The 264,088-nt window shown below is 32.7% G+C and overlaps 4 protein-coding genes across 15 annotated transcripts; 2 read left to right on the top strand and 2 right to left on the bottom strand.

Moving 5' to 3' along the window:
- The first annotated feature begins 109,449 nt into the window (after window positions 1-109,449).
- Window positions 109,450-111,100, top strand: LOC127722392 (GTPase IMAP family member 4-like). Its single transcript, XM_052229266.1, has one exon. The coding sequence runs from the start codon at window positions 109,470-109,472 to the stop codon at window positions 110,757-110,759; it is 1,290 nt and encodes a 429-aa protein (XP_052085226.1). The 5' UTR covers window positions 109,450-109,469; the 3' UTR covers window positions 110,760-111,100.
- A 2,779-nt stretch (window positions 111,101-113,879) lies between these two features.
- Window positions 113,880-235,378, bottom strand: LOC127721436 (aminopeptidase N-like). 12 transcript variants are annotated; one of them, XM_052228158.1, is made up of 21 exons: window positions 235,058-235,378; window positions 228,154-228,598; window positions 226,150-226,305; window positions 224,852-224,969; window positions 223,746-223,866; window positions 222,028-222,182; window positions 220,675-220,788; window positions 218,659-218,793; window positions 216,981-217,046; window positions 210,999-211,064; window positions 210,138-210,325; window positions 205,964-206,064; window positions 205,103-205,242; window positions 204,014-204,069; window positions 202,679-202,826; window positions 200,235-200,311; window positions 197,113-197,223; window positions 195,363-195,530; window positions 192,860-193,000; window positions 190,853-190,934; window positions 113,880-114,202 (listed from the first exon to the last, which is right to left on the bottom strand). In XM_052228158.1, exons 1-21 carry the CDS (start codon window positions 235,206-235,208, stop codon window positions 114,062-114,064), a joined length of 2,880 nt encoding a protein of 959 aa, XP_052084118.1. In that variant the 5' UTR covers window positions 235,209-235,378; the 3' UTR covers window positions 113,880-114,061. The 12 variants fall into 12 exon arrangements, with proteins under 12 accessions (XP_052084118.1, XP_052084119.1, XP_052084120.1 ...); XM_052228159.1 differs by lacking the exons at window positions 190,853-190,934; window positions 192,860-193,000 and adding exons at window positions 122,971-123,052; window positions 126,331-126,471; XM_052228160.1 differs by lacking the exons at window positions 190,853-190,934; window positions 192,860-193,000; window positions 195,363-195,530 and adding exons at window positions 122,971-123,052; window positions 126,331-126,471; window positions 128,874-129,041.
- Window positions 168,648-177,809, bottom strand: LOC127721438 (aminopeptidase N-like). Its single transcript, XM_052228169.1, has 5 exons — window positions 177,341-177,809; window positions 173,381-173,825; window positions 171,619-171,774; window positions 169,802-169,919; window positions 168,648-168,863 (listed from the first exon to the last, which is right to left on the bottom strand). The coding sequence occupies exons 1-5, from the start codon at window positions 177,489-177,491 to the stop codon at window positions 168,738-168,740; spliced, it is 996 nt and encodes a 331-aa protein (XP_052084129.1). The 5' UTR covers window positions 177,492-177,809; the 3' UTR covers window positions 168,648-168,737.
- A 2,547-nt stretch (window positions 235,379-237,925) lies between the features above and the next one.
- LOC127722300 (acetylcholinesterase collagenic tail peptide-like) lies at window positions 237,926-247,686 on the top strand. The gene is made up of 8 exons (XM_052229189.1): window positions 237,926-238,096; window positions 238,922-238,993; window positions 241,710-241,761; window positions 242,027-242,062; window positions 242,943-243,157; window positions 243,936-244,122; window positions 245,474-245,683; window positions 247,415-247,686. Exons 1-8 carry the CDS (start codon window positions 237,926-237,928, stop codon window positions 247,684-247,686), a joined length of 1,215 nt encoding a protein of 404 aa, XP_052085149.1.
- The last annotated feature ends 16,402 nt before the right edge of the window (window positions 247,687-264,088 follow it).

Genomic DNA, 264,088 nt, shown 5'->3' with positions numbered 1-264,088 from the left:
ACTACTCCACAAAAGACCAAAATTAACAACTATAGGTAACCGTACAGCCTTCAACAATGAGCAAAGCCCATATTGCATAGTCAGCTCTAAAAGGCCCCGAAATGACAATGTAAAACAATTGATACAAGAAAACTAACATCCTAATTTATGTACAAAAAGTGAACAAAAAAAAAAAAAAATGTATTACAGTAACACATGAACAAACGACAACCACTGAATTACAGGCTCCTGACTAAGGACAGGCACAAACATACAGAGTGTAGCGGGGTTATATATTCATTTTAATTTAAAATAATGAGTGTAGATAATATCATTTAAATAAACAAGACTATTTAAACATTTTAATTGGCCTGAAAAACCTGTAAAGTTACATACATAATACTTTTACTTGTTTAGGTAAATTTTTTTTTACTCAAATCTTATTCTTAAATAAGAAAGACAGTATTGTAATTTTTCCTTCATATGACTTGCCTATTTAAATTAGCCTGATCAAAGACATGCAATGTCAGAAAAATGATATATTTTAATTTTAATTTGAAATAATGAGTGTAGATAATATCATTTAAATGCACAAGACTATTTAAACATTTAAATTGACCAGAAAAACTTGTAAAGTTACATGCATTATATTTTTAAAGATTTTTTTTACTCAAAACTTATTCTTATATAAGAACGACAGAATTGTCATTTTCCCTTCATACATGTTATATGACCAGAATTGTCTATTTCAGTTAGCCTGATCAAAGATATGCAATTTCAGAAAAATGACATATTTTCATTTTAATATGAAATAATGAGTGTAGACAATACCACTTAAATGCACAAGACTATTTAAACATTTTAATTGACCTGAAAAACCTGTAAAGTTACATACATAATATTTTTACTTGATTAAGTAAATTTTTTTTACTCAAACTTATTCTTAAATAAGAAAGACAGTCATGACAGTATTGTAATTTTGCCTTCATATGACTTGTCTGTCATGTCTATTTCAATTAGCCTGATCAAAGATATGCAATTTCAGAAAAATGATATATTTTCATTTTACTATGAAATAATGAGTGTAGACAATACCCCTTAAATGCACAAGACTATTTAAACATTATAATTGACCTGAAAAACTTGTAAAGTTACGTACATTATATTTTTACTTGTTTAAGTAATTATTTTTTACTCAAACTTATTCTTAAATAAGAAAGACAGTATTGCATTTTTCCCTTCATACATGTAATATGACTTGTCTATTTAAATTACCCTGATCATAGACATGCAATTTCAGAAAAATGATATATTTTAATTTTTAATTGAAATAATGAGTGTAGATAATATCATTTAAATGCACAAGACTATTTAAACATTTTAATTAATTATTAGATAAATTTGGCAGGGGTGTGCCATTTTTGCCTGAAAAAAGGTTCCCATATAAAAAAAAAGATATTGCGTGATTGCCAATGAGAAAACTCTTCACAAGAAACCAAATAACACAGAAATTAACAACTATCGTTCACCGTAAGTCCTTCAACAATGAGCGAAGCCCATAACGCATAGTCATCTATAAAGGGCCCTGACATGACAAATGTAAAACAATTCAAACGTACCGCCTAATTAATGTACAAAAAAATTTAACGTAACACAGCAACATACGACAACCACTGAATTACAAACTCCTGTCTTCGGACAGGCACATTACATAATCGTTAATACTAGAATGATCTTGACTTTCATGTGGAGACGAAAAATCAACTATTAGTCTCTTTTTCCCTAAATATTTGCCTTCCACTATACCTATTGGGCTCACACGATACCTATCAAAAGGGAGCTTTTTAAATGGCCCTATTAGATAACATTTATCATCCTCTTGTTTAATTATAATATCAACGCTGTCTGGATTTCGGAAATGTGTTGTAGATTTTTACATTCAACTGTAGGTAATTCTGTTTTCGACACCATGGTATCAAAACCGTTTTTTATACCTTCTAATAAATATTTTACAAAATTCCTATCTAGATGCTTTGTTAATTCTTTTTCAAGGTTATTTACGTTGATGTGAGATGATGGAAAATCATCATTCACTATGCTACATATTAAAAGAGGTAAATTCATAACACTTTCTATTATAAAAATTACTTTATCTGAGTTATCTCCCCTACTAACTGAGTATAGCTCCCCTTATGTGGCAAAGTTGGAAAAAAAAATCAAGCAAACAAAAATATAGTGTTTTTTTAGAAAATACAGCCGTAAATATGATAAAACACACAATTTTCTATATTAACAGGAAAAGTCTTACACATGAATTACATACTACTCTCAAAATATGCACATTACATTAAAGATCTAGACCAATTGTCACCTGCTACTTCAAAATCCAAGATGGAGGAAGACACCCAAGTCACCTCAAATAACGTCCAAATTGTGTTGCGTCGTATTGAATGTATATATTCATCGTATCGGTCAACAATTTAGTGATGTTGACCGTAACACTTATTCAGCTATCTCTGTTGAGGGGTCAAATATCCAATTAAAATGTTTTGGTTTTCATTTGGACAAATTTTAGAAAATAGATTATTATAAAACATATCATTTGTATCGGAAATATCTTCAATTTTAATCACGTATATGAACACAAACACGTGTTCACTGCATAAATAATAATAATAAATAAAAAACACCATGAAAAAAAACAAAAACAAATGATAACCAAAACTGATTCGTACTGAATGAGACAGCCATTGCATTCCATTTTGGATTAAGAGATGGAGAGTTGTCTAATTAGCACTCATATCACATATTCTTATTTATATGATGTATTGTTGCTAATGAGACCCCTATCCACTCAAGACCAAAGGACAATGGACAATGATGTTAACAATTATAGTTCACCGTATATATACGGCCTTCACAAATGACCAAACCTATACTGTAAACAATTACAGTTAACCGTATATATACGGTCTTCACAAATGACCAAACCCATACTGTAAACAATTACAGTTCACCGTATATATACGGTCTTCACAATGACCAAACCCATACTGTAAACAATTACAGTTCCCCGTATATATACGGTCATCTCAAATGACCAAACCCATACTGTAAACAGTTACAGTTCACCGTATATATACGGCCTTCACAAATGACCAAATCTATACTGTAAACAATTACAGTTCACCATATTTATACGGTCTTCACAAATGACCAAACCCATACTGTAAACAATTACAGTTCACCGTATAAATACGGTCTTCACAAATGACCAAACCCATACTGTAAACAGTTACAGTTCAACGTATATATACGGTCATCACAAATGAACAAACCCATACTGTAAACAATTACAGTTCACCGTATAAATACGGTCTTCACAAATGACCAAACCCATACTGTAAACAGTTACAGTTCAACGTATATATACGGTCATCACAAATGACCTAACCCATACTGTAAACAGTTACAGTTCAACGTATATATACGGCCATCACAAATGAACAAACCCATACTGTAAATTCATATAAAGGACTGGGATAAAAGAACATGTGTTTCAATATAACAAGGACACCTTACATCCGTATCTAAGGTAATAACATTGAAGTGGAAACGGCAAATGGACAACAACTGTAAACTTGTTCGCGATACTACAATACATGTTTAAATAGAAATTAGACGTCAAAGACAACATTCAATGAATAGTACAATTTCATTTGTTCTATACTTAAATTTTAAGTAATTTAAAGACAATACTATTGTAGTATATGCTTTCAATATGTATTCGTGTAAACAGAATCGTAAATTATTAGGAAAACAAAATGAAAAAATTCAAATCTAGCAAAATGGAGTTATATGGTATCGATTTTTCCATCAAACAATTTTGCAATATAGTGTGAAAAAGCTTTCCATATTCTCGGCATCCTGTAAAATAGTTCCTAAAAAGTAAGAATATGTCTACGCTTCAACAATACAAAATTGCGTTCGTACTATAATCTTTTCTTGTCAGACAAATTTGTTTGGGTGAATAATACTATTTTTGTAATAAAGGATTTCGTTTGGTTTTGATTAGAAAGAGGGTTTAATTTAAGTAATAAAAGTATGGTGTGCGAGGACATTACTAATTAGCTACATTACACAAACAACTACATTACATATTTGCATGGATGAAGAATGAGTCTTTATCATGGGTTTTTCCTGATAACAAACACAAATTTTGCAAAACTTTGAAAAAAGCCGTGTTATTATACCTTTTTAAAGAAATAATTTTTACATTTAAGTTTGTGTTGCAACATTTGTTAAATAACCGCAGACTAGTTTAACACAGTCTAGATCTGTTGGGAACTTAACCCTTGTCGGGATTGAGTGAAACCCGTACGTACGTTGAAGCGACGGACGGGATTAAATCTTAGATGCAACTCTTGCCATATTTCTCCTAGTAATGCTGTAAGATAAGAGGGGGTGGTTTGAGACATAAAAAAAACCAACACTTTACTTAAATCCCATTTCATTTTCATTGAGTGTCGTACGTCTGGCACGTGGTCGTTAGTGGACGTATGTCATATCGTAATATTTCCCCCCTTTTTTTAGGGAATTGAGTGTTAACACCAGATCTTTGACTGTTTCTTTTGTATTCATTTATAGTACATGGAATCGAGACAATTAAGAGCGAGACATATTGACAATGTTTGGTCACCTGTCTATGTATGTATGCATCACGATGTTTTAGGGTTATTTCTGTCGTTGGGTTGCTGTTTCAATGACGTATAACCCACATCCGTGTACACTGCTGGCTAAAAACAATATATAAATATATAAATCTGAAAGCACTTGTATAACATATTTTTCAGACACCTGTCTATTGTTGAAGACTATAAACCTTACCTCTAGATGTCTTTCGGTTATTTCTGTAGTTAGGTTGCTGTCTCATTGACGTATACCTCACATCTCCTTTTACTAATGCTGCACTTCATTTTCCGTGTGCACAGATGGCTGAAAAATATATTATCTGATTCATATAAATCTGATAGCACTGTCAATTTTGTTTGTCTCAAATATAGCGAATTGATTTGATTGTTTTTTGCTTAACGTCCAGTGGCAAATACTTCATGCATATTAAAACCATTGTGTCAGAAAATCTAAGTGTAAAGATATTACACATGTGACTATTTTGACACTTGCTTTTTTGGGATATTTTCTGAGTGAAGAAAGAACTAATTTTCCAGAAACGTACACACGCACTTACTTCAAAGGTGTTTTTGGGATGTCAAGCGAAAAATTAAATAATAAACTCACACACAATGTTAGGAAATTTGCGCAAACGTCCTTACACGCTCTACGTAAGTTTCACTAATTTTCGGGAGACCGATAAAAACAAGCGCAAACTAAAAGAAGAGGAAAATGACAACAACAACAAAAAATAACTATGATTTTTATGTCAACAATAGTCAGACTCTTTTTGAAATGATTTTTTGGCTCTAAAAAGAACCGCTTTTAATATGCGATTTTCTTTGTTCTGTTATATTCTGTCTGGGTGTAATCACTTTAACTGCTTCTTCAGCAGTGTTAACATTTGATTCTTCCTTTTACACTGCAGTTTACACCGATTTCTCAGATCCTCTCTCTGTTTTTTCATCAGACGATTGATTAAATTGACGTCCTCTCTGCATAGTCAACTAAGTGGATTGTTTCTCCACAATAGCGTTAAATCTGGTACCCTACTGACATCAACTTCGACTTACGACTTTCCCTACTCACGGAATGCTAGTGGGATTGTGGCTATGACTGAAAACAGACTTTATCCGTTTTAATCGTTTACGAGGAAATTATGCTGTTTCCTCGTCTGTTGCCGATACCACACTGTGATATAAAAATGTAATGTACATCTACTCAGATTGACGGCATTGCACAATGCTGTTACTCGCCTATTTTACGTAAACCTGCGCAGGAGAATGTCTAAGTTTTTTGCTAATATACTTCATTATAATGTTGTCATAATTAAAACTCTACAATTTGCATGTGGAAAGTGGTGCATAATTGAACCGACAATCTAATAAAAAAAAAAATAGCGAATGTCATGCTGTTCAGTTGTGTGTTGTTGGGTTTCTATTTTATTGATGTATACTTTGCATCTTCTTTTATCATATTTTATGTTTTGTTTGTCAAAAAGTTGTTACCTATTTACTAAACTTTGAAATATTATCCATTTTATAGCTGCTGTTTATCATTTAAAAAAAATCTATTTCACGGCTCCATCCCCCCTCTTTTCTAAAAAAAAAATCAAAACACAAAACAATGCAAAAAGCAAAAGTAAAAGTAAAAAAATGTTCTCCATGCATAGTACGAAACAAAAGAAGCTACTTCTATCAGAGGTTAGCATATGATGTATAGGGCTCGAAACCCTTATATAGTACACAATTTGCAAAATTTCCTCAGAGAAGGTATTGGCAAAAATTTGGATCGTGTATATACGTATTATATACGTTTGTAGGGTTTTTGGCATTTTTCGTATTTTTTGAAGTTGTCAGGTGCGCAGATTAAAATTAAAAAGTCCCAAAAAATTTTAAACAACGATTAAATCATAAAATGAGTCTTTATCATGGGTTTTTCCTGATAACAAACACAAATTTTGCAAAACTTTGAAAAAAGCCGTGTTATTATACCTTTTTAAAGAAATAATTTTTACATTTAAGTTTGTGTTGCAACATTTGTTAAATAACCGCAGACTAGTTTAACACAGTCTAGATCTGTTGGGAACTTAACCCTTGTCGGGATTGAGTGAAACCCGTACGTACGTTGAAGCGACGGACGGGATTAAATCTTAGATGCAACTCTTGCCATATTTCTCCTAGTAATGCTGTAAGATAAGAGGGGGTGGTTTGAGACATAAAAAAAACCAACACTTTACTTAAATCCCATTTCATTTTCATTGAGTGTCGTACGTCTGGCACGTGGTCGTTAGTGGACGTATGTCATATCGTAATATTTCCCCCCTTTTTTTAGGGAATTGAGTGTTAACACCAGATCTTTGACTGTTTCTTTTGTATTCATTTATAGTACATGGAATCGAGACAATTAAGAGCGAGACATATTGACAATGTTTGGTCACCTGTCTATGTATGTATGCATCACGATGTTTTAGGGTTATTTCTGTCGTTGGGTTGCTGTTTCAATGACGTATAACCCACATCCGTGTACACTGCTGGCTAAAAACAATATATAAATATATAAATCTGAAAGCACTTGTATAACATATTTTTCAGACACCTGTCTATTGTTGAAGACTATAAACCTTACCTCTAGATGTCTTTCGGTTATTTCTGTAGTTAGGTTGCTGTCTCATTGACGTATACCTCACATCTCCTTTTACTAATGCTGCACTTCATTTTCCGTGTGCACAGATGGCTGAAAAATATATTATCTGATTCATATAAATCTGATAGCACTGTCAATTTTGTTTGTCTCAAATATAGCGAATTGATTTGATTGTTTTTTGCTTAACGTCCAGTGGCAAATACTTCATGCATATTAAAACCATTGTGTCAGAAAATCTAAGTGTAAAGATATTACACATGTGACTATTTTGACACTTGCTTTTTTGGGATATTTTCTGAGTGAAGAAAGAACTAATTTTCCAGAAACGTACACACGCACTTACTTCAAAGGTGTTTTTGGGATGTCAAGCGAAAAATTAAATAATAAACTCACACACAATGTTAGGAAATTTGCGCAAACGTCCTTACACGCTCTACGTAAGTTTCACTAATTTTCGGGAGACCGATAAAAACAAGCGCAAACTAAAAGAAGAGGAAAATGACAACAACAACAAAAAATAACTATGATTTTTATGTCAACAATAGTCAGACTCTTTTTGAAATGATTTTTTGGCTCTAAAAAGAACCGCTTTTAATATGCGATTTTCTTTGTTCTGTTATATTCTGTCTGGGTGTAATCACTTTAACTGCTTCTTCAGCAGTGTTAACATTTGATTCTTCCTTTTACACTGCAGTTTACACCGATTTCTCAGATCCTCTCTCTGTTTTTTCATCAGACGATTGATTAAATTGACGTCCTCTCTGCATAGTCAACTAAGTGGATTGTTTCTCCACAATAGCGTTAAATCTGGTACCCTACTGACATCAACTTCGACTTACGACTTTCCCTACTCACGGAATGCTAGTGGGATTGTGGCTATGACTGAAAACAGACTTTATCCGTTTTAATCGTTTACGAGGAAATTATGCTGTTTCCTCGTCTGTTGCCGATACCACACTGTGATATAAAAATGTAATGTACATCTACTCAGATTGACGGCATTGCACAATGCTGTTACTCGCCTATTTTACGTAAACCTGCGCAGGAGAATGTCTAAGTTTTTTGCTAATATACTTCATTATAATGTTGTCATAATTAAAACTCTACAATTTGCATGTGGAAAGTGGTGCATAATTGAACCGACAATCTAATAAAAAAAAAAATAGCGAATGTCATGCTGTTCAGTTGTGTGTTGTTGGGTTTCTATTTTATTGATGTATACTTTGCATCTTCTTTTATCATATTTTATGTTTTGTTTGTCAAAAAGTTGTTACCTATTTACTAAACTTTGAAATATTATCCATTTTATAGCTGCTGTTTATCATTTAAAAAAAATCTATTTCACGGCTCCATCCCCCCTCTTTTCTAAAAAAAAAATCAAAACACAAAACAATGCAAAAAGCAAAAGTAAAAGTAAAAAAATGTTCTCCATGCATAGTACGAAACAAAAGAAGCTACTTCTATCAGAGGTTAGCATATGATGTATAGGGCTCGAAACCCTTATATAGTACACAATTTGCAAAATTTCCTCAGAGAAGGTATTGGCAAAAATTTGGATCGTGTATATACGTATTATATACGTTTGTAGGGTTTTTGGCATTTTTCGTATTTTTTGAAGTTGTCAGGTGCGCAGATTAAAATTAAAAAGTCCCAAAAAATTTTAAACAACGATTAAATCATAAAATGAGTCTTTATCATGGGTTTTTCCTGATAACAAACACAAATTTTGCAAAACTTTGAAAAAAGCCGTGTTATTATACCTTTTTAAAGAAATAATTTTTACATTTAAGTTTGTGTTGCAACATTTGTTAAATAACCGCAGACTAGTTTAACACAGTCTAGATCTGTTGGGAACTTAACCCTTGTCGGGATTGAGTGAAACCCGTACGTACGTTGAAGCGACGGACGGGATTAAATCTTAGATGCAACTCTTGCCATATTTCTCCTAGTAATGCTGTAAGATAAGAGGGGGTGGTTTGAGACATAAAAAAAACCAACACTTTACTTAAATCCCATTTCATTTTCATTGAGTGTCGTACGTCTGGCACGTGGTCGTTAGTGGACGTATGTCATATCGTAATATTTCCCCCCTTTTTTTAGGGAATTGAGTGTTAACACCAGATCTTTGACTGTTTCTTTTGTATTCATTTATAGTACATGGAATCGAGACAATTAAGAGCGAGACATATTGACAATGTTTGGTCACCTGTCTATGTATGTATGCATCACGATGTTTTAGGGTTATTTCTGTCGTTGGGTTGCTGTTTCAATGACGTATAACCCACATCCGTGTACACTGCTGGCTAAAAACAATATATAAATATATAAATCTGAAAGCACTTGTATAACATATTTTTCAGACACCTGTCTATTGTTGAAGACTATAAACCTTACCTCTAGATGTCTTTCGGTTATTTCTGTAGTTAGGTTGCTGTCTCATTGACGTATACCTCACATCTCCTTTTACTAATGCTGCACTTCATTTTCCGTGTGCACAGATGGCTGAAAAATATATTATCTGATTCATATAAATCTGATAGCACTGTCAATTTTGTTTGTCTCAAATATAGCGAATTGATTTGATTGTTTTTTGCTTAACGTCCAGTGGCAAATACTTCATGCATATTAAAACCATTGTGTCAGAAAATCTAAGTGTAAAGATATTACACATGTGACTATTTTGACACTTGCTTTTTTGGGATATTTTCTGAGTGAAGAAAGAACTAATTTTCCAGAAACGTACACACGCACTTACTTCAAAGGTGTTTTTGGGATGTCAAGCGAAAAATTAAATAATAAACTCACACACAATGTTAGGAAATTTGCGCAAACGTCCTTACACGCTCTACGTAAGTTTCACTAATTTTCGGGAGACCGATAAAAACAAGCGCAAACTAAAAGAAGAGGAAAATGACAACAACAACAAAAAATAACTATGATTTTTATGTCAACAATAGTCAGACTCTTTTTGAAATGATTTTTTGGCTCTAAAAAGAACCGCTTTTAATATGCGATTTTCTTTGTTCTGTTATATTCTGTCTGGGTGTAATCACTTTAACTGCTTCTTCAGCAGTGTTAACATTTGATTCTTCCTTTTACACTGCAGTTTACACCGATTTCTCAGATCCTCTCTCTGTTTTTTCATCAGACGATTGATTAAATTGACGTCCTCTCTGCATAGTCAACTAAGTGGATTGTTTCTCCACAATAGCGTTAAATCTGGTACCCTACTGACATCAACTTCGACTTACGACTTTCCCTACTCACGGAATGCTAGTGGGATTGTGGCTATGACTGAAAACAGACTTTATCCGTTTTAATCGTTTACGAGGAAATTATGCTGTTTCCTCGTCTGTTGCCGATACCACACTGTGATATAAAAATGTAATGTACATCTACTCAGATTGACGGCATTGCACAATGCTGTTACTCGCCTATTTTACGTAAACCTGCGCAGGAGAATGTCTAAGTTTTTTGCTAATATACTTCATTATAATGTTGTCATAATTAAAACTCTACAATTTGCATGTGGAAAGTGGTGCATAATTGAACCGACAATCTAATAAAAAAAAAAATAGCGAATGTCATGCTGTTCAGTTGTGTGTTGTTGGGTTTCTATTTTATTGATGTATACTTTGCATCTTCTTTTATCATATTTTATGTTTTGTTTGTCAAAAAGTTGTTACCTATTTACTAAACTTTGAAATATTATCCATTTTATAGCTGCTGTTTATCATTTAAAAAAAATCTATTTCACGGCTCCATCCCCCCTCTTTTCTAAAAAAAAAATCAAAACACAAAACAATGCAAAAAGCAAAAGTAAAAGTAAAAAAATGTTCTCCATGCATAGTACGAAACAAAAGAAGCTACTTCTATCAGAGGTTAGCATATGATGTATAGGGCTCGAAACCCTTATATAGTACACAATTTGCAAAATTTCCTCAGAGAAGGTATTGGCAAAAATTTGGATCGTGTATATACGTATTATATACGTTTGTAGGGTTTTTGGCATTTTTCGTATTTTTTGAAGTTGTCAGGTGCGCAGATTAAAATTAAAAAGTCCCAAAAAATTTTAAACAACGATTAAATCATAAAATGAGTCTTTATCATGGGTTTTTCCTGATAACAAACACAAATTTTGCAAAACTTTGAAAAAAGCCGTGTTATTATACCTTTTTAAAGAAATAATTTTTACATTTAAGTTTGTGTTGCAACATTTGTTAAATAACCGCAGACTAGTTTAACACAGTCTAGATCTGTTGGGAACTTAACCCTTGTCGGGATTGAGTGAAACCCGTACGTACGTTGAAGCGACGGACGGGATTAAATCTTAGATGCAACTCTTGCCATATTTCTCCTAGTAATGCTGTAAGATAAGAGGGGGTGGTTTGAGACATAAAAAAAACCAACACTTTACTTAAATCCCATTTCATTTTCATTGAGTGTCGTACGTCTGGCACGTGGTCGTTAGTGGACGTATGTCATATCGTAATATTTCCCCCCTTTTTTTAGGGAATTGAGTGTTAACACCAGATCTTTGACTGTTTCTTTTGTATTCATTTATAGTACATGGAATCGAGACAATTAAGAGCGAGACATATTGACAATGTTTGGTCACCTGTCTATGTATGTATGCATCACGATGTTTTAGGGTTATTTCTGTCGTTGGGTTGCTGTTTCAATGACGTATAACCCACATCCGTGTACACTGCTGGCTAAAAACAATATATAAATATATAAATCTGAAAGCACTTGTATAACATATTTTTCAGACACCTGTCTATTGTTGAAGACTATAAACCTTACCTCTAGATGTCTTTCGGTTATTTCTGTAGTTAGGTTGCTGTCTCATTGACGTATACCTCACATCTCCTTTTACTAATGCTGCACTTCATTTTCCGTGTGCACAGATGGCTGAAAAATATATTATCTGATTCATATAAATCTGATAGCACTGTCAATTTTGTTTGTCTCAAATATAGCGAATTGATTTGATTGTTTTTTGCTTAACGTCCAGTGGCAAATACTTCATGCATATTAAAACCATTGTGTCAGAAAATCTAAGTGTAAAGATATTACACATGTGACTATTTTGACACTTGCTTTTTTGGGATATTTTCTGAGTGAAGAAAGAACTAATTTTCCAGAAACGTACACACGCACTTACTTCAAAGGTGTTTTTGGGATGTCAAGCGAAAAATTAAATAATAAACTCACACACAATGTTAGGAAATTTGCGCAAACGTCCTTACACGCTCTACGTAAGTTTCACTAATTTTCGGGAGACCGATAAAAACAAGCGCAAACTAAAAGAAGAGGAAAATGACAACAACAACAAAAAATAACTATGATTTTTATGTCAACAATAGTCAGACTCTTTTTGAAATGATTTTTTGGCTCTAAAAAGAACCGCTTTTAATATGCGATTTTCTTTGTTCTGTTATATTCTGTCTGGGTGTAATCACTTTAACTGCTTCTTCAGCAGTGTTAACATTTGATTCTTCCTTTTACACTGCAGTTTACACCGATTTCTCAGATCCTCTCTCTGTTTTTTCATCAGACGATTGATTAAATTGACGTCCTCTCTGCATAGTCAACTAAGTGGATTGTTTCTCCACAATAGCGTTAAATCTGGTACCCTACTGACATCAACTTCGACTTACGACTTTCCCTACTCACGGAATGCTAGTGGGATTGTGGCTATGACTGAAAACAGACTTTATCCGTTTTAATCGTTTACGAGGAAATTATGCTGTTTCCTCGTCTGTTGCCGATACCACACTGTGATATAAAAATGTAATGTACATCTACTCAGATTGACGGCATTGCACAATGCTGTTACTCGCCTATTTTACGTAAACCTGCGCAGGAGAATGTCTAAGTTTTTTGCTAATATACTTCATTATAATGTTGTCATAATTAAAACTCTACAATTTGCATGTGGAAAGTGGTGCATAATTGAACCGACAATCTAATAAAAAAAAAAATAGCGAATGTCATGCTGTTCAGTTGTGTGTTGTTGGGTTTCTATTTTATTGATGTATACTTTGCATCTTCTTTTATCATATTTTATGTTTTGTTTGTCAAAAAGTTGTTACCTATTTACTAAACTTTGAAATATTATCCATTTTATAGCTGCTGTTTATCATTTAAAAAAAATCTATTTCACGGCTCCATCCCCCCTCTTTTCTAAAAAAAAAATCAAAACACAAAACAATGCAAAAAGCAAAAGTAAAAGTAAAAAAATGTTCTCCATGCATAGTACGAAACAAAAGAAGCTACTTCTATCAGAGGTTAGCATATGATGTATAGGGCTCGAAACCCTTATATAGTACACAATTTGCAAAATTTCCTCAGAGAAGGTATTGGCAAAAATTTGGATCGTGTATATACGTATTATATACGTTTGTAGGGTTTTTGGCATTTTTCGTATTTTTTGAAGTTGTCAGGTGCGCAGATTAAAATTAAAAAGTCCCAAAAAATTTTAAACAACGATTAAATCATAAAATGAGTCTTTATCATGGGTTTTTCCTGATAACAAACACAAATTTTGCAAAACTTTGAAAAAAGCCGTGTTATTATACCTTTTTAAAGAAATAATTTTTACATTTAAGTTTGTGTTGCAACATTTGTTAAATAACCGCAGACTAGTTTAACACAGTCTAGATCTGTTGGGAACTTAACCCTTGTCGGGATTGAGTGAAACCCGTACGTACGTTGAAGCGACGGACGGGATTAAATCTTAGATGCAACTCTTGCCATATTTCTCCTAGTAATGCTGTAAGATAAGAGGGGGTGGTTTGAGACATAAAAAAAACCAACACTTTACTTAAATCCCATTTCATTTTCATTGAGTGTCGTACGTCTGGCACGTGGTCGTTAGTGGACGTATGTCATATCGTAATATTTCCCCCCTTTTTTTAGGGAATTGAGTGTTAACACCAGATCTTTGACTGTTTCTTTTGTATTCATTTATAGTACATGGAATCGAGACAATTAAGAGCGAGACATATTGACAATGTTTGGTCACCTGTCTATGTATGTATGCATCACGATGTTTTAGGGTTATTTCTGTCGTTGGGTTGCTGTTTCAATGACGTATAACCCACATCCGTGTACACTGCTGGCTAAAAACAATATATAAATATATAAATCTGAAAGCACTTGTATAACATATTTTTCAGACACCTGTCTATTGTTGAAGACTATAAACCTTACCTCTAGATGTCTTTCGGTTATTTCTGTAGTTAGGTTGCTGTCTCATTGACGTATACCTCACATCTCCTTTTACTAATGCTGCACTTCATTTTCCGTGTGCACAGATGGCTGAAAAATATATTATCTGATTCATATAAATCTGATAGCACTGTCAATTTTGTTTGTCTCAAATATAGCGAATTGATTTGATTGTTTTTTGCTTAACGTCCAGTGGCAAATACTTCATGCATATTAAAACCATTGTGTCAGAAAATCTAAGTGTAAAGATATTACACATGTGACTATTTTGACACTTGCTTTTTTGGGATATTTTCTGAGTGAAGAAAGAACTAATTTTCCAGAAACGTACACACGCACTTACTTCAAAGGTGTTTTTGGGATGTCAAGCGAAAAATTAAATAATAAACTCACACACAATGTTAGGAAATTTGCGCAAACGTCCTTACACGCTCTACGTAAGTTTCACTAATTTTCGGGAGACCGATAAAAACAAGCGCAAACTAAAAGAAGAGGAAAATGACAACAACAACAAAAAATAACTATGATTTTTATGTCAACAATAGTCAGACTCTTTTTGAAATGATTTTTTGGCTCTAAAAAGAACCGCTTTTAATATGCGATTTTCTTTGTTCTGTTATATTCTGTCTGGGTGTAATCACTTTAACTGCTTCTTCAGCAGTGTTAACATTTGATTCTTCCTTTTACACTGCAGTTTACACCGATTTCTCAGATCCTCTCTCTGTTTTTTCATCAGACGATTGATTAAATTGACGTCCTCTCTGCATAGTCAACTAAGTGGATTGTTTCTCCACAATAGCGTTAAATCTGGTACCCTACTGACATCAACTTCGACTTACGACTTTCCCTACTCACGGAATGCTAGTGGGATTGTGGCTATGACTGAAAACAGACTTTATCCGTTTTAATCGTTTACGAGGAAATTATGCTGTTTCCTCGTCTGTTGCCGATACCACACTGTGATATAAAAATGTAATGTACATCTACTCAGATTGACGGCATTGCACAATGCTGTTACTCGCCTATTTTACGTAAACCTGCGCAGGAGAATGTCTAAGTTTTTTGCTAATATACTTCATTATAATGTTGTCATAATTAAAACTCTACAATTTGCATGTGGAAAGTGGTGCATAATTGAACCGACAATCTAATAAAAAAAAAAATAGCGAATGTCATGCTGTTCAGTTGTGTGTTGTTGGGTTTCTATTTTATTGATGTATACTTTGCATCTTCTTTTATCATATTTTATGTTTTGTTTGTCAAAAAGTTGTTACCTATTTACTAAACTTTGAAATATTATCCATTTTATAGCTGCTGTTTATCATTTAAAAAAAATCTATTTCACGGCTCCATCCCCCCTCTTTTCTAAAAAAAAAATCAAAACACAAAACAATGCAAAAAGCAAAAGTAAAAGTAAAAAAATGTTCTCCATGCATAGTACGAAACAAAAGAAGCTACTTCTATCAGAGGTTAGCATATGATGTATAGGGCTCGAAACCCTTATATAGTACACAATTTGCAAAATTTCCTCAGAGAAGGTATTGGCAAAAATTTGGATCGTGTATATACGTATTATATACGTTTGTAGGGTTTTTGGCATTTTTCGTATTTTTTGAAGTTGTCAGGTGCGCAGATTAAAATTAAAAAGTCCCAAAAAATTTTAAACAACGATTAAATCATAAAATGAGTCTTTATCATGGGTTTTTCCTGATAACAAACACAAATTTTGCAAAACTTTGAAAAAAGCCGTGTTATTATACCTTTTTAAAGAAATAATTTTTACATTTAAGTTTGTGTTGCAACATTTGTTAAATAACCGCAGATTAGTTTAACACAGTCTAGATCTGTTGGGAACTTAACCCTTGTCGGGATTGAGTGAAACCCGTACGTACGTTGAAGCGACGGACGGGATTAAATCTTAGATGCAACTCTTGCCATATTTCTCCTAGTAATGCTGTAAGATAAGAGGGGGTGGTTTGAGACATAAAAAAACCAACACTTTACTTAAATCCCATTTCATTTTCATTGAGTGTCGTACGTCTGGCATGTGGTCGTTAGTGGACGTATGTCATATCGTAATATTTCCCCCCTTTTTTTAGGGAATTGAGTGTTAACACCAGATCTTTGACTGTTTCTTTTGTATTCATTTATAGTACATGGAATCGAGACAATTAAGAGCGAGACATATTGACAATGTTTGGTCACCTGTCTATGTATGTATGCATCACGATGTTTTAGGGTTATTTCTGTCGTTGGGTTGCTGTTTCAATGACGTATAACCCACATCCGTGTACACTGCTGGCTAAAAACAATATATAAATATATAAATCTGAAAGCACTTGTATAACATATTTTTCAGACACCTGTCTATTGTTGAAGACTATAAACCTTACCTCTAGATGTCTTTCGGTTATTTCTGTAGTTAGGTTGCTGTCTCATTGACGTATACCTCACATCTCCTTTTACTAATGCTGCACTTCATTTTCCGTGTGCACAGATGGCTGAAAAATATATTATCTGATTCATATAAATCTGATAGCACTGTCAATTTTGTTTGTCTCAAATATAGCGAATTGATTTGATTGTTTTTTGCTTAACGTCCAGTGGCAAATACTTCATGCATATTAAAACCATTGTGTCAGAAAATCTAAGTGTAAAGATATTACACATGTGACTATTTTGACACTTGCTTTTTTGGGATATTTTCTGAGTGAAGAAAGAACTAATTTTCCAGAAACGTACACACGCACTTACTTCAAAGGTGTTTTTGGGATGTCAAGCGAAAAATTAAATAATAAACTCACACACAATGTTAGGAAATTTGCGCAAACGTCCTTACACGCTCTACGTAAGTTTCACTAATTTTCGGGAGACCGATAAAAACAAGCGCAAACTAAAAGAAGAGGAAAATGACAACAACAACAAAAAATAACTATGATTTTTATGTCAACAATAGTCAGACTCTTTTTGAAATGATTTTTTGGCTCTAAAAAGAACCGCTTTTAATATGCGATTTTCTTTGTTCTGTTATATTCTGTCTGGGTGTAATCACTTTAACTGCTTCTTCAGCAGTGTTAACATTTGATTCTTCCTTTTACACTGCAGTTTACACCGATTTCTCAGATCCTCTCTCTGTTTTTTCATCAGACGATTGATTAAATTGACGTCCTCTCTGCATAGTCAACTAAGTGGATTGTTTCTCCACAATAGCGTTAAATCTGGTACCCTACTGACATCAACTTCGACTTACGACTTTCCCTACTCACGGAATGCTAGTGGGATTGTGGCTATGACTGAAAACAGACTTTATCCGTTTTAATCGTTTACGAGGAAATTATGCTGTTTCCTCGTCTGTTGCCGATACCACACTGTGATATAAAAATGTAATGTACATCTACTCAGATTGACGGCATTGCACAATGCTGTTACTCGCCTATTTTACGTAAACCTGCGCAGGAGAATGTCTAAGTTTTTTGCTAATATACTTCATTATAATGTTGTCATAATTAAAACTCTACAATTTGCATGTGGAAAGTGGTGCATAATTGAACCGACAATCTAATAAAAAAAAAAATAGCGAATGTCATGCTGTTCAGTTGTGTGTTGTTGGGTTTCTATTTTATTGATGTATACTTTGCATCTTCTTTTATCATATTTTATGTTTTGTTTGTCAAAAAGTTGTTACCTATTTACTAAACTTTGAAATATTATCCATTTTATAGCTGCTGTTTATCATTTAAAAAAAATCTATTTCACGGCTCCATCCCCCCTCTTTTCTAAAAAAAAAATCAAAACACAAAACAATGCAAAAAGCAAAAGTAAAAGTAAAAAAATGTTCTCCATGCATAGTACGAAACAAAAGAAGCTACTTCTATCAGAGGTTAGCATATGATGTATAGGGCTCGAAACCCTTATATAGTACACAATTTGCAAAATTTCCTCAGAGAAGGTATTGGCAAAAATTTGGATCGTGTATATACGTATTATATACGTTTGTAGGGTTTTTGGCATTTTTCGTATTTTTTGAAGTTGTCAGGTGCGCAGATTAAAATTAAAAAGTCCCAAAAAATTTTAAACAACGATTAAATCATAAAATGAGTCTTTATCATGGGTTTTTCCTGATAACAAACACAAATTTTGCAAAACTTTGAAAAAAGCCGTGTTATTATACCTTTTTAAAGAAATAATTTTTACATTTAAGTTTGTGTTGCAACATTTGTTAAATAACCGCAGACTAGTTTAACACAGTCTAGATCTGTTGGGAACTTAACCCTTGTCGGGATTGAGTGAAACCCGTACGTACGTTGAAGCGACGGACGGGATTAAATCTTAGATGCAACTCTTGCCATATTTCTCCTAGTAATGCTGTAAGATAAGAGGGGGTGGTTTGAGACATAAAAAAAACCAACACTTTACTTAAATCCCATTTCATTTTCATTGAGTGTCGTACGTCTGGCACGTGGTCGTTAGTGGACGTATGTCATATCGTAATATTTCCCCCCTTTTTTTAGGGAATTGAGTGTTAACACCAGATCTTTGACTGTTTCTTTTGTATTCATTTATAGTACATGGAATCGAGACAATTAAGAGCGAGACATATTGACAATGTTTGGTCACCTGTCTATGTATGTATGCATCACGATGTTTTAGGGTTATTTCTGTCGTTGGGTTGCTGTTTCAATGACGTATAACCCACATCCGTGTACACTGCTGGCTAAAAACAATATATAAATATATAAATCTGAAAGCACTTGTATAACATATTTTTCAGACACCTGTCTATTGTTGAAGACTATAAACCTTACCTCTAGATGTCTTTCGGTTATTTCTGTAGTTAGGTTGCTGTCTCATTGACGTATACCTCACATCTCCTTTTACTAATGCTGCACTTCATTTTCCGTGTGCACAGATGGCTGAAAAATATATTATCTGATTCATATAAATCTGATAGCACTGTCAATTTTGTTTGTCTCAAATATAGCGAATTGATTTGATTGTTTTTTGCTTAACGTCCAGTGGCAAATACTTCATGCATATTAAAACCATTGTGTCAGAAAATCTAAGTGTAAAGATATTACACATGTGACTATTTTGACACTTGCTTTTTTGGGATATTTTCTGAGTGAATAAAGAACTAATTTTCCAGAAACGTACACACGCACTTACTTCAAAGGTGTTTTTGGGATGTCAAGCGAAAAATTAAATAATAAACTCACACACAATGTTAGGAAATTTGCGCAAACGTCCTTACACGCTCTACGTAAGTTTCACTAATTTTCGGGAGACCGATAAAAACAAGCGCAAACTAAAAGAAGAGGAAAATGACAACAACAACAAAAAATAACTATGATTTTTATGTCAACAATAGTCAGACTCTTTTTGAAATGATTTTTTGGCTCTAAAAAGAACCGCTTTTAATATGCGATTTTCTTTGTTCTGTTATATTCTGTCTGGGTGTAATCACTTTAACTGCTTCTTCAGCAGTGTTAACATTTGATTCTTCCTTTTACACTGCAGTTTACACCGATTTCTCAGATCCTCTCTCTGTTTTTTCATCAGACGATTGATTAAATTGACGTCCTCTCTGCATAGTCAACTAAGTGGATTGTTTCTCCACAATAGCGTTAAATCTGGTACCCTACTGACATCAACTTCGACTTACGACTTTCCCTACTCACGGAATGCTAGTGGGATTGTGGCTATGACTGAAAACAGACTTTATCCGTTTTAATCGTTTACGAGGAAATTATGCTGTTTCCTCGTCTGTTGCCGATACCACACTGTGATATAAAAATGTAATGTACATCTACTCAGATTGACGGCATTGCACAATGCTGTTACTCGCCTATTTTACGTAAACCTGCGCAGGAGAATGTCTAAGTTTTTTGCTAATATACTTCATTATAATGTTGTCATAATTAAAACTCTACAATTTGCATGTGGAAAGTGGTGCATAATTGAACCGACAATCTAATAAAAAAAAAAATAGCGAATGTCATGCTGTTCAGTTGTGTGTTGTTGGGTTTCTATTTTATTGATGTATACTTTGCATCTTCTTTTATCATATTTTATGTTTTGTTTGTCAAAAAGTTGTTACCTATTTACTAAACTTTGAAATATTATCCATTTTATAGCTGCTGTTTATCATTTAAAAAAAATCTATTTCACGGCTCCATCCCCCCTCTTTTCTAAAAAAAAAATCAAAACACAAAACAATGCAAAAAGCAAAAGTAAAAGTAAAAAAATGTTCTCCATGCATAGTACGAAACAAAAGAAGCTACTTCTATCAGAGGTTAGCATATGATGTATAGGGCTCGAAACCCTTATATAGTACACAATTTGCAAAATTTCCTCAGAGAAGGTATTGGCAAAAATTTGGATCGTGTATATACGTATTATATACGTTTGTAGGGTTTTTGGCATTTTTCGTATTTTTTGAAGTTGTCAGGTGCGCAGATTAAAATTAAAAAGTCCCAAAAAATTTTAAACAACGATTAAATCATAAAATGAGTCTTTATCATGGGTTTTTCCTGATAACAAACACAAATTTTGCAAAACTTTGAAAAAAGCCGTGTTATTATACCTTTTTAAAGAAATAATTTTTACATTTAAGTTTGTGTTGCAACATTTGTTAAATAACCGCAGACTAGTTTAACACAGTCTAGATCTGTTGGGAACTTAACCCTTGTCGGGATTGAGTGAAACCCGTACGTACGTTGAAGCGACGGACGGGATTAAATCTTAGATGCAACTCTTGCCATATTTCTCCTAGTAATGCTGTAAGATAAGAGGGGGTGGTTTGAGACATAAAAAAAACCAACACTTTACTTAAATCCCATTTCATTTTCATTGAGTGTCGTACGTCTGGCACGTGGTCGTTAGTGGACGTATGTCATATCGTAATATTTCCCCCCTTTTTTTAGGGAATTGAGTGTTAACACCAGATCTTTGACTGTTTCTTTTGTATTCATTTATAGTACATGGAATCGAGACAATTAAGAGCGAGACATATTGACAATGTTTGGTCACCTGTCTATGTATGTATGCATCACGATGTTTTAGGGTTATTTCTGTCGTTGGGTTGCTGTTTCAATGACGTATAACCCACATCCGTGTACACTGCTGGCTAAAAACAATATATAAATATATAAATCTGAAAGCACTTGTATAACATATTTTTCAGACACCTGTCTATTGTTGAAGACTATAAACCTTACCTCTAGATGTCTTTCGGTTATTTCTGTAGTTAGGTTGCTGTCTCATTGACGTATACCTCACATCTCCTTTTACTAATGCTGCACTTCATTTTCCGTGTGCACAGATGGCTGAAAAATATATTATCTGATTCATATAAATCTGATAGCACTGTCAATTTTGTTTGTCTCAAATATAGCGAATTGATTTGATTGTTTTTTGCTTAACGTCCAGTGGCAAATACTTCATGCATATTAAAACCATTGTGTCAGAAAATCTAAGTGTAAAGATATTACACATGTGACTATTTTGACACTTGCTTTTTTGGGATATTTTCTGAGTGAAGAAAGAACTAATTTTCCAGAAACGTACACACGCACTTACTTCAAAGGTGTTTTTGGGATGTCAAGCGAAAAATTAAATAATAAACTCACACACAATGTTAGGAAATTTGCGCAAACGTCCTTACACGCTCTACGTAAGTTTCACTAATTTTCGGGAGACCGATAAAAACAAGCGCAAACTAAAAGAAGAGGAAAATGACAACAACAACAAAAAATAACTATGATTTTTATGTCAACAATAGTCAGACTCTTTTTGAAATGATTTTTTGGCTCTAAAAAGAACCGCTTTTAATATGCGATTTTCTTTGTTCTGTTATATTCTGTCTGGGTGTAATCACTTTAACTGCTTCTTCAGCAGTGTTAACATTTGATTCTTCCTTTTACACTGCAGTTTACACCGATTTCTCAGATCCTCTCTCTGTTTTTTCATCAGACGATTGATTAAATTGACGTCCTCTCTGCATAGTCAACTAAGTGGATTGTTTCTCCACAATAGCGTTAAATCTGGTACCCTACTGACATCAACTTCGACTTACGACTTTCCCTACTCACGGAATGCTATTGGGATTGTGGCTATGACTGAAAACAGACTTTATCCGTTTTAATCGTTTACGAGGAAATTATGCTGTTTCCTCGTCTGTTGCCGATACCACACTGTGATATAAAAATGTAATGTACATCTACTCAGATTGACGGCATTGCACAATGCTGTTACTCGCCTATTTTACGTAAACCTGCGCAGGAGAATGTCTAAGTTTTTTGCTAATATACTTCATTATAATGTTGTCATAATTAAAACTCTACAATTTGCATGTGGAAAGTGGTGCATAATTGAACCGACAATCTAATAAAAAAAAAAATAGCGAATGTCATGCTGTTCAGTTGTGTGTTGTTGGGTTTCTATTTTATTGATGTATACTTTGCATCTTCTTTTATCATATTTTATGTTTTGTTTGTCAAAAAGTTGTTACCTATTTACTAAACTTTGAAATATTATCCATTTTATAGCTGCTGTTTATCATTTAAAAAAAATCTATTTCACGGCTCCATCCCCCCTCTTTTCTAAAAAAAAAATCAAAACACAAAACAATGCAAAAAGCAAAAGTAAAAGTAAAAAAATGTTCTCCATGCATAGTACGAAACAAAAGAAGCTACTTCTATCAGAGGTTAGCATATGATGTATAGGGCTCGAAACCCTTATATAGTACACAATTTGCAAAATTTCCTCAGAGAAGGTATTGGCAAAAATTTGGATCGTGTATATACGTATTATATACGTTTGTAGGGTTTTTGGCATTTTTCGTATTTTTTGAAGTTGTCAGGTGCGCAGATTAAAATTAAAAAGTCCCAAAAAATTTTAAACAACGATTAAATCATAAAATGAGTCTTTATCATGGGTTTTTCCTGATAACAAACACAAATTTTGCAAAACTTTGAAAAAAGCCGTGTTATTATACCTTTTTAAAGAAATAATTTTTACATTTAAGTTTGTGTTGCAACATTTGTTAAATAACCGCAGACTAGTTTAACACAGTCTAGATCTGTTGGGAACTTAACCCTTGTCGGGATTGAGTGAAACCCGTACGTACGTTGAAGCGACGGACGGGATTAAATCTTAGATGCAACTCTTGCCATATTTCTCCTAGTAATGCTGTAAGATAAGAGGGGGTGGTTTGAGACATAAAAAAAACCAACACTTTACTTAAATCCCATTTCATTTTCATTGAGTGTCGTACGTCTGGCACGTGGTCGTTAGTGGACGTATGTCATATCGTAATATTTCCCCCCTTTTTTTAGGGAATTGAGTGTTAACACCAGATCTTTGACTGTTTCTTTTGTATTCATTTATAGTACATGGAATCGAGACAATTAAGAGCGAGACATATTGACAATGTTTGGTCACCTGTCTATGTATGTATGCATCACGATGTTTTAGGGTTATTTCTGTCGTTGGGTTGCTGTTTCAATGACGTATAACCCACATCCGTGTACACTGCTGGCTAAAAACAATATATAAATATATAAATCTGAAAGCACTTGTATAACATATTTTTCAGACACCTGTCTATTGTTGAAGACTATAAACCTTACCTCTAGATGTCTTTCGGTTATTTCTGTAGTTAGGTTGCTGTCTCATTGACGTATACCTCACATCTCCTTTTACTAATGCTGCACTTCATTTTCCGTGTGCACAGATGGCTGAAAAATATATTATCTGATTCATATAAATCTGATAGCACTGTCAATTTTGTTTGTCTCAAATATAGCGAATTGATTTGATTGTTTTTTGCTTAACGTCCAGTGGCAAATACTTCATGCATATTAAAACCATTGTGTCAGAAAATCTAAGTGTAAAGATATTACACATGTGACTATTTTGACACTTGCTTTTTTGGGATATTTTCTGAGTGAAGAAAGAACTAATTTTCCAGAAACGTACATACGCACTTACTTCAAAGGTGTTTTTGGGATGTCAAGCGAAAAATTAAATAATAAACTCACACACAATGTTAGGAAATTTGCGCAAACGTCCTTACACGCTCTACGTAAGTTTCACTAATTTTCGGGAGACCGATAAAAACAAGCGCAAACTAAAAGAAGAGGAAAATGACAACAACAACAAAAAATAACTATGATTTTTATGTCAACAATAGTCAGACTCTTTTTGAAATGATTTTTTGGCTCTAAAAAGAACCGCTTTTAATATGCGATTTTCTTTGTTCTGTTATATTCTGTCTGGGTGTAATCACTTTAACTGCTTCTTCAGCAGTGTTAACATTTGATTCTTCCTTTTACACTGCAGTTTACACCGATTTCTCAGATCCTCTCTCTGTTTTTTCATCAGACGATTGATTAAATTGACGTCCTCTCTGCATAGTCAACTAAGTGGATTGTTTCTCCACAATAGCGTTAAATCTGGTACCCTACTGACATCAACTTCGACTTACGACTTTCCCTACTCACGGAATGCTAGTGGGATTGTGGCTATGACTGAAAACAGACTTTATCCGTTTTAATCGTTTACGAGGAAATTATGCTGTTTCCTCGTCTGTTGCCGATACCACACTGTGATATAAAAATGTAATGTACATCTACTCAGATTGACGGCATTGCACAATGCTGTTACTCGCCTATTTTACGTAAACCTGCGCAGGAGAATGTCTAAGTTTTTTGCTAATATACTTCATTATAATGTTGTCATAATTAAAACTCTACAATTTGCATGTGGAAAGTGGTGCATAATTGAACCGACAATCTAATAAAAAAAAAAATAGCGAATGTCATGCTGTTCAGTTGTGTGTTGTTGGGTTTCTATTTTATTGATGTATACTTTGCATCTTCTTTTATCATATTTTATGTTTTGTTTGTCAAAAAGTTGTTACCTATTTACTAAACTTTGAAATATTATCCATTTTATAGCTGCTGTTTATCATTTAAAAAAAATCTATTTCACGGCTCCATCCCCCCTCTTTTCTAAAAAAAAAATCAAAACACAAAACAATGCAAAAAGCAAAAGTAAAAGTAAAAAAATGTTCTCCATGCATAGTACGAAACAAAAGAAGCTACTTCTATCAGAGGTTAGCATATGATGTATAGGGCTCGAAACCCTTATATAGTACACAATTTGCAAAATTTCCTCAGAGAAGGTATTGGCAAAAATTTGGATCGTGTATATACGTATTATATACGTTTGTAGGGTTTTTGGCATTTTTCGTATTTTTTGAAGTTGTCAGGTGCGCAGATTAAAATTAAAAAGTCCCAAAAAATTTTAAACAACGATTAAATCATAAAATGAGTCTTTATCATGGGTTTTTCCTGATAACAAACACAAATTTTGCAAAACTTTGAAAAAAGCCGTGTTATTATACCTTTTTAAAGAAATAATTTTTACATTTAAGTTTGTGTTGCAACATTTGTTAAATAACCGCAGACTAGTTTAACACAGTCTAGATCTGTTGGGAACTTAACCCTTGTCGGGATTGAGTGAAACCCGTACGTACGTTGAAGCGACGGACGGGATTAAATCTTAGATGCAACTCTTGCCATATTTCTCCTAGTAATGCTGTAAGATAAGAGGGGGTGGTTTGAGACATAAAAAAAACCAACACTTTACTTAAATCCCATTTCATTTTCATTGAGTGTCGTACGTCTGGCACGTGGTCGTTAGTGGACGTATGTCATATCGTAATATTTCCCCCCTTTTTTTAGGGAATTGAGTGTTAACACCAGATCTTTGACTGTTTCTTTTGTATTCATTTATAGTACATGGAATCGAGACAATTAAGAGCGAGACATATTGACAATGTTTGGTCACCTGTCTATGTATGTATGCATCACGATGTTTTAGGGTTATTTCTGTCGTTGGGTTGCTGTTTCAATGACGTATAACCCACATCCGTGTACACTGCTGGCTAAAAACAATATATAAATATATAAATCTGAAAGCACTTGTATAACATATTTTTCAGACACCTGTCTATTGTTGAAGACTATAAACCTTACCTCTAGATGTCTTTCGGTTATTTCTGTAGTTAGGTTGCTGTCTCATTGACGTATACCTCACATCTCCTTTTACTAATGCTGCACTTCATTTTCCGTGTGCACAGATGGCTGAAAAATATATTATCTGATTCATATAAATCTGATAGCACTGTCAATTTTGTTTGTCTCAAATATAGCGAATTGATTTGATTGTTTTTTGCTTAACGTCCAGTGGCAAATACTTCATGCATATTAAAACCATTGTGTCAGAAAATCTAAGTGTAAAGATATTACACATGTGACTATTTTGACACTTGCTTTTTTGGGATATTTTCTGAGTGAATAAAGAACTAATTTTCCAGAAACGTACACACGCACTTACTTCAAAGGTGTTTTTGGGATGTCAAGCGAAAAATTAAATAATAAACTCACACACAATGTTAGGAAATTTGCGCAAACGTCCTTACACGCTCTACGTAAGTTTCACTAATTTTCGGGAGACCGATAAAAACAAGCGCAAACTAAAAGAAGAGGAAAATGACAACAACAACAAAAAATAACTATGATTTTTATGTCAACAATAGTCAGACTCTTTTTGAAATGATTTTTTGGCTCTAAAAAGAACCGCTTTTAATATGCGATTTTCTTTGTTCTGTTATATTCTGTCTGGGTGTAATCACTTTAACTGCTTCTTCAGCAGTGTTAACATTTGATTCTTCCTTTTACACTGCAGTTTACACCGATTTCTCAGATCCTCTCTCTGTTTTTTCATCAGACGATTGATTAAATTGACGTCCTCTCTGCATAGTCAACTAAGTGGATTGTTTCTCCACAATAGCGTTAAATCTGGTACCCTACTGACATCAACTTCGACTTACGACTTTCCCTACTCACGGAATGCTAGTGGGATTGTGGCTATGACTGAAAACAGACTTTATCCGTTTTAATCGTTTACGAGGAAATTATGCTGTTTCCTCGTCTGTTGCCGATACCACACTGTGATATAAAAATGTAATGTACATCTACTCAGATTGACGGCATTGCACAATGCTGTTACTCGCCTATTTTACGTAAACCTGCGCAGGAGAATGTCTAAGTTTTTTGCTAATATACTTCATTATAATGTTGTCATAATTAAAACTCTACAATTTGCATGTGGAAAGTGGTGCATAATTGAACCGACAATCTAATAAAAAAAAAAATAGCGAATGTCATGCTGTTCAGTTGTGTGTTGTTGGGTTTCTATTTTATTGATGTATACTTTGCATCTTCTTTTATCATATTTTATGTTTTGTTTGTCAAAAAGTTGTTACCTATTTACTAAACTTTGAAATATTATCCATTTTATAGCTGCTGTTTATCATTTAAAAAAAATCTATTTCACGGCTCCATCCCCCCTCTTTTCTAAAAAAAAAATCAAAACACAAAACAATGCAAAAAGCAAAAGTAAAAGTAAAAAAATGTTCTCCATGCATAGTACGAAACAAAAGAAGCTACTTCTATCAGAGGTTAGCATATGATGTATAGGGCTCGAAACCCTTATATAGTACACAATTTGCAAAATTTCCTCAGAGAAGGTATTGGCAAAAATTTGGATCGTGTATATACGTATTATATACGTTTGTAGGGTTTTTGGCATTTTTCGTATTTTTTGAAGTTGTCAGGTGCGCAGATTAAAATTAAAAAGTCCCAAAAAATTTTAAACAACGATTAAATCATAAAATGAGTCTTTATCATGGGTTTTTCCTGATAACAAACACAAATTTTGCAAAACTTTGAAAAAAGCCGTGTTATTATACCTTTTTAAAGAAATAATTTTTACATTTAAGTTTGTGTTGCAACATTTGTTAAATAACCGCAGACTAGTTTAACACAGTCTAGATCTGTTGGGAACTTAACCCTTGTCGGGATTGAGTGAAACCCGTACGTACGTTGAAGCGACGGACGGGATTAAATCTTAGATGCAACTCTTGCCATATTTCTCCTAGTAATGCTGTAAGATAAGAGGGGGTGGTTTGAGACATAAAAAAAACCAACACTTTACTTAAATCCCATTTCATTTTCATTGAGTGTCGTACGTCTGGCACGTGGTCGTTAGTGGACGTATGTCATATCGTAATATTTCCCCCCTTTTTTTAGGGAATTGAGTGTTAACACCAGATCTTTGACTGTTTCTTTTGTATTCATTTATAGTACATGGAATCGAGACAATTAAGAGCGAGACATATTGACAATGTTTGGTCACCTGTCTATGTATGTATGCATCACGATGTTTTAGGGTTATTTCTGTCGTTGGGTTGCTGTTTCAATGACGTATAACCCACATCCGTGTACACTGCTGGCTAAAAACAATATATAAATATATAAATCTGAAAGCACTTGTATAACATATTTTTCAGACACCTGTCTATTGTTGAAGACTATAAACCTTACCTCTAGATGTCTTTCGGTTATTTCTGTAGTTAGGTTGCTGTCTCATTGACGTATACCTCACATCTCCTTTTACTAATGCTGCACTTCATTTTCCGTGTGCACAGATGGCTGAAAAATATATTATCTGATTCATATAAATCTGATAGCACTGTCAATTTTGTTTGTCTCAAATATAGCGAATTGATTTGATTGTTTTTTGCTTAACGTCCAGTGGCAAATACTTCATGCATATTAAAACCATTGTGTCAGAAAATCTAAGTGTAAAGATATTACACATGTGACTATTTTGACACTTGCTTTTTTGGGATATTTTCTGAGTGAATAAAGAACTAATTTTCCAGAAACGTACACACGCACTTACTTCAAAGGTGTTTTTGGGATGTCAAGCGAAAAATTAAATAATAAACTCACACACAATGTTAGGAAATTTGCGCAAACGTCCTTACACGCTCTACGTAAGTTTCACTAATTTTCGGGAGACCGATAAAAACAAGCGCAAACTAAAAGAAGAGGAAAATGACAACAACAACAAAAAATAACTATGATTTTTATGTCAACAATAGTCAGACTCTTTTTGAAATGATTTTTTGGCTCTAAAAAGAACCGCTTTTAATATGCGATTTTCTTTGTTCTGTTATATTCTGTCTGGGTGTAATCACTTTAACTGCTTCTTCAGCAGTGTTAACATTTGATTCTTCCTTTTACACTGCAGTTTACACCGATTTCTCAGATCCTCTCTCTGTTTTTTCATCAGACGATTGATTAAATTGACGTCCTCTCTGCATAGTCAACTAAGTGGATTGTTTCTCCACAATAGCGTTAAATCTGGTACCCTACTGACATCAACTTCGACTTACGACTTTCCCTACTCACGGAATGCTAGTGGGATTGTGGCTATGACTGAAAACAGACTTTATCCGTTTTAATCGTTTACGAGGAAATTATGCTGTTTCCTCGTCTGTTGCCGATACCACACTGTGATATAAAAATGTAATGTACATCTACTCAGATTGACGGCATTGCACAATGCTGTTACTCGCCTATTTTACGTAAACCTGCGCAGGAGAATGTCTAAGTTTTTTGCTAATATACTTCATTATAATGTTGTCATAATTAAAACTCTACAATTTGCATGTGGAAAGTGGTGCATAATTGAACCGACAATCTAATAAAAAAAAAAATAGCGAATGTCATGCTGTTCAGTTGTGTGTTGTTGGGTTTCTATTTTATTGATGTATACTTTGCATCTTCTTTTATCATATTTTATGTTTTGTTTGTCAAAAAGTTGTTACCTATTTACTAAACTTTGAAATATTATCCATTTTATAGCTGCTGTTTATCATTTAAAAAAAATCTATTTCACGGCTCCATCCCCCCTCTTTTCTAAAAAAAAAATCAAAACACAAAACAATGCAAAAAGCAAAAGTAAAAGTAAAAAAATGTTCTCCATGCATAGTACGAAACAAAAGAAGCTACTTCTATCAGAGGTTAGCATATGATGTATAGGGCTCGAAACCCTTATATAGTACACAATTTGCAAAATTTCCTCAGAGAAGGTATTGGCAAAAATTTGGATCGTGTATATACGTATTATATACGTTTGTAGGGTTTTTGGCATTTTTCGTATTTTTTGAAGTTGTCAGGTGCGCAGATTAAAATTAAAAAGTCCCAAAAAATTTTAAACAACGATTAAATCATAAAATGAGTCTTTATCATGGGTTTTTCCTGATAACAAACACAAATTTTGCAAAACTTTGAAAAAAGCCGTGTTATTATACCTTTTTAAAGAAATAATTTTTACATTTAAGTTTGTGTTGCAACATTTGTTAAATAACCGCAGACTAGTTTAACACAGTCTAGATCTGTTGGGAACTTAACCCTTGTCGGGATTGAGTGAAACCCGTACGTACGTTGAAGCGACGGACGGGATTAAATCTTAGATGCAACTCTTGCCATATTTCTCCTAGTAATGCTGTAAGATAAGAGGGGGTGGTTTGAGACATAAAAAAAACCAACACTTTACTTAAATCCCATTTCATTTTCATTGAGTGTCGTACGTCTGGCACGTGGTCGTTAGTGGACGTATGTCATATCGTAATATTTCCCCCCTTTTTTTAGGGAATTGAGTGTTAACACCAGATCTTTGACTGTTTCTTTTGTATTCATTTATAGTACATGGAATCGAGACAATTAAGAGCGAGACATATTGACAATGTTTGGTCACCTGTCTATGTATGTATGCATCACGATGTTTTAGGGTTATTTCTGTCGTTGGGTTGCTGTTTCAATGACGTATAACCCACATCCGTGTACACTGCTGGCTAAAAACAATATATAAATATATAAATCTGAAAGCACTTGTATAACATATTTTTCAGACACCTGTCTATTGTTGAAGACTATAAACCTTACCTCTAGATGTCTTTCGGTTATTTCTGTAGTTAGGTTGCTGTCTCATTGACGTATACCTCACATCTCCTTTTACTAATGCTGCACTTCATTTTCCGTGTGCACAGATGGCTGAAAAATATATTATCTGATTCATATAAATCTGATAGCACTGTCAATTTTGTTTGTCTCAAATATAGCGAATTGATTTGATTGTTTTTTGCTTAACGTCCAGTGGCAAATACTTCATGCATATTAAAACCATTGTGTCAGAAAATCTAAGTGTAAAGATATTACACATGTGACTATTTTGACACTTGCTTTTTTGGGATATTTTCTGAGTGAAGAAAGAACTAATTTTCCAGAAACGTACACACGCACTTACTTCAAAGGTGTTTTTGGGATGTCAAGCGAAAAATTAAATAATAAACTCACACACAATGTTAGGAAATTTGCGCAAACGTCCTTACACGCTCTACGTAAGTTTCACTAATTTTCGGGAGACCGATAAAAACAAGCGCAAACTAAAAGAAGAGGAAAATGACAACAACAACAAAAAATAACTATGATTTTTATGTCAACAATAGTCAGACTCTTTTTGAAATGATTTTTTGGCTCTAAAAAGAACCGCTTTTAATATGCGATTTTCTTTGTTCTGTTATATTCTGTCTGGGTGTAATCACTTTAACTGCTTCTTCAGCAGTGTTAACATTTGATTCTTCCTTTTACACTGCAGTTTACACCGATTTCTCAGATCCTCTCTCTGTTTTTTCATCAGACGATTGATTAAATTGACGTCCTCTCTGCATAGTCAACTAAGTGGATTGTTTCTCCACAATAGCGTTAAATCTGGTACCCTACTGACATCAACTTCGACTTACGACTTTCCCTACTCACGGAATGCTAGTGGGATTGTGGCTATGACTGAAAACAGACTTTATCCGTTTTAATCGTTTACGAGGAAATTATGCTGTTTCCTCGTCTGTTGCCGATACCACACTGTGATATAAAAATGTAATGTACATCTACTCAGATTGACGGCATTGCACAATGCTGTTACTCGCCTATTTTACGTAAACCTGCGCAGGAGAATGTCTAAGTTTTTTGCTAATATACTTCATTATAATGTTGTCATAATTAAAACTCTACAATTTGCATGTGGAAAGTGGTGCATAATTGAACCGACAATCTAATAAAAAAAATAATAGCGAATGTCATGCTGTTCAGTTGTGTGTTGTTGGGTTTCTATTTTATTGATGTATACTTTGCATCTTCTTTTATCATATTTTATGTTTTGTTTGTCAAAAAGTTGTTACCTATTTACTAAACTTTGAAATATTATCCATTTTATAGCTGCTGTTTATCATTTTAAAAAAATCTATTTCACGGCTCCATCCCCCCTCTTTTCTAAAAAAAAAATCAAAACACAAAACAATGCAAAAAGCAAAAGTAAAAGTAAAAAAATGTTCTCCATGCATAGTACGAAACAAAAGAAGCTACTTCTATCAGAGGTTAGCATATGATGTATAGGGCTCGAAACCCTTATATAGTACACAATTTGCAAAATTTCCTCAGAGAAGGTATTGGCAAAAATTTGGATCGTGTATATACGTATTATATACGTTTGTAGGGTTTTTGGCATTTTTCGTATTTTTTGAAGTTGTCAGGTGCGCAGATTAAAATTAAAAAGTCCCAAAAAATTTTAAACAACGATTAAATCATAAAATGAGTCTTTATCATGGGTTTTTCCTGATAACAAACACAAATTTTGCAAAACTTTGAAAAAAGCCGTGTTATTATACCTTTTTAAAGAAATAATTTTTACATTTAAGTTTGTGTTGCAACATTTGTTAAATAACCGCAGACTAGTTTAACACAGTCTAGATCTGTTGGGAACTTAACCCTTGTCGGGATTGAGTGAAACCCGTACGTACGTTGAAGCGACGGACGGGATTAAATCTTAGATGCAACTCTTGCCATATTTCTCCTAGTAATGCTGTAAGATAAGAGGGGGTGGTTTGAGACATAAAAAAAACCAACACTTTACTTAAATCCCATTTCATTTTCATTGAGTGTCGTACGTCTGGCACGTGGTCGTTAGTGGACGTATGTCATATCGTAATATTTCCCCCCTTTTTTTAGGGAATTGAGTGTTAACACCAGATCTTTGACTGTTTCTTTTGTATTCATTTATAGTACATGGAATCGAGACAATTAAGAGCGAGACATATTGACAATGTTTGGTCACCTGTCTATGTATGTATGCATCACGATGTTTTAGGGTTATTTCTGTCGTTGGGTTGCTGTTTCAATGACGTATAACCCACATCCGTGTACACTGCTGGCTAAAAACAATATATAAATATATAAATCTGAAAGCACTTGTATAACATATTTTTCAGACACCTGTCTATTGTTGAAGACTATAAACCTTACCTCTAGATGTCTTTCGGTTATTTCTGTAGTTAGGTTGCTGTCTCATTGACGTATACCTCACATCTCCTTTTACTAATGCTGCACTTCATTTTCCGTGTGCACAGATGGCTGAAAAATATATTATCTGATTCATATAAATCTGATAGCACTGTCAATTTTGTTTGTCTCAAATATAGCGAATTGATTTGATTGTTTTTTGCTTAACGTCCAGTGGCAAATACTTCATGCATATTAAAACCATTGTGTCAGAAAATCTAAGTGTAAAGATATTACACATGTGACTATTTTGACACTTGCTTTTTTGGGATATTTTCTGAGTGAAGAAAGAACTAATTTTCCAGAAACGTACACACGCACTTACTTCAAAGGTGTTTTTGGGATGTCAAGCGAAAAATTAAATAATAAACTCACACACAATGTTAGGAAATTTGCGCAAACGTCCTTACACGCTCTACGTAAGTTTCACTAATTTTCGGGAGACCGATAAAAACAAGCGCAAACTAAAAGAAGAGGAAAATGACAACAACAACAAAAAATAACTATGATTTTTATGTCAACAATAGTCAGACTCTTTTTGAAATGATTTTTTGGCTCTAAAAAGAACCGCTTTTAATATGCGATTTTCTTTGTTCTGTTATATTCTGTCTGGGTGTAATCACTTTAACTGCTTCTTCAGCAGTGTTAACATTTGATTCTTCCTTTTACACTGCAGTTTACACCGATTTCTCAGATCCTCTCTCTGTTTTTTCATCAGACGATTGATTAAATTGACGTCCTCTCTGCATAGTCAACTAAGTGGATTGTTTCTCCACAATAGCGTTAAATCTGGTACCCTACTGACATCAACTTCGACTTACGACTTTCCCTACTCACGGAATGCTAGTGGGATTGTGGCTATGACTGAAAACAGACTTTATCCGTTTTAATCGTTTACGAGGAAATTATGCTGTTTCCTCGTCTGTTGCCGATACCACACTGTGATATAAAAATGTAATGTACATCTACTCAGATTGACGGCATTGCACAATGCTGTTACTCGCCTATTTTACGTAAACCTGCGCAGGAGAATGTCTAAGTTTTTTGCTAATATACTTCATTATAATGTTGTCATAATTAAAACTCTACAATTTGCATGTGGAAAGTGGTGCATAATTGAACCGACAATCTAATAAAAAAAATAATAGCGAATGTCATGCTGTTCAGTTGTGTGTTGTTGGGTTTCTATTTTATTGATGTATACTTTGCATCTTCTTTTATCATATTTTATGTTTTGTTTGTCAAAAAGTTGTTACCTATTTACTAAACTTTGAAATATTATCCATTTTATAGCTGCTGTTTATCATTTTAAAAAAATCTATTTCACGGCTCCATCCCCCCTCTTTTCTAAAAAAAAAATCAAAACACAAAACAATGCAAAAAGCAAAAGTAAAAGTAAAAAAATGTTCTCCATGCATAGTACGAAACAAAAGAAGCTACTTCTATCAGAGGTTAGCATATGATGTATAGGGCTCGAAACCCTTATATAGTACACAATTTGCAAAATTTCCTCAGAGAAGGTATTGGCAAAAATTTGGATCGTGTATATACGTATTATATACGTTTGTAGGGTTTTTGGCATTTTTCGTATTTTTTGAAGTTGTCAGGTGCGCAGATTAAAATTAAAAAGTCCCAAAAAATTTTAAACAACGATTAAATCATAAAATGAGTCTTTATCATGGGTTTTTCCTGATAACAAACACAAATTTTGCAAAACTTTGAAAAAAGCCGTGTTATTATACCTTTTTAAAGAAATAATTTTTACATTTAAGTTTGTGTTGCAACATTTGTTAAATAACCGCAGACTAGTTTAACACAGTCTAGATCTGTTGGGAACTTAACCCTTGTCGGGATTGAGTGAAACCCGTACGTACGTTGAAGCGACGGACGGGATTAAATCTTAGATGCAACTCTTGCCATATTTCTCCTAGTAATGCTGTAAGATAAGAGGGGGTGGTTTGAGACATAAAAAAAACCAACACTTTACTTAAATCCCATTTCATTTTCATTGAGTGTCGTACGTCTGGCACGTGGTCGTTAGTGGACGTATGTCATATCGTAATATTTCCCCCCTTTTTTTAGGGAATTGAGTGTTAACACCAGATCTTTGACTGTTTCTTTTGTATTCATTTATAGTACATGGAATCGAGACAATTAAGAGCGAGACATATTGACAATGTTTGGTCACCTGTCTATGTATGTATGCATCACGATGTTTTAGGGTTATTTCTGTCGTTGGGTTGCTGTTTCAATGACGTATAACCCACATCCGTGTACACTGCTGGCTAAAAACAATATATAAATATATAAATCTGAAAGCACTTGTATAACATATTTTTCAGACACCTGTCTATTGTTGAAGACTATAAACCTTACCTCTAGATGTCTTTCGGTTATTTCTGTAGTTAGGTTGCTGTCTCATTGACGTATACCTCACATCTCCTTTTACTAATGCTGCACTTCATTTTCCGTGTGCACAGATGGCTGAAAAATATATTATCTGATTCATATAAATCTGATAGCACTGTCAATTTTGTTTGTCTCAAATATAGCGAATTGATTTGATTGTTTTTTGCTTAACGTCCAGTGGCAAATACTTCATGCATATTAAAACCATTGTGTCAGAAAATCTAAGTGTAAAGATATTACACATGTGACTATTTTGACACTTGCTTTTTTGGGATATTTTCTGAGTGAAGAAAGAACTAATTTTCCAGAAACGTACACACGCACTTACTTCAAAGGTGTTTTTGGGATGTCAAGCGAAAAATTAAATAATAAACTCACACACAATGTTAGGAAATTTGCGCAAACGTCCTTACACGCTCTACGTAAGTTTCACTAATTTTCGGGAGACCGATAAAAACAAGCGCAAACTAAAAGAAGAGGAAAATGACAACAACAACAAAAAATAACTATGATTTTTATGTCAACAATAGTCAGACTCTTTTTGAAATGATTTTTTGGCTCTAAAAAGAACCGCTTTTAATATGCGATTTTCTTTGTTCTGTTATATTCTGTCTGGGTGTAATCACTTTAACTGCTTCTTCAGCAGTGTTAACATTTGATTCTTCCTTTTACACTGCAGTTTACACCGATTTCTCAGATCCTCTCTCTGTTTTTTCATCAGACGATTGATTAAATTGACGTCCTCTCTGCATAGTCAACTAAGTGGATTGTTTCTCCACAATAGCGTTAAATCTGGTACCCTACTGACATCAACTTCGACTTACGACTTTCCCTACTCACGGAATGCTAGTGGGATTGTGGCTATGACTGAAAACAGACTTTATCCGTTTTAATCGTTTACGAGGAAATTATGCTGTTTCCTCGTCTGTTGCCGATACCACACTGTGATATAAAAATGTAATGTACATCTACTCAGATTGACGGCATTGCACAATGCTGTTACTCGCCTATTTTACGTAAACCTGCGCAGGAGAATGTCTAAGTTTTTTGCTAATATACTTCATTATAATGTTGTCATAATTAAAACTCTACAATTTGCATGTGGAAAGTGGTGCATAATTGAACCGACAATCTAATAAAAAAAAAAATAGCGAATGTCATGCTGTTCAGTTGTGTGTTGTTGGGTTTCTATTTTATTGATGTATACTTTGCATCTTCTTTTATCATATTTTATGTTTTGTTTGTCAAAAAGTTGTTACCTATTTACTAAACTTTGAAATATTATCCATTTTATAGCTGCTGTTTATCATTTAAAAAAAATCTATTTCACGGCTCCATCCCCCCTCTTTTCTAAAAAAAAAATCAAAACACAAAACAATGCAAAAAGCAAAAGTAAAAGTAAAAAAATGTTCTCCATGCATAGTACGAAACAAAAGAAGCTACTTCTATCAGAGGTTAGCATATGATGTATAGGGCTCGAAACCCTTATATAGTACACAATTTGCAAAATTTCCTCAGAGAAGGTATTGGCAAAAATTTGGATCGTGTATATACGTATTATATACGTTTGTAGGGTTTTTGGCATTTTTCGTATTTTTTGAAGTTGTCAGGTGCGCAGATTAAAATTAAAAAGTCCCAAAAAATTTTAAACAACGATTAAATCATAAAATGAGTCTTTATCATGGGTTTTTCCTGATAACAAACACAAATTTTGCAAAACTTTGAAAAAAGCCGTGTTATTATACCTTTTTAAAGAAATAATTTTTACATTTAAGTTTGTGTTGCAACATTTGTTAAATAACCGCAGACTAGTTTAACACAGTCTAGATCTGTTGGGAACTTAACCCTTGTCGGGATTGAGTGAAACCCGTACGTACGTTGAAGCGACGGACGGGATTAAATCTTAGATGCAACTCTTGCCATATTTCTCCTAGTAATGCTGTAAGATAAGAGGGGGTGGTTTGAGACATAAAAAAAACCAACACTTTACTTAAATCCCATTTCATTTTCATTGAGTGTCGTACGTCTGGCACGTGGTCGTTAGTGAACGTATGTCATATCGTAATATTTCCCCCCTTTTTTTAGGGAATTGAGTGTTAACACCAGATCTTTGACTGTTTCTTTTGTATTCATTTATAGTACATGGAATCGAGACAATTAAGAGCGAGACATATTGACAATGTTTGGTCACCTGTCTATGTATGTATGCATCACGATGTTTTAGGGTTATTTCTGTCGTTGGGTTGCTGTTTCAATGACGTATAACCCACATCCGTGTACACTGCTGGCTAAAAACAATATATAAATATATAAATCTGAAAGCACTTGTATAACATATTTTTCAGACACCTGTCTATTGTTGAAGACTATAAACCTTACCTCTAGATGTCTTTCGGTTATTTCTGTAGTTAGGTTGCTGTCTCATTGACGTATACCTCACATCTCCTTTTACTAATGCTGCACTTCATTTTCCGTGTGCACAGATGGCTGAAAAATATATTATCTGATTCATATAAATCTGATAGCACTGTCAATTTTGTTTGTCTCAAATATAGCGAATTGATTTGATTGTTTTTTGCTTAACGTCCAGTGGCAAATACTTCATGCATATTAAAACCATTGTGTCAGAAAATCTAAGTGTAAAGATATTACACATGTGACTATTTTGACACTTGCTTTTTTGGGATATTTTCTGAGTGAAGAAAGAACTAATTTTCCAGAAACGTACACACGCACTTACTTCAAAGGTGTTTTTGGGATGTCAAGCGAAAAATTAAATAATAAACTCACACACAATGTTAGGAAATTTGCGCAAACGTCCTTACACGCTCTACGTAAGTTTCACTAATTTTCGGGAGACCGATAAAAACAAGCGCAAACTAAAAGAAGAGGAAAATGACAACAACAACAAAAAATAACTATGATTTTTATGTCAACAATAGTCAGACTCTTTTTGAAATGATTTTTTGGCTCTAAAAAGAACCGCTTTTAATATGCGATTTTCTTTGTTCTGTTATATTCTGTCTGGGTGTAATCACTTTAACTGCTTCTTCAGCAGTGTTAACATTTGATTCTTCCTTTTACACTGCAGTTTACACCGATTTCTCAGATCCTCTCTCTGTTTTTTCATCAGACGATTGATTAAATTGACGTCCTCTCTGCATAGTCAACTAAGTGGATTGTTTCTCCACAATAGCGTTAAATCTGGTACCCTACTGACATCAACTTCGACTTACGACTTTCCCTACTCACGGAATGCTAGTGGGATTGTGGCTATGACTGAAAACAGACTTTATCCGTTTTAATCGTTTACGAGGAAATTATGCTGTTTCCTCGTCTGTTGCCGATACCACACTGTGATATAAAAATGTAATGTACATCTACTCAGATTGACGGCATTGCACAATGCTGTTACTCGCCTATTTTACGTAAACCTGCGCAGGAGAATGTCTAAGTTTTTTGCTAATATACTTCATTATAATGTTGTCATAATTAAAACTCTACAATTTGCATGTGGAAAGTGGTGCATAATTGAACCGACAATCTAATAAAAAAAATAATAGCGAATGTCATGCTGTTCAGTTGTGTGTTGTTGGGTTTCTATTTTATTGATGTATACTTTGCATCTTCTTTTATCATATTTTATGTTTTGTTTGTCAAAAAGTTGTTACCTATTTACTAAACTTTGAAATATTATCCATTTTATAGCTGCTGTTTATCATTTTAAAAAAATCTATTTCACGGCTCCATCCCCCCTCTTTTCTAAAAAAAAAATCAAAACACAAAACAATGCAAAAAGCAAAAGTAAAAGTAAAAAAATGTTCTCCATGCATAGTACGAAACAAAAGAAGCTACTTCTATCAGAGGTTAGCATATGATGTATAGGGCTCGAAACCCTTATATAGTACACAATTTGCAAAATTTCCTCAGAGAAGGTATTGGCAAAAATTTGGATCGTGTATATACGTATTATATACGTTTGTAGGGTTTTTGGCATTTTTCGTATTTTTTGAAGTTGTCAGGTGCGCAGATTAAAATTAAAAAGTCCCAAAAAATTTTAAACAACGATTAAATCATAAAATGAGTCTTTATCATGGGTTTTTCCTGATAACAAACACAAATTTTGCAAAACTTTGAAAAAAGCCGTGTTATTATACCTTTTTAAAGAAATAATTTTTACATTTAAGTTTGTGTTGCAACATTTGTTAAATAACCGCAGACTAGTTTAACACAGTCTAGATCTGTTGGGAACTTAACCCTTGTCGGGATTGAGTGAAACCCGTACGTACGTTGAAGCGACGGACGGGATTAAATCTTAGATGCAACTCTTGCCATATTTCTCCTAGTAATGCTGTAAGATAAGAGGGGGTGGTTTGAGACATAAAAAAAACCAACACTTTACTTAAATCCCATTTCATTTTCATTGAGTGTCGTACGTCTGGCACGTGGTCGTTAGTGGACGTATGTCATATCGTAATATTTCCCCCCTTTTTTTAGGGAATTGAGTGTTAACACCAGATCTTTGACTGTTTCTTTTGTATTCATTTATAGTACATGGAATCGAGACAATTAAGAGCGAGACATATTGACAATGTTTGGTCACCTGTCTATGTATGTATGCATCACGATGTTTTAGGGTTATTTCTGTCGTTGGGTTGCTGTTTCAATGACGTATAACCCACATCCGTGTACACTGCTGGCTAAAAACAATATATAAATATATAAATCTGAAAGCACTTGTATAACATATTTTTCAGACACCTGTCTATTGTTGAAGACTATAAACCTTACCTCTAGATGTCTTTCGGTTATTTCTGTAGTTAGGTTGCTGTCTCATTGACGTATACCTCACATCTCCTTTTACTAATGCTGCACTTCATTTTCCGTGTGCACAGATGGCTGAAAAATATATTATCTGATTCATATAAATCTGATAGCACTGTCAATTTTGTTTGTCTCAAATATAGCGAATTGATTTGATTGTTTTTTGCTTAACGTCCAGTGGCAAATACTTCATGCATATTAAAACCATTGTGTCAGAAAATCTAAGTGTAAAGATATTACACATGTGACTATTTTGACACTTGCTTTTTTGGGATATTTTCTGAGTGAAGAAAGAACTAATTTTCCAGAAACGTACACACGCACTTACTTCAAAGGTGTTTTTGGGATGTCAAGCGAAAAATTAAATAATAAACTCACACACAATGTTAGGAAATTTGCGCAAACGTCCTTACACGCTCTACGTAAGTTTCACTAATTTTCGGGAGACCGATAAAAACAAGCGCAAACTAAAAGAAGAGGAAAATGACAACAACAACAAAAAATAACTATGATTTTTATGTCAACAATAGTCAGACTCTTTTTGAAATGATTTTTTGGCTCTAAAAAGAACCGCTTTTAATATGCGATTTTCTTTGTTCTGTTATATTCTGTCTGGGTGTAATCACTTTAACTGCTTCTTCAGCAGTGTTAACATTTGATTCTTCCTTTTACACTGCAGTTTACACCGATTTCTCAGATCCTCTCTCTGTTTTTTCATCAGACGATTGATTAAATTGACGTCCTCTCTGCATAGTCAACTAAGTGGATTGTTTCTCCACAATAGCGTTAAATCTGGTACCCTACTGACATCAACTTCGACTTACGACTTTCCCTACTCACGGAATGCTAGTGGGATTGTGGCTATGACTGAAAACAGACTTTATCCGTTTTAATCGTTTACGAGGAAATTATGCTGTTTCCTCGTCTGTTGCCGATACCACACTGTGATATAAAAATGTAATGTACATCTACTCAGATTGACGGCATTGCACAATGCTGTTACTCGCCTATTTTACGTAAACCTGCGCAGGAGAATGTCTAAGTTTTTTGCTAATATACTTCATTATAATGTTGTCATAATTAAAACTCTACAATTTGCATGTGGAAAGTGGTGCATAATTGAACCGACAATCTAATAAAAAAAAAAATAGCGAATGTCATGCTGTTCAGTTGTGTGTTGTTGGGTTTCTATTTTATTGATGTATACTTTGCATCTTCTTTTATCATATTTTATGTTTTGTTTGTCAAAAAGTTGTTACCTATTTACTAAACTTTGAAATATTATCCATTTTATAGCTGCTGTTTATCATTTAAAAAAAATCTATTTCACGGCTCCATCCCCCCTCTTTTCTAAAAAAAAAATCAAAACACAAAACAATGCAAAAAGCAAAAGTAAAAGTAAAAAAATGTTCTCCATGCATAGTACGAAACAAAAGAAGCTACTTCTATCAGAGGTTAGCATATGATGTATAGGGCTCGAAACCCTTATATAGTACACAATTTGCAAAATTTCCTCAGAGAAGGTATTGGCAAAAATTTGGATCGTGTATATACGTATTATATACGTTTGTAGGGTTTTTGGCATTTTTCGTATTTTTTGAAGTTGTCAGGTGCGCAGATTAAAATTAAAAAGTCCCAAAAAATTTTAAACAACGATTAAATCATAAAATGAGTCTTTATCATGGGTTTTTCCTGATAACAAACACAAATTTTGCAAAACTTTGAAAAAAGCCGTGTTATTATACCTTTTTAAAGAAATAATTTTTACATTTAAGTTTGTGTTGCAACATTTGTTAAATAACCGCAGACTAGTTTAACACAGTCTAGATCTGTTGGGAACTTAACCCTTGTCGGGATTGAGTGAAACCCGTACGTACGTTGAAGCGACGGACGGGATTAAATCTTAGATGCAACTCTTGCCATATTTCTCCTAGTAATGCTGTAAGATAAGAGGGGGTGGTTTGAGACATAAAAAAAACCAACACTTTACTTAAATCCCATTTCATTTTCATTGAGTGTCGTACGTCTGGCACGTGGTCGTTAGTGGACGTATGTCATATCGTAATATTTCCCCCCTTTTTTTAGGGAATTGAGTGTTAACACCAGATCTTTGACTGTTTCTTTTGTATTCATTTATAGTACATGGAATCGAGACAATTAAGAGCGAGACATATTGACAATGTTTGGTCACCTGTCTATGTATGTATGCATCACGATGTTTTAGGGTTATTTCTGTCGTTGGGTTGCTGTTTCAATGACGTATAACCCACATCCGTGTACACTGCTGGCTAAAAACAATATATAAATATATAAATCTGAAAGCACTTGTATAACATATTTTTCAGACACCTGTCTATTGTTGAAGACTATAAACCTTACCTCTAGATGTCTTTCGGTTATTTCTGTAGTTAGGTTGCTGTCTCATTGACGTATACCTCACATCTCCTTTTACTAATGCTGCACTTCATTTTCCGTGTGCACAGATGGCTGAAAAATATATTATCTGATTCATATAAATCTGATAGCACTGTCAATTTTGTTTGTCTCAAATATAGCGAATTGATTTGATTGTTTTTTGCTTAACGTCCAGTGGCAAATACTTCATGCATATTAAAACCATTGTGTCAGAAAATCTAAGTGTAAAGATATTACACATGTGACTATTTTGACACTTGCTTTTTTGGGATATTTTCTGAGTGAAGAAAGAACTAATTTTCCAGAAACGTACACACGCACTTACTTCAAAGGTGTTTTTGGGATGTCAAGCGAAAAATTAAATAATAAACTCACACACAATGTTAGGAAATTTGCGCAAACGTCCTTACACGCTCTACGTAAGTTTCACTAATTTTCGGGAGACCGATAAAAACAAGCGCAAACTAAAAGAAGAGGAAAATGACAACAACAACAAAAAATAACTATGATTTTTATGTCAACAATAGTCAGACTCTTTTTGAAATGATTTTTTGGCTCTAAAAAGAACCGCTTTTAATATGCGATTTTCTTTGTTCTGTTATATTCTGTCTGGGTGTAATCACTTTAACTGCTTCTTCAGCAGTGTTAACATTTGATTCTTCCTTTTACACTGCAGTTTACACCGATTTCTCAGATCCTCTCTCTGTTTTTTCATCAGACGATTGATTAAATTGACGTCCTCTCTGCATAGTCAACTAAGTGGATTGTTTCTCCACAATAGCGTTAAATCTGGTACCCTACTGACATCAACTTCGACTTACGACTTTCCCTACTCACGGAATGCTAGTGGGATTGTGGCTATGACTGAAAACAGACTTTATCCGTTTTAATCGTTTACGAGGAAATTATGCTGTTTCCTCGTCTGTTGCCGATACCACACTGTGATATAAAAATGTAATGTACATCTACTCAGATTGACGGCATTGCACAATGCTGTTACTCGCCTATTTTACGTAAACCTGCGCAGGAGAATGTCTAAGTTTTTTGCTAATATACTTCATTATAATGTTGTCATAATTAAAACTCTACAATTTGCATGTGGAAAGTGGTGCATAATTGAACCGACAATCTAATAAAAAAAAAATAGCGAATGTCATGCTGTTCAGTTGTGTGTTGTTGGGTTTCTATTTTATTGATGTATACTTTGCATCTTCTTTTATCATATTTTATGTTTTGTTTGTCAAAAAGTTGTTACCTATTTACTAAACTTTGAAATATTATCCATTTTATAGCTGCTGTTTATCATTTAAAAAAAATCTATTTCACGGCTCCATCCCCCCTCTTTTCTAAAAAAAAAATCAAAACACAAAACAATGCAAAAAGCAAAAGTAAAAGTAAAAAAATGTTCTCCATGCATAGTACGAAACAAAAGAAGCTACTTCTATCAGAGGTTAGCATATGATGTATAGGGCTCGAAACCCTTATATAGTACACAATTTGCAAAATTTCCTCAGAGAAGGTATTGGCAAAAATTTGGATCGTGTATATACGTATTATATACGTTTGTAGGGTTTTTGGCATTTTTCGTATTTTTTGAAGTTGTCAGGTGCGCAGATTAAAATTAAAAAGTCCCAAAAAATTTTAAACAACGATTAAATCATAAAATGAGTCTTTATCATGGGTTTTTCCTGATAACAAACACAAATTTTGCAAAACTTTGAAAAAAGCCGTGTTATTATACCTTTTTAAAGAAATAATTTTTACATTTAAGTTTGTGTTGCAACATTTGTTAAATAACCGCAGACTAGTTTAACACAGTCTAGATCTGTTGGGAACTTAACCCTTGTCGGGATTGAGTGAAACCCGTACGTACGTTGAAGCGACGGACGGGATTAAATCTTAGATGCAACTCTTGCCATATTTCTCCTAGTAATGCTGTAAGATAAGAGGGGGTGGTTTGAGACATAAAAAAAACCAACACTTTACTTAAATCCCATTTCATTTTCATTGAGTGTCGTACGTCTGGCACGTGGTCGTTAGTGGACGTATGTCATATCGTAATATTTCCCCCCTTTTTTTAGGGAATTGAGTGTTAACACCAGATCTTTGACTGTTTCTTTTGTATTCATTTATAGTACATGGAATCGAGACAATTAAGAGCGAGACATATTGACAATGTTTGGTCACCTGTCTATGTATGTATGCATCACGATGTTTTAGGGTTATTTCTGTCGTTGGGTTGCTGTTTCAATGACGTATAACCCACATCCGTGTACACTGCTGGCTAAAAACAATATATAAATATATAAATCTGAAAGCACTTGTATAACATATTTTTCAGACACCTGTCTATTGTTGAAGACTATAAACCTTACCTCTAGATGTCTTTCGGTTATTTCTGTAGTTAGGTTGCTGTCTCATTGACGTATACCTCACATCTCCTTTTACTAATGCTGCACTTCATTTTCCGTGTGCACAGATGGCTGAAAAATATATTATCTGATTCATATAAATCTGATAGCACTGTCAATTTTGTTTGTCTCAAATATAGCGAATTGATTTGATTGTTTTTTGCTTAACGTCCAGTGGCAAATACTTCATGCATATTAAAACCATTGTGTCAGAAAATCTAAGTGTAAAGATATTACACATGTGACTATTTTGACACTTGCTTTTTTGGGATATTTTCTGAGTGAAGAAAGAACTAATTTTCCAGAAACGTACACACGCACTTACTTCAAAGGTGTTTTTGGGATGTCAAGCGAAAAATTAAATAATAAACTCACACACAATGTTAGGAAATTTGCGCAAACGTCCTTACACGCTCTACGTAAGTTTCACTAATTTTCGGGAGACCGATAAAAACAAGCGCAAACTAAAAGAAGAGGAAAATGACAACAACAACAAAAAATAACTATGATTTTTATGTCAACAATAGTCAGACTCTTTTTGAAATGATTTTTTGGCTCTAAAAAGAACCGCTTTTAATATGCGATTTTCTTTGTTCTGTTATATTCTGTCTGGGTGTAATCACTTTAACTGCTTCTTCAGCAGTGTTAACATTTGATTCTTCCTTTTACACTGCAGTTTACACCGATTTCTCAGATCCTCTCTCTGTTTTTTCATCAGACGATTGATTAAATTGACGTCCTCTCTGCATAGTCAACTAAGTGGATTGTTTCTCCACAATAGCGTTAAATCTGGTACCCTACTGACATCAACTTCGACTTACGACTTTCCCTACTCACGGAATGCTAGTGGGATTGTGGCTATGACTGAAAACAGACTTTATCCGTTTTAATCGTTTACGAGGAAATTATGCTGTTTCCTCGTCTGTTGCCGATACCACACTGTGATATAAAAATGTAATGTACATCTACTCAGATTGACGGCATTGCACAATGCTGTTACTCGCCTATTTTACGTAAACCTGCGCAGGAGAATGTCTAAGTTTTTTGCTAATATACTTCATTATAATGTTGTCATAATTAAAACTCTACAATTTGCATGTGGAAAGTGGTGCATAATTGAACCGACAATCTAATAAAAAAAAAAATAGCGAATGTCATGCTGTTCAGTTGTGTGTTGTTGGGTTTCTATTTTATTGATGTATACTTTGCATCTTCTTTTATCATATTTTATGTTTTGTTTGTCAAAAAGTTGTTACCTATTTACTAAACTTTGAAATATTATCCATTTTATAGCTGCTGTTTATCATTTAAAAAAAATCTATTTCACGGCTCCATCCCCCCTCTTTTCTAAAAAAAAATCAAAACACAAAACAATGCAAAAAGCAAAAGTAAAAGTAAAAAAATGTTCTCCATGCATAGTACGAAACAAAAGAAGCTACTTCTATCAGAGGTTAGCATATGATGTATAGGGCTCGAAACCCTTATATAGTACACAATTTGCAAAATTTCCTCAGAGAAGGTATTGGCAAAAATTTGGATCGTGTATATACGTATTATATACGTTTGTAGGGTTTTTGGCATTTTTCGTATTTTTTGAAGTTGTCAGGTGCGCAGATTAAAATTAAAAAGTCCCAAAAAATTTTAAACAACGATTAAATCATAAAATGAGTCTTTATCATGGGTTTTTCCTGATAACAAACACAAATTTTGCATAACTTTGAAAAAAGCCGTGTTATTATACCTTTTTAAAGAAATAATTTTTACATTTAAGTTTGTGTTGCAACATTTGTTAAATAACCGCAGACTAGTTTAACACAGTCTAGATCTGTTGGGAACTTAACCCTTGTCGGGATTGAGTGAAACCCGTACGTACGTTGAAGCGACGGACGGGATTAAATCTTAGATGCAACTCTTGCCATATTTCTCCTAGTAATGCTGTAAGATAAGAGGGGGTGGTTTGAGACATAAAAAAAACCAACACTTTACTTAAATCCCATTTCATTTTCATTGAGTGTCGTACGTCTGGCACGTGGTCGTTAGTGGACGTATGTCATATCGTAATATTTCCCCCCTTTTTTTAGGGAATTGAGTGTTAACACCAGATCTTTGACTGTTTCTTTTGTATTCATTTATAGTACATGGAATCGAGACAATTAAGAGCGAGACATATTGACAATGTTTGGTCACCTGTCTATGTATGTATGCATCACGATGTTTTAGGGTTATTTCTGTCGTTGGGTTGCTGTTTCAATGACGTATAACCCACATCCGTGTACACTGCTGGCTAAAAACAATATATAAATATATAAATCTGAAAGCACTTGTATAACATATTTTTCAGACACCTGTCTATTGTTGAAGACTATAAACCTTACCTCTAGATGTCTTTCGGTTATTTCTGTAGTTAGGTTGCTGTCTCATTGACGTATACCTCACATCTCCTTTTACTAATGCTGCACTTCATTTTCCGTGTGCACAGATGGCTGAAAAATATATTATCTGATTCATATAAATCTGATAGCACTGTCAATTTTGTTTGTCTCAAATATAGCGAATTGATTTGATTGTTTTTTGCTTAACGTCCAGTGGCAAATACTTCATGCATATTAAAACCATTGTGTCAGAAAATCTAAGTGTAAAGATATTACACATGTGACTATTTTGACACTTGCTTTTTTGGGATATTTTCTGAGTGAAGAAAGAACTAATTTTCCAGAAACGTACACACGCACTTACTTCAAAGGTGTTTTTGGGATGTCAAGCGAAAAATTAAATAATAAACTCACACACAATGTTAGGAAATTTGCGCAAACGTCCTTACACGCTCTACGTAAGTTTCACTAATTTTCGGGAGACCGATAAAAACAAGCGCAAACTAAAAGAAGAGGAAAATGACAACAACAACAAAAAATAACTATGATTTTTATGTCAACAATAGTCAGACTCTTTTTGAAATGATTTTTTGGCTCTAAAAAGAACCGCTTTTAATATGCGATTTTCTTTGTTCTGTTATATTCTGTCTGGGTGTAATCACTTTAACTGCTTCTTCAGCAGTGTTAACATTTGATTCTTCCTTTTACACTGCAGTTTACACCGATTTCTCAGATCCTCTCTCTGTTTTTTCATCAGACGATTGATTAAATTGACGTCCTCTCTGCATAGTCAACTAAGTGGATTGTTTCTCCACAATAGCGTTAAATCTGGTACCCTACTGACATCAACTTCGACTTACGACTTTCCCTACTCACGGAATGCTAGTGGGATTGTGGCTATGACTGAAAACAGACTTTATCCGTTTTAATCGTTTACGAGGAAATTATGCTGTTTCCTCGTCTGTTGCCGATACCACACTGTGATATAAAAATGTAATGTACATCTACTCAGATTGACGGCATTGCACAATGCTGTTACTCGCCTATTTTACGTAAACCTGCGCAGGAGAATGTCTAAGTTTTTTGCTAATATACTTCATTATAATGTTGTCATAATTAAAACTCTACAATTTGCATGTGGAAAGTGGTGCATAATTGAACCGACAATCTAATAAAAAAAAAATAGCGAATGTCATGCTGTTCAGTTGTGTGTTGTTGGGTTTCTATTTTATTGATGTATACTTTGCATCTTCTTTTATCATATTTTATGTTTTGTTTGTCAAAAAGTTGTTACCTATTTACTAAACTTTGAAATATTATCCATTTTATAGCTGCTGTTTATCATTTAAAAAAAATCTATTTCACGGCTCCATCCCCCCTCTTTTCTAAAAAAAAAATCAAAACACAAAACAATGCAAAAAGCAAAAGTAAAAGTAAAAAAATGTTCTCCATGCATAGTACGAAACAAAAGAAGCTACTTCTATCAGAGGTTAGCATATGATGTATAGGGCTTGAAACCCTTATATAGTACACAATTTGCAAAATTTCCTCAGAGAAGGTATTGGCAAAAATTTGGATCGTGTATATACGTATTATATACGTTTGTAGGGTTTTTGGCATTTTTCGTATTTTTTGAAGTTGTCAGGTGCGCAGATTAAAATTAAAAAGTCCCAAAAAATTTTAAACAACGATTAAATCATAAAATGAGTCTTTATCATGGGTTTTTCCTGATAACAAACACAAATTTTGCAAAACTTTGAAAAAAGCCGTGTTATTATACCTTTTTAAAGAAATAATTTTTACATTTAAGTTTGTGTTGCAACATTTGTTAAATAACCGCAGACTAGTTTAACACAGTCTAGATCTGTTGGGAACTTAACCCTTGTCGGGATTGAGTGAAACCCGTACGTACGTTGAAGCGACGGACGGGATTAAATCTTAGATGCAACTCTTGCCATATTTCTCCTAGTAATGCTGTAAGATAAGAGGGGGTGGTTTGAGACATAAAAAAAACCAACACTTTACTTAAATCCCATTTCATTTTCATTGAGTGTCGTACGTCTGGCACGTGGTCGTTAGTGGACGTATGTCATATCGTAATATTTCCCCCCTTTTTTTAGGGAATTGAGTGTTAACACCAGATCTTTGACTGTTTCTTTTGTATTCATTTATAGTACATGGAATCGAGACAATTAAGAGCGAGACATATTGACAATGTTTGGTCACCTGTCTATGTATGTATGCATCACGATGTTTTAGGGTTATTTCTGTCGTTGGGTTGCTGTTTCAATGACGTATAACCCACATCCGTGTACACTGCTGGCTAAAAACAATATATAAATATATAAATCTGAAAGCACTTGTATAACATATTTTTCAGACACCTGTCTATTGTTGAAGACTATAAACCTTACCTCTAGATGTCTTTCGGTTATTTCTGTAGTTAGGTTGCTGTCTCATTGACGTATACCTCACATCTCCTTTTACTAATGCTGCACTTCATTTTCCGTGTGCACAGATGGCTGAAAAATATATTATCTGATTCATATAAATCTGATAGCACTGTCAATTTTGTTTGTCTCAAATATAGCGAATTGATTTGATTGTTTTTTGCTTAACGTCCAGTGGCAAATACTTCATGCATATTAAAACCATTGTGTCAGAAAATCTAAGTGTAAAGATATTACACATGTGACTATTTTGACACTTGCTTTTTTGGGATATTTTCTGAGTGAAGAAAGAACTAATTTTCCAGAAACGTACACACGCACTTACTTCAAAGGTGTTTTTGGGATGTCAAGCGAAAAATTAAATAATAAACTCACACACAATGTTAGGAAATTTGCGCAAACGTCCTTACACGCTCTACGTAAGTTTCACTAATTTTCGGGAGACCGATAAAAACAAGCGCAAACTAAAAGAAGAGGAAAATGACAACAACAACAAAAAATAACTATGATTTTTATGTCAACAATAGTCGGACTCTTTTTGAAATGATTTTTTGGCTCTAAAAAGAACCGCTTTTAATATGCGATTTTCTTTGTTCTGTTATATTCTGTCTGGGTGTAATCACTTTAACTGCTTCTTCAGCAGTGTTAACATTTGATTCTTCCTTTTACACTGCAGTTTACACCGATTTCTCAGATCCTCTCTCTGTTTTTTCATCAGACGATTGATTAAATTGACGTCCTCTCTGCATAGTCAACTAAGTGGATTGTTTCTCCACAATAGCGTTAAATCTGGTACCCTACTGACATCAACTTCGACTTACGACTTTCCCTACTCACGGAATGCTAGTGGGATTGTGGCTATGACTGAAAACAGACTTTATCCGTTTTAATCGTTTACGAGGAAATTATGCTGTTTCCTCGTCTGTTGCCGATACCACACTGTGATATAAAAATTCGTAAGGGTTCCGCGGAACCCAGTGTCTCGCCTACTTTTGCTGTTAATCACAGGCTTAAAAAAAAATGAGAAAAAAATTAATAAAAATATTCCTCTCTATACTATCTTTTGATTGTAAGTAGCTTCTGTCCAAGTTTGGAAAAAATCCAGGATAGTTTATGAATCTAATAAATGTTTTAAAAACTTAAACTGCAGACTGTATGTAATGTTAACTGGAAGAAAAACTAAGTCCATTTATAAGTAAAATACGGAAAAAATGGAACAAAATTTTAACAAAATTTCCTTCTAGATACTAGCTTTTAATCATAAACAAGCTTCTGTCCAAGTTTGGTACAAATCCAGGATAGTTTAAGAAAGTTGTTAAAATTTTAAAAACTTTAACCACAGAGTGAATGTAATGTTAACTGGCAGAAAAACTAAGTCCATTTATAAGTAAAATACGGAAAAAATGGAATTTTTTTTTTACAAAATTTACTTCTGGATACTATCTTATGATCATAAACAAGCTTCTTTCCAAGTTTGGTAGAAATCCAGGATAGTTTAAGAAAGTTATTAAAATTTCAAAAACTTTAACCACAGAGTGAATGTAATGTTTCCTGGCAGAAAAACTAAGTCCATTTATAAGTAAAATACGGAAAAAATGGAATTTTTTTTTTACAAAATTTACTTTTGAATATTATCTTATGATCATAAACAAGCTTCTGTCCAAGTTTGGTAGACATCCAGGATAGTTTAAGAAAGTTCTTATAATTTCAAAAACTTTAACCACAGAGGGAATATTTGTGGACGCCGCCGACGACAACGACGACGACGACGACGACGACGCCGACGGAATGTAGGATCGCTATGTCTCGCTTTTTCGACAAAAGTCGAAGGCTCGACAAAAATGTAATGTACATCTACTCAGATTGACGGCATTGCACAATGCTGTTACTCGCCTATTTTACGTAAACCTGCGCAGGAGAATGTCTAAGTTTTTTGCTAATATACTTCATTATAATGTTGTCATAATTAAAACTCTACAATTTGCATGTGGAAAGTGGTGCATAATTGAACCGACAATCTAATAAAAAAAAATAGCGAATGTCATGCTGTTCAGTTGTGTGTTGTTGGGTTTCTGTTTTATTGATGTATACTTTGCATCTTCTTTTATCATATTTTATGTTTTGTTTGTCAAAAAGTTGTTACCTATTTACTAAACTTTGAAATATTATCCATTTTATAGCTGCTGTTTATCATTTAAAAAAAATCTATTTCACGGCTCCATCCCCCCTCTTTTCTAAAAAAAAAATCAAAACACAAAACAATGCAAAAAGCAAAAGTAAAAGTAAAAAAATGTTCTCCATGCATAGTACGAAACAAAAGAAGCTACTTCTATCAGAGGTTAGCATATGATGTATAGGGCTTGAAACCCTTATATAGTACACAATTTGCAAAATTTCCTCAGAGAAGGTATTGGCAAAAATTTGGATCGTGTATATACGTATTATATACGTTTGTAGGGTTTTTGGCATTTTTCGTATTTTTTGAAGTTGTCAGGTGCGCAGATTAAAATTAAAAAGTCCCAAAAAATTTTAAACAACGATTAAATCATAAAATGAGACTTTATCATGGGTTTTTCCTGATAACAAACACAAATTTTGCAAAACTTTGAAAAAAGCCGTGTTATTATACCTTTTTAAAGAAATAATTTTTACATTTAAGTTTGTGTTGCAACATTTGTTAAATAACCGCAGACTAGTTTAACACAGTCTAGATCTGTTGGGAACTTAACCCTTGTCGGGATTGAGTGAAACCCGTACGTACGTTGAAGCGACGGACGGGATTAAATCTTAGATGCAACTCTTGCCATATTTCTCCTAGTAATGCTGTAAGATAAGAGGGGGTGGTTTGAGACATAAAAAAAACCAACACTTTACTTAAATCCCATTTCATTTTCATTGAGTGTCGTACGTCTGGCACGTGGTCGTTAGTGGACGTATGTCATATCGTAATATTTCCCCCCTTTTTTTAGGGAATTGAGTGTTAACACCAGATCTTTGACTGTTTCTTTTGTATTCATTTATAGTACATGGAATCGAGACAATTAAGAGCGAGACATATTGACAATGTTTGGTCACCTGTCTATGTATGTATGCATCACGATGTTTTAGGGTTATTTCTGTCGTTGGGTTGCTGTTTCAATGACGTATAACCCACATCCGTGTACACTGCTGGCTAAAAACAATATATAAATCTGAAAGCACTTGTATAACATATTTTTCAGACACCTGTATATTGTTGAAGACTATAAACCTTACCTCTAGATGTCTTTCGGTTATTTCTGTAGTTAGGTTGCTGTCTCATTGACGTATACCTCACATCTCCTTTTACTAATGCTGCACTTCATTTTCCGTGTGCACAGATGGCTGAAAAATATATTATCTGATTCATATAAATCTGATAGCACTGTCAATTTTGTTTGTCTCAAATATAGCGAATTGATTTGATTGTTTTTTGCTTAACGTCCAGTGGCAAATACTTCATGCATATTAAAACCATTGTGTCAGAAAATCTAAGTGTAAAGATATTACACATGTGACTATTTTGACACTTGCTTTTTTGGGATATTTTCTGAGTGAAGAAAGAACTAATTTTCCAGAAACGTACACACGCATTTACTTCAAAGGTGTTTTTGGGATGTCAAGCGAAAAATTAAATAATAAACTCACACACAATGTTAGGAAATTTGCGCAAACGTCCTTACACGCTCTACGTAAGTTTCACTAATTTTCGGGAGACCGATAAAAACGAGCGCAAACTAAAAGAAGAGGAAAATGACAACAACAACAAAAAATAACTATGATTTTTATGTCAACAATAGTCAGACTCTTTTTGAAATGATTTTTTGGCTCTAAAAAGAACCGCTTTTAATATGCGATTTTCTTTGTTCTGTTATATTCTGTCTGGGTGTAATCACTTTAACTGCTTCTTCAGCAGTGTTAACATTTGATTCTTCCTTTTACACTGCAGTTTACACCGATTTCTCAGATCCTCTCTCTGTTTTTTCATCAGACGATTGATTAAATTGACGTCCTCTCTGCATAGTCAACTAAGTGGATTGTTTCTCCACAATAGCGTTAAATCTGGTACCCTACTGACATCAACTTCGACTTACGACTTTCCCTACTCACGGAATGCTAGTGGGATTGTGGCTATGACTGAAAACAGACTTTATCCGTTTTAATCGTTTACGAGGAAATTATGCTGTTTCCTCGTCTGTTGCCGATACCACACTGTGATATAAAAATGTAATGTACATCTACTCAGATTGACGGCATTGCACAATGCTGTTACTCGCCTATTTTACGTAAACCTGCGCAGGAGAATGTCTAAGTTTTTTGCTAATATACTTCATTATAATGTTGTCATAATTAAAACTCTACAATTTGCATGTGGAAAGTGGTGCATAATTGAACCGACAATCTAATAAAAAAAAAATAGCGAATGTCATGCTGTTCAGTTGTGTGTTGTTGGGTTTCTATTTTATTGATGTATACTTTGCATCTTCTTTTATCATATTTTATGTTTTGTTTGTCAAAATGGTTGTTACCTATTTACTAAACTTTGAAATATTATCCATTTTATAGCTGCTGTTTATCATTTAAAAAAAATCTATTTCACGGCTCCATCCCCCCTCTTTTCTAAAAAAAAAATCAAAACACAAAACAATGCAAAAAGCAAAAGTAAAAGTAAAAAAATGTTCTCCATGCATAGTACGAAACAAAAGAAGCTACTTCTATCAGAGGTTAGCATATGATGTATAGGGCTTGAAACCCTTATATAGTACACAATTTGCAAAATTTCCTCAGAGAAGGTATTGGCAAAAATTTGGATCGTGTATATACGTATTATATACGTTTGTAGGGTTTTTGGCATTTTTCGTATTTTTTTAAGTTGTCAGGTGCGCAGATTAAAATTAAAAAGTCCCAAAAAATTTTAAACAACGATTAAATCATAAAATGAGTCTTTATCATAGGTTTTTCCTGATAACAAACACAAATTTTGCAAAACTTTGAAAAAAGCCGTGTTATTATACCTTTTTAAAGAAATAATTTTTACATTTAAGTTTGTGTTGCAACATTTGTTAAATAACCGCAGACTAGTTTAACACAGTCTAGATCTGTTGGGAACTTAACCCTTGTCGGGATTGAGTGAAACCCGTACGTACGTTGAAGCGACGGACGGGATTAAATCTTAGATGCAACTCTTGCCATATTTCTCCTAGTAATGCTGTAAGATAAGAGGGGTGGTTTGAGACATAAAAAAAACCAACACTTTACTTAAATCCCATTTCATTTTCATTGAGTGTCGTACGTCTGGCACGTGGTCGTTAGTGGACGTATGTCATATCGTAATATTTCCCCCCTTTTTTTAGGGAATTGAGTGTTAACACCAGATCTTTGACTGTTTCTTTTGTATTCATTTATAGTACATGGAATCGAGACAATTAAGAGCGAGACATATTGACAATGTTTGGTCACCTGTCTATGTATGTATGCATCACGATGTTTTAGGGTTATTTCTGTCGTTGGGTTGCTGTTTCAATGACGTATAACCCACATCCGTGTACACTGCTGGCTAAAAAACAATATATAAATATATAAATCTGAAAGCACTTGTATAACATATTTTTCAGACACCTGTTTATTGTTGAAGACTATAAACCTTACCTCTAGATGTCTTTCGGTTATTTCTGTAGTTAGGTTGCTGTCTCATTGACGTATACCTCACATCTCCTTTTACTAATGCTGCACTTCATTTTCCGTGTGCACAGATGGCTGAAAAATATATTATCTGATTCATATAAATCTGATAGCACTGTCAATTTTGTTTGTCTCAAATATAGCGAATTGATTTGATTGTTTTTTGCTTAACGTCCAGTGGCAAATACTTCATGCATATTAAAACCATTGTGTCAGAAAATCTAAGTGTAAAGATATTACACATGTGACTATTTTGACACTTGCTTTTTTGGGATATTTTCTGAGTGAAGAAAGAACTAATTTTCCAGAAACGTACACACGCACTTACTTCAAAGGTGTTTTTGGGATGTCAAGCGAAAAATTAAATAATAAACTCACACACAATGTTGGGAAATTTGCGCAAATGTCCTTACACGCTCTACGTAAGTTTCACTAATTTTCGGGAGACCGATAAAAACAAGCGCAAACTAAAAGAAGAGGAAAATGACAACAACAACAAAAAATAACTATGATTTTTATGTCAACAATAGTCAGACTCTTTTTGAAATGATTTTTTGGCTCTAAAAAGAACCGCTTTTAATATGCGATTTTCTTTGTTCTGTTATATTCTGTCTGGGTGTAATCACTTTAACTGCTTCTTCAGCAGTGTTAACATTTGATTCTTCCTTTTACACTGCAGTGTACACCGATTTCTCAGATCCTCTCTCTGTTTTTTCATCAGACGATTGATTAAATTGACGTCCTCTCTGCATAGTCAACTAAGTGGATTGTTTCTCCACAATAGCGTTAAATCTGGTACCCTACTGACATCAACTTCGACTTACGACTTTCCCTACTCACGGAATGCTATTGGGATTGTGGCTATGACTGAAAACAGACTTTATCCGTTTTAATCGTTTACGAGGAAATTATGCTGTTTCCTCGTCTGTTGCCGATACCACACTGTGATATAAAAATGTAATGTACATCTACTCAGATTGACGGCATTGCACAATGCTGTTACTCGCCTATTTTACGTAAACCTGCGCAGGAGAAAGTCTAAGTTTTTTGCTAATATACTTCATTATAATGTTGTCATAATTAAAACTCTACAATTTGCATGTGGAAAGTGGTGCATAATTGAACCGACAATCTAATAAAAAAAAAATAGCGAATGGCATGCTGTTCAGTTGTGTGTTGTTGGGTTTCTATTTTATTGATGTATACTTTGCATCTTCTTTTATCATATTTTATGTTTTGTTTGTCAAAAAGTTGTTACCTATTTACTAAACTTTGAAATATTATCCATTTTATAGCTGCTGTTTATCATTTAAAAAATATCTATTTCACGGCTCCATCCCCCCTCTTTTCTATAAAAAATATCAAAACACAAAACAATGCAAAAAGCAAAAGTAAAAGTAAAAAAATGTTCTCCATGCATAGTACGAAACAAAAGAAGCTACTTCTATCAGAGGTTAGCATATGATGTAGAGGGCTTGAAACCCTTATATAGTACACAATTTGCAAAATTTCCTCAGAGAAGGTATTGGCAAAAATTTGGATCGTGTATATACGTATTATATACGTTTGTAGGGTTTTTGGCATTTTTCGCATTTTTTGAAGTTGTGAGGTGCGCAGATTAAAATTAAAAAGTCCCAAAAAATTTTAAACAACGATTAAATCATAAAATGAGTCTTTATCATGGGTTTTTCCTGATAACAAACACAAATTTTGCAAAACTTTGAAAAAAGCCGTGTTATTATACCTTTTTAAAGAAATAATTTTTACATTTAAGTTTGTGTTGCAACATTTGTTAAATAACTGCAGACTAGTTTAACACAGTCTAGATCTGTTGGGAACTTAACCCTTGTCGGGATTGAGTGAAACCTGTACGTACGTTGAAGCGACGGACGGGATTAAATCTTAGATGCAACTCTTGCCATATTTCTCCTAGTAATGCTGTAAGATAAGAGGGGGGTGGTTTGAGACAAAAAAAAAAAAACACTTTACTTAAATCCCATTTCATTTTCATTGAGTGTCGTACGTCTGGCACGTGGTCGTTAGTGGACGTTTTGTCATATCGTAATATTTCCCCCCTTTATTTAGGGAATTGAGTGTTAACACCAGATCTTTGACTGTTTCTTTTGTATTCATTTATAGTACATGGAATCGAGACAATTAAGAGCGAGACATATTGACAATGTTTGGTCACCTGTCTATGTATGTATGCATCACGATGTTTTGGGGTTATTTCTGTCGTTGGGTTGCTGTTTCAATGACGTATAACCCACATCCGTGTACACTGCTGGCTAAAAAACAATATATAAATATATAAATCTGATAGCACTTGTATAACATATTTTTCGGACACCTGTCTATTGTTGAAGACTATAAATCTTACCTCTAGATGTCTTTCGGTTATTTCTGTAGTTAGGTTGCTGTCTCATTGACGTATACCTCACATCTCCTTTTACTAATGCTGCACTTCATTTTCCGTGTGCACAGATGGCTGAAAAATATATTATCTGATTCATATAAATCTGATAGCACTTTCAATTTTGTTTGTCTCAAATATAGCGAATTGATTTGATTGTTTTTTGCTTAACGTCCAGTGGCAAATACTTCATGCATATTAAAACCATTGTGTCAGAAAATCTAAGTGTAAAGATATTACACATGTGACTATTTTGACACTTGCTTTTTTGGGATATTTTCTGAGTGAAGAAAGAACTAATTTTCCAGAAACGTACACACGCACTTACTTCAAAGGTGTTTTTGGGATGTCAAGCGAAAAATTAAATAATAAACTCACACACAATGTTAGGAAATTTGCGCAAACGTCCTTACACGCTCTACGTAAGTTTCACTAATTTTCGGGAGACCGATAAAAACAAGCGCAAACTAAAAGAAGAGGAAAATGACAACAACAACAAAAAATAACTATGATTTTTATGTCAACAATAGTCAGACTCTTTTTGAAATGATTTTTTGGCTCTAAAAAGAACCGCTTTTAATATGCGATTTTCTTTGTTCTGTTATATTCTGTCTGGGTGTAATCACTTTAACTGCTTCTTCAGCAGTGTTAACATTTGATTCTTCCTTTTACACTGCAGTTTACACCGATTTTTCAGATCCTCTCTCTGTTTTTTCATCAGACGATTGATTAAATTGACGTCCTCTCTGCATAGTCAACTAAGTGGATTGTTTCTCCACAATAGCGTTAAATCTTGTACCCTACTGACATCAACTTCGACTTACGACTTTCCCTACTCACGGAATGGTTATGCTAGTGGGATTGTGACTATGACTGAAAACAGACTTTATCCGTTTTAATCGTTTACTAGGATATTATGCTGTTTCCTCGTCTGTTGCCGATACCACACTGTGATATAAAAATTTAATGTACATCTACTCAGATTGACGGCATTGCACAATGCTGTTACTCGCCTATTTTACGTAAACCTGCGCAGGAGAAAGTCTATGGTTTTTGCTAATATACTTCATTATAATGTTGTCATAATTAAAACTCTACAATTTGCATGTGGAAAGTGGTGCATAATTGAACCGACAATCTAATAAAAAAAAAATAGCGAATGTCATGCTGTTCAGTTGTGTGTTGTTGGGTTTCTATTTTATTGATGTATACTTTGCATCTTCTTTTATCATATTTTATGTTTTGTTTGTCAAAAAGTTGTTACCTATTTACTAAACTTTGAAATATTATCCATTTTATAGCCGCTGTTTATCATTTAAAAAAAATCTATTTCACGGCTCCATCCCCCCTCTTTTCTAACAAAAAATCAAAAACACAAAACAATGCAAAAAGCAAAAGTAAAAGTAAAAAAATGTTCTCCATGCATAGTACGAAACAAAAGAAGCTAATTCTATCAGAGGTTAGCATATGATGTATAGGGCTTGAAACCCTTATATAGTACACAATTTGCAAAATTTCCTCAGAGAAGGTATTGGCAAAAATTTGGATCGTGTATATACGTATTATATACGTTTGTAGGGTTTTTGGCATTTTTCGTATTTTTTGAAGTTGTGAGGTGCGCAGATTAAAATTAAAAAGTCCAAAAAAATTTTAAACAACGATTAAATCATAAAACGAGTCTTTATCATGGGTTTTTCCTGACAACAAACACAACTTTTGCAAAACTTTGAAAAAAGCCGTGTTATTATACCTTTTTAAAGAAATAATTTTTACATTTAAGTTTGTGTTGCAACATTTGTTAAATAACCGCAGACTAGTTTAACACAGTCTAGATCTGTTGGGAACTTAACCCTTGTCGGGATTGAGTGAAACCCGTACGTACGTTGAAGCGACGGACGGGATTAAATCTTAGATGCAACTCTTGCCATATTTCTCCTAGTAATGCTGTAAGATAAGAGGGGGGGGGGGTTTGAGACATAAAAAAACCAACACTTTACTTTAATCCCATTTCATTTTCATTGAGTGTCGTACGTCTGGCACGTGGTCGTTTGTGGACGTATCTGGCACGTGGTCGTTTGTGGACGTATGTCATAACGTAATATTTCCCCCCTTTATTTAGGGAATTGAGTGTTAACACCAGATCTTTGACTGTTTCTTTTGTATTCATTTATGGTACATGGAATCGAGACAATTAAGAGCGAGACATATTGACAATGTTTGATCACCTGTCTATGTATGTATGCATCATGATGTTTTGGGGTTATTTCTGTCGTTGGGTTGCTGTTTCAATGACGTATAACCCACATCCGTGTACACTGCTGGCTAAAAAACAATATATAAATATATAAATCTGATAGCACTTGTATAACATATTTTTCGGACACCTGTCTTGTTGAAGACTATAAACCTTACCTCTAGATGTCTTTCGGTTATTTCTGTAGTTAGGTTGCTGTCTCATTGACGTATACCTCACATCTCCTTTTACTAATGCTGCACTTCATTTTCCGTGTGCACAGATGGCTGAAAAATATATTATCTGATTCATATCTGATAGCACTGCCAATTTTGTTTGTCTCAATTATAGCGAATTGATTTTTGATTGTTTTTTGCTTAACGTCCAGTGGCAAATACTTCATGCATATTAAAACCATTGTGTCAGAAAATCTAAGTGTAAAGATATTACACATGTGACTATTTTGACACGTGCTTTTTTGGGATATTTTCTGAGTGAAGAAAGAACTAATTTTCCAGAAACGTACACACGCACTTACTTCAAAGGTGTTTTTTGGGATGTCAAGCGAAAAATAAAATAATAAACTCACACACAAAGTTAGGAAATTTGCGCAAACGTCCTTACACGCTCTACGTAAGTTTCACTTATTTTCGGGAGACCGATAAAAACAAGCGCAAACTAAAAGAAGAGGAAAATGACAACAACAACAAAAAATAACTATGATTTTTATGTAAACAATAGTCAGACTCTTTTTGAAATGATTTTTTGGCTCTAAAAAGAACCGCTTTTAATATGCGATTTTCTTTGTTCTGTTATATTCTGTCTGGGTGTAATCACTTTAACTGCTTCTTCAGCAGTGTTAACATTTGATTCTTCCTTTTACACTGCAGTGTACGCCGATTTCTCAAATCCTCTCTTTTTTTTTTCATCAGACGATTGATTAAATTGACGTCCTCTCTGCATAGTCAACTAAGTGGATTGTTTCTCCACAATAGCGTTAAATCTGGTACCCTACTGACATCAACTTCGACTTACGACTTTCCCTACTCACGGAATGGTTATGCTAGTGTGATTCTGACTATGACTGAAAACAGACCTTAGCAGTTTTAATCGTTTACGATGAAATTATGCTGTTTCCTCGTCTGTTGCCGATACCACACTATAGTCGCATTATTCGCATTAATAAAAACCTAGCAGTAGTTTTTGAATTTACAGTTACCATCTTCATTTGGGTTCAGTTGTATGCTTTAATTACCAGTCATCAACTGTATTAAATTTGGGCATATTTTTGTTATTATTAACTCAATTTCCCCAAATTTGATGCAGAGTTATTGATGTATAAGTTGCTTGTCACAGTTAATGGGACTTATAGCAGTAGTTTGGTTAAAATTTGAATAGACCAGCCACATGCTAGAAGTTTCCGGACACTAACAACCAACAGATCCCTGTTCTAAGTCAGTCCTGACGACAGTCCATGGATGGACTTCTATTACTGACGTTTTTGATCTACATGCTAGTAGTCATAAACAAGAACAGGTCCAGCAGTAAGTTCAAGCATGAACTTAAAGTTAGTGTCCTATCCTTATTCAGAAGTTCAAGCATGAACTCAGATCTTCCGATTGATATGATTCCCAGGCTTAGGAATTAATCAATCACGACTTATCAATAACTGTGACAACAACCGAGGCGGCTAAACGCCAAATGATGTTTATTTTATTGTGTGTATATCATGTAGTATGTATCTTAGTTTAATTATATCTTAATAAATATATATTCTATGTTTTGTTGTGTATAAATTATATTTTGGAAAAAAGCATGATAAAAACTACATTTTGACAAATTATTAAAAAAATCTATGGATCAAATGAGACAAATTTCCACAGATAACCAACTGGCGTAGAAGTAAGCAATTAAAGGTCACCATACGACTTTCAACAATTAGTCAAACCCATACCACGAGCACATAGCAATCTGTAAAAGGCCCCGAATTGAAAAACTGTAAAACAATTAAAACCAGAAAACTAACGGCTTCAATTATGTACAAAACAATAAATGAAAAATGAAAATGATATACAACAAACGACGACCACTGAATTACTGGGTCCTGCCTTCAGTCAGGCACACACAGAATGTATCGGGAATAAACAAGTTGCGTGAACCAACCTTCCCTTAATATGTGACAGTAGTGTAACAGCACATTATCAGAACACACTTTCAATTGAGAAAGGCTAAACTCATCAGATCGATACACAGCACAAAGACGAGAAACACTGTACACACAAAGTGAATACTCGCAGCTACTGACAGCGAGTTCAAAGCCAATAACAATAACAAAAATCATGTAGCTAAGACGAAAATATCTATCATTTCACATCCAACTTCAAGTGTGAAAACGTCATTTAAAGCCAGACAAAAAAATTCTCCATTTTGAAAACAAAAGTTAAAAAAAAAGAAATATATGTATGAACTGCTGATGACGATTAAAAACTTGCATGGTGTTCGTTTACCAGAACATGGACATTTGTTACTCAATCTTTGGGATGTGGTCAATTATTGCTTACTGGATATATCATCGGGATGAAATTGCATCCAATTGCTATATCATATTTCAAAACAAAAACTAAACATACCCATTCTAGCGTTCGTGTGTCCATTAATGTAAATTTTGTAGGAGAAGTTCCCATACCCATGTATAAATATCTGGTTTAAATGTTCACTCAACTACATGCCAATGCGTTTTTCTATTTCCTTCATTGGGTCGGGTGACCTTTCCGTCATTGCACCTTTCCGTATATTCTTGCTATGAACTCACAAATATTAACTTCACCGTCACTTTATTCAAATTTTGAATTTTGGCACTTTTTATTATTTTGTCCTTTTCTTTATTCGAGTATTTAAACTTCTGATTAAAATTTTCATGTTGAGGTTTAAGGGAGTGTGACCTCGACAATTGGGTCGAGCGGAGGAAGTCAAAATATTTTTTTCCGGATTTTTTAGGGGTTTGTAGGGAGAGCTCCTGCTTGAATTGATTTCTTCTGATCATAAAGGAAAATCATTCACATTAAGAGAGACGATACGAATTCTGGAGCTTTAGGTAGAGATGTAGCATTATCTAACAAACAAAATTGGTAAACAAAACTAGACATAATAGAGTTAAAGGTTTTCTTTCATTCCGGGTCACAGATCCACAAATTCTTTATAATCCTCAGACATAACAGAATGTAAGATGATTGATTGACTGTTGGTTGCTTAACGTCCAGTAGCAAATATTTCATATGTATTTAGGACGAGAACAAATTAACAATAAATACAATAGGTAGTTCCTGTTATAGAGGGCATCCGGGATAAAGGTCGGCGAAATTTAGATTGCCACCGGAAAATGAGGGTATATTGGATAGGGACAGCAATTTTGCCTTGTAACAAGGCCCCCTACGGACCCTCATTGTTTTCTAAAAAAAGTTTTTCAATAGATGTATTAATACATTGACCGGCGGAGCATTGACTTTGAAGTTTGATTTGTCGATATTGTCATAGGCTCGTTCAACGGCACTTTATAAAGCAAGAAGATCAGTAAGCATCTGTGTTGTATCATACGAACCAAAAGGCTATTCGCCATAGGTTTTAATTTCCCAATGGTATTAATGAAAGATGTAGTATTTTTTATAATTTTAGACTGATTTTGAAATATGTATAATAAAATAATCTACATAATGGCCGATAAGTTCAGTTACTGAACCAAACTATGATATAATTGATCTGCTCAGTTGAATTACATCTAATTTATCTTATCCAGTATGTTGTATTTGTTTGAACGTATCCATTTCAAAACGGTGAATTTTTTGAAGAATAGCAATTCTCCCTAAACGCGCATCTCTTAATTTTTACCCTTTGTTAAAAATTTAAATGATATGTTGTCAATAATGCCTTGGGTGTATAATGATTTAACATACTCAATGAACTAGGTTTTCATTCTGCTATGTCTAGGTTAGTCTATAGAAAGGTATATACTATGAAATTTAGAGCGAGGGGCTTGCCCCGAGCACTTAATTTCATAGTATATACCTTTCTATAGACTATCCAATTTAGCACATATTTACAACTCGAGTAATCTTTTAATTGGTCTATTGACAGCTGACTTCTTGGATCACTGGTGTTTGTAAACCTGAGCTCATTAACAAAGTTTTGTTTTGTAAATCTTCTCACTAGTATCATTGTCAAATATGTGATTTCAAAAATCCCTTGACTCCAGAGTGAAAAGATGGTAGCTGCTGGTGTAAGTATGTATATCGATATAAAGCAGTGTAATACTATACATGTACTTCTTTACATTGTAAGATAATAAAATAAATTGACCAAAAACAGGCAACAATTAAATTGCAGTGAAAGCTTTACATGTTTTGAAAGCATTTTTTTTTAATTTTACAGTAAAACTTAAGCTATGATAAATTTGAAACATATAGAGAGTTTGTCCCGATAGATAGTCTAGCGGATAGATGCTAAAAAGTAACTACCAGCTAAGTTCAAAGATTAGAGGTTTAGTTTTTTTTTTTTCAAAGTAAAAACTAAAAAAATTTATCAGAATATGTATATTTTATAATATATAGATGGCACATTCTCTTCAATTAGTTTTTAATCCAAGACATCGTTCTGAACATGCATGAAATATTTGCCACTGGACATTAAGCAACCAATAATCAATCATTCAATCAATTCATGACGAAATAGATCAACTTCCTGCAGAGATTTTAAAAAATCATCACCAAGTTGCCGTAATTTACCTTCACAAAATTCCATAGTAAACACTTTTTTGTTACAAAGTAATTGCATTGATGATAAATTATCACAATTTTAAGATAGTGTTGTTGTACTCTAATCAAGGTATAAAGAACCATATGTGTTACTCTTAATTTAAATGAAAGAAACTTGCAATTGTCAAAACCATTTTTAGATCCAAAGATTTAAATAGCAGGATATTCAAAAATCATTGTCAATCTTAATAACACACTATTTATTTGATTTGGAACACAGCTTTTTATTTCAAAATAGCCAGTGGCAAATGTTTGTTTTAATATCTTGATTACGATACAATGAAATTTTAACCTTGTGGTCATTCATGCGAAGTTACTTAGTTCACGGAAAAGTATGTACATGTACTATGAAAATTGGAAGGCAAATTCAAGCAATTTGATTGGACTAGAAGTTGTAAGTTTGTGCTAAGTTAAATTAATCTCATTGGCAGTACTGTTGAGTATTTAGTTGTCTTGTGACTTCTGTTATGTAGTCTAGCCTGTCTAAAATAACACAATTTGAATTTTATCTGCTTTTTTAAATAAAATAATTTCAAATTGGGTAATGCTATTCTTTCGCCCTTAGTAAGATTGTTTTTTAAAGTTTTTTCTATTGGGAGAAAAGATAATTCAAGCTTTGTTAAATTTATATAATTTTCCAACGTATGGCACGTAGAAGCATGTTTATATCCTGTTTTGCTACGAAATGGATGAAGGTCAGATTTCTCTTGACTGAACATATATCGACATCGTGATTTTCTAGCAAATTCATTGTAGTCTTTTAGTATAGACATTTTTGCATTTTTGCTTGATGGCGTTGGTATCAATTTCAAGCCTTTCGCCAACCGTATATGTTCCTCAGATTTGATAATTTGTGTTTCGATAGATTAACTTCATGCATTTTTGCATGTGCAGCTCTTTGCTGTATATTATATTAATTCCGTTCTTTTTTATTGTAGAATCGGAATTTTTGCTTTGCTTTTAGCATTTCTATTCAAGCGACGTGCCTTTATTGAGCTCAAAATTTGGTGGCTGAAGATAAAAAGATCCACCCACATTCACGTGGGTTGATAGGCGGGGATAAGATAGCAGTGCGAAATTGTCCGTGTTGATTTATTAATGAATAACATTGTTTTGTTGAAATTTTCATAGTAGATCAGGCCATACAGTATTTTTAACTCCAAGCTAAAAGCTTTGTCCAAGGGAACAAAAAATTAGCACTGCTATCCAATCATAAAGGAAATGCGGATCGTTCTCAATGCAGAAAACGAATCTCGATAAGGTGCGGTAAGACACCCGTCCTTGTATACATTTTGTTATTATAAAACACCCATGCAACTACGCATCCTATATTGCCTGATAGGACCCGACACTATTTGATTGTTTCGGCAGTTAAAGCTTTGTTTGTTAAAAATACACCATGAAAAAAAAACAAAAACAAATGATAACCAAAACTGATTCGTACTGAATGAGACAGCCATTGCATTCCATTTTGGATTAAGAGATGGAGAGTTGTCTAATTAGCACTCATATCACATATTCTTATTTATATGATGTATTGTTGCTAATGAGACCCCTATCCACTCAAGACCAAAGGACAATGGACAATGATGTTAACAATTATAGTTCACCGTATATATACGGCCTTCACAAATGACCAAACCTATACTGTAAACAATTACAGTTCCCCGTATATATACGGTCTTCACAAATGACCAAACCCATACTGTAAACAATTACAGTTCTCCGTATATATACGGCCTTCACAAATGACCAAACCCATACTGTAAACAATTACAGTTCACCGTATACTAATATATACGGTCATCACAAATGACCAAACCCATACTGTAAACAATTACAGTTCTCCGTATATATACGGCCTTCACAAATGACCAAACCCATACTGTAAACAATTACAGTTCACCGTATACTAATATATACGGTCATCACAAATGACCAAACCCATACTGTAAACAATTACAGTTCCCCGTATATATACGGCCTTCACAAATGACCAAACCTATACTGTAAACAATTACAGGTCACCGTATATATACGGTCTTCACAAATGACCAAACCCATACTGTAAACAATTACAGTTCCCCGTATATATATACGGCCTTCACAAATGACCAAACCCATACTGTAAACAGTTACAGTTCCCCGTATATATTATACGGCCTTCACAAATGACCAAACCTATACTACAATACATGTTTAAATAGAAATTAGACGTCAAAGACACTATTTCATGAATAGCACAATTTCATTTGTTCAATACTTAAATTTTACTATTGTAGTAAAAGTTTTCAATATGTATTCGTGTAAACAGAATCGTAAATTATTAGGAAAACAAAATGAAATAATTCAAATCTAGCAAAATGGAGTTATATGGTATCGATTTTTCCATCAAATAATTTTGCGATATAGTGTGAAAAAGCTTTCCATATTCTCGGCATCCTGTAAAATAGTTCCTAAAAAGTAAGAATATGTCTGAGCTTCAAGAATACAAAGTTGCATTCGTACTATAATCCTTTCTTGTAAGACAAATTTGTTTGGGTGAATAATACTATTTTTGTAATAATGGATTTCGCTTGGTTTTGATTAGACAAAGGGTTTAATTTAAGTAATAAAAGTATGGTGTGCAAGGACATTACTAATAAGCTATATTACCTAAACAACTACATGACATATTTTTGCATGGATGAAGAATGAGTCTTTATCATGGGTTTTTCCTGATAACAAACATAAATTTTGCAACACTTTGAAAAAAGCTGTGTTATTATACCTTTTTAAAGAAATAATTTTTACATTTAAGTTTGTGTTGCAACATTTGTTAAATAACTGCAGACTAGTTTAACACAGTCTTGATCTGTTGGGAACTTAAATCTTGTCGGGATTGAGTAAAAACCGTACGTACGTTGAAGCGACGGAATTAAATCTTAGATGCAACTCTTGCCATATTTCTTCTTGTAATGCTGTAAGATAAGATGGGGTGGTATGAGACCTAAAAAAAACCAACACTTTACTTTAATCCCATTTCATTTTCATTGAGTGTCGTACGTCTGGCACGTGGTCGTTAGTGGACGTATGTCATATCGTAATATTTAACCCCCCCCCTTTTTTTTTTAGGAAATTGAGTGTTAACACCAGATCTTTGACTGTTTCTTTTGTATTCATTTATGGTACATGGAATCGAGACAATTAAGAGCGAGACATATTGACAATGTTTGGTCACCTGTCTATGTATGTATGCATCACGATGTTTTGGGGTTATTTCTGTCATTGGGTTGCTGTTTCAATGACGTATAACCCACATCTAAATCTCCTTCTATTTCACACTAAATTTTCCGTGTACACTGCTGCCTTAAAAAAAACAATATAAAAATATATAAATCTGATAGCACTTGTATAACATATTTTAGGACACCTGTCTATTGTTGAAGACAATAAACGTTACCTCTAGATGTCTTTCGGTTATTTCTGTAGTTAGGTTGCTGTCTCATTGACGTATACCTCACAACTTCTTTTATTAATGCTGCACTTCATTTTCCGTGTGCACAGATGGCTGAAAAAATATATTATCTCATTAATATAAATCTGATAGCACTGCCAATTTTGTTTGTCTCAAATATAGCGGAATGATTTGATTGTTTTTTGCTTAACGTCCAGTGGCAAATACTTCATGCATATTAAAACCATTGTGTCAGAAAATCTAAGTGTAAAGATATTACACATGTGACTATTTTGACACTTGCTTTTTTTTGGATATTTTCTGAGTGAAGAAAGAACTAATTTTCCAGAAACAAAACGTACACACGCACTTGTTTCAAAGGTGTGTTTTTGGATGCTAAGCGAAAAATAGAATAATAAACTCACACACAATGTTGGGAAATTTGCGCAAACGTCCTTACACTCTCTACGTAAGTTTCACTTATTTTCGGGAGACCGATAAAAACAAGCGCAAACACAAAGGAGAGGAAAATGACAACAACAACAAAAAAAATAACTATAATTTTTATATCAACAATAGTCAGACTCTTTTTTAAATGATTTTTTGACTCTAAAAAGAACCGCTTTTAATATGCGATTTTCTTTGTTCTGTTATATTCTGTCTGGGTGTAATCACTTCAACGACTTCTTCAGCAGTGTTAACATTTGATTCTTCCTTTTACACTGCAGTGTACACAGATTTCTCAGATCCTCTCTCTGTTTTTTCATCAGACGATTGATTAAATTGACGTCCTCTCTGCATAGTCAACTAAGTGGATTGTTTCTCCACAATTCCGTTTAATCTGGTACCATACTGACATCAGCTTCGACTTACGACTTTTCCCCCTCACGGAATGGTTATGCTTGTGTGATTCTGACTATGACTGAAAACAGACTTTATCCGTTTTAATCGTTTACGAGGAAATTATGCTGTTTCCTCGTCTGTTGCCGATACCACACTGTGATATAAAAAATTAAAGTACATCTACTCAGATTGACGGCATTGCACAATGCTGTTACTCGCCTTTCTACGTAGGCCTGCGCTGGAAAAGTCTAAGTTTTTTGCTAATACACTTCATTATAATTTTGTCATGATTAAAACTCTACAATTTGCATGTGAAAAGTGGTGCATAATTGAACTGACAATCTAATAAAGAAAAAAAAGCGAATGTCATGCTGTTCAGTTGTGTTTTGTTGGTTTGCTATTTTATTGATGTATACTTTGCATCTTCTTTTATTCATATTTTTATGTTTTATGTGTCAAAAAGTTGTTACCTATTTACTAAACATTGAAATATTATCTCATTGTATAGCTGCTGTTTCACGGCTCCCTCCCCCTCTTTTCTAAAAAAAAATCAAAACACAAAACAATGCAAAAAGCAAAAGTAAAAGTAAAAAAAAATGTTCTCCATGCATAATACGAAACAAAAGAAGCTACTTCTATCAGAGGTTAGCATATGATGTATAGGACTTGAAACCCTTATATAGTACACAATTTGCAAAATTTCCTCAGAGAAGGTATTGGCAAAAATCTGGATCGTGTATATACGTATTATATCCGTTTGTAGGGTTTTTGGCATTTTTCGTATTTTTTGAAGTTGTGATGTGCGCAGATTAAAATTAAAAAGTCCCAAAAAATTTTAAACAACGAATAAATCATAAAATGAGACTTTATCATGGATTTTTCCTGATAACAAACACAAATTTTGCAAAACTTTGAAAAAAGTCGTGTTATTATACCTTTTTAAAGAAATAATTTTCACATTTAAGTTTGTGTTGCAACATTTGTTAAATAACCGACCGTGCAAGGGCTGTATAGCCAGTCAAGGTCGTTAAAAACTTCCATTTGTTGTTAAATAACCGCAGACTAGTTTAACACAGTCTAGATCTGTTGGGAACTTAACCCTTGTCGGGATTGAGAGAAACCCGTACGTACGTTGAAGCGACGGAATTAAATCTTAGATGCAACTTCTTGTAATGCTGTAAGAAAAGAGGGGGTGATATGAGACATTAAAAAAAAACCAACACTTTACTTTAATCCCATTTCATTTTCATTGAGTGTCGTACGTCTGGCACGTGGTCGTTAGTGTACGTATGTCATATCGTAATATTTACACCCCCCCCCCCCCCCCTTTATTTAGGAAATTGAGTGTTAACACCAGATCTTTGACTGTTTCTTTTGTATTCATTTATGGTACATGGAATCGAGACAATTAAGAGCGAGGCATATTGACAATGTTTGGTCACCTGTCTATGTATGTATGCTTTGGGGTTATTTCTGTCGTTGGGTTGCTGTTTCAATGACGTATAACCAACATCTAAATTTCCTTCTATTTCACACTAAATTTTCCGTGTACACTGCTGCCTAAAAAAAAAATATAAAATTATATAAATCTGATAGCACTTGTATAACATATTTTTAGGACACCTGTCTATTGTTGAAGACTATAAACGTTACCTCTAGATGTCTTTCGGTTATTTCTGTAGTTAGGTTGCTGTCTCATTGACGTATACCTCACATCTTCTTTTATTAATGCTGCACTTCATTTTCCGTGTGCACAGATGGCTGAAAAAATATATTATCTCATTAATATAAATCTGATAGCACTGCCAATTTTGTTTGTCTCAAATATAGCAGATTGATTTGATTGTTTTTTGCCTAACGTTCAGTGGCAAATACTTCATGCATATTAAAACCATTGTGTCAGAAAATCTAAGTGTAAATATATTACACATTTGACTATTTTGACACTTGCTTTTTTGGAGATATTTTCTGAGTGAAGAAAGAACTAGTTTTCCAGAAACAAAACGTACACACGCACTTGCTTCATAGGTGTTTTTTTTTGGATGTCAAGCGAAAAATAGAACAATAAACTCACACACAATGTTGGGAAATTTGCGCAAACGTCCTTACACTCTCTACGTAAGTTTCACTTATTTTCGGGAGACCGATAAAAACAAGCGCAAACACAAAGGAGAGGAAAATGACAACAACAAAAAAAATAACTATAATTTTTATATCAACAATAGTCAGATTCTTTTTGAAATGATTTTTTTACTCTAAAAAGAACCGCGTTTAATATGCGATTTTCTTTGTTCTGCTATATTCTGTCTGGGTGTAATCACTTTAACGACTTCTTCAGCAGTGTTAAAATTTGATTCTTCCTTTTACACTGCAGTGTACACAGATTTATCAGATCCTCTCTCTGTTTTTTCATCAGACGATTGATTAAATTGACGTCCTCTCTGCATGATCAACTAATTGGATTGTTTCTCCACAATTCCGTTAAATCTGGTACCATACTGACATTAGCTTCGACTTACGACTTTTCCCCCTCACGGAATGGTTATGCTTGTGTGATTCTGACTATGACTGAAAACAGACTTTAGCTGTTTTAATCGTTTACGATGAAATTATGCTGTTTCCTCGTCTGTTGTCGATACCACACTGTGATATAAAAAATTAAAGTACATCTACTCAGATTGACGGCATTGCACAATGCTGTTACTCGCATTTTCTACGTAGGCCTGCGCTGGAAAAGTCTAAGTTTTTTGCTAATACACTTTATTATTATGTTGTCATGATTAAAACTCTACAATTTTCATGTGAAAAGTGGTGCATAATTGAACTGACAATCTAATAAAGAAAAAAAAGCGAATGTCATGCTGTTCAGTTGTGTTTTGTTGGTTTGCTATTTTATTGATGTATACTTTGCATCTTCTTTTATTCATATTTTTATGTTTTATGTGTCAAAAAGTTGTTACCTATTTACTAAACATTGAAATATTATCTCATTGTATAGCTGCTATTTCACGGCTCCCTCCCCCTCTTTTCTAAAAAAAAAATCAAAACACAAAACAATGCAAAAAGCAAAAGTAAAAGTAAAAAAAAATGTTCTCCATTCATAATACGAAACAAAAGAAGCTACTTCTATCAGAGGTTAGCATATGGTGTATAGGACTTGAAACCCTTATATAGTACACAATTTGCAAAATTTCCTCAGAGAAAGTATTGGCAAAAATCTGGATCGTGTATATACGTATTATATCCGTTTGTAGGGTTTTTGGCATTTTTCGTATTTTTTGAAGTTGTGATGTGCGCAGATTAAAATTAAAAAGTCCCAAAAAATTTTAAACAACGATTAAATCATAAAATGAGTCTTTATCATGGGTTTTACCTGATAACAAACACAAATTTTGCAAAACTTTGAAAAAAGTCGTGTTATTATACCTTTTTAAAGAAATAATTTTCACATTTAAGTTTGTGTTGCAACATTTGTTAAATAACCGACCGTGCAAGGGCTGTATAGCCAGTCAAGGTCGTTAAAAACTTCCATTTGTTGTTAAATAACCGCAGACTAGTTTAACACAGTCTAGATCTGTTGGGAACTTAACCCTTGTCGGGATTGAGTGAAACCAGTACGTACGTTGAAGCGACGGAATTAAATCTTAGATCCAACTTCTTGTAATGCTGTAAGATAAGAGGGGGTGATATGAGACATAAAAAAAAACCAACACTTTACTTTAATCCCATTTCATTTTCATTGAGTGTCGTACGTCTGGCACGTGGTCGTTAGTGTACGTATGTCATATCGTAATATTTACCCCCCCCCCCCCCCTTTTATTTAGGAAATTGAGTGTTAACACCAGATCTTTGACTGTTTCTTTTGTATTCATTTATGGTACATGGAATCGAGACAATTAAGAGCGAGGCATATTGACAATGTTTGGTCACCTGTCTATGTATGTATGCTTTGGGGTTATTTCTGTCGTTGGGTTGCTGTTTCAATGACGTATAACCAACATCTAAATTTCCTTCTATTTCACACTAAATTTTCCGTGTACACTGCTGCCTAAAAAAAAACAAAATAAAAATATATAAATCTGATAGCACTTGTATAACATATTTTTAGGACACCTGTCTATTGTTGAAGACTATAAACGTTACCTCTAGATGTCTTTCGGTTATTTCTGTAGTTAGGTTGCTGTCTCATTGACGTATACCTCACATCATCTTTTATTAATGCTGTACTCCATTTTCCGTGTGCACAGATGGCTGAAAAAATATATTATCTCATTCATATAAATCTGATAGCACTGCCAATTTTGTTTGTCTCAAATATAGCAGATTGATTTGATTGTTTTTTGCTTAACGTTCAGTGGCAAATACTTCATGCATATTAAAACCATTGTGTCAGAAAATCTAAGTGTAAATATATTACACATGTGACTATTTTGACACTTGCTTTTTTGGAGATATTTTCTGAGTGAAGAAAGAACTAGTTTTCCAGAAACAAAACGTACACACGCACTTGCTTCAAAGGTGTTTTTTTTTGGATGTCAAGCGAAAAATAGAACAATAAACTCACACACAATGTTGGGAAATTTGCGCAAACGTCCTTACACTCTCTACGTAAGTTTCACTTATTTTCGGGAGACCGATAAAAACAAGCGCAAACACAAAGGAGAGGAAAATGACAACAACAACAAAAAAAATAACTATAATTTTTATATCAACAATAGTCAGACTCTTTTTGAAATGATTTTTTTTAGTCTAAAAATAACCGCGTTTAATATGCGATTTTCTTTGTTCTGTTATATTCTGTCTGGGTGTAATCACTTTAACGACTTCTTCAGCAGTGTTAAAATTTGATTCTTCCTTTTACACTGCAGTGTACACAGATTTCTCAGATCCTCTCTCTGTTTTTTCATCAGACGATTGATTAAATTGACGTCCTCTCTGCATGATCAACTAAGTGGATTGTTTCTCCACAATTCCGTTAAATCTGGTACCATACTGACATTAGCTTCGACTTACGACTTTTCCCCCTCACGGAATGGTTATGCTTGTGTGATTCTGACTATGACTGAAAACAGACTTTAGCTGTTTTAATCGTTTACGATGAAATTATGCTGTTTCCTCGTCTGTTGTCGATACCACACTGTGATATAAAAAATTAAAGTACATCTACTCAGATTGACGGCATTGAACAATGCTGTTACTCGCCTTTTCTACGTAGGCCTGCGCTGGAAAAGTCTAAGTTTTTTGCTAATACACTTCATTATTATGTTGTCATGATTAAAACTCTACAATTTGCATGTGAAAAGTGGTGCATAATTAAACTGACAAACTAATAAAGAAAAAAAAGCGAATGTCATGCTGTTCAGTTGTGTTTTGTTGGTTTGCTATTTTATTGATGTATACTTTGCATCTTCTTTTATTCATATTTTTATGTTTTATGTGTCAAAAAGTTGTTACCTATTTACTAAACATTGAAATATTATCTCATTGTATAGCTGCTGTTTCACGGCTCCCTCCCCCCTCTTTTCTAAAAAAAAAATCAAAACACAAAACAATGCAAAAAGCAAAAGTAAAAGTAAAAAAAAATGTTCTCCATTCATAATACGAAACAAAAGAAGCTACTTCTATCAGAGGTTAGCATATGATGTATAGGACTTGAAACCCTTATATAGTACACAATTTGCAAAATTTCCTCAGAGAAGGTATTGGCAAAAATCTGGATCGTGTATATACGTATTATATCCGTTTGTAGGGTTTTTGGCATTTTTCGTATTTTTTGAAGTTGTGATGTGCGCAGATTAAAATTAAAAAGTCCCAAAAAATTTTAAACAACGATTAAATCATAAAATGAGTCTTTATCATGGGTTTTTCTTGATAACAAACACAAATTTTGCAAAACTTTGAAAAAAGCCGTGTTATTATACCTTTTTAAAGAAATATTTTTTACATTTAAGTTTGTGTTGCAACATTTGTTAAATAACCGCAGACTAGTTTAACATAGTCTAGATCTGTTGGGAACTTAACCCTTGTCGGGATTGTGTGAAACCCGTACGTACGTTGAAGCGACGGAATTAAATCTTAGATGCAACTCTTGCCATATTTCTTCTTGTAATGCTGTAAGATAAGAGGGGGTGGTATGAGACATAAAAAAAAAACAACACTTTACTTAAATCCCATTTCATTTTCATTGAGTGTCGTACGTCTGGCGCGTGGTCGTTAGTGGAGAATGTCATATCGTAATGTTTACCCCCCCCCCCCCCCCCCCCCTTTATTTAGGAAATTGAGTGTTAACACCAGATCTTTGACTGTTTCTTTTGTATTCATTTATGGTACATGGAATCGAGACAATTTAGAGCGAGACATATTGACAATGTTTGGTCACCTGTCTATGTATGTATGCATCACGATGTTTTGGGGTTATTTCTGTCGTTTGGTTGCTGTTTCAATGACGTATAACCCATATCTAAATCTCCTTCTATTTCACACTAAATTTTCCGTGTACACTGCTGCCTAAAAAAACAATATAAAAATATATAAATCTGATAGCACTTGTATAACATATTTTTAGGACACCTGTCTATTGTTGAAGACTATAAACGTTACCTCTAGATGTCTTTCGGTTATTTCTGTTGTTAGGTAGCTGTCTCATTGACGTACACCTCACATCTTCTTTTATTAATGCTGCACTTCATTTTCCGTGTGCACAGATGGCTGAAAAATATATCATCTCATTTATATAAATCTGATAGCACTGCCAATTTTGTTTGTCTCAAATATAGCGAATTGATTTGATTGTTTTTTGCTTAACGTCCAGTAGCAAATACTTCATGCATATTAAAACCATTGCGTCAGAAATTCTAAGTGTAAAGATATTACACATGTGACTATTTTGACACTTGCTTTTTTGGGATATTTTCTGAGTGAAGAAAGAACTAGTTTTCCAGAAACGTACACTCGCACTTAATTCAAAGGTGTTTTTTTTTATGTCAAGCGAAAAATAAAAAATAAACTGACACACAATGTTGGGAAATTTGCGAATCGTCCTTTCACGCTCTACGTAAGTTTCACTAATTTTCGGGAGACAAATAAAAACAAGCGCAAACTAAAAGAAGAGGAAAATGACAACAACAAAAAAATAACTATAATTTTTATATCAACAAAAGTCAGACTCTTTTTGAAATGATTTTTTGACTCTAAAAAGAACCGCTTTCAATATGCGATTTCCTTTGTTCTGTTATATTCTGTCTGGGTGTAATCACTTTAACTGCTTATTCAGCAGTGTTAACATTTGATTCTTCCTTTTACACTGCAGTGTACACCGATTTCTCAGATTTTATTTTATAATAATCCTTTTATTTAGTTGTTTGTTTTTATGTTAATGTGTTGTACGCATAAACTTTCATACGAGTATCTTGACATGTTATTTTTGTGCTTTAACGTCTGCATAATTATTGTAAAATTTCGTCGAGATATAAATTTTTGCGATTGACACCTCTGTGTTCACCATAATACATATAAATAGTTCAAACCCGATATTGAAATCGAAGTTATAAAGAAACTACAGTCTGATTCTATTGAAATGTAAATCTCAAATTATCTTATTCCACCACGATCACAATGCTCATTGCAGGATGTATTTCTGACTGGGCTTTCTAATCCGCTGATTATGTAGTCTGTCAAATAGGATATCTAATAATTTTATTCTTCTTGCACGTTGTGCATCTTTATGTAGCGCAATCTATCAGATCACGTGGTTTACATCTTCTTTGGCTGTATCTGCAGATTTGAATGTCATCGACTCCTGGCGACCATCTCCGCATCTTTAAAATTCCCTCTCTAGTAAGTGTAAATCTAGCTTTGGTTCTATTTTTCAAATTTTGGCGTTTGTCTGTGGTTTTTTGTCATTTAATTAAGTTTGATAGATTGATGCAAAATCGAAAGATATTCTATAGCAGTGACCAAATTATTAAAGTTTCTTGAATTGTGAATAATGCCGAACGTTAATCGTTTCCATTTAAATTGGTTGCCTTTGGACGCCTCAACTCAGCGAAAGGAATGTTGACAACTTTGATTAATATGGTTGCTGTTTTTAAGCTTTTTCTGGTAATCTTAGTTTGGATGATAATCAAAGTGGGTCATAATTTTTAGTTTTATGCTGACATACATAGTTTTTCATTTTTCTTTTTAAATGACTGTTTATATTGATAACACACACGCCCATTTTGATTTATTATTAATCCAGGTAAAACATTAATATCGAGGTTTGCAGGTAAGTCTAAAAACATTTATACATTTTGCAGCATTGTTTTTTACAAAATGTTTGTCGTTAGATATTGTATGAAACGCACACAACGTAACTTATTTTATATTTTTCTCGTTTTATTGTTGATGTCGTTTACTCCCCCATATGATGCTATTCATTACTATACATTATGCATGAAATTTATCAGAATCTGTGCCATGTATTTTTTTTTTCAATATGAAGAAAGTAAGATGTAAGGTATGAGCGAGACAGATATTATACCAAACAATTATAAAAGACACCTTACAGAACTTGGTGTATTTTATAATTATCTGTTTGTTTAGTTGTATGATTTAATACTACTGTATTGTGCGCATAAAATTTATACACGTGTTCATACACGTGTATCTTGTGCCTTAACGTCTGCATATTTATTATAAGATTTCGCCGAGATATAGGTAGTTTGCAACTGACACCTCGGTTGTCATAAATATACATTTCGATAGCTAAAACCACATACAGAAATCAAGGATATCAAGAAACTGCGACCTAATAGTTTCGAAATTTAAAATTTGGAATTGTCTTGTATTCAGTTAAGCAAAATAGTTAACATTTTTGCCCATGGACGTTTTAGATATATACATGCACCTTCAAAATGTCAAACTTTGAGTTTCAATATATGTTATATAATTGTATTAATATATACAAGATTTATGCATGACCCTTGCATCGATCATTTGTAATATGTGTATTTCTATGTGTTAAATATTAAGTTGTTTTTTCATACAAACTTATAAGTGTTATCAGCAAAATTTATTATCTTATAACACAAGTTTGTAGTAGGATATTTGTCATTTGACGTTAAGCAAACACAAAAAAAAACAATGTTCATAGTTGTTTTGGAAACAATCCGATTTTGCTGTATTGATTTTCGAAGTATATTGTTTTATCCAGATCACTTATCACTCTTAATCTATGAAGTAATTTCAACATATTTACGCATACGCGATCAAATGTTACTTTTGTCGTATAACTGGGTTTGATAGGGTTTTATCTCACACGCAAATATATCATTCCATAGATGTAACGACTTTAATCAATATGATTAAACAAAACCAAATCTTAGTGAGGCCATATCATAAACTGTGTAAGTATATCAGAAATATAACCAAGAAACTGCGTGTGTAAAGTTGGGGGTGCAGTGGACTAAAAGTAACTAATTTGAATAGATACATTTGTTATAGTGTATTTATGAAATCCATAATGAGCTGTTTTAAATATAAAAATATCTAGAGTGTATATGAAATTTATTGTTTTTTCTAATATAGTATTACATGTACGAAATATCTTGATAACAAACATTACTCATTGGTGAAGGACGTGCTGTTGCCTATAATTGCTTACATCCACTTTATTTGAAATCTGGTGGATAGTTGTCTCGTTGGCAATCATACCACATCTGCTTATTTCTATATTACCGGTTACAACTAAATGTTAATTACAGTGATGCTAAATAAGAGTCATGTTAACAGAAATAAACATATTTAACTTTGATTAACCTGTGGTAAGCCAAGGTCTATTTTGTTTCTATTTTTAAGTTGTTCCGTTGTTTTCCTCTTATAGCTATATATAGGTGACGTGTTTCCTTTGGTTTTGGTTTATGACCCGGATTTGTTTCAGTTAAATCCATTAATGACTATTGAACAGCGATATACTACTGTTGCCTGTATTTATGTTCATCCCAAATGACAGTTATGCTGTTAACTGCTTTACAAAAAAATATGAACCATACAAAACAACCTTACCCTAGAATTTTGCGATTATTTCATGCATGTTAAGGACGAGAACAAACCAACAACACTTTCAATAGCTAGGTCCTGTAAAATGGGTCAACCCGGATGAAGGGCGGGAATTTCAGCATATTGATCTATCTTTTCTCCATTATTTCGTATCATTGTTTGTACCAAGTCTGGAATATGACAGTTGTTTCCCATTTATTTGATGTGTTTGAGCTTATGATTTTGCAATTTGATAAAGGACTTTCCGTTTTGAATTTTCATTGGAGTTCAGTATTTTGTTATTTTACTTTTTATTATCCTTTTATTTGTATGGGTATAAATAACTTTATCTACGCATTTCAAGACTAACTAGAGAGGTGATCACAGATATCTCAGCAAATGATGGATCATGGTTTATTTTAGTGGTCCAACACATTCGATTTTAACCAATTTAAAAAAAAGGGTTTTCTATTAATCAGGAGGAAACTTCCAAACAATCAATTTGTCCAATAATCGATCACCATTACCTTAGAACGGTACAATTGATTACAACAAAAATCGAACTTAACTTGTCGTTAATAATCCAAAAACATTCCGTAAAATTTCAATTCATTTCAACAATCAGTTTTCTATTTATAATATATTAATATGAAAAAAAAAACAAAAACAAAAACAAAAAAAACAAAAAAAATAAATCGCATTTTTCTAATGACCAAGCACTTTAATTACGAAACGGTAATGGAAAATCGACAAAAATCGAACTTAATGTCTTAATAAGCTTAGGCCAAAAAACATTCCATTACAATTTCATTTATTTCTTGAATCTGTTCTGTATTTATCATCTGGAAACCAACATGTGAAGAACGGACAGACGAACTTGCCATAAGTATAGACGGGTAGGTCTTAACCTGATCTAAAGTTTAATTTGAGCAGACATTTTGACTGCTTTCCAAGTTAATAAAGAAATGTTGAACATTCAAGAAAATTTACACGGTAAACCAGATATAGATCTTTGTTTTATTACTCCTTCAGACCTATTGATATATCTGCTCCAGACCAGACCTTTGGACAAGTCTGCTTTTGACCAGTTCTGCGGATAGGTAAGTTTTTAACCATGTTTATGGACTGCTTTTCATATTTTTGACAGATCGTATAGTGTCGCACTTTTTATATCAGATCTGACCTTTCAAATATATAAACGATATTCGTGTTATTCTTTTTTCCAGTACAGCATAGTATACCCAAAAAGTCTTATCAAAATTTCGTTGTTCATTGATAGACATTATTTCATGAATTAAATTATCGATTGACATCCTAGATAAGGTATTTCAGCTTTACACGTGAAACTCTACATAAAAAGTTACAACAAAAGGGACGATTTTTCTTTAACTTTTGCTATTTTTGGACTACAAACCAGCGCGGTATTTTAAATAAAAAAAAGAAATGTTAGCACTCGTATTTAAACCGCACACATATCATAAGTTTTATATACGGAAAAAATATTGTTGTCATTCGTATTATACAATCAAGTCAGGATTATTACAGACGTTTTCTACATGTTCCATTTGTTCATAACTTTGATTTTGTCATCTTTTATGGGCTACCCCTTTTTAAATTTACCGTGGAGTTCTGATTTGTTTATAAACTTTTCTACCCTGTGTTTTCCAATTGATATTCAATATATCATGACCTGGTAAATTAACTGATTTATGATACAGGCATAGATTTACCAATATAAAGTACGCATTCGCCCTGTGTTGATGCGAACAAACATTTTATTATGTAAAAAATCATGAAATCACAAAAATACTAATTTAATGGTTACTTATTTTTAGTAAAAAAAATATACAAAATGATATGTCAAGTATTTCACCATAAATATGCAGTATTAATAAAATAAATCTACATTGACAGATATTTCTGTATTAGTATGTTGCATGGTTCCATATAGTACAATTTTTAAAACCTCCCTCGACGGAAAAAACAAATGTAAAAAAAAAACACCCTTTGAATATAAATCTGGCATGTAATTTTGTATACGATTTTTTTTCGTGCTTTAATTGATATCTAGAAAATTATGTATATATATCATATGTTTTATTTTTTTTCTAAATAATATCAATTTTACATAAATAAATTCTTCATAGATACCAGGCTTTATATTTTGTAAACCAGACGCGCGTCTCACCTGAAAAAGACCCATCAGTGACGCTCAAATGAAAAAAAGTAAAATACAATAGATTTTTGAAGACTAAATTTTAGAAAGGTTTTGTCAAACACAGCTAATGTAATCTATTCCTGGGATAAACCATCCTTAGTATACATGGTATAACCTGAAAACAAATTATAGTTCTGTTAACATTTAATTAAGAAATATTTCATGGCAGCGTAGATTTGTTTTCAGTAAACCATGGGTTGGGTGTTTATATTCGATTATTTATCCCGAGCAATATGAATTATTTCGATTCTAATAGGACAAATACGGATATGTTGTCAATTCTGAAAGCCCTATACACATGATACTATTTTGGCTCTTCTGTTTTAATCCCATATTTAAAAACATTATTTCCCTTATGTTCTTAGATTTACGAAACTTTATGAGCCATGGGTTTGTCTGAAAATATTATTTTCTAGAAGATTTTTCATAGAAATAAATTGATCAATTTAAACATGTGTGTGGCATCGTGCAGACATAACAGCTATCATGCATTCTCAAAGTGTTATATTTGAATTTAACAAAGAAGTTGATAGTTTTTGAAGTGAATTATACTTATATCCGTAAAATGCAAATGGTTATTATAAACTCAAAATGTACAAGCTTTTGGTGTAAACAAGATAACAGGCTTTTCTTGTAAATAAAAAAAAAACAAAAACAAACAAAACAATCAAACAAAGCAAAATTTGTTGAAATCACAAATGCAACAAGCAATTCTGTAACCAATCTTTATTCAAGAATATGAGGTCGATGGCGTGGCTAATTTTCCGGTCAGTTTTCAATTATAAAAATAGCACAGGAAGTTCGAACATTATGTTAGACGCTAAAAACAATCACGTAAAACATTCTCCGGATCGCAAAAAGAAAATACAGCTTGTAAAATCTCGAAACTTATAATGACATACCTTCATTGTAAACTACATTGATAAAAAAAAAATTGTAAAAACAGGTATGATAGGTTGATTAACATCCAGTTGGTAACCTGATTTGGAATGGACAAAAGGACGATCGGACTTAAGAACGGACAGACACATAGAACGACAAAAAATGCCAAACTGCTATCAAGTTTGAAGCTCACAATTAATTGGCTACGGTGGTAGTAGGGTAACAAACAGTCTTCAACATTTATTCAAGACCAAAATCCTACCCTTTGGATGTTTACAGTTATATCCGGAAAAGTAGCAGCGATGAATTTTGATTGTAGATGAATATTTTATTTGAACAATAATGTTGTTCTACAACCATGGGACACAATTTCGTGCTTGAAACTGTCCATATAATTGTTGTCTACTTAATCTGGACCCAAATATTTTGTACTAATTTATAAATGTATATACAAATTTTTATTCCTGCAGTATTTATATGTTTTAAATTTGTATATTTTTATAGAATAGCGATGTGGGTGTGTACAGTTTGTTATTGCCGAAATGAGAAGAAAGATCACGAGTGTACAGAATGCAAAAACGACAGAGATTGTGAAAAGATTGAAGGTGAATGCATGCTTCTTTGCAGACCTATAGCTAATCCAAGACTGATTTATTAATATAGTAGATTTTTATTCTTTTTTTTTTTTGCTTTCTTATTTTCACAGATATTCCTTAATGCTTAAAAGAAAATGCATCCTTATTAAAATGCTTATCAAATTTGAAAATGAATTTTAGTTTGTGCTTTTAAAGGTTTTTATTGGATAATTTTTACAAGGATCTTTAGAAACCAAAAATTGAAAGCAAATGATTTATAAATACCAAAAGAGTTTTATGATACAATTAGATCTTAATTGGGACTACTTAGTATTTAAAAAAACACTGTTTGCTGATGATTAAGCATTTTGTTTTATTGTTAAAGGATGGAAAGTTGTTAAAGCTTTTGACGTTTTTTGTGATAACGGACCTACAAAACAGCTTTTTTTAAAACATGGAGAAGTTATACGTGCAGCTAAAAAAAATAACAGTGATTGGTGGTGTGGTTTCAGAAATAGCGAATGGGGTTGGTTTCCGAAATTGCATGTCGTAAGAGCACGAAAATCTCGAGGTATGTTTCCAATTGTCATCTTTTCATTTATCAGCATTGATATACCATATGCTCACACTTTAATACTGATTCAGCTGAAGTTATGAGGTAGAACGACTGAAATCGACATCATAAATTGGGAGATGGATAGAATATGTCAGTGTTTCATCTCATCATATACCTGTGTAGGGGAGTGTTTCATCTCATCATATACCTGTGTAGGGGAGTGTTTCATCTCATCATATACCTGTGTAGGGGAGTGTTTAGTTTTACCGATTGTGTCCTATTCTCGATTATGTTATTTTCACTTGGTGCCGATTTGCATGGCGGGTGATGCATTCATAGAAGGAGATGTTTAAATACTAAGGATTTTCTTATCCCAGACATATAACCTTAGCCGTATTTGGCACATCTTTTTTGAACTTTTGGTCCTCAATGCTCTACAACTTTGTACTTGTTTTGGCTTTCGAACTTTTTTGATCTGAGCGTCACTGGTTAGTCTTGTGTGGACGAAACGCGCGTCTTGCATTTTAAATTTTAAACCTGGTACCTTTTGTTAGCTATTATTCGTATGTTTTTCTGTCCTATAATATGTTCTCCCATTTATTTGTATTGTAGTCCTGTCATGTAATGTTGTCATTTTAATGTTATATTTAACATTGCCATAAAAGCGGGAGGTTTGGCTAGCCACACAACCATGTTCAACCCACCATTTTTTTCTTAAAATGTCCTGTACTAAGTCAGGAAAATGGCCATTGTTATATTATAGTTCGTTTCTGTGTGTGTTACATTTTAATGTTGTGTTTCTGTTGTGCCGTAGTTCTCCTCTTATATTTGATGTGTTTCCCTCAGTTTTAGTTTGTAACCCGGATTTGTTTTTTTTCTCAATGGATTTATGAATTTCAAACAGCGTTATATATGTTGCCTTTATTTACCACGCGGAAGAACTAGGCATATTTGTAGACTGTATTTTTCTCTTTTTAATTGAAAATGGAGATCGGTAAACTACGTCTGCCGTAAAATGTACACAATTTTAATCCTGTTAACTTAGATTGCAATGTTAAACAACCGATCAGGGACATGTTAATGCTTTTCAAAAGTCATAATAATTAATAAATTATATATGCGTCCGACGCGCTTTTATGTATTTTCTTCACCAGGAAAATTTAAATATGTCAATGCTAAATATTTGAAAGACAATGATGTATAAGACCTGACAAATCTATCTAAACTAAAACTTACATGTAGGGGTTAGACACTTAGTTTCTGAATAATTTATAAACAATTTATTTCAGAAAGGTATGTTGAAAAATTAACTCACTACCGGATCACTAAGTATTGAGCTGGATATATACTTGCATAAAGTCCACTAATAGCGATATTTACCTAGTGCTGTATAACAACTCTAAATAACACTTGTTATACTTCTGAAGCGCGTTTCGGTAATAACCTTTATCAGGACTGATGAGAGACAAAATTTGAAAGCCGAGGATGTAGAAGTACTGAAACATGTTATTCATAGGTTATCGTTCATTGCTGTCTAACATATTCATATTTGTTTTTGTTTTTGTTTTTTTTTATTGTGTAACCATATAAAGCTTAAGTTGATTGAACTTAAAGGTAACGGTACTTTATGTTTTTCTCATTCCATTTGTTGATACTGAGTGTGTCTGCCAGTGTCTGCCAGGAAATGGTAACAAATTGTTCAAATTCATGATGGGACAATTGTAAGCGCAGGACTGTATCATGGAATGTTTAATAATGTTATTCACAGTTTAATGCAGCTGTATAGTTGTATTTTAAACAGTACTCTCTGTTGTTCCTCTATCATTATAGAGTCATGGTAAATGGTCAAATTGCACCTTTCAATTTCAAGTCTAACCGTCTCATTTTTAAACCTGTCCATTCCTTTATTGTATTATTGCAAAAGCTATGGAACTTGAACAGTTAAAAAACATAATAATGATTAAACTATAGCACTTCGATTATTATTACAGAAAGAACATCCATAGCTAAATAAAGCAGGATTTCAAAGGCCATACAAACATAAACAGACAAGAAATTTGGCAAAAAATTAAAAAAGAACAACAAATTGACAATAAGCAATGACCAAACATTACACACCAAAGTGAAGATTAAGCAACATCCCCCCTTTTAAGAAAAAAAACGGGGTTGAACAGTTCTTTTTCCACATGTTTCATCTGCCATGTTGCTAACGGATGCAAACATCCACTAACAATTCGCATTTGGTAATGCCACAATCGACGAGAAATGACAGGATTATATTCTGACAAGTAAAACGTAGCCATGGTCATGTATGACACAGATATTCCATAACAAGTTTGAGATGACGAACGTTAAATGTTGTAAGCATTAAATGAATACAAGTTATACTATATTACACTATAGCATTAGATACTAATAGACTCTTCGTCAGACGGTATTTTATCATGAGAGGCGGAGATATGAAGACAAAATTCGCATAGTATAAGAGTATCGATGAATTTTTATAATAAGGTTGTAAAGCTATGAGTGCGGTTATAACTTGTAAATCAAGTTAACTCCAAAAACACACATTAAGACCGATTTGAATTAACATGCGTGATACTCATGCCTTCAAAGAGAGTTTCTAACACTGAAGTTTTCATTTAAAGCAGGTATTGTCCTAACGTGGAACCAGGACTGTTTGCATCGATTGATGACATTTCTTAAAATTATCTGTTTCTAGATATTTAATTCACTGTATAGAAATATATACATTCTTATTTAGCTTATAAACAATAAAATAAAGATGTTGTTTGTTTCACTGAATAAGGCAAACGAACTTTTAAGCAAACGCATATCTCCCCGCAGGATGACCCATCATGTTAAATAAAGAAGGAAAACGTTGACCTATCATTTTATTTATGTTTTCAAACTTGATACAAAATAAATACAATGTACATTGTTCATGTAAAATTTTGTAACCTCAAATATGCAAATCAACTAACATCTCTCTATGAACAACTTTTTCTGAGGTCATAATGGTCCTTTTTTGATACATTTACTTACACCAGCTAGGAATATACAATAGCAATATATCTTCTTAAACATACTAGTTTTGTTCATCGAAGCGATCGCTACTGGGTGAAATTTGTAATCCCGAACTATTGCTTGATCAACAATATTTGTTCAAAGTATAATTTAAACATAATAAAAAATGATGAAGCTAAAACTTAATTATCAACGTCCTTTTTCAGAGGTATCCATTGAATCTAGTGTAAACCAAAGTGCAAAACCAGAAGCAAAGAGCCTGTTACCTGGTAATCAATTGTCTTGAATTCTTTTTTCTTGTAAGGCTTGTACTGTACATTCGATGGCAGCCAATGATATAGCACAAACAACTTTTCTTGGATAAAAACAAAAGATGTTTGTCGTAGTTTTGCAGCAAAAATAGTTGTTATCATTTTGTAGCAATAACAATTGTTACAATTCTGTAGAAATAACAGTTGTTACCATTCTGTAGCAATAACAATTGTTACCACTCTGTAGAAATAACAATTGTTACCATTCTGTAGAAATAACAGTTGTTACTAATCTGTAGCAATAATAGTTGTTACCATTCTGTAGCAATAACAATTGTTACCATTCTGTAGAAATAACAGTTGTTACCATTCTGTAGAAATAACAGTTGTTACCATTCTGTAGAAATAACAGTTGTTACCATTCTGTAGAAATAACAGTTGTTACCATTCTGTAAAAATAACAGTTGTTACTATTCTGTAGCAATAACAGTTGTTACCATTCTGTAGCAATAACAATTGTTACCATTCTGTAGCAATAACAGTTGTTACTAATCTGTAGCAATAATAGTTGTTACCATTCTGTAGCAATAACAATTGTTACCATTCTGTAGAAATAACAGTTGTTACCATTCTGTAGAAATAACAGTTGTTACCATTCTGTAGAAATAACAGTTGTTACCATTCTGTAGAAATAACAGTTGTTACCATTCTGTAAAAATAACAGTTGTTACTATTCTGTAGCAATAACAGTTGTTACCATTCTGTAGCAATAACAATTGTTACCATTCTGTAGCAATAACAGTTGTTACCATTCTGTAGCAATAACAATTGTTACCATTCTGTAGAAATAACAGTTGATACCATTCTGTAGAAATAACAGTTGTTACTATTCTGTAGAAATAACAGTTGTTACTATTCTGTAGCAATAACAGTTGTTACTATTCTGTAGCAATAACAGTTGTTACCATTTTGTAAAAAGAAATAGTTGTTACCATTAGTAGCATTGTATGGTAGGATCATCCTTACTCAGTTGTTGATTATGTTAAGAACTTTCGGTTAACGTAATGTATTAGTCAAACACAATAACTGACGTCATGCGTCAACATAAACACCAACTTTGACTAGTTGCTTATGGCGAATCAAGTCTTACAGATCTAATTTACTTTATCAAATTAAAAAAAAAATTACTGAACAAAACTATGGTTTTGCAATGTACTTGATATGTCAGATACGTTTTAAATTGGGCACTCAGTCAGCACACACAACAAAACGACATACAGGAAGTTATCAACACAATGTACCAGTAAACACTTCCTGCTGAAAACCATTGTTCTAATTTGGGTTTTTTTTCTGGACATACTATTCAAAATCGTTTCTGTACATGGTTCTGTTGCCCTACATTTATGATTTCGAAATAATATAATGAACAATTTTATATCTTGCAGGAACATTATTTAAGGTTTTATGTGATTTTATAAGTAAATCCGATTACGACACAGATAATCTGAATGTTCAAAAAGGAGATGTTGTCAGACTAATAGACAGTCGAGAAGGTTGGCACTGGGTAGAGCATGGTAATACTGAAGGATGGATTCGGGATAACTTTGTTCAACCAACAGAAGTCGTCCCACTAAAAAGTATTACAATATTGTAAATAATTTCACAAGCACAGAAGAAACAAAATATCAATGGCATTTTTATTGTTGGATTATTTTTATACTATACGAACCCCTATTTATGAATGGAGTTTCAACGTGATAATCTGACTACGATTTTTCTGCACATACTATTAAAAATTGTTTCTGCACATGGTTATGTTGCCCTGCTTTTATCAATACCTATGTATCGGTGTATCCACCGAACACTAGAAGACTTTTGTAATTGAATGTTGTGTATAATGAGTGCTTTGAGTCTAAATTCCGGTTAATAAGGCTCTTAATAAGTACTTTCGCGTGTTTAAAAAACGGCTTATATATTTTGAGTTTTGTACAGATAAATTGGTTTACGACTCAATTGATAATAGTATTGATTGTTTTTTCAAATTCAATAAATGCTTCTTTCGATTAACGCTTTAACTATGCAAGTCCTGTAGATATTAGAGATATTTTTCCTTTATCTGAATAAGGAATTTTTTGTTACAGTTTGCATTTTGATTCAAATGACTTATTTGTCACGTCGGTACGACCTTTAAACGTTGAAATCTCACATATATGCAATTATCATGCCGTTTTGTCCTGATACTTATAGATAGTATGGTAATTTATTAACAATAAGTGTACATGTAGGATTAGAAATTACAGACCAATTTCTAGTTTTGTTATGCATAAATTACTATTTTTGGGATTTTACATTTGGCGGATGTTACATGTGAAAGAGGCAATAAACCCGTTAGTTTCTTAATCAAACAGCCACACTTATTTTTTTTTTAAATTAATGTCATAGAATAATTCTTCTTTGGTTACTACGGAATATTTTTTAATTTAATATACGATATTTAGTTTTAACATTTTAAGATGCAGTAGCGTATGCCGATTTTCTTCATGATTGAGGCCCAAATAACAGCATCACCAGTTTTATCGAATTTCTTTCAAATTTTTATACAATAATCTTAACAAGGGAATTGTCCCCGATGTTGACCCTACCATGCTTTAAGGCATTTTATTTTAGGGCATCATTTACTGTCATCTAAGAAACACGGTCTTCAAGGTAAAGTTTGTTTTCAGCGTATTCATGTTCCGTTTCTCTTCAAGGTAAAAAAAAATTCAGCATATTCATGTTCTGTTTCATTGAAAGCTATTGTTTCATTAAGAAAACGAAAAATATACATTTAAAATTCGATCTCAACTTCAAAGTAAAAAAGTATCGGTAGAGGATCGAACACGTTAAGAGAGACATAGTACGAAATGTGCTTACATTGTTTTCGTGAATGCCATCAAAATTATCTGCAATCAAATATATAAATCTGCTAGGTGTTGTATGCTTTTTACCTTGTAATGAAATAAAAAATATGTTACAAATCGTATCTCTTTATGAGGTGTTAGAAGAAATTCAGAGAAAAGCCAAACCAGAACAGATTTATATGCAATGCGAAAGATAGACACCGTACAATACACATTGACAGATTTTAGATTTACTACTAAATTGGTTTTCTAATTGTTATTAAGGACTTCAACCTCATAATAATGATAAGAAGAGAAAATGAAGAATCCCAACGCAAAAGTTACATAAAACAATAAAGATATACAACAAAGAGTGACATTTATTTTTCTCTTTTAAACCTGCATTGTACAATATATGAAATGCACACATTTTAAATATACCGATTGGCCATCTTTATCTATTTTTGCTTTGATAGATTAAGACTTATAACAAAATAGTCTTAAAAATTTTAAAATGCAAATACAGAAAATACAATATGTAATTATTAACATGTTTATTAAAGGAAAAATTTACAAGGTAAAACAATCCTTCAAAAGCAAATCTGAATACGACACTGATAATCTAAATGTTAGGAAAGGCGACGTTGTGGAACATGTACATGTAACAAGTGATGGAAATTGGATATGGGTAGTTCATGATAATACAGAAGGATGGATTCCTGACTACTACGTTGAGCAAACAGATCAGGAAAGTATTGCAGGTACAAACATATAAAGAAATTTGACAAATAATATCACAATTAAAATGTTTTGCCCAAATCATTAGTTGTTTACTTTATAATGCATTATTAGTTCACTAGTTTTTCAAAAGCACATGCGACATATTAAGTCTTAAGTTTCGAAGATTACAACAAACTTTCAGACAATTAATTTGAAATAAAGTAATAAAACTTTTTGAAATATATTAAGAAAAAATTGCAAATAAAGCAGTTACGCTTGGCAACGCCAAATTCGTTTTCTGACCATTTTCTGTAATCAAATAAATTGAGATTCCTAACAAAACGTGATTTGGAATCAACCTCGATTTTCAAGTGAACTACAATAATTAATTTTATAGATTTCAGTAAAAAATTAATATAACAATCTCGAAAACTAATGTATAGTTAAGATTTGGTTATTATACATCTTATTATAAACTATTTACAAAACTATGAATTTTTGAAATACTAAGGCTTTTCTACCTCAGAAATAGATTACCTTAGCTGTATTTGGCCAAACTTTTAGGAATTTTTGGTCCTCAATGCTCTTATTTGGCTTTTTTAACTTTTTTTGATTCGAGCGTCACTGATGAGTCTTTTGTAGACGAAACGCGCGTCTGAGGCAAATACAAAAAATCAATCCTGGTATCTATGAAGAGATTATTTAGATGAATCCATTCCAAACTAAAAATATCTATAGAAATCAAACTTATTAGATATGTGATGAGGAAATACAAGCAACATTTTTTTAATATGTTATACTTTAAGAGGACCATACTTTTAGAGGACCAATAAAGATCTAGTCACGCAGATCTAAATTTCTTTTTTAAGTGTCTATGAGTGAATTAAAACATTTTGGCGTTTTACAATGTATACAAGTGCTTGATTTACAGTGTACATTCATTATCATAATAAAAAAATATATATACAAGTCCAAACAAATTATTGCAGCAGGACTTACAGACAATTTTGTGTTTTCGGTTTACTGCTTTAAAAAATCATAAGCAAGTGGTATTTGTGACAATTTGACCATTTGACCATATGACTGTCAAGTTATCCACTCTTAAAACAGATAAAATATGTTTTAACATATAATATAATATAAAGGTACAAAAAACTGGGTTTTTGTTATTTTTTGTTTTGTTTTTGTTTTCATGTTTTTAAGTATTTTACCATGAGTTACTTGATTCAACATAGTCAAACATGTTTTACGAAAAATATGTTAAATCTCGATGAAAAATACAAATTCCTGTCATTTTAACGTTGTATGCACACACAAATTGCCAACAAAAGCATCAATTCTTTGCACATCTTACGTAAGGTGTGTTCCTTTTTGTCATACAGCGCGTTAGTTATTAATACATCTCTGGTTTCTCTTTTTTTAATTTGAACGTTGCTTGTGGAGGAATTACAAGTAAAACACACGGACGCACCACTTTTTAAAACCGTTATTCTTATTCTATATATATTAATGACATATTAACAAATACAGTTATTACATACAGAGCATGGACACAACAGTCTCAAATACGACTGTTTTGTTAATAGTGAGCGGAAAGGTAAAACATGCTACACAGAGGAACAAGTGATCAGTATGCGGGAGTTTCTTAAAAAAATATATTTGTTAAATTTGGAGGTAAACTTTTGCAACAAATTGTCTGCATTCCTATGGGAAAGAAATGTGCGCCTCTCCTTGTTGACCTCTTCTTATTTTCATGTGAGTCGGAGTTCCTTCAGATACTTCAAAAACAAGAAGATGAAAAAAGTCAGATCATTTCATTTCATATTCATATATTGATGATGTTCTTTCTATTAACAACCCAAACTTTTTCTGATTAGGTTCCGTTAATATATCCTCAAGAACTAGAAATTAAAGAAACAACAGACACGGCTTCCTCTGCCTCATTTTTAGACTTATAGTACGAATTTGACATGAGTGGTTATCTCAGTACCAGAATCTATGACAAACGAGACGATTTTAATTTTGAAATTATAAATTTTCCACACCTTAACAGCATTATACCATTTTTAACTGCATATGGGATATACATTTCCCAACTCATTCGGTATTCAAGAGCTTGCAACTGCTACTCAGATCTTATAAAACGTAACCAGTGTCTGAGAAGAAAGTTGATGAACCAGGGTTATGTTAAAGAACGTCGTCCTTTTTTTAAAAACAAAGTTCATCGCAAGATACCAAGACCCTTTGATACATATTCCGTATCAACAACACAAATAATACATGATGGTCTTGCAGTATAGATTAGGTACTAACGTTGTGTATCATCTTAATTACATGTTATAGTGTTCTTTTTATTTGTCTTTGTATATTTTAACGTTTACTGTTTAGTGCATTTTTGGTATATACTTTTGGCGTGGCTAGGTATTTATACATTCCGCCATTGTTATTGTGCTATTATAATTTTTGTATTCTTGTCTTTCATTTTTGCTTATGTCTTTTGTTTATAGAGTGTCTCGACGCGATATAGCCTTTTTGTGCTCATGCGGCGTAAAGCAATCAACAATCAATCAATCTTTATGCCCTTTTGTTATTCCTTGTTGAAATAGTTATTTGTTTTTATAGTGACTAAGATTCCTACATAGGGGAAATGCCTGTACCAAGTCTGGAATATGACAGTTGTTTTCCATTCGTTTAGGATGTGTTTGAGCTTTTTATTTTAGTCCATTTGAAAAAGGACTTTCCGTTTTGAATTTTCCTTGGAGTTCTGTATTTTTGTTATTTTCTTTCTACTAATTAATTAATACATATTAAAACTGAACAATAACGTCATACTTAACGTCATTTTGTAATTTAAAAATGCAGCTCAAGCACATATTGAAACATCTCAAACCAAATGTGATGATGAAGACGCTAGCGGTGACTTTAATACAAATGAAGGTAACTTATGATTAAAAACTTTTATTAAGACAACATATGGAACTTTTATTAGGAAGATTTTTCGTATATACATCTGGACTTAATATCTATTAAGTCGTCTAATCTGTAACCAATTGTTTCCTTCTTCCGATGTTGACATTTTGACTGCAAGTGGATTTGCATGGCGATCGATGAATTTATAGTAGAAGCTTACCCTGTCGACGCATCCGAGTTCTACTCCTTTTAAATTTCATGCATGTTTTAAGTTTCTGTTTCTCACCTTGTTTTGAATTTACTGTATCGAGTTATAATATTTGAACAACTATTGTTGCCGTAATTCTGATCAAATTAAATCGGTCAAATTGAATATCATATCTGCCCTTTGAAAAGGAATTTGAAGATTACGATCAATTCAAAATGACTTATCTAAAGATATGCTATGATATACAGCTATAAATATAACCAAGTCTATATTAAGCATTCAAACACAGTTTTAAATATTCAAACGTTTATAACATTAGACGGTCAACTTCAGTATACTGCAACCCAACTGAATTTACGAATAAACGACAATCGAGATTTGGTGGTCTTATATTAGATAACAAATGTTAACTTTCTTCCTGGTGTAAAAATTCCTTAAATTGATTAAAAAAAAACAAGTTTTAAAAATTATTATTTATATCTTAGATTATTGCAGACTTAAAAAACACTTTTTATCAAATTTTTTAAGAAAAAATATTATATCTAAAATCATTGATACTGTGACGATCTACAGTGGATTTCATCAAAAAGTTCTTTTCAGATACTTATTGACTTATAAGTTGTTCGTCATTTCGTATGGAATCAGTGTAGTTGTACATGTCTTTGAATTGTGTTACTCTTTTTGTTGTCCTTCGCTGTGTTTCACTTCTGCTTCAATATATTTCAACACAGAAGTAACATAAACAGGTGCTCCAGTTTGTATAATTTGCTTGTGCTTAATTCTGCATAGTCATGGTGCAGTGTTTTAATCCCATCTACGAAGAACGCACGAAATATGAATATATTAATATATGAAATGAATAACCCCTTGAAAACCTAACTCTTTAACTACCTGAACTACAAATAAGTCTGTGTATTCTGTTCTTTTGTTTTAAGCAAGTTTTAATTTATGTCGTCTATGATAGTTCACAAAACACCACACAGGAAAACCAAATTTAGAGAACACAACCTCGCTACAAAACCTGTGTGTACATAGGTTCTCATTTTTAAGCTTCAAAGAACAGTCAAGTTTTTTCAAAGAACTTAAGGGAAAATGTGCTGATTCAAAAAATCAAGTTTTGTCAATATTGTCATATTAACGTCATTAAAACCTCTGGCTACTTATCACTCGAATCACTTGCTTTATCTCAAGATTTATAACACGAGTTGGCACTGCCTGAAACAATAATGATTTCTTTGGGACCTTTTATCTAATTTTAAACACAATTCTTACAAGAATAAGGATCTTGTCACGGTATATTCAAACTGGCTCAACTAGCAATAAATAATTAGTTCATTATTATGATGAAACAAATAGAGTGCAACATCTATTTGTGGTTTTTTATTATAAAAAAAACGTGTTCTGAATTATTTAAATATTTCAAGATCATCGTATGTACAGAATACGAATCAAACATGAAGAACTGACAACTTAATGAATCAAAACAACTCTGACCTTATATATAATTTTGCATTAGCACATGTGCATTTCACTGAAATTTAGTTAGATTAAAATATGTTTTCTTTATGTTGGTATTGTCTTGTTCTCATATGGAACACAATGCAAAATACGAACATTTGCTCAAGATAAAATGTAAGTACTCTTCATCCTTTTAATTAATAAGACTTTTGTTGAGCTTTGGTTTTAGCCACTGATGAGTCTTTGTGTAGACACAATAATAAGCTTAGTATGATAAAAACGTTTGTTAAAATTCTTATGTAACCCAGGAGAACGAAACTAGTTAACTAAGCTTGATTATTTCCTATTCGTATTTTTTTTAGCCAAATAACAGAATTTGACTAATGGAAAACCTGACTTTTGTACCTTGCAAAAAAAAAAGAAGTGCAAAGAATCAACAAAAAATCAAAAAAGGAAAATAAACAAACAATAGAATGAACTTACGTGTAAGGAAGAAAACCTTCATATCATATCCTATGAGCATTTCAATTAAATACTTTATTTTTAGACTTCTGGTAAAGCGCACAGAAAACAAACAAGTGTATGTTAAAATGCATACTTTAACACACATCATTTTCCTAAAATTACATATCTGTCTACTGAAAAAGTACCTAACATTCAATTGCAATTTCATTGTTTTTTTATATCAAATTATATTTATTGTTTTTCTCATGAGTTAAAACACTTCATCTTGTTTTAGGTGATATACCACCACCACTTCCAGAACGAAACTACACAAAACATGTGATAGCTAAAAGTATGTAAGAAAAAATATTATCTTCATTTGTATCTGTTTTTCCATTTGCCAAATACATATATACTGACATTCCGTTAATCATTTTTGTTATATACTAATGGCAGAACATAACGATCATAACATTGTATTTTTATATTGGTCTTGGTATCATCTCAAACACATTTTTTATCGGACTGATAGTTATCTTTTATATATATTGTTGATAGCATTCAAAATAATATTTGCGAATTCTGTTCAAAATTATGCTTGATTTCACAAAAAGTTTATTGTGGTCGTACTCTTTAGTTGAAAGTTTTTGTGTAGTTGTATGAAAACAAGAAGACCTTGTATGCATTTTTATGCACATGTCCTAAGTCAGGAGCCTATTGTTCAGTGGTTGTCTTTTGTTGGTGTGGTTCATAGGTGTTTCTCGTTTCTTGTTTTTTATATAGATTTGACCGTTGGTTTTCCTGTTTGAATTGTTTTACACTAGTAATTTTTGGGCCCTTTATAGCTTGCTGTTTGGTGTGAGCCTAGGCTCCGTGTTGAAGGCCGTACTTTGACCTATAATTGTTAACTTTTAATACATTGGGACTTGGATGGAGAGTTGTCTTATTGGCACTCATACCACATCTTCTTATTTATCTTGTATGATTACCAATGAGACAATTTTCCATTACAGACCAAATTGAGTTAGTAGCTTTTTTATCCTTGTTTATATTTGGTTTATAACATTAACTGACCGAATTCGATTTTGATTCCAAACTAGTGTATCTTTTTCACGTTTTTACACATTGGAATCATGTTTAAACGTCAACAATTTGCCCGTATGATACAAATTTCTAGATTGACCGACACAAAAGTGACCGCTCTTTACTAATTCACCTCCGATTTGGTTGCAAGCGGGTTTTGATTTTCATGTTGACCATGATACTTTTTTTCGCTATCTTTATATTGGAAGTTACAAACGTTAAAATGACTATTATTAACAATTGAAATAACGATTTCGTGGACATTAGACCACGTTAGATAGGTGATCGCTGAAACGAGATAAATTGTATAGAGAAAACCTTTGGGAGAAACTGAAAGAGACCGCTCAAACAAGGTGGTTACAATGCAGGACTGACATTAGATATACTGTAAACTCATTAAGTATTGCGATTGTCCAGCCATGGACATAACTGCGACTTGAGTTTATGCGATTTCAGGACCTGCTGTATACAAATATTGCTGCTTATCAAAATATAAAATACAAGTTTTGGTAAACAACTTTTCGCTATGACAAAAGTTTCTGAATTTTAAGTAAAACATTAGCAACGTAGAAACGAATTTTTTGAAGTACAAACGGAAGTGTTGGTTCTTTACATGTTGCTTTCAGCAATAAATGCTAACAATATCTTAAACGTTTTCATCGTAAGAAAGTGATTTTTGAAAACTACGGTTAAACATCAAACTTCTGAGTAAGGGGTGTTTCTTATCTAATTTCCAAGTTAAACTTACTATAAATGATTATTTTGCACTGCACTCAAGGTAGAAAAAGGACCTGCGTTTAGTTATACTTAGGTTGAAGGGATCGCTCTTTCAATTTGAAAAAATGCAACAATGAGTCGATGAAAATATATGTATCACCGATGACCGCTGATATATTTCCAAATACATGTGTATGTACCCTATTGAGACAACTATCCAACAGCAAAAAACAAGCGATATCTGCAGGGCATCATTTTTGTAAAAAAAAAGCTATAAACGTGCGTCTTTGCAATACGTCAGTATCTGAATCATCTCAAAGGGTCTCGGTGCTCGAGTGGTCTAGATAATATCAAAAGTGATAACTAGCCAGTCAATACTGAGGTTTTGGGTTTGAACCCCGCTGAGGCAATATACATTCGACTTCAATCGTTTTTTACTTTAAGTTTCTATCGTATGCCTGTGGTTCTTACTAGGAATAGCATCTTTCTCGCAACAATAATTAAAAACTGTCCCCAAATTTAGCCTTTTTTGTTCGAGGGGCATAAAACACCAACATACAATCGACCAATAACATCATATACAAGTTGTTTAATACAATGAAACCAAATGGTAAGTGTGGGGGTAAACACATACGTTATGAATGAAGAAAAGATGAAAATAACTACAATAAGAAAAACGAGGACACCGCAGAAAGCAGAGATGGAAATACTGCATAAAAAACCAAAAGAACGATCAAATACACCTGTCCTGATTGTAATTGTACGTCTACATTCATAGATTTTTGGTAATGACAAAATCATGGGAAAATGGACAGTTGATCACAAACGTGTTCATCTGCGGAACAGATATTTCATAATGGACAACCAAACAATGATAACGTCCGCAAACTTATCGACAGAATGACTTCAGTTTACATTTAGCAATCCTTGCTTTTGAAGTGAAGCTGATGGTATGCTGCTTCGTGTGAAAGACTCTTATCTGTATGTTTAACTTTTCTTTCAACAAAACATTAAATAGTGTATACATACAGCCTGTTGCAAGGCAAAACTGCAGACTGTTTTGGCAATAATATTTTAAACATTCTACCATACAATACTTTAATTATTTTGTTTGGTTTGTGTAGAGACATTGCAGGGTTATATTGGCTTCTTAGACCGAATCGCATCGTTGTGTTTAATTCATAAATGTATATAAAACTAAAGAGATGTGGTATGATTGCCAATGAGACAACTATCAACCAAGGTTAAAATGAAGTGGATGTAAGCAATAATAGAAAACCATACGGCCTTCAACAATGAGAAAAACCTTAAATTCGGCTATTAAAGGCCCCGTGTTTATTACAGTAAACCCGTCCAATCTTGTATCATATAACTAACGTTAATATATTATTGGTCATTTTTTTCAGACCCGAGTAATTCACATGATGATCAGTCAGAAAATACATCGGATGACGATGTCGAAGAAATATATCATGGATATGAAAAAGGTATAAGTTATAGTTTGTTTAAACGATACGGGAAAAAAACGAATTAGAAAAATCACACCAATCCGAAAACGGAAGAGCAATATCATTATTTGTGTGTTTCAACTTCACATTTTGAAAACGACGGAACAAACAAATAATACTGCGAAAGAGCTTTCGTTCCTTTAAGTGCTGCTTTCAACAATAGTTGCTATCGATATTTGAAATGATTTCATTGTTAGAAGATAAATAATGAAAACTGCAGTAAAGCATCTAACTCATGAAAAAGAATACACATTTTACTATAATTTTCAAGATAAATTTATTATAAATCATCAATATATACTGCTTACAAACAAGCTTGCGTGTGTAAACAGTAAGTTTGAAGATATCGTCCTTAAGGTTTTATAAATACTATCATTGTTTGATTGAAATATGAATCACAGATGACCAATGATATATATAATAATAATAATAATAATAATGAAAATTTATAAAGCGCCCTATATCAAAAATAAAAATTACTCTAAGGCGCTGTACATTCAGCATGGTGATGAAAACAAATCAATGACAAAAACATAAAACATACATTGTGTTTGATTCAAATACTGAAAAATAAACAAAATACAACAAAAATGCCTACCATAAGATAAAAGGTCAATACGCAAATACATGTTAAAACAAAAAATTTAAAAATTAGCAATATAGGCTAAAAGCATGCAAAACAAGCAAAAAATCTAAAAAGGAATACAAAAAACTTGCATTAAAAGTTGATACAAAACAAGTAAAACCCGTAAAAGAGAAAATAAAAAAAAATCTAATTAAAAAGCAATTCGATAAAAATGAGTTTTTAGCTGAGATTTAAAACACTCTAGGGACTTGCATTGTCTTAAACTGTTCGGGAGATTGTTCTATAGAGATGCGGCTGCCCAATCAAATTGTCTTTCACCGTACGTCTTCGTCCTCACTTTTGGAACGGTAAGTTGTTTTGTAGAGCTTGAACGCAGAGATCGGTTTGGCACAGTTCCCGAATGTAAGCAGGGCCAATGACATTCAAAGCGCAGTACACATACGTAAGTATTTTGTATTGTGGTCGGTATTGGACGGGTAACCAATGTAAATCAGCAAGTATCGGAGTAATATGTTCATGTTTTCTTGTCCTTGTGATAAGACGGGCTGCTGTATTTTGTACTTTTTGTAATCTGTTTATCGTAGTCTTGTTGATACCGTTCAGCAGAATATTCCCATAATCAAGTCTGGATGTTACTAGACTGTTCACTAGTGTCTTGCAGGCGGTTTTTGTTATAAAGCTTCGAATGCGTCCAATATTACTAATGTGGAAATGACCAGATTTTACTATGGCAGAAACTTGCCGTTCCATCGTAAGATGTTGATCAAAATATACACCTAGGTTTTTCACGCAGGATACACTACTTATCACATTATTGCCGACTTTGAGTTGGAGATTTGGCACACTTGCCTTCAGATGTTTCGGTGTGAATATGATCAGTTCGGTTTTATCTTGATTCAATTTTAACATATTTGTTGACATCCATGAACTAATGTCTGAAAGACATAGTTCAAGTTTTGAAAAATAGTTCACCCTGTTGTCTAGCGGCTTGAGAAAAGACAGTACAATTTCGGGCCTAGCACGGAACCTTATGGAACACCGAATGTAAGATAACATTTCTTCGATGTAGTTGTTCCAATCACCACACGCTGATGTCTTTCCGTCAAATACGACTTAATCCATTCGAGAGCGCAACCAGTTATGCCATACGCAAATGACAGACGTTCCAGGAGAATTCTGTGATCTATGACATCGAATGCAGCAGAAAGGTCCAAGAGCACCAATACAACTGATGACTGTTTATCTAAAGCCGCATTTATATCATGATGTACTCTAGCCAATGCAGTTTCAGTTGAATGACGTGGTCTGTATGCTGACTAAAGTGGATCACACAATGAGTTAGAGTCCAAATGAACATCTAGTCTCTTATCAACTACCTTTTCTAGAGTTTTTGAAATAAAGGGTAAATTGGACACTGGTCTGTAATTTTTTGTAAATTTCGGAATCAAGTCCGTTTGTTTTTAGAAGAGGTCTCACAAAAGCCTGTTTGAAGTCTTTCGGCACGATTTTCTCATCAAATGATGCATTGACGATATCTGAAATTAGTGACAGGACAAAATCGGAACACTGCTTCAAGAGGTTCAACGGAATAGGATCAAGCTCGCAGGACTTGTTCGGTGCCTTTTGAATGATAGTTCGTATCTCATCATTGGTTGTGTGTTTAAATTAAAACAAAGGTGTACCAGTGAATTCAATATCAGCCTGTAGAAATGCCATGTTGTCACCCTTCACTACGTTTTGGTCTCTTTGTCCGTCTCTTATTGTTACAACCTTATTAACGCAAAAATCAGCAAATGAGTTTGACAGTTTTAAATCCGAGGATGAACTTGGCAACGGGGTTTGTTGTTGTATACCCATAAGATGTTTTGTTAGTTTAAATAACTGTTTGTGGTCATTTCCATTATTCTCAAGTTTAGACGAGTAATAGGTTTCCTTGGCGATATACAACAGTTTACCAACAGTTCTACCCTTTTCCTTGAAAATTTGATGATGGACTTCCAATTTCGAATCCCGCCATTTTCTATCCGCTTTTCGCTTATCTCTTTTGGCAGCCTTAAGATCGTCTGAATACCATTCTGTATTAGGTCTTAAAATAACTGATTTTATCGTGACTGGGGCGTGTTTATCAAAGATATTTGATAAATTACCTTTATAATGTTCGACTAGTTGCTCTACAGAACTATCTACTACAGAACATGAAAAAGAATCTACAATGTCCTTCTTAAGTTCCGCCATGTCGATCTCTTTACACATTCTCAAAGAAAAATCCTTGCGCATATTCTTTGGTTTCTGGCATGCTAACGTTGCATAAACAGAAAAATGGTCACACACTAGGTTACTTTGCGCATCACTGATGTTCGGACATATATCAAAGACGAAGTGATTATACACAAATAAGACAATAACTCAAGGGCAATATAAAGGAATTGTCGTTCAGTTCCAACAAACACTTTAGCAAAATTAAACTTTCGTCTAAGGAATATGTCAACATCTCACTCATTTTAAAGGGCATCGGTGCAACACTGAGATTTTGAGCATGAACCCTGATTCTTGCATGTGCAATCGATTCCAATCGTAATTGACGTAGATTGTAAATTTTCGTACCATAGGCTTAGGTTCTCCACCAGTAAAAAACTGACCTTCGTGATATATTCATTTGGCTAAAAGTGGCGTTATACACGAATAATTAAATACAATACAAGTTGTGTATCAATACAATAAAACCAAGGGGATATAATAAATACTTCATGGAAGAAAAAGAGAATACAATGACAAAAAAGAAAAAAGAGGACAACACAAACAACAAGCAAACCAATTCTACAAAAAAACAATGCACTGAGCGGAACAGCACCAAAAAAAAACCGACGGTAATCTCAGTTGCAGTAAGAAGCTCCTGAAGCAATAAAGGCACATCTTATGTGATTGTAATGGAAATTACGTAAAAACCTAAAAGATAAATCGGTAATGTCAAAATGAGGGGGGGGGGGGACAGGTAATGTGGAAAATTTACGTGTTTATTTGTGGATCAGATATTCCATAAAGGGCAACCAAATCATGTTGGTGTCTGCAAAATTATCGACGAACTGACTTCAACTTCACCACTAGCAAACCTTTCCTCCGGAAATTCCCTGTAAAGTTCAATCCTTCATTTTTCACGTAAAAGAGAGTTATTGGTGATCTTATGCAATACAAATAACTGTTCCTTTTCAAAATATTTCGTTTGTTAATTGCATTGTAGACAATGCACCTTTCATCCCGTCGAGTAAATGTGTTAAACGACATTGCAGGGCTGTAGGCGCTTGTCAACTGCTGGTATTGCGTTTTGTCGTTTTGCTTTTTATCTAGTGTGCTTATAACTTTAAACTCCTCCCATCTGCTATCATATGCCGTAAGTTTCAATTGCTATGTTTATTTTGTAGAAACGGCTAGTTCCGATGATGAACAATCAGACAACACATCGATACACGATAACGAGGGTATTTATGAAGAAGGTATAAGTTACAGTTTATTACAATAATGAAAAAAGAATTTATTAAGTAAAATCACATCAGACATACGAGTAATATCGTTATTTCTGTGTTTCAACTTTAGAATTTTAACAACATAGAAACACACAAATAAAAGTAAACAAAGAACATTTGTCTTTTGAATGATGCGTTAACTAATAATTGCTATCAATATGTATCATGGATATTAAGAAGATATAAGTTATAGTTTGTTTTAACGATACGGGAAAAAACAAATTAGAAAAATTACACTAATTTGAAAACAGAAGAGCAATATCATTATTTGTGAGTTTCAACTTCCCATTTGGAAACGAAGGAACGAACAAATAAAACTACAGAAAGAGCTTTCGTTCCTTTAAATGTTGCTTTCAACAATAATTAATATCGATATTTGAAATGATTTCATCGTTAAAAGATTACTCACGACAGTAAAATATCTAAGTCTTGAGAAAGAGTATACTATTACTTTCAAGTTAAACTTATTGTAAATCATTAGTAAGCAGACAGATGTCCAGAGTTAATAAATACTAAGGTTGCAGGGTATTTTATCAAAGTTTTACAAAAGCCATCATAGTTCGATTGAGGTATGTGTATCACCGTTGACCAGTATATAAAAAAATTTATAGACAATGATTCAGCACTAAATATATGCAAGTATTACCTAGAGGGCAATACAAATAGACGTTTGTCGATCCAATACTAGTACGTCAATATCTCAAGGCATCGGTGGTCAAGTGCTTTAGGCAGTTTCTTTAGTAATCACTAGCCAATCAACACTGGCAGTATGCGTTGGAATTCGATCTTAAATGACCTAGATTATAATAGTTGGACTGTGGTTCTCGTCTATTGCTAGACTTCCACCACTAATACAGACTTTCGTGCATGGTATAGCTAAGTGTGTTAAAAGAAGTGATACCTAAACAATCAGTTAATCAATCTAAGTATATTCAATTTTGTATGAATACCTTATGCCAAAATGGAGGAAAAAGAAAATACAATGACTAAAAACGACAATACATCTCCAGACAAGATTAAACTACAAAGAAAGCAAAAGATTGAGAAACACGAACATCTCCCTAAAATTGGCAGTTTTTTTCAAATTTTGAACAGGGTTGGAAAAGTATTACCCGGACGGGATTAACAGGTTGGATAAAACCAAGGGTTTCCCGGTCTGCAAAATACTCTCTAAAACCGTAAATACTAGGCTTTACTGGGAAATTAGATTCTTGTAGCTTATTTTTACACAACATAGTAAAGACATATTATAGTTTCATATTATTATTGCTTAATATACCCATTTTATACATATAAACATTGAAAGTAACCCATACTTGTAGAGATGAAGTCTTATTATTATGATAGAAACAAATATTTGTTATTATCTACATAATTACCTATTAATTAGTTTGAATAGATATTGGAGTCGTTTATCATCCGTCGTTGTCGTCCGTTTTACAAAAATCTTCTCCTCTGAAACTACAAAACCCAATTTTATCAAACTTCAAAATCATCCAACGGTTCCTCATTGGATTGATTGTTCTTCAAAGACGATTTTTACTATTTGTAAGGTTTTTGCCTTAAATCTTAAAAACTATAATAGATAGATAGAAGTTTATGTACCAATAAAAGGATCAACAAGACAAAATCTACAAATAAGCCAAATGTATGAAATATTTCGACGACTCCTTATTGGGCTGTTGTACTGTAATGACAAATTTTATCCATATGTAGTAGTTTTGCCTTTAAAAGAGGGACGAAAGATACCAGAGGAACAGTTAACTTGATAGCCATAATGAATAGATAGACTTAAATTAGCAAACTTATCAGTACAACAGTATCTACAAAAAAGTAGTATTTTGCTGAAATCTTAAGAAGGAGTGACTGCTCTTGAATAATGAATGGTTTACCATTTTTGTTTTCGGAAAAAAATAATAAAAAAAAAATATAACAAAAATACTAGACTTTAGAAGTTTATGTACCAATAAAAGGATCAACAAGACAAAATCTACAAATAAGCCAAATGTATGAAATATTTCGACGACTCCTTATTGGGCTATTGTACTGTAATGACAAATTTTTTTTCCATAGTTAGTAGTTTTGCCTTTAAAAGAGGGACGAAAGATACCAGAGGAACAGTTAACTTGATAGCCATAATGAATAGATATACTTAAATTAGTAAACTTATTAGTACAACAGGATCTACAAATAAGTAGTATTTTGCTGAAATCTTAAGAAGGAGTGACTGCTCTTAAATAATGAATGGTTTACCATTTTTGTTTTCGGAAAAAAATAATGAAAAAAAAAATATAACAAAAATACTAGACTTCAAGGCAAATTAAAAAAAGGGGGAAACTGTATAAAGTAATAATGATCAGCAGTACAAGATCAACAAAAATACATTTTTTTCAGATATTCTATATAGTTCATATGAAATACAACCAGGGGAAAATTCAGATGACGATTATGATTATCCGAATTATAAATCCGGGATTAATACAGGTATAAGTTATAGTATATTTAGAATAAACGGAGGAAAACATATGTGGAATCACATAGCATGAAAAGGGGAAACCAATACATGTAATTCAGTGTTCCAAACTTTTTTATGGATATAAAAACAATCTTTAACAATATAAGAACTAATGAATCAAAATACAGTCATAGCCTTTGTTTCTTTAAATGTTGGTCTCACTACATGTACTAGTAAATCAACTTTAGTCTGAAAGGTTCATTTTTGTCTTACAATCATGTCAAAAGTCTGAACAATAAATGTTTAAGTCATGTTCAGTCTGTTTGTCTATTGTCGGTATTATTGACTGTAGTACATTCATTGCGGTTTAGACATTCATGCAGTCAATTCAGTACTTTTCTGTAGCTTTTCAGATAATTCATTTTAATGTTGATTTGTAAATCACAACTACTGAACAATTTGAACATAGAATAAACAGATCTTAATTGACTGCTAGTGAATTGTTGGAAAAGTACTGAAGCTACCGCTGTAGATACGTCTTAAAATTGACTGAAAATATGAAAATGACAAAAATAATGTAATGTTTAAGAGCTGTTGAGATTAAAATTGTTGTGTCAGACTAAATATTGTTTACTTGTATTTCAGAAATAGATTAAACAATATTACTCTTGACATAATTAGCATATGTGGCTTGTAAAGCAGACGGACGACAAGCGTTTATTAGTGATAAGGTTGCAGAAATTGCTCTTAAAAATTTAACCAAAGCCGTCATGGGTCGATTGACATATATGTATCACCGATGACCGGTAACACATATATATGTAAAGGGACATGTATATATATGTATATACTCCAAAGATGAAACAACATAACGCCAAAAAAAGCTAGCGACATCTATAGGACTAAATTCACTTTTACAAATCTTACTTACTTCTTCGGAATATGTCTGTTTGAAAGCAGAATAAGTAGTGTGCGTTTCTCATGTCATATACACATCAGATAAAAAACAAGAGTTGATGGGTTTGTTTTCAAAGAGGAAGGAAGAAAGGACCAAACGCACCATCCACAATCTGGGTTAAACTCACAATATAGGTTTCGACCTGCAAGTGATCACAATAGATGAAACAAAGGCGCTTTAAGCTGATGGAGTTGTGGAGTAACAGAAACACATTCCAAATTTGCATGTTGATGCATTTATCTTAAAGAACACCCATGACTGTCGCCGTAAGACAAATATAACACAATTGCTCTTATAAATACGCAATAATTGTTAACGCTTACTTATATGTATCTTATTAAGTTACAATCGTCAATAATGCCAATGTACGCAAATGCATAAGTTACTTATAATTCTAATTTTTTTTTTATTTTACTTTTTTCTAAAAAATTTACTTTTGGTTTTTTTTTTTTTGATACCTCGAAGGATATTATAAAGGCAAACTACATATATGTTAGGCATTACATAATCTTTACTTTGTAAGTTTATCCTGTGTCATCCTTTGTTATAAATGTACTGCAGTTATTCTGATACAATACATTACAGTATTATATAATTTCAGACTATGTGAACGTACCAAACAAATTGTCGGAGAAAACGTACTATGAAGAACCTATTTACGAAGATATAGGTGAGGGTATGAGTTAAATTATTTACAATGCAGTACATTGACAAATACATATATCAATACAACATTATTCCTTAACATAGTACTAACATTTTTTTTTGCTAAATACTTATACAATATAACTTTCATTCTGTTGAGGTTTATTTTGTACCTTCAAATATACAAATAAGAAAGAAGAGTCAAATCTGTATTCATCGTCTGGACCGACGAAAACAGCCCTTTCAAGAGTGGTGACCATTAAGTTAAGGGTCAAAATATATAGGTATTTCTACAACGCGATAAAACGAAAGTAATGTAACAAGACGTGAATGTGTTTACAGGTATGACCTTTCTAAGGTTCGACTGACATAACGTGTATTCATTGTACATGGTACCACTACTAGTACTAAATGCAATAACCTTTATTCTTCCATTAACTATGTCAAAAACAATTATGAATATTTCAAATTTATCATAGACGCAATGCGGCATTCAGATCTTCCTTTCTTATCTAATCAACCTGTCACACAAGATATCGTATCAACAAAAAATTTAATATACAATTTGAACAATTCTAAATTTACAGCAATATCAGATGAAAAAGAAAACAATATCCAATCCTTCTTTTTCCAATTTAAAAACAGGCAGTAGCAAAAACGATTTGTTATGCATTCTATCAAGTCTCGCATTCATTGAAGAAAAAGTAAATGGCGTTTTGAACCTTTTATCGATTATGAAACAAACTACATTATGGCGTTTTGAACCTTTTATCGATTATGAAACAAACTACATTCAATTCTCCTTCCGATTCGAAAGCTCATTTCATGTCTAAGTATTTTTATAAACCGGTGTTACGAATCACAAATGTAATTAATAAAAAATTATTAATTATTATCGAGATAAGCTTGACATGTATCTGTCATATCGATTCACATTTAAGAAGATGACACAAACTAATACTACTTTCAAAAACCATTTTGAACATCAAAAGTAAAGGTAATTAATTCTTAATGAAGTTATAAATATAAGTAAAAACTGCAGCATCAAAAAAGTTAGATCTTATTACAGAATGCATGTGTACTCTCACTCTCAATGACGCCTCCCTCACATTTCACAAAACAAGCTTTAAAACTTTTTGTCCCTTTTATGTTGCAAAAGATGTGTATTTCAAAAGTAAACATAGTCTCTGTAAATATGATAAAGGTATTATCTAAATCTACATTTAGCCAAAAACAGACCATTTAAACTGGTTTCGATTTCTAAACTTTACGAAATCGTGTGAACAAGGGATAAAAGCTTATAAAAAATTAAGTATTAGATTTAAAAATCATTATCTGTAGTTTTTTTTTTTCAAATTTGTCTGTGGTTAATATGTGTATGTTAGACATTCAGACGGAGGCCAGTAATACATAACTGGTCACTCATCTGATGTAAAAAAAATATATCTGGTTTTCTTTGGTTTAAATCTAAAATGAATATTAAAATTCTTATTTTTATGTTTTAAAATCAAAGTTTGTTTTTAAATATTTGTTTTCTTTTAACCATGCTGCATACCTATTTTGCAAGTTATGGTATCTGGTTTTTCTCTGCATTTTTCAAACTTTAAAGTCAAATACCATGCAGACTAAAAGTAATTTGTTAGTAACATCTATGTACAAATTGTAGACAACTTCAAACAACTAAGAATTGTAATGGTTGGAAAGACTGGATCGGGTAAGAGTGCAACTGGTAATGCTATCTTTGGACATAAATACTTCAAATCGAAAATTGCAGGTCTGTCTGTTACCAAAGAGTGTAAACGTGGTGAAATCCAAATTAATGATCGCAAAATCATAGTAGTTGATACTCCCGGATTGTTTGATACCAAATTATCACCTATAGAAATTGAAGAAGATATCATTCGTTGTGTTCATATGACTTTTCCAGGACCACATGTATTTCTACTGGTGCTCCAGATTGGTAGATTCACTAAAGAAGAAATTGAATCCCTAGACCAGTTATTTGACATATTTGGAATGGAAATGGAAGCTTTTTCGATTATTCTGTTTACTAGAATGGATGAATTAGAAAGTCAAAATGATACTGTTGAAGATTATATAAAAGAATCAGGCTCACCATTAACAGAGTACATAGAAAAATGCCGTGGTCGTTATTTCGCTATAAACAATACAGCTACAGCGGAAAATAGGGCGGAAATGATTAAACAATTATTGAATTTGATAGACACAGTGGTCAAACAAAATCAGAACATGTGCTTTTCAAACAATATGTTTATAGACGCCAAAGAAAATGTTCGTCAATCACGGATACAAATAGAAATGGAAAAATTTAATGAAATTGAGCAAATTGAAAACATGTACGGAAAACAAGTTGACATAAATCGAGAAATAAAGAGACAAAAACAAGAAGAATTTAATCTACAAGCAGAGCGTAAAAACAAGCTTGAGGAACAGAAGAAAAGGATAAAAGATTCTATTTTGTCTAAAAGTGGCGAAGATGAAAGCAGTACTGCTGGGTATACAGTTGGACCTGATTCGGAAGAAATTGAAGGCCTTTATAACGAAATTGTCAAAGCCAATGACCTGTTAAAGGAGAAAGAAAGAGAGAAAAAAGAGGCAGAAGATGCTTATGATACGGTGAAGGGAGATTTCCAAGAGTTGGTAAAAGAAACTAAATCGAAACATAATCAGCGAATGTTAGCATTGAAAAACACCGACTTTTATGGTAAAATGAACTCAGCAGTTGAGGAAATGAAAGCAATAGACGAAAGACTCAAAGAAATTTCGAAAGAAATGAACGACGAAGGAAATCGCCAAAATATGATCATCCAACAACAATTACAGAGAGAGGAAATCGAACTGCATTCAAAAATGGATAAAGTATTTTATGATCATCGCATGTATTTAGAAAAAATGAGAAAAAAGTCGAAGAAAATGGAAAAAAAATTGACGAAAAAAGGAAAATTGTGTCGTGTTATGTAACTTAACGAAAAAAAATAGAGAAATTAAGAAATTCGGCTACTGAAACAAAGTCAGACATATATATTGCCAGACAAGTTAACATTAGCCAACATGTATATCAATCTGAAATAAGAACGACTAACGGCAGCTTTCCTGACGTCGGTGTACAATTACATGAATTAATCACATTGATTTTAATCACACAGTGCATGCTTCGATAAATTCCTAAGTCCCTTTTTCGTTACCAATTACCTGTATCACTTTCTTAGTAATTTATCATCTCTGAATTTATAATATTTTTTTCTACAGACAACTTCCACCAATGAAAACTAACCGCCTTGATATAGCCGAGTGTGCCTAAAGTGGCGTTTAACAGCAATAAAAAATCAATCAATCCATAAATATTTCTAGAATGTATTTGAATAAAAATAAGATTCAAACTTGCGTTGATAAGAGTAAACGCCGATAGGTTTACCAATGTTGTAGTTGATTTATCGAGAATGAGTACTTGTAAGCACAGTGCAGTTTACCATATATGCGAATCTGTCTCTACTGGAATAAATCAGAATCGTACAGCAGTATGAAATTCGTGCCATCGAATAAGGTAATTTCAGAAAAGAGGGAAGTCCAAAAGACCTGTCAAATCAAACTCTTGACAAACAGAAAATTCACCAGTCACGCTCAAATAAAAAAAGTCAGAAAGGCCAAATAAAGTACGATGTTGAAGAGCATTCAGGACCCAAAATTCCTAAAAGTTTTTGCCAAATACAGCTAAGGTAATGACAAAATTCAGTAACATTTTAGTGCTGTTTTATTATCATCATAGAAAACGTTTGGAAAATATTTTTTTGCGCCATACACTTTAATGTGATTATGATGTTTTTCTCAGGCTTATATCCAGTTGAAATAAAGAAAACGAAAGTGAACTCTTCATTTAAGAAGGTCATAAGTCCAAGTTGGTATATTTGAATTGGTTACATCTGTTTTTTAAGGCTTTTAAAGTTTAATGCATGTGCACATTTTAGGATTTTATTCATCTTATATACGTGTTTTTACTTAAATCATAGTATGGAGCTTCGAGATTTTTGTTAACTTCAATAAAATACAAATTTTTACACAAAACAGTCGATTATGTTAGGTATGTAAATACATGTGTATCTTTTTAGTGCATGAGCATAAATTCCGCCGATACAAAAAACAACAGAGAGACAAAGCAAGATTGATTTTTTTAAAGTAAAAATATACATTTCAGTCCCCGGCGATAGCAATTTTAAAAATGGGCAAAAATTTCAAGGAAATTCGAAGTCGAGTATACCTTTTTATTTTCAGGCCTATTTGACTTGACTAATTTGTCTTGAAAACGTATTAAGCAATAATAGCGCTGTTTATTTGATTTTTGTGTGTTTGTTTTTTTGTGTATTTTTTTATTTCGTGTCATGGATTGATACTCCATATCCTTTGTTTTTCTATTTAAGCAAACATATTTGATACATCATCTCGCTTCGAATGTGTTTTTTTGTATATTAAGGCTACAGGTTGATATAATAACATTCAAAACTCACATTACTGAAAAATGAAATATATGGGTGAAGTGAAATACCTTTCTTAAGAGTCATACCAACACAATACATTTAATCATTTTTTTTTCTTTCGAAAATCCCCCTGAAAACCGATCAGACAGTATTTCAAAGTTGACTGAAGGCCTAAGACTACACTAAACTATGCTTAATAGCCAGTAGATACATTTGCCTTTTAAAATACAACTGGCATAAAAGGATCATAATGTTTCTTTGGGGATAAATTTATCGGTTTTCAACAGCTAAATTGACAGAGCGTCATCACTACAATGGCTTCGATTTTACCGATTGAAAAAAATTTGGTGGCGTAATTGGGAGATAGTTTTGACGAAGTAGAATCCTGACTGTCTGCGATATTTTTACATTTTTCAAAATGTTTTTAAAACATAAACAACATTTGCTTGTGTAAATTGGGATGCCAAGTTAGGAATATGACAGTCGTTTGGCAATCGTCCTGGTGATTGAAATAGTCGACATTTGATGTTGTCTGGTTTTATTGATTTTTCCGTTTTGAATTTAAAGTGGAGTTCAGTATTTTATAAATACTTTTTTTGTTTCTCATATATTGTTTAATATGTAGTGTTTCTACTTCTTTTGTCGGCTTTTTTGTTTAACTGTTGAATGTAGGTTGTACTTCTGTAAATATAGACAATGCAATTTCCCATAGAAACCTTTTATATGGCTAAAACTGTGCCACTTTTACAATGAAGTTTTGTAAAACACCATATGCCCTTCTATATTTTGCAAAGGTCAAAACATAGAGTTGTACGGCTTATTTTCAACGTTTATACGGCTTGAACTTCTAAGAGTTTAAAATTATACTAAAATTCTGTACTTCCTTTCAATTTACTTCGAGTTTTCCTGAGAGTTCAATTTGTCCACTATCGAACAGTTATGATTCTGGTAAAATTCTCAAGTTATGAATCTATGAGATGAAACATGGTGATCATGTCTGGGAACCAGTAGGCAAACAAAACAAAATGTCGATGTATATTGAATATCTCAAAATAAAAAGAGGCGTGGTTTGTGCAGCAGCTGTATTTACAAAGTTCAACCTGTATGTTTTTCTTTTGTTATGAGTTTTGATTGTCATCTTGATATTTCCAGTTGTTTTCTCTTTCTTTTGTAAGCAAACGAAATGTAGTTTAAAACACACGAAGAGAGAGAGTATCAAGAGAGCCATTACCTTTGATAAAACAACACGAACCGACCAAACGCCGTAGGGGAACTCATTCTACCACTTTTTTCTCATCTCTGTTATGCGGGAAAAGTTTATTTTGTCATTATCATTTAACTCAAATATTCAATTTCAATCAAATATAATGTGCATATTACATGCACATAGTAAAACAAAAGACATGCGTACATGCAAAATAGAAAAGCTGAATGAACTTGAATAAGTTAATTAATAACCTTTTTCTTTATTTCTTTTGACATATCAAAATTTTAATAGCATTATATTTAAATAAATAATTCACAAAAAAGCTTACATGTGTCAAAAAAAAGCTTACATGTGTCATAAAACAATCAATTTGAAAGGAAGATATGAATAAACAACCCCCTAGCTAATATATGCATTATTTGATAAATTATACAATCAAAATATAAATAATATTATCATATTAACAATTATCAATTATCTCTTAAATAAGCACAACAACTCAATCCGCAAATTGTAAATTAATAGCTAGACTATTGAAACAGGTACGTTCAATTGTTGATTATACACGATAAATGTATGCACTCTCAAAGGTTTTTCTCTAGCAACCACTTTTTTATATTATGATAATTCCTTTTGCTCCATTTGTTTCTGATGTTCGATAGTTCTAACCCTGGCTTATGATTCAATTTCATCATCTTTGGTGAATCTTTAATTAAGTACGCAAACTGAAACATAAAGATGAATGTGAACAGGAGTACCAGCCACTGTTTACGGAACAAAATTTATCAATCGGGTATGGTGCAAAATTTTGGGTATCCTAAAATGTAAAAACGGAGAGCAAACATCCCAACATCTTTAACAGAACAACAAAAACACTAAACTTTGGTTTCTAAGATGATTTTGTTGGTAATTACATTAGAAGATTAAACGTAAAGAAGGCTATCGGTATCAATGAAAAAGTCCTTGACATTTTGCAAAACAGGTTATTACGAAGCCTGTAACGAAATTTAAAGTAGGCAACCGCCGAACCCGCACCATTTTATACAATCACTAAAAATCTATTCAAACAGTGAATCAATGCATAGAGAAGACCAAATATCTTAAACTAACACAACATTCTCATAGACCAAAATTGAAGAATCTGCTATTACTGCAGTCCAAATTTCTTACGTGAACCTTTTGTGCTGATTTTTTTTATGAATCCTCATCATATCTATATTTCAAGAGAAATTACAGAAATAAAAGGTGGTATCTATGATCCATAAACTAATACTTTCAAAAAAGGTCAATAAGTATTTATGTATAGATTATACACTGAACTATATCATATATTTCAAGTCAATGTCCATGAATTTAAAACTGAATTACATCGGTGGTCCCATGGTAGCGTGTTACCTCGATTGCGAGACATCGTGGGTTCGAACCCGGGTCGGTTCAAACCAAAGACTTTAAAATTAGTATTTGTTACTTCTCCGCCGAGCCTGCGGTATTAAATGGAAAAAATAAAGACTTGTAGGCTCGGAGTCAGAAAAATATTTCCAGGAAGTTTGACATGTCTTCCTGTGGACTGTTACCTTGTGGACTAGCAAATTTAACATCCGGCCAAGCTTGTTAGTCTAGTATAAAGCACGATCGATATTTATATTACAATAACATGTTTTCGTGCTGAATATGCATTTAATTTGCCTGTGGACGTTCAGCAGCCATCCGTCATCATCCTCATCATTATTTACAACTCGGTAGTTGTTGCTCTTGGTTATAAATCATCATCATCATCATCATCATCATCATCATCATCATCATCATCATCATCATCATCATCATCATCATCATCATCATCATCATTAAGCAAGTAATAATCAATCAATACTAGTTACTCTTAAAACCAGTCTTTTTCGAAGAAAACAGATAAATAGTTTGAGACTAAACGTAAACAAAAAAGTCTGAATTTGTAGTCTGTAGGCATATTGTTTGGGAGAGGTACGTGTTTTAGGGAATTAAATTACCTGTAAACTGTAAATTTTCAGCATTATACAATTTACATTAGGTATTTAAAAGTACTGACTACCTGCCAGATTGCAAGAAATATTATATTCCAAACAGGTCTTTGAATACTTTTGGTAATTGATTTTGATGAAATGATAAATCAAGCGTGTATGTATAAGATAGTATGATAGCAACAAGTTTACACGACAAACGTTACTTATATGTTAACATGCGCTACATGTCTATAAACAATCATATTTACTATATGACACGTGTTTTTCTTTAGGAGTTAAATGTTTGCGTTGTCACGTGCAAAAGCGGTCGCTAGGATTTTTGAGTGCTTTTTACTTGTACTTAATTGTGATTTTCGTGTACAGCGTATTTCTTATTCTATCAAATACAACAATATCTGCATTCAAAAAGCTAAAGGAGTAGGGCCACGAAGGGTTAAAAACGGCCCTGTCTCAGAAATTGACAAAATTACTGCAGAAGGATCACTTACTAGTGTAGTTCATAAAATGATAATCATTAGACTTATAACTGTGTTTGTATAATTTTCCAGGGCGTCAGAAAAGACCAAGGTACAATGGTATTTTAGCCATTTTCGCGTAACGTTAGAAGTGTTTTCCTTAACGTTCTAGTAACTTTATAATCATTTTACCACAAGAATGTATTTACAAAATATTTCTTGAATCTCGTCCATATACATTGTTTTTTTAACACTATTAACCGAAACTTAGTAATATTAAAGTGTAAGCTGCACATAAGCACTTCAATTAAATTTTGTATAAGTTGCCCAAATACTCGTTTTCTGCATTGATATTCACGAAATAGAATTTGCAGAGACCATGTAAACAAACATAATTCTATAGCATAGATTAAATTAAAAGTCATAAAGGATTTTAAAACATAAGCAATGAATGTCCTCTATTGGGCAGAAGGAATTTAGATTGAAAGCTGTAAAATATCTTGGCGAGCGAGGTACAGTGTGGTAAACAATGTATGAGGATAGTTGATCACACCACATCATCTTATATATGGAAAGAAAAAAAATTATTCTTCTAATAAAAAAGTAAAAGATGAAAACACAGATAAAGATAAACAATGTGTATAGACAGTACATAGCATTACATGTACTTCAATAACCATAGAACACAATATAATTGTACAAAAGTCATCAGACACCAGAACCACACTTGCACTCATAAATATCATTCTCATTCTGGAGGATTACTCTCAAATCAACATTCAGTATTAAACATTTGAATGAACGATAGTTTCATATAAAACTGCCATTCCTACGCCAATGACCACATTACATAGTACTGCTGTCTCTAGTTGTACCTAAAGCGCATGAAATATGTAGTCACCTGTATAAAGTGAAATATAATTCATTCAATGAATCCTTTTTGTATTTCCCCAGAATTTTTGCTAGACAAAGTAACAGTTTAAAGACAGTGGCTATTTTGCCGGAGCCGCCAAAATTGAAAATATGCTATTTTGCCAACTCTCGGTAAGCGGAAGCCAGATGCCAATAAAACAATTTGTTTACAGATATGCAATTCAAAACGGACTACTATTTCAAAGCAAATTTAATTTAAACATTTTTGATTTTGAAGCTATGCGATTGATTTTTTTAGACTGTATAACGTTTTTATCAAATCTATATGCTATGAGATTTTTATCTTTCTTTTTTTTTTACACCATAGTTTAAAAATCTGAGATTTTATTCTATGCATACATGTACATGTAGCATTACACTGATTCAAACAAGTAATTTCAACTACATGTTTGATATGATATCATTGCTACAAATGGATGCTCAATAGTTTTTATATTTATTTCTTTTTACAAATTCTTATTTCACTTGGACTCAAAAATGTTTTTAAACGATTAAATGTATCTCAAATATTGTGACACTTATTTCATTCAACTATATGTCGAATAATAATTAGATTATTTTATGTTGACAATGCACATTTACGTAGTATTTTTCAAAAGTAAATATTAAAATTCACTCTTTACAAAGAACCGGCAAAAAAAACAAATGCACTATAGTGCCGGCGCAGGCAAAATGGCCGTTGCTATCTAAATATGCTATTTTGCTTGTTTTAATCTATAAGATTATGTAATCAAAGACGACAAAATAGCATATTTTTTATTTTACCGGCGCCGGCAAAATAGCCACTGCCTAGTTTAAAAAACTCAAAAATTTTACAGAATACTCATTCTCAATTGTCCATTATGAACGATTTCATTTAGCGATTGAGCTATTAAATTCAATTGAATCTATCCGACTTTTGCATGTTTCTATCAATTACGTTTTAAAAGAACAAATACTTTTATTATTTTATGATTCGTGTTCTCGTTATATGGACATTCGCTACGAGATATAGAATTTTTTTTTTTTTTGTTCAATAATTAATGAAAGTGAAATAGTTAAATAATAATTCAATATTAGCAGCCAGTTTTTTTCAGTTTTGTCAAAATAAGCAAAGAAACATCGCTGATGAATTATTAACTTGCAATTGAACTTCAATTGAACCACTTAGCTAGAGATGGGTTACGCATGAACTAGGCGTGTTCAGCTATGAAAAGAAAAAGAATGTCACATTGGAAATGAAACAAGGGTAAACTATTTGGTTGACTAGTTCAATCTACAAAAACTCATTCTTATACAGGAAAAAACGATTATCAACATATTGATTTAACCTATAATATGAAATCAAACAGATCTAGAAAATCCAATTGCACGAGACTCACTATCTATTTATATCTATTTTTATGTTTATAATGGGTTATGTGACCGTCGGCAGTCTTCGGAAGGTCGCCTCGATGGTTAATTAGATGGCGTCTAGACTAAAATATAGTAACACAGTACACGAAATGCCGATACATACTTTCGAGTCTATGCATCGTAAATTGTTTATGTTATGCTTTTTTATATTTGGATACATGTTTTAGTATGTTAGAAGTCGAATATGAGAATTTGAGTCAAATCAGTGAACATGAATTTGACAGTTAATGCCCCCTTAAGTTTTAAACTGAACTTCTTTTTTAAGGTTTTCACAATATTCAATTTATTCTTAATTAGTTTTCATCTTTTAATCTTAACTAGTCTTGCTCGTGGTTAAAGTGTTCCGGTATTCCACATACAACTATCATTCTTATCTCTAAAAAATTCGAGTGTTCTTTGTTATTATTTTTCATTATCATTCGGTCAAATTAAAAAGATTCATGCCTCAATCCGTATGAAAATAAGAAGATATCATTGCAAAGGAGACATCTTTCAACCAAGTATCGAATGACGTGCATGGATTCATTTTAAAACTTAGTATAATAGAAATCCCAGAATATCAGTATTTGGCGTTGATTGTACATGTAATGATATAAGCTGCGTCCATTCAAGTAATGTATTATCCATTACTATAATTGCTATACAAGATCAATTATTTTCGTCTATATTTTTGTTTTCTTTAAATTGAAATGAAATGTGAACTATTTCTTATGGATATATTATACTAACCAGTAAAAATGTTTTTAAAAAGGTTGATTAGTTGCAAAAAAGTACGATATAAACAAATAGGTTTCAAAAAGATGAGCAAGAGGAATACTGAGATAAACGTCAATGACAGTAACCTACATGTAACAATGATAAAATTGATATTCTATTCTTCACCTACACTCTGCTCACGTCACTTTCGTCTATGGTATGTGGGATAAATACTGCATCTTCAAGAGAAGATTCTCAATTCTGGAATCAATGTGTGATGTCCAGATTATGTCTTGTATACCATAGCTACCAGAGTATAGAGGCAATGTGCGCAAATTAACATGTTCTCGTCCGGAATATGCATCTAACTTGCCGTTGGACGTTAAACAGTCATTTATCATCATGAGACAAACAACTCATGTAGTAAATTAGTGTGTTTCTTTGATATTCAATATTCTTTTTTTTTCTCTTTTTCCAAAAAAAGTGAAATAATAGACGCGTAAATATCTGCTCAAAATATTTTAAAATCTTTTATAATTTATTTAATTATGTTTAAACTCATTATTGTACTGTATCTTTAGAGGAGATATGATTGATAGTTGTTTGACGAACGTCCAATGGCAAATACTTCATGCATATTTATGACGGAGAACAATTTAGAGAATTTATTTCAAACAGGAAACAAGAAATTGCGTGTGTTGTCATTGAAAATATGAGATAAGTCTCCAAAACGAAGGGGTGGGGTGCAATAAAGAATCACAAGACCAATAAATTATACAACACCATGAACATATAGAGTCGACAAAAAGAAAAACAGCCATAACTAAATATAAAAACAGGTAACTACAGATTGAACACGAACATTGGGTCACCACAATAACCGAAAAAATCATAAATATAAAGATATCTCATAGATAATTAATTCATAGTAAGCAGCTATTTTTGTTAGTCGCTTGTAGTATAGTCTCACCCAAATTTAAAATGACACCACCAAAAAGGGACCAAATAAGCAATTTCTCCTTGTATACATTCTGACCAATTATATATGCACGCTATCCCGCGTGAATATCAGAATGATATTTATTTGAAGTTACCCTAGCTATATCATTGTGTCGGATAGTTTTGTTTCATCTTTATTTCAGTTTTCATTAATTTGCAATCAAAAATTTGTTCTGGTTGAATGTCAGGGACAGTATACACCATGCTCTCTCATGATCTCTCATGGCGTCGTAATTTTTATTTCAATTTAAAAAATATTGAAAAGCTTATTCAACCACAGTAATATGATATCAAAATTCTAACGTGGTTTCTTCTTATGTCCTACGACTTTCAATGTATGTTATTGTTCATAGTTCTGTAATTCATTTACAGCATTTGACGGATTCGTTCTAATTATTTAAAATTTAAAATGTTAACTTGGCATGCCATACTTGATAGAAAATGCGACCGTGAAAGAAAGCACTTCATCAAAGCGTCAACATGAGATTACATTCCACGGAGGTTACATTTCGACGATTTCGTCTTTATACAACAAAATACGTGTATCTAAAAGAAAATTTTTAATAAATAATTTAATTCTAATGTTGACACCCATAACGATCTGCTGGATGTAGAATTTTACGGAGAAAAACCACGACTCTAATTTAAAACTGTCCTATTTTTGTTTGCATAGCACTGACCGGGATAATTATTACAATATAACATGGAAATGAACTTTAAAATGATTTGCAAATTCACAATTTGTATTTCCACCAATTTGTCTTGTTTTTTGTTTTTTTTTAGAATTTATTTCTATTTATATCAACTGTACATATCTTGGTACAATTATTTCGTCACAGAATATTGCGTACCTCGGAAATGGCGGCGTTGGATCAGAATTTGCTTGTTAGCAAAAGTTAAATTTTCAATCTGGCCACAGGCCTCGACCACGCTAAATATTGTTGCAAACTAAGTTAAAGTGTCAAACAATCAAAATAAGAGTAAAATTACTTTGGTCGAGGCATGTGGCCAATGCGAAATTAAACCAGGAAGTGTGAAATTCTTTAAGAATTTGGACATTTTGAGCGTTCCGGTCTGATTCCAGGTATTACGTCACATTAATGACGTCACAAAAATAATATGATTTTATAATATAATAACAAAAAACGATATACGTAGATACGTTTTACCTATAAAGGATCCACCTTATTTCTCTTTTATTTTTTGTCACTTCACAGGGCCAATATCGGCACTTCGTGGCCATATTCCTTTGGAGTTCGGTATTTTTTGTTATTGTTTTGGACAAAATTATGTCATAGATATAAAACTTTCCTAGCATTAAATAGCTAGAGTGACATTTCCAGGTGTTGAACTACTTCAAACATCAATTTTGTTTATACTTATATATGTTATAAGCGGACAAGGCACTGTATGGTTAAAAATTACAAAAACAGTATATTAAACGAACCAAAAATCCATATACAGGCTCACATAATAAATCTTGACAACGAGTATACTGATTTTTTCAATTTTTGTTTGATGACAAATTTGTGTTAGTTTTAAGATATTTGGTTTTCTTTGTATAACTTTATTCAATGTTTAACAAGGCTTTGGGTGATTTTGGAGTATGGGTTCAGCACTTGATTATTTTGAAGGTCTCATGATGACCTTTATTTATTTATTTTGGTTACCTCGTTTTGTTAGTTTGCTGTCTTAATGACCAGATAACTTTATGTAAACAGACAAGGATGAGGAAGAACGTAGGTGGTTGATCCTTTACCACTTAACCTACACATTTACTGTTCTTGCACCTTATCATGTCCTGGACGTAAATTTACTATGCATGCGACACGAGTTCAAAATCATAGAATTGTCACTTCCTGATAAGCAGACATATTTATCTGGTAAGGTAGAGTATGATATCCAATTTTTCAGTTTCATGTATAAATGAGGATATAGATGGGTTTACAGAATAAAGAACATCCCCCAACCAGACTTTATTATATATATTTATACAATATATTAAACGTAACATTACCGAATGCTTTTTATTAGTTGGTATTGGCTTTGAACTAGCCTTCAGTAACTTCGAGTAATCTTAGATCAATACTTTGTGTGTTTGGTTTGTTTTGTTTTATATTTTTCTGTGCTTTGTATCTATCTGATGAGTTAGGCACTTCTCAACTGATTTTATAGTTTGTTCTTATGTTGAACTGTTATACTTATTCCCCCCCCTAAGGGGGAGGTTTTGGTACCAGCAAACATGTTTAGCCTCGCTATGATCTCCATGAGCCCGTCCCAAGTCTGTAATTCAGTGGTTGTCGTTTGTTGCTGTAAATCATATTTGTTTCTCATTTATTGTTTTGTACATAAATTAGGCCGTTAATATTTTTTTTCGTTTAAGTTGATTTACATTTTTCATTTCGGGGCCTTTTGTAGCTTACTATGCGGTATTGGTTTTACTCATTGTCGAAGGCCGTAACAGCGATCTATAGTTGTCTCCGGTAGAGATTTGTCTCATTTGAAGTCAACCACATCTTTTTTTTTTTCTATGTGGCATGTCAAATATCATAAATGTCTAATAATGAACAGATATAAAATATAATAAGATACAAGCAACAATGTCGAATGCAGATTTGACCAAACTTTAGAAAAATCTGTGAACAATACTTTTTGGTGTTCAAGGTAAATAAAAAAAAACACTTAAATGAAGGTGTGGATGGGGTTTTCATAATAGGGAATAATGGGCCAAAAAAAATTAGGAATACAGAAAAATTAAAAAAAAAAAGAAATAAAGAATAATGGGGTTTTAAAATATAAAGAATAATTGCAAATAATAAGTAAAAGTATACTGATTACGGAAAATACCAATGTCCAGTATACAGTTATTAAGATATTACAGACTAGTAATTATTTTTACAGATAAAGAATAATTAGCGAAAATATTAAAACCCAGTTACCCTGCCTAAATTGTGTTTATATCTCAAATAGGTTCATATTTAAAGTATTGCAAAAACAAATAATATTTAAAGTTACCTTCTCTATTTCCGCGGCTGTCCTCAAGACTTTGTAAATACCGGACAACAAGTTATGTTGCTCATGTGCGCTTTTAACCAGTCTGAAACATAAACAGATATATTTTTATAAATACAAAGATTAAGATATGTTGTATAACTGCCAATTCGATAGTTATCCACTGGGTACCCAATAAAGTGGAATTAAACCCTTGTCGTGACGTCAACCTATTCATTTGCCGGGGATTCTATATAAAGAATCAACGCTTCCTAAATCTGTCGCTGAAATGAGCTCACCAAATTATATTCAATTGTTTCCTTTGTGTGCCTTATTTCATTAAGTTTTATTTGGCCAATTTACTGATTTTTGTTCACTAATGGAATTAATTCAAAGACTTACCTTTACTTTTTGTAAATTTTATATGCCTTCACTTGAAAACTGTTATGTGGTACTGACATCAACACATCGGCAAACATCTCGGCTACCAATGGGTTGTAATTTAGAAGTCTATTTTATATATATAAAGGAACATAGGATACACATCGGTTCAACGAACACACAGGACTTTTACCTCTATCTATATAGGCAATAATATAGAATAAGTCGGTAGCCGCGAGGTTAACATGGTTAAGATCATTGATTTAAAGAGTCAAGTTAAAGGTAGAGACTTGTCAGTTTCTGTTCGAATCCCTGTATTCTCTTTGTTGTCTCTATTCTTTTTCTTCCGATTTCTTATTTTGTATTTTATTTTAGGATATTTTTGTATTATAGCGGGTTTTCCCCTTTATTTTTGAAGTATTATTGGCTATTTCACATATTTGAAAAGAAAATGATTACATTAAATTTGTTTTATAAATATAGTATGATTTCATCTGTTTTCCTACGTATCTTTACAAATGTTTATTCGCAAATTCCTATGCGAGTAAAAGGTGATGTGCCTAGAATTTGGCTTCTTGATAGGAATTCCAAAGTCAAATGCCTAATATGCATATGCCGGTAAACACATATGTAAAAATTTATTAAGTAAAGAGCATTTTGAAATTTTTGACACATTTGATGTTTACAATACAACCACTGCCATTTAAAAGATTTCAAAGCTTATTACAGATCTATAAGCTGTGGACATCATATCTATCAAAATGTAAAACAACAAAAATACCGAACTCCAAGGAAAATTCAAAACGGAAGGTTCCTTATCAAATGACAAAATCAAAAGCTCGAACACAACAAACGAATGAAAAACAATTGTCATATTCCTAACTTGGTACAGTCATTCCCTTATGTAAAAAATGGTGGATTAAACCTGGTTTTATTGGTTTTAAAATTCTGTTACATAGTATCTAATTCTCTTTAGGAAAATGCTACTTAAGGATTCTATGTAAAACTTTTCTGGAAAAAACCACTGTGAAGTAGTTCTGAAGATCATCAAAATCACCCAAAACCTGTATATAATAGACACCTACATGTACGTTATATAAATATTTTATGATTTTTAGATCCGATATATTCAACAATGTCAACTTATATCTGCATATGGTGATCCTCGTTATTGTATTCTTTCATAAAGATTGGTCAAATACTTCCATAGAAAACGCACAAACACATTTAGGTGGAAGAATGATAATAGAGAAAAGAAAGAAATGAATGAGACATTCGATCGGGGTGACATAATAAAAAGAAACGTAGAATAACAATATGTCACCCGACCTCCCTTCGGGGTGACTGTAATATAAAAATAAGAAATGTCAAATGATTGCCAATGGAACAACCATCCACAAGAGACAACGAAAAAAGTCTGCCTTTAAAATAGTAGTCATATTTAATATAACAACATAACGGATGTTGTGACTGCAGTCATATTTTTTATCTGTTTACTACAAAAGATGATAGTGCCTCATTCCTTTATATTTCAGCACCACATTATTCTCCATTCTTTATTTTTTTGCCTATTCTTCTATATTCTCTTTTTTTTCCTCTTTATTCTGCACATTTGGACAATCATGACTTATTCTGTAAACCCCTTCCAGACCCTCATATAAAACATTACCAATATGGTATTATTGTGATCAATATGATAAATTATTTCTATTGTCATGAGTAAATCATTATGCACATTGAAAATGATTGAACAGTAAAAGATTTTATTGTAGAATTAGTTTTTATTTGTTGAATACCAATTTTCGATGGTTTTGTTGGTAAAGGAAAAGGTTCAAAATGTAAAACGAAGTACATATTTTCTATTGCATATATGCAGACATTGGTAAAACCATGAAATCCAATATCCACGAAATTGCAATTTTCCCTTAAACAATGAAAATTGTATCAAAGAAAATAAAACAATCCACAGTAAGTAAATAGTCAAGACATCAAATTTTATTATAGTTTAAAGAATGGTTTTGACGCTCTCAAGCAAATTTGACCTATGATGGATTTTGCTATTTTTGTCTCCTTTTTGATCATGTCAGTTCCTTAATATCCTTTGCTTTCAAATATTTGGTTTTGAGCGTTCCGGATAAACGTAGATCCAGAAAATCTCTTCGAATGCATGAAATTATAAAGACTTATTTTCATTTCTTTAAAGTATCCCTTTTATCTCATTGCAAGAATAAACAGGTGCTTACAACTTGATTCAATAGTATGTAACTGCGATTTGTCAAGTTCTAGTGACTTATTTTTGCAATACATGAATAAGCCTATTTTTTTAAATCATCATTATAATGTGTTTATCTCGGATGATTTTGTATTTTGCTATACTCCAGGTGTCAAACAGAATATATTTTAGAATTGAAATAAATGAATTAGTTCAAGCAAAATTAAACATATTATATATATCATCCACAAACAAATGATCCCATATCTGCAAGGGAAACTCAAGATTTTATCAGGAACACATTTGCTCAGTACTACCATACGGTGAAATCATTGATTTCATATCATTTTTTTTCCGGCAACCTTTTAAACGGGTGTGACCAGAAGAGCAATTTTTACTCCAAAAATTAAAGGTTTAAAATAACAAATGTGTTTTTGATAAGCGCCGACATGTGTATACATATTGTTGATATAAGACCGTCGATAGCCAGAAAATGCACCTTTTCGGTGAAAAAAAAATAATTGTCCAGAAAACAAAGTTGCGAGAGAAAGGAATTTATCTAATGTTGAATATTAATATTTTTAAAAAATCAACAAAAAAAGAAAATAATCAGCTCTTTAAGTAACATAAATTTAAGAAAATAACTCTTAAAAAAGTTCACTTGCTATAAAAGAATTATTTTACCTTGAAACAATATTCTTTTTCCAGTGCCAATAAAATTGTATATTATTTACAATAAATGAACTAATTTTATTTCAGAGAGCATTGGTTACTGGCTCAAGTGTACCTACCTTTTGAAAATAAAATTCCAATTTCCTCTGATAAATTCTAACGCTGGTAGTCGACCGATTTCAGTTTTAGAAATATGTAGAACAGCTTTGACGGCATCTTCCTTTGGTATGTCCTCAGTATGCAAAATGTTTTTTAAATACCTTAAATAAAATACAAGATAACGTAACTGTGTGCAAAACTGACTTTTTGGGGCATTGCTCTGCTCATGAAATTTGACGCATGTTTCCTTTTACTCATTTGTGAAGATATCAGTTTTTCTAATGATATTTTCTCTGAGTAGTAATACATGTATATGCTATTTTCCTGTGTATTATTCAAGTTGCAAGTGGTACTTTCTTTCACTAGTAAAAGGGTTTAAGTCTTAAACGGTCATTTTGATCTTATCAACATCTGAAAAGTCTGACCCTAATTGGTTTTGTCTTGTTAAAAGTTTAACCTATTTAACAGATATATTCTAACTCTAAACTAAGTACCGTTCAGACATGTCTAGCGTTCAATTCAGTACTGTTTTGTAGCTTTTCAGATAATTAAGTTTTTTTTTTTTTGTGCATGTAAAAATCAACAACTAAAAGAGGGAAGAAAGATACCAGAGGAACAGTCAAACTCATAGATCGAAAACAAACTGACAACGCCATGGCCAAAAATAAAACGATAAACAGACAAATAATAGTACAGATGACACAATATAGAAAACTAAAGACTAAGCAACACGAACCCCACCAAAAACTGGGGGTGATCTCAGGTGTTCCGGAAGGGTAAGCAAATCTTGCTCCACATGTGGCACCCGTCGTGTTGCTTATGTTATTACAAATCTGGTAAATAGTCTAATTCGGTAGGTCACGTAAAAAGGGAAGGGTATTGTAATTACGACATAAGGAACATATCCGATATCATCTGTGAAACGGTTATTCCGTAACGGTCAACCAACTCGTGATGGCGTCCGTAAAATTTACGAAGGGATGATTTCAACTTCATCATTTGGAACTTTTGGTTTAATAATTTCCTTGTGAGCAGCAATCCTCTATCAAGAAAATCATGATAGGAAATACAAGCCCGGGAATATCGTATCAATTGGGAGATATATACTCCGTATGCAGGCGCTGCTGGAATGTTGCTACATAGAAATGGAAAGTTCACAATTGGGAAGCTGAAATCATCTTTTTTGTCGTAAAGTTTTGTTTTCAACCGACCCTCATTGTCAATTTCTAGATGTAAGTCAAGATATGAGGCAGACTTAACTGTATCTGTAGTATCCTTTATCTCTAGTTCGATGGATAGATTCGTTCAACATAGTCACCATATTTTGTATTATTTAGTGAGAGAACATCATCTATATAGCTGAACGTAAAGTTAAAGGATATTGCTAACTTCTTATCTTTCTTCCTAAGAAGTTCCTGTATGAAGTCAGCCTTATAATAATAAAGAAACAAGTCGGCAAGAAGAGGGGCACAATTGGTTCTCATTGGAATTCCAACAGTCTGTTGAAAAACACGTTCTCCAAACGTAACAAATATGTTGTCAATCAAGAAATCAATCATCTTGATAATGTCAGTTTCAGAGAATTTTTTGTTTGAATCAGAGTGATTCTTTACAAAGTAGGATGTATCCCTACCCAAGACAAAATACTTGTATCTACGTTCGCCATTCTTTTTAATGAAACAAAGTAATACCAACTCTTTCAATTTGTCTTTAAGTTTGGAATGGGAAATACTTGTGTAAAGTGTAGAAAAGTCAAATGTTTTAATACTATTGCAAGATGAGAGAGTCTTAGATTGTATGTACTCTAAAAGATCTTTGGAATTTTTTAGTATCCACATCTGATTCACGCCACCTCTAGAATAGGCAGTTTCACAATAACGTTAGAGCCCGGCTTTGATTGCTGATAAAATAGATGTTAATAATTAAAAAAGAGGTTTCGTGGAGCACTTGGAAGACCCAGCAATATACCGTTGTTTGTAAGGACACTTATGTAGTTTAGGTATCCAATACACTGATGGAAGATCCAGTTCTTCATCTTTGGTTGAAATTCCAAAGAAACATAGAACAGACCTATGATTATGCATGATTTCCTCTTTGGTAAGTGTCGTGAGAGTATATGTTGAGTTTCCAAATGAATTGTCAATACCTAAATATTCTGAACAGAAAATAAATTGAAAAACTGAACATGAATTGATAAGACTGCGATTTAAACATCTGTAAACCAATATTAGCTCAATTTAAACAATATTTTAAATTTATTAACTGTTGTAGGATTTTCCGTTAAATTTCTTCAAATTAACACGTAAATTGTTTGGTAAGTAACAATTTACGATTAGACGAAATAAGGTTTGAGCTATTGAATTTGTCATTAAACAGATTCTGACAACAAAGAAGTCGACAATAAGTTTTCCTCTTATGAAACATTTGTTTTTTCCTGTTTTTGTTATTGAAAGAAAATTTTCATTGAGGTTTTAATATTTGTTACATATCTAATTTCATCAATAGCATTTAACTCAACTACAAAATGCAATATAAACCCAAATTCAGTTTATGCATAAATTACCATCGTAGAATCTTTATATCTTTACTGCACGACAAAGCGTGATGAAGTGTATACTTTTCTGAAGGGATAATCGATGCTTTATATTTCCTTTCTAGAAATTCATATTCTTTAAGACCACCATTTCGAACAGCTGTACAATAGACAGTTCCACGTAGATTGACGTCGATTCTGTAAAGAAAATGTAAAGAAACAAACAAGAAACTCATATACCGGTCATGTGAATGGCAAAATAGAATCTAGAAACTCTTGCTAGAGTCATTTGTATGGCACAGTAGAATCTGGAAACTCCTGCAATAGTCACTTGTATAGCAAAATAGAATCTAGAAACTCCTGCAACAGCCATTTGTATGGCACAGTAAAATCTGGAAACTACCTGCAACAGTCATTTGTATAGCAAAATAGAATCTGGAAACTCCTGCAACAGTCATTTACTTCCTAATAGTTTACAACTCCGTACTGTTAAATTAAATCTTAAATCGTATTAACTAACATATAGAATCATTCTATGTATTCCATTTCCCAGCGAGCATACCCTAGACCTCCAACTGATATGCTTGGAATAACAATAAATGAACATTCAACAGATGCAGCTATGTATCTATGGATTTTGTTCTTAGGACTTACGGATTTTCGTTTGGATTGTCCATATACTTTTTAAAGATATCTGTACAGTTTTGAATGCATTCCTCACTCTCATAGTCACATGCTAGACGTACAATCCTACGTCGTATGATTCTAGAAAATAAGAAGTAAAGCAAAATGAATGCTTTAAACAGTCAAACGTTCTATACATGTCCCCTTTAGTAAACGAAAACTTTTCTTGTCAGGTCGCTCTCTTCTTGTTCCGCTGAAGCAATACCACATTTTAACCACAATTCAATGACAGTCTCTCTTATCAGATTCAGTCTAAACAATGATTTTTTTTACAGATTTAATTGTCAATGTGGCTTTACAAATAAAATTGCTCCAACAGATTTATGAGGACCAACGACTATAACATGGTTGTGTTAAGGTCACTTTAAAATTTGTCGGTGTCTCAACTCTATAGCGACATGTTTAAGTGTTTTTAATTCTTTAAGATAATACGTATGTAAGATAAAATATGTAAACTCCATCAACAGTCATATCTATACAAAAATAGAATCTAGAAACTATTCTAGTTAACTCGCATGCCGTTTGATGCATGGACAGCAGGGGACGCTTGCCCTTCAAGTCACCTGGTCTCGATCCTTTTAGAGTTCATGGGATTCCATCGGTTTTTGTCTGTTACCTTAACTTTCTCTTCATAATTGATTTGACGAGATTTGTACATAGATACAGTACGGTCGCCATAATTTACAGCATAATACAAGAAAAGCTAATAACCAAAAAAATCTTGACCAAAATACGTTATTCTTGCAAATCACGTAATTTGCATTTTTTTCTAACTAAATCTATTTGTGACAAACTTTTGCTAATTTGCATTTTTGCATTTGTCACATGTCCTCACAATGATCTACCTTAAGATTTTGTTTTAACTCTATTTTTTTTTGTTCATAGCTTGATATACGTTCTTGTTCAATATGAAGAGAGTTGATCAAGTTCATATAGTATCAAATGTTAATGAAATTTTACTTTTACTTACTTGACTTATAATGTGATATAGTGGCTATATATGTACGCCTTATTGGAATGGAACGAGGAATTGAAATTGTTCTGGCCTTATTATGTTTTAATTTGAGGACTACTGATGGTTCAAGTGTATACAAAAAGCTCGTCTAGCATTATATATTACAAGACTACTATCCGGAATAAATTTTCATATAAATTATTAAATGGTTTATTCCTGCAAAGATTGGTTAAACATGCCTTATCTTTTTCAGAGGGTATTTTTATCATAAGGTTTGATAATAATGAGCAAAAAGTGGAGAATTAAGGGCAAAATAATTAGAATAGAGAAAAAAAGGTCCGACAAATAAACAATAGAGAAAACTGGGTGTTAAAATATAAAGAAAAGAGAAAAGGGCACAATAAATAAAGAAAGAGACAAATGCTCTAAAAAAAAAGAATATAGATATCAAGGATACATCAGACCCTCATATATGAGACAAACATAAATGGTGTACAAAATTTCAGTCCTGGTATCTATGACGAGTTTATTTATAAATCTAAAAAAATTATGAATCCATTTCATCCAGACAAATGATATATGGATGAAAGAAAAGAGAGAAATAAACTAAAGGCTTTAAAGAGTCTGTGTTGCTAACCCACATCTTCCACAATGGCCACTTTTTTTGTAAAAATCATTATGAAAGGCTTATACCTCAAAGAGTTAACTGACAATTTTAGTCATGTTGACATATTTGAAGATCACATCCTGCTATCATTTTTATTTTAAAGTTTGTATCTATATTTGTATTTATTGTCCTTTTAAAGATAATTGGCAAAAACTCCAAAAAACGAGAAAACATCATCTTAAAAGGGCAATAACTCCAATAACAACTCGACAGAAGATTTCAGCCATGATGACTTATTTGTAGATCTTGTCTTGCTGATCATTTTTGCTATCTAAAATTTCCATCTATCGTTTACAGTTCGAACAAAAATAGGCAAAAATGCAATAACATGAGAAAAGTCTTCATTAGAGGACAATTACTTCAGTAAGGAGTCGACTGACGATTTCAGTCATTTGACGTATTTGTAGATCTTGACTTGTTGATCGGTTTTCATGATAAAGTTTCTTTCTATCTATTATATATAAGTTTTTGAGATATTAGGCAAAATCGCAAAAAAAAATAAAAATCACCACTAAAGGGCAAAATCGCAAAAAAAAAATAAAAACCGCCACTAAAGGGCAAAAACTCCAATAAGGAGTCGTGTGACGATTTCGGCCATGTTGACCTATTTATAGATCATGTCTTGTTGATCATGTTTTATTATTACAATTTCTGTCTATCTATTACATTTTTTCCAAATAAATGGTAAAAACACAAATAAAAATGTAATGGCAATAACTCCAATGTGGCCATTTCAGCCATGTATTCTTATTTGTAGGTCTTTTCTTGTTGACTCTTTTTAATAAAAAAAGGTAATTTTTCAAAATCAAAATTTCTCTATCTATGATAGAAAATGAAAGGATATGAAGTAAATGTACATGGGACAAAATCGCACACAATACATAGAAAACATAGAAAATTATCAATGAACAGGGCTTTTATTCCTGTTTTTCATCTTGACAGTTGATGTAGGGTCTTCAACAATGAACGAATCATTCATACCCTACAACAAGGTCAAGACGGTCAATAGCGTCGACTTAAGCGGTACTATTGATAAAAATAAACCACAGTTCACCTTCTTGCTCCCCACCCGCCTCGGAGTGCCAACTTGTGCGATGCTTGTATACGACGGTTCTCCAGTCGAAACCACAAGGGATACAAGAAAAGTGCTGTAATTTTGAAAAACATCAATCGCCGCTAAAATATGCCTTGAAGTTACACATGTCGGGAGCGGTCAATGAATTACATAATTTATAAATACGGGCGAGGTTTTTCAACATATATTTGTCATACATTGCCCAGCAAATGACCAATAATTTCGAAAACAAATGATAGACAATACATATAAAACTAAAAAACAAATGATAAACAGCACGGGGCACATCGAAATATATGTAAGAAAACCTAGCAGTTTAAAATAGTATGAAAGGGCAATATACAAAACAGATGACCAGACCAGTATTTTGAAGAAATTTAACCAAACATGAAATTTTGACGGTGTATTGATATGAGAAATTCTCACATGAACAAGCACACCATAACTGTAAATATTATAAGAACATACACCTCAAGCAGGGGGAAACGTTCTACTTCCTCCACACAGCACTAGAGACAAACTCTAGAATCAACAGAAAATGATAGTTTACAAAATAATAGGCAAAAATGAAACAAAATGGTTAAATTTGACATTTAAGGGCAATAACTCATTTACAAAACCAGGTTCAACCCACCATTTTTTTCTTAAAATGTCCTGTACCAAGTCAGGAAAATGGCTATTGTTATATTATAGTTCGTTTCTGTGTGTGTTACATTTTAATGTTGTGTTTTTGTTGTGTCGTTGTTCTCCTCTTATATTTGATGCGTTTCCCTCAGTTTTAGTTTGTAACCCGGATTTGTTTTTATCTCTATCGATTTATGAGTTTCGAACAGCGGTATACTACTGTTGCCTTTATTTAAGAAGTCGTCCGCCAGTTTTGACTTTAATGGACAGCAGGTAGATCTCAACATTTTGAACATCTCTGCTACTGTAAGATTTTCTCTATTCATAGTGGTTATCAAGATTATAGAAACAAACTTGTATTTTACCCCTATGTTTTATTTTTAGCCATGTTGGCTTTGTTGGTAAGGAGGTTGAGTCATCTGACATATGTGTTAAACAAGATACCACATTCATGATTGTGGTGAAGTTTGATTTAATTACCAGTTATTGGCAAGAGAACATTTCTTTAAGACAATAAATTAAAATTAAAAAAAAAAACCCACATGCGCTTTCTAAATAATTTGTTTGCTGTGTGGTGTACTACTTTTTAGACAAATTATATCAAAATTATAGAATCTTCATCAGCTCTAACTCAAAATATGGACTCTTTTATGTTAAGTGGGTCTTGAATTCTTTTGGCAGCTTCAGACATACTAATTTTTAACCTTTTTCAGCTGGACCAAATCACTACTTTACTTGAAATTCATGACACATTTTTATTTTATAAAGTAATTTCATCCCCCTACTTGCTATTTGAGGTATAAAATAAGATTGGAAGGGGTATGAAAAAAATTGCAACTAATACACTGTCCACAGTAGGGACTATATTTGTAGACAACGAAAATCAAAGGACGATAACTGTGCCCCCGGACCAGTTTCAGAGGAGAAGAATTTTTTAAAAGTTATTGACGACAACGACTACAACAAATGAAAAGAGACGTCGGACGCAAAGTGATAAGAAAATCTCATTTGGCCTTTCAGCCAGGTGAGCAAATAACATATAAAAAACGAAGACGACAAATGCTGGATAAAGAATGATTAACGATTTGCACTACCTGCCAAGGAAACCTATAAAGGATTATAAGCGACCACTAGAAATTAAAAAGTGATGGTGCATAAATTCGAATTTCCTTGACCTTTCGAGTGCTATTTATCAAATGTATTCAATATTCCCTTTCTTTCATATTTGTTTTAATTTTAGAAAATATTTACGTTTCTGCATGGCCAGCACCGGCATTATCGAGTCCATACTTATTGAAAAGCTTCGAAAATAGTTCCTTCATAAATTTCTACAACAAAACTATGAATCATAACTAGGTCGTATTAAAACGATTACATCTTGTTTCAAGTTGTTATTCTAGAAACATGTTTTATATTATTATACAGTCATCGAACTTTTAATACTTTACCTATTAAAATTCATAGTTGTGGTTGTCTGTTGATTGTATTGTTCCTAAGTCTTCTAGTGATTCAATTTTTTATATATAACTGTTTTTATGGTGACTTGATGATATTGATTGAATGCATATAATATAATAATAATGTTTACATATATAGTTTATTTTTATTTCAAACATTATTAATGTAACGTCATTATAATTCTTTGTAAATCTTAACCTTGGCTCCTTTATAATCTCTTGAAAACTGAACGATCATTTTCAGGTATAAAAGAGAGGCGAAATATACCAAAAGGACATGCAAACTCAAAGTCGAAAATAAATTGACAACGGAATACCAAAAGAGAAAGACCAAAAAACAACAATATAGAAAACACAACATTGAAAACTAAAGACTGAGCATCAAGAATCCCACCAAAATCTAAGGGTAATCTTTGGTGCTCTGGAAAGGTAAGCAGATCCTGCTCCACATGTTGCACCCGTCGTGTAGCTCATGCATTGCTAATGTATAAAAATCAAAGAATCAAACATTTCTCGATTTGAAATCTATGTAATTCTGATTGTCTTTCCGCTCATTTATCAAGACGGCGGTTTTAGATCTTCATTTTGTATAACTTATAGATGATTATATCCTCATTTAGCATAATTCATATATGATTATATCCTCATTTAGCCTAACTTATAGATGATTATATTCTCATTTAGCATAACTTATAGATACTTATATCTTCATTTAGCATAACTTATAGATGATTATATTCTCATTTAGCATAACTTATAGATGATTATATCTTCATTTAGCATAACTTATAGATGATTATATCCTCATTTAGCATAACTTATAGATGATTATATCCTCATTTAGCATAACTTATAGATGATCCAATCCTCATTTCCAGGCACTCAAGTTGTGTGTTTTCAAATTCGTTAAAGCATCTAAACTATCACATTGTTGCAAATAATAAAATAAAAGTTCGATAGAGTATTAAGGGTAGAAAACTGAGAGAAAATAGAGGTATTCAAGTCTGCTCGGTGTTTGTTTAATTACATTTCGATCATAACTTTATTTCACCGAAACTCTAAAATATCACATATAACTGTATAATTTTTGTCAAGCTTACCATTGCTACCCAGGTTCCCAAAAAAGACAAGCGGAGCTCGATCTCATGTTTGAATGATTTTTCCGTTTGCTCAATAAAGGTTGTTGATTAATTTTAATCATTTCTATTTACCTAGCACATAGCTCCGATATTTTTGTTCAGTTCAGAAATGCATGCGGGTTTTAAAAGAGCGGAAGAGACCAAAAGGACACTCAAACTCACAAAACGATAAATTAGCAACGTCATAGAATAACACAAAAAACGACAAAAAGACAAACAGCAGTATACAAACCACTATAGACAAAACTAAAAACTGAGTAACACGAATCCCACTAAAATCCGTGAGGTAAACTTTGGGGCAGCGGAAGAATGAGTAGATCCTGCTCCACAGCTTGCTCATGTAAGTACTCATTTAATGATCTATCTCATTCGTTAATGCTACATAGAGGAAACAATGCCGGGATTGTTATTCGACGTTTTATACACGTCCGTGGTTATATGTGACAGATATCCCCTAATGGTCGACAAATTCGTGATGACGACATAAAATTTATGATTGGATGACTTCAAGTATTTTCTTTGGTCACCAGTTACACCGATATCCAATTTATCCCAATTATAGTTCATTACGAAACTCGACAAAGATCGTTCTTAATATCATCTATTAAAAAACTATAATAACCCGGATGAGTTAAACATCTTAAATATTCAAACATTGTCAAATGATGCCGTATAAAGTAACTCATGGGAAATGACGTAAAATAAATTTAATGTAATGAGCAATAATTGTTTTTTTTTTATCTAATTCTGGGTATTTCGGTTCTTTTCTGGTCGTATTTTTGAAAAAAAGAAACTCTTTACTATAGTTTATGATAAAATGAAGTTCCAAATCACTTTGTTTTCTACTTTTGTACGGTAATGTTATTTTGATTCCTCTCTTATGTTATTTATGTACTTGTTCATACTTAGATAAAACATAAAAAATGGGGATTACAAGATATATCAGATCGTACAATAGACTACAATCACCGACAACAACCAATCCCTCCGTGATATAGATGTCACTAGTTTTTCTTTTCTAAATTGCTTCACACTTTTTTTGATTGGGGGACCTTTTATAGCTCACTGAACAGTATATGGTATTCTCTTTCTTGAAAACCTCAAACGAAACTGTTGCTTACAGTTTACAGCCTTGGTTTGGGGTGGGTAGTTGTTTTATTGGCAACCATACAACATACTCTTATTTTTGTATTAGAATTACGACAAAACTGTCATCTACTGGGCATTCAAATCGAAGGCATATCTACATACTTACAGAAAAGGTACTGTTAAGGTCTGTGTCAACCACAGCTTTTCGTAGGTATTCTAGTTCCGTCGAAGCAGCTCTGAATGGTATATGATTATCCTCATTCGGCAGATAGTCTAATGTTTGCAATGCAATATAAGTATTTACCTCCCCTGACCTTTTTAAGACAAAACACAATTTGAAAAAAATAAATAAACCGTATATATGTTCAAAATGAAAGCAGATCTATAAAACTTCAACAGTAACCGCGTGTTGGATGATCCCTACGCTCCCTATGCGATAAAAAAAACCTGGATGCAACTATTTATGTGATCCGTTTTTGACCTGTTGTAAGGCTTCTTCCCATATCCAACATATCCATATTCTTATTTCCAATGGAAATATAAATTTATCCCGGACGACCTGTAAAAAAAAATATGGATATGGGAAGAAGTCTCACAGCAGGTCAAAGACGGATCCCACAAAGAGTTGCATCCTGCGTCACTGCAGGCAATAATTAATAAATTTAAATTATTCTGATATGATAACATAAATGACAATCAATTGATTACATGTTTATTAAAAAGAAAGGTAAAAATAACATTTACGGCAACAAATTTTATGCACCAGATTCGCATGTCTCTTCAGTGATGCTCGCGGCCTAAATATTTGAAAATTAAAACCTAATGAAAAAATGGTAGATCTGATAAAAACAAAAACGACTTAAAAATGTTAAAGTATAGCCAAATCTGGACAAGGAATCAGAGAATTGCATGAGGGAGGTATATTCCTTAGTATAAAATGATTTCAAAAATTTTAAAACAGCAAACTGCAATCAAACAATATCCGTATTTTCATGCCAGTACCAAAGTTCTGGCTACTGGGTAAATGTGTATTTAATTGCAGTAAGACACAGGGTTTTCGAACTCATTTTTCTAAGTCGATATGAATATCTTTGTTTGATGGATCTCGATAATATTCTTTATTACATAAGAGATAAGTTGCAATTAAAGGGTAATTAATTTTTCTCGTCTCCATTTTATATGCATACCAAGATTTCAAGGCCACTGAATTGATTAAATTAGATCTTTGAATTTAGGTGAGACTTTTTGATTCTAATTAGATTTTAAAGATCTTAAACTAGTTAAGAGATTTCAATTTTCGAAAATGTACTGGATATACCTCTAACAAGGCTAGTGACCACACATAATAGATTTTTTAATTGTTATGAGTGATTTCTTTTTTTTTCTTTAAGCATTGTAGTGTCTATATTTGGCTACCCCCTTGGTATACTCTCTCCCATTTTCATATATATTATATTTATTAAAAATCGAGTACCATGCGTTGGGCTGTCATCACGTGACATTGACAAAATAGATATATTTGATTCGTATAGGTATACGCACAACACAGTGTGTAATCTGCATTACGTGTAATTTATAATTCATGTACTGATTATTTACAAATGATAACCTCTTTCCTGATACGGTAATGTCATTAGAAATGACTCCCTTTTTAAATTCAATTCAACACTGGCAGGGGAAATCAAACATACGAAATATCAATTGGTATATTTGTTGATCAAAATATTTCTAAGAAAGGATGGACTTGTCTAGCATTTATTTAAAATAGCATATTGATGTCGATAAGTTGAGTAAGTGACGTCTCATCTTTTGTCAATGTACTTGTAAAATAAATGGTTGCAAAATTAAAATTTATAGTGTCACATAATGTCAAATTACCCGGTAAACTATTGTCGAGGTAAACATTGCTGTACATCGTTTAACGCATATAAAACAATCAATTCGACATAGTTTCGACATAGTTGTGCCGTTTACAAGTAGAAAAAGCTCATACAACTAATGGAGTCAATCTCGTATTTGTACGTTCTTGTGTATTAATTACAAATCGTCGTTCCGTTCGTTTCTTTATGTAATCTTCATATTGACTGGTCAAATTTTGTATAAAATTTTGATCCAATTCTGTTTTATAATGGACTTAAATATTTATTTATTTCATATTTTATCAAGTACATGAGCCAAAAGATAATGTGATAAACATCGGAGGAAAATGTAAGATGATAAGCGCAATTGTATACTCACTTAGCCAGATTCCATACATCGTTTATTATCTGTGCCCTATTTATTGGAGGAATAATCTAAAATGATAAATTTAAAAGTAATTATGAGCCGATTTATATTTTCCCGAACCGGTTAATTATTTGCATTGCAGAAAGTTATGTATGATGCTAAAATGTACAGGTACAGTACTTGCAACCTTAGGCGTTACTGTTTTAGCGATCAATCAGCGGTCATCGATCAGTCACCGATCAGTCAAGTTCGCGTCAAACTCACGTCACCAATCCGTCAGACTTATAGTAAAAGTATTTGACTGATCGGACGGATCGGACGGATAGGACCGATCGACCTTTCTGACGGATTGAACTCTACTACGTCACTTGATAAACTAATACAAATTACGAAATCTTAGTTTCGTTTCATTTAATTAAAATGGCGACATGGAAAATACGAAACATTCAAGTACAAATGATCAACATCTTTTTTTATTAATTATTTAGCACAGTTTTAAGAATTTAAAAAGAAAAGAAATATGCATATAAAACTAAATTTAAATATTACTATTAAAGAATGGCCATTTTCGTTTTAATTTAGGTAATATTTTTTCAAACCCGGACATTTCTAAAACGGTGTTTATCGCGATTTTCAGTGATTTTATTATTTTCCGAAAATGCTCTTGAAAATAAAATGAAATGATCATTTACTGCAAATTTCGATGTATTATTTTTAAATATTTTAAAGTATTTTATCCTTATAATCTTAAAATTCTTTAAACAAACTTATCCCGAGGCCATTAAAATAACAAATCACAAATAGGAAATAAAAATGCTGCAAATTCTCTTAAAAATAAAAAAAATATTGGTAATTTTAAACAACGAGAACAACATTATAGTATATTTTTTCTGATAGTCTTTAAAATTAATAAAAAATAATCAATCCTAAGCTATAAAAAGTACAAAAATCCAATGACGGTCAATAATTTCCATTCAAATAAAGGAATTATTGCATTCTATTTCAACAAAAACAAAAGTTTCTGCATATTTATCCTTCTTTATTCACATTACTTATCTAAAGGCATTTATAATGACTGATAGGAATTGCATTGCACTATTTCTGATATAAAAGAAGAAATATTTGTATTTTTATGCAATGCGAATATTGAATTTAGTATCTGATCCCTTAAATTCAACATATTTTATGAAATGCAACCAATTCTGATGTACAAAAAGTACTGAAATCAAATGGTGATTCATGATTTCTATCAAAATGAAGATATTATTGCATTCATTTTCAACACCAACAAAAGTTTAAGCCTTATTCTACTTACAATATTAAAATTCTTATAAAAAAAATAATCTTGAAAAAATAACTGGTTACAAATAACATTGCATTATTTTTTAACAAAACAAGAGAAATTGGTAATTTTAAATAATGCGAACAACATTTATAATGACTGAAAGCAATTGACGTTGCATTATTTCTGATATAAAAGAAGAAATATTTGTATCTTTAAGCAATGCGAACATTACATTTAGAATCTTTTCCCTTAAATTCAACATATTTTATGAAATACAACAAATCCTGAACCATAAAAAGTACAAAAAGCCATTAGCGTTCATTAATTTCCATTAAAAAAGAGAAATTATTGAATTCTTATTTAAAAAAACAAAAGTTTATGTATATTTATCCTTAAATTATTCATATCTTATATAAAAGTACTTATTTGAATGCATTACTTATGACTGATTGCAATTGAAGTTGAATTATTTCTGATATTAAAGAAGAAATATTTGCATTTTTAAGCAATGCGAACACAAATTTAGTATCTTTTCCTTGAAATTCAGCATATTTTATGAAAAAAACCAATCCTGATGTACAAAAAGAACCAAAATCAAATGACGGTTCATAATTTCTATTTATATAAAGAAATTATTGCATTCTTATTCAACACAAAACAAAACTTTAAGTATTATTATTCTCCTTACATTATCAAAATTCGTACAAAAATAAATATTATTGGAGGACTTTGAAATAACAAGTTACAAATAACATTGCATTATTTTTTATCAAAAGAAGAAAAATTGGTAATTTTAATCAATGCGAACAACATTTTAGTATATTTTCTCAGATATTATTTTGATTTTATACAAAACAACCAATCCTAAACCATAAAAAGTACAAAAAGCCATAGGCAGTCAATAATTTAAAATGAGATAGAGGAATTTTGAATATTTATCAAACAAAAACAAAAGTTTATGTATATTTATCAGTAAATTATTTATATCTTATACAAAAGTACTTATCTGAATGCATTAATTATGACTGATTGCAATTGACGTTGAATTATTTCTGATACAAAAGAAGACATATTTACATTTTCAAGCAACATGAACAAAAATTTAGTATCTTTTCCCTGAAATTCAGCATATTTTATGAAAAAAAAAAACCAATCCTGATGTACAAAAAGAACCAAAATCAAATGACGGTTCATAATTTCTATCAAAATAAAGAAATTATTGCATTCTTATCTAACAAAAACAAATGTTTATGCATATTTATCCTTCAATGATTCACATTTTTATTTATACAAAATTACTTATCTAAAGGCATTTATAATGACTGATTGCAATTGAATTTGCATTATTTCTGATATAAAAGAAGAAATATTTGCATATTTAAGCAATGCTAACAAAAATTAAGTATCTTTTCGCTGATATTCAGCATATTTTATGAAAAACAACCAATCCTGATGTACAAAATGTACCAAAATCAAATGACGGTTCATAATTTCTATCAATATAAAGAAATTATTGCATTCGTATTCAACACAAAACAAAAGTTTAAGTATTATTCTCCTTACATTATCAAAATTCGTACAAAAATATCTTATTGGAGGACTTTAAAATAACATGTTACAAATAACATTGCATTATTTTTTATCAAAAGAAGAAAAATTGGTAATTCTAATCAATGAGAACAACATTTTAGTATATTTTCTCAGATATTATTTTGATTTTATAAAAAACAACCAATCCTGAACCATAAAAAGTACAAAAAGCCATAGGCAGTCAATAATTTCCATTAAAATAGAGAAATTATGGAATTCTTATTTAACAAAAACAAAAGTTTATGCATATTTATCTTTAAATTATTCATATCTTATACAAAAGTACTTTTCTGAATGCATTAACTATGACTGATTGCAATTGAAGTTGCATTATTTCTGATATAAAAGAAGAAATATTTGCATATTTAAGAAACGCAAACAAAAATTTAGTATCTTTTCCCTGAAATTCAGAATATTTTATGAAAAACAACCAATCCTGATGTACAAAATGTACCGTAATCAAATGACGGTTCATAATTTCTATCAAAATAAAGAAATTACTTAATTTGTATTCAACACAAAACAAAAGTTTGAGTAAAATTCTCCCTACATATCAAAATTCTTACAAAAAAAAAATCTGATTGGAGAACTTTGAAATAACTAGTTACAAATAACATTGCATTATTTTTTATCAAAAGAGACAAATTGGTAATTTTAAACAATGCGAACAACATTTTAGTATAATTTCTCAGATATTATTTTGATTTTCTAAAAAAAGTACCAATCCTGAACCATAAAAAGTACAAAAAGCCATAGGCGTTCCAATAATTTCCATTAAAAAAGAGAAATTATTGAATTCTTATTTAATAAAAACAATAGTGTATGTATATTTATCCTTAAATTATTCATATCTTATACCAATTTAAGTAATTATCTGAATGCATTAACTATGACTGATTGCAATTGAAGTTGGATTATTTCTGATATAAAAGAAGAAATATTTGCATATTTAAGCAACGCGAACAAAAATTTAGTATCTTTTTCCTGAAATTCAGCATATTTTATGAAAAACGACCAATCCTGATGTACAAAAAGTACAAAATAATGAAATGATTGCATCTTTAATCAACACAAATTAAAGTTTAAGTATAAAATTCTATCAAAGAAACTTTTCTTGAGGCCTTTTAAATAACTAATCAGAAATAACATTGAATTATATGTTATAAGAAGAAGAAATATTGGTAATCTAGAACAAAAATTAAAACAACACTCTAAATTAATTAATCCAAACAAAGCTGTATGTATCTTTACTGTTATACTATTTTCATTTTCATCATCTGACGACAACAAATAGAGTATTCATTTTAAATGATAACATTTTATCGCTTTTTAGTGTAACATAATTAACGAGTAAAGGTGTCTTCGTAGAGGTCCGCGTTTATCGACTGTAAATACTGTGGAGTTCGTTTTACATAAGAATTTTAATTATATACGTATCCGTCCGATCCGTGCATACAATTAATTTACTGATCGATCGCTGACCGTTGTCACGGTAACTCTCACATATCCTATTTGACGTATCTGACGGATTCTATGGGTCATCGATCACCGATCAGTCATCGATCAGTCAAACATCCGTCACCGATCATTCACCGATCAGTCAAGTTCACGTCAAACAGTAACGCCTAAGGTTGCAAGTACTGTAAATAACAACTTCTGAATTATCTGAACAAAGACAAAACAGATCTTAATTGACTACAAGTGAATTGTCTGAACAGTACTAAATGTACTGCATTGGATAAGTCTGAAAACTGAGCGAAATACTGAAAATAACTTTATCATTTATTGTTCAGTCTTTTAAATGCTGTTCAGATTCAATTGACCGTTTCAGATAAAAATTGGTTACATTTAACTAGTGTATGTATCGGTCGATCTATATCATTACCGTATTGTCTGTTTTGAGTTGTTGAATAAGTCTTATCCAGTTCTCCTCGGGATAATTTACCCTGTAGAAGCCGTACTGCATTACATTTCCTATGTACCAATCATTGGATGATGACCCATTCATTGCATTAGAGATGGTAACTGTAAAATGTGTGTAATAAGTACAACCGTAACAACATACTCGCAAATTACATTTCTTAATTCGCGTTTGACTATTGTTGAAAAACAAGCGATATGGATGGGAAAAATCCGTACTATCATTTACCATGTTTATAAAAGAATCATACTAGATTTGGAACGTTCGAAATGCTTTACAGGATTTTTTCCTTAGCCTAAAAAATTTGAAAGCCAATATGCAAAGTGAAGATCGCCCAACAGGAAAGTTATTAAACAAAAAACTTATTATGTTTAGCATTATAAAAGAAATTGCCGTTGTTACAATCAGAAAAAAAAGATTCCAATACAATTTGACCTCTAGATTGACACAGTACAACAGCTTATAAGGTAAACCAAATGTATGAAAATGCTTAGTCATATTTCAAAGAATCTACATCAATTAAAAAAATGCAGATTATTATTGCAGAAATGAGGGTAAAGATTGGGATTAGAAAAAAAAGAACACTTGGCAAAATATAAAGATTAGATAATAATGGAGTGCTGAAATATATAGAACGGAAATTAATGGACACGTAATAAAGCATAGAAAATAAGGGAAAATTACCTCAAAACTAAAGAATACAGAAACGAAGACCCCCGTGAAATCAAGACCCTCAGAAATAATCATGATTGAAATACTTAAAGATTGAAGTCGTTGTTCTATCATGCAAAAGGCACTTTGCAAATGAAAGTGATTAGTTAATACATGTTTTTGTGGCGCGCCAAACCTCAAGTCGAATGTATTATTTTTCTCTTCTTTTTTCCTTATGGGTGTAATAATATATATTTACCATCTGTGGTATGTATATCAATCCAAAATATGTCCTTGGCTGTTTGATTAAAACGTAGTTTAAGACTAGTAGTATATGTCACAGGTATTACCCACTTATATCTAAAAACAAGAATATTTATTTACAGATAGTGCAAACTTGCAAGATCGGAATAGAACACCCTCATTCTTTATTTTTCTATGGTATTTTTTGTAGACTTTATTTTTCTATTGTGTTTTGTTGGAGACTGTTGTTTGTCTTTTCATCTTTTTTCATTTTTTTTGCTATGACGTTGTTAGTGTGTCTTCGATTAATGAGTTTGGATATTTCTTTTGTATCTTTTGTCACTCTTTTACACTCAAATTTGAAGTCAAAAATGCATATTAGAATAGAAAATGTCCTAATGTAGCATTTTGCCTGAATCTTGATTCGCAAGGCGGCGAGTGATGCATACATAACAGGAGACCCCCATCATGTCAATGCACCTGGTCTGGCTTTGTTTTGACCTCACGTGATTCCTTCACGTTTTGCTTTGATTGTATTTGTTTTTATGTATATATATACTAAATATACAGCTATATGTATGTGTATATATCAAATCTACAGCTATATGTACAACTATGTGTGTGTGGAGACATTCAATTTCTTTTCTATAATAATCTAATAGACGTATTCGTAAAACATATATTTTCATATGAAATATCTTAAAATCAACAAAATGAAAAGTAAAAGAATCAACAAAATAGGGGACAAATACTTGTTCCAACGTTGTTCATGTAAATGTGCATCCTATTTAGCACGTTCTGAAATTTTCATTGGAGCTTTTTTGATAATGATGATAACATGAGTAAAATGATATTTTACCAGCCTTTCTTTAATTTAGCTACCATTCAACGGTCGTGCATATGATAAAAACACATAATACTAACTTTGATGCATAGGGTATGTTTACTTATATGAGAGTCCGAATTAAGTTTTCTTCATTTCTTCATTCTTTAATTTTTATACCCTTTTTCTATATTCTTATTTATTTTGTCCCTTGTTCTCTAATATATTTCAGCGCCCCATTATTTTCTATTCTATATTTTTGCCTACTTTTTCTCTATTCTTTATATTTTTAGGCATTTATTTTGCACTTTTTTTTTGCCTGCTTTAATTTTTATGCTTTTTATTCTGTACATTTAACCAATTATTCTCTATCCTTTAAACCCCCATCCAGACCCCGCTTATAACCGTGTATAATACATACCCAAAGGGAGATTCATATTTGCCAGGATCAATGGCTTCTGTATCCAAAAGGTATCGTGATTGCGTGAGTATAAGTTTATCTCTATCCCGTGTTATGAACACAGTTGGATAGTTCATCTGCATCACCCATGTATCCATTATATGTTTTATGTTCTGAATGAATTTTGGATTTCTGTCAATTTTACTTTGCTGTTAAATAAATATTTAAATAGCATGTAAACTTCTTATAAGTGAAAAAGATTGTTCAATGACTGCATAGATATGTTGATGATGTCAGCCACTGGTTAACAAAAGAGTAAACAAACTATGATTTATAATGAAATGTAATAACACTTTATCTTGTTTATCATTGATGAAGAAACTCTGTGAATTAATGTTTCACTTTTGAAACGAACATCAAATATTTTAGATCTTATCTTTAATACAACCCTTCAAAGTTGGTATTAAGATTTGCATTTTCATAATTTTAACATGTAGTATCACTGAAGAGAAGACATTACTAAGCTCTAAAACTTGTGACTGATCCATTTTTAACTTTGAAAAATAAAATATTTTAAAATTAAATTAAAGAGTCTTTGAAAGTCACAACGCTAAACCAGTGCATTAACATCGGAACCATTTAATGTTAGCAAAATCTTTGATCATCTTTTTGAAAAGCAAAACATCCAAAAAATAGTCAAAAGTTAATTTGCAAAAAATGACAGACTTGTCCAAAATAATAATGCAGCAGGTGTGGTTGATATTCGAACTGTCCTATCAACGGTCCTCTATTTGCATGCGTTATATATAGTTCATGCTCAGTTATTAAGATATCTAATAGTACATTGCTGAGTCATCAAATTTGTCAACATGTCGATGCATGTACATTGTATTACCTATGGTCTAGACTTGTTTATATACTGGAGCTTGATTTTTTTTGATTTTTTTACAATCTTAGCAGTTTGGAAAAAACACTTTGACTAATGACGTATTTCATATCAGTTAGCTGAAGGCCTTATGATAAAATTGAGAATGGAAATGGGAAATGTGTCAAGGAGACAACAACCCGACCAAAAAGCAAAAAACAGACCAAGGCCACCAATGGGTCTTCAACACAGCGAGAAAACCCCGCACCCGGAGGCGGGCCCCAATTGGCCCCTAAACAAAAATGTGTACTAGTTCAGTAATGTTAAATCGACAATCAAACTAATTATGCTTAAACCTTGAGTGAGAACATGCATCATGTAATGTTAAATCGACTACCAAACTAAATATGCTTAACCCTCGAGTGAGAACATGCATCATAAGGCCTTCAGCTTACTGTTATGAAATACGTCAATTAATCAAAGTGTTTTTTCCAAACTGATAATAAAGGTAGTAAACAGCAATCTGTAGAATAGTTCACCTGACAGAAGCTGTTTTACCCTTTATCAGTTTTAATCATTACCCTAAAAATATTTACACTAGAGCAGATTTGGACAGTTCTACCCTAGAAAAAAATAAAATAACAAAAATACAGAGCCGAAGGAACTTTCAAAACAGAAAGTACTTCATCAAATGGCACAATCAAAAGCTCAAACAAATCAAACAGACGGAAAACAACTGTCATATTCCTGACTTGGTACAGGCATTTATTATTTTTATTTTTTAACTCCCAACAGGCTGTTTGAACTGTATAACTGACTTTCAAAAGAAAAGAATTATGTTATTTTTGATAATACTAGTAATTACTGAAAATATAAAAATGCATATTTCTGTTATTGCTTTAGCATTTTCATATCGAATAAAAACATATTTGTTTTATTCTTTTTAATTTTACCCAGCAATATTGTTAATTTACATATGCATAATATGAAAAAAGGAGCGAATTTGTTCTAAATTACGTCATTTATAAACGATATGAACTCTGACAGTTCCACTTTTAAACAGTTTTGGACTACAGTTTGTGTGCAGTTTTAGAAAGTACCGTTAGAGGGCATAATTGTTTTAGAACATTTTAGTTTTTTGAAAAAATAATCCTCACAGTTCTAAAGAGAGGTGAGAACTAATCCAAACTTTGTGATGATATGTGTGATTTCCCATGTCATACTTGTGTGTCCTTTGGGACTTTTTATAAATATAGGAGGGGCCTCGTAGAGCGAGTGGTCTAAGAAGTTTATATACGGTGATCACTAGCCTGTCAACTCTTGGGTGTGGGTTTGAACCTCACAAAACAGTATTTCATTTTATGACTGTTGATCGAAAATTTTGGCTGCTAATTAACCTATAGGTTTTGGTGGCGATCGTATCCTTGATAAACAATTAACACAGCATCATAGAGAACGTGAAAAAAAGCGGGATGATTGTGAGATGTTTTTTTTCTATTTTTCATATTTTCAATGCGTTCCATTTGTTAATCAAACATTGTCATAACAGTTGTTATATGATTTGGTGTTTTATATTTTTATATGTTTCTTTCCGAATCGTAAGTACTATCTTCCTTCGACATTTTTTTTCCTTCTGCTTTCGTCCCTTCGCACTTGCCAAATTTCTAAAGAGAGATGTCATGGGTTTTTGGAACTGCATACGGAAAAGCTGTCGGCGAATTATGGCAATGAAAGAGAATACTTTCAAAGCAGTACGTTTCTGATGATTTGGATAAGGTAAAGGATTTAATTTTAATGGACATTCTCAGTTAACGAATTTTATAGTAAAACTTAGTCATTCAAGTATATAAAACCTATTAATCTTTGTGTTAAATTATTTGCAGATAATATGACTTTACACACCAACAAACAAACAAACATGAATGCAAGAAATAAACTTACATTGCCCAATGAATACCACAGATCATCGTGTGTAGCCACATCATATAGATGGTTTTTCATGTAGCGCTAAAGAGAAAACAAATACTGGATCAATAATCCTTCTATGTATACAATTAACTGCTGACAACTTGAAGAGATGGATGGCTGTTAGACGTCCAGTTGCACATTAAATGCATACGAAGGACGTGAACCTGTTAATTCGTTATGAATATGAACCCCGCTTTGTCCTAGATCGACACGCTGAGCTGCGGATTTTAAAGTGCAAGTTCAAAAGGTAACCGTCCGTAGGAAGACATGTTACTTTTCCCGGACATATGATCATGACTACAAACCGACTTTGGTTTGACCCGGTCGGGATTCGAACCAACGACTTCCCGCACTCGATGAAACACGCTACCACGAGACCACCAAGACAGATCTCACAACTTGAAGATGACATGTATAGTACGAAGATGGCTTGTAAATTATTGAAATTGATAAAAAATTAAGGAGGGAAAATGTTTGTCATTAAAGAATAATAAATCATTTAAAATATGTCCAGGTCGATAGATGTCATCGCATTAAGGTGGCTCACCCCGATAAGGACCCCGGTAGAATTTTTTTATTTTCACATATTTTGTAGATCTTTTTATGCTGAATCCAAAAATGCAAAGAAAAAAGTGGGTCACCAGGCTCGTTTTCCCCTCAAATGGAAGCGAAATGTGCGATTTTGACCCTATTTCCAAACATTTCCACCCTTTCAACAATAACGTCTACATCAAATTCAAAGACTTTTAGAACCATGTCAATATGATTATTATGTAAAAAAACATTAAAATTTCAAATGTAAACGTTTTCCCTTGGTTGTTTTAGACCTAAAAGTCCATTTATTTACAGATTTATGTCTAAATTTTGCATTTTCTAATTTCAGTTTAAGGCTCAAAATATTGGTTAAATCAATTTTTCGTAAAATTTCCCCGGTAGGTTTTTTTTAAAAACGGATATGTCATAGCTATGAACTTTTCGAGCATTTTAAGGTAAAATAAAATGGGGGTCACCAGGCTTTTAAAAAAGTTACGGACTTTTGTTTAACCCCTCTACCCCATGAGGTCTGATTTCAATGGACTCCAATAATTACTTTGTTGTGAATTCTTTATTGATGGCTTTATTAAAATAATTTTTACAATTATATCAATGGGCGATAGCTGAATATAAATATGATTAACATATAACTGTTTGTTATAAAAAAGCGATATTTTGATTATTTTGGGGAAATACGGTAATTTTGTCTGCGTGAGTTGTTTCCCTCTAAATTGGCGCCATAATCGGACAACAGAAATTTCAGGGTCGCCATTGTGGATCAGCATACACCACTGATGAATACGACCATGTACATGAATAACCGACAAAGTGGCGAATATACAACGATGCAGGTAGAGTCATTACATAAGAAAACATAGATTTTAATATTTTAGGCAGCCAGATGTTGTCAGTATCACGAAAAATACAAAGTGGGGGGTTGTCTCAAAATACTCGCTACTGTAGAAAATCTCTGCGCCTTGAACCTTGTATGGCTAAATTTCTGTTCTATGTATAATCGTTATAGCTGGTATCTTATTTATCTGTTTATTTGATCCTTAACAGGCAAGTTGTGAACATGTATAGCCTGTTGGGAAAAGTATCGAGGGGATGGACAAGGTAGGAATGCCCTTTACTGCCAAGCATCACAAATGTCCTTTTTGCGCTACCGTAAGGCTCAAATGAATCTTGATTTTTAATCGTCATTTGTGAAATCTAATTTCGTAGCTACGCTAGGGTCAAATCGATTAAAATATTTATCGTTAACGTCTTAAGTTATGTGGGGTACCTTAATTTATAACTGCCCTCGGACAGGGGTCCAAGATTCCCACTCCCTTTCCCCAATTCCTATTTTCCTTCTATTTTAATCTAAAATATTTCCCCCCCCCCCCTAGTTCCACTTCCATCCCCCTTGCTCCCAGACAAAAAAATGGCCAAATATATTTCCCAGAATATTCATCCCCCCTCTTTTCTAATTCTGGTCCTTTCACCCAAAATCATGTTAGCTCTCATTCACGTTCACCCCCTTTTACATTCGCACCCCACACGTTCGCACTCTGGGTCTGTTTGCACCCTTTCTTTTTTTAATCATGCTATTGTTAGTATAGTTCTATAACATGATAAAATAAAGATACATGTATTAAGTTTATTTTATTGTTTGAAAATAAAGTGACACACACAACGTCACAAGATCAAAGGGCACAGGCTGTTAAAAACAATTATCTGGTCTTTTCTATTTATAATCTTCATACGATTTACTTCTACCCTCAGCTTCTACCATACTAGTTACTTTTATTTCCACTTGAGATCAAGCTAACAGACCCAATACCCCCTTTTCCCGTCCCCTGACTTCCTCTTCCTGATCCCTCATTCCAATGTTTGTTCCCTTACCCCTGTCCTCCCCCTCAAGATGTTGATTGTTTTATTTGTTTTCTTGGGAATATAAATGGCTTAATTTGTAAATTTTTACCCCTACAGTACAAGGCAATACATTTTATTGATGGATTCGTCTTGATCATAATTTGTTTCAAATTACCCCCCTTCCCCCCCCCCCCCCTTCCTCTCTCTCTCTTTGGTATAAAAAAAAATTTCTTAAGGGCAAGTATCAGGTTTAAACATACATTGTAGGGCTTATTTAGTTTACCAATTAACACATACATTTGAGTTGAAAAGTTCATTATTGCTTAGTATTTTTAAATACAAAATTTGTGTATCCCTTATTCCAAACAGGGTATAAGTAACCTCAACATAATTTGGTGGACCCGAGAAGTCTGTATTCAACATATAAAAACAAAATCATTATTTATACTTGCAGTGCTTGTAATTTTATTTTGTTTGCTCATTATTGATCGCCACAAATCTTCATTTTTTTAGCTCACCTGGCCCAATGAATTCTAACCAAACTTGGCCACAATCATCATAAAGGTAATCTAGTTTAAAAAATGTGTCTGATGACCCTGCCTGCCATTCAACATGACAGACATGGCTAGAAATAGAACATAGGGGTAAAATACATTTTCTGGCTTATATCAAGGAAACTAAACATTTAGAGCAAATCTAACATGGGATAAAAATCGTCATTAGGTTAAGATCTATCTGCCCCAAAATTTTTAGATGAATCAGACAACGCGCTGTTTGGTTGCTACCCCTGAGTTGGTAATTTAAGGAAATTATGCAGTTTTTGGTTATTATCTTGAATATTATTATAGATAGCGATAAACTGTAAACAGCAATAATGTTCAGCAAAGTAAGATCTACAAATAAGTCAACATGACCAAAATTGTTAATTGACCCCTTAAGGTAGATTCAGGGTATACCGCCATCTTGGATTGTACAATTGCAGTACACAATCGGTCTAGATCTTTGCCAAAATCTGCAAATTTGGAGACAGATAGGCAATTTATAGGTTAGACTGTTTATGTGATGAAAGAAAACATGGTGATTTATTGCATTATTCAAAATGTTTAAAAATATACCAAATATTTGTGTTTTTAGAATCATTTTTTCAACTTGGCCATTTAAGGGGAGATAACTCTTTTAGTAAAAAAAATTATACTGGACAGATAGGGAAATTTTAATTTTTTACTTGTAGCAAGAAAACAAGTTCGGTGACACCATTTTTTCTTATTTTCCTAAAGCATATTATAAAACCTATCTTCTCATATTTTATTTCGAAATTCTATCTCATAGATTTTTTTTTTGTGCACAAAAATGTGTTTTTTCATGAACAATCTAACCAAATTTGGCAATTTCGTACGACCCATAGCTTGCAAAATAGCACGGTGACCCATATTTTTTATTATATTTTTGGAAAAAGCATAGAAAAATCTTTATTTTGGCAAAGTATAAAAAATTCTATCAGAGGAAATATATACCTATGATCTACCTTAAGGAGTTATATTAAACAATTTTTGAAAATTTTTGTTATCTTTTACAAAAATCTTCTCCTCTGAAACTACTGAGACAAATTTAAGTTAACTTGGCCATAATCATCATTAGGGTATCAACTTTTAAACAAATATGTTTGATGACCATGCTTGCCAACCAACATGGCTGACATGGCTAAAAATAGAACAGAGGGGTAAAATGCAGTTTTTGGCTTATATCTCTGAAACTAAAGCAAAAGTATAATGGTTGCATTATTTCATGCATTAATTGGGAACAAAAATATCAGGTGAGCGACACAGGTTCCTTGGAGCCTCTAGTTTTAAAATATGAACTACATGTACATTATGCATTTAAATGTCAATCATGGTTGATTTTCTGACAGAATTACTCTCACATTTAATTTCAGGCTTCAGGTACATGTAAGAGGAAGTAGTGATTTGTTGTAAAAGATCCTGGAATGTTCAACTTTACTTGGAAACTATTGGCAAAGTACAGACATAATTTACATGAGAAGTCAGGATCATCTTGTCTTGCAATTGGGAACTATATATGTAAAGTGCTTAAACTTAAGAACAACATTAGAAGCCAAGATCAACAATACTCGGAACTACATGTATAATCAAAGTACTGTCAGAATCCATATGAGAACCCAAGATCATCTACACTTGGTGTCTATATGCAATGTGTTCAGAATCCACTTAAGAAGCCAAGATAAACTATAATTTGGAACTAGATGCTAAGTTCTGTCAAAATCCATAAAAAAAAATCCAAGATCAAAAGGACCTACTGTACATGTACCTACATGTCCCAATGCTGAATAGATTATTGAGTCATATAAAAAAACACTGAAGAGAAGAATATTGATACAAAAATTATGAAAATATGGAGCTGATCAATAAATGATTGTACATGTACATGATGCATACATGTCAACAATTACTAGTATATTGAAAAAAAAAACAATGTAAATAAATGTTTTATAAATTTGATCTCATAGACATTTGAGGAATAAAAATCAAAAATGTTTCAAAGAATGAATTTTGATAGAGCTATTTTAATTTATTTTTGCTGCTTGAGTGAATTTTGCTGCAAACATGATTCATGATATGCAAACTGCAATATATGCAATTGTCTTTAATACAGAATGTAGCTAATGAGATTTGTAGATTTTGGAAATCATGATACCAAGTGACAGTTGTGGTAAATGCACATGCCTTTCCCCTCATCTTTTACCTCACCAACCCCTGACCCAAATGGTCACTTGAATTATTTTACATCATTTGGCATTTTTTGTCCATCCATATGCTTTTCATTATCTATTTCAAAAGTTATATTTTCAGGATAAAAGGAGAAATAGAATATATAGTTATGTTCAATGAGACAGCAACCAAACAAAACAATCAAACGAATTATATATTGTCTGGAAAAACTTGTGTCTCACTAACTGACAACCTCATTACCTATCACAATGATCAAGATTACTGAAAATCAGATAAATATGGTTTTGTAAAATTAGATATGCACTCAAATTGATAGAGATTGCAACAAAGATTTCAACCTCATTTCATGGATCAGTGATCAAGGTTGAAGTTACCTGATTAGAAGCTGTGGTATGAGTGCCAATGAGACAACTCTCCATCCAAGTCAAAATTTATAAAAGTAAACCATTATAGGTTGTTTATCAGATACTGTTTGCAATAGGTCATTTGTCAATGTCAAGTTTTTGTGTTTTTGTCTATTTTTCTAATACTAAAAGAAGTATATAAACTATATTTGATATATGCAATGATTCACAAATGTAAGAAGTACATTGTCTGTCTGGCAGTTGTCATTGACCAAATTTTCATGGTTCATTGGTCAATGGTAAGTCCTCTTTTAATATACTACATTGTGTAATCAATAAGTCAACTATATTTGGTGTATGGAATGATTATTAAATGAATGTATTGAAATATTAAATAAGAAGATGTGGTATGATTGTAAATGAGACAACTCTCCACAAGATACCAAATGACACAAAAATGAACAACTAAAGGTCATCATATGGGCCATTATGGCCTTCAACAATGAGTAAAACCTATACTGCATAGTCCAATATAAAAGGCCTCGAAATGACAAATGTAAAGCAATTCTAATGAGAAAACTCACAGCCTGATATAAGTACAAAATAATGAATGAAAAACAAATATGCCTGTCTTGCAGGGTTTATCTGAAATTATTTTCATGGTTTTGTCTGTTTCTTGCATACTATATGTTTTAAAATATTTGTTTTAAGGAATGATTGTAACAGAGGTGGATTTAGGGGGAGGGCCCATGGTGCCCCCCCCCCCCTTTTTTTGTGGGAAAATTTGGTTGCTTATATAGGGAAACACTGAAGCATGACTGGAGCGGGCCCCTCTTAGGCAGTCAGTGCCCCCCTCCCTTTATGAACATTTCGGGGTCTGCCACTGTGTAAGGCTGGCTTGGTTTAACTGACCTTGGCCTCATTTTCATGATTATTGATAATATTAATTTTTTCTGATACTTGTAGTAAAACTTTATCTTTAGGAAAATCAACATAAAATCAATCAACAATGATGATAAGTAAAGCAGGTGAGACATTTCAGCTTGTGCGCTCTTGTTAACACAATAAATGTGCTGAAAGGTGTGACTGCCATATATGCAGATGTATCTAGGAATATGTCTTAACAACAAAAATATGTGATCTATCCTAATACTTCTTGTTTGTATTGGAACAAGTCCTAATAGTTCACACCTTTTCCTTGGAAGCATTGTTTTTTAAGAAAACTTATTTCCATATTTTGTGTTCACAGCTATCGTGGTTGAAATCAATATCGTTGTAATCCCAACAAATCTGTCTACTCACCGTTTTCAAATTTGGTACATCAAGTTAACTTTGGTCTTTCAGATATATTACAACTGCGATATTCAAGGCCTAAGGTGACCCTCAAATAAAACTTTTCACCATGAAATATAAAAAAACAAAATAGGAAGATGTGGTTTAATTGCCAATGATGCAACTCTCCACCAGAGACCAAATTACATAGAAGATAACAACTATAGGTCACCGTACGGCCTTCAGCAATGACCAAAACCCATACCGCGTAGTCAACTACTAGTATGATAAAAGGACCAGAAATGACGTTCTTTTGTATATAGTTGCACACAAAATAACAGTTTAATTTGTGCTTGCTGAACGTTCACTGGCAAATATTTCAAGTATAATACGGTTGAGAACATATGGATGATAAGTACCATATGAAGGTTCTGTAAAGTAGGAGGGGCTAGATATATGGACTGCCAAATGAATGGAAAATCTATGTTGGGTATGGGCAAAATTCCCCCTTTTTACCCTACGAGGCTGTGTATTTATACACCCAGCTGTATGAACTCCCTGTCTAAGCAAGGGTTATCTGTCGGATTAGAAAAGTCATATTTTCTATACCAATGTTAATCCTACGATATAAAAATAAGGAGATGTGGTATGATTGCCAATGAAACAACTATCAACCAAAGTTCAAATTTAAAAGTCCAGTTAAAAAAAAATATCATTTTTTTTCGTATTGGCAGTGGCTAGTTTATTGGCTGATTAAATATCTTAATTCAAGCCTTCAATTTCTATAGAAATGGCTATTTTACCGGCAACAGCAATACAGTGAATTTGTAAACCATGCTGGAAAAAATAGAAAATATGTTATTTTGCTGGCATTAGGTAAGCGGAAGCCAAGTTAAAAACTATTTTGTTTACACATATATGCAACTCGAATAAATAACTATTATTCCAAAAGCAAGTTTAATTGAAACATTTTTGGTTTTTTAAGCTATATGATTGACTTTGTTATATTGTATAATGTTTATGATGCAATGAGATTTTTAACTTTTTATTTTTTTATAACACACAGTTAAAAAATCTGAGATTTTATTCTTATGCATATTATATATGTAGCATTAGACTGTCACTGACTGATTTTAGAAATAATCAATTCAACTACATGTTTAGATATGATTTCATTGCAACAAATGAATGCTCAATATTTTTATTTTGTTTTTTTTTTTTTCTTGTTATAAATTCTTAATAGTTATTTATACTTTGACTGATAAATGTTACGTTCTCAAACGATTACACGTGTCTCAAATATTATTAGCAGTTTTCTTATTTTAATAACTACTGATAAATCAGTAATTATTTTATTTTATGTTGACAGTGCACATAATTTTTAATAGTGCTTTCAAGAGTAAATAAAATATTAAATTTCACTCTTTACAAAGAACCTACAAAATAACAAATTCACTTTTTTGCTGGTGCCGGTAAAATAGCCATTTCTATAGAAATAGGCTATTTTGCCGGTTTGAATAAGGATTTTCTAATCAGAGCCGGCAAAATAGCCACTGCCTTTCTTATTATCATCATAGACCGATAATTACTTTTCTTTGCAGCAGGTGGGTCAAACACATGTCCACACATCATTAAGAAAATTGTCATTCATATTTTTTGCCGCAATGACACTCTCCACTTTCATTTTTTTAAATCAAGAACATTCCTTATTCATGTTATTAGCTTCACTTTAAAAAACACATGTCAAAAATTAAGAGGGGCCTCGGTGGCCGAGTGGTCTAAGTAGTTACTACTGTAATCACTAGCCAGTCAACACTGAGGTTGTGAGTTCGAACCCCTTTCGTGCGGGTGCACTCGACTTCAATCTTAATTGACTAGGATTGTCAGTTTTCCTATCGAAGGTCGGTGGTTTTCTCCGGGCACTCCGGCTTCCTCCACCAATAAAAAACTGGTCGCCACGAAATAGCCCAAAAGTGGTGCTTAAAAGTGGCGTTAAAACACAAAAAATCAAAAATCAAATCAAAAATTAAGACAAAAGTTAAAGTTTGCCAATATCACCGACTAATATAGCGTCTCTGTGTACTGGGCCGAGTTTTAAAATTACAATCCCAACTTTTCCTGAACATAGTAAGTAGAATAGATTTTGTTTATATATAAAGTCTTCAGCTTGAATTGTTTGGAACTGCCCGGTAGACTTCGGGGGTAATACGCTAAATCCCGACTTGGTCAGACCAAATATATTGCGCTTCTCCGCAAAGCATGCGGTATTGAGGGATAATAGCATTGACCGATATACAATGTAGGTCGGAATTCTAGGTCCAGGTTACTATTGACCAATTTTCATCTACATGATCAAAGGTGGAAAACAGCAAATAATTGAATTGTCGGGGTTTTTTTTCGGCGTAAAACAAATAATCAATTTAGTGAAATGTTTTGCTCGAGTTCCGGTAGTCTATTATAATAACACATTCTTATTCAATTATTTAAATTTTTACGCTGATGTTTCCTCTTTTTTTTAATGCGAACTCGGTTGGCATATTGATAGATAAAACAGAAAATAGAAAATTAACAAAATAGCAAAATAAGTAAAAGGAAAATATCATAAATAGAAAACATTGACCCCGAGGTCTTATGTTAAAGGACTAGAGTTCTGGAATTCATAGAATTATGATACGAGAAAATTTGTTATATATTTTTGTGCCCATGAGTTGATAAAGTACATACATCTTTAAATAAAAATGTTAGGTGTGACTGTCATGTATTTAGTCTTTGCTTGAAAATTGTCATAGTTCAAAACTATTATCAACTTTTTGCAGTGAGAAAATATTTCACATACTCCGGAATAAAATCCTACCAATACTTGGAAATGAAGATATTTCAAGTAAAAAAGAGATTTATCGCTAAACGGATAGCGTGCAGATGAACCCCCGATGCCTTTATACTATAGCATATTATATGGGTTTTACTTGTTTTTTTAAAGCCGTACGGTGACATGCAGTTGTTTACATCACTATCCTTTGTTTACGGTTAAACATTGCGTCATTGACAAAATATTTTCATATATACCTGGGACTATTATACTAATAGTATAATAGTCCCAGTATATACATCTAAAAGACATCTTTTAATTCAACCGGTATTTAAATGAAAATAGGGTGCGAACGAACCCAAGGATCGAACGTGTAGGGTGAGAATGTGTTTTCGGGGGTGCAGGTCGTTTCGTAACCTGGTCGTTTCGTACCTAGTCGATTCGTAACTAACTAGTTCGTTTTGTAACTGAGACGTTTCGTAACCTGATAACAATATATCATGATATGTGTTGTAGGTTATGGAAAAAATGTTTCGATTAAAAATAATAAAAAGACTTATTGGCACTCATACCACATCTTCTTAAATCTACTTATTGATGTATACAAGGATTTGTATAGTATAGTAAGACTATACAAATCCTTGAAATATACATATCTATATTTATTTATTAAATAATTGATTGCACATAATTTTACACTTTACAAGTACAGTTTTGCACACATACGAATAGAACAGAAGAATTTAAAATGTCTATCATTATTTAGATGTACCCCGTCTTTATCAAAGTATCATTTAGTCTTCTGCCAAGTGCATTGATGTCTCCAATACTTTACACCACTCATCTCTATTTTGCTTAGTTCTTTATTAATCTTCTTTTTTTTTCTATCATAAGTTGTTTCTTTCATGTTTCTTGTTTTAGTCTGTCGATGGTGGAGCCTATATCACCACAGAAGGAACACCAAAGCGCAAATTCGTTAATTTTACACAGTTATTATTAGATGCACACTTTGATCATTTTTAAATAACAACAAGAACAAAAGACAAGCAATTTATTTTGGCTTCAATAATCATATTTAGACAATTCTAAGAGATATATATATACACTTCTAGAGACAAAACTAGTTAATTAATTTATATATAAATATATATTTTCTTTAACTGTTTGATTTAAAATAATTAATTTAAACTAATAGAGACGCACTTTATTATCATATATAATCACACCAGGTACGAAACGTCTCAGTTACAAATCAACGTAGTTACGAATCGACCAGGTACGAAACGACCAGGTTACGAAACGACTAGCATTCGTTTTCGGAGCGAACGCACCAGATACCGTCGTACACGTCAATATTTATAATTTCTTTTTGTTAATGTTATGCTTATATCATGTATATTTATGTTCTTTTTATGTGAAAAATGAACAAACCACTCTGTATTTCTGACCGTATTTCCTTTTTTGAAGAAAGTTTTGCATCGTTTGTTGACATCGGGAAAGGGTGCTCTCAGACACGTCCGCGTTCCAATGTCGTCAACACTACTTTTGAGAAGACCCCTCAAAGCGATCGTTGTCAAGGCGCTCGTCGTTAGAAACATGCGTTAAAAACTGCGCACTGTTAAAGGGCCGAGCCACCTTAAACAGACACTTATTGTGACTGTTGTAAGTTATTGCTTTTTCTATGTTTACCACGATGAATTATACTGTAAAAAGTAAAATGACAAAAATACCGAACACCAAGGGAAATTCAAAACGAAAAATCCTTTATAAAATGGAAAAAAAACCAAAAAGCTCTAACATATCAAACGAATGGAAAACAACTGTCATATTCCTGACTTGGTACAGGCATTTCCTTATGTAGGAAATGGTAGATTAAGCCTGGTTTTATGGCTTGATAAACCTCTCACTTGTATGACATTTGCATATAATGTCTTTATATTGACAAACAAGGTGTGAGCAAAACAAACAGACATGATAGGTAAAAACGTCAAAAAATTTCGGGTACAGCAGTCAACATTGTAATCTTAATCTCTATAAAAACAAATGACTGTTTCAACAAAGAAAATCAAAACGGCATATAAACACTTTATATCCAAAGTACATAAGCAAAAATGAAAGACAAGAAAACAAAATTAACCATAGCACAATAACACAATGGAGGGATGTATCGAGTCACGACAAAAGTATTTTACCAAAAATGGACTCATTAGTAAAAGTTTAAAATGTACAAGGACAAAAAGAAAAGACTACTATAACTAAACATATAATGTATACTTGTATTATTTGTGAAGTTGATCAACAACGTCTTGGTATCTTCCAATAAACTTTTTTAGAAAAAGGACGAAGGCGTTCTTTGACATAACCATGGCTCATCAATTTTCTGCTCAGATACTGTAAATAAATTACTAATGTATCTTTATCAAAGGTAGGGCCAAATTCGTTTGAATTTACCACTCACATGGCCATTTTCAAACGAATGTTTAATCTGTGGTACAATTTACAGTTTCACAAATCTCATGTGATCACACACTTTAAGATTGGAAAACTTTTATTATATATTTCCGAACATCTAATTAGTTCATATTGTCCACCGATGGATCAAAACTGCATTAGCGAGATTAAAACAAATTCATAGTTAATATACCAAAAGATCAATGAGGCGAATATTGTAACGAAAACCAACATTTATTGAAAATTAAAGGTAATTTTGTCGTAGTAGAGAATTTCCTTCGAAAGAAAGCATGTAAAATTTGCCTTGAGGGTGTTCGCTTTTCTGTTTCAAAATATAAAACTTTTTAAAAGACTGTTATGAATTGATCATGTTGATAGTATAAGAATAAGGAAACTGAAAAAGCAGTAAAGAAATAAAAGGTCCGAGTCCTTCTTTCTGAAATATAAGCCACTGAAAATTGGAAATGATTCTCTCTAGATTTTTCAAACATTTAACATTGGCACCTTTTTCCTTTCAAAAACAATGAAAAAATAACAAGGATTTTCAAAAAGGCTTTTTACTATATGTAATAAAGCCAGAGGATTCTGAATATCTGTTAAACCAAGTTGAACATACATTCTTAAATGTATATGTTCCGGACCATATGAGTATTTGGACCATACGCGTATGGTCATGACCATATGCGTATATACTCATATGATTTGACCATATGCGTATGGTCCGGTTGATCAGCAAGATAAATTTTGATAAGGTGCTCCATAAATCAAAAGTTTCTAAAAATGAGATTTTAACTTATTCAATCATATGAAAATCATTGTTACATAATTAATGAAATAAAGTACAAGTAAGAATTATGGTAAAATCATTTGTACATGGTCATTATTGATTTGTCTTTACATTTGTACGAAACGCAATATGTCAACTTATGAAAATAACTTCAAGAAATATCGAAATGAACTGTAAAACAAGAAGTCAATTGCTTAACTCGCAGGTTATTGAACTTTCTTTCTTTTATTTACTTTGGTGTTTTTATTAAATCAAATTTTCTTTTAAATATTTCAAATTGTTTTTAGTTATTTATTGTGTTCTTGCATTTATGTACACGATCTTACAACAACAGTAACACCGCACGGATATGAGAAAGAACACATTAATTAAATGAAAATGAGTTGAGATCAAAAGAAATTTTGTTTCTGAAATAATAATTAAAATACGAAGTAAAAAAGATCCATTCCGCAAACGTTTCTCGTTTCACTTACGGACGAAAAAATCGTCACGATAAAATGCTCTAAATTCATTTCAGCAAAAACAATATAACAGATTCACCAAGATTTAGACAATATGTAAGGATAAAGGAATTCAGTAAGTTTTGGGTTCGGAAAATGACCTGTGTGCTCCTGCGAAGAAAATACTTAAAAAGTCTAAATACTTATATGGTCCGGCCTGTTATTAGCAAAACGAGTATAAATTTTAGTACGCATATGGTCCGGCCATACGCGTATGTCCGACCATATGTGTATACGCATATTGTCGTGACCATACTCGTATGATTCAAATACTCATATGATCTGGAACATATATAAATTATCTTCATTTACATGTAAGAGGGTACTCAACACTTCGACTAAAATATATTTTGGGTTGTTTAATACTTTATATTTATTTTGACCTGTTGACAAAACTATACCAATTTCAAGAAATTTGAAACAAACAATTTACAGGAATGATTTCAATGGATATATAGCAGTTTGACAAATACTACTTTTGATCATTGGGAAGCTTGTTTTTTCTTTACTTATTGTATGTGATTAAAACGTTCAGCTGATTTTTTTAGAGTTAACTCCTTGAGGTGTTCTGTCCCCACTTATTAGTAATGTATATAGCCTAATAACGTTTGAACTTAAAGAAATATATGTGAATTTGTTGTAAAACTTTTACAAGTGTTTTCATAATAGTATTTAAACTATCTTATTTCATATTCTGAAAGGTTTAAACAATGTTTGATATTATTTGGGAGTTAAAATCTGTATATCACAATCGAGTCTTTCAGTAATATTTTATTCGACATGTTCGTATGCTATTGTGTTGCTTTGGTTTCTGACGCATTTCCTGTTGGGTTTCTGTAGTTGAAAGTACATGTATTTTTAAAGAAATCATCACGTTCATTCCTTTTTTAAAGGATTTTTTTTTAAATTTGTTTCAAATCTGGCTTAGACGTTCTATGCCTATAACAGGTGCTCTTGTACGTCGTGTAATTTTTTTTTTAACAAATTATGAATTTTAAAAAGCTGAAAACCAAGACCCCATGCACATCTCTGATTCCTTGCCTGGCTTTGGCTTGACTTTTTATCCTTTTTTGTTTATAAGCTCTTCATATTTTTAATAAGCTTTATATTTTCTAATATTTTAGCCTATGAAAAGCTAAAGTGAATTCTTAACGTACCTGTAGTCCTCTTTTAAACGTTTGTTCTCCTAGAAAGAACCTCATCATACGAATTATAGATGCACCCTGAAAATAGATCAAATATATCTGAACAAATTTGTCAAATGATTGATCAATCAATGCAAGAAATACTATATGTGTTGTGTTTTGAAATGTAAGAAGTATTGTAGATTTATTACCTTCAGCTAACTGAACTAAATTGATAAAGAAAAGAAAAAAAATTGGGGAAACTTATCAATTAGGCCTTTTCCTTCTGCCTAACATTGAAATCTAAATAATGTACCTATGCTGAAATAAACAAGGGATAACTGCCAATGAGACAACCAGAGACCAATTGGCGTAGTTAGGTTTTTTTTTTTTGTTTTTTTTTTTTTTGAGGGAGGTTCTTTTATCTGTTCTTTTTATTTTTTTTTTAGGGCAAAGGTTTTGTTATCGCTCATGGAATACCAATTGCATATTAAATAACATAAGATTGATCACATAAACTAAGAACGTGTCTTTAAAATCAGGAATATTGTAAACATGATTAGTTTGTTCCCTATTTTGCTTTTGTGAATTAAATACGATTACATATTGGTAGTTAAGGACAATAATTTTAATTTTTCCTTTATGAATATTCTTAAATGGATATAAACAAAATTGAATTTCACCAACAAAACTCGCTAGACGTTATGTTTAAATCACAACCACATAGTTGAAAGGCTAGTGCTAACTGAAGATGAAGCTCTTAGACCACATAGCCATCGAGGCCCCAATTTTCATTCGAACAGAATATCTAAAAATTGTATATTTCTCATAATCAATCATAAACCAAGACAATTGTTGTGCTCAAACTTACAAAATTTGAAATATTTACATTTACAGCAATGAATAGCATTTTGATTTTAATATAATGTTGTTCAATTTGTTTTGTTGTCACATGTGGAGCAGAATCATGATTGTTTTTCTTATACTTGTGATTTGTTGTCAATTTGCATGGTATCTTCTGCCTCTTTACTTTGAAACGCTGTAAGGTATCAAGTAGGACCTTTTTTGGTACAATTTACTGAGTTACACTAACTTCCGGTTAAAAGGTACATCAACTTCCAGATTTTAAATCAGTCAAAATATGCCATACCTCTTCATCAGAATATAATAATGATAATCATTCATTTGGTTTACGATTAAAAGAAATATGGTTGAGTCAAATATCAAATATAAACCTTAACGAAGGAAATATCATCAAACATAGACCAGATCTTTCTATTTTCCGATACATGTACATAGACAGGATGGGTGGACACCAGACTATCCATGGTCATAGTACGATGCATATCAGTAGAAGTGAATTCCTCGAGCTGAAAAATAAATATAAAAGGGAATATTACAGAAGAGAATATGGATGGGGATGATAGAATAAATAAAATGGGCCAAAATAAAAAAAGTAGAAAAAAATGTTTATAAAATAAGTAATGTAGAATAATTGGGTGCTAAAATATAAGGAAAAGATAAAAATGGAAAAACAAATAAAAGAAATCATGAATGATGTTCTCCCCAACTAGAAATAATATGTACATTGTCGGAAATCTAAAAAAAATATTTAAACGATCTACGAAACAGCAGAAAACCTCGGGAAGCCTGGCTTTTTGTCCCGCTTTCAGAGCTCGAACAAATACATTTTATACTTTCCGACAATGTACATGTATTGTATATGAGCGTACTATACTCTAGTCAGGGTGGACGTGATCAACACTAAGGTACTCACAAAAGCTACAAATTATAAACTTGATACCCTGGATGAGATTTGTTTAATACAGGTAGTATTGTACGTACCATGTTCCAGTCTGGATGGACATGATCAACACCGAGGTAGTGAAAATAGCTTGCAAATCCTTCATTCAACCAGATGTCTCCCCACCATTCTGGGGTTACTAAATTACCAAACCACTGTAAAATATTGTTACCATAAATCTTATCTACATAATTTATTAATTCAATTTATCGATTGAATTTGTATTTATGTAAATGATAATTCTTTTTTAATTGTTCGAAAAACAAATTTGAGTTAATGTTAAGTTCATTTGAATTTAAACTATTTTGTAAATATGTGTCTCTTAAGCTGGGTATTGATAGTTTGAAATATATATTTATTATGTTATTGTAAAATGTACACTCAACAAACCACTGTAAAATTTTGTTACCATAAATCTTATCTACATAATTTATTAATTCAATTTATCGATTGAATTTGTACTTATGTAAATGATAATTCTTCTTTAACTGTTCGAAAAACAAATTTAAGTTAATGTTAAGTTCATTTGAATTTAAACTATTTTGTAAATATGTGTCTCTTAAGCTGGGTATTGATAGTTTGAAATATATATTTATTATGTTATTGTAAAATGTACAATCAATATGTGACACAATTATAAAATAGAATTTTATTTATTTATTTTACTGGTTATAAAAAAGAAGAATGCAAATTGGTGATCAATTTTTATCTGCATACTTTATACTGTAGTATTTATCGATATGATAGACTTAAATTCAATGTATATGTAAGTGGGGTTCGTGTTGTTCAGTCTTTTTGTGTTCTATGTTTGTGTGTTGTTGTTTTTTCTTTTGCAGTTCAAATTGGAATTCAGTAGGATCCATATTCCTCTTATTATAAATTTTAATTTCAATATCTACCATTAAAAATTTGAATTCTGATTTATACTCATCAAAATCAGAATTCCAATATCTACTGTAGGTTTTATAAGAATAAGTATGGTTTTTGTATTGCAATTAATTCATTCAATATTTTACGCTCTGAATTTCTTCACTGAAAATGTGTTTTAAATTTTTATAATTTCTAGGTGATTTACGGACAATGCATTTCTTTCAGAAATGAGAATGTTTTAAAATAGGATTAGAATGTATTTAAAGTATTGTAATTTACTTACGGAAATTCTAAATTTTCAACAGAAAGGATTGCAAAAAATTGGGTTCATGTTGCTCAGTCTTTAGTTTTCTATGTTGTGTTTTGTGAACTATTGTTTGTCTGTTGGTCTTTTCTTTTTAGCCATGGCGTTTTCAGTTTGTTTTCGACTTGTTGGTTTAATGTCCCTCTAGTATCTTTCGCCACTCTTTTAAGTTGCAACTCCCTAAGGAAAAACAGATTTTGAACTGTAATGTTTAGGTCCTTTTGTTGCTTTATTTTGTGCTCTGAATGACTGTTGCTGTCCAATGGTTAAGAAAAGCCAAATAGTTAGTTTCATTGCACCATATGTTAAAAAGTCAAGACGTATTGGGTTATATGTCATATAGATAGAGTTTGATAGCAATGTCAATGTAAATATCTTTTTAGTCTCGACTTTCATCAATTAAGAACTAGATCTATTGCAATTACACTTGTCTATTGTATACCGTATGATGGACGATTGGTTTGGTGCCGGGCAGACATGTTTAACCCCAAAACATACTGTATGTGCCTGTCCCAAGTCAGGTGCCTGTGCTTCAGTGGTTGTCTTTTGTTGCTGTATATCGTATTTGTTTTTTGTTCATTGTTTTGTTCATAAACCAGGCCGTTAGTTTTCTCGTTTCAGTTATTTTATATTTAGAGGCCTTTTATAGCTTACTATACGGTATTAGTGTTGTTCATTGTTGAAGGCCGTATGGTGACCTATTATTGTTAACGTCTATGTTATTTGGTCTCTAGTGGCAAGATGTCTCATTGGCAATAATACCACATCTTCCTATTTCATATCTAGATGTCTTTTTTTATGTCAGTCTGCCAGATGCTGTCCCAATGACGAATGACATACAAACTCCTTCAACTCATTTAGAGTAGTCTAGATAAATATTTTGCAGGTCCATATATGAGATTCTAAATGTGGGTTAGATAATAGAGAATTGTGTGCTGAAAGTCTTTAGAGAAAACCGGCAAAAAGGAAGAGAATAAACAACAATGAGGTGCTACATGATACAAAATGAAGGCCTGAATTAAAAGAATGCACCTCTCCCTTTTCGTTCTGTCCTATTCAACACATGTAATAACTTGTAACATACGTTTATTTTCTTACCATATGTGCCAGTTCATGAGAGACAATTGTTGTAACCTGTTGTTTTTTTAATTCAGACGATTCAAGAGGATGGAAAAGCATAAATGTTTCACGATATGTGATGAGACCCCAATTTTCCATTGCACCTGCTTTAAAATCTGAACAGCTATCATATCTGAAGTAATCATAAGCAATTTTACACTTTAAAAAAATTATGACAAATCTATTGCAGTTTTTACAGAGAACATAAATAAGGTCAAGTTTGACCATGAATGAATATTATCTTTGTTAACCTCCTTTTAAAAGAGCACTTTTTAGCATGAGCAGCGCAACGGATGCCACAAGTTGTGCAGAAACTGCTCATCCTATTATATATATATAATAAAATTAGAATTTGATGTGACGGCATAGTAAGTAGAATTATCCTCCTTTACGACAGCTGATCTGTAAAGAATACCATCTACTTGCCACTATACATTGTGTACTGTGTTATAATCCTAGATAAAGCCGAAGAGGAAAGACATTACTCGACTAACGAAAGCTATGTTTTTATACAGCCTAGTTGTTTGAGGGGTCTAGGGCGCTGGACAAAGTAAAGGCGGTGTTGACACGATGTCTCAGATGCAGGGGTTCGAATCCTACTGAGAGAAGAATAATGCAGATATAACATTGTTGGGTTAATTTGAGACGATGTTTATATTGAAAAGTTATAAAATGTGTCCACGTTGTGCATAAAATAGGGAAACAAGTAAGGCTGAAAAAAACACTAGATATATATTTATTCAATATGAATAGTCAAATTTTGTCTATTATGACATCAAATTGTTCTAAAATGTTCTCGATAATTTTCTACCGGTTATATATGTGTGTGTGTGTGTGTGTGTGTTAGCACCCCATTTTTCTGATTTGCTTTTTCTATATTTCTCTATTGGTTATTTTTATGGCAATTGACTTTCTATTCTGAAAACCCACTACAGATCGTCACATATTTGGTTGAATCAACAGAACAGTGTGTAAAAGTTTCACATCAAACCTACTTTCACTATTCTTTTAATATAAAAATCTTCAAAACCGATACGGAAAGTACTATTATTAGTTGTAACATTCTCGAACAGTTTAATTTGAATCTATGAAGGTACTGGACATACATTTATATACACGTATATAAACAAACCTTTTAACAAATGTACTAGTTTTTAATGTTCTGGGTGTCATAACTAAAGATCGACTGATGCTATTATTAGAATTATAAAAAGAAAATCCAGAACACACTTAGTAACGTTTCGTGAAAGCATTCTAGTGTCATCGAGAGTTGTCTTCAGACTGACGGATAAATGGACAGACAGGCATTGGTAGGCAATAATACTTTCCTCCTTAACAACCACTATCACGTGATTGCAGATATCAATACGATGCTTATTTTCTATTGGTCAATATTTGCCCTCTCCATGCAATCCAATTTTTGGTGGAGTTCGTGTTGCTCAGTTTTTAATTTTCCATGTTTTTTTTTTTTTTGTGGAATTGTTGTCTTTTAGCCGTTTCTCGTGTATTTGCAATGGCGCTGTCACTTTGTCTTCGATTTGTGAGTTTTAAATATCCCTCTCGTTTCTTCCGCTTCTTATTTAATCAATTTTCTATATTTTAAAGAACTTGAATCAGTGATCAATTCTATAAGGTTTTTCGTTTGTCAGATTGCCTTGTCCGCAGATATGTCAGAGCTTACTTCCACCCGAGACCATTAATATTATGAACTTAACCTGACTTAGCCAGAGGAAAGCTGATATTAAAATAGTCCTCAAAATGTGTTAAGATGTTGATTCCAACTTTCAAAGAATAAGGCGTTTGATCCACTACTTCATTCCTTGCCCATGACCTAAACTAAAAGATGAAATGAAATGTAAATATTTGGCGAGAAAAATATTTTTTAATTTAAACATGGCAATTATTGTTGAAACACGTGTCATGCAATGACTTTGCAATCATTATTTTATTCATTCAATGGTTTTGTTTATTTAATCAGAAAAGTCATCAGCATTGGTAATATATTCGCCTGTTACATAGGTTGGTACAGTTAAAGTGATCGTCCATTTCATTTGGCCTTAAAGATTTTCGCGCCTCTGTTTTAAAAAAACAAGCTTTGTAAAGAAACTGTTATAAATTGATGGTGTATAAATAATGGAATTTTAGACAGTAGAAAAAAATGTGCCTTTTTTTAAGAAATATGATAAACTGAAAATTTGGCGGGAATTGATTCTCATTCTTGACTTTATATACATTTAATATAGGCACCTTTTTCCTTTCAAAAACCATTAAAAAAAATAATAGCTTTTTAAACTATATGTTATAGAATTGTAAAAAAAATATTATGATTTTTTTTATTTGTTCTAAATAGATAAAACTAGAGGATTCCGAATATTTGATAAAAAAATTTAAAAAAATTAGAGTAGCAAACATCCTTAACAGAGTTACTTCAGGAATGTGACAATCATTTTAAGTTGTTTAGTGAGTTTACATATATTTACATTGGAATAATACTTGACAGATTTTGTATATACATTCGATATCCTTGAACAGTTTGGTCATAACATAAACCTCAATGTATTTGCAATATATATATCTTAATAAGCTTTTAGCTTTAATATGAGAAATTTTCATTCCTGTGGATTTATCCACCTGTTCCCGTATTATGACGTCAAATACGTTTGCACTGGCTTTACTTTTAGTTTTCTTTTAATAATGTGCGACTTTCAATTGATAATTAGCAATATCAATATCCAGATACAAATGTATTTGTTACATCTCAACAACTGACTTACTGTTACATTGTACTTTGAGACGTCAGTGCTATATTGAAAGTCACAAACAATAAAAGCTAAGATATAAGTTGACATCAAAGGGGTTTCTTCATAATGGTCAGCAACCCAATCATCCGTTCTGGAAAATCGGAATTCATGATAAGTTAATATTGTTGGCTATCAGAGATAACTTATGGCAAGTGACTGGACAAACATCAATTGATTGATTTGTGTTTGACGACACTTTCAGCACTATTGTGCTATTTTGTAGCAGTCAGTTTGTATTGGTTGGTGAAGGAAATTGCTATCAAAGGTACCAGGCTTATAATTTTATACGCGAGACGCGCGTTTTGTCTACATAAGACTCATCAGTGACGCTTAGATCGAAATAGTTAGAAAGCCAAAACAAGTACAAAGTTGACGAGCATTGACGACCCAAAAAAGAGGAAGTCAGAGTGCCCGGAGAGATCCACCGTCCTTAGGTACGAAGACTGACAATCCTAGTCAATTAAGATCGTAGTCGAGCGCACCTGCCACGTGTAGGATTTGAATTCACAACTTAATTTTTGACAGGCTAGTGATACATTAGTTCGACTATTTTTTTCACTTAGACCACTCGGCCAACTAGGTCCGCAAAGATAAATAAAAAAAAATACATAAGTTAATATAATTAATATAACATTATCTAAAAATTATGTCCCTTTGTTATTGTTCTGTGATATTAATCATTTTTGTGTGATGATTGTAACTTAAAATTTCTTAATTAATGTACATGTATAAGGAGGATGATTAGCGAACAATGCAGAATAAATATTAAGCACGTTACTGGTAAAAATGTGTAGTTTAAAACAAATAAAATTGAGAATGAAAATGAGGAATGTGTCAAAGAGCAAAAAACAGCCGAATGCTGCCAACGAGTCTTCAACACAGTGAGAGAATCCCGCACCCGGAAGCGGGCTTCAGCTGGCCCCTAAACAAAAATATGTACTAGTTCGATGAAAATCGACGTCACACTAACTCCAAAACATATAAATGAACTAAAATTAAAAACCATACAAGACTAACAAAGACCAGGCGCAAAAATCCGGCGGGGTTAAACATTTTTGTGAGATCTGAACCCTCTCCCTATACCTCTAGCCAATGTAGAATAAACAAACACACAGCAATACGCAAAGTAAAACTCAGTTTAAAAGAAGTCCGAGTCCTGTGTCAGAATAGGCAATAAAAGAAACTAAGCAAAATGACAATGATACATAAATTAACAAAATACTACATGTTGTACTAACAGTTACTGACATGCCAGCTATAGGCCTCAATGAATGAAGAACTGATATGTTTTGTTTTGTTTTGTTAAAGAGGAACTGGAACGACCATTCTCTGTCTGTTTTAACTGTATGCAGGCGCTAAAATAATCAAAACCACATGGAACACTTCTAATCCTACCAAAGTTCGAGCCTGTAGGTACCATGTTTTGTGCGGATATTTTCTCGGAGAAGTCGGGTGTTGATGATTGTGTGGACTTATGAACTGTCCAATATTTTTTTTATATTTAACATCATTCATTTTATTTTTATCTAATGCATGATATGAATGCTGTTTTCGGAACTTACGGTGGCAAACAGACAATTCCATGACAAACGAATAAAAGGAAAACAACATCCTATAAACACTATACAGAAAACTGACAATGGATCAAGTCAAGGAAACCAGGAGTGATTTTATGTGTTCTAGGCAGAAAGAGAAGAAGAACCTCTTCTTCGTGAACTACATGATTTTGTTTTTATAACTAAATGATCTTTCATTGTACTTATATTTAATTGGTTGTAACTTGTACTCACCTATTGTCTTGATACATAATACGGGTATTTGACAAGGAAATCATATGCTTTTTCCTGACGAGAGTTATCTTAAAATTTGCTTTAATTGCAGGCTCGTCAAAACATGGAAATGCTTTCCTGGCATGGATGGCTTCAAAATGCGTTGTAGCAAGGTATCTGAAGTAGGTAACACTATCAAATATTATCAACATAATTATTCAATCAGAAACTGCGAGTAAACATTTTACTGCCAATCCTATCTCACAACCCCTTTTTCCCAAATCATGAACCCGTAATCCAGTGGTTTTCACTGGTTATTATGTCTTCTATATTTTCTTTTCATTGTTGTAGTACGTGTATTAATCAGTGGTTTTCTCTTTTGATTTGTTTCACATCTTGTCACATCGGGACAATACTTCCAATACGGTATGGGTATTGCTCATTGAATGCAGTATAGTTTCCTATACGGTATGGGTATTACTCATTGAATGCCATACTGTGACATGTAATTGTTCACCTATTTTCCTTTAATCTTCATGGATCGTTGTTTCCCATTGGTAATCATACAGCATCTCCTTTTCTTTGATCTATATGGATAGTTCTCCCATTGGTTATCATATAGCAACTCCTTTTTTCAAACTCAAGGTTCATCTGGACCCTTTGGGTAAACTATTTGTGTTTTCACCTCCAAACTTACTCTGAGTACACACAACCCTGAGTTAACAGGCATGGCATGAAGTAGATATATAAGCAGAATTCAAATGTATTTTTTTGTTTTAGAAAAACAAAGTACTGGATTTTGCAGTGAATTTTTTTTTTCGTCCCTTGCGGAAGCTACCAAATTGACAATCCAAGAGAAACCGACAGCACCATGGCATAAAAAAAACCAAAAAACGCCAAAAAGACAACATAGGAAACACTGCACAAAAAACTAAAGACTGAGCAATATTAACACCACTAAAACCAGGGGTGATTTGTAGTGCTCCGGAGGGGTAAACAGATCTTGCTCCACACGTGGCACCAACTTGTAGTTAGGACAAATGGAACATTTTCATCGTCATCTGAAAAATCAATTATCCAATAACGGCCAAAACATTGATGATAGCGTCCGTAATACTTCCCAGAAGATTACTTCAACTTTACCACTTTGACCCCTATATTCAATAGAGTACACAATATATATACATATGCAACAAATCTCTTTAGATATCAACTCAAGTTGGAGGAGGGGTAAAGAAGGGTTTCTAAGTACAACATGTGGTGAAACAGTAGTTCATTTTTATCTGTGATTTTAAGGTAATACCGGGAAAAAAAGATAGGTCTACGACCAATGGACATTGCAGTTTCCTTATTGAAAAGAACCTTGTTTATCAGCAATTCCTAATACTGTAGTGTTATCACGTACATATGAATCGAGATACAATTCATTTAGATATTCAATTAAATAAAAACAGAACAAAACACCATTGCTATAATATATATGTTTACTGCTACCCTCCTTCTGTTCAATTTTTACTTGCAACATGGCGGCCAAGGCGAATATCTTTAACTCACATTACGCCAATGGAAAACTAGTCACACTTACACAGAAGAGAGTTGCAACGAACAAACAAATTTAGATACAATTTGTCTAAATGTTTAGTTAAATGTAAAACAAAACACAATTTCTATAATATATGTTTTTACTGCTACCATCATTCTGTTCAATTTTTAATTGCAACATGGCGGCCAAGGCCAATAACTTAAACTCAAATTATGCCAATGAAAAACTCTTAATACTTACACCGTAGAGTTGTCACGAACATACGAACTAAGATACAATCCATCTAAATCTTCAGAGAAATGTCCATCAAATCCCATTTCTACAATGTATCTGTTTCCTGCTACTACCAATCTACTTAATTTCAGTAATATAAACTCATTGTCTGTATCATATTCTAAAGTAGAATTTATTGTGTCGTTATGGTTTCCGCTTGGCCGAATTTCGATAGTATTTTCTGTGATATTCAGCATCTTACTGTGTAGAATAATTTCATTTGTTGAAGACCTGCAATCTACTTCTATTTTCACGTGACCAAAGAAGAAAAAGTCTTCTGAGTTGTCTCCATAGATATATGGCTGAATCTCAATTTCATAAACAGTCGGGTACAAGTTGAGTGGTAGTCGAAAATTCCTGTCAACAGACGGCGCTTTATGCAGTGTCTTATTAGCCACTTTCCCATCTGATTCTGTTAATAAAAGTTATTTTAATAAAAATTGCATAATTTATTAAAGTTTTTAAGTATGAGATTTGTTGTCTTTGTTAATTTTGTTTTCTTTGTTTTCTTCTTTTTTTTTTATTTTGCGTTACCCGTAACGAATGCATTGTACATTTGTATATGTTTGTCACATATGTGTATAAAGTTATCTGTAAACAATTTCTATAAAGATTAAAAACTCTGACCATAATGTTCTGTTTTTTTTATTTGAATTAAATTTTTTTTTCCCACCATATGCCGCCCTTTGACCTGTTTGTGTTCAATTCCTTCTCCTGTGTAATTCGTTTTTATGTGTAGTTGTGTCATTTTCAATCTAAACCCCATGTAAATGAACTCGTTCACATTACGTTCTGAAAAATGAAGCCGACCGGGATCAAACAGTGTGCAGATGGATTGTACGTATTAGCAAATTTTAAGGTCTGTTTACGAACTTAATGGACGGGCTTGGTCGGGAATGTTACTTCAGAGTAAGTGAGTAAGTACATTTTATTTAAAGTCGGCATATATGTACACAATAACATAGAAAACATGAGCTCTGATGAGAGCTTTGAGCCTGCTCAAACTTTTCGGGCGACCATCCCGTCCTCAAATTAAACTGAGTGGTAATGTACGTAGAGCGAGGTGGACGTATTGCAAGCCGCATTGCCGTTCTTGGAACGTACTAGGGACGTGATATCGCGTGGTATGGTCGGGCATCAATTAGTTGTATGTGTACACACAGACATAGTCGATTTGTAGCATGTTCACCCCATTGACACTCGACCTTCTTGCGTCCTTAGTGCGTTTTATTCCGTCCAAATACGTTCAAAACAAAACAAAAAACAAGTTCTGAAAAAGTAAGCAACACATTTCTACAGTTATGAAAGTTCACAGTAAGTTCTCAGCACGCATAATACTCGTTTTAAGTACTTGTTTGCGTTTTTATGCAGTTCTTTAAACGTACATCCGTCTGCAGTACACTCAGACAAGTTATAGTATTACCACATATCATGATTGCATATATATATCAGACTGCTTTATTTTCCTTTATTTAAGAATTGGGGTGAAAAAGCGTTGATCGAAGCACATTTTGTATGGAGCAAGCGCTTTTCATTAAACATGTGCGCACGATCAACGCTTTAACATCCAAAAAAATTATAAAAAGGAAGCATTCAACTCTAAATACATTTTATGGTACAGCCATTCAATTATGAGTTATATCAAGCTTTTCGTTTGTTTGTTTTTCAATGCATTATTTTAACATTGTCACGAATAGCACGTGAAGTCATAGCTTTTATATTTTATGCAGAAATAAGATATGATATTTGGGTGTCTCACGATTGTTGCCATCCAATCAAAATAACGGATTCTAATAACACATACATGTAATGTAATTATAATATATCAAAACTTATAAAGACTGGTGCGATAAATTTTGATTATCCAGCAATGAACTTTTACAGACAAAGTTGGCCTTAGAAGGATTTGGCTATTAATCTAGGTCATTTTGTATTATCAAGATCTTCAACTGTTTCGGTTTTATACACCCTTGGCTTTCAAATTTTCTGCTTTGAGCGTTTCTGATGAAGGTAAATCCTTCGAACGCATTCAATTTATTACGTGTTGTTTTCATTTTTTATATGTTTGTAAGTTTGATTGAACCATTCATCTTTAATTTTTTAATCAATCGTTAAAAGCTAATAAAAAGGAAGCTTTTTATTCTATGCAACTCTTTCCTTAGAAATAAAAAAAAATAATCAAAAGAGAACTAATGTTGAGATAAATATTTTTCTTGAAATTATGGAAGGTACTGATATAATCAATTGTATATCACATTTTTTTTTCTTTTGCCGATTTATCATGTAAAAATTCAGGCGATAAAACAAAAAAAACAAAAACATATACATATACCACTTATTTTAAAGACCAACCTTGTTTAAAGATGAATGCATAACAATTAACAAGCCCTTTAAGCATAACCTGTTATATGAGGGTCTGGATGGGGTTTTTACAGAATAGAGAATGATGGCCCTAAAAATAAAGAAAAGAGAATAATGGGTGACTTGCATGTAAAGAGTGGAGAAAAACAAAACATAGAGAAAACATAATTGAAGGACCCAATTCAGAGCCTCGTACAACTTTTATACCTAAGTGTGCCCTGTATATAGATTTGAAAGGCTGCAACTTTTACCAAAATACTATTCATGCTATTGTCATGGCCAAATATGATAAAATAAAGGTATTAGTGTAATTATTTAAAATCTGCTTAGCAGATTAGATCTCATCTGATTATTTAATTGTTTGTCTTTTGTACTATCTGTATATATTGTTCTCTGCTGTTTATTAGGTTTTGTATTCCTATGACATGTAACTACTGCTTTGAAATAAAAAAAAATGCATTCATTCATTTTGATGGTAAAACAGTACTTCGTTATATAATTAGAAGTTTATTACTAGGAGCATGTGTATAAACATTACACAACAAGCTTTCACATCGGTATGACAGTTCACTCACATGACATAATAGTCTATGACAATTATAGATCACTTACTTTGCATAATAATGTGTTTGTAATTTACAGAATATATAAAAAAAACAGCATCGGAGTCATTCATTTACTATGTTACATGTTCTTTCACATATAAATCGGTATTGTTACAGTTTCGTTTGGAAAATATCAATTAATATATCATTTAAACTTATCAAAATACAAATTTAAACTATACATATTAAACTAGGTTTGATTTTTTAAAGTACATTAACATATACTGTATTTTTCATAAATACTTGATTAAAATTAAAGATATTATTCTGGGTTATAAATTGTTGTTAGAGGCGTTTTGCTAGAAAACTACATAATTTTATTCTTCTAACATTTCTTGCTTAGTGACTATTTCTACTGCTTGTGTGTAAAGAGAAACGAATAAGAAGGAAGACATCCTCCGCTGATAAACATATACATTGTACTGCTTGTATGCACTAATGAAATCATTTAGAAATTGACTTTGAAAATAAGATGTTGACAATTCGTCATTGAGTCAGCAACCCAACACACCATAGATGTTAACATACATCTGTACTAGTATTATGATCTTGAACAAAAGCCTATTTAATTTTTTCTTGATTATTGATACGTGTCGTTCGTATATTGGGGGCCTGGGTGGCCGAGTGGTCTGAGTAGTCCAACTACTGTATCACTAGTCTGTCAACACTGATGTTGTGAGTTGGAACTGCGCACTTGGCACTCATCTTAATTGACTAGCTAGTGATTTTGTCAGTTTTCCTGCCAAAGATTGGTGGTTCTCGCAGGACACTGCGGCTTCCTCCACATATAAAAAATGACTGCCACAAAATAGTCAACAGAACTGAAAGTGGCGTTAAATGTCTCATTGGCACTCATGCCACATCTTCTTATTTATATTAAATAACAATATATCAATCAATCAATCGTTCATGTATTTATACCTTCTCTCTTCGTTGTCAACTAATGTATTTATTTACTCACCATTCGACGAAGAACATTTAATATCCAACGTTGTGAAATAAACAATGACAGCCACTACCACTAGCAGACAGATTACCAGTATCACCAACAGAAATCCTGTAAGGTTAGTTACGAAACAACCTCTCTTTCTCAGATCACTAATATTTCCCATGATGCTTACGACTTATAATGCCGCTTATCCGTAACATCAACTCGTGCAGATAATAAAATAACTTGCAGTCGTAGTGAAAACTAAAGCTCTCTTTGGATGTATCCAACCGATATCACTTTTTCTGAGTTCATAACCTTGCAATGTTCAGATATAGATATAAGAAGATGTGGTATGAGTGCCAAATTGAATGAGACAACTCTCCATCCAAGTCAAAATTTATAAAAGTAAACCATTATAGGTCACAGTATGGTCTTCAATACGGAGCCTTGGCTCACACAGAACAGTAAGCTATAATGGGCCCCAAAAATTTATACATGTTTTTGCTGATAAGTGAAAGTTATACTGATGTATTATGCTTATAATGACGAAGGTAATTAGTACTTTACACTTTTGTGAGTACCATTGACTGCTTTATGAAACAAGTATGTCAATCTGAAGCAATTGCATAACATATACTTGTCTAGTAATTCAAAAAATATCATAAATCGTGCAAACTATCGTAAAACAGATTCTGATGGTTCGAACATAAAACAGTTTCTGACAGTTTAACCTAATTGAGTGTATTTCAATGTATTAATAGCACGATTTGATACACATACATGAATATCGATCAGATTGGAACCAATCGCCAAAATAGGATTCAGCAATCAAGTCTGATAGTGGTTAACATAGTAAAAAACAATAATCACCACAGTTTAAAGTTGTAAGAAATCAACGCTTCATTTCATTGCATATATCTTGGGTGTTTCAGGCCCATTCATTTTCTATTTGGTGTTTATGTAAAATATTTTTAGAAAAATGAGCTAATAACGCTTGAACACTTCTAAACATGATAAAGAAAGTAAAGCCACTTTGCTTTGTTGATTTCCAGTGACGGTTATTTTCTTATGCAATGAGACGTTGTTGGAAATGTTCAATGTAGTAGTGGAAAGGACTTAACTTTACTCAGGCGGTGTATTTCAGAATCTTTATTTGAAACAAAGGTTGATTCTGATTTTTTTTTAATTGTTAGTTGATCATACAGTATAAGTTGTTCACAATTTTGGTGGCATTGCCTCAATACGTATCTGTGTGTAGATCGAAGTATGTTTATGCATGTTCTAGTTCAGTAGCGTAAAGTGAATTATTATCGAACGTGTACATGTGACAAATATGTCAAAGGGCAGTGTCTTATCTTAACTCCATAATCATGATAATGTCTCCCGAGGTAAGTTAGTCACCATGGCTGCCAACATTACTGATATTTACTGTGATCCAAGCCTCTGCTTTGTGTCAGTTACTGTCTTGCAGTTCTGGAGTCGATTCCACAAAAAAAACTTACGAATTAGATTGATCGCAAGTCATGAACAATTCAGTATACTTACGATCAATCTTAGTCGTAAGTTTTTTGGTGAAACCGACGGTGCTAAAGACTTTTATGACTTTTGTGAAAATCTTCTACAAACACCAAAATCCTGAATATTTAATTGCCGTATAATTAGATATACAGAGAATATTCCGTGCGATGATATTGCTGATTACAAAACTATTACAGAAAAATTTATCAAATAGTATCACATTACACATGTTACACATCACCAGGAGACTTGATCATGAATTTGCTTTCTTGTTATGAATGTGAAGACTGTATAAAGGGACATATCCAAAACTATATTAACTGGAGATTTGTCGGAGATTTTAAATTAATAAGAATGAAAGAAATAAATTCACAGGCCATTGAAACCAACTAATTGCGAAAAAGACTTTGTTGAAGCTACACACATTATTGATGTTTGTTCCGTTGTAGCTGTTCTAACAGATGACCTTAACTCTGAATATTATGTAATGACAGTAACCTGAAAACCTTTTGTTCTAGAACATGAACGTAGTGATGTATAGGGTGGTACTTTTCAAACCGGTGCGGAAGTTGTAGAAGGTTTATACTATGACAGGTGTAAAAACAAACCACTTTTATACAAACTTATTTCAAGAAAACCTGCATTCGTTGATACAAAGGCAGTGCTTTACATTTGTGTAGAACTAAATCCAAGCAAAACCATTTCCATACTTGAACATTTACATTTAGATATAATAAAGAGTTTAAAAATGTAATTTATTCTGAAATTAACAGGGACACCTTACATCCGTATTTAAGGTAATAACATTAAAGTGGAAACGGCAAATAGAACATGTTCTTGTAACTCAGTTCCTTATATGAATTTACAGCATGGGTTTGGTTATTTGTTAAGGCTGTATATATACTGTAATTGTTAACATCATTGTCCTTAGGTATTGAGTGGATAGTGGTCTCATTGGCAACAATACATCATCTCCTTATGTCTTGAGTGGATAGTGGTCTCATTGGCAACAATACATCATCTCTTTATTCAAAATGGAATGCAATGACTGTCTCATTCAGTATGAATTCGTTTTGGTTAACATTGTATTTTTTTTTTTTTTTATTTTCATGATGGTTTTGTTTATTTATGCAGTGAACACCTATTTGTGATGATAAACGTGGTTAAAAAGATATATTTCACTGAACATAATGTGTAATATATGTGATTTCGGATATTTTAACATTCATTCTGTACTTTCCAACATAATATTATTGTGGTATATTCAACATATGTCAGTGTATCATTTGTAACAGAATCTGTACTCATAAAAAGATCAAATATAGCTGAAACTGTCCATGGACTCCTCATAGGAGATATTGCCCTGAAATGAAGAGCTTAATTGTTTTTTTGTTGCTCGTGTATCTTGAAAACTATAAGATAGAATTTGTCTATTGATAGAAAGGTTAACAAAGTAAGATCCACATATTAATCAACAAACTGATCATTAATACCAGGATTACAATTGTGTACGCCAGACGCACGCCTCGTTCACCAAAGACTCGTCAGTGACGCTCAAATGGAAACAAGTTATTAGGGCTAACGAAAGTAAGAAATTGAGGAGCATTGGAGACCAACAATTCTGAAAGGTTTAGAAAAAAACAGCTAAGAAAGTCTTTTCCTCGGATAGAAAATCCTAAACATTTTCAAAATTCTATGTTTTGTAAACAGCTGATTATAATTATGACCATATTATTCTAACCTATGTTCAGTATGACGTCCATTATCACTGAACAAGTACACATTTTTGTTTAGGGGCTAGCTGAGGCACGACTCCGGTGCGGGATTTTCTCGCTGTGCTGAAGATCCATTGGTGGTCTTCGGCTGTTTTCTGCTCTTTGGTCGGGTTGTTGTCTCTTTGACACATTCCCAATTTCCATTCTCAATTTCATTATTATTTTAGATTCTTTTTTCGCATTGATAAAAAACGCTCACTACATGTATTACTAGTTGGCAGGACAACACATGTAAGAGCTAGCTTAGGCAAATAAGGATATATATATAATCCGATTCCCCTTCTGTCCATTTCGGGTGTTTAGCTGCTGACGTCAGCTGGAAGATGTGTAAATCTTTATACAATATTTAGAACTTAAAAAAGAAAATACGCAAATTACCATTATGTATTTTACTTACCACAGTTAGAAGATAGATGGATTCTTCTCATAGGGATAAAAAATGCAAAGTCTTTCACTGTAGTGTCATCAAATGGAAATATCTGTATCTATGTTTTCTGTTACTCTGTTTTAGAAGGTCCTCACTGTTTTGGAAAAGAAACAAAAATATTGAAATAATAATTATTGGTAAACACTAAATCATACAATGTAAGTGGACAGTTATACCTGAACTAATGTAATCTTGGTTGTCTGCTGGAAAGGTTCTTGTTGGAAGGCCCAATGTCATAATCATCATGCTGGTATCCTTCACTATCTTTGACTGAAATATTATAGATATAAAATGTTTGGTTGCTTCTGGTGGTCTGCACAACGTTAAAATGCATGATACGTGTTACACTCACAATATGGCAGAGGAGGCTTAAAAGAATAGACAATCGATTAGGTTTTTCACCACGTGTTCCAGAAACCAAACGATAAATTTGCCAGTCAAAAGTAAACTAACAAAAATACCGAATTCAGAGTAAAATTCCAAACAGAAAGTCCCCACCCAAATGGCAAAATCAAAAGCTCAAACACATCAAACGAATGGACAACAACTGTCACACTCCTGAACTGGCACAGGCATTTTCCCATGTAGAAAATGGGGGATTAAACCTGGTTTTATAGCTAGCTAAACATCTCACTTGTATGACAGTCGTATAAAATTCCATTATATTGACTACGACGTGTGAACAATACAAATAAACATAATATGTCAAAATGTCAAAAATGGGGGTACAGCAGACAACATTGTGTTATAATCTTAATCACTATAAAAACAAATAAATATGTCAACAAAGAAAAACAAAAAAGCATACAGACAAAGCACATTAGCAATAACGAAAGACAAGAATACATATATTTACCATAGCACATTAACACAATATCGGGATGTATAAGTACCAATGTATAAGCCAACTGATCATGGCTAATACTTATTTATTAATTTTGTGGCAGAACACAACTTGCTGACAAATTATTAAGAGAGCAATAGCATCCAGTCTTGAGGAAAAGTAGTTAGATGCGCAAAACCGAACCGTTTTCTCTCATTTGTGATCAGAGTATTGACAGAAGTGCAGTGCATTTTATTTTGTCATTTTGGTTAGAGTCTTTGTTGACATTTCAAAAAAGGCCAGAACATTCTTCTATGACACAAAAATTGTAAACATTGGAACTGGGGAATACTTGTTTAATGTCTGGAAACATGTCTGAGGTGATTGGTTTTCCTTTATAACCATTATATATTGCTTTGTGTAAATACAAAAGATTGTCTTAACTATCAAGACATAATTACTAGAAAAACATTATGTGACTGATCACAAAACAATGAACATTAAACATGTTAAATCATCAGACAGAAGTAACTCTAAAGCATACTGTTCATTGGGTACAACACTTATTTCCTTAATAATATATATTCATATTTCATAGTTTCAGTTCTAGAGCTATTACATGGAGTAATAAAAAAATAGTATAACGATCATAACGTACTCCTATGCAAATTCTAAAAGGGTGAAGTCTATAATAACTGACAAATTCAAACGCTATCAATCAATGGAACAAGTGTTATGTAATGAAGGGTAAATCCAACTCATTTTTGTCCAGAAATTAATAAGTACTAGGCTAGCCTAACATTATGGACATTAGCAGAATTTGTCCTCTTGCCAACCGTTGCTGCTCTGCAGGAGTGAAAGAGATACCCATACCAGTGGACGAGATGATACTAACAGTTGCCATATTCTACCATTTCCATCTCATGTATATATATACACTATATTCATAATAACTCTAAATATCAGCACAACAAAGTTAAATCTGCAAATTCTGAACTCATGCTTTGGTGAATTTAATATGTGTTTTCAGCCGTATATCACCTTCACTGGTGATTCACTGGATGGATCTGTCGTAGAGTTGTCATTTGTTTAGACGTACTCAAAATAATTATTTCTCTTACGATCCTTTACGATAGATATTTAGCTAATCTGAGCCTTCATGCCTTATATATCATGTACTATGTTACAACTCTAGATTCTACTGACGAGGAAAGGTAACACTGGGCCACCGAAAACTGAATTATGTTCAGTCTAGGTGGCCGAGTGGTATAGAGCGATGGACACAGTGCAGGCGGTGTTGTCTCGATATCCCCATAGCATGAGTTTGAATCCCGGCGAGGGAAGTACAAAAATATGCTTCCGCAAATTTGCAGATTTAACATTGTTGTGCTGATATTTAGAGTAATTATGAATATAATATGTGTTTTCAGCCGTGTATCACCTTCATTGGTGATCCAATGCATGGATCTGTGGTAGAGTTGTCACTTGTTTAGACCTATATGTACATACATTTGCAGTAAGTTAAACAATATAGTAAGTAAACATTCTTTTTGGTCATGCCGAATAAAGATGAATTGCCCAGTGAAATTGGTCGAAAAAAAATGAAAAATCGTTCATCCATTTTGCTTGATATTTGCAGTTATATTTTATTTTTTTTCACACTGTTGCTTGATCAAGATAAAGACCTCTTTCGTGTTGGTGTGGCAGAAAGGATTTTTGATTACTGATAAATCGAACATAAGAACTACTCACTAAACTTGCTAAAGCTTTCAAACTATTGATCATTGTTTGTTTATTTTCATTGACATTAAGAAAAATCCCGAGAAATACGAACGTGGGTAGAACATACGAATGCAGGAGGTTCTTTACTTCCACACGGACCGGCAAGCGGGTTATTTTCGAAATTTTGTCGTTTGTGCGAAGACTCCCGCTAAAAATGGGAGTGTTGGCATGTATGGTTTGTTATACATGTACTTGGCATATTTTATCCCACTATAAGGTTTGAAACTGTTTCTTGAATGATCTGAGATTTATTGCATTATTGGTTGTATTTGATAAAGTAGAATAAACATGTAACAATTAAATATATGTTAAATCATTGAAACATTGAATCCCACAAAATATTACGGAACGTAAATGAAGTAATACAATTTATTTTCTGAAAAAAAAAGATACTTGTTGTCTTCTGCTTGATTGAATGCAGTTGATTTACACTTAAAAATGTTACTACATTCGTTTACCAAAATTGACGTGTTTCAAATATTCCTCTCCTCATACAGTTTCCACAAGATTGTTGCACCTCAACTCGTTTAAAAGAAAGTAAAGAGTAACAACACTCATCCTTTAAATCCGACGCAGCAGTATATAGACGTTATTGACTTTCTCGTACTATAGAAATAAGAGGATATGGTATGATTGCCAATGAAACAAATTTCCATTAGTTACGTACAAGTAAGTAAATATAGATTACCGTACGATTATCAACAATAAGAAACACATACCGCGTAGCAATCTATAAAAGGTCCCGAAAGGATAAATGTAAAACAATTCAAAACGAGAAAACTAATGGCCTGGATTGTGTATAAAACAATTAAGGAAAAACAAACATGATATACATCAACAAACGACAACCACTGAATTACTGGCGCATGACTTCAGTGACATATAGAATGTGGTGGGGTTAAACATGTTTTCGTGGGACAAGGGTGTAACAGCTAAACATTAAAGCACATGGTGAGTTGGAATAGGCTGAACTCGTCAGAACGATGCAAATCACAAAGAAGAGAATCAAAGTATAGATGTAAATACTCACGGCTACTGAAAAATAGAAGAAAGCCAATAACAGTTAAAACAATCATGTATCTCAGACTAATATATACATAAGTACACACCCATCATCCAATAGATGATGTATAAAGACGTCATTACATGTTAGCATTTTTTAATACATAAGTTAAAAAGAAAATTTATTTATGAACTGCTGATGATACGTGAATTAGTTCATGCATTACCCATCAAGACTTAGTTACAATAGGAAATACGACAAAATGAAAAAATAAACCGATCAGACGGCAGGTTTTGTTTTATACGCCCGTTATGTTGTACCATAACTTGAGTTTGTTTGGATGAACAAATGGAAAACTTACATAATTGTTGGAAATGGTGAACGTAACACACTGTTCGATTAAACAAACAATTCCGATATGTCATTCCAGAAATATGGGACTGTCGTAAGATGGAAAAGAGAATTACAGAATAGAGAATAATGGGGCCTTAAATATATTATAAAGAAAAAATGGGCAAAAAAATAAGAAAACAAGAAAAATGTTTTAAAATTAGACAAAACAGAAAATGAAGACCATTAAAAATGAACCACTTATCGTCAGATTATTATATCCAAAGTAGTAACTGTCAAATCTAGCCAAATACAAACAAAGAATTAATGACACCGCAGTCCATTATCTGAAGCGGAAAAAACACAGAGTCAAAGGTCTTCTGCTATTACAAAGAAGGCGTTTATGGATTAAGTGTATCTGGTACACAGATATTCAAATGTTCAATGATATCAACAGCCCAGTAGTCAACACTTCTCATTTGAGATGAATTGTCAATGATATGGTCAAAATTATAAATTAATTCTCTACAAAACTTTGAATTTTTTCGAAATACTAAGGATTTTCTACTCCAGGAATAGAATATTTTAGCTGTATTTGGCCACAATTTTCGGAATGTATGGTCCTAAATGCTGTTCAAATTTGTACTTTATTTTGAACTTTTTATTTTTTTTTTTTTTATGGTTTCGAGCGTCACTGATGAGTCTTCTGTAAACGAAACGCGCGTCCGCCGTACAAAATGATAATGATATCTATGATGAGTTTAGTTCCAATTATTGTTGCTGAAATATCTCTATGCCTTTTACTGAACAAATAATCATTGAGTCTGACTTACAACCAGATTTAAATTGTTATGATGATAACCATGGATTCCAATCTTGCAGCTTGAGTTGTTTATCCACCGGAATAAATTGATTCTACATCGAATTTTGAGGAGGTTTTGTATTACACTATGTTAACTATACTGTATGTCCTATCTGCTACACAAACATTTTAGCTGGTGTCTTTGTCAGATTTATTTATATAATGAATTCTTTATTTTCAGAAGGTTACACAATTAACATAACAGTTAATCCGCCCCGTGGCCTTCTAATCTGCATATAAGAATACGCAATTAATTAAAAGATAATAATACATAAACAAAAGGGTAATAAAGCAAAAATATAGTACACTGCATACACGAACACATATATAGTACAGATAAACAATTACAATTTACTTAAATAAAAAGTACATTTGTAGTAAATGTTTACATTAAAACTGCAAAAAGTTCTATTCGTGTATTTTCAAGAGATAACATTGACTTTTTGTTTTTAAAGCATTTACACTTTTACTTTCCTTCAAAGTCAAAGGCAAGGAATTCCACAACAAGGTTCCAGAATACATAAAAGTTTATCTACCATAATTAGTTTCATATCATTGAACAAATATATTATTTTGGAAAGATGATCTTAATGCGAATTTAATAACAACTGAACAACTTGAAAATAGTTCAGATAGGTATTCAGGTGCTAGTATATTCATACACTTATTAACCATTACTATCATAAACTATTAATGTATTATAAATGGTAAGCCATCTTAACTTTTTAAACATAACTGATGAAGAGATATCAAAACCTGCCTATAAAATGATTCTTGTTGCCCTCTTTTGTAACTTGTATTATTTGACAATATTAGTTTTTGAAACATTTTCCCACATATATATCCATTATGATATAGTTTGAGAAAACTTACTTGGAGATAAGCTTTTAGTCGGCCCATAAGATGCTTACAATAACTGCACAAAGTTTGTCAATTTGATTTTAAAATGTTTGTTTAGATTTTTTTTAAGTCGGTTGTGTTGTTTGTCTGTTTTGTTTGTTTTCACAGTTTTTGGTTCTCTGTCAGTCACATTAGCCAGTTATGTCTGTTTATCCATTTTTGTCAATATAATGAAACTTTTACAAAACCTGTCACACAATTGGGAGGTTTAGCTAGTTAAAATATCAGGTGTAACCAAGCATTTTGTTCGCAAAATGACAATACCAAGTCAGGAATATGACAGTCGTTTGGTCCGTTGGTTGATATATGCGATCGTCGGATTTTTTAAAGGTTTTATTGACTTTTTCCTTTTTAAATTTACCCTGGTGTTCGGTATTTCTGTAAATACTATTTTGTTTCTCTTTTATGGTTTAATATGTAGTGTTTCATCTTCTTTTGTCGGCTTTACCCTCTTTTCGGTCATTTTAGTGTTTCAGTTTTGTCTTATGTTTCTGTTGTTTGAAAAAGAACACAATCTACCATTTTTTCTTCCCATATCTGTTATGCTGAAAATATTTTTTTATCAAATTAATTGAAGTATTCCGAAAGTTAATTCACGTTTTATTTTGTAATTGCAATTTCAGTCAAATGTACTGTGCATAACACATGTACATAATACGACAAAAGACATGCATAAGGAAAAAGAGACGAATGAACTTCAATATATTAATCATTAACCCTTAGTAGTAACATTTTCTTTTGATATACCAAAATTTTGATAAAATTATTTCAAGATGAATATTCATAAAAATCCTAGATGTGTCATGAAACAATCAATTTGAAATGAACTTACATATTCAAATTAGATAAATTGTAACAATCAAATTTAGCTGGCCTATGAAACTAAACAAAAGATGGATATGTATAAGGATATCTAGTTATTTTACACAAACATGTTACATTAATTACATATGAGCTGCGTCTGATAGAAATTGACATTATGCACACGAAATATCAATACATCTGTTGACCAAACTATTTCGAGTTGAAAAAAATATCCTCGGAAAGTCTGTAACTGTTTGAATATTGAATTGTTATAAGAACCCTATAAAACAGACCAAAATTCATCTTTTATTTTGTATTTTTGTAAATCAATCAAAGTCTTATACATGTACATGTTTACGTGAACTTGCATACGACCGATTTCTAACCGACACAGCTTATATATTAATCGTAAATTTCACATATCTTCATATAAAATATAAATAATACTATTATATAAACATTCATAAACTGTCTATTAAAAACAACACCGACTCAAAATGCAGATAAAATTTTTGTTGATTAATAGCCAGACCATTGAAACATGTACGTTCAATGGCTGATGATACACGATAAATATATGGACTTTCAAAGTTTTTTGTCTAGCAACCACTTTTTTATATTGTGATAATTCCTTTTGCTCCATTTGTATCTGCTGTTCGATAGTTCTAACCCTGGTGCATGATTCAATTTCTTCATCGTTGGGGAATCTTTAATTAAGTACGCAAACTGAAAAATAAAGATAAATATGAACAGGAGTGTCAGTCACTGTATACGAAATAAAATTTATCAATTGGGTACGGTACAAAATTATGGTAAACCTAGAGTGTCAAAACGGAGAGTAAATATCTCTACATCCTTAACAGAACAACAAAAACACTTAACTTTGGTTTTCTAAATATTTACGGAATATTAATTAGGGTGAGGATAGGGGTTTACAGAATAAAAAATAATGGATAAAAAATGAATAGAGAAAAATGAACACAAAAAAAAGGAAAATAGAATCATGAGGAGCTAAAATATAAAGAATAGAATATAATGGGCAAAAACTATAAAAATTGAAAAAATGGCATAAAAATTTGAACAATACATAAATGAAGGAACCCCTCCCCATCCAGACCCTCATAATTCTACAGACTGTAATTAACTATTGTTCACCGACGATTTTCAGTAATTCATTTGTAAATGAAGCCAGGACGTGTTTTTCAACAGACTGTTGGAATTCCACTGGGAACCAATTGTGCCCCTCTTCTTGCCGACTTGTTTCATTATTCTTATGAGGCTGACTTCTTACAGGAACTTCTTAGGAAGACAGATAAGAAGTTAGCAATATCCTTTAACTCTACGTTCCGCTATATAGATGATGTTCTTTCACTAAATAATACTAAATTTGGTGACTATGTTGAACGAATCTATCCCATCGAACTAGAGATAAAGGATACTACAGATACAGTTAAGTCTGCCTCATATCTTGACTTACATCTAGAAATTGACAATGAGGGACGGTTAAAAACAAAACTTTACGACAAAAGAGATGATTTTAACTTCCCAATTGTGAACTTTCCATTTCTATGTAGCAACATTCCAGCAGCGCCTGCATACGGAGTATATATCTCCCAATTGATACGGTATTCCCGGGCTTGTGTTTCCTATCATGATTTCCTTGATAGAGGATTGCTGCTCACAAGGAAGCTATTAAACCAAGAGTTCCAAATGGTGAAGTTGAAATCATCCCTTCGTAAATTTTTTGGACGCCATCACGAGTTAGTTGACCGTTATGGAATAACCGTTTCACAGATGATATCGGATATGTTCCTTATGTCGTAACTACAATACCCTTCCCTTTTCACGAATGTGACTTGCCGAATTAGACTATTTACCGGATTTGTAATAACAAAAGCAACACGACGGGTGCCACATGTGGAGCAGGATCTGCTTACCCTTCTGGAGCACCTGAGATCACCCCCAGTTTTTGGTGGGGTTCGTGTTGCTTAGTCTTTAGTTTTCTAGGTTGTGTCATCTGTACTATTATTTGTCTGTGTGTCTTTTTATTTTTGGCCATAGCGTTGTCAGTTTGTTTTCGATCTATGATTGATTGATTGATTGATTGTTGATTGCTTGACGTCCAGTGGCATGAGTTTGACTGTCCCTTTGGTATTTTTCGTCCCTCTTTTAAATACTGGGATCCAATTTAAGATGATTTTGTAGGAAACACATTAGAAGATTAAACGTATAGAAGGCTACCAGTAACGATGAAAAAGTCCTTGACATTTTGCAAAACAGGTTATTACGAAGTCTTTAACTAATAATCAATCTATTCAATCAGAGAATAAATTCATAGAGAAGACCAAATATCTTAAACTAACACAACATTCTCATAGACCAAAACTGAAGAATCTATAATTACTGCAGTCCAAATGTGAACCTTTTGTGTTGATTTTTTTTATGAATCCTCATCATATCGATATGTCTAGAGAAATTACAGAAATAAAAGTTGGTATCTATGATTCATAAAATAATATTTTAAAAAAAGGTCAATAAGTGTTTAAGTGTTCATGTATAAATTATAAACTGAACTATTTCATGTATATCACGTCAGTATCAACGCATTTACATCTGAATTGCATCGGAAGTTCATACAAAAGTCTCTTTAAAATTGTTATTTGTTGCTTCTCCGCTGAGCACGCGGCATTACATAGTAAGAACTTGTCGGCTCGGACAAATGTTTTCGAGGAGTTTGACATGTCTTCCTGAAGACTCGTACTTTGTCAACTAACACATTTAACATCCGGCCCAGCTTGTCAATCTAGTATAACGAACAGTAAATATTCATATTACAATAACATGATCTCGTCCAGAATATACATTTAATTTTCCTGTGGACGTTGAGCAGCCATCCGTCATCATCCTCATCATTATTTACATTTGGGTTGATGTTGCCCTTGGATGCGGGTTTTTAGAGAATAACGGACAAAAAGTTAAATATGAGCCAAAAATAATAAAGAATAGAGAATAATAGGGTGCTTAAATAATAAAGAATAATTGCAAATATTAAAGAATTGAATATACTGATTACTTAAAATAACAATGTCCAGAATACAGTTATCAATTAATAGCAGAAAAGCCATTATTTTTAACGATAAAGAATAATGAGTCAAAAACATTAAAGAATACAAAAATGAAGGACACCATCCTCATCCCCATACCCTCTTAAATAATACTAAAACATTAAAACCCAGTCACCCTGCCTAAAATGTGTTTATTCCATATCAAATAAATTCATATTTAAAGTATTACAAAATAAATAATATTAAGAGTTACCTTTTCTATTTCCTTGGCTGTCCTTAAGATTTTGTAAATACCAGACAACAATTTATTTTGCTCATGTGCGCTTTTAACTAATCTGAAACAGAAGCAGGTTTTATAAATACAAAGATTAAGATTATGATGTATAACTGCCGTATCCAGTTATCCACTGTGTAGCAAATGAATTGGAAGTAAGCTACTACAGATAACCATACGGTCTTAAAGATAAGCAAATGTCATACCGTATTAGAAAGGTCTGTTATGAAGTCATTAGTTTCTGTACTAAAATCTATTGGTAATTTTCCTGTATCTTTACTAGTTAGGCTTATTTTGTAAAATTCTTATGCAAATGCATTTATTATCTCCTTTTTCTGTAATAAGATTATTTCTTTATTCTGTACATCGTTCATTCCTGTAACCAATATTGTATAACCAAAGCTCTATATTTTCAAAATTCTAACTGTATATCTGCATATGGTTGTCCTAATTATGGTATCCTTTCATAAAGAGTCAAATAGTACTTTAGGAAACGCAAGAACAAATATAGGTGGAAGAAAGGTAATAGAGATGGAAATAAGTCACAAGACATTCGTTCGGGATGACATAATATAAAGAAACGAAGACTAACAACATGTCATCCGACCTCCCTTCGAGATGACATTAACATAAAAGTAAGAAATGTCGAATGATTGCCAATGGAACGTATACCCAAAAGCGATAAAGAAAAAGGCTGCCTTTAAAATAGTAATCATATTTAATATAACAAAATACAGGGACCTCATTAAGTTGGTGTCATGACGAATTTACATACTTCAGTCATATTTCGACTTATTTAGTGAAAAAGATGAAGGTGTCAAAATTAAACAAATCATTTTAAAACATTACGTATATTGTATTTTTGTGATCAATAATTTATTATCATTTAAAGAGCATGGTGAACATTGATAAGGATTAAAAAGTAGAATAACATGTACATGTCGTGTTGCTACTACTGTGGGTTAATTATCATTCGTTGGATGCCAATTTACGTGGGTCTCGTTGGTAAAGGTTTATCACAAAATTAAATGTTCATCGAAGTACATATTTTCTGTTGCATATATCAAACTTGGGCAAAACAATGAAATCCAATATCCACGAAATTGCAATTTTTCCTCAATCAACGAAAATTTGTATTCAAATAGAACAATCCTCTGTATGTAATTATATCAAGACATCATTTGTTTTTACATTATAAACTATGGTTTTTAACCATCAGAAAAGGTTGTCATTTGATGGATTTGACTATTATTTTCAGGTCTTTATTTGTCATAAAGCTCTGCAACTGTTTCAGTTACTTAATAACATCCTAGACTTTCAAATATTCGGCTTTGAGTGATCTGGATGTAGGAGATCCCAAAAAGTGCTTTGGAGGCATGAAATTATAATGTGTTATTTAACCTGATTGCAAGAATGAACAGGATTTTACAACATAAATGTCATACGGAGAAAGCACTGATTACATAATATAATTTGTTTTCGGGGACCATTAAAACGGGTGTGACCCAAAGTGCAATACTCTGATTCCAAAATTTAATGGTTTACAAGTAATAAATGTATTATTGATAAGCGCCGACAGATGTCCACATATTGATTTAAAACCGTCAGACGGTAGCAAGAAATATTCCCCTTTTCTGAGAGAAAACAAAACCACATAACTGTCCGTAATATAAAGATACGGAATACAGTGAGGTATTTAATGTTTAAAATATTGAAGTACACTTCAATTCTACTCAAAAAAAAATTATGAGATTTGTTAACAACATCCACTAAAAAACTATATAATACGTAATATAAGAAAATAACTCTTGAAAAGTTTACCTGGTATAACAGAATTATTCTCTTGAAACAATATTTTTTTCCAGTGCCAATATAAATAAACTAATCTAATTACAGAATGTATAAACTTAACTGTCAATATTATAAAATATATCATTTAAAAATTCATACTACCAAAGCACTGGTTACTTGCTTAAATGAACCTACCTACTAAAAATAATATCCCAATTTCCCTTGATAAATTCTAACGCTTGTAGACGACCGATTTCAGTTATAGAAATATGTAGAACAGCTTCGACGGCGTCTTCCTTTGTTATGTCCTCAGTATGCAAAATGTTTTTCAAATACCTAAAGTACAATACAAGATGACGTAATTGTGTGCGAAGATGACATTTTTGGGTATTGATCTGCTCATGAAACTTGAAACATGTTCCAATTTACTTATATGTGAAGATAATAATTTTCCAAATGATTTTTTTTTCTCTGAAAAAAACATATCCGTTTTACCTGTGTATTGTTCAAGTTTCAAGTAGTAATTTCTTCGCTAGGAAACGAATATTAGTCTTCAACGGTCATTTTGATCTTGTCAGCATCTGAATAGTCTGAACGTTATGCTTTGTTAAAAGAGTTTCAATGATTTTTCAGATACATTCTTACTGTAAGTTCGGTACCGTTCGTACATTTGGCCAGCAATCAATTCAATACTGCTTGGTAGCTTTTCAGACAATTTATTATATTGTTTCAGGTCCATAACAAGAACTAAACAGTCTGAATATAGACTGATCCGATCTTAATTGACTGCAACCAATTGTCTGAAGGGTACTCAATTTACCGCAGTGGATACGTTTGATAATTAACTGAAAGACTAAACATGACTTATAATATTTTAGTAACTGTTCGTATTAAATGACCGTTTCAGTCCAAATTGGTTTACTGGTGCTTTCAAGATGGTGTCGTTTTGGTTTTGAAAATAAATGATAGACAAGACGAGGTGATATGTTACGAAGACATTCTGTAAAAAGCAACCAAATCTAAAGCCCTTTAATGTTCATTATGATATTTGTTAATTCTTTAAAAGTGGACCTATGTTTTAGTAGTTTCCTGGTTAAATCAAAACAACTCTTAACCTGGATCCTTAATCCCTTTGGTAAGTATCGTCAGGATATATGTTAGATTTTAAGTCAAATGACAAAATATAATTCCCTTATATACTATAGTAGCATATAATATAATGTGATTAGTGATTTTTATCATCTTCGACCATATTTTGACAAAATACTGATCATGATTTTATATAGACGCTTATTTCTTAGCTTTATCGTTTTAATTGTTTAAATACACAACATTACTTCATCAAAAAGCTCGGGTTTTTTAATTGTCAACAAATATGGTTTTGTTGATTTTACCAGACTGTCGGTATTTCAATTGGTAGTAATGTGTCTTCCCTACTGACCTGCTAGTTTTGTACTCATACGAAGGTGAACTCAAATTAAACAATAAAAGCATAAAAACAACCTTGATGAGTCCTTTTATTTCACTTTCAGATATATTGATGATTAAGGTCACTCAATTGCCCACATTGAAGTGAGTGCTTGCATGTCATATATCACAGTGAACTTGCGATTAGGGATAGTATTCCAACAAGGTCAGATTCATATCTTGATATAATCATCGATATTGACTTTGATGGACGTTTTAAAAAAAAATAGAATCTACGATAACCGTGATCATTTCAACTTTCCGATTGTCAACCTCACATTTTCCCGCCGGAACATACCATCTGATTAGTCGTATGACTTTTGCAAACCAGATTTAATACATTTAATACATTACGGTCGTGCATGTTCGCATTATACGGACTTCAATAACAGTTGTGATCTTTTAAATAAAAACTTATCCAGTAGATTTATGAGGCAGAACGATTTAAATTCACACTACATAAGTATTTGGTGTTGTTCGTGTTGCACATGCTTTAGCTTTCTATATAATGTTTCGTTTCCTTTCGTATTTTATATTTTTGGCCAAGATTATGTATGTTTATATTGAAATAATGATTTTCGACTGCTCCCTTTGTATCTTCTTTTCTTTTACGGTCACTATACGAATTGGTTCAACCATGCAATGTGTCTGTGTTTCAACTCACCAGCACTATGCTCCTATGTCTTTTGATAACAGAAATTCGTTTTATAAACATATAAACCGATGTGTCATATTCCTGATTGTGATATCTTTACTATCGATTTTACCGGTTCTCGGATTTTTTTTTGGAGTTCGTGTGATTCCCTCAGATTTTGATTTTTTGCTTGATTAATAACTTCTCAATCGATGCATGCGATTTAATCATCGGTAAACTAATATTGGCTGTTTTTAAACAATTATTTTAAATTCTTCTCATATTTAACTGTTGTAGGATTTTCCGTTGAGCTTCTTTAAATAAGCACGTAAATTCTTTGGTAAGTAACAATCTACGATTGGACGAAATAAGGTTTGAACTATTGAATTTGTCATTCAATAGTTTCTGACAACAACCCAAAGATCGAAGTCAAAAATAAGTTTTCCTCCTTTGATACATTTATTTTTTCCTATTTTTGTTATTGAAGGAAAATTTTAAATGAGGTTTTAATATTTGTAACATATCTAATTTCATCAAAAGTAATTAACGCACTACAAAATGCAATATCAATCCAAATTTAGTTTATGCATAAATTACCATCGTAGAATCTTTATATCTTTACTGCACAACAAAGCGTAACGAAGTGTATACTTTTCTGAAGGGATATCCGATGCTTTATACTTTCTTTTTAGAAATTCATATTCTTTAAAACCACCATTTCGAACAGCTGTACAAAGAACAGTTCCACGTAGATTGACGTCGATTCTGTAAAAAAAACAGTTGCAACAGTCATGTGAATGGCAAAATAGAAACTGTAAACTCCTGCAACAGTCATTTGTATGGCAAAATAGAAACTGTTAACTCCCACAACAGTAATTTTTATGGCAAAATAGAATATGTAAACTTCACAAACAGTCATGTGTATGGTAAAATAGAATCTAGAAACTATTCTAAACATTACTTATACATGTTATAGTTTACAACTTCGTAATGTTAAATTAATTTTTAAATCGTATTAACTAACATATAGAATTATTCTATGTATTTCCTTTCCCAGCGATCACACTTGGAATAACAATAAATGAACACTCAAAAGACTCAGTTATATATCTTTAGGTCTCTAAAGTGCGATGGTACTCTAAAGTACGATGGTCACGCTAAAGTGCGATGGTCTACGCTAAAGTGTGATGTTTTCTTTGTTTTTTTAAGCGCTATTATATGACACGATATAGTGCGATGGTATGACACTTCTAAGTGCAATGGGATAACATGATGGTGTAAAGGTAATGGGGTTCAGGCAATGATTTTCGTTGTTGCTGTGTTCCTTTTAGTTTTCTGTTTAATGTTTTCTTTACAAATTAAGCCGTTGCCATTCTCTATTGAATTGTTTAACACTGATCATTGTGTGGCCCTGCAGCGTGGACCAAGGCTCTACGTTGAAGGGCGTACGGTTATTAGTTGCATACATCAATGACATCTGGTCTTGGGTGGATAGTTGTCGCACTGACAGTACCACATCCTCTAATTTTTGTTTAAAGTACGATAGTTATTTAAAAAGTGTAATGGTTACATATTGCAGTAGCTAGTATATACTTTATGAACCTGTAATTCAGTGGTCTTTATAGAATACTATCCGGTTTTAGCCAATGCTACGCGTTAAAGGCCATGTGTTAACCTATAGTTGTTTACACGAATGACATTTGGTCTTGGATAGAGAGTTGTCTCATTGACAATCATATCATCATACTAAACCTATAGCCGTGAGGTTACTATCTAGTTGACAGATATCCATCTCTTCAACAGAAATGACAAACCATATTATAAAAACATGTTTTATAGAATAATTTAATTCGAATCACGTAAGTACATGATATGGGATTACAAACATAGAAGGAGTTTCTAAGTTAATTTATTTTTGAACTCCAGCTGTTTTATAGATATAAGAAGATGTGGTATGAGTGCACTCCAGTTGATCACATTTCTTTTTACACATCAAGTTAACATCTTCCAGCGCCAACCAAAAATAATTCAGATTGGGGTCATTTGTTTCTCTCTTCTTTCTTTTCTTGTCTAATAAAAACCCTTTATTTGGAAAAATATTCTAGTTTCCGGGCATGTCCATTTATTTATTTGTTTGTACAAACGACATGTGGCGTTGCTAAAGTCACACATTCGCGATCAAACGCACTTTTGCGGAAAAACGCACTTTAGCGTAATGAGGAATCGGACTTTAGCGTATTCCATTGAATAGCCCAAACCATCGCACTTTAGCGTGACCATCGCGTTTAAGTGTCCCCATCGCACTTTAGAGTCCTACATATCTATGATTATTGTTCTAAGAACTTACGGATTTTCGTTTGGATTTTCCATATACTTTTTAAAGATATCTGTACAGTTTTGAATGCATTCCTCACTCTCATAGTCACATGCCATACGTACAATCCCACGTCGGGTCATTCTAGAAAATAAGTTAAACAAACGCACTATGCATGTTTAATAATTCCCCCATTTTTTGTCAGGTCGTTCTCTTTTTGTTCCGCTAAAACAATACCTCTGCATTTTAACCAAAATTCAATGACTATCTCTCTTATTGGATCAATCTAAACAATGAATTTTTGTATGCAGGTTTGATTGTCAATGTGCCTTTACACATAAAATGCTCCAACAGAGCTATGAGGACCAACGACTATAACATGGTTGTGTTAAGGTCATTTCAAAATTTTGTCGGTGTCTCAACTTAATAGCGACTTGTATTTCCGTTCTTAATTCTGTAGATGATGCGTAGGTAAAATAGAATATGTAAACTATATCAACAGTCATGTGTATGAAATAAAAAGAATCTAGAAACTATTCTAGTTACTAATAACTCGCATGACGTTTGATCCATGCATAGCCAGGGACGCTTACTCTTCAAGTCAACTGGTCTCGATCCTTTTGGAGTTCATAGGATTCCATCGGTTTTGTCTGTTACCTTGCAGATCACGTAATTTGCATTTTTCTAACTAAATCGATCTGTGACAAACCTTTGCTGATTTGCAATTGTTGCATTCGTTACAACTCCTTACAATGATATACCTTAAAATTTATTTGTGTTTACACTCTTTTTTGTTTGCTCATAGCTTGATATGCGTTCTTGTTCAATATGAAGAGAGGTGATCAAGGTCATGTAGTACCAACATGTTAATGAAATTTTACTTATGATGACTAATAATGTTATATAGTGGCTATATATGTACGTCTTATTGGAATGGAACGAGGAATTGAAATTGTTCTGGCCTTATCATGTTTTAATTTGAGGGCTACTGATGATTCAAGTGTATACAAAAAGTTCGTCTGGCAAGACTACTATCAACGATAAATTTTCATATAAATTATTTAATGCTAAATTCCTGCAAAGATTTGTTCAATATGGCTTATTTGTTCAGAAGATATGTCTAGCATAAGTTTGATATTACATAAATGACGACACTTTTGTCATATATAAGGTCTAGATTGGGTTCACAGATTAAGGAACAATGAGCAAAAAGTGGAGAATAAAGGGCGAAATAATAAAGAATATAGAAAAAACTGGTCCGACAAATAAAGAATATAGTATAATTGGGTGTTAAAATATAAAGAAAAAAAGGCACAATAGATAAAGAAAAGAGACAAATGCTCTACAAAAAAAAGAATACAAAAATCAAGGATACCCCATTCAGACCCTCATATATGAGACAAACATAAATGGTGTACAAAATTTCAATCCTGTTATCTGTAATGAGTTTATTTATAAATCTGAATAAATAATGAATCCATTTTAACCATACAAATAATATATGTATGAAAGGAAAACGAGACCAGACTAGAGGCTCTAAAGAGTCTGTGTTGCTAACTGACATCTTCAACAATGGCCACTTTTTTGTAAAAATCATCATGAAAGGGTAATAAGTCAAAGAGTTAACTGACAATTTCAGTTATGTTGACATATTTGTAGCTCTTATCCTGCTGATAATTTTTACTCTTAAAGTTTCTATCTATATTTGTATCTACAATTCGTTTAAAGATAATAGGCAAAAACTCCAACAAAAGGTAAAAATCATCTTAAAAGGGCAATAATTCCAAAAACAAGTCGACTGAAGATTCCATCCATAATACCTTATTAGTATATCTTGTCTTGCAAATCGTTTTTGCTTTGTGACATTTTTATCTATCAATAATCGTTTTAACAAAAAAATGCAAAAATGCAAAAAAAGAAATAGAAAGTTCGTCATTAAAGGACAATTACTTTACTAAGGAGTCAACGGATGATTTCACTCATTTGACGTTATTTTAGATCATGGCTTGTTGTTCATTTTTTAAACTTTGATATTTAAGAAGTCGTCCGACTTCAATGGACAGCAGGTAGATCCCAAAATTTTGAACATTTCTGCTCCTGTAAGATTTTCTCTATTCATAGTGGTTTTCCAGATATAAGAAAAAACTTGCATTTTACCCCTATGTTCTATTTTTAGCCATGTTGGCTATGTTGGTTAGGATGTTGGGTCATCTGACATATATGTGAAACTAGATACCCCAATAATGATTGTGGTGAAGTATTATTAAATTACCAGTTATTGGCACGAGAACACAGTTATTTCGTAGTGCATTTCTTTAAGACAATAAATGAAACTTTAAAAAATCCCAACCCCCAAGGGTGACTGGGGAATAGAAGTATGGTCACCATTGGTCTTCCGCCGACCGGCAGTAAAACCCTTGCTAAAGTGGGGTGTCCGTTTGGCTGTGCGGGATGTACAAATTTGCAGCCACGTCCGGTCAGAATGGGGACGTTAAATCCGATGCCTCGTGTAAAGAAAGTGCCACGCTCTTTGCACGTTAAGAACCCTTGCAATTACTCTTTGAGGGGTCCGTAGGTGACCTGTTGCAAGGCTAAATTTCTGTCCCTATCCAATATACCCTCATTTCCCGTGGCAGTCTAAATTTCTCCGACCTTAATCCCGGACGCCCCTATTACAGAACCTACCTATTGTATTTATTGTTAACTTGTTCTCGTCCTGAATATGCATGAAATATTTGCCACTGGACGTTAAGCAACCAACAATCAATCAATCAATCAATCAATCAATTAAAAAATCCCACCTGCGCTTTCTAAATAATATAGAGGATACGATTTTTGTAAAAGTAAACGACGACGACGAACGGACGAGAGACGAAAAGGGATGACAGATACCAAGTGATGAGAAAAGCTTATTTTGGCCTTCCAGCCAAGTGAGTGAAAACATATAAAAAACCAAGACGACGAATCATGGATGAAGAATGATTAACGATTTGCAATACCTGCCAAGGAAACCTATAAAGAATTATAAGCGACCACTAAAAATTAAAAAGTAATGATGCTTAAATTCGAATTTCCTTGAACTTTCGAGTGCTTTTTATTAAATGTATTCAATATTTCTTTTCTTTTCTATTTATTTAATTTTAAAAAATATTTACGTTTCTGTATGGCCAGCACCGGTATTATCAATTCCATATTTATTGAATTGCTTCGATAACATTTTCCTCATAACTTTCTACAACAAAACTATGAATCATAACTAAATCATATTGAAACTATAACATCTTGTTTCAAGTTGTTATTCTAGAAACATGTTTTTAATTATTATACAGTCATCGAACTTGTAATACATAACCCATTAAGAATCATAGTTGTGGTTGTCTGTTGATTATATTGTTTTTAAGTCTTCTAGTGATGCACTTGTTTTATATATAATTGCTTTCATGGTGATTTGATGATGTTCATCACATATAATACAATATCAATGTTTACATATATATACATATATTTTTTTTTATTTCAAACATTATAAATGTTACGTTTTTATAATCCTTTGTAAATCTGAACTAATTATTTCAGGTATAAAAGAGAGGCGAAAGATACAAAATAGACATGCAAACTCAATGTTGAAAATAAATTAACAACGCAATGGCAAAATAGAAAAAGACCAAAAGACAACAGTATAAAAAAACACAACATAGAAAACTAAAGACATGAATCCCATTAAAAAAACTAGGGATGGTCTCATGTGATCTGGAAGAGCAAGCAGATCCTGCTCCACATGTTGCACCCGTCATAAAGCTCATGTGTCGCTCATGCATATATATCAAAGAATCTAACATTTCTCGATTTAAAGTTTATGCATATCTGATTGTCTTTCCGCTCATTTATCAAGACGGCGGTTTTATATCTTCATTTAAACTAATTTATAGATGATTATATCCTTTTTTCCAGAAACTCAAATTGTGTGGTCTCAAATTCGTTAAAGCATCTATACTATCACATATTCTTTTTATAATAATTGATAAAAGTTCGTTAAAGTTTCAAAGGTAAAAACCTGAGAGAAAAGAGGTATTTCAGTCTGCTCGGTGTTTGTTGAATACGATTTTGATCATAATCTTATATCACCGAAACTTAATAATCACATATCATTCAATATTTTTTGTCAAGCTTACCAATGCTACCCAGGTTCACAAAAGTGACAAGCGGAACTCGATCTCATGTTTGTATAATTTTTGTGTTTGTTTAATAAAGAATGTTGATTAATTTTAACCATTTCGAATTGCCTAACATCATTTAGCACCGACATCTTTGTTCAGTTCAGAAATGCAGGTTGGAGGCGGAAGATACAAAAGGACATTCACACAATAAATTAGCAACGTCACGAAAGAAGAGGAAACCGACAAAAAAGACAAACAGCAGTATACAAACCACTATAGAGTAGAATAAAATCCGAGTAACACGAACCCCACTCAAATCCGGGAGGTAATCTCTGGGGCAGCGGATGTTTAAGTAGATCTTGCTCCACATGAATACCCCGTCATCTTGCTCATGTAAGTACACATGTGGTGATCTGTCTCATATTATAAAGTCACATTGAGGAAACAATGCCTGGATTGTGGTTACAACGATATGAACACATTCGTTGTTATGTGTGACAGGTATCTTCTAACGGTCGACAAACTCGTAAATGACGGGCATAACATTTATGATGGGATGACTTCAAGTATTTCCTATGGGCACTAGTTGCACCGATATCCGATTTATCTCAATTTAGTTTTGAATTATAGTTCATCATGTTCATTGCGAAACTCGATATAGATCCTTCTGAATATCATCTATTAAAAACTAATAAAAACCCGGATGATATGTACGATTTAAAAATGTTGAATAATCAAACACTGTCAAATTATGCCGTACAAAGTAGCTCATGGGAACTGACGTAAAATAAATTCAATGTAATGAGCAATAATTGGTTTTTTTTTAATCTAATTTGCGGTATTTGTGTTCTGTGTTGGTCTTTTTTTTTACAAAGGAAACTATAATACAATTTATTATAAAATGAAGTTCCAAATCACTTTGTTTCCTACTTTTGTATTGTGATGTTATTTTAGTTCGTCTCATATGTTATTTATGTACTTGTTCATACTTAGATGAAACATAAAAAAAGAAAACGGAAATTACCAAATATATCAGACCGTACAATAGACTACACCAACAACAACTCATGCCTCTGTGATATAGATATACAAAATGATAACAGACCACAAAAAGTAACCCATTATCAAGATAGCATGACTTTTTACACAATTGACCGGGGGTTAAAATGGTTCATAAGAATAATTGTAATTTAGTCTTCTCTTCTAAATTGCTTCACATTTTTTTAATTGGGGGCCTTTCATAGTTCATTAAACGGTATAGGATATTCTCTCTCTTGATAACCTTATACTTAACTGTAGTTGCTTACAGTTTACATCCTTGGTATTTGGGAGGGTAGCTGTTTTATTAGCAACCATACAACATACTCTTATTTTTGTATTACAATTACAACATAACTGCAATCTACTGGGCATCCAAATCGAAGACATATCTATATACTTACAGAAAAGGTACTGTTAAGGTCTGTTTCAATCACAGCTTCCCGTAGGTAATTTATTTCCGTCCAAGCAGCTCTTAATGGTATAACGTTATCCTCCTTTGGCAGATAGTCTAATGTTTGCAATGCAATATAAGTATTGACATCTCCTGACCTTTTAAACACAAAACACAATTTGAAAAATAATTTAAACCGTACATCTGTTCAAAATGATAGCAGAGCTATAAAGCTTCAACAGCACCCGCGTGTTGGATGATACCTACGTTCTGTAGGCGTTAAAATACCCAGGATGCAACTCTTTTTGGGATCCGTCTTTGATCTGTTGTTTGGCTTCTTCCTATATCCAACATATCCATATTTTAGTTTCCGATTGAAGTATAAATTATCGAATTCATCCCGGACGACCTATCTTTTAGAACCTACATACTGTATATTTGACTAAATTTGGTTTCGTTCTAAATATTTGTCACTGGACGATATGCAGGCAATAATTAATAAAACTACATTATTCTGATATAATAACATAAATGACTGTCAGATAATCGAGTGCAAATTCTTTGAGCTGTCATCAGGTGACATTGACAAAATAGATATATTTGATTCGTATATTATACGCACAACACAGTGTGTAGTCTGCAAATTGCGCCCTAAATAAATTGTTTACATCACGTGTCATTTATAATCCATGTACGGATTGTTTACAAACAATGGCCTCTTCCCGATACGGTCATGTTATTATAAATGACTCCCTTTTTAAATTCCATTTCAAACTAGCAGTGGATGTCAAACATACGAAATATCAATCAATATGTTTGTTGATCAAAATATGTCTACGAAAGGATGGTCTAGTATTTATTTAAAATAGCATATTGATGAAGATAAGTTTAATAAGGGACGACTCATCTTTTTTTCTGTGTACTTGTAAAATTCATGGTTGCAAAATTAAGACTAATACATGTAATAGTGTTACATAATGTCAAATTACCAAGTAGATTATTGTCGATGTAAACATTGCTGTATATCGTTTAACACATATACAACAATCAATGCGACATATTTGTGTCGTTAATTACATTTAGTAAGCAAAGGCTCATGCGACCAATGGAGTCAATCTCGTATTTGTGCTTTCTTGTTATTTAATTACACATTATCGTTCTGTTCGTTTCTTTTTGTAATTTTTATATTGACTGGTCAAATTTTGTAGAAGAATTTGCTCCAGTTCAGTTTCATAATGGACTCAAATATTTATTTATGTAGTATTTTATCAAGTAAATGAGCCAAAAAATATTGTGATATACATCGGTAGACAAGTTAACATGATAAGTCCTATGGTATACTCACTTAGCCAGATTCCATACATCGTTTATTATCTGTGCCCTATTTATTGGAGGTATAAGCTAAAATGATAAATTTAACAGCATATACATGCTACATGTATTTGAGTTAATTTACTCAATAATTGTTATTCAAAAACAAAAAAATAAAAAATTACTTTTAAAAAATTAAAAATCTCGATTGAAATATATCCGATGTCTGTACGTTCTTTGACCGCTTTAATTTTCAATTCCTCTACATCAACATGATCAAATGCCATTTATTGAATAATTATTTGTTTTTCGTTCAGTTTATTCTAATTCACATATAAACTATAATTGAATTTCGGTAATTATGATTCGATTTATATATTTCCGAACAGGTTAACTATTTGTTTGATAATTTAACTGTGATTCGTTTGATCTCTGTAATTCATTAGTCAACATTTATTAATGGTGTCAAACGTGGTTGTTATTCTGTTAGTTTGCTTTTATGACGTCACGAATAAGGGACACCATACCTGATTCCATGACATTGAAAGAATGCTATTTTATTGCAGTTCGTTGAAAAGAAAGATAAAGTTTGCCTTCATATCGTCTAAAGTTATTTTAGAAATAGATTTCACCACAGAATCTCGTGCATCCCCGACAGTTAAATTTTCAGTAAAAACTATCACTAAGCGTTTTGGAATATTGAACATTCAACTGTATTCAGTGATGAAATATCGTTTATCTTTAGATGCAGTGGTAGAATCTATACGTACAATATTTTTAAACTCATATTTTCACTCCTGAACTTGACTATAAATGTAACACTATCACTGGTAAATGCATTTTAGTCTGAAACGGTCATATTGATGTCAAAATGTATGGGTAAATAAAAACTACTGAACTGTCTGAACAAAGATAAAACAGATCTTAAATGACTGCAAGTGAAATGTCTGAACAGTACTAAATGAACTGCAGTAGATAAGTCTGAAAAGAAGGCGAAAGACTGAAAATAACTTTATCATTTATTTTCAGTCTTTTAAGAACTGTCCAAATCAAAATGACCGTGTCAGATAAAAAATATGGTTACATGTAACTAGTGTATGTATCGGTAGACCTATATCATTACCGTATGGTCTGTTTTGAGTTGTTGAATAAGTCTTATCCAATTCTCCTCCGGATAATTTACCCTGAAGTAGCCGTACTGCATTACATTTCCTATGTACCAATCATTGGCTGATGACCCACTCATTGCACTAGAGATGGTAACTGTAAAATGTAGGTACAGCCGTAACACCATACCCACATATAACTTTTGATAGCGATATGGATGGAAAAAAATCTATCATTTACCATGTTTATAAAAGAATCATATTTAACAGACTTGGAACGCCCGAAAGCCAATATGCAAAGTTATCAAAATTAAAGAATACAGAAATGAAGACTCCCGTGAAATCAAGATCCTCGGAAATCATCATGATTGAAATATTGAAGTCGTTATTCTGATATGCAAAAGGCACTTTGCAAATTAAAGTAATGAGGTAAACCAAGTAATGTTTTTGTTGCGTGCCAAACCTCTTTTTTTCATCTTAAAATATCTTTAATGCACTTTTCTGTGCTGTTATGACAAATTAATCAACTTACAGCAGTTGGCCGAGTATCCCTGTGAATTAATCACTGAATAACCAAGGAAATTACCCAGTGAATTCATATTTATAAGTAGTTAGTTAGTTTTACAACTGATAGTTAATACAAACATTTTAGGAGTATATAAAGTCACACGATAGCGGAAATGTACAGTTTTATCCGCTTTTGTTTCTCAGTACTAGAACTTTATGATCATTGACCTTAATCTTTTTTTTTTAAGAACAGTTAATCAGTTGCCCTCAGTGGCTGATGACTGTTTAAACTTCAATTCAATATTGAAACATCAAACCAATGGTATTTTTTTCTTTCATTTTTCAGTATGAATGTAATAATATATAATTACCATCTGAGGTATATATATCAATCCAAATTATGTCCTTGGCTGTTTGATTAAAACGTAGATTAAGACTAGTAGTAAATGTCGCAGGTATTACCCACTTATATCTAAAAACAAGAATATGTATTTAAAGTTAGTGTGAACATATAAGATCGTAGTAGAATGGTTGGCTTCGTGTTCCTCGTTATTTATTTTTCTATGTTTTTTTTTGTAGACTGTATTTTTCTATGGTGTTTTGAGTATACTGTTGTGTGTCTGTAGGTCGTTTTTTTTTGTGTTTTTCCTTCACGTTGTTAGTTTGTCTTCGATTTATTAGTTAAGATATTACTTTAGTATCTTTTGTCTCTCTTTTACACTCATATTGGAATAGAAAATGTTCTAATGTAGCATTTTGCTTGAATCTGGATTCGCAAGGCGAGGGATGCAAGCGCAACAGGAGACACCTATCCTATCAATACACCTGTTCTGGCTTTGTTTTGACCTCACTTGATTCCTTTAGGTTTTCCTTTGTTTTTATTCATATTTATGTGTATATACTAAATCCACAGCTATATGTATGTGTATATACTAAATCTACAGTTATATGCATGTGTATATACTAAATCCACAGCTATATGTATGTGTATATACTAAATCCACAGCTATATGTATGGTTATACTAAATCCACAGTTATATGTATGTGTATATACTAAATCCACAGTTATATAAAATTGAGAATGGAAATGGGGAATGTGTCAAAGAGACAACAACCCGACCACAGAACAGACAACAGCAGAAGGCCACCAACAGGTCTTCAATGCAGCGAGAAATTCCCGCACCCGGAGGCGTCCTTCAGCTGGCCCCTAAACAAATATATATACTAGTTCAGTGATAATGAACGCCATACTAAACTCCAAATTGTACACAAGAAACTAAAATTAAAAATAATACAAGACTAACAAAGGCTAGAGGCTCCTGACTTGGGACAGGCGCAAAAATGCGGCGGGGTTAAACATGTTTATGAGATCTCAACCCTCCCCCTATACCTCTAGCCAATGTAGAAAAGTAAACGCATAACAATACGCACATTAAAATTCAGTTCAAGAGAAGTCCGAGTCTGATGTCAGAAGATGTAACCAAAGAAAATAAACAAAATGACAATAATACATAAATAACAACAGACTACTAGCAGTTAACTGACATGCCAGCTCCAGACTTCAATTAAACTGATTGAAAGATTATGTCTTCATCATATGAATATCAGGCACAATCCTTCCCGTTAGGGGTTTAGTATCATACCATCATAACATATATGAGAAGAACATAACCCGTGTCATGCCAACAACTGGTTTTTAAATAAATGTGTTTAGTGCAGATGCAAAGACCCTATAAGTGAATCAATATCAACGCCAAAGTATGCAATCTTTAATGACCTGACAACAGTATCGTAACTATATCCCTTCTTAATAAGTCTATTTAAAGGTTTTGTTAGTTTCAGAGGTGAATACTGACATTTTTGTGCTTTATAAAGAATATTTCCATAAAAAATTGGATGTGAAATACCTGAACGTATAAGAAGTCTGCATGTTGAGCTATATTTACGAATGATGTCCTTATACCGATGATAAAATTTAGTAAATGTTTTGACTAGTTTGTGATATCGAAAACCCTGGTGTAATAATTTTTCAGTAATACATACATTTCTCTCGTTAAAATCTAAAACATTGTTACATACACGAGCGAATCGTACATGTTGAGATATATAAACACCGTAAGATGGTGACAAGGGAACGTCACCATCTAAAAATGGATAATTAACGATAGGAAATGAAAAATCATCTCTTTTATCATATATTTTAGTATTAAGCTTTCCGTTAATGATATAGATATCAAGATCGAGGAAAGGGCAGTGGTCATTGTTAGTATTAGCTTTATTTAAAGTAAGTTCAACAGGATAAATTTCTTTAGTATACATACTGAAGTCGTCATTATTGAGAGCCAAAATATCATCCAAATATCTAAAAGTATTATTAAATTTGTGTATCAGATGTTGTTTCGATGGGTCTTTACTGATTTTTGTCATAAATTGTAACTCATAGCAATACAAAAAAAGGTCCGCAATAAGTGGTGCACAGTTAGTCCCCATTGGAATTCCGATAACCTGACGATATACGGAATCTCCAAAGCGAACAAAAATGTTATCTAGTAAAAATTCAAGGGCATATATAGTATCAAAGCATGTCCAATTGACATAGTTTTTTTGTTTATTGCTACTAAAAAATGACCTAAAAGAGTTTGAACATATATATTCACATTCTGACTTTTTAAATGCCCATTTAATTAGGTGTGTGAATTTTTTCTTAATGAGAATGTGAGGCAATGTGGTATATAGGGTAGAAAAATCAAAACTTTGAACAGATTCAAAATCACCAATATATGCATGCAATTTATCAAGTACTTCCAACGAGTTCTTGACACTCCAAAAGTAATTAATTCCACTATTTTCGAAGGCCTTATTTGAACAATTTATTATCAGGTTTTTGATTGTACCAAGTGTACTGGTAAGAAGAATAGACAATTTAGTAGTGGAACAATGGCTTGAAGACGAAATGAATCTATATTTGTAAGGTGTTTTGTGTAGCTTCGGAAGCCAATACATAGTTGGGACTTTCATTGTATTTGGTTCTGCTTGTAAAGCGGTAGCTAAAAGTTTATGTTTGTTACAGATGTCGTTTTCTGAAAATGGAGTCAGTTGGAATGTTGGTGAATTGGTGATTTCTTTTTTCAGAACCTCAATGTAAAATTTACGTCAAACAATAATAATATTATTAGCAGCTTTATCGGCCGGGACAAAAACAAATTCCTTGGCTAGTTCTTTTAGTTTATGTTTGATGTATGTTTATATACTAAATCCACAGCTATATGTATGTGTATATACTAAATCCACAGCTATATGTATGGTTATACTAAATCCACAGTTATATGTATGTGTATATACTAAATCCACAGTTATATGTATGTGTATATACTAAATCCACAGCTATATGTATGTGTATATACTAAATCTACAGTTATATGCATGTGTATATACTAAATCCACAGCTATATGTATGTGTATATACTAAATCCACAGCTATATGTATGGTTATACTAAATCCACAGTTATATGTATGTGTATATACTAAATCCACAGTTATATGTATGTGTATATACTAAATCCACAGCTATATGTATGTGCATATACTAAATTTACAGTTACATGTATGTGTATATACTAAATCTACAGCTATATGTTTGTGCATATATTAAAGTTACAGATGTATGTGTACACATTCGATTTCTTTTCGAAATTAATATAATAGACTTTCTTGTAAAACCTATATTTTCATATGAAATGTTTTAACAGCAACAGAATGAAAAGTAAAAGAACCAACACAATAGGGGACGAAAATGTGTTCAAACGTTGTTCATGTTTATATGCATCCTATTTAACACATAGTGAAATTTTCAGAGGAAATTACCTTTTGATAATGATGATATCATGTCTAAAAGGACATTTAACCACCCTTTCTTCAATTTAGGTACCAATTAATGTTGCTATATTAGCCATGCTCAATGAATGCAATCATACATATGTTCGTGCATATGATTCAAACACATAATTCTTACGTTGGTGCATAGGGTATGTTTAATTATTCGAGAGTCCGGATGAGGGTTTCTTCATTCCTTTATTCTTTAATTTTTAGACCATATTTCTATATTCTTTATTTATTTTCCACATTATTCACCATTATATATATATGTCAGCGCCCCATTACTCTTTATTTTATATTTGTTGCCTCCTTTTTCTCTATTCTTTATATTTTTAGCCACTTATTCTGCACGTTTTGCACATTATTCTTCATTATGTAGATTTCAGCACCCCATTATTCTCTATTCTCTTTTTTATTGGCCTACTTTAATCTAATATTTATATTTTGTCCTCTTTATTCTGCAATTTTCATCCTTTATTCTCTATACCCATCCAGACCCTATAAAATAACACATACCCTGAGGGGGGGATTCATATTTGCCAGGAGCAATGGCTGTGACATCAAACAGGTATCTTGTTTGCCTTAGTATGAGTTTAACTCGATCCTATTTTCTAAATTATTTTATAAACCCCATCCAGACCCTCTTATACCGATGAATAATACATACCCAAAGGGGGATTCATATTTGCCAGGATCAACGGCTTCTGTATCCAAAAGGTATCGTGATTGCGTTAGTATAAGTTTATCTCTATCCCGTTTTATGAACACAGTTGGATAGTTCATCTGCATCACCCATGTATCCATTATATGTTTTATGTTCTGAATGAATTTTGGATTTCTGTCAATTTTACTTTGCTGTTAAATAAATATTAAAATAGCATGTACATTTCTTGTAAGTGAAAAATATTGTTCAATGACTGCATATATTTGTTTACGATGTCATCCACTGGTTAATAAAAAAGAAAACAAACACATTTTTGTTTAGGGGCCAGCTGAAGCCCTCTTCCGTGTGTCGGATTTTTCTCGCTGTGTTGGAGACCCGTCGGTGGCCTTCGGCTGTTTTCTGTTCTTTGGTCGGGTTGTTGTCTCTTTGACACATTCCCCATTTCCATTCTCAATTTTAAACAATGATTTAGATATGAAATGTAATAAAACTTTATCTTGTTTTTCAAAGGATGAAGAAACTCTATGAATTAATATTTCACTTTTGAAAAGAACATCAAATATTTTGCATCTTATCTTAACCCCTTCAAATTTGATATCCTTCGCATTTGCCAAATTTCTAAAGAGAGGTGTCATGGGTTAGAGGACTGCATATGGAAAAGCTGTCGGCGAATTATGGCAATGAAAGAACTTGGATAAGGTAAAGGAATTTATTTTCATGGAAATTTTTTGTTCACGACTTTTTTTTAGTAAAACTTACCCATTCAAGTATATAAAACCTATTAATCTGTGTTGTTAAATTTGAAGATAATATAACTTTACACACCAACAAACAAGCAGACATATATGCAAGAAATAAACTTACATTGCCCAATGAATACCACAGATCATCGTGTGTGGCCACATCATATAGATGGTTCTTCAGGTAACGCTAAAGAGAAAACAAATACTGGATCAATAATCCTTCTATTTATACAATTAAATGCTCCTCTAAACTTGAATGGATGGATGGCTGTTAGACGTCCAGTGGCAATTTAAATGCATATTCAGGACGTGTACATGTAAATGCGATATGAAAATGAACCCTGCTTTGTACTAGGCCGACACGCTGAGCTCTGGAGTTTTAGAGTGCTAGTCCAAAAGGTAACCGTCCGTAGGAAGACATGTTACCTTATCCGAAAACGTTATTATGAATCCGAGCCGACCAGTCTTTGCTCTTACTTTTTAATGCCGCGTGTTAAGCGGAGAAGCAGCGAATGCCAATTTCAAAGTCTTTGGTTTGACCCGGACGGAATTCGACCCCCCCCCCTACAATCGAGGCAAACACGCGACCACGAGACCACCTAGACAGATCTCACAACTTGGAAATGACATGTTAACATTTCATTAAACAGACATTTATTGTGACTGTTGTGAAATGTTGCGTTTTTGTATGTCTACATGTTTATGTTCTACGATGAATTATACTGTAAATAAAATATTAGATGCATCTTTATAAAGGTAGGGCCAAATGCATTTGAATTTTACCACTCAAATGGCCATTTTCAAACGAAAAACCTAATCCGTGCTACGTTTTACAGTTTCACAAATCTCATATGATCACACAACTTAGGATATATTTCCTAACATCTGATTAGTTCATATTGTTCACCGATGGATCAAAACTGCAGTAGTGAGATTTATGCCGAATTCAGAGTTAATATACACAAGATTAATAAGGCGAATGTTGTAACGAAAGCCAAAATTTTATCGAAAACCTCATAGCTATTTTGGAGGATGACATTTCCTTGACAAAAATGACTAGTGACTTTGATTCTTTAAAAAACATATGTAGTGATTTGAAAGTGTCAAAGAAGGAAATGGGTGAGCTTAAATCACTGTTTTAGAGTACATTACGGCTTTAATTGAAAACGTTGAAAAGCGATTTGCTGACAGTTCAGATCTTTTTGGCTGCTTTCTCGGTGTTAGATCCTTCACTTGTTCCAAGTCCAAACTCACCTGGCTATAAACAATATGGTGTTTATCATATAATTACTCTTGCAGAACATTTTTTAGGGACAATGAAGGAAATGTAGCACCAATAAAAACTGAAAAAATACTGTCTGATTGCATGCAATGAAGTATCATATAGATTCACTGAGGAAAGGCATTCTCGAATCAATCTTTAAATGATCAGTTAAACAAACTAGCACTGAGTGGTTCAAACTTAAGAATTTTGACACCTTCAATCAAAACGCTTTATCTGGACATTGATCAATATGGTGTAACAAAACACGACTTCGACGACATGGATGATGGAGATGATGATCATAAGGATGATTATGATGAACTAACAACAACAACAATACTTTATTTTAAGAGGGTTACACAGTTAGCTACATATGTAACTAATCTTCCCTGAGCCCCTCATCATAAAACAAAATCACAAACAAAATGCAAACATATACATTGCATATATTAGTATAAAAGTCAAGTATGTTAATAATGTTCAATACAACTTGATAAAATGTTATGAAAAAATAACCGTGATGACATAATCAGTTTTCAATAATTTTTCAACAGGTTGATTTCAATAAATGGTCTGTTATTCTGTATTTGAAAGAATTAACATTTGTAATATTTCTTAGCGGTATTGGCAAATTATTCCACAAGAATAGTCCAGAATACATAAAAGATTTTTTGAACAATTCTATTTTTGGTTTAGGGATTATGAGGTTTCCTTGAACAGCATTTCTCAAGGGGTATGGATTCATGTCTGAAACATAATGAAACTTGTCAGTAAGATGTGATGGGGCATCATTTTTGATGCACTTAAATGTCATCACAAACTTGTGATATTTTATTCTCTGTTCAACTGTCATCCAGTTTAAGTGTTTGAATAAGTGCTCGGAAGGAGTGAAAGGGTCTGTTTCTAGTATAAATCTGGCAGCTCTCTTTTGTAATTTTAATATCCTATTTAAACCCTCACTGCTACAACTACTCCACACTATACAACAATAATCAATTAGTGGCAAGATATAACCATTATAGAATAATTTTCTGCAGCTTGATTTTGAAATTTCTAAATCTTTAATAGTAGATATAGCCTAGATGAAATTGTTGAGCAGATCAAATCAATTTGGTTTGTCCATGTGAGGGAAGGTCAATTTTAATGCCTAAGAGACTATCGCTTGTGAAAGATTGCATCACTTGATTGTTAATAGTTAAACAACTCTCACTGTAATGTGGCATTGCTTTTTGCTTTGTTCCAATAAACATATATTTTGTTTTATTTCTATTGAGGAACATATTGCTATCATTACATCATTCCTCAACACCATTCAAATCTTCTTGTACCTTTGACTGCAGAGTTTGATAACAACTACCAGAAAGATGTAAAGTTGAATCATCAGCATATATATCAGTGCAACAATTTTCATATAGATAGGAAGGTCGTTTATGTATAATATAAACAGAAGGGGCCCTAATATGGAACCTTGGGGGACACCATACTTGATATAAAGTTTTTCGGAATGAGCATTACCAATTTGTACTTGTTGAGTACTTTCATTCAAATAGGATTTAAAAAAAAGAAACAGCGGCTTTATCAAATCCATAAATTTCAAGTTTTTTACAGAGAATATCATGATCTACTACATCAAAAGCTTTCTTAAAATCCAACAGGACTGCTAAGTTGATATTACCGTCATTCATATCCTGTACCCATTTATCTATAATATTGATAAGGGCAGTTTGGCAACAGTGTTCTTGTCGAAACCCAGACTGTGCTGGGTGTAAAAGATTTATTCTTTTTAGATAGTCATACAAATGTTTTGAATCATGCTTTTCTAAAAGTTTTGATAAAACAGGAAGAACAGAAATTGGTCTATAATTTGTTGCCATGAATTTTTCCACAGCTTTAAAAACAGGGGTTACTCTTGCATTCTTTAGAACACTGGGTAATGTACTTGTATCTCTAATTCTGTTAAAAATGTAAAATATTTGGTCCTATGTTATCAGATCCGGTTGATTTATTAATGTCAAGTTTGATCATCTCATTAAATAGATTATTTATTGTGATTGTTGGAATTGAAAATTTTACTTGTTTTGACTTAGTAAATTTCTTTTGTACAAATTGAGTTAATTTTGCATAATCATGATTATTGCTCATACATCTATCAGTTCTCAGGTTTTCAACACATGATGTAAAAAACTTATTATAAACATTACAAATGTCACTGACATTTTTCGTTTTAACACCATCTTCATTCAAAAGTTCATATGGTTTTTCTTGTTGGGATGGGTTGAGACTGTGTATACATTTCGACAAAACTTTTGAAGCTTTTGAATTTTTTACCATCTTTGAATATAAATTTCTTTTAGATTCATCAATTATGTGTTTTGTCCTGTTTCGCCAAAATTTGAACTCGGACCACATTCCTAGTCTATTATATTTCTCACTCATTTTCCAGGCATATGTAATTTCATTATTGAACCATTCAGGTTGTCTGTCTCTTTTTACACTTTTACTAACAATTGGTACATGTTTATCTAGAACTCCATTAAATATGTCATACTACATCTGAATACATGTATTTGGGTGACTTTCATGTTCAATTTTATCAAAAGGTGCAATAGCTAAGTCACTTAGAAAATTTGTCTCATTGAATTTTTTAAAATTTCTGTAAGAAATGGTAGTATGAATATCTTTTTTAATATAAGTGGATTTTTTTTTCTTTTCTAGTTAGACACACTGGATAATGGTCACTTATAGAGAATTTAGCAACATGTGTCTAGTATCAAATCCTTATTGGTGACATAAACATGATCAATTAGTGTACTAGAATCAGTTGTAACTCTTGTTGCATCTTGGAATATCTGGTTGAGATTATAGGTTTCTAATAAACTTAGCCATTTTTGTGGTTGTTTATAAAACTAGATTTCAACATGTTATAATGAATAATGAGAACAATTAAATGAATGAGATTGATATGATAATATTTTTATTAATTAACTCAATTACAGGGTCCAATGAGGGCATACCATTCAACAATGTTTTCTTATGACATTGTCTTGCAGGAAAAAACACTGAACCAACAGGATTGAAATTTATACTGCACATTTTCAAAACTCTTTTTATGCTTTTTAGGAACACATCAAACTATAACCATTGAACAAAATGCCATAATTAAAAGTTATTATGACTATGTTGAGTTATATCCTTTTTCTCAAAATCAAGGAGCTTACAAGGCGCGTTGACCCCTCTGGTCCCCCATGGGGCTTCACAATCTGACCAGGTGCCTGTTCGGCCCCCTAGACCACTAGCTTGGTCCGTTACTTTCCAAAGTCCATCAGTTACTTAAAATATTATTGAAAACCCTACAGTATATAAATAATGAAACTGAAAAAGCAGAAAAAGAAATGAAAGGTTGTGTCCTTCTTTATGTGATATAAGCCACTGAAAATTTGGCGAGAAATTATTCTCTCTCGATTTTTTTAACTTTTAGCATTGGCACCTTTTTTTCCATTAAAAAACAATGAAAAATAACAAGAATTTCATAAGATTTTCAAAAATGGCTTTTTAAACTATATTTAATAAAACTATGGAAAGAAACGTAGGCCAAATTTTAATGGCCCTACATGAATAAAGCTAGAGGATTCTGCATACCTGGTAAAACAAGATGAACATACACATGATACATTCGTAGATGTATATTAAGTATCTTCGTTTAAGTGGGTACTCAACTCTTTGGCTAACATAGATTTGGGTTGTTTTATATTAAATTTTGACACAATATTTACTTTGTCCTGTTGACAAAAATATAAAAGTTTCTAGAAATTTGAACCAAACAATTTACAGGAATGATTTCAATGGATATATAGCAGTTTGACAAAAATAATTTTGATAATTGAGAGGCTTGTTTTTTTTTTGTTTGTTTTTTTTTTTTTTTTTAACTCAAATTATGTGATTAAAACGTTCAGTTGATTAACTAGATTACGGAGTTAAATTTCTTTAAGTGTTCTGTCCCCTATCATTAGTAATGAATAGATACTAATAACATTTTGCCTTAAAGAAATATATGTGAATTTGTTGTAAAACTTTTACAAATGTTTTAATAATAGTATTTGACCTATCTTATTTGATATTCTTAAAGGTTAAAACAATATGGAATTTACATTATTCAATTTTTATTTCAAATTTTACTTAGTACAAAGGGAAACATCTGTATATCACAATCGAGTCTGTCGGTAATATTTTATTCAACAAATGAATATGATAGGTTACTGAAGTTGAAAAATAAATTCGTTTTTAAAGAACTCATCATACTCATTCCTATTTTAAAGTGGGTTTTTTTTCTCGAAAATTTGTTTTCAAATCCGGTTAGACTATCCTGGAGACAACCGGTGCTCTAGTAAGGTTTTTTCTTTTTTAACAAATTATAATGTTTTAAAACCTGAAACCAAGACCCCATGCAAAGCTCTGATTCCTTGCCTGGCTTTGGCTTGACTTTTTGGGGTATTTTTGTTTATAAGCTCTTCATATTTTTAATAAGCTTTAGATTTTCAAATATTTTGGCCCCTAGCATCACTGAAGAGACAGTTATTGCATCAGATGCAAAAAAAAATCGTACCGTTTATGTTATTTTCACTCAAGAATAAGTTATCCATTAAATTATTAAATGTGTTTTAGAGGATTGTTTTTATCTAGATTTGAACGTAACCCGGTCTCGCTTTTTCTGGAGATCATGCGATTTCCTCAGTATGTGTTTGTGACTTTGCATTTCCCTTAGTAGATTTTTGAGATTTGAACATCGGTAAACTACTGTTACCACAATATGTGAAAAGCTATAGTAAATTCTGTACATACCTGTAGTCCTCTTTTAAATGTATGTTCTCCTAGAAAGAACCTCATCATACGAATTATAGATGCACCCTAAAAGAAGATAACATATATCTGAGAAAATTTGTCAAATAATTGATGAAACAATGCAAGAAATAACATACGTGCTGTGTTTTGAAATTTTAGAAGTGCTGTAGATTTATTACCTTCAGCTAACTAATTTAAATTGGTATATATAAACAAATGGTGAAAATTTAGCAATTTAGCTATTCCTTTCTGCCTAAAATCTTGATATATCTATGCTTAACTAAATAAGGTATGGCTGCCAATGAGACAACTGTTTACCAGATACCAATTGACGAAGCCAGGTAAAGTAGTCTGTTTTTTATTTTTTGTTTTTGTTTTTTATTTTAATTTTTCTATTTTTCAAAGGCAAAGTTTTTATTATCGCTCATGGAATACCAATTGCATGTTAGATAACATAAGACTGATCACATAGACATAGAACGTGTCTTTAAAATCAGGAATAATGTAGTCAATGTCAGTTTGTTCCGTATCTTGATTTTGTGAAATAAATTCGGTTACATATTGGAAGTCAAGGACACTGATTTTAAATTGCAATTACGTACGTTTATTTTTTCCTACATGAATATTCTTAAATGGATATAAACAAAATTGCATTTCACCAACACAACTCGCTAGGAGTTATGTTTTAATCACAACCACATATTTGACAGTCTAGTAATAACTGTAGATGACGTTCTTAGACCACATAGCCACGAAGATCCCAATTTTCATTTGAACACATTATCTAAAAATGGTAAATTTTCTTTTAATCAATTATAAACCAAGACAATTGTTTTACTCAAATTTACAAAATTGAAAATATTCAAATGTAAAGCAAAAAATTACATTTTGATTAAATGGATCTACATAAAGTTGTTAATTTTATTTTTGGTGTCGTATATGTAGCAGAATCATATTATCCTAAATTCATTTCGGGCTATTTTGAGGTTGTTTTGCTCGATTATTTTATACGTAGTAGTGTTTTGTATACTAGTTTTGCCATGGTGTTGATTGTTTTTCATAGACGTACGATTTGTTGTCACAGTATCTTCTGCCTTTTTGCTTTGAAAAGCTATTATAAGGTATCAGGAAGGGTCTTTGACAGTACAATTTACTTAGTTACACTTACTTTGAGTTAAAAGATACATCAACTTCCGGATTTTAAATCAGTAAAACTTTGCCGTACCTCTTTATCAGAATATAATAATGATAATTATTCATTTGGTTTACGGTTAGGAGCAATAGACTATTTTCATAATAGCGACTTTTTATTACGGAGTTTGTGTTTTTGTAGACAGGTTACCTACTCTTTGGTAGGACATCCTGGTACTCGGTCAAGTATGAGAAAGTTTACGAAGTAAAATCTAAGTTTACAATCGGTACAATTTTCGAGAAATTTTCTGTTTTATGTTTTCTTTACTAGACAAAATCATCGGAAAACAGTAAACTTCCCCAAAAATTGCACCGATCATATATTTGATTTTTCTTCTTTTGGTTGCTCCTATCTGACCGACTACCAGAATGTTCAACCACAGAGTAGGTAACCTGTCAAAAAATTATATAATCCGGAGTCAAAAGTAGTTGAAATGAAAATAGTTTATATGGTTCAGATACTTTCAGTCAAATATTACATATAAACCTTGATGTAGGAAATATCATCAAACATAGACTGGATTTGTCTATTTTCCGATACATGTGCATAGACAGGATGTTTGGATACCAGACTATCCATGGTCATAGCTCGATGCATTTCAGGAGAAGTGAATTCCTCGAGCTGCAAAATAAATTAAAAAAAAAATACTATAGAGGATCTGGATGGGGTTGATGTAATAAACTTAATGAGCCAAAATCAAATGGAATAGAGGAAAATGGGTATAAAAATTAGGAACATGGAATAAGGGGGTGCTAAAATATTAGGAAAAGAGAAAAAAAAATCATGCAATGATATACTCCCCGTCTAGACCTAATAAAACGTTGCCAAGGGTGTTTTTCTAAGGATAAATATGATTTCGACAATACCAAAAAAAAGATTATGTTTTCAATGACATGCTGGAACAACAATGTTCTTAAAATTCAAAGCTGTATTTTTTTTTTATAACTTGCAATGGAATAAAACGTTTTTTTTTCTCCCTTGAAAAAAAAAATCAGTACAAGAAATTTGAAATCAAACAAGTAAATCTTAAACATCATGCGCTCCCAAAAGATAAATAATCGATGCCTTATTAACTTCGGATACAATTTAATTGTTTCATTTATTATTCTAAGGGCACTTTGTTTTTTGAATGAATTTTATATTTGAACTATAAATAATACTTTCATATTTCCTGATCATATTTCACTGATTATGATCCCAACTGTTTTGATTCGAGCACCACTGATGAGTCTCATGTAGATGAAACGCGCGTTTGGCGTACCAAATTATAAACCTGGTATCATTGATGAGATTTTTTTCATACAGGTAGTCATTTATTCAGCAATAAGCCAACTATTGTAAAATTAACAGGTACACAAATAGTGTTTTTTTTTCCTTTATTTGTAAGAACAAATAGAACATATAAAGTATACTGTTACTCAGGTTCCATGTTGAACAAACGGTAATGTGAATACTTCTTTTTGCCTGACAGCTCATTTTGGGGTCCTCTTCACGGCCCGCGTCTAAACGATATCAATTTCTTTGAAAAATCAGGAACAACTGTTTGAATTAAAATAACTTAACCTTAAAGTGCCGTGTGTCATTACAGGATTAAAAAAAAACATATGTACTTTGTCGGAAACGAGCTATGAGCCTCGCTTTTCGTCCCATTTTTAAAGCTCGAACAAATAAATTTTATTCTTTCCGACAATGCATATATATTGTATATGTTCGTACTATAATCAAGTCAGGGTGGACATGATCAACATCAAGGCACTCAAAAAAGCTACAAATTATAAACCTGGTATCCCTGATGAAATTTGTTTAAATCAAAGTAGTATTGTACGTACTATGTTCCAGTCGGGTGTACATCAGCAACACCAAGGTACTCAAAAAAGCTACAAATTATAAACCTGGTATCCATGATGAGATTTGTTTAATACAGGTAGTATTGTACGTACTATGTTCCATTCGGGTTGGACATCATCAACACCAAGGTACTCAAAAAAGCTGCAAATTATAAACCTGGTATTCCTGATGAGATTTGTTTAATACAGGTAATATTGTACGTACTATGTTCCAGTCAGGATGGACATTATCAACACCAAGGCACTCAAAAAAGCTACAAATTATAAACCTGGTATCCCTGATGAGATTTGTTTAATACAGGTAGTATTGTTCCAACTATGTTCCAGTCAAGATGGACATGATCAACACCAAGGCACTCAAAAAAGCTACAAATTATAAACCTGGTATCCTGGATGAATTTTGTTAAATACAGGTAGTATTGTAGGTACTATGTTCCAGTCGGGGTGGACATCATCAACACCAAGGTACTTTCAAAAGCTACAAATTATAAACCTGGTATCCCTGATGAGATTTGTTAAATACAGGCAGTATTGTACGTACTATGTTCTAGTCTCTGGTTGGATCTAATTAATAACAAGGTACTCAAAAAGGCTACAAATTAAAAAACTGGTATCCCAAATGAGATTTGTTGAATACAGGTAGTATTGTACGTACCATGTTCCAGTCGGGGTGGACATGATCTACACCGAGGTGCTCAAAATAACTAGCAAATCCTTCATTCAACCAGATGTCTCCCCACCATTCTGGGGTTACTAAATTACCAAACCACTGAAAAATATTATTATCATCAATGTTATCTACATAATTTATTTATTCAATTTAGTAATTGAATATGTATTTATGTAAATGATTATTCTTTTTTAATTGTTCTTAAAACAAATTTAGTAACTGTTAAGTTCATATAAATGTGAAATATTTTATAAATATGTGTCTCATAAGCTGGGTATTGATTGTTTGGAATTATAATGTACAATCAATATGTGACACAAAAATGAAATAAAATTCTTTCATTGTTTTATTCTTATAAAAATGAAGAATAAAAATTGGTGATCAATTTTATCTGCGTACTTTATATTGTAGTGTTTATCGACATAATCGACTTAGATACAATGTATATAATTATATGTTAGTGGGGTTCGTGTTGCTCAGTCTTTAGTTTTCTATGTTGTGTTTTGTGTGCTGGTGTTTGTCTTCTGGTCTTTTTTCTTTTCTTTTATTTTGCCATGGCGTTGTCAGTTAGTTTTGGGTTACGTCTGTTTGTATTTTGTCGTATATAGAATTTGATAGTAATGTTAAATTTATTAAGATTATTTGCGTGTGTCTCTGTCCTGTATGTTCTCCTATTTATTTGTATTGTAGTCTAGTCATGAAATCCTGTCATTTTAATGTTATCTTTAACATTGCCATAAAAGCGGGAGTTTTGGCTAGCCAAAAAAAAACAGGTTCAACCCACCATTTTTCCTTAAAATGTCCAGTACCAAGTCAGTAAAATGGCCATTGTTATATTATAGTTCGTTTCTGTGTTTGTTGCATTTTAGTGTTGTGTTTCTGTTGTGTCGTTGTTCTCCTCTTATATTTGATGTGTTTCCCTCAGTTTTAGTTTGTAACCCGGATTTGTTTTTTTTTTTCTCAATCGATTTATGAATAATACTACTGTTGCCTTTATTTAATTCCTTTATCTAGTAAGTCTCGACTTCGATCAATTAAAAACTTGATACATTGCATTAACATCTAATGACAAATGACCCAAAATCTCCTTCAACTCATTTCGAGTAGTCTAGAATATATTTCAAGTTCATATATGAGATTCTGAATGTGGTTTAGATAATAGAGAAGTGTGTGCGAGAAAATGAGCAAAAAGGTAAAGAATAACAAAAATCAGGTGCTAAATGATACAAAATAATGGCCTAAATTAAAGAAATTACGAATACACCCCACCCCCTTCTTTCGGCCCTATTCAGACCAATAAATTTCGTAAGAACTTGAACCATATGTTTATTTTCTTACCATATGTGCCAGTTCATGAGAGACTATATTTGCAACCACTTCTTTTCTGAATTCAGATGATTCAAGAGGATGGAAAAGCATATTAGTTTCCCGATATGTGATGAGACCCCAATTTTCCATTGCACCTGCTTGAAAATCTGGAACAGCTATCATATCTGAAGTAATCATACGCATGTTATACTTTAAAAAATTCTGACAAATCTATTTCAGTTTTTACAGAGAACATAAACAAGGTAGAGTTTTACCATGAATGAATATTATCTTTGGTTACCTCCCTTTAAAAGGGTCCCTCTGTGTGGCATGAGCAACCCAACGGATGCCACCAGTTCTGCTGTAACTGCTTACCCTATTATATATGTGATAAAATTAAAATTTGATGTGACGGCATAGTAAGTAAAATGATCATCCTTTACGACAGACAAAAAACAGCTGATCTGTCAGAAATACTATTTACTTTCAACTATACATCGTGTACTGTGTTACAATCCTAGATAAAGCCGACGAAGAAAAGCATTACTCGACTAACGAAAGCTATGTTTTTATATATCTTAGTTGTTCGAGAGGTCTAGGGCGCTGGACACAGTGCAGGCGGTGTTAACATGATGTCTCAGATGAAGGGGATCGAATCCCGCTGAAGGAAGAACAAAAGTTTTATAACGCAAATTTGCAGATTTAACATTGTTGGGCTAAACTTGAGTCGAAGTATATATAAATATATATATAAGCACTCCATTTTTCTTGATTTTTTTCATTTTTCTCTCTTGGTTATTTTTTTTTTTATGGCAAATGCCTTTTCATTCTGAAAACTCCACTACAGACCCTCACATATTTGGTTGAATCAACAGAACAGAGTGTAAAAGGTTCACATGGATTAGTCAAACCTACTTTCTTCACTATTCTTTTAATATAAAAATCTTCAATACCAATTAGGAGTGTACTGTAATTAGTTGTAACATTCTCGAACAGTTTAATTTGAATCTATGAAGCAACTGGACATACATTTTATATATACGTATATCACCAAACCTTTGAAAAATGTACTAGTTTTTAACGATTTGGGATGTCATAACTAAAGATCGACTGACACTATCATCAGACTTATAAAAAATAAGTCCAGAACAAATTTAGTAACGTTTCTTGAATGCATGCTAGTGTCATCGAGAGTTTTTTTTCAGACTGACGGATAAATGGACAGGAAACGGTATGCAATAATACTTTACTCATTAACAGACCGTTATCACGTGATTACAGATATCAATACGATGCTTATTTTCTATTGGTCAATATTTGCCATCTCCATGTGATATCACCGAAAGACACTTATCACTGAATTTGTATTAACTATAAACAACATGACGAGTGCCACTCGAGGTGCATGATCTTCTCACTTTCTTCTTATCCGGAGCAGCTGGAGCAATCAAATTGTTGGTGGAGTTCGTGTTGCTCAGTTTTTAATTTCCCATGTATTTTTTTTTGCGGACTTCTTGTCTTTTAGACGTTTCTCGTGTATTTGCAATGGCGCTTTCAGTTTCTCCTTGATTTGTGAGTATTGAATGTCCTTCTCGTTTCTTCGGCCTCTTTTTTAATTAATATTCAATATTTCAAAGAATTTGAAATTAGTGATAAATTTTTTAAGGTTTTTCGTGTGTTAGTTTCTCTTGTCCGCAGACATGTCAGAGCTTACTTCTACATGAGACCATTAATAATATGTACTTAACCTGACTTGGCCAGAGGAAAGCTGATATTTAAATAGTCCTCAAAATATGCTAAGATCTTGATTCCAACTTTCAAAGAATAAGGCGTTTGATCCACTACTTCGTTCCTTGCCCATGACCTAAACTAAAAGATGAAATGAAATGTAAATATTAAGGGAGAGAAATATTTTGTTTTATTTTACACATGGCAATTCCATTAGCATAAAATGTATTGAGCCTTTTGACGTGATTATAATTATTGTTGAAACACGTGTCATGCAATGACTTTGCAATCATTAGTTCATTTATTCACTAGTTTTGTTTATTTTATGACAAATGTCATCAGCATTCGCATTATATTCGCTTGTAAAATAGTTTGGCACAGTTAAAGTGATCGTCCATTTCATTTGGTCAAAAGGATGTTCGCTCCTCTGGTTCAAAATAATAAGCTTTGTAAAAGACTGTTATAAATTGATAGTATATAAATAATGGAACTTAAAAAGTATAAGAAACAAAATGTGTCTTTGTTAAAAGGATATAATAAATTAAAAATTTGGCGGGAATTAATTCTAATTCTAGACTTTTCATACATTTAATATTGGCACCTTTTTTCTTACAAAAACTATATAAAACAATAATAAGGATTTTCAATAACATAATAATTATATCAATAAGAAAATTTTGGGTTAGCGGCCAAACTGTTTATTTGTAAGTTACATGGATAAAACTATAGGATTCCGAATATTTGACCCAAAAACAAAACAAGAGGAGCAAACATCCTTAACAGAGTTAATTCAGGAATGTGACAATCATTTTAAGTTGCATATAGAGTATATATGTAGTTACATTGGAATAATACTCGACGGATGTGTAATTTACGTTCAAAATCCTTAAACAGTTTGGTCATAACATGAATCTCAATGTGTTTGCAATATATATAAGGGTTAATATATTTAACACTTAGCTTTTAGCTTTAATATGGGAAAGTGTATGTATTTCCATTGGCTATATCCACCTGTTTCCGTAGCTCTATGACGTCAGATGCGTTTGAACTGGCCTAACTTCGAGTTTTAATTTAATACTGTGCGACTTTCAATTGATAATTCGCATTATTATTACTACTGACTTACTAATACATTGTTCTTGGTGACGTCGCTGGTGTATTGAAAGTCACAAACAATAAAAGCTAAGATATAAGTAGACATCAAAGGGGTTTCTTCATAATGGTCAGCAACCCAATTATCCGTTCTGGAAAATCAGAATTTAGGGTAAGTTAACATTGTAAGCTATCAGAGAAAACTAATGGCTAGTGACTGGACAAACATCAATTGGTTGATTGATTGATTGATTTGTGTTAAACGCCACTTTCAGCACTATTGTGCTATTTCGTGGCAGTCAGTTTTTATTAGTAGGTTGATGAAGTCAGAGTGCCCGGAGAGAACCACCGTTCTTCGTTACGAAAACTGACAATCCTAGTCAATCAAGATTGGAGTCGAGCGCACATGCCACGTTCGGGATTCGAACTCAAAACTTAAGTGTTGACAGGCTAGTGATACAGTAGTTCGACTTTTTAGACTCAGCCGCCGAGGCCCACGAACAATAAAAAATTGCATAAGATGATATAATTAATACAAACATAACATTATTTAAAAATTATGTCTCTCCTTTTTTGTTCTGTTTAACTCTAAAAATAAAAGCAAACATATCAATTAACCTGACCTGATGATTGTGACTTTCAATTTCTTGATAAATGTACATGTATGAAGAGGGGGATGAGTGAGTAATGCAAAATAAATATTAAGCACGTAACTGGTAAAAATGTGCAGTTTAAAACAAAGAATAAAAGGAGGACTGATGTCCAAACTTGTGTTTTTATTTAAATATTTTGTTAAAGGGGAACTGCAACGAGTATTCTCAATGTCAGTTTCTATTGTTTGAAAAGAAAAAGAAAGTTGCCTTCTGATCTTAACCGTATTGACTACAGTCAATCTCTAAAATGATTAAAACCACACGCAACACGTCTTATCCGACCAACTTTCTTGCCAGCAGGTACCATGTTTCGTTCAGATATTTTCTCGGAGAAGTCGGGTGTTGGTGATTGGTGTGGGCTTATGAACTGTCTAATATTTTCATATTTAACTTCATTCATTTTATTTGTTATCTAATGATCCGAATGTTGTTTGCGTAACTTACAGTGGCAAATAGTTTAAGCATCTTCGAAAAACAGACAATTCCATGAAAAACGACTTAAATGTAAACAACACTATACAGAAAACTGACAATAGATCAAGTCAAAACCAAACAGGAAACCAGGAGTTATATTAGATGTTCTATGTGGAAAGGGAAGCAGATCCTCTTCTTTGTGAACTACATTATTGTGTTTGTATAACATTGTACTTTTATTCAATTGATTGTAACATGTACTCACCTATTTTCTCGATACACAATACGGGTATTTGACAAGGAAATCATATGGTTTTTCCTGACGAGTGTTATTATAAACTTTGCCTTAATTGCAGGCTCGTCAAAACATGGAAATGCTTTCCTGGCATGAATGGCTTCAAACTGCGTAGTAGCAAGATATCTGAAGTAGGTAACATTATAAAATATTAACAAAATAATCAGAAACTGCGAGTAAACATTTAACCGCCAATCCTATCTCCCAACCCCCTTTGTCTCAAATCATGAACCCGTAACCCAGTGGTTGTCATTAGTTACTATGTCTACTATTATATTTCTTTTTCTTTCATTGTTGTAATACATGTATTAATCATTGATCTTCTCTTTTGAATTGTTTCACATCTTGTCACTTCGAGACTTTTTATAACTTCCTATACGGTAAGGGTATTCCTCATTGAATGCAGTATGGTCACCTGTAATTGTTTTCATATTTTTTCTTTGATCTATATGGATAGTTCTCCCGTTGGAATCATACAGCATCTCCTTTTCTTTGATCTATATGGAACGTTCTCCCATTGGTAATCATACAGCATCTCCTCTTCTTTGATCTTTATGGAACCTTCTCCCATTTGAATCATACAGAATCTCCTTTTCTTTGGTCTATATGGAACGTTCTCCCATTGGAATCATACAGCATCTCCTCTTCTTTGATCTATATGGAACGTTCTCCCATTGGAATCATACAGCATCTCCTTTTCTTTGATCTATATGGAACGTTCTCCCATTAGAATCATACAGCATCTCCTTTTTTTTCAAACTCAAGGTTCATCTGGATCCTTTGGGTAAAATAGTTGTGTTAACACCTCAAAATTTTACTCAGAGTACACACAACCCTATTCATATGGAAAAGTTTTAAGGTATGGCATGAGTAGATAAAAGATATCCAAATGCATTTTATGTTTTGGAAATTTAAAGACTTTACTGGATTTCGCTGTGAATTTTGTTCGTCCATGGCGGAAGCTACAAAATTGACAATCCAAATTCATAAGTCAAAGAGAAACCGACAGCACCATGGCAGAAACCGAAAAACGACGAAAAGACAGCCTGTGAAACACTAGAAGTCACTACAAAGAAAACTAAAGACTGAGCAATATTAACCCAACTAAAACCAGGGGTGATTTGGAGTGCTCCGGAAGTGTAAACAGATCTTGCTCCACACATGGCACCAGATTGTAGTTATGACAAATGGAACATATCCATGGTCATCTGTAAAATCAAATATTCAATAACGGCCAAATCATTTTTAATAGCGTCCATAATACTTCCCAAAAGATTACTTCAACTTTACCACTTTGAACCCTATGTTCAATAGCGTACATGTATGCAACAAGTCAATAGATATAAACTCAAGTTGGAAGAGGGATGAAGAGGGGTTCTCAGAACAACACGTAGTGGGACAGCAGTTCATTTTTGTCTGTAATTTAAAGGTTATACCGGAAAAAAAAGAAAGGTTCCGAGTCAAGTCTTATTAAGTAATGTATTACAAAGAACACTGGGTGACAGATTGTAACTAACAGTAATGGACATTGCAGTTTCCTCATTGAAAGGAATCTTGTTTATGAGCAATTCCTAATACTGTAGTCTTATCACGTACATATGAATCGAGATACAATTCATTTGGATATTCAATTAAATAAAAACAAAACAAAACACCATTCCTGTAATATATGTGTTTACTGCTACCCTCCTTCTGTTCCATTTTTAATTGCAACATGGCGGCCAAGGCGAATAACTTTAACTCAAACTACGCCAAATGAAAACTATTTATACTTACACAGAAGACAGTTCTTATAAACATATAAACTAAGAGGCAATCCGACTGAATTTTTAATTAAATGTAAAACAAAACACAATTTCTATAATATATGTTTTTACTGCTACCATCATCCTGTTCAATTTTAAATTGCAATATGGCGGCCAATGCCAAAAACTTTAACTGAAATTACGCTATGGAAAAACTATTTATACTTACACCGTAGAGTTGTCACGAACATACGAACTAAGATACAATCCATCTAAATCTTCAGAGAAATGTCCATCAAATCCCATTTCTACAATGTATCTGTTTCCTGCAACCATCAATCTACTCAATTTCAGTATTATGAACCCATTGTCTGTATCATATTCTAAAGTAGAATTTATTGTGTCGTTATGTCGTCCGCTCAGCCGAATTTCGATAGTATTTTCTGTGATATGTAACATCTTACTGTGTAGAATAATTTCATTTGTTGAAGACCTGCATTCTACTTCTATTCCCACGTGACCAGAGAAGAAAAAGTCTTCTGAGTTGTCTCCATAGATATATGGCTGAATCTCAACTTCATAAACAGTCGGGTACAAGTTGAGTGGTAGTCGAAAATTCCTGTCAACAGACGGCGCTTTATGTAGTGTCTTATTTGCCACTTTCCCATTTGATTCTGTTAAAAAAAGTTATTTTAACAAACATTGCATGAATTTATTTAGGGTTGTTAGTGTCAGATTTGTTGTCTTTGTTTATTTGGTCTTTTCTTCTTTTTTTTAAATTACGCATAACGAATGCATTGTGGGTTTGGATATGTATGTCACATATGTATCTAATTTAAAAGTTATCTGTAAACAATTTCTATGAAGATTAAATACTCTGATCATAATGTTCTATTGTTCAATTGTTTGATTTGAATTAAAAATTTGTTTCCCGCCCTAATGCCGACCTTTGATCTGTTCTTGTTCAATTTCTTCTCCTGTCAAATTCATTTTCAATCTAAAACCCATACAAACGAACTCGTTTACACTACGTTCGGAAAATGGTAGCCGACCGGAATAAAACTGTGTGCAAATGGAGTTGACGATGGCAATTTTTAAGGTCTGTTTACGAACTTAATGGATGGGTTTGGTCGGGAATGGTGCTCCAGAGTAAGTAGGTAAGTAGGTAAATGGTATTTAAAGTCATAATATATGCACACAATAACATAGAAAACATGAGCTCTGATGAGAGCTTTGAGCCTGCTCCAAATTTTCGGGCGACCATCCCGTCCTGCAATTTGACTGAGTGGTAATATACGTAACACGAGATGGACGTACTACAAACCGCATTGCCGTTCTTGGAACGTACCAGGGACGTGATATGACGTGGTATGATCGGGCGTCAATTAGATGTATGTGTTAAAAGACCGAGTCCATTTGTTGCATGTTCACCCCGTCGACACACAGACCGAACTCGACCTCCTTACGTCCTTAGTGCGTCTTTATTCCGTCTAAATACGATCAAAACAGAATAATAAGTTCTGAAAAAAAGTTAGCAACACGTTTCTACACAGTTATAAAAGTTCGCAGTATGTTCTGAGTCAGTACGCTCAACTTGTTTTGAGTACGTTTCTCACGTTCTAATGTCGTTCTTAAAACGTACGTCCGTCTGCAGTACATTCAGAGAAGTTATTGTATAACAACATCTCATGATTGCATGTATGTATCAGACTGATTTATTTTCCTTCATTTAAGAATTAAATGCTTCTTTTTCTAATCTTAATGGGGTGTAAAAGCGTTGATCAAAGCACCTTCTGCATGGAACAAGCGCTTCATATGAAACATGTGCGCACGATCAACGCTTTTACAACCATATTAAATATAGCCGGCCATACGGTATGGGTTTTTCTCATTGTTGAAGGCCGTACGGTTGCCTTTAATTGCTTAAATCCACTTTATTTGAACTTTGGTGGATAGTTGTCTTATTGGCAATCATACCACATCTCCTTATTGCGTGAACCCCTGAGGGTTCAGGCATATATATTAGTTAGAAATATAGTCTATGGAGGAATATTCGGAAGCTAAATTATTGTTCATTCGGAACACCTATTCATCTTATCTGTATTAGCTTCCTGCAATTAAGAGCACCTCCATACGGTGTATCTTAGATATTTAAAACATGGCAATAAAGAATTTTCACAGATCGCTAATTCACTTATCTGATATATGATAATAAATAATCTACAGATCCTTTTCAAACATGTATATTTATTGTAAAGCTACATTTTATGCATTGCAAGGGTTTACTGACTTGAGCAAAGTTGACAGTTGTACCCTTTGATAAACAAGTGAAAGTTAAATGGTCAAGATTTAATTATAACGACCTATGGTATCAAACATCTGAGTCTAGATATTCACAGAGAGATATTTTTAAATAGTGCTGTGGTTTCTACATAATGAGTTATAGTGGGCTTTGGGATTCGATTTGTAACAATAAAATCATTATGCACACTTGTCATTTTGACAAATCAGATAAAAAAAAATCTGTTTCAAATGAAAATAAAACAAGTAAAATAAAGACTGTTCGTTAATATACATTTTTACAACTTTTACTGTTTCCTTTTTACAGAATTGTCTATCAATTAAGTTATCTTGTAAGTTAATTAAAATCTAATTCATTGATGTCACTATTATTTCAGTGGCCGCTGCAGAAAGTCTTGACTCGTTCAAGACACTACTGCATGCACATTAAATTTCAAGTCCCATATTTTTATTTGCACCATGTATAAATGTTATGTACAGCACTAATTATTTCCTTTCTGTTAAAATTATTTTTGGACTAGTTAAGTATGGAAGCGCACACCAAACAATGACAGGATAGTCAACCAAATGACGGTGGTCACTTAGTGGTAGAAATAGAAATTTCCTTTCTTATTTACACACTGTAACGCTCTTAAATTTATGTGTGTTTTGGATATGCACTAGTGATTGGTAAATATTGATACGTTTCTGTGTTTTTAATATATGAGACTTAACATCAAGAATTTTATTATTATGGAATCGTTCACTTTTGTACACTTCGGTATCTAAATAGAGGGTGGTAAAAGGGAGGGTCTGAACACGGACACACGTGAAATAAAAATCGCAAAAACGTTGCACGGAAAAAAAAACACTCTGCAAAAATAAAGCCAAGTAATAAAATCGTAAATATCAAGGGAAAAAGTACAAAAAGTTATTACTCAGCCGTTCTGGGAGATCATGCAGTCATTATAAATGGACATGGCGACCCTGCATGTGGTCACCTTTTAGCGTCCGTTAGTTGCATCTGATTTATGATAATAATACAATAGGCTATTAATAAATATCTTGGGACCAGTTAATAAGTTTATGATTTAAAACAATATTTGGGCTGACTTTGAATTAGTCCCGGTTTACTTTTTAATCAAATGCGGGACAAGCACGAGAAAATAAGAGTACCGACACGAAACACGGAAAATAATTAAGGGAAAACACGAAGCACGCATATCGATCCAAACACGAGAAAACGAGAAATAAAACGTTGAAACACGGAAACACGTGAAATAAAAAGGCCGAAAACGTTGCACGAAAATAACCTTTTACCACCCTCTAAGTAGGCCATACTAGATGTCGACACCTCATATTAGAACTTAAGTAGATGATCAATTTCGTTTGCAAGGTTAAAGAAATCTTCAAGTTGCTCTAATTTGCCTGTGAAGACCTTAAAACCGTCATCCCTATTGACAGTGTAGATTGATGTTTTCTCTCCATTGGAACTTATCTAAGATTTTAATGAATAGGGCAGACAGATGCAGATCTGTGCATGTTGGTGACAATATACCACCCATGGGCGCTCCTATAATGTGTTTGTATAACAGTCCATTAAACTCAAATTCATTGTTTCTAAGAATTAATTTAACAAATGCAGTTAAATCTATTTTGTTGAGAATCTTTAAAGTATATTCTCCTGTGTGTCAATACATTCTAATGCATTGATAACAGTTTCTTCTAAATTATCAATGATTATATTAGTTTACATTGACGTACATCCTAGGTAATAAGAATGCATACTTTTTTACCTCGTGTGACTCTATTTTAGTAATGAAATTTTATGTATCTTGAATGTAAAAGTTATGCCTCTTCAATAATTTGATGTTGGATGTGTACGGATTGATAATTTAGTATTAGATGCATGATTTTTTTAATTAGTTGTTAATGGCTTTGAACTAGCTGTCAGTTACTGCGAGTACTCTCAGATCTGTACTTAGTGTCTATTTGTTGTTGGGATATACAAGTACCCAGCCACGTCCACTCTGTGTAGTATTTCTGTTTGTATCCATCTGATGAGTTAAGCCTTTTTCAACTGATTTTTATAGTTAGTTCTTATGTTGTACTTTTACACCACTGTCCCAGGTTAGGGGAGGGTTGGGATCCCGCTAACATGTTTAACCCCGCCACATTCTGTATGTATGTGCCTGTCCCAAGTCAGGAGCCTGTAATTCAGTGGTTGTCGTTTGTTGATGTGTTACATATTTGGTTTTCGTTCATTTTTTGTACATAAATTAGGCCGTTAGTTTTCTCGTTTGAATTGTTTTACATTTGTCATTTCGGGGCCTTTTATAGCTGACTATGCGGTATGGGCTTTGCTCATTGTTGAAGGCCGTACGTAGACCTATAGTTGATAATTTCTGTGTCATTTGGTCTCTTGTGGAGAGTTGTCTCATTGGCAATCATATCACATCTTCCTTTTTATATTTATAATTAGATCAAGTAAGTATCTCTCGCGGGAGAGTTACACTTATTGATGATTGGTCGGTAACGAACATTAATGTGTCCTACTAGCTGACCAGTTCGCAATGCCTCATTACTTATTTCTAGATTAATTTTATGAATTTTTGGAAGAAGGAACATGTGTCCTCCATGTTTTGAATTATTATTATTCTTTAAGAAATTATACGTCTGGGAATCTTTTTTTTCTCTCTCCTTGCTTTATATTTAACACTTCTCTCAACATGCCAAAATTGTAATGATTTACATTAAAAAGAAAATATTATCCTCCACACACATGGCCAAGATAACACTGATATATAATTTCTTATTCAATTGACTTAATAATTAGAATAACAAAATCTCTAAGGTTCACGTATTGTCTTTTTTTTAAAAGCAACTTGTCTTTATATGTAATGTATAAAACTTATAAAGACTGGTGCGATAAATTTTGATTATCCAGCAATGACATTTTACGTGTTTGTCAGTTTTATTGAACCATTCATCTTTAGTTGTTGCGTCATTCTTTAGATGCTAATAAAAAGGGGGTTTTGGTAGTCTATTCTACTCTTTCCTTAGAAATAAAAAAAATCAGAAGCGAACTAATGTTGAGATAAATATTTTTCTTAAAATTATGGAAGGTACTGATATAATCAATTGTATATCACATTTTTTCTTTTGCCGATTTATTATGTAAAAAAATCAGGCGATAAAACAAAAACATATACCACTCTAACGTATTTCAAACAGCTAAGACCAGCATTGTATATAGATAAAAACAATTAACAAGCACTATTAACATAAACTGTTATAAGAGGGTCTGGGTGGGATTTATGTAACAGAATAGAGAATAATGGGACTAAAAAATAAAGAATAATGGTCAAAATTTATAAATAATAGAGAAAGACGTCATAAAAAATAAGGAACACAGAATTGAAGGACCCCCATTCAGAGCCCCGTATAACTTTTTAAGAGTGTCCTTTTTATAGATTTGTAAGGTTGCAGTTTTTACAAAAAGTATTACTGTTCGTGGCCAAAAACGACAAAATTAAGGTATTTGTATCAAACAAAAGTCTAGATCATTCGTTGGAAAATTATGTATTTCTTTTAAATCTTCTTGGCAGATTAGATCTCATCTGATTGTTTGTCTTAAAATTTGTACTATCTTAGAATATTGTTCTCTGTTGTATATAAGGTGTCCGAATGTAAATATGTTTGAACTCCTATAGTATGTAACTACTGCTTTGCAATAAAGAATTCATCATTCATTTTAGTTGTAAAACAGTACTTCCTTAGACGTGTAACAATTACATAACAATTCATTCATTGTGATGGTAAAACTGTTCTAGCCTCAGTCACTGTACTCCGTTAGACGTTTATAGAAGCATGTGTACAATGTATCAAAATAACATAACAAGCTTTTGACATCGGTATGTCAATTATAGATCACTTACATTGCATAATAGTGTGTTTGTAGTTTACAGAATATAAAAAAACAGCATCAGAGTCATCATTAACTATGTTACATGTACTTGCACATATAAATCGGTATTGTTTCAGTTTCGCTTGGAAATTATCAATTAATGTACCATTTCAACTGATCAAAATACAAGTTCAAACTATAAAAAATAAAACTAGATTTGAATTTTTAAGGTACATCTACATATACTCTAATGTATTTTTCATAAATATTTGATTAAAATTAAGATGTTATTCAGGGTTATAATTTGATCTTGGAGGCATGTTGCTACAAAACTACATGTTTTTTTTTATTGTTGTAAGAAGTCTTGCTCAGTGGCCATTTCTACTGCTTGTGTGTAAAGAGAAAAGAACAAGAAGAAAGACAAGCTCCGCAGCTACACATATACATTGTTCTCTATGTATACACTAATCATTTAAATAATGACTTTGAAATTCAGATGTTTACAATACGCCATTGAGTCAGCAACCCAACACATCCTAGATGTTTACATACATATTAAGGTCTTGAACGATAGCCTATTTGATTTTCTGTCTTGGCTGTTGATACTTGTCATTAGTATATTGGAGGCCTTGGTGGCGAGTGGTCTGAGTAGTCAAACTACTGTATCACTAGCCCGTCAACACTGAGGTTGTGAGTTCGAACCGCGCATGTGACAGTTGCGCTCGACACCCTTCTTAATTGACTAGTTAGGGATCGTGTCAGTTTTCCTGCCAAAGGTCGGTCGTTCTCTCTGGACAATCCGGCTTCCTCCAACAATAAAAACTGACTGCCACAAAGTAGTCAACAGTGCTGAAAGTGGCGTTAAATAACAATCTATCAATCAATAAATCGTTATTGTATGTATAGCTTCTCTCTTCATTCTCATTTAATGTTTTTATTTACTCACCATTCGACGAAGAACATTTAATATCCAACGTTGTAAAATAAACAATGACGGCCACTACCGCTAGCAGACAGATTACCAGTATCACCAACAAAAATCCTGTAAGGTTAGTTACGAAACAACCTCTCTTTCTCAGATCACTAATATTTCCCATGATGCTTACGACTTAAAATGCCACTTATCCGTGAAATCAACTCATGCAGATAATAAAATAACTTGCAGTCGTGGTGAAAACTAAAGCTCTCTTTGGATGTATCCAACCGATATCACTTTTTCTGAGTTCATAACCTTGACATGTTCATATATACATGTTTTTGTGTGACATTCATTTCTTCTGATTAGTGAAAGTTATACTGATGTACTATGCTTATAATGAAGAAGGTAATTAGTTCTTTACATTTTCATGAGTACCATTGACTTTCTTATTATAGTACTTTAATCTGATTGCATTACAAATACTTGTTTAGTAATTCTAAATATAGCATACATCGTGCAAACTCGAGCCGATCGTTCGTGGAGCAAAATGCATAAAACGTTAAGTTCAGTTTCAACATATTTTATTGTCTAAAGAAACAATAGGATTGGATGCAAGTTATAACAACTTAACATAATCCTCTCCAAATAAATACCATATACAAAATTTCAAGATAACAGCAATTATATAATTAAGTACAATATGAAAAATATATAGAATAAATATATTATGTTTAAACAGTAACAGTTGGATACGAGTACATTTTAAGCATGTTAAGATACAGCAATATTAATCAAAGAATCGTTTTGTATGGCGTATATAACTATGTATATTTCTGAAAAGGATTGTGTTTTGTTTAACACTTATTTCGTCTGTTCCAAATAAAATATGTTTCATGGCAAAAAGTAAAATAACAAAAATACCGAACTGCAAGGGAAATTCAAAACGGAAAGTCTTTTATAAAATGGCAAAATCAAAAGCTCAAACACATCACACGAAAGGAAAACAACTGTCATATTCCTGACTTGGTACAGGCATTTCAAAGCAACTAAGTGTTGGATATTTTCAAAGAGCTGATTTCTAAAATTTATGTAGAGTGGACATTCTAAAAAACGTTTGAGATCATAAAATCAAAGAAGGACACAAAATGTTGTCTACTTGTGTTCTGCATCAAAGGCTTTAGTAAAATGCATAAATTATAAACTGAAAATAAAGTTAAGCTAACAGTCTATTGGTATTTGACTTGTTTTTTTTCCCGATATATTAATAATTTATTATACATGTTTATCGATCAGATTGGAACCAATCGCCAAAAAAAGATATTTCAAACAAAGTAATATTTCAAACGGCACTTATCGTACATGTGCAATCTTTATGTGCCTGTCCCAAGTCAGGAGCCTGTAGTTCAGTGGTTGTCGTTTGTTCATGTCTGTCATATTCGTTTTTCGTAAATTATTTTGTATTAAATTCGACCGCTATTTTATTCAAGTAAATAGTTTCTTATTTTTCGTGTCGGGGCCTTTTTAAGCCGACTATACGGTATGGGTTTTTTCACATTGGTGAAGGCCGTACGGTTGCCTATAATTGCTTACATCCATTTCATTTGAACTTTGGTGGATAGTTGGCAATCATACCACATCTCTTTATTTCTATTCTGTTGGTCAATTCATGTGAGTGTTCATAAGATTTCACCTGGAACCCTCTCTTGGAAAATGAGGATTCAAACAGTGATAAACCCAGTAACCAATTTAGTGTCTGGAAAAATCATCAACTAAAAGTTGATTTATTGACCTAAGGAAATGCACTTTTGAATAATTTCACTAAGATCTAACATGTTTTTTTTTTGTTTTTTTTTCTGCAATGTAATAGAAAAACAAAGGATATGAAGTATCCATCCATGGCACAAAATCAGTACATGCACAGCAAAAAAACACACAAAAAGCAAAGGAATATCACTTTTATTGCTGTTCCTCATCTCAAAGTATATTTCCAATTTGGAACAAAACATCCCAAACGGTTTGGTTTATTGGTCTCGACCTGCTGATATGCTTATTTTGGCCTTTGTTAGTCTTGTATGCTTTTTTAATTTTAGTTCATTTATATGTTTTGGAGTTTAGTGTGACGTCCATTTTCACTGAACTAGTACACATTTTGTTTAGGGACCAGCTGAAGCCCGCCTACGAGTGCGGGATTTTCTCGCTGTGTTGAAGACCCATGATTGGTGGCCTTCGGCTGTTTTCTGCCCTTTGGTCGGGTTGTTGTCTCTTTGACACATTCCCCCATTTCCATTCTTAATTTTATTATTTTGTCCACATCCTAAATATATATGAAATATTTGCTATTAAGCATCCTTGATATTGGTTAACATAGTTCAAAAACAAATAATCACCACAATTTTAAAGTTGTAAGAAATCAACCTTTAATTTCATTGCATATATCTTGGGTGTTTAAGGCACCATTCCTTTTTTATTTTGTGTTTCTGTTTTAATAACATGAAGTGACCCAATTACTAACGCTTGTAAACATGAAAAAGAAAGTAGAGTCACATTGCTTTGTTGATTTCCAGTGAAGGTTATTTTCTTATGCAAAGAGACGTTGTTTGAAATTTTCAATGTAGTACTGGAAGGGACTTAACTTTATTCAGACGATGTATTTCAGAATCTTTATTTGAAAAAAAGTTCGATTCTGAACATTTAAAAAAAGTGGTTAATGAATATACGGTACAAGTTGTACACAAGTTTGGTGGCATTGCCCAAATACGTATCTGTATATAGGTCGAAGTATGTTTATGCATGTTCTAGTTTACTACCGTTAAATGAATTATTATCGTACATGTACATGTGACAAATATGTCAAAAGGCAGTGGTTGGTCTTATCTTAACTCCATAATCATGATAATGTCTGCCGAGGAAGGTAAGTCACCATGGCTGCCAACATTACTGATATTGACTGTGATCCAAGCCTCTGCTTTTGTGTCAGTTACTGTTCTGCAGTTCTGTGCTTTGGATGATATTGAGGATATTGACATTGGTTTGGAAAACAGAATAAAATCATGGACGTTATCGCAGGTATTGCCTAGCACTACATTTTACATTTTGAATTACAAGGTAGATTTTAAAATAGATATGTACTCTACTTAAAATAAGAACAAATAAATCAAAAAATATCACAAGGACCTAAGAGCTACGGTACCGCAGCTACTTTTGAATATGTGGAAATATTTGCCATGCACTTAACAAATCTGCATGTCTTTTATACATTCTCTCCACGTTTTTCGCTTGCATAATTATACATGTTTTGATTGTTCCTGGTAAACTGTCGTCTACAAATTGAATATATATAGATTGATATTGTCAGATACATTGCAATAGTCGGTGGAATACTATCTATATAAACAAATGGGATGTGGTATGATTGCCAATGAGACGACTATCCACCAGAGGTCAAATGACGTGGATATAAGTAACTATATGTCACCGTATGGCCTTTATCAATGAGCAAAAACCATACCGTATAATAATTTATAAAAGACTTGGACATGACAAAATGACAAACAATTCAAACCAGAAAACCATCGGCCTCATTTATGATAGATTGATCACTTGGGTAATGCGGGTTTTGGGAGTGATCAACACAGAAAAGTCTTAAACTAAAAGTTGCTTGTTTTGATCTAAACAGATGTATGTACTTTTGAAAATTATTGCTAAGATGTAACATAAGATTTGTTTTGCCCTTTAAATTATCTAGTCTGGTTTTCAATGCTTCCCAATATGTTAACGTTACCACATGATTGAAACACTTTTTTTGATAGAGGAAACATTTTTATAGTTAACAGATGTTGGACAACAATTAAATTATCTTTTGCCTAAGTTATTATTTAGATTTTTTTATAGGAAAGATATAAAAGGGAAACTCACGATAAGAGATTTTTAAATGGTATTTTGACTGATCTTTTACTACAACAGGTAAGGCAATAGTTGTATAAATCGGATGGTAGAAGGCCGTTTTTGGGGGGTAAATTGTCAAGTCACAGAGTGAAAAAAAAAGTTGCAATATTTTCCTATTATTTTACGTATTTTATAATGCTTGATACATTATATATGTACACAGAGAATTCAAAATCAAAACAAAAAAAATCAAAACTGACTACTGCTAAAATAGGCACAAAGATGCATGCACGAATTATTGTCTCAATAAAGAATCCAAGCCCCAACCCCCTTTCGATATATAATTCGTTAAAATATGTATTTGCGTTTTCATTTTTCTTATAAAGGATGGAGTTGACTATGCACATAAAGATAAGGTTGCAGGAAAATAGTATTAACTCACCTTGGTGGTACCTGGAAATCCCTTCTTTTTAAAAGTGACATAATAGGGATACTGATTATAACGATAAACCATACTCAGTAACATAAATAACGCACAACTTTTTTCCGTTCATAGTAGGGAGAACTCATAAATCATATTAAATTATGTATTGATTTCTACGGTTACTTCATATGTTCCTTCACGGAAAACATGCTGACTATTATTGAATCCCATATTACTGCTATAGGCGTCATGATTCTTTTTTTTTAATCATTATTGTGTTGGATTAGATTTTGACATCCATGCAATTACGGCAAACATACATGAGTATGTACACAAAAAAAGTTTGCTTTTTTTTTGTGAACTATAAAATCAATATTACCTATGCTGACTACCACATGGACGAGTAACGATTATTTTAATATAGATATATAGATAATCAAATCATGGAATAGTTCGGCAAAGGTTTACTAAAATATCAGATTGACCAGTGTGTTTCTATATATATGTTGTGTACAAGTTGCGATTTCATACATGTTATAACATGTACACAAATACTGTACATGTCATAACTTGTACAATGCAAAAATACATGTTATAACATGTACAAAAGTACCTCGTACAAGTTATAACATGTACAAAATATTGCTTAAAAATGGTTTTAACTGGTACAAAATTTGAAAATATATTTAAATAAAGCAGAAAATACATTTGAAATTTTATTGAATAATAAAGAACAATAATCAAAAGCTCCGAACGTTTTTTTCTTTAGAGCACAGTGATCAAAGATCACAAAGTTTCAGAAATGTGTTTAATGCTTCACAGCTTATGTTGGGTTTCATGTCATTGTATGTTGTATGCGGTCCACCATGGCCTACAGCAGTGTGACGCTGTTTAATATTTGCATACTTTCCCCCAATGACAACAAAGTAGATAACTGGTTCATCGGAATTTTTTTAGAACAATGCCTTATTATTTTGGATTATACCCCTCCCCCTCTTTTTTAATATGCAAAAATTAAAGCAAGGTCTCCTATGCATACTCTATGAAGGCCAGAAAGAGAAAATGGTTTTCATTTGACCACGCTTAATTATAAATAATTGTGGAATTATTAAATCTGCTCTTCAACATTTTTGGCCTAGACCATAACTAATGTAAATCTTATTCATCATAAATATTTAGAAGTAGAAGATGAATTTCATTTCACTATAAAATATACAAAACTAAATACAATTAGAGAACAATTATTTTCCAAAATTAGTGAAATAGTTCCCTCTTTTTTAAACATGACTAATAAAGCAAGATTTAAATTTTTGTATACGTGTGGTGAGACTGGTATAATTAGAATTATTGTAAAATTCATAAGCGACATGTACAATTCTAGAAATGCTTTATTGAGTACTAAATAACTTTGTGGTACCACCTCCTCAGCAGAGATTATATACATTTATTATAATTGTAACAATATTTTCTTTTAATGATGGAGGGGATATACAAATATATATATACAATGTTTATAAATGTGGTCAGATATATGTTTGTATGTTTATGTATAGCCAATGTTTATTGTCTTGGTAACAATCCTATAATTTTGGATTTTAAACCAATAAAATATCTTATCTTATCTTATCTTATCTTATCATTATTTTTTGATAATTAATAAGATCATTGCATAAGTCGAATGTCATTTTGATATTTTGATATTTTAAATTTCTAGCCTCCTCTACTTTGAAAACAGGGTTTTGTTTATAGAGAAATTTTCCAAAGGATTTCATTGTAAAATCTATCCTGGCTATCCTCTTGCATCTTAAGTCTCAACTAGTATGAAGTATTGTACAATTGCCTTCAAAGTGGAAATTCACAATTATAATTCATCAGGTGAGAATACTAAATAATGTTTGTTGACTGCAACGTGTGTTTTAAAAGGTATTAAGTAATTATAAAAACTATTCATCTGGTCAATAACCGTATCAAAAAGGACAAAACACACGAACATGAATGATCAATAAAAACAAATGAAAATATTATTGAGGTTAATGTAATAGAAATTAGGGCATAATGAAATTCAAATTTTGTACAAGTTAAAACCATTTTTAAGTAATAATACGAGATACTTTTGTACATGTTATAACTTGTATTTTTGCATTGTACATATTATAACATGTACAATTGGTTTGTACATATGTACATGTTTTAACATGAACAAAATCGCAACTTATACAAGACATATAAATTATAGCTAAAAAAAGGAATTCATGATTCACATACCAAACAAGCAAGTTTAATTTCCGTGCCATAATTACAAACTCAATTTGATTTAGCTGTAAACTTTCGAATGAAATTTTCGTATTTGACTATCTACTTTTTTTTCAGGAAAAGATTCTTGCTCAGCATTGTGTTCATAAAGACCAACCGTGTCAACCAGGTAAAGTAAACTAAAAGAAAACCCTTATTGATTTAATCCAAACGAAAAGTAATAGCTTTACAACGGTTAAACTTAAAAAGAATAATTAGTAAGGAGTAGTTAAAAGATATATAAAAACAAAAAGAATATCTATGAAATCAGAGCTCGCAAGTACATTCCCCCACTGCTATCCAAGAATTCATCGTTCACAAAACATAGTTTAGTTGTAATGGATCAATATTTTTGATTGGCTACAGATATTCACCTTTAATTCATTCACTTTCAGGAGACAACGGGGACAAAGGCAAACAAGGAGATAAAGGTAGGTATCTTATATCAGTATTCATGCAAGAACAACGTACAAGTTACAAACGTTAATTGAAAGGTTAAATTTAAAAGTGGAAATGAACGGAAGTACGTACGGGTCATTTATTTGAAACAAATATATATATATATATATATATATATATCGGACGAAAATAAGTTTATCAATCTAGTCACATGACATAATTTATATTATTCTTGATCATTGAACGGTTGTTCGTTGTATCATTACTTGAACCAAACTGAGAAACGACAAAAATTCAGAAGCAATGTGATTTGTTTATTTACAACAATCCAATTTTTGGAAAATTTATTATCCTTGCTTTTAAAATTAGGGACAGTATTTACAAAAAATAATTAGCATTTTCTGTCTACATGTTTTATTGCAAATATAAGTATTATATCATGTATAAACCGATGAGCTGTAAAGCGTAAGGTAATAAAGTATATATAATAACAATCATTAATTACAAAATAGTTTTTTTGACAAATCATTGAAAAGCGTATCATTGAGATTATAAAATAAAATACTGGATTAATGTAGCTAAAGACAAGAAGTATAAAACCGAGTCGTTTTATTAGATCGCAAATGTTCAGAATATGTATTTACTTAAATAAGCAAATTGTTATATAGAAATAATATATGATTCTATGAAATTCATTTGAATGCTGAATTTGATATCATATTCACCTACATTGAGAACTTTTTATAAAAACTTATACTGACTATTTATTAAAATAAATTGTGTATATTTTGTGTAAACTGTTAGTCGCAAGTATACTTGATGAAGGTTTTACCGGAGACACGTGTGTGTTGTTCGCACGGAAATTTGTATCACGAGTTTGTTCCCTTATACTCTCATAATTACTTGAAACAGGTGGGAAAGGTCAACCAGGACCAACAGGAAGAAAGGGCGATCAAGGACCCTATGGACTTCCAGGACAGAAGGGAGAAATTGGTTCAAATGGGGGACAAGGAGAAAAAGGTCTTCCTGGTGACGTTGGAGATATAGGTCCACAGGGACCGAAAGGAATGAAAGGAGATCCAGGACCAAGAGGGTTCAAAGGTCAAAATGGTTTTCAAGGATTACAAGTAAATGCTTCCTGTGTTTGTGTGTATTTCTGATACAAATTTTGCTGTGCCAGATGCGCATTCCGACAAGTAATGTCTCTTCAGTGATACCCGAGGCCAAAATATTTGAAAATCCAAACGTAATACAAACGTTGAAGAGCAGATCAAACAAAAAGGACTAATCTATTGCTGTGCATGTGTAACTTTTATTTATTCTTAAATATCTTCTTGTTCATTGGTAGTATTATATCACACAGTGGTAGTTATTGTCTAAAAGAGAACCGACAAAAGTTTGTGATAGGAACAACTTTTATACAACATCGTTTAAACATCATGTTAAAATAGTCAACACGACGTATAAACATGGTAGATATTTAAACCTATATACTTGTTACAGTAGAACATCAGCAAAAATATATTTCATAACCCAAATTATTGATAATGAATTTATCCCTTAAAACAATAAATACAGTTGTATTTAAAAGAAAAGTATGCTGCTGCCTATTAAATTTGATTTATTACTATTGTTATAAAATAGTTTATTATTAATTTCAGCATTTGACTAAAACAAAAATTTCACAATCAAATACTGTAAATCAACTTATTTTCGCGGATACTTTATTTTTGCGTTTAGCCCTTTTTAGCACACTTTGCAGCGAAAAAAACAAATTTAATTGAAGTAGTTGAATAAGGAAAGATCCAAGTTTTTTTTATATTCGTGACGCAAGGTGCGAAAATAAATTGCTTGCGAAAGTTACAGTTTACAGTATGTTCACGAAATTTATAAATTTCATTCTAGGGACAAAAGGGTGAGACTGGTTTGCCTGGATTAAAAGGAGATCCTGGATTACTTGGTGAAATAGGTATGAAAGGAGACAGGGGGATGCCTGGACCAAAAGGTCTTCCTGGCTCTAAAGGAGAACCTGGTCCAGTGGGACCACCAGGGAAAGACTCCAAGATGTTGCAGGATGGTTGTGAATGTCTGAGTGAGTATTGATGCATATTGCAGTCTTCATGATACATGTTTGTCAGCCATAAGTCTGAGTGAGTATTGGTGCATATTGCAGTCTTCATGATAAGCCATAAGCGCAGTAGCAAAGGCTAGTGAAACGTTTTTGAAAATAAGTAACACGTTTTAGAACAGATGAAGTAAAAGCCTACATATATTGATATTTTTTGACAAAATGATGTTTGGGCCAATACAGTACAAGCAAAAGGTTGGATAATGTATTGCACGATGAAATTTGAAGAGCTATTTTTGTCTGCAAAGTGTTCATTTTGGGGTTCAATATTATGACTATATTTAGATACAACATTGAAAAAGAAAGTTTGCGCAGAGTTATGTAGCAAGGTAAGGTAGAACAAGGGTTGGTTCCGGAAATGATCTTGTTCTTGTATCTCTTAGCTTCAAGCCCTTATCATATTTTTCAAAATTAAAGATAAGAGGTAAGATACTTACTGTTTGTATTGTCCTGTCTAAAAACGAGAGGCGAAAGATACCAGAGGGACATTCAAACTCATAAGTAGAAAATAAACTGACAACGCCATGGCTAAAAAGACAAACAGACAAACAATAGTACACAAAACTTAACCTAGAAAAACTAAAGACTGAGCAACACGAACCCAAACAAAAACTGGGGGTGATCTCAGGTGATCCTGAAGGGTAAGCAGGACCTGCTCCACATCTATCTTTTAGGAATGCATTAGTAAATTTAATAGAGTGCAGGGATACAGTAGCTAGTCAAACTGGTAAGTGGTGTAATACTGGCAATTTCAACGTTGAGAAAACTAGTTTAAAGATCGGTTAAAAAAACGATGCATATCATCTAGGTAAACTTTAAATGTCACAGTATTTCATAGATATTTGATTAGCCAATACTTTCTTGTAAATTAAAAAAATATAATATTAGTACATTATATACTTGTTATTCTATTGTTTATCATAAAATATTTACTTTTAAAATATTCTTTTATTTCTAGCACATTATATTTTCAACTTGCAGTGAGCAAAACAACTGTGAAAATGTCATGAATTTCAGATCAGATCAGATCTGCGGTAATCAAAATATTCTGTTTTGCAATGTATATTTAGTGTTCCAGATCTTTTTTTTTTCTTTTTTTTTTTTTTTTTTGGCAATGTAGAGTGTAATCATGGAGTCCACATTCACTTATATACATACAGTCATACTGTAATACATATAATGTAGTATCCCTGTCTCTGATTGTATCATGTGTTTTGGTGTAACATACCATAACAGTTCGTTTTTTACATAGTTGATTTGCTAACTGTATAAGTTGAAAGCATAATAAGTTGAAAATAGTATGTGTTTTCTGTAGAACCGCCGAAATTTACGAATAATTCTGCACACCATGTATATGTGTATGGTTCCAACAATTCGATTCCATGTTTTTTTACGGGAAACCCCAAACCCACATTCACTGTTACCAAGGTTACCAATGACGGCTCCTCTGCTGGTACTCGCTACAAATGTGTGGCTACAAACCCCTTCGGATCAGCAGAATACTATGTCAACGTTGAACTTGGAAGTAAGTACCTAGTACGAGGGTCTGAATCTACATTTTTGTATTCAAAACTTTTTTGTCATTTTTCTGTAACTTTATATTTTTGTCCCTTCTTCTATATTCTTTATATTTAAGCATCCCAATATTCTCTATACTTTATTGTTTGGCCACTTTTTCTCTTTTTTTTTTTTTTTGAAGGGGGCATTTTTCACTAGTCTTGGTCCTTTATTCTCTAATCTGTAAACCCCATCCAGACCACTGTAATATGCGTATAAACAGTATAAATATACCATTGAAAGGTCATTAATGTAAACCAACTAATGTTTGCCAGTGGTTTCAGTTTCATGACTTACATATGTACGCGAGATAAAAGTGATTTAAGTGTCATGACTTACGCGAGATAAAAGAATAGCGCAAATACAATGTATTAATCGAAGCAAATATTCCAAAATTGGATCATCTCCGTATATGAATAAACCTATAAAATTAGAAAATAGACTAATATACTTTCAATGGTATTATTAGATCCGGTTTAAACGTTGAATACACTGTTACGTGTACTTTCGGATTTGTTTCTTTGCTAACACATAACGTAATAAATTATCATTAAAAAGATAGCACGTCGTAATTTTGACTAAATATAAAATATTTACCGACATATCCTGTGTTTAAGGCGGTACCTTTGTTTCAAGTGTCACTGCAAGGCTTGAAAAAGTTTAGGGGTTTATTATTGTTTGCATATTATTTGTAGATCATATGTTCTGATGCTTAAGCAATGTTGGTACAATTTTTCAGATTTTTTGGCATGCAATGCTCCTCGAAATCGTATTTATTAGGCCTTCCAACTGCTTCGATTTGAGCGCTACTAATGAATCTAAAATATAAGCGAAACGCGCGTCTGGAGTAACACATTGTACTCTAGTATCTTTTTGTTTTAACATAACTATTGGAATCTAACTTTTTATTAAGATAGAAACACATTCATGCTTTAATTCTAGATTCCATACTCCTTCTAATGATTGTGTACCTCTCATGATGTTTTTATATATTCGATGACGTCAGGTTTTTTTTTTTTTAAATTAAATCAATTGCTCTAGAATTACGTAAAAAATAAAAATTCACTACCTTTCTTAATCAAATGTTTGTAAAAACATGTTTGCGATTATCGATTTCTTACGTCCATCTTCGAAATAATTTTGCCAGGCTTGAGACGGTCGCTATACGAAGGTGCAGTAATCTTCCTTTAGAGGCCTTCATTTAAATGACTGTGTAGGAAATTTACCTAGGATTTTTTTTTATTAATCTGAGATATGAGGTTCAAATATGAAAAAAAAAATATGACACTTTAGTGGTATTCTTAACTTAATAAACAAGTCGATATTAGTCCAAAAAGATATGAGTTTTCAATAGTTTTACAATCAAAGTATAAGAAAGGCAAAAGATACCAAAGGGATATTCAAACTCATAAGTCGAAGGCGAACTGACAATAGCATGGCAAAAAACTAAAAACGACCAAAAGACGTCACAAATAGAGTATACAAAACACAACATAGAAATTAAAGACTGAGCAACACGAACCATACAAAAAATGGAAGTGCTTTTATGTGCATCTCAAGGGAAAGCAGATTCTGCTCAACATGTAACACCTTATAGTTTAGTTACACCGTTTATAAATAAGTTTGTTAGAACATTTTTAAGAACAGTTCTTTTACTTGTTTGCTTTAAAAATAATATTGCGTATGATTTCTTTTCCAGAGCCTCCTAAAATGATTATAACTCCTACAGACCTCAGTCTTGGACAGGGTTTGACAGTCGAACTTGCGTGTTCAGCTAGTGGCAAACCAAAACCGCAAATATTTTTCTATCATGACGGCCATCTTGTAAATACCACGAGTCATTATTTCGTCAATGACGGTCACCTGACAATCAGAAATACCGTACCAGGTGATAGCGGAATTTATTACTGTTTGGCCAAAAACGAACTCGGAGATGCTCAATCAGTATCTTGGAAACTTACAATATCTTAATATAAACAATTAAAGATAAATGTTATGAAGAAAAATGATTTTGTTGTATATTATAATTAGTGTACAAAGCGTTTGAAAATATCAGCAGATTCCATTATTGAATGTAGTATGATTGACCACTTGATCAGATCAAGCTACTTTATTATATTTCACATTTGTAAGAATTGTCACAATCGTGTGTCCACGATTGGTTGTGATATGTTTAACTAATCAAGCTACTTTATATTTCACATCTGTAATAATTGCCACAATGAAGTGTCCTCGGTTGGTTGTGATATGTTTAACTAATCAAGCTACTTTATACGTCACACACTGAGGTTGTGAGTTCGAATCCCGTAAGGGGCAGGTGCACTCGACTCTAATCTTAATTGACTAGGATTGTCAGTTTTCCTACCGAAGGTCGGTGGTTCTCTCCGGGCCCTCCGGCTTCCTACACCAGTAAAAACTGACCGTCACGAAATAGCACAATAGTGTTGAAAGTGACATTAAGCACAAATCAATCAATCAATCAATCAATTATACGTCACATTACACACAATGTTAACATGATGTAAGGTTGCAATGGGTATTAAAGTTTCGGCCGAAAATTCAACGTTCTTGTTTTAATCAAAATTGTTATTTATCCCATAATATAATGTTTACAAGCATCAATAGTTATAACATGTTAAAACTAAATAAATGGGAAATTTAAGAGATTTCTGTGGGTCAGGTCTTTTTTTCTATTTCTATACTTCAAAACCTCTATTTTACCTATAAGGTCAATAGAAAAAAGTGTATGTTTCTTCTAAGGGCTGATTGTGAGCTTAACAGTGACCTCTACTTCCCCCTATAGAACAAGAACAGGAAGAACATTTTTTATTACCAATTAAGGGCCCACAAGGGGCATATAGAGCATAAATGTATAAGGAAAAAAGAACATTGATTATCATAGATACATAGAGTTTATAATTAAATACACAATCAAAATACAATCAAACTGTAACAAAGCCCTTGGTTTATAGTATATAATATAGTTACATGAAAAATACATAGATCTAACTCATATTGACTTAAATAAATTTCCCAACAGCATTAAGGACCTGGTTGTCTTCACAGCTTAATAAATAAACAAATTTGGAATTGTTGGTAAACAAAGTCAAAGAGAGCATCTCTATTAGAGTTAAATTTTTCATATGAAGTTAGAACATGGATTTCATCTTCAAAACAGTCAGAGGAGCATTTTTTGCAAATTCTTTCATTTCGTGGAATATTTGAAAAACGGCTAAATTCAATTTGAAGCGTATGAGCAGGTATACGTAATTTGCAAATAGCATTTCTAATTCAAAATTCTTAACCAAAGAGAAATAATTTCATAACAAAATTTTTTTTTCAATTTCAAATGATTGAACAATTTTCCATGAGAAGCATTTTTTTGTTTGGCTAACATACCAATTGTTAATATATTTAGTGTGAATTCAGAAATGTATATTGTCCAAAATGTTTTACTTTTTGTCTAATTTCAAAAACTTCTAATATTTTGTTAACAAATAAGAACCAAGACGTTATGTTAGATTTGTGAACCTCTTGGCTGCATTTATAAGCATCTTTCAACTGACAGAATTCAGTCGGAAATTTTTCAAATCTATACCAGTATTTAACAATTGACTTTACAATATCATAATGTAAGGGGAAACACCCCAGTTCTGATAATACAGCAAAATGTACACTCCTTTTGTGTACACAAAGTATAAATTTAGAAAACTTGAGATGAAGTTTCTCACACTGAAGATTTTTATAAATATTTTCAAGATTAAATAAGGAGGATTGTAATTTGAACCATATAAACTAGTAACTTAAAAGTTAGAAATAGATTAAAAAAATAGCAATTTATCAAGGTCAGTTGTAATTTCCTCCAGCCACCTTAAGTTTTATGTGTCTAAAAGTCATATAGCTTCTGAATAACCTTTTTACAGCTAGTAACACGTGCTTTTCCCTGATTTGTATGTTCTGACAACAAGGCAGGTAATCCATCTATTCCATTTCTTTAAATAGACAACTTTAATTTTGACAACCTTAAATCTGAATGTGCACCTTTCACAGCTGTTGCTTTAGATACAGCTTTACAATTAATTGCCTCACTGAAAATTATCTTGCTGAATGTGACAGCTATGTGGATAGTTAGGAGAAACAACAAAGTATGTTATGTTATCAGAAATAACATTTACTTGTGGTGTACAAGTGATTAATTTAAACAACAGTATAGTGTCCTCTAGAGCATTATGAGCAGCATAGGTTTCATCAAGAAGTGTGTCAACAGGACAAGTCTGACTATAAGAAGTTAGTCCAGTAACAACATGTTTAAATACATCCAAACTACCCACAAATCAACTAATACGGCTACAAAATTCTGAATACCTGCTATAAAATCTTAAAGCGTTGTAAAAAATGTAATGAAATCGGTAAGAGCTTGATGTGGTTTTGAATTGTACAGCGTATTTTTTTCACAAACTGTAATCTTTGTAATGTTGGTGGCGTCCTTAGATATTGGTCAAAGAATGAACATGTTTCTGTCATCTATAAATGTTGGAGATTGTGATAAAGGAGACAACAGAATTTAGAAACCTTTGGTCAAAGATGTGTTGTAAGCTGTCATTTTCAAATATTTAATGGTTTTCTCTTCTAAATTATTTCTCATTTTGTCATGCCGGGCTCTTTTATAGCATTCCATATTGGTTTAGCTCATTGTTGAAGGCCGTATGGTGAGGTATATTTTTGAATTCCATCCATGACATTTGGTCTTTGTTGGATACAGGAGGATTTCTCCCAGATTGATGATTTATTTTCATCTGTTGCTACATGTATAAAAGAAAAACAAAGGATATCTATCGGGTATCCATTCATGACACAAAAATCAGTACATGCCTAGCAAAATAAAATAATAAATAAAAAAAACACGCGCCAAAAGATAAGGAACAGCGCTTTTATTGCTGTTCTTCATCTCCAAGTCGAAGTGAGGGCTTATTTTTTTCCGCGGCTTATCTGTGAGAACATTTATTTTCACTTTTGCACACATTTGAATCCTGAATTTCATGTTACATTGTGTGTTACATAATATTACTTTCCATCTTGTCTTTCCAAAGTTATTTATTTTCAGTTCTTACCAGGCTAAGTTATTCCTTTCAAAATCACCATCCCCCCTAAAATCAGATGATCGCCCCTTCGTATCGTAATAATGCACATATTGGTGGTAAGCATTCTCACTAAGCTGTTTTATAAAAACGTCCGTAATTAAAAACCGATTGTTCAGAGAACAATTGAAGGTCTTTCCACAGCAATTTTTAAATTTATTGAAAAGAAGCTAGTTCGTGTTTACTCAAAGTTAAAATTGGCATCTTATCATCAGTTTCTTCATACTGATGCGATAAATAAGTGATTTCTATATACTTCTGAGTGAAATAAGGGAGATAATTAGCTACTTCCGGTGAAGTTAATGTCACTTCCGGTATCATATAATAGTTTCTTACACACTGATTCCAAAAATATATAGTTTCTATATACTTTTGCTTGTAAACCAGGAGATAATTGGCCACTTCCGGTTTATCGAAAGTCATTTCTAGTCTTCAGTGATCAGTTAATGTATTAAATATTTAATATCTTTTTTTTTTGTTACGAAGGAGATGCACACACTTGATAAACAGTGAATAGGGAGATAACTCTTACAAAGAAAATTGTTCGGCTTAGAATTGGTGAAAATAAAAAGCGCATAAACTGTATGCTACTATATAAGAAATATCTTAGCGACATATTATGAAACAAACATTTTACGCGATAACAAAATTTGGCGGAAGAAAAAAATAATAATCAGAACAAATACAATAGGTCTTTCCACAGAAAAGTGGAAAGACCTAATTAGAATTTAAAAAATCTAACCTTCTATTTGATATATATATCATTATCGTCAAATACGAATATTTGCGAAGAGAAGGAAGTCTTTTGTACGCTAGACGCTTGTGACGCTAGAATAACAAAAAAAAAAAGGCAAAATAAAGTATGAAGTTGAAGAACATTGAGGACCCAATGTGCATTTAATTACTTAACGTCCATGAATAGAGATGAAGGGAATCTTTAAATGATACAGCAACCAAACAACACAAATAACCAACAAAACTCTTCAACAATAATTAGTTGACAGTCTTCTGAGCAGTATCAATCTTTAAATAGTCCCCAGATTTACTATAAAAAGTTTTAAACAAATTAAAAAAATATATCATGGATCTTTCATCAACACTTAATGCTCCAAATAACGATAAACTTTCAGATGTGACATAAGGTATAAGAAAACTACTGACAGGGTTCCAAGCTCATGAATATGTGTTGGGCTTAAAATCTAGAACCTCATTTTTGTCGAGCCTTCGACTTTTGTCGAAAAAACGAGACATAGCGATCCTACATTCCGTCGGCGTCGGCGTCGTCGTCGTCGTCGTCGGCGTCGTCGTCATCGTCGTCGGCGGCGTCCACAAATATTCACTCTGTGGTTAAAGTTTTTGAAATTTTAATAACTTTCTTAAACTATCCTGGATTTCTACCAAACTTGGACAGAAGCTTGTTTATGATCATAAGATTATATTCAAAAGTAAATTTTGTAAAAAAAAAATCCATTTTTTCCGTATTTTACTGATAAATGGACTTAGTTTTTCATGCCAGTTAACATTACATTCACTCTGTGGTTAAAGTTTTTAAAATTTTAACAACTTTCTTAAACTATCCTGGATTTGTACCATACTTGGACAGAAGCTTGTTTATGATCAAAAGCTAGTATCTAGAAGGAAATTTTGATAAAATTTTGTTCCATTTTTTCCGTATTTTACTTATAAATGGACTTAGTTTTTCTTCCAGTCAACATTACATACAGTCTGCAGTTTAAGTTTTTAAAACATTTATTAGATTCATAAATTATCCTGGATTTTTACCAAACTTGGACAGAAGCTACTTACAATCAAAAGATAGTATAGAGAGGAATATTTTTTTTTCCTCATTTTTGTTGAGCCTGCGATTAACAGCAAAAGTAGGCGAGACACTGGGTTCCGCGGAACCCTTACGAATTTTTTAAGTGTTTTTATCCATGGATTCTCAATTGAAATGTTTCATATATTTCATGTCGGGACCTTTTGTCTTTTGTGGCCGATTGTATTGTTTGGGTTTTTTTCTCATTGTTGAAGGCCGTACGGTTGCCTACAATTTCTTACATCCACTTCATTTGAACTTTGGTGGATAGTTGTCTCATTGGCAATCATACCATATATCCTTATTTTCATATTTAGATATTATACAGTAACCCCAAAAAAAATAGGTTTTTATTTTAATATTTTGTAGCTCTGTAGGTCCTTGTGAAAATTGACAGAATATGCGAAAAAAACTTGTCATACCAGCTGTAATAATAATGATATATATGTGTGTGTGAGGGAGGGGGTGTTAAATCCTCCCTCGCCCCTATCTTTTCCAAATGAATTTCTTATGTAAATTCAATTCGCTATAATCATGCTTGATTGATTGTTGGTTGGTTACTTAACGTCCAGTGGCAAATATCTATAATTAAGAGAACACAGATAAAAGATTGATCGCAGTTACTTTTTATTTTTTCTTGTCGCACAACGTTTGTTTTAATTAATTGTATAATTGTGTAAACTTCTACTATTAAAAGAAACCCGTATAGATACATTTGATAGACGTAGCACCAACTTCATTGAAGCTGCGAGGACCTTCGATACGATACTTTATATAAAATTATAAAAATTATACGCCCATACAAACCGCTATCAGATGCGGATCCAGGATTTTGAAAAGGGGGCCCACGGGACCCAACCAAGACAAAATTTGTAGTGAAAACGGTAAAAAGTCTGGATTAACCATAAAAGAAGCTCCATAAGGGGGCCGGGCATCCCGGGCTACCCCTCTCCCCCTAAATCCGCCTCTGGCTATAACGTTTCTCTTGCACAATGCAGCCGCCAACAAACTTTATAAAATGTGAGAACAGTTGAAGAACGAACAATACGGATTCTCTCTATAATCATTATATCAATCTATTTCACGTGGTTGATTATAATTTGAAATGCAATCAAGTGCATTCCACTGTCTTTGTTACATGATTGTCAAAATTTTAGATCGTGCAAATAAGTTTCATTTTCATCCATATGCTTATTTTCTCGTATCAATACAACACCGACTCAGAATTAGATGTACACAATGCATAGTAAGTTGTGTCGACGTTTGTCCTCTTAAATGCGTCCCTGTTACAAAAAGTGGGAAAAAAAATTACTTGCCGACAAAATATTCTTTCGATCTTACAAATTTTAACATTCATCTACGATTTAACCACAATGCATCTTATTTACCAAAAAATATCGCTACTCTACATAAGAAAACGGTTTTCTCGATTCTCACTTTCTATAGACTGAAAGCAGAGGATTTCTTATAAACTTATTTATGGACAGAAATTTAAGTGACTTTGATTAATTCGAAAAAAATAAAACACAAAAAATAGAAATAAATGCACCATGAACATAATTAAAAAATATAAGGTAGACAATATGAAATGAAAGGGGCATGATAATACGGTTAACGTTTATGCAAATTAATAGAAAAATCAAAATATACAAAAATGACCTACATGCAGACCAGCGACACTTCAAGCCACTCAATGACTGTATAAGACTATTAAAATGGAAAACACTGTTTTCACTCCTGAAGCAATTTGGAAAACTGTTGCCACATGTGGCTGCAGCATATTTCAAAGATTTTGTTTAACCTTAACTTCATCTTGAGGCACTACCAAAATATTTGAATACCTGAAATTCTCTTCTGATCCGTAGTGCATGCATTTTAGTGATATTCAAGAACAGTTCCCGCAACATCGACCACAGATGCTTCAGAAATAGTTTTGCATAATTATTTTGAATATTAATATATTGTAGAGATTGCAAGTGCAAATTATCATATTCTACGATGAATAATATTCTCCAATATTCTTCTTTTATATTGTAAGCGTACTTTTATATAAGGTGTATTTTCCCGGCAACTACAATGTAATCAATCAGTAAATAGTGTATAATGGAGTCCTTTTTACATCGGATGACCGTGAGGGCATTCCGGTGTATTGTTGCCACAGACATTTCTACCCACGTGACTTTCATTTTTGACTGATAACCGAACGCAAAATATCATTCCTTATCGCTTGTTATATATCAATTTCATCAATTAATATTCATGAAAATAATATTTAAGAACATAGATAAATGTTATGAAAATGTTTTGTCGTGAGAAATATATATACCAATAACAAATCAAGAATACCGAAAATTTGTGTTAACGCATGCGGAAGAATATATCAAGAACGTTTTGCGGGAAAATATGAATGCCTACTCAAATCCAATCTATCATAAATATCGAATTATTACAGAAGAGTGTCCACCATGCACTTGCACTGCACTATTATTAGAATAATAGAATGGAATGATATACAAATGGATGAAAATTATATATACATGTAACTGTTATATACAAATATTAATATAACATATAACAACAAACCAGAGTATACTGATTTGTATCACTACAATATAATAGTTATTACGGTGAGGTTGAATTCCCTGTCATTTATTCATCATCCACGCACGAATTTGTCTCAGAAAAAAATATATCTATGTACCTTAACCCAAGGATTTGTATAGTAAGATCTTACTATACAAATCCTTGCTTAACCTCACTTTCAGGTATAGAGATGTGATTTTTTTTTCTGAGACAAGTGCTTGTGACCATCCACAAGAACTTGCGGTCATCCGATGTTCAGTACTTTGATTGACTTTTACGGTCAGTCATTCAATGATATAAAGTATTTATTATGGAATTAAGTGCGAAGGGCTGGAAAGGTAGTATATTATACTAAGAAAATTGGTGCGCGGGACTTTGCTAGTCCCAGTCACATAATTTCAAAGTATTATCTTCCCATCCACTATCCTATTTAGCACATATCTACAACTCTTGTATTATTATAATTTATCTAAAATTAGAATTGACATGTGATTTATGAGGGTCTGGATGGGAGTCCATAATTTCTTCATTCTTTATTTTTTAGACCTTGTTTCTCTAGTCTTTATATATTTTGCCCATTATTCCCTATGCGTTATTTTTTTTTTATTTATTTTGCTTACTTTTCTCTTTTCTTTATTTTTTTAACCATTTATATAAATCTTTTTGATCATTATTTTCTATTCTGTAACCCCCATCGAGACCCTCGTTCATGTGGTTTGTTAAACGGAGTCATTAACTAAGTTTTGTGTTTTGTAAAATCTACTCACTCATACTATACCTGTAATATTTGTGCAATTTGTGATAGTCTTTTACTATTTTTGGAGTTTATAAATGCAGAAACACGCACAGAGAACTTGTTTGTTTGAATTTTAGTCAAACATAAAAATGGGCGATTTTAAAAGGCTCTTTACTCCAGAATGAAAAGTATGATATCTGTTGGTGTATGTAAGTAAAGTATGGTATTTGTTGGTGTATGAAAGTAATGTATATTTTGATAACTATGTATATAATTCTTACACGTTTCAGGACAGAATATTAAAGTAACACATAGATAGACGTTTTACATGTTTTGAAAACATATATTTCTAATTTCACAATAAAATTTAAGCTATATGTTTATTTGGTAAAATAGGGACATAGGCATTAAGGTTCATCATAACAAATGGACAAATATGGCCGTCTTTTCACCTCAAAAACTACTCTGTGTACAGACTTACCTGTGCAGTTTGGAAAGTTTTAAGGCCTGGCATCCACTAGATATATAAAAGTTAATTTCATTTTGCATATCAGTAAGATAAAATCTTTTTTGCATTATGATGGGCATTTTTTTTTCGTTCTTGCAGAAGGTGTAAAAATTAACTAAGTTGGGATACAACTTTGAGATGCTCCCTCTCAGGTAACAACTGGTTTGTATTGTATTAATTGTCCTTGATTGGCATGGACAATAGATATCTACTCATCTATAGGTGAGTTAAAGGTAGAAACTGAGTGGACAGTATCAAATGCAATTCAGGTGTTTGTTTATTTTTACACCCTCTGCAGGAAGGAAAAAAATGCCCATCAAAATCCAAAAACGATTTTATCTTTCTGATATGCAAAATAAATTTAACTTTTATATATCTTATGATGAACCTTAAACATGAACAACCAATAGACCAATTATAAGGTTACGTATTTGAAATCATTTTTTTTTTTTTTTATTTCATAGTAAAACGGAAGCTATAATTATTCAAAATGAAGATAAAGGTGGCGCATTCGTTATTCTGTAAGTACCCCTTTTCCTTCATTCTATAATGACCCCTTTTCCTGTTTGTATCCCCTTTCTTGTTATTCTATTAATACACCCCCCTTTTCCTTTCATACTATAATTAGACCTTTTCCTGCGTGTAACCATTTTCTTGTTATTCTGTTAATACCACTTTAAATTTTCTTTCATACTATATTTACCCGTTCTCCTGTAGTGCAAGTATTTCTTACCTGTAGTACAGTAAGTACTTCCTTCCTGTCAAACTGTTAATACCACATTCGATGTCAAGCTGTATGTACTTCTCTTCTTGTCCGTCTTTCATACTGTAAGTATACCATTTCCTGTCATTCTGTTATTACCCCTCCCCTTTCCTGCGACACAGTGTGTAACCCTCCCCTTGACCTACATATTTTGCTCCGTGTTGAAGGTCTCACTAAGACCTTGAGTTGCAGAACAGCAACAAAGGCGATGCGTTTTGTTTGTTTTTTGCTGTTCGTGAACTAATTTGGTGTCAGGACTACTCAGCATCCTTTCTATTGTATTGTACTGTAAGTAATTCTTGTCATTCTGTAATTATTCTGTTCCTTCCCTGTGGTACTATTATTACCACTCTCCTTCATTTTGATACTGTAAGTATCCCTCCACTTCTTTGTGATACTGTTAGTATCACTACTATTTCTCGTTATTATATAATTAAGTATATTGTGATACCCATCCGCTTTCCTGAAATACATATTTTGCTCAATGTTGAAGGCACCAGTGAGAACTTCAGATGAAGAACAGCAATAAAAGCGCTGTACCGTTGCTATTGTGTGGGATTGTTTGCTGTGTATGTACTGATTTTGTGTCATGGATGGATTCATATCGTTTTTGTTTGTTTGTATCATACGGTAAGTATTTCTTGTCCTGTCCCTACTCTGTGGTACTCTAAGTACCAATCCCCTTCCCTGTGATACTTCAAGTATCCCTCCCCTTTCCTGGCACAATAGAGCACCTCTAGAACTATCCTCTCCTTCGACACTAAGTATTCCTCCCCTGACCTGTAATACTGTAAGTATCCCCTTTTCTGTCATTTTGTTAATACCCCTTCCCTGTAATACTGTGAGTATCACTCTCCTTTCCTGTCTGACTGTGTTACACCTCCTCTTTTCTTGTCATTATGTAATTACCCCTTCCCTTTCTGGACATACCGTAAGCTTTCCAGTCACTCATTATTTGTTATTCCTCCTCATCCCTGTGATACTGTAAGTATCCCTCCCCTTTACTGACATGCGTATTTTGCTCCGTGTTGAAGGCTTCACTGTGAATTTGAGATGAAGAACAGCAATACAATATCCCATATCCTTTCTTTTGTATTGTACTGTAAGTATTTCTTGTCATTCTGTAAATAATTCTGTTCCTTCCCTGTGGTACTATTATTACCACTCTCCTTCATTTTGATACTGTAAGTATCCCTCCACTTCTTTGTGATACTGTTAGTATCTGACACTACTATTTCCCGTTATTATATAATTAAGTATATTGTGATACCCATCCACTTTCCTGAAATACATATTTTGCTCAATGCTGAAGGCACCAGTGAGAACTTTAGATAAAGAACAGCAATAAAAGCGCTGTACCGTTGCTGTTGTGTGGGATTGTTTGCTGTGTATGTACTGATTTTGTATCATGGATGGATTCATATCGTTTTTGTTTGTTTGTATCATACGGTAAGTATTTCTTGTCCTGTCCCTACTCTGTGGTACTCTAAGTACCAATCCCCTTCCCTGTGATACTTCAAGTATCCCTCCCCTTTCCTGACACAATAGAGCACCTCTAGAACTATCCTCTCCTTCGACACTAAGTATCCCACCCCTGACCTGTAATACTGTAAGTATCCCCTTTTCTGTCATTTTGTTAATACCCCTTCCCTGTGATACTGTGAGTATCACTCTCCTTTCCTGTCTGTCTGTGTTACACCTCCTCTTTTCTTGTCATTATGTAATTACCCCTTCCCTTTCTGGACATACCGTAAGCTTTCCAGTCACTCATTATTTGTTATTCCTCCTCATCCCTGTGATACTGTAAGTATCCCTCCCCTTTACTGACATGCGTATTTTGCTCCGTGTTGAAGGCTTCACTGTGAATTTGAGATGAAGAACAGCAATACAATATCCCATATCCTTTCTTTTGTATTGTACTGTAAGTATTTCTTGTCATTCTGTAATTATTCTGTTCCTTCCCTGTGGTACTATTATTACCACTCTCCTTCATTTTGATACTGTAAGTATCCCTCCACTTCTTTGTGATACTGTTAGTATCACTACTATTTCCCGTTATTATATAATTAAGTATATTGTGATACCCATCCACTTTCCTGAAATACATATTTTGCTCAATGTTGAAGGCACCAGTGAGAACTTTAGATGATTACTAGTAACAGCAATAAAGCGCTGTTCCGATGTTGTTGTGTGGGATTGTTTGCTGTGTCTGTACTGATTTTGTGTCATGGATGGATTCATATCGTTTTTGTCGAGCCTTCGACTTTTGTCGAAAAAGCGAGACATAGCGATCCTACATTCCGTCGGCGTCGTCGTCGTCGTCGGCGGCGGCGGCGTCCACAAATATTCACTCTGTGGTTAAAGTTTTTGAAATTTTAATAACTTTCTTAAACTATCCTGGATTTCTACCAAACTTGGAAAGAAGCTTGTTTATGATCATAAGATAGTATCCAGAAGTAAATTTTGTAAAAAAAAAAATTACATTTTTTCCGTATTTTACTTATAAATGGACTTAGTTTTTCTGCCAGTTAACATAACATTCACTCTGTGGTTAAAGTTTTTAAAATTTTAACAACTTTCTTAAACTATCCTGGATTTTTACCAAACTTGGACAGAAGCTACTTACAATCAAAAGATAGTATAGAGAGGAATATTTTTATTATTTTTTTTCCTCATTTTTGTTGAGCCTGCGATTAACAGCAAAAGTAGGCGAGACACTGGGTTCCGCGGAACCCTTACGAAGTTTTTTTTGTGTTATACGGTAAGTATTTCTTGTCATGTCCCTACTCTGTGGTACTCTAACTACCAGTCCCCTTCCCTGTGATACTTCAAGTATCCCTTCCCTTTCCTGAAACAATAGAGCACATCTAGTACGACCCTCCCCTTCGACACTAAGTATCCCTCCCCTGACCTGTAATACTGTAAGTATCTATTTTTCTGTCATTTTGTTAATACCCCTTCCCTGTGATACTGTGAGTATCACTTTCCTTTCCTGTCTGTCTGTGTTACACCTCCTCTTTTCTTGTCATTATGTAATTACCCCTTCCCTTTCTGGACTTACCTTAAGCTTTCCAGTCACTCATTATTTGTTATTCCTCCTCATCCCTGTGATACTCTAAGTATCCCTCCCTTTTACTGACATGCGTATTTTGCTCCGTGTTGAAGGCTTCACTGTGAATTTGAGATTAAGAACAGCAATACAATATCCCATATCCTTTCATTGGTATTGTACTGTAAGTATTTCTTGTCATTGTTACTGTTAGTATCACTACCATTTCCCGTTATTATATAATTAAGTATATTGTGATACCCATCCACTTTCCTGAAATACATATTTTGCTCAATGTTGAAGGCACCAGTGAGAACTTTAGATGAATAACAGTAATAAAAGCGCTGTACCGTTGTTGTGTGGGATTGTTTGCTGTGTCTGTACTGATTTTGTGTCATGGATGGATTCATATCGTTTTTTTTTTTGTTTTTTTTTTTGTGTGTTACACGGTAAGTATTTCTTGTCCTGTTCCTACTCTGTGGTACTCTTAACTACCAGTCCCCTTCCCTGTGATACTTCAACTATCCCTCCTCTTTCCTGACTTTCTTTGAGCATCTCTACCCTCCCCTTCTACACTAAGTATCCCCCTCCCTGGCCTGTCATACTGTAAGTAATACTAAGTATCCCCTTTCCTGTCATTCTGTTAATACCCCTCCCCTGTGATACTGTTGAGTATCACGCTCCTTTCCTGTTTGTCTGTTCTACACCTCCTCTTCCTGATCTACTGTTAGTATCCCTTTTCTTGTCATTATGTAATTACCTCTCTCCTTTTCAGACATATTGTAAGCTTTTCAGTCATTATGTTATTCCCCGTCTTCCTAGACATACTGTAAGTATCCATACCTTTTCCTGACATAGTGTAAGTCTTCTCTTTAAATTTCCTGTAATACCCTTAGTAACCCAATCCTTGTGATATTATAATAAGCCCTTTTTACCTTTTCCGTGATACTGTACCGTTAGTATCACTCTCCTTCCCTGTGATACTGTAAGTATCCCTTTTCTTGCCATACTGTTGTTACCACTTCCCTGTGATACTGTAGGTATATGTCCCCTTTCCTTTCAGTGTGAAATTACCCCTCCCCTTTTTGACATACTGTAAGTATTCCCTTTCCTATCATACTGTTACATGTAGTGTCCCCTTTCCTGTTCATGTGTGTGTTCTCCTTACTTGTCTTACTGTAAACACCCGCCCCTTCCTTGTCGTCATGTAAGTGCCCTCTTACCTTTACCTTTCCTGACATACTGTACGTATCCCCTTTTTATTCTACAAATACTCCCTTCCCCGTCATTCTCTTATTATTCCTCCCCTTCAATTTTGATACTGTGTGTATCCCTCCCTTTTCCTGTCATATTGTACTGCAATTCACTGTATGGCTGAATCACTGGACACATAATACAACAAAAAATGAATTTCTAATAACTATAAAAGTGGCTTTTTAATATCACATCCGTATCAATCCGAGAGCCCTACAACACGTACAATCAATCTTATTACGGAAAATTAACAAAATCCCAATAGACCAATGACCACCAAGGGTGACTAGGGAATAGAAATATGGTCACTACATGTCTTCTTCTGACCGGCAGTAAAACACTTGCCAAAGTGGGGCGTCCGTTTAGCTGTACGGGATGTAGAAGTACACAGCCACGTCCGATCAAAATGGGGACCTTAAATCCGATGCCTCGTGAAGAGAAATTGCCACGCTATCTGCACGTTAAGAACCCTTGCAACAACTCTTTGAGAGGTCCGTAGGTGGCCTGTTACAAGGGTAAATTTCTGTCCCTATCCAATATACTCTCATTACATCGCGATGACCGTGAGGGCATTCCGATGTATTGCTATCGCCTAGATTTGCATTACGTAACTTTCGTTTTGGGTTTGTAACCGATCTATAAACATGATAAATACGCGGATATTAACGAGTGCAAACTAACATTCCTTATCGTTTATTATAAATACATCTCTTCAATGAATGCTGATAAAAATATTTTTGTTTAGAACATAAATTAATAATATGAAAATGTTTTGTCGTTAGATATTGTAATGGCCTGACCATTAAGTATAACCGACGATTAGGCTCAAGCAGAAAAGACTATCAGGTGCTGATACTTTAATTATGAACCAATCTGACATATGGTAAAAAGCTGAAATACAAAATAAAATACAAATTTACAATGTGTAGAATAAATGTTAAGATGAACGAAATGTCAAATATAATTGACAGCACAGTCCGTTCAGTGCAAGAAAATGTTGTACTTCTAGAACGGTTAAATTTCCAGTATTTCAAGGAGAAAGGTTCAAATAATATGAAGAGCAATTTGATGGCTTCAGATACAACGTTATAAAATTAACTCACTCTGTGGTTAGCCACGAATTGTGTCCCAGATGACGTTTGTCCTTAGAATGTTCTCCAGTACTGGGATGATCTTGCACCAGTTTTTGGTGGGGTTCGTGTTGCTTAGACTTTAGTTTTCTATGCTGTGTCATCTGTACTATTATTTGTCTGTTTGTCTTTTTATTTTTGGCCATGGCGTTGTCAGTTTGTTTTCGATCAATGAGTTTGAATGTCCCTCTGGTATCTTTTGTCCCTCTTTTGCAATTCAGTTTGAGATACGTGTAAGAAAGGGAAAAGGTAACCATGATACGATGTTTTAAAGTTCTTACAACTTCTTATAAGGTTTAAAGATGAATAATCCTCGTAGACTAGAACACATAAACAGATTAAGAATATAATCAAACGAACTATATAAATTGAGAAAAGGCGTAACAGAATAGATATATATATATATAAGTAAAAAATCACTGATAATATCTATGCACACGTACCGAAAAATTGTGTTAAAGCATGCGGAAGAATATCTCACGAACGTTTTGCGACAATCCCAAGCAGGACCGGTAACTCTGTAATTGTTTTTGCGGGAAAGTATGAATGCCTACTCATAACCAATCTTTTAGAAAAATCGAATTTTTACAGAAGAGTGTCCACCATGCACTTGCACTGCACTATTATTAGAATAGTATAATAGAATGATATACAAATGGGTGAAAATTATATATATATGTAACTGTTATATTAATATAATATATAACAACAAACCAGTGTATACTGATTTGTATCACTACAATATAATAGTTATTACGATGAGGTTGAATTTCCTGTCATTTATTCATCATCCACGCACAAACTTGTCTCAGAAAAAATATATCTTTGTACATTAACCTCAGTTTCAGGTATAGAGATGTGATTTTTTTCTGTGACAAGTGCTTTTGACCATCCACAAGAACTTGCGGTCATCCGATGTTCAGTACTTCAGTACTTTGTTTTTCAGTTATAATCTAAATTTTCCCGACCTATGGCCTCTATTATATGTCTTACCTATTGTATTAATTGTTAAATTGTTCTTGTCCTGAACATCCATGAAATATTTGCCATTGGACGTTTTTCAACCAACAATCAATCAGTGGAGCAATGTGTAGATAAAATGGACAAAGGCAGCTACATGTATAAAAGTAGGCATAGGAGTGCCTATAGATTACTGTAAATGGTCAGCAAAGAGTTGTATTCCTGCGGCAAGTCAATTTTTATTCATATGTATTTGCTCAAGGGTTTGCTTGGGTATAGACACATTTTCACCTGTACTTTTCCCGTTTGGCAGGTAGGTAGGTACATGTACGCTAATTTAGTTGTCCAGGGTTCATAAATGCGAAGCCAATTCCGGTCCGGTCAGAATGGAGACGTTTGGTCCGTTGCCTCGTGTAGATGAGTGTCACGCTATCCT

This window comes from Mytilus californianus, unplaced genomic scaffold (assembly GCF_021869535.1).
Source record: "Mytilus californianus isolate M0D057914Y unplaced genomic scaffold, xbMytCali1.0.p SCAF_12, whole genome shotgun sequence".
Taxonomy (NCBI): domain Eukaryota; kingdom Metazoa; phylum Mollusca; class Bivalvia; order Mytilida; family Mytilidae; genus Mytilus; species Mytilus californianus.
This window is presented reverse-complemented; position numbering and strand designations above follow the sequence as displayed.

Coding starts and splice junctions, on each gene's coding strand:
- LOC127721436 (XM_052228158.1), bottom strand. CDS start 235,208: ATGGGAAATATTAGTGATCTGAGAAAGAGAGGTTGTTTCGTAACTAAC. Junction 202,827..204,013: donor GATGTATGGAATCTGGCTAA/GTGAGTATACCA, acceptor TGTGTTTAAAAG/GTCAGGAGATGTCAATACTT. Junction 195,531..197,112: donor GAAAATCCAAACGAAAATCC/GTAAGTTCTTAG, acceptor TTTTTTTTACAG/AATCGACGTCAATCTACGTG.
- LOC127722392 (XM_052229266.1), top strand. CDS start 109,470: ATGGTTGGAAAGACTGGATCGGGTAAGAGTGCAACTGGTAATGCTATC.
- LOC127722300 (XM_052229189.1), top strand. CDS start 237,926: ATGTCTGCCGAGGAAGGTAAGTCACCATGGCTGCCAACATTACTGATA. Junction 238,097..238,921: donor AATCATGGACGTTATCGCAG/GTATTGCCTAGC, acceptor ATTTTTTTATAG/GAAAGATATAAAAGGGAAAC. Junction 245,684..247,414: donor TGTCAACGTTGAACTTGGAA/GTAAGTACCTAG, acceptor TTTCTTTTCCAG/AGCCTCCTAAAATGATTATA.
- LOC127721438 (XM_052228169.1), bottom strand. CDS start 177,491: ATGGGAAATATTAGTGATCTGAGAAAGAGAGGTTGTTTCGTAACTAAC. Junction 171,775..173,380: donor GTTCGTGACAACTCTACGGT/GTAAGTATTAAG, acceptor TACCTACTTCAG/ATACCTTGCTACAACGCATT. Junction 169,920..171,618: donor ATTATGTATCAAGACAATAG/GTGAGTACAAGT, acceptor CCGATTTTCCAG/AACGGATGATTGGGTTGCTG.